The sequence below is a fragment of the Mixophyes fleayi genome, chromosome 7, assembly GCF_038048845.1.
Source record: "Mixophyes fleayi isolate aMixFle1 chromosome 7, aMixFle1.hap1, whole genome shotgun sequence".
In the NCBI taxonomy this organism is placed as follows: Eukaryota; Metazoa; Chordata; class Amphibia; order Anura; family Limnodynastidae; genus Mixophyes; species Mixophyes fleayi.
In genome coordinates, this window is record NC_134408.1 from 16,266,651 (window position 1) to 16,555,008 (window position 288,358).

Genomic DNA, 288,358 nt, shown 5'->3' on the forward strand with positions numbered 1-288,358 from the left:
GCAAAATGTAGATTTAACCTCATGTATCAAACTGCCATTGTCCCATAGATCGTAAGCTTGCGAGCAGGGCCTTCTCACCTCTTTGTCTGTTTTACCCAGTTTGTTTATTAGTTTACTATGTTTGTCCCCAATTGTAAAGCGCTACGGAATATTTTAAATCCTATTTTTACGAAAACAGTATATTGAACAGTATAATTATGATGTCTTATTACACAGCAAGCACCAAAGACAGTGATTTTGAGTGTACGAATTGTGGACCCCCTACTTCCCGACCCTGAGCCACTTTTTCTTATTGTTAAACTTACAATGCTGACCAGGCGTGATGAATGTCTTTGTGAAAAGACTACATCTGTCCAATTCATCCTCCACAGATCAGATTGTTTGATGATTGGGTGACAGATATGATCTGTATGTAACCCTGTCTCTCTCTCTCTCTCTGATTTATCTACCCAGGGCTGATACTGCTGCTGGTTCTGCTGGTTCTGATCCGATGTTTCTGCTGCTGTTGTTGTGACTGTGATTCCTCTGTGGATAAGGTAACCCGAGTCTATCCCGGCCTGTAATACCCTACCTCCTCCTCTGCAGATATCGGTCATTAGACCATCCTTGCTGGGAATGAGCAGGGCACGGTCATATCGTACTAGCATGCACTTGTATTGACGTACAATGGAACTGAGGCTCCACATTTGAACTTCGAGTTCTGCTAATAAATTATTTTTAAAAAAAATAAAAATTTAAACAACGTAAAAAACTATTTTAAAAACTCTAAACATTAAAATTGCTTTCGTCAAAGAAGAAAGCAAATTTGAAATGATTTTCATATTAACATACTAAGTATCTCCAAAATACTTGTTAAACAGACGCTAATTTTTTCTTATATAGGGCGAAGCTAGGAAAAGCCCAATTGCCCCCGTTTTTGTGGGTATTAGGGTTTTATGCCCGTTCATAAAACAGTCCCCAAGATAGAAGAAAAGCGTCAACGGATGTGACCACTAAACCTACAACCCGTTATTTCCAATAAACCAACTACAAGTAATATACGTGTATATAGAAAAAACAGAGTGCCTGGGCTGTAATCGGGGGGGGGGGGGGGGGAAGCATTTTTCCTATGCACATCAGACTTCCTGTGTGTTTCCTGAGGGTGTCTAGCAGGGAGAGCCTGTCCACGAGGCCAGTGCATCCTACATATAACAAAATACTGACACAATGTTAGGTACTTTAACTCCCATCAAGGTATGGAAACGTTTACGCTAAATATTTGTGAACGTCACAAGAGGTCCTTATTTCACAATATATTAATTTGTATTAAATGTTTAGTGGCCTCTCGATAGCGCTAATCTCTGAAAGTGGATAGATAACAGGAGACTCCTATGAAATCTCTAGATTACAGAATGAGCCTTGTATCGACAAATACAGATAACGGTATTAGCTCATAAAATAATAAAGATATTTCACCACGGAGTAAATGTATCAAGCTGAGAGTTTTCTGGCGGGTTTGAAAAACCAATCAGATTCTAGCTATCATTTATTTAGTACATTCTACAAAATGACAGCTAGAATCTGATTGGTTGCTGTAGGCAACATCTCCACTTTTCAAACCCGCCAGAAAACTCTCAGCTTGATACATTTACCCCCATGAGTTGGGAAAAATGCCTGAGACACAACATACAACCTCCGAGTTTAACGGGGTCAGATTAGTTTTTATTTTAAAGCTAGCACGGAGTATCTAAACAGGGTTGACGTTAGAACCCTTAGTTTCCAATGTCGCTGTACCCACTCGTGCTCTTTCTCGCGGTCGGGAGCATTGCGTTGGATTTTGACAGATGCCGTCTGCTCCAATTTTATGTTCAATGTTTTTCCTATTAGAAAAGTGTACATGCTTTGCATCACCAGCAAGAAATGTATCCATATAATAATCATGTATCATTTATTAACCACTTAAATGTCATTATTAGATGAGGAAGATGCTTCTAATGCGTATTTGATGTAACGCTTCCTGAACATTCCTTCTTTCCGCAGAAAAAATACAAAACAAAAGTCGGAGTGGATAATTTCGCCATGGAGCCGTAGACCCGCCCACCCCTGGTTTGATGGACAGCTTTTGGAACCAATGAACCACTCAAGGTCCTCGAGTCTCACGATTTTGTAATGAAGTCCTATTGATTAAATGAAGAATATTTTTGTAGAACTAAAGCAGTTATAATTCTCAGAGGAAAAACACTTCTCCCGCAGTTTTTCTGATAATCACTTGCTATAACGCTCCCCTTCCCCCTGGCTTTGCATGTAAACATGGCTCTCACCGGCGTCTGTAGGCCGCACAGACATCTCAAATATTACACTTTTTGACCCACTGTGGATCGGTTAAAATGATTCCTTATTTTAAATTTTGATCCCTACAGATTTGTTCTTTTGTTGGTTGGATGCAACACATTTAACGCATCGATAACAGATCAGTATATTGACGACATATCAAACGTTTCTTGAGAAAATAGCAGGTCTCACAAATTTAGGGGCTGGGTGGCCAATTTTAGCCTGGGGGGGGGAGAGACTGGGCTTTGCAGCCTATTAGGAACATTTTAAAGGGAAAAAAATAATGCAGGTACCCCAGTGACCCCGCTCAAGGGAGCCCACTGTGGGACCAGCCCCCCTGCCCCTTCCGGGAATGGGGGTAACAAAAAAATCCTGATTTAATCAGTCTATTAAAAGATAATTTGTATAACGAAGTTTTTAGAGAAAAAAACATGAGCATCAAAATAACATTTCATGAAGTGTAATTACGGCTGAAAGGCGGTGACGGATTATAGAAGAAGTAGGGGCAGGAATACTTACTAACATGTATTCCATGTCGCTCAGAACCCAGTCAAATACACCGCAATAAAATTGTGCAATTAGAACACGTTGTCACCCATAGCAACCAACCAGACTTTAGCTTTCATCGGAGCAGCCACACCAGTCTAATGAAAGCTGATATCTGATTGGCCGCTATGTGATACAGCCTATTATTGCTCTTTAGGTCATTGGATAAATTCCTCAGATTATATAATAACTGAGATAAAAGTGGTTTAATATATATATAAAAAAAAAGTACTGTTAATAAAGTGTAATTATCACATCCATAAAATATTTCCTCCAAATCACTGTACGCGTAAATCATCTCGCCACTAATCGTATGATTTGGGTTTGTTTGCTGGATTTCCCAAAGGAGTGCCCCTATCAAATAAAAGCCATGGCTTTCTAAAATGTTAACACATAGGACATTAATATAGCAATAAATGATCCAAAAATTAAATAAATCTCATAAAAAAAATCAACTCTTCTCAAAAATACATGATATATATAATATTTCAAAAGAATGATCTTTGTTAGTGATTTTATTTATTTTTATGTTGGGAAACTGGGAAGGTTTTATTTTGGCTGCAATAGAGGAGACAGGGGCTGTGATTTTCCCAGCATACAACCTAGTATCCAGAATGTGCAGTAACAAATCAGATTTGCTCTCATTTTTTTTACCTGGCACTAGACCAATCAAAGCTAATTGTGCGCTATGGTTTGCACTTATGGTAGGAAATCACTAATGGGTGTGTGTTACCTGTGTCTCTACGGAATGAATGTATGAACGCAAAATCCATTGCGATACAATATATGAAAAAGCTAAGAGTTATATAATCATGGTGTGAAAGAAATCTTCTAGATGCAATTGTTATAACATTTTGTAAATAAAATATATTTCATCTAAACTGTGTGTTGGGTTTGATATACACACATGGATGCTGAACTTAAAGGGTGACTCCACCCAGAATAGGTTTAGGTGGAGTTCCATAAATTAGACATTAATCTGGTAGATTACTTACCTGGGGTGGAGCCTCTCACTTGAAGTGTCCATCGATGTCTGTCTTGGTACAAGAGAGCTCTCCTTGCTCCCGTCGGCATGTCCACCCCATACTACCTGTATTGAAAACAGCAATGGACTGGCGTCACCTAGAGGTATTACTGGTGATTACAATTACCTAGTTACCTAATTGTTTTGTGTCTTCCGGATATAGAGAGAGTCTGGACTCCACTGGTAGTAGGGGAGGGGGCTAAAGTTCTAAAATGATTGCACTGGAGTAGGTGCTTCAGTCAACAAAAATGTCTCATAGTACTTAGGCTGCTAGGTACACACTGAAGGATTTTCTCAAACAATTGTACCTACAACTGAAGGTCCGATCAGTCTGACGACTCATCCATACACACTGACACGATTTACCTTCAGATCTGTGCTCTTCATCTGGTCCTCTAGTCTTCAGAGAATGACAGCACAATATTCATTCATTTATTGTTGTCACACTGATTAAAACCCCCTTGTTATAGATATCCACATGTCCTAACGAATTTCGTTAGCTTCTGTGACTCTGAAATTAAACATTCTGTCTAAGAACGAACAAATGAATTATTCCTTCTAGATCACTCTCTACATTTATTCACCGGGACATTCATCGCTAGCATCAGCTGAAAAGACCACGGCTCTGTAAACTCTATGGAGATCGGGAGCATGAGGGCATACACACTGCATGATCGTTAGGTGAATGGTCAGAAAATATTACACAGTACGACCAACCAAATGACACTATGACCGACACTTTGGGACGACTTTAGATCGTGTCACTATACACACTCACACGATATCCGATGAAACGATCGGGTTTCGGCGGACTGGAGGTTTTTCATGCAATCATCGGGCCAGTGTGTACCTAGCCTAACTTAAGACATTTCCCAATGCTTGTAAGGGAAGTTATTCTTTAACTACATTTCACTGCATCACGGTTATACAGTAACGGAAAACATTATTGTCCTGTAGTCTTTGGACTTAGATCTTTTTCCCCCTTCGTTCACAATGTCTAAAATAAAATCTTTTTCTTCCTGTTCTCGCTGTGATCTGTTCCAGCAGCAACAGATTAGTCTGTCACTGCCGTAGATGGTCACCACTGCGATCTGACGCTTAGAGGAGCAGTGCCAGACAGGACTGGAGTTTAAGTAATTGTTAGTGGATGAGATTATTCCTGTCTGCGGCTGCTACACGTCCTAATCTCACATCCCTCGCTGATAAACTGGGTGTAGGAACAATGCATTTATATTGTTTGGAGCAGACACCTTAATCCTAATGTTTGTTTCCATTATGGCACAGGTTGCTTCTTGTACGGGCGACAATGGTTCGTGACAGTAAGGGTTAATATGCCGATTGGCCAGGACAGTCAATCTGCAGATGTGCACATGCTAGTGCAGGTTTCAGTTCCACTAATGTGGGGGGAAAAAAAGAAGTTTAAAAATAGAAAAATGTATTAACAAAAAATAAGAAGAATATTTAAGAAAATTTATTCAGTGAAACGTGCTTTATACAAAGAATGGGGAAGTTTTTGACGACCGAAACCCTTTCATGTACAGGGCAAAAAAAACAAACCATAGCCCTTACATAAATCTGCCCCTAAGAGGCAATTCTTCTTGTTGTATCTTTGTGTAGATGCCTTATGCTACAAGGGATTCTCACACCCAGCAATTTCTTATGCATTATAATACAGAATGTATTTTATTACAGTTACGTCCTTTCTGGCTGGTGTCATAGGTTATTATTAGAGATGTGCGAAATATTCAAAACTGTTCAACATTTTGTATGTTCTGCCGGCAGAATTTGGTCTTAAGTCTTCCCATACATACAGCGTAGTGAATCACCCGTCGCCATCCTAACGACTATAAATTCCATGAAATGCTAATTTACAAATACAATGCGGAGAGCGATCCGCGGACTGGTGAAAGCGGAACTGAATGATTGCATCATCGGAACATTCCGCATCTCCGCAAAACAACCGCTTCCATCCCAAATCTTGATTTGTGGTTATTTTAAAGTTTCCAGTGATTAACACCTGTCACCTCACTCATAGCACGACAGGGCAAAAATAATAATTATGTAATGTACAGTTGATAAAAATCCTCCACTTTTGTGGCAGCCAATGGGTGGGCCTCGCCAAAATATACTTGAGAATGCAAATTACCCATCCACTCCGAACTAGTGACATCACTGAGGCGCAATATGAAAGGTTGCATTGGTTCAACAAACAAACTGGTTGCTTCCATGACGAGTTAGCGATTGGTCGACTTTAACTAGTCCTAACATCTGATTGGTCTCAATATCTCCTCTAACCGCTAGCACTGCAGCACAGTTTGCAGTAAACGATCTTGGGCACAGATATGTTTAAGAAATTTACGGTGGCTAAAAATCTGAGAGAGACTGGCATTTGGTAAGTGTAGAGTTAAAAGTTAAGACGAGCAGAGATACACTGCAAGGAGCAGAAAATGTCATTTAAATGAATCCATAATCCAATAATTTCATTAGCAGTCACAATGCGCTCATCACAGCCTCTGACTAAATCTTCTTGCTGTAAAAAAAACATTTAATTGTGCAACAAACTCAAAGTCTCTGTTAACCTGCTCATGACTGGACACAGAAACCACAGAGAGCGGTAAAGGATGTAATGCCAGTTCTGTTCACCAAGTAAAACGTTGTTTACACTCTTCCGATTGGTTTCAGGCTTTAGCCAGCCATATTTAGCTTATTGTTGCTGCGAAGTGCGTGTTGTGATCCTTTGACTGGACTTTGGCTTGCGGTCTAGTTGCGTTGAGATGAGTGATAGGAACTGGTCTCTGGTCATGGTGGCAGGAATTTTTTTCTTAGAATAGGTTGATGATAAATGACAGTTAAACATGAATTTTGACATCAGAACTAACGTGCTGGCGAAACGCATGTTGTTACAAAAACACTGAAACTTGTCATTCTTACTATTTTTAATTATTTGTTATACTCTTTTTCCTACACCATGCTATCTTTGGTGCTGCTTTTTACTATTATTCCCTAAAACACTCATTACTCTCACCTTATCTATTAATATTCTTCCATCGCCAACACCCCAATATACATTTCAACCATCACATACCTCCCATTTTACTACAAGACCTCACCACCTCCGTTATACACTCTTAAAAATATCCCAGCCACATTTACTCTTGTCTACGGCTTACTCTCAGGCTCACAGCTAAACAATACAGGAACTTTATCAGGTACAAGTTCCAAGTAATATTCGTTTTACTCCTGTCTTGAGAGGAGTCATTCCATTTTTTTGACATTGTCAATGTGTCCAGCATTTAATTAGGCCCTGCGCCTTATTGATTACTTGGGTATTTTGGGAATATCAGATTTCACAGTTAAATCTTACCCATGTGACTCACATCCTCGGAGAACTCGAGTTTTCTGTGTTCCGCTTAGTTGGAGATAAACTCCTATTATTTGTAGATGACGTCCAGATTCAGAGAAGAAGATCCCAAACTGCCTGCACACTAAACATGGCAAAATTATATTTACATTATCAGTTTTACATCTTACAGAGTGTAGACTGCTAGAGGTTGTAGATGTTTGTTCAGATATAAATAATTTAGATTGTGAGCTCCTTCGTACGGGTACCTCAATACTCTGTTTGTGGCTGATGCTGTCAGGCGTACACCTTTCTGTTTAGCCTAAACTACGCTTGTCCATACAGCACAGGGGCAAACGCAGGATTTGTAGAGGGGGGTTTCCACGCAACGCCGCCAGTGGGCGTAACCAGCGTAGCTATAATTTTAGACAGTGCTTGGCTTCTCTCCAACTCTCCCATAATATACATGGGCAATGCTGCGTGGACTACTGTTAGGTGCACAGAGTACTCCCTTTTCAAGCAGAGCTGTGTGAAGCGGGGCAGGGTCCAGCCACTTCTATTATACAGTGCCCCAGGCTTGGAGGGGGGTTTCCAAGCACTAGGAACCCCCCACCCCCACCTCGGTTTGCCTATGCAGCACAGGCACACAAGAGGATTGTACACTTATGTGTTTTTGCCGATATCCTCGCATCGAGGACTTTCCCCTCCTAACAACTGGAGAGCCAGAATGGAGGATAGAAGCGCTCCTAATGTCACCCGAGTATGGCAAGACTGTAGCCGCATATTTGCAAGTAAGGGAGATGCATCCGTCAGTAAACAATCACTTGCAGATGCCTGAGGGTTGGTGCAAATATACACCGACCAGGAGGACGGTCTCGAGCACTTCTTTATCGATCATACCTATATTATATAATTTTGAGGGCAGATTTTAAAATTAACGTTTGCTGCTTTTATTGTACATGAGAAGGACAATTATATCTGCTGTATTAGAGAGGGTTGTTATTGTTGTTAATCGCCAACACATTTTTTTTAAAACTTTAAACAACAACAATATATAACTGGACTACTTTTCTTGTGCTTACAGCCTGGGTGGGTGCCCGTGTCTCAGACAGAAATCTGACGCATATTCTACTGGCGCAGAACTGGATGCACCTTAACATAAGCACATGGGCATAAATATGTCATTTTTACATGGGACTGTTTAGTTTTATTTTTATTAGACTTGTTTGAGTGAAATCATCAGTCCCTTTGTAAAGAACAACACAGGGCATTGAATCTGCCCCTTAATGTCTAATCTTGCCTCTGTTTGAGACCAATTTGTTCAGCTCTAAGTAGAATGATTATCGACAGTAAGATTACAAAGCAGCTGCTGCAGCATCACTAGGTGATGTCACGTTGTGGCAATTATTGTTTTCACTTGTTGAATAAAAATCCAGCAGAGTTCCATCAATTCAGATATGGACATTGGTAAAGCGAGGACACCCTTTTGTAGCCGATACGGTTAGGTCAGACAGGTAAAGTTTGAAGTCTTATATTTGTGTGTTATATTTCCCTACGGGTGGTAGAAGTTATCATAAGTAATTACTAGGACTTAGTGTATGATGACAGGTATAAAGTCACTCACTCTAAATTTTTTAAAAACAGAGAAGAGGGGGAGGGGAGGTAGGAGGTTCTGGTCAGGACCGCCGTGTTATGTACGTCTAGTCGCTATCCAATAACGATTGTCCACCTCCAGTTGTGTGGTTCCAAAGCACAATGCGATTTAATAGAAAAAAGCAGCAGAATAACAATTCAAATAAATTAGGTACAGCCGTTACCTTTGCAGGTGCCCTGGATCCAGCTTACAATCATTCAGTCCTGAAGTCTGTGGTCAAAGTGACTGTCTGCTGGTCCCAGAGCCCCTGCTTATATACAGTCAGTGATACAGTGAAAACAATATAGATGATGTGGCTTACTTCCATAGCTTCAGACTTCAGGAAGGTCCAGCGTAGTGCAGGTCATTGGCCAGTTCAAACGATGCCCTCCAAGGGTGGGGGTCAGCTCTCCAGAAGATGCATACTAATCTTCCCACCGAAAACTAGTTCAAACTGGTCTATTTACATTACACACACAATACCAATTATGATAATTTATTCCGTATACTCCATATCTAGCATTACCAAGGTGCGATCCTTTAGGCGAATGAACCGGATGTCTGCAGATAAATAGGGGATTAGAATGATACCAGACATGATATGTTTCCTGTGTCCTGAACCTTAGATCTCACTAACGTCTACATAACATTATACTATTTAACCATAAACTCTGCTACATTTCATTACAAATAACTATGTGTTGCAACTAATTTTAATATGAGCTAATTACAAGTATATGTGATTGTGTAAATGCGTGTATAAGTGTTTGCACGTGTTGTGGTTGATTACGCTCCTCCACGCCGCAGCGTGCTATTCGCATAATTTTAGATATAGACAATCAAATTGATATATATTAATTTGAAATGACCATATCCAATTAGCTGACTTCGACAGCTCCACCCTTTGATAATGCACAAAACTATCACCTAATTATACTCCCCGATGTCAGAATCGTAATGCAGTTATTCACTGACCATGATACCTATACCCCTCACCACCATTACATTATCATTTTCAGTGTTTATCTCAGAACGCTTTCCACACAGTAGGAACACATGTGACACATAAGCCAATTACTAAGATGACACCAAGTATAAGAATAAGGAACTTACCTATGCTAGCAACCATTTCCTGTACCCACTCCCCTAGACCAGAGAACCACTTTGCAGGATTTAACCATGAGAACCATCCTGCCACCTTTTCTTCAACCTCATACAATGAAGAATTATGGTTCTTCCGAATCTCCCATTTTAGTTGTAGAATTTAATCTATTTTCCAGTCAATAACTTCCTTGGGGTCGTCAGTATTATTGGCAACATTTGATACCAAAAATGGGTAGTCAAAGTCACACAATATCCATCTATGTTGCACCAACTCCTTTTTATAAGCCTGTAGCTCTCTACCTGTATACCTGAAAGTGTCATCATACATCTCAGTGATATTGTCAATTTAGCTAGATCCTGAATATACTTAAAATTTAAAGTTTCTCGAGAGATCCTGGTGGGATCTAAGGCGACCATAACCTGGAATCCAGTGGTTTCCCTAATCAGTTTTGTAGCTACGGGTTCTTCACCAGGAATCATATTTCTTTTGTCACAATGTTCATACTGTGTGTGTATGTATGGTGGTGATGTAGTACTATGGATATCAATCATTTCATCATGTGTAATGGTCATTATCTTGGGAACCAATTTACCCAGAAAGCATAAACCTTTGGAACTCGGAGTTAAACAGGAATAAGCCATAGTACACATGATCTGGCAGGAAATAAGGTACAGTACGATCATTGATAATATCACACAAAGTTTTGACGAAATTACCAATGCCTCCTTAACTACTGATGCGGAGATGGAAGACACTGAGGCTTCATTCAGAGCTGCCTCATAGATATCTTGAGGCTTCTTTAAGATGTAATGCAAGAAAAAGCAAATCAGAATCCTGTAGACCAGGCCTGTCCAACCTGCGGCCCCTCAGGTGTTGTGAAACTACAAGCCCCAGCATGCTTTGCCAGTAAACAACCTGTTGATAGCTGGAAGGGCATGCTGGGACTTGTAGTTTCACAATATCTGGAGGGCCGCAGGTTGGACAGGCCTGCTGTAGACCATCAGCAAGCTGATCTGCCCAGGTCTCTAGCTCTCTAGCCACTGAAGTGGAAGAAAGCATGTTCTTCAAAGAACTTCCTATTTAACGGTCAGTGCTATTTTTACAAGTAGCCGAGCCAGGCACTGAAAGAGAGGTATGACATGCCTAGCACATTAAATGTGTATCCACCTTATGGTACCTGTTCTCAATGAGCCATCTCATCCAGCTGAAATAAAGAGAGGCTAGGAAACCTACACGGTACAATAAATTTTCTGTCTGGCTGTTTCCATTCGTCAGCTCTTCAGAAGGAGAAAGGCAGACTACACACCTCTTCTGCCTCTTTCCCACTGGGCCTCCGAATCAGAGACCACTACGAGAGGATGAGCAGACCTATGCCTTTTACGGGAAGTCCAAGTTCTCGTGGACTCAAGAAATGTATTTAATTTTTCAAGGTTCTCTACCAATGAAGGAACATAGAATTTGACGGCAGATGAGAACCGCTTGGCCCATCTAGTCTGCCCATTGTTTTGTTAAAACATGGTAACCTTAAACCTTATTTGGTCTCTTATTCTTTATAAGGATATTCTTATGTCCATCCCAAGCATGTTTAAACTGCTCTACTGTATATGCCTCTACCACCTCTGATGGGAGGCTATTCCACTTATCCACTACCCTTTCTGAGGAGTAGTTTTTCCTCAAATCTCCTCGTGTTCTAATACTTCTCTTCCCTCCAGTGTCAGTACATGTCCTCGTGTTCTAATACTTCTCTTCCCCCCAGTGTCAGTGCATGTCCTCGTGTTCTAATACTTCTCTTCCCCCCAGTGTCAGTGCATGTCCTCGTGTTCTAATATTTCTCTTCCCTCCAGTGTCAGTACATGTCCTCGTGTTCTAATACTTCTCTTCCCCCCAGTGTCAGTACATGTCCTCGTGTTCTAATACTTCTCTTCCTGAAGAATGTTTACCTCCTGTACCTTGAGATATAGATATATATAGATATAGATATATATATATATATATAGATATATATATATATATATATATATATATATTAGGATCTTTTAGTCTGTCCAGGTGAGTTTTGTGCTGTAGACCATGCACCATTTTAGTTGCCCTTCTTTGTACAGTCTGTAATGTAATTATATCCTTCTGGAGATATGTCCTCCAGAGCTGAACACAGTATTGTAGATGAGGCCGTACCAATGACCTATACAGTGGCATTATTACTTCTTTCTTTCTGCTACAGATTCCTCTACCTATACAACCAAGCATCTGACTTGCCTTCCTCATTGCTTACCTGTCTTTAAGTCACCTGAAATAGATGACTTAAGTAGACCAAGAAACTTCCACCTGGATTTGACCCTAGGAATGAAGAGTATCTGGGAAGACAGAAGAACCTTCCCTGCAACCACTGAAGATGGCATAAGGACAAGTCTTAGAAGGCTGCACCGATACATTTTGAACCACAGTGATAATCGCATCCACTGCGGGTATCTCTGCAGGACAGGCGAGCAAATGAAATAACGCCACCACATATGCTGCATTCCCCTGAGGGGTGCCCTCGTGTGCACCGCTGCATCACAAGCCACCCGAACTGACCCCAGATCCTGCCATCCCCTGGCTAGTTTGGTTTTACATAAGTAAAATATTCCACCTTGTGTGTTTTACCTTTGTCAGACATGTTTTGCAATATTTATGATGTACCAGAACTAGGTAACCTACAACTCTATAAGTGTCAGCTATACTACATTTATTTTATTTATGTGTAAATACGTATACATCGCTATATATAGTTATGTGTTTATATAAATACACACATACATCTCTCCTAACTCTACAGGGACAAACCCAGAGTTTTACTCCCCAACACAGTCTAATAATACTTGTATCTGTCAAGGAAAAATTATGTTATTTAAAAGGAAAACAGACAGGCCATAAACAATCACACCACATAGATAATAGATAGTATAATCACTTTGGTTTTGACCTTGGCTAATGCCTCAAAACAGTATGGAGATTAGTCTCTGGATAATAAAATGAACATCTCATAATAATTTAAACGAACACCCAAGAAGAATACGGTCTCCATTAACTTTAGAGAATTCTATAATAAAAACAAAAAGAAAGAAATGAGATTACTGCGCTTCCCTTAGTGTGTAGATCATCATTTACTTATATAGCGCCACTAATTCTGCAGCGCTCTACAGAGAACCCACTCACATCAGTCCCTGCCCCATTGGAGCGTACAGTCTAAATTGACAGACAGACAGGTCAATTTTGATAGCAGACAATTAACCTACCAGTATGTTTTTGGAGTGTGGGAGGAAACCAAGGCACCCAGAGGAAACCCACGCAAACACAGGGAGAAAATACAAACTCCACACAGATAAGGCCATGGTTGGGAATCAAACTCATGACCCCAGTGCTGTGAGGCAGAAGTGTTAACCACTAGGCCACTGTGCTGCCCTATGTAGATGTGTAAATGCAGCCTAGTTGGGAATTTACAAAAGTGAAATAGGGGTGGGTCCCCTTCCTCCAGTAAATTTTATAGCAAGAATATATATATATATATATATATATATATATATATATAAAATCCAGCCGCAGAGGCAGAATATGTCAACGTGAATGAGCAGAGAAAATGCAGAAACATTTATTCAAATACTACCATATAGGACTTATTAAAACATATAACATGGTCCAGACCTGTAAGCATATATAAAGAAACAATCTTACATATCTCTCAAGCAAGATATCTCGGGCCAAGTCCATAATATCAACAGGGAATAGTGGTGACTTAGGTGGATATAAACTCCTATTAAACCAAGATAGTTCCAAATGGCAGTAGAGGAGCCACCATGTAAAATGTCTGAATAGTACCTCACATGCCAAATAACGACTGCCTTGGAATGATGTTGCACTCACAGTTAGTATGGTAATATTTCAACGGCTTATATGTTTTTAATAAGTCCTATATGGCGGTATTTGAATAAATGTTTGTGCATTTTCTCTGCTCATTCACGTTGACATATTCTGCCTCTGAGAATTTTTTTTTATATATTCTTGCTATAATTCTATAATAGAACTCTAAACTGTAGTTATATAGATATATCTATATCTAGACCGTTTTCTATTACAACAAGGAACCTCATTAACTAGTTATTCCCCAGTGGGGTACTTAGCTGCTGAGGCCTCTATGAGGATGAAGAGAGAAGGAGCCAGCCGCTGTAATTTAATAGCGGACGTCCCCGTCTTCTGTGAGGGGAGTCTGTCATTTAGGTGTTGTAGGGGGGGCCTCACTGCTCGCTCTCTCACTTTTCTGGTCCGCGAGCTCCAAGTTCCCCCCTCTGCCTCAGCGGCAGACTTGGTATCTCCCCGTAACGGGCGCTCACCGATCAGGCGCAATGCTCTATGCCTAAAGCAGCGCGGACCTGTCAGGAGAAATCAGTGACAGGCTCGCCAACGCGCGGCTGTCACTGCCTCTAACTGATGACATCTTCTGGCTTAACCGTTTAGTCCTATGGGTGCAAGTGCTGCTTACAGCACTTACCCCTTCCTAAGTAAAAATGAACAATAATAAGAATAAATAAAAGAAAATCTAACTAACTAACAGCAAGTACTGCAGAGCAGTACTGAAAACAGCCCCACTCCTTGGGCACTTAAATAACACTGAGGAGCTTCAGGGGTTGCAGAGGGGAGGAGCTTCTGTCAACAGTTGCATTAACAGTTTAACTATTTAAAGTACCAACTCCATGCCACCTCATTCAACCCCACGGTAGCAGTGTCCCCCAGATTGGATGAAAGAGAAATGAACATTTCAGAATGTTTATGAGACTCGTACAATTTGCAATATTATTCTTAAGTTTAATATTACATTGCATAAGGAAAAAACAAAGATTTGATTAATAAACTTTGGTGAACCGTAAACTGTGCGTTAATTTTCATTGTAGGCAGACACCTGTGTCGGTGGTCAGCCTTAGAGGGAGCAGCTTGTAAGAGGACCGATTGTTCAGAGAGCAAGAGCAGCTGCACCATCAGCCAAAGGGAATGAGAAATTCATAAAATACATTTGCATAGAACTTATTATTGGACATAGAGACTTGTCTTTATTTCAAAACATTTCCATCACGTTGCCTATTTACAGAACACAAAAGACATGCAATGGATGGCGACGGGGATTACAGAAAACATTGCCATGATCAGGCGGTACTAGAGGCCGTTTGTTCCCAGTACAATAAGTTCTAGAACATTCAGCTTCACGCGACAGCCTCAACAATAAAGTGATCACAGAAAAACATTTGAAGACAGATCAGAAATATAAAGAGGTAAACAAACAATGAAAAACACACTTACAGCGAGGACAACCGCAGCTCCCAGGGAGCTTAGGTGCAGATTGACAACAGCTAAACGTACAGATCTTAAAGTTATTTCCTTTTATAATTAGTCCACTTTGAGAACAGGTTAAATTTCTACGCCATGCTGCTGCAAAAAGCCCTAAAATTGCAGTGCCATCTTGTGGCCGAACGGGCTAACTGCGGTTTATCATTACTAATCTGACAATCTATGTCCAATATCCATAAGATTCTGGAATCTGTTCTTCCACTGCAAATATTTTTCTGCATGTTTAATATGTAATGTACATTATTTCTCAAATGACGGAGGAAATATATAGGAAAGTCAGGATAAAACGTGTCCTTTTAAACTTGTCCTATACAATTATAGTGTATTTTATTTAGAAACCTTTGAGCGATTTAAACATTAATCGCTGTGCCGGAGTGAGTTATTCCTGGTCAACTCTGCTAATGAATATCTGTGTAGTGCATTTAAACAGCTAACAGAATATAGTTCTGTTATTACTTTATAAAGTTACTGTAAAGACGACATCACCTGTACTGTCACCATCTCAGTTATATAGTAATGTGATTATATCCTAATAATGGACACGAGACATCACTGGTAATTATTAAGATACCAGGCCTGTCTCTATATGACAGTATATTATCATCAGACTGGAGACTTCACAAGTCACCTTAGCTTATGTATATATATGCTTAAATATCCTATTGTACATTCTATTACATATATACACACTATGGAATTAAGGAAACCACCAGACCCAAGGACAACATTCACCCCTATAATGAAATTACACCACATGTTAACGTATTTAAGCATTGGGGCTTACTGGTTGGTCTTTGCAGTTTAGCGTCTACAAGTCTACAGCTTAATAGGGCCAAGAGGTGATCTTACACTCTCCTATGTCGGTGTGGTGGTAATGGAATGTTCATAAATAAATAGCTTTACATCTGAATACAAGGACAAAAACCGGGGTTGTTTACCCTATAGGAGGCAATATGATGGCTCACATCGATTTGAGCATCACAAACAAATGGGAGGGTCCCGAGTTCCATTCCGATTTCCATTCTTGAGTGAATACACTGGGTGAACTGAAGGCTGTGGTTACATTTGTTCTATGCACGTTTGTTTGGTCTCAGACAAAGATCAAGAAAAAAGTGCGCTTATCGTCCTCCTAAAGGAGGTCGGGGGTGCTGTGCTCAGACTTCTACCCTTTCAAGAAGAACATAAGAGACTATACATAACTACTGTGCAAAGGGAATAAATACCAAACATACATCACATTACAACATTCATGCATTATGTCCCAAGTTCTCATCTTTCATGGTCCAAGTATGGAATCTGTGATGACTGGGGCACGGACCCTAGTGTCTGTGGTCCTACAGGACACGTACCACCCCCTCCAGCGGCAGGGTCACCACGTAACACTGTCCACGCTCAGTGCAGTCACCCACATCCCACTAGGATGCTGAAATCATTTGCTTGTGGAGACCGCTCATGACTGGAGGCAGGGTACAAAGGATGACAGGGGGGGGGGGGGAATGGTGGCAGGCTGACTACGGTCTGAAGTTCCAATAGCTGGAAAAAATGGAGATCTGTAAGAGGAAATAATTAGGGTTACATATGAAAAAGTGGCACAGATATCAAATGGCTCCAAGTGCTGCTGTATTTGGAGGCAATGACCCAAGTCCTCATCAGAGCAGTAAATACAGCACTCCCCATTAATATGTAAACCGTAGCGCTTATTAAAAATGGATATATAGATATTATAATTTTGCTGTAAATGGAAACTATCAGGTTGTGAACACAGGGGGCTGTGCGTTCTGAATGAGCTCCAAGTATGTTTCTGCACAAGGGTTCAACAGACACACTGAACAAAGATAGTTAGGGAAATGTTACTTACTACCTATCATGTTTTTGCTTAAGTAATGTAAGGTAATGGGTTTGATCTTGAATATTCACTGCATAAACAATGTATGTGACAATTCAGAATACTGTCTTCTGGGACTCACAGCTCAGCACTAGATCATTGCATTCAACAATCTAAGGTAAAGGACATCTGCCATATTTTTTGTTTGAACCAGACAACGTATCAGTCACAGATTGAACAGTGCCCCCCGGTGGTCAAACAGTAAAACCACAGTGTGCTTGCAATGAACACAGAGCAGCTCAGACTCACTTTGTCCTTCAGTTGCTGACAGAGCTGGAGAGATACGGTGAAGAAGACCAAGGCGTCGTTCAGCCATGGGACTACACACTCCACTTTATGGACATTGCTGACTTCGAAACGCTGGTTGTTCAGCTCACTGGTGGGATGGAAGTCACGTTACATCAGGAAGGTCAGACAGGGAGGTGTGTACACATCATTCCACCACCCCAAAGAGACGTGTAATTAACACCTCAATACCGCCACTACCTGACTATTACTGAAGTATGAGGACCTCAGACAGGTGACCGGTGCAGTATAGTCAGGTATGAGGATCTCAGGTAGGTGACTGGAGCAGTATAGTCAGGTATGAGGACCTCAGGTAGGTGACTGGAGCAGTATAGTCAGGTATGAGGATCTCAGGTAGGTGACTGGAGCAGTATAGTCAGGTATGAGGATCTCAGGTAGGTGACTGGAGCAGTATAGTCAGGTATGAGGACCTCAGGTAGGTGACTGGAGCAGTATAGTCAGGTATGAGGACCTCAGGTAGGTGACTGGAGCAGTATAGTCAGGTATGAGGATCTCAGGTAGGTGACTGGAGCAGTATAGTCAGGTATGAGGATCTCAGGTAGGTGACCGGTGCAGTATAGTCAGGTATGAGGATCTCAGGTAGGTGACCGGTGCAGTATAGTCAGGTATGAGGATCTCAGGTAGGTGACCAGTGCAGTATAGTCAGGTATGAGGATCTCAGGTAGGTGACTGGAGCAGTATAGTCAGGTATGAGGATCTCAGGTAGGTGACTGGAGCAGTATAGTCAGGTATGAGGATCTCAGGTAGGTGACCGGTGCAGTATAGTCAGGTATGAGGATCTCAGGTAGGTGACTGGTGCAGTATAGTCAGGTATGAGGATCTCAGGTAGGTGACTGGAGCAGTATAGTCAGGTATGAGGATCTCAGGTAGGTGACTGGAGCAGTATAGTCAGGTATGAGGATCTCAGGTAGGTGACTGGTGCAGTATAGTCAGGTATGAGGATCTCAGGTAGGTGACTGGAGCAGTATAGTCAGGTATGAGGACCTCAGGTAGGTGACTGGAGCAGTATAGTCAGGTATGAGGATCTCAGGTAGGTGACTGGTGCAGTATAGGCAGGTATGAGGATCTCGGGTAGGTGACCGTGTAGTATAGTGAGGTAGGTGAGGTATAAATCAGATTACAGATCACTGTATCAGTACTACGACAGGTCTCCCATGTAGATACTCACAACATGGCTCCAGGATTATGTAGGACAGCACTGCCAGATGGGCGGAAATTCTGGAATAAAACAAACAAATAATATAGAGTTTAATTAAATACTCTGTATGTACATTGAGCATTGAGAATTCCAGGTCATCTCTTCCTGTCCTATGCAGCCAAACAGTTTAACTTTTAAACAAGGGGATTTATTAATAATAGAAAAAAAAAAAAAAAAAGAAGTTACATAAATAATGATTAAACACCCCACCTCCTGCTTCACACATTTTTGGAGCCATTTCTTCTAATAATATTTTTTCATCATCATGATTTGTATCATTAAACAGAAAGTGATTTTTTTTTTTATTGTTCAGTTTTGAAAATCCAACCGTTAGAAGAGACTGAGCCGTCATCACCGTCCAATAATACAAAAGACATTTTTGGGACGACGTCCAACGAAACTGCTGTTTGCTAAAATTATCAGAGCGTGTAGGACGGAGAGCTGGAGCCGGAGGAGGGTGGGGTTGTGGATAATGATAAACAGCGAGAGGTTTAACCTTTAGAAGTAGAGAAGACACAGACTATGTCCAAAAGCAAAAAAACACTACAGGAGCTGAAAAATGCTCAACGGTGACAGCGCCACCTGCAGGCAGCATCCACCCAGGAGCTGCAGAAAGTCCGCAGGATGACTGGGTGGCCGCTCTGCAGGTACGGCCATCAGAAATATACGAGTCTTGGACAGAAAGAGATTACAACTAAGCAGGGGCTTTCTGCTGCTTTGGAATTCCGAAGATGCGGGCACACGTGTCCACATCTTCGGAATTCCAGAAGTCCGCATCTTCGGAATTGTCTCCAGGGCAACCAAATGCTGGTTGCCCAAGATGAAAGGTTGATGAGAAGTGAGGAGCAGGGAAGCAGGAGGGGATTATAGGGGAGAGAAGGAACCGGTCACCAAACACCGCACTACGTAGATTCCGCGCTCCGCACGGTATAGAACAGACTCTCTCACCTTGGTGGAGTTGGGCTGCAGGGCGTGCAGCTGATACACCAGTAAACACAGCTTGTTCACATTCACATAGAAATTGAGGAGAAGGTCAGAGGGGAGCGTCGGGGTGAACATTTTCTAGAAGGATTACAAAAACAATACACGTTAGCAATACGGACCAGGTGCCTTCTCAGCAGAAAATAGACACAGGAAGCGGTTTTGCAAGAAGAATCAGCAGCTGTGTCAGCACAAATGCTGAATGTGTTACACATTTATTTTAAGAGAGTAAAACACAGAGGAGCTAAACCTTGTGTTCTATAAAGAAGTATTCTTAATGCAGCCAATCAGATCATCAGGAACTTGTGACATCACTGCCAGTGCAGCCCATCAGTTCTCTACGACCTTGTTACATTACTAACCCACTAGTAAACTTTGACACTGCCGGTTTAACCCCAGAGTGAAGAGACGCGTCTTGTACCCTGGCTTTATGTACACACTCCTGTCTTACAGCCTCCATCCGTGTTATTATACATGACTATGTATGACAGTGTTAGAGGACCTTGTGCATTTACTATATCCTGGGTATTTGGCTGACTAATAATATACTACATGTTGACAATGGGTCTGGTCACCAATCCCGGCCCTTACCGCTGCCTACACAATATCCCCGTTCCACAAAATAAAGAAGGTCCCCGTCTTTACCGTGAGCCCGCTTGTGGCTACCTCGGGCAGAGTCATGGTCGCTGGAGTTGTGAGGCGGTTTCGAGCTCTGGTTAATTGCAGCATCACCGCGTCCATTAGCTGCAGGGAAGAGACTAGTTGTATTATACAGCAGACTGTACGTAGGAGGAAGACGCAGCCAATGGGAGTAAGCAGAGGTCACCTGACTCCAGCAACAAACATACTGACAGTGTGCATGGTGTAGGTACACAGAACTGGTGAATTGATGAACTATACCGAATAAATGGACAAAATGGAAAACAATGCGTGTTTAATATGCTCCTGTGTCCTGACTGTGTCAAGACCCTAACAAAAAAACAAAAAAGTGCAACCTTGTTCACTGCTCTCCAATCATGGGCCCCCAGTTAAATTGGGCTTCCTGACATACCTCACACGAAAGAAATTAGAAGAGTGAATTTCACGCTCAGACCCCAAATAACTTAAAGGCCATCTATACAGGAAGGTAATCTGCACTTCCAGGAGGAATCACATGCAGCAGCGGCCCCAGAAACCACGTGTGGTACTAGCCACTAATTATATACATCCATTCTCTCGTTAGGATATCTGGAAACGAGAAGCGCTAGCGATCACCCATGACCAGATCGGAACCGCTTTGTGTGCAGTTGTGGTTCTCAATCACAGTCATTAAGGATTTCCTCCCATTCACCGACCTGTGCTAATGTGGAGAGATGCACACAGACTTGGGGGAGACCTGAAGACAGGTTTGGGAACCACGGGTAGCTCCAGCCCCTGCACTTGGGTGCACTCTGCATTGGGGAAGTGCAGATTAAACAGTCTTTGAACTACATATTGTTATGTACAATGCGGCTGCAGTTACACCCAACGCTCACCTTCAGCACCTCAGCCCCGGTCTGGAATGTGTAGTTCTCCCCCCGGTTGGTGAGCAGATAAATAGCCTGATTGACGTGATTCCTGGCATCCTGGATCTGGGCAACACACGGAAGAAGATTATACGTATTATATTTATACTCCTCTCCTCATGTGAGGATCATATAATGACCCAACTTCTAGGCAGGCGCTAGGTGACTACAGGCAGGCCGCCAGGAGACTACAGGCAGGCCGCCAGGAGACTACAGGCAGGCACGTCGGGTACAGAGAGTGAAGAGTTAGTCCCACTCCGTCCTTCCTACTGCAGAGAAATTAAACCTATTTGGAGTATTTGAAGAAAGCTGTATTTGTCTCTTAAAAAAAATGCAAATCACAGATAAATAGATTCTTGTCATCACCAGATGATGTAAAAGTGTTCTACAGAGTTTGTGTAAATACAGCATGCAACCTGTAGGTCAGTGCTTCTGTCTGTCACACAGTAGGTATATCACACAGTCCAACAGTAGTTAAGTCACAAAGAATCTGAGGCCAGAAACTGTAAAAAGATGTACTCAGCATCTGTTGTCACACATCTACCTTACACCTAACCTGGCGACAACGCCAAATAAATCCAGTTGAAACATAGCCTGACCCATCCCAATAACAAGATTAATTCCTGATCGCACCTGTTGCATCTTCCATTGCTTGTCATCCCGGAAAGCAAAGTGTAGGAGCTGATTGGTCCTCACCACTTTCAGATTTACTTCCTGTAAGAACACACTCTTTATAATAAAACACTTTCCTCAAAAGAACTTCTTGTGAAACAAACCAATACAGGGCTGGTCTTATTTTTTTCTTAGAAAACAAAAAACAAAAAAGTATACCCACAGTTCCCCCGAGTACTTCTGTGCTACCACAGAGCCAGAGACCACTTGATCAGAGGGGAATTGATCTATGACCAGTTCCCTTCTGAGAAAGTTTAAATATTCTTGGACGGCATTTATATACCATGTCCACGGTCGGAGTAGGAAACCCAAACCGTAGCCTCCTACACCCAGCTTCTGAGCGCAACGTGACACAGCAGCACTCCGAGGAGGAAGACAAATGTCCTGATCCCAGGAGTTAGGCGCCATGGTCCAATTACTGCCGAGCCCTGATCTAATAGGTGTCTTAAGATCTTAAGTGATCATAAAGAGATTCATTTTCAGCCTTACGATCGAGGTCTTTCAATACAGGTTTTTTTGTAGTCTACTTTAAAAACTTTTTTTTTTTTTTTTTATCAAGTTCATATCCAACATTACCCCTTTAAGCCGAGAGACAGAGGATACACAAGGTAACGTTAGAGCAAGGTTTCTCAAAGAATAAAAGTGATAACTATATTCATGACATAACTTCTATCGCATTCAATGTCCACAATATGTTGAAGATACTCACAGCTTGGCACAGGGTGTCCCCTTGTAAGGTCAGCTCTCCTTTCACCTGATCTGTGCTGCTAAGGGAGAATGATGAGAGTCAGGCCAGACCTTCTACCATCACTATTAGTAATCTAGTGCATGACACATATATATGAACTACATACAAGCAGGGATTTAGCAATAGATTCAGGCCCAGTCATACTCACTCTTTGGTAAAGTTGGTTCTACACAGAAGATGGATGCAGGGTGAATAGACCTGTCCATTCTGCAGTACTCACTGCGGACTACTGGAGGTGGCATGATCAACACCAGACGGCCCGGTACATAACAGGACTACTGAGTCACTGCTGCAAGCCTTCACTAACCCATTTACGGCTCAATGCGTTTTAATTACTTTGGAATTTTTAGCCGTTAAGCTGCAGTAACCAGAGGTTATCCAAACTCTCTCTAAGAGACCAAAGCAACGCTGACTTCACCACTGTCAGAGTTAATAAGCTACTAGAAGTATAAGATACCATATCTAGGAACAGTAAATAACTGCTGCTTTTCTGGTAATGCTATACACAGACCAGGGACGTAACGGCCAATTGCATTCATGAGCATTAACATCGCAACCAATCAGCTTTTAGCTTACTAGTGCAGGTTAGACAACGAAAGCGCCCGATTGGCTGTTGTGGTTTAGGGTAGATTTTACACCAAATTGCAAGATTAGTAAAGGAGACATTTAAGCAGAGGCAAACGCTTATTAGCCCCATGTAACAGACACCCATCCAGGCCACACCGCTCACCTGGAGCTTCCCAACACAAAGTTCTCCTGCTTAGTGGCGCCATCTGCTGTTCCGCTGGGGAGTGTAAAGCTGCGGGACGCTTCCTGTGTCAGACAGAACACAATACATCCATGCATGGGTTAGTAGAACAAGAGACCTGCTACGTGGTAGCACAGCGGTTAGCATTGCTGCCTTGGCTTACAATGGGGGTAAAGTAGTATTTTTAAATCAATACATTATTGGGTGCGATAGTAAGCGAATCATGCACAGACCTTCAAGATGTCCTTCAGCTGCTTCAGCACAGAGTGCACCTCCTCCTTCAGGAGCCATCGAAACTCTTCTTCCTGCAAAACAGAGGACGGAGCGAGTGAGGCTACCGGTTAGTAAGGCGGCAGAGTACGTCCCGAACTGAACAAGAGTTACCAATTAGATGACTCTCGGTAAGGAAAATGGCTTTATAGAGAGAAGGCAGAGCCGTAACTTAGAATTCTAGTGCCTGGGGTGAGAAAGACAAATGACGCCCCCCTAGCACTCAATTTTAACCAAATGAACCTAAAATATTCCTAAATTACGCCCCCCTTCAGCGTTCATAATTTAACTTTACCCTACGCGTTTCTTAACGTCACTAGTGATGTGGACGTCACTACTTTCTTGGTGATGTCATAGCGCAGTGTTACACTTCCAGCCTGTCAACGGCACAGAGAAACCGCAGCAGCAGCCGCCATCTCCTTCCTCCCAGTACTTGCCCCGCACAGGTCAGAAGCGCAGCACCTGAAGGGGGGGGCGGCTGGTACAGGGATGGGCCTCATTTGCAGCCCTCGCACTGCACTTTCTCCTCCGGGCAGAGGAGGCCACATGATGTGGAAGTTGGCTGCCCCCGTTCACAGATGAAGACCTGGGGAGCCACTGGCTGCACGTGAGCAGCCTTCCACCAGCCCAGTTTATTACCAATATCCGTAAAGAACTGGATCTTTGTAAATAATAATCATCATTTATATAGCACCACTGATTCCACAGCGCTGTACAGAGAACTCATTCACATCAGTCCCTGCCCCATTGGAGCTTACAGTCTAAATTCCCTAATATACACACACACACACACACACACACACACACACACACACACACACACAGACTAGGGTCAATTTTGATAGCAGCCAATTAACCTACCAGTATGTTTTTGCAGTGTGGGAGGAAACCGGAGCACCCGGAGGAAACCCACGCAAACACGTGGAGAACATACAAACTCCACACAGATAAAGCCCTAGTCGGGAATCTAACTCATGACCCCAGCTCTATAATAATACTTCTTTAAAAAGGTTATCCTTTTCTATGTAATGGGACGGCACAATTTAGTTCAAACTCTGTTTTTTTTTTTAAAAATAAATCTGTGTGTTTTGCATTGTTCCGATTTGCTTTTTTTTCCCCCATTTTATTTTGATTTGTTTCTTTGTCTTAGTTTTGTAAGGTTTTCGGAGAGGAGAATATTATGCAGATTACAGCAACACTATTTTTCAGCTACATAATATTATCTTCTATATTGGATCGGTGTTGTGTATACAGTATACTCTGCTCCAAGGTCTCATATTGACAATTGTTTTGTTATATGATGTCCTGAAAAAGCAAATAAGATTTACAGACAGAGCAACACAAAGTTATGGGGATAATATCCTACTGGCAGCTAAAGAGTCAGTAATACACTATTTGATGTGTCCGGCTATAATACAAACACAAGGAGGCTCCTGTCGCTGGGATATACAACTAGGGCCTGTGAGGAACCGGAATCCTAATTTCAGATTAGAGTTCCATTGCGATATATTTCACGGCTCTATGGCCCAACAACTAACAATGGATACACCAATTGTCCTAGGCTGGGTAAACGACTGTTCGGACCGATATCACATTAGTGTGTACAATGCAACGATGAGCTCTGGAACGATAATCGTTCATCGTATCATTTGATTTTTAAATCAAACTCAAAATGTTGTTCAACGATGGAACAACGTTGTTCCAATCCTGCAGTGTGTACGCACTCAGGACCGGCAGTGTCCATAGATCTCTATGGAGTGCGCAGAGTCACCATCTTTTCAGCTGATGGTTATGACAGATGAAGATCACAGATCTGAAGGTAAATCGTGTACACAGGGATCTGCATGATCGGGACTTTCAGACAATGATAAAATCATTAACGATATCACAGCGGGAGAAGTTCTGTAGTGTGTACTCAGCCTTGAATGTTTGGATCAGTTTTAGAAGACCAATATCTGCCCTGTGACGAGGGCCATGAAACAGTTAATATTTGGGCTGGAAGCCTCGGGTAGACAGAACAGGGCACATTCCTCTCCAGTGAGAGCAGTGTTTATGTACATACACTCAGTGTTATCTTTGGTTTGTTGACAGTAAAGGAAGGGATGAAGGTCATCTAATCTCAGTTGTCAGAGCGATAAACCTCAGAAAATGAAATGTCTCTGAAGAAAGGATTGTCGCTGACTTTACAGAGGGTTAAACACCCCTTCCCCAAGTTATATAGCTTCTCGCTCTCTCTCATTACCTCATAATCCAGATATTGACGACCACTTGTGATCAATAAACACTTCTGTAAGTTACTACGTTATCTCCAGTGTATTCACAATTGTACATTGTCTTTATTAATAAATCTCCATTTGCATTATCATTTAATATAACACAGCACTGTTAATGTTAATAAAAGCTTTCATATAACCCCCTTTCCAAGCAACACGAGAGACAAGGGAAGGAGAGTATAATAAGGTTAGAAGAGAGGGGCTTCTCTAGCAGAGCAGGCACAGAGTGACTAACAGATTTGCAGACTTGCTAGATAGACATTCACTGCATTAGTTGTGGCTTATATACAAGGCTCACTTCATAGATATGGATCCTGTCCTAAAAATGTCTGCAATGGATTTGTGTTGCGTTCATTGCTCATATTAAAAAGTAAAATTTAGCGGGTTAGTGATCATTTACAGCAAGGGAGTTAGCCAAAGGCAGGGGCATAGACAACTTACCGCCCGTTAGACACAGTACGGAGAACAGATTGCAGTACATAGCCATGCAGACTCTTACATCCAGGTCCCTGTACAGTTAAAGTCTTCTGCTATAAACTACAGTCAAATACATCCTCCCGACACATATTAGTGATGTTTCTAGCAATTCCCGTATAGCAGAAGCTGGTTCTCTCTTCAAAGAGACGGCAGATTGTCAGTTTAGTATAAAGATTGTTTTATAGCGGGAGAGCCTGGGGGGTCAGAGTCTGAAATCAGAGCATCAAATTAGGTCAGAGGGAGCCCAGCGATAGATCAGACGGCAGTCGTCTACGGACGCCGACATCTCTGTACTGATCACGTTTAGGGATCATCGTTTTTGAGGATTAGAACCCTGGCCTGGATACAGAAGTGGGACAGCGAGGGTTACCCGAGAAGCCGACAGCGGACACGGGGAACCATCCCGGGACTTTGTACTTTGCTATATTCATCATCATCGTTTATTTATATAGCGCCACTAATTCCGCAGCGCTGTACAGAGAACTCATTCACATCAGTCCCTGCCCCATTGGGGCTCACAGTCTAAATTCCCTAATATAGACACACATTCACACAGACACAGACAGACAAAGAGGGAGATAGACAGACAGGGAGACAGACAGAGACTAGGGTCAATTTTTGAAAGCAGCCAATTAACCTACCAGTATGTTTTTTGGTATGAATTTCACAAATTTAACATAAACCCTGAAATATACCAAAGATGTATTTTATGCATGCCAACACAACATGCTTGGGGGGGACCAGACTATACGTAGAGCAAGTAAAATACACCAATCGACATTATTTGAACATTCCAAACCTAATAAGGCCACATGCTACAGCCATATACAGCAGTAATCTATAGTGTAAAGTCTCAAACTATTAATAAAGCCACAGCGTTCTTAATTAATTATAAGGCGCCACACATGCCATAATCCCAGATACAGAAAGTAACAAATAGATGAGGTCATACACAAGTAGCACAGATGAGTGAGTAATGCTATAGGAACTCACAGTCACAAATCAGTGTTCATGATTATCATCCCCTGTGAATGGAATCATCAGCTATTTATATAGCGCCACTAATTCCGCAGCGCTGTACAGAGAATGGAATATATGAACAAAACTACATTAATCCTCTGCACTCACCATGCACAAACTGGGGTGTAAGGGGGGAGTTGATTAATAAGTCCGAACATGAATAATTGTGCATTTGAAAATACAGAGTATAAGGGGTCTTTGTTTATATAATATAATCCCCACTTCTCGATCTTTACATTAATTCCATCTTCTGTCAGGCGAGTCCCATCACTGCTAATGCTTGGGAAAAACTTGCCTTTAAAAGCTGAGCGCAGGTTACCTTCAATCCAGATAGTAAGCATAGCATGTGGTCATGTTAGGACCGGCCAGAAGGGGGATACTTTGGCGTCAGTCAGCGTAACATAGCAATATTCCCAATTTTTACTACAGAAAAGTATATCCTAGCATTCATTGTGTATTTGGCAAGTGCAGAGTATTATATCTGTAACTCCTAATAGGTTCATCTAAAATCATATAGAAATGTTTCTGGTGTTATTAAATACATAGCACCTTTGAAATATCAGAGCCATATAGTATAAAACATGGTATGAACGTAGTAGTCGAATAGTGAAATATAGACTACATTTAGAACAATAGGCTCCTCACACTGCTCCTTATAATAGATTATAATTATCTCCAATTATATGTTTTTTTTTCTTATGTTCTACACAAAGACAGACATACTGGTCGGACAGGATTGTGTCAATTATTATGCATAGAACAAATAACTATTTATGATAATTTAGTGAAATCTGGGTCATCAGTCACTATTTCCCCTTGTACAGGAATTTAAAAGCTTTTTCTTATAAAATATTTACTGTAAAGTGTATAATAAAAGATTGCATTAAATTAAATGACCTAAAAAGGTTGCACACTACATTTAAATGCCATAAAATACAAAACAAACATTAGGTTATTCTCCAAAATGCGCCAAGTGTGGATTACAACAAGCAAGGTTACAGTATTGTTTATAGGATTGGGAGAGTTGAGGAATTTGGGAGCAGAGTCTTCAGGTAATTGAATCCCTGTTTTTTTCTTAAGGTTCTGATGTTTCTGCTTTTCAATTGTTCCGCTGAGCAGGCAGAGAGGGCAAATTAACCTTCTTGTTATGATTTGTTAGTTTGTCTTGGCTGGCAGCAAGGAAACTTATCACAGGAAACAGACACTAGATAAGATTCTGAACAAACTGTTACCAGATACATTTAATCTAGAGAGAAAAGACAACATTTCTGTAAGAAATTACCACTAAGCCACTATGTGCAGTACTGTGGCTCAGTGGTTAGCACTTCTGCCTCACAGCACTGGGGTCACGAGTTCGATTCCCAACCATGGCTTTATTTGTATGGAGTTTGTATGTTCTCCCCGTGTTTGCGTGGGTTTCCTCCGGGTGCTCCGGTTTCCTCCTACACTTCAAAAACATACTGGTAGGTTAATTGGCTGCTATTAAATTGCCCTTATTCTCTCTCGGTCTGTGTGTGTGTGTGTATGTTAAGGGATTTAGATTGTAAGCCCCAATGGGGCAGGGACTGATGTGAGCGAGTTCTCTGTGCAGTGCTGTGAAATTAGTGGCGCTATATAAATAAATAGATGATGAACTCATTTACAGCAAGAACTAAAGCATTTAAGGACTGCAAAAAAAAGTTGTAAAACTTGCAAAAATTGACCCCATATGTAACCCCAAAAAAGGGTTAAATTCTTGTTTTTTTACAGGTCACCAACTTGCATGTGCCATTGTCCATTCAATACTTTCGTATATTATTATACAAGTATCTGACAATGTGTCATTAGCAGAACATTCTGCAATCATTTAGTTTTTCAATGAATGTATTAATTATTTATATAGTGCTTTTCTCCCATTAGGACTGTAAGCACTTCACACATTTCACAGAAGGGGTGGCAGCCATCATGGGAGGGCTCAGTTGCTGTCCTATAACCATTCACATCAGTCCCTGCCCCATAGGAGCTTACAATCTAAAATCTCTACCACACACACACACAGAGAGACTAGGGTCCATTTTTATAAGAAGCCATTTAAAACCAGCATGTAGTGTGGAAGGAAACAGGAGTACTTGGAGGAAACCCAATAAGAACATACAAACTTTACACACAGGGTTGGTCTGGAATTGAACCCATGACCCCAACACTGCCAGACAGCAACGCTAACCACTGAGCCACCATGCTGTAATCATACAAGTACCACACTAAACATTAAGTACAAGTTGACTAGCAATGGCTACGAATAGCACCCACAGATCCATGGGCATTTTAGATGTAGAGTCTATATACTGCAGCCTGGATACAATATTAGAACATACTGAACATGGGGCTATGTAAAATGTGGGTAATAAGGCCCGCAGTGCTATCTAGTTACAGCTTTGCAGTACTGACAAGACTGCAACACCTCCCGCAAAACCTCCTGTCTACAGCAACACCTCCTGCGTACACGAGCAAGAGACCTGCTCCAAGTTTACCTTTCATTAACGCATCACTGAACCATAATACATGGGCTGAAAGACTCTGTTATCAGGGATTAACTGCTTAGTTAACGTGTACTCATCCCCTGCACACTAGTGGAGGCAGCCATTTTGTGGTCTGAACCAACATATATGTGAAATGTAGTCTATGAGTTCACTAGGAACAAACGACATCGCTGAGGTGTGAGGTATTTCACGCTCATGTCCTAGTACATCACTAAGATAGGAGCATAAAATACCTCACGCCTCAGTGTGGGCAATAGTTCCACCATTTTGTGCCCCGAACCATTTTCTGGTTGGGGACATAAAATGGCCGCCCCCACGATGTGCAAGGGACAGGTGGGCTCCAGGGGGTCAGATTCTGCAGCTTACAGACTACTTGGGTTAAAAAAAAAAATAAATATATATATATATATATATATATATATATTATATATATATATATATATATATATTTATTTTTTTCCAGTCACACTTCAGCCAAGTATTCCACCAACAATAAACTTCTAGTTCAGAAACTAAATATACAAGTCATTAAGACTTTCACAAACAGTGGTTACAATGACCGTTACAGTCAGCAAAGATGGTTTATCAGTTGTGTACATTGCACAACAGAGCGTGGTATTTCCAGTGAACCCGTAGTGACAACTACACATGTATAGGAAGATATTGATTAAACAGGAAACTTGTTTCATGTGCTAACCACTGACCCCTGACATGGAAACACAGCCAGGAAGACATCTACCTCCTCTGGAAATAAAAGGATCAATTATTGAGAAAAATGAATAATACTTTAATCACAATGTTATAAACTGAATGACTAAAATGGACAATTCCACAGTCACGGACTGACATTTGGAGAACACATTTCCAGAAATTAATTTCAGTAACTTTGTTTTACTATTCTCTTAGAAAAGTGTCTAAAGAACGGTGTCACACAAGGACGGGCTATGACGTCAGATACGTTTTAACTATTTTGTCTGGATTAGACAGGGATATCAACTGATCAAATTCTGTGAATTGAGTCACTATCAAAATAAGTTTAGTTCCAAGACATGTATTAAATGTTGAAAATAATGAATACATGGTTTAGTTTAGAAAATAAATTAAAAAAATATTTCGTTATTGCACCTTTCAGGAGGTAGTGAAAATAAGCGTCACTGACTAAAATTATGAAAAAACAATTTGTAAGTTGCTTGAAACTGAATTTACCAAATTTTCTAATTTAAATTTATTTATTGAAACAATATTAAAATGTATTTATTGTAACAATATTATTTTCCACAGTGTTACAGAGAAAACAAAATAGAATATCTCATATATAAAAATCATTGGTTTGTTTGTCTGTCTGGTTATGCATTCGGACACCTCCGCACCAATTGGGACGAAACCAACGCGAGGTGGACTAGTTGGATCCAGTCTGCGTTTTGGGGAGGGGGTTGGTTATGGTCCCGGTCGGACCTCCCGTTGGTGTACGCTGGAGCCTGTTCTGATCCTTCCACTGAATGGCTTTGGACGACATTTAATATAAAAACAAGACACTGGGCAGCCATCTCATGGGTGTGTTGGAAGCTGCTTAGCTGATAATTATTTTTACAGTGTTGACAGTTACATCCAACTCATTGATCACTTAACTTGAAGAGTTAAACCCATGCACGCCGGGTACTTCAGCTAGTTAATATATATTAAACATTATTAATATTAAACATGATCTTAATACAAAAACTTGTGTAACCTGAGCACTTGGTTAACACAAATTTTGATTAACAAACTGATTTCCCGGGGTCTTCAAATTCATTGTAACATGTGGACTTTGTCGTACATTATCCGCTCCAAGGTACCCCCTATGCCACCACCTGCCTTTGGTCATGTAAAGTAGCAAAGAAATGCCATTCATGCCACAGGTGTATTGAGGAAAATTATAGTATTTAAAGAGGAAAGCTGCAGTATTTGAAAACACTTTAAATACCATCACTATATTAGTATTTAAAGAGCTTGCAATGTTGCCCTGCAGCATCTGAGACGGTTTATTAATCGTATTCTTTGGAGCCCCAGCTTTGCAGAGTGTTTCCTCAGGTCCTCTATGGTGAGGTTGTTCTATACATCTGTGGCATATGATTCAACGTTTCTTTCGCCACCAACTGTATACAGTGTGCAATGTGAACCTCATCCTAGTGAATGATTGAAAGGTTCTCGCTGAAGTCCACTTGCAGCAGCTCAGCACCTTCCTAGTCTGTGTTTAATAATGCATGGATATAATCTGCCAGCTCACTCCTCACTAAGCTTGTGGAAACTGCTTCTTCAGCACCTAGAACGCCTTCCTCTCCAGCATTAATTACAGTCACTTTCCCTGTGCGGTTGGTCCTCTTCTGGCAGATCAGATACTCGCTGCATTTGTGGAATGTTGGGGGAAGTTGCAGAAGTTCTAGATCCACAAGATCACTTCACAGACAGAGGTTTGAGGGGTGTCCGACAAGAGTCTCAGTAACTGGTATATTTGCATCACAGTATTTCAAAATTATTACAAATTACACAGCTGTATTACAGTTATACAGACCATCTTTGAGGCCAAGTTCAGCTTACACATACTCTGTTCAAGAATTTAGACAGGGGGTGAATTGAAAGATTCACATGAATTGGACAATTGGATTTGAACCGTGTTAGTCCGTGGCCATCAATTTTAACAACGAAATTGGCATACCCTCTTATGCATTAAACCGTGACATGCTTATGTAAGGTTATAGCAACCTGAAAAAACACAAAGCATTGTGGGAATTCAGTGTCGCCAGTCAGTTACACTTAATTATATATAAGAGGTGTTATGCAACATTCACACATCTCAAAATCAGGCCTGGGAATTAAAACTTATGAAATATTTTACATTTATCACATAGGCCAGCTATAAGACTGGATCGGTGAATATTTTAAGTAGATTTTTTTTTATAAATGGCATTTATTATTTTGGGGTTAGTTTGTTTTAATTGCCTGCATTGACTATGAACACAAGGAGGCACTATGACATTGCACCACTAGAGGGAGTGTTGCAGGGTCACTTCCCCATCCACCCATGGTGCGGGTTGGAGAGGGGGGGGTAACGTTTTAAGTTTAAATCTATTATGGGTGCACTGTGGAACTCCTGTATAGGAACTGACGGTCAGTCGGTGAGGGGTTGGTGTGCCCACATCCCAATTAGATCAGTCAGGGATGATGCGATGCCCAAAACAGGACAATGCCCCCCAAAAAGTAAACACAGGCTTAAAATCAAGAGCTAGTTAAAAGCCAAGTGAAGGGCAAAACTCTACTTCACCCCGACTTTAACAGAGCATTATAAGTACGTTCATCAACGTGTCTTTAAACCTCTCCATTGTATTTTACAGAGTGTCAACACTTCAAAGCAAAGAAAAATGAGAAGGTTCCAGAAGGTCCGTGTGTACCGGCACATTCATCTACATCCTAAGTGTTTACAATCAGTATCAAAAATCCCATTTAACAGGATCTAAGAAGTTAAACCTTTAAAAGTGAACACACCACTGTGTACGAGTCCAAGCCCACCACAGGCTCGGTGATCACAAGGACACCCTCAGCAATCATGACTGCCGCGTCACTTGTGTGTGTGTACATACAGGTCATGTTAATGGATGCAGAGGACGGTGCGCACTCTGTAGTATAACAACGGTGTTGATGGAGATGAGATCACCAGACGTAAGGAAAGAAGGTTTTTAGAGAGGACCAGAAACAGCATCCATGTTATTCCCATTTTACTAGAACCAACTCAGGACTCTTACCCTGGAGCAGTTAGGTGTCTGTGGTGCATTGTCCTGTATAGTAATGATGTGTTCATCAATGAGGACTTCTGTCAACACCACACTACAACCCCGGCCTTACCGAATACTAAACAAAAACCTACGGTACCCAACTACTGACATGGGTACTGACAGTGTGGTCTTAAGTGATCACTTTATCCAGCTCTGCGTGTACCACCTCTACAACCAGTATGTACTTATCCTAACACAGCAGTATATCTGGACGCCTGCGAGTCAGATATCACCCTCTGATGTTTTCCTGTATATACACCAGTGTTCGCTAACCTGTGACACTCCAGGTGTTGTGAAACTACAAGTCCCAGCATACCATTCCAGCAATAAGCTGCTATATATTGGCAAAGCTTGCTGGGACTTGTAGTTTCACAACACCTGGAGTGTCACAGGTTAGCCAACACGGATATACACTATATTTTAACGCTTTATAATGTGTACAAACCCCTATATGTTTTACAGTAGAACAGCAAGTGTCTGCCACTAAAGAGTGCAGTCAGTCATTATCAGACTATCCATCGTGTGACTGCCGGTACACCCACCAGATAGGAGATGAGATCACAATATCTCCTCTAAGCTGGGTACATCTCTAACATTTTTACCAACAACTGAAAGTCCCAATGAGCATGTCGATTCCTGTGTACACACCTACATGATTTACCTTCAGATCTGTGCTCTTCATCTGCCATAACCATCGGCTGAAGAGATGTTGACTCTGCACACTCCATAGAGATCTATGGACACTGCCGGTCCTGAGTCCATACACACTGCAGGACTTGCCCGACATCGTTCCATGGGTCATATTGACATTTAGTCAGTTTATAAGATTAAACAATGCGATGTGCTTTGGTACGATAAAACATGATGGTGGGAGCGTACACGCTAAACCAACATCCGGCCCTACCAGCCGTTTATCGTGTGATTGGCACCATAACTGGTTGAAAAATCACTAGCGTGTACCCAGCTTTATTCTTAAGTGTACATACAATTTAAAGAGGCCTTCTGTCACCAAAACCTCTCCCCAAGGTTTTCACAAAGACCCCTGGTCCCAACCCCAAAAGATAATGTATAGTGAGACGATTATCACTCCCCAATTAGATGGATTTAAAAAGTTTGTTGACAACGATACTAACGATGAGCTCTGCAAGAGGATTTACAGACACCGTCAGAGGATATCTACAGAAAAATATTTCTATACTAAAGGAAAATAAAAACCGTATTCGAGTCCTTTAAAAAAGATCCCACTGTAGAGAAATTCCCAATAGACTGATGTCGGACGCTCAAACGTTAGGATACAATATGTGAGTACGTACAAGAGTTGCACAGTTGATTTGCGGTGATCATCTGGGGGGTATTTTCGGTCACCGAAATCTGTAATCCACAGGGAGACCATATAAAATGTGTATAAAAAGATAAAATAACAGTATAGAAGCGCAAGATCACTAAAACTACGATCCTATAAGACCTTGTACTTATACCACGTATACGTCCTAATAGATTTTTCAGATTTTAAAAAGTTGCTTTCCCCGTCTGCATCCAACATCGCTAAAAATTGTATTTTCCACATCTGTAGCCAGCAATTTCTACACAGAAACACTTGAGTTGAGTGTTTCTCAAGTACCCCATTAAAAAGTAAACAGAGAGGAATTTTAAGAATGAAAAAGCACTTGTACACGGACCATATTAAAACCTCTTGGACGCAGCTAGAGCGATGAGACGTAAACAGTAAAAATCAGGAAGACTGTGCCTGTATCACTATCAGGCTTATGGCGCCACAGGAGATTGTGTCATAAATACACTTTGTAAGGGTGGGTACACACTATAGTACTTTCAGCCGACTATTGGGTCAATCGAGGGATAAACCACCGTTCGGGCCAATATCGTATTAATGTGCATTCTTGCACGATGAAGGAGAATCATTCCAAAGTACCAATTGTCGTTTCAATCCTGCAGTGTGTACAAAATCACAAGCAACTGCCGATAGTCCCTCGAACAGCGACTCTTTTCTGGGAGTCTATATTTAAAATGATGATGTCTCTACGTCTCCTACGTGGCGCGGTGCCAAAATTTTTATTTATTCACCATATTGCTGCCGGGAGGCCATATATCGCTTTCAGCGGGCACGGAGTACCAATCTTTTCAGCCAAGGTTACGACAGACAAAAAGCACAGCTTGGACGCTAAATCGTGCAAAAAATGTTTAAAACGTGCAGTGTGTACACAAGAATCGACCGACTGATCGGAACTTCAGCCGTAGGTCGGAAAATTCTGTAGTATGTACCCAGCTTAAGACACAGAGGAAGCGGACAGAAGGAACGGAGGCTGTTCATTTGTATGGAATGTACAGTTCTAGAAACTCAATACAGAAATACGTTTGGTACATATGAACACCCCCAAAATCAAATCAAATATAAGAGGGGCTGACGTCTATACTTAGAGTAACATTTAAACACATCCTTAAAGCCGTCTGGGAAATGGTATACACATCCCACATATGCAGGAACCTACTGGGCGTCTACAGATTAGGAATACATTCACCACAAAGCCATTTCATGTAAAAACGTTATCCGAAAATTACTTTCTGGTGACCAAGGCCTGTGGAGATGCAGAGTCAGTGAAAATGCTTATGTTAAGGACATGTGTTTTACTTAAAAGATCTCCTTTAAAAACAGTGGTCTCTGGTTAGCATCTGGCAGCCATCAGTAGGGTCAGAGCTGCTATAGTACACTCAGGAGAATCGGCTGCACATTGACACCAAATCTCAAACACAAACAAAAAAAGTCTCAGATCTGTAAACTCCGATCTGTACAGCAAAATAAAGAAACTTCTTGACTTTCAGCCTTTTTTAGGCTTTTGCTGTTAGACCTGTCAGGTGGCACTGGTGTCTCACACAGTCCGCTCACACCACTGGCATGGGCACATGAAGTGGCCCTGGGTGCCAGCTGCACGCCGAGGACTACAGATGCTTGGCCTACCAAACATGGAGACGTAGCAGGTAAAGGTACCCAGTCAGATACTCTGTTGTAGCGTAATCAACCAATAATTACGCATTTTCCAAGTATGAGCAAGACACAAAGGAAAAAAAAAACCCCACGGTTTCACCAAGTCAGCTGGCATCTGTACAATGTTCAAGAAAACAATTCGGGAGCCGGTAACACCATGTAAAGAGCAAGGTAAGATGTGCAACCATTGATGTCAATAACCGGCGACTCCCACAAGGCGTGCCCAGGAGCAATTAAAGCACATTGGCTGCCTGACCCTACTATACATACAGCTCAAAGATCCCATAAACTGCCCTATTCCTCGGCATACAAGTTATTAAATGAATATACAACGGCACGTGATGGCATGTAACCAATGTACGCATCACGGGACATTTGTGGCCCTCAAGATTTACGTCACTGAATGCAATGTTAAGAGTGAGATACAAGGTTCAGGCTGATCCACGTGCAAGATAAGAGAAGCAACATGGACTGCTTACAGGGGCAGATGCCTGTAATGTCCACTGTTAATCTGTGTGTATTCAACTGTAAATGCCAGGAATGCCCCAAGTGAAGTGTGTATGTAATATCCGCTATGTTTAAGTGGGTGCTATTGTCCAGCAATAAACATAACTATTACTAAAGATCCTGTGGAATACTTGTGACCCACAGGTAAGAGCTAACACTCTAATCCAGTGGTTCCCAAACTGTGTGCCTAGGCTCCCTGGGGTGCCTCGGAGATCTCACAGGGGTGCCTCAGCCAGGGCCAGTGGTAAGCAAGGCAGGGGACTACTTGGTAATTATTTTGGCTTAGGGGTGCCATGAAAATTTTTTTTTGGAGACCCTAAGGGTGCCTTGAACTGAAAAAGTTTGTAATCCACTGCTGTAATCCATCCCTGATTGTCCTTTGTTGAACCCAGCCGTCCAGGGACACCCAGCAATCATGATCCAAATTCAGGTCAGGAGGAATCAGCTAGTCACTGGCAAAGAGGCGCTGCAGCATCTACACACACCACCCAGAGGCAAATGGTTCCAGGTGCCAGCAAAGGAGCCTGGTAGTGGTAGCAATTACTCTTCTATAACTGTGGGCACCATGGTGGTGCACAGTTGGCACAGTGTCTGGGGGCACGAGCAATAGGCACGGTAAGTGATGAAGGGTTACTGATGGTAAGAGGAACCCCAGGACAAATCCGCCCACTGACAGGGTGGCAGAGTACAGCTGGGTACACACTGATTCAATCATATTTCAGATGTCTCTAACGATTTCACCAACAATTGCAAGTCCTGGTGAGCATGCGGATTCATGTGTACACACCTACACAAGTTATCTTCATATCTGTGATCTTCATCTCTCATAACCATCTGCTGAAAAGACACCGTTCCATCGCTGACCGTGACGTTTAGAGTTTAAAGTTTATAAAACCAAATCAACAGATGCCATGTGGTTCGGTATGATAAAACAGGATCCTGGGAGCGGACACACCCTTGCCATATCTAACCAAACGGTCATGAATGGTGCGATTGGCACAACAACTGCCAATGTGTGTACCCAGCTTAAGGCCATAGGTCACAGTTTCTGCATTTATATTTCCCTGCAATAATCTAAACATCTAGTTTAGCAGCCATAAAGGAAAATGCCAGTGCTGGGACATTTGTCACTAGCCTGGGAGGAAGAGGAGCAGACCGATACATCCAAAGGTGGAATTATAATAGGGAGACTGGACTGTTGTGTATACAAATATCACACACCCCATACACAACATGCACGAAAGACTACATGTGTTAACCCATTAGCTGCTGTGGAAAGTACCGAATTCAAGCAGTTGTGAACAATGCAGCCACCAGTATGCCAGCACCATACCAGACCCACACCTGGCATCTATGGTAAGCTGCAGCCCACCTGAAGCAGACTCATGTCTACCACCCAGATGGCACAACCTGCACGTCAGCTGTTACTGGCCTCAGTTTAATGTGGAAAGACAACAATTTATATAACCAGGAAAGATAGTTGCCAGTGCAGCCATGTGAACCCTCACACAGGAGACACACACACATGTGTGTGTATATATATATATATATATATATATATATATATATATATATATATATATATATATATATATATATAGACACACACACATGTGTATATATATATATATATATATATATATATATATATATGTGCGTGCTGTATGCTGGCACTATGTAGCTATGCAGTATACATCCAATTGCAAAGCAGCCATACAACAACAGCTAAACCTATAATATGGAAGATAAATACTATGTACTATGTCATACAGGTTATTGTGGTTTTATTTATTATTTTTTAAATAAAACAAAATATAGAAAACCAATGCAGAGCCACCATACATATGGTACCAGGGCAGATGGCATCAACTGAGGTGCAGACATGTAACAATACCTACTGACTGTGCATATTACAGATAATTACACACCTATGCCAATGATACATACAGACATAGTGATAGCTCAGGCAGCTGGGGATCATATGTACAGTACCCAGGAGGAAGAGCCATAGACTACATGCAGCTGGTAATGTATGTATATATGTCTATGTGTAGGTGTATAATATAATATAATATATATACTCCCATGCACGGACTCACCAGCACCCCTCTCTCCACACTGCTGGCCGCGGCCGCCGCTGTCGCCATCCTGCAGCTTCCAGACCCAGCAGATCCCCGGAGACCATAGAGCCGACGCTGGCTCCGCCCACTTCTCCCGCATTGGTCCGTCAGCATCAACCCGCCCCGCCTGATTGGACATCCCCTCCTACCGTCCTTGTCCGCTCATTGGTCAGAAAGGTAACCTGTCCCCCTCGCTGATTGGACTAAAGGCGGCGGTGTTATGGTGAGATCACCATCCACGCCTACCGCCACCGGGCGTTCTGATTGGTTGGCTGCAGGTCGCAGTGTTTACACATTGTAGGTGTATATAGGGGACAGTGGGGGGAGGGGGGGGTGTGTGTGTGCAGGTGCTGGGGAACTACAAGTAGCAGCATGCCCAAGGTGTTACTGACATATCCTGCAGTGCTGTAGAATGTATGGGACTTGTAGTTCCACATGAGCTGGATATGGATGTTGTAAGGCTGTGGGAGCTGTGTAAGACTAATAACACAGATCTACAGGGAGGGTGCTCAGGGTCTGACTAAGGGCACAGGTTGCCCTAGGCCAGGGGTAGGCAAACTGCAGCTCTCCAGGTGTTTGCAAAGCTACAAGTCCCAGCATGCTTTGTCAGTAGATAAACATCAGATAGATGGCAAGGCATGCTGGGATTTGTAGTTTTACAACACCTGGAGAGCCACAGCTTGCCTACCTCTGCCCCAGGCAAATACACTGGTAGCGCCCCCTGACCTTCCACACCAGGCTAATACGCTTTTTAAAAAAGGTCACAGCAATCTTTGTTACTCACTTCACTTTCATTAAAGCCCAGCGGCGTGAATGAGCGCTACAGGTGGGCTGTCTCCGTACGCGCTTAACCGCATGAGCCCATCTTCTGCCACATTGTCCCCAGCCTTGACCATGGGAGTACGTCAAGATTAAAATTACATTTTTCTCTCACGATTTCTTTTTTACGTTGGAGAACAACTCTTCTATTAACGTCTAAAGTGAATTTCAGCCTATACATCTCCTTGTCATAGTTTTGCTGTTCCCAGGTTTACTGAAGCAGTAATTCTGCAAGTTGCTAATGGAAGTATCACCTGTTGCAGCAAAGTTGCATCCCCAGCTTAGTATAGTATTGGATTGTGTCAGATTGGGACTAAGCTTCCTGACCCTCTCCCCTCTACCAATTCTTCTAAGTTGGACCCACCTGCTTACTCTCCACTGTCTTCACCTCAGCCCATGTTGTCTATGGAGCTCGGTGCTGCCATCTGTTCATTTAAATCCAGATCTTCTACATGAGCAATTTGCCCACATTTTGCAATTAGCATTCACCATGGAACGGTCTTTCCAGAAGTGCGCACACAACGCAAAATGAACAGTGCACGGCCTTATAAACCACGGAACCTGTACTGACTGCAATTTACTTTAACTTAAGCGATATCGGGAGCTTACTCTAAAATGAAAGCACCAAATGTTAGTGAATGAATGAATTAGGAGAATAGTACTAGAGTATTAATACAGTAGTGTTTAAGACTATTTAAAACTACAAAGTAATACATTAAAATATGCCCTCAAGAACAAAACATCACGTGGAAACTTTATATGCTTGCTGTCCGACTCGCTTGTGTTCCACTCTGCACTTAGAAAAGTAGATTTGTTCTGATGACAACTAACAGGACAATGAAAAGCCTTGTACAGCTAAAACTCAGTTACCATAATATATTATATATTAAAAACAAATATAGTAGAGCAGACAAAGGTGATACAAGTTTCAAAGACAGCATCCTCATCAATAAGCACAATCTCCAGAATTACCAAGGCAGGCTTTATTATTTGCCAGTAGCATAGCTAATTGCACAAAACTCACTTATTACCCACGCCCTCCCGCCCCATAGAACACACTATTTTCCAATGACAAAACTTTAATTATAAAACATAAAAGCGCCACCCCCTTTCACAATGCTCCCGCCCCCCACCCCCACAAAATAAACAATAAAAAAAAATAATCCAAAAACTGGGTAGTTTGATCAGCAGGAAAAGCTGTGAGTGGGAAGAGGAGAAATGACAGCAGGGGGTGATTGGAAATGATGGGGAGGCAAAAAGCTGAAATGGCATAGCATGTGACATGTACACCACTGTTCACAAAGCAGGAGGGGACAATAATGGTTATGTCAAGGCAGGCTCTTCTGGTCACCTGGATTACTCTTCACCATCCCCATGGATATACACCAAAACCCTTGTTTCTTCAGGTTACACAGATGCCATGTCTTACCAAGCCTGGGCCCCATATCGATGACTTGCTTCAATACCGAACATTGATCTTCTACAGTTGAAGGGTGTTTATTTTTAAATGACGCTGCTCAGTGGACATGGATAAATATTTATGGGCACGACCCAATTATTTTAATACTTATATTATGGCTTACTGGACAAAAAGCACAAACCTATGAATATTTCACTGGAAAATTGTTCTTTTAAGTTTTTTTTAAAATTAAAGAAAACCAGTCTCAACACAGCGCGGGTAGCCATTTTGTGGACTGAACCTTTATTCTGCCTAGCAATAGCTAAAGCTAGCGACATTACTGAGCAAAGAGGCTACTTGGTCATGTCACTAGTTTCCAGTGAATGGATCAAGATTATTGCGTCGGTCGACAAAATGGCTACCTCCACTGAAACCGACATAACGTTCTCAATATTTGTTGAAGATTGCTTAAGACACTCGAGGGAGCCATATAAGCACCGCACCACCAAATTTTCCAGGCGATTGTTGTAGACTGCTTCACCTTGTTTGGCAAGGACTAACTTGCACCAAAGTGTAAGGGTGGTCAGCTAGTCTATCTTCAGCAAGAATTAATGTCTCAGAAACGACTAGCCCATCTCGTGTGTGGTATGTGTATAACACAAATGCCCCACAGATAAATATACACCTAATCTTTATAGAGTGAATACATAAAAACAGTTTTCTGTCTTTGAGATGATGCATTTAGACACAGGCTGCTACTTATCAAGGAATCTCCGATTGCAGCCCACAGAACAATCTAAAACAATTTAGTTCCTCTTTGACCCAGCGACCAGCCTTGCCAGTGTGCCGTTTTCTAGCTTATTGCCAAACAATTGCACAAAATGGAAGAGAACACATATCCTTTCATTCAAAGAACTGAAAGCAAAAACTAAAATGCACAATAAAATCTAATAAAAAAATTAAATAAATAAAAAGATTTTTAAAAAAAGTTTAAATCAGCAAGAAAGAAAGTGTTTGTTTCTTCTTAGAAAGGAGAAAAAGAATTTTAGCTGCCATTACGATTGAAACGGCAAAAGGCTCCTGGAGGCTGGAGAAGTAGGGATGGGGCAGCAGTGTGGAACATCTGAAAACACATTTAGATTAGTATTTAGGCATCACAAACAGGGCCTACGCCTGAGCACGTTTTGACCAAGGATGGGGGGTCGGACAGAATTCAGCAACCTGCGGCTTTCCAGCTTTTGTGGAAAGACTAGTCCCAGGGTACTAGGAATTGGTGTGCCACAAGAGCTGGAACACTACAGGTTGCCCAAGCCTGGCTCCGAGAAAACCCAGCAGAACCTTGGCATTATAGAACAGGCCACAGGAGAAGTGAAGGCAGGTGATCAGAAAGAGCGGCTGAACCATTATCCACTTATGAGAGATTGGAGATGGAGGGGATCCAAAAACAAAAAATATCATGTGCACTGTACAACTACAATACAATACAATAATCTTCCAAGAAAGTAGTCATCTGGAGGACACGCGTTCTCGTGAAAACCAGCTGCTGGTGTCTACAAGTCAACGTTCGTATGTCCTTCAGCAGAGAAGTGGATGAACCTCAAGGAGGAGCACGTACTGGTGGTTCTACTCCAACTACAAAAGTTCCGCACACGGGAGGGGTCCACTTTGGAGGCCGGTCACTGCCGAGAGCTCTGGAGGAACTGTCGCCTTTAGTGCAAGGCTGGAATGGTTCCAGCACCCGCCTCTCCTCTGGCATTGAAGCCCGGAAAGGAGCAGACGTGTTGACAGTTCGAGAGAACCGGACTGTGGTGCCAAAGGTGGAAATGGAACAAAGAAAAAAACAAAAAGTATATATATATAATCTGGAGAAAAAGAAGACAGGTGGACTGGTGGTGTGTTAAAAACAAGTTATAGAAATAATCCTTAACAATGAAACGGAGAAACTAGTGGATGTAAGCCCTGTACACGGCCGACATGTCGTTGTCAGACTGATCCAATGCTTTCGCTCTTTTGTAGACCTACGAGACAGTAAACAGAGACAGTGAGAAGGACCATCAATAAGCCTTTATTCTAGTGTATGTCTTGGTTGTCTAGTTAGGGTAACTGAAATGCTCTCTTTCCATACTGTATAACAGCAACTCACCTCATTGGCTGCAGCTGCCATAGGAGTAGGGTGGTTAACAGAATCTCCGAGGGCGATGGCTAGCCTTAAATCTTTCTGGATGTACTTCAGATAGAAGTCTGGCTTGAAATTCCCCTGCAGGATGTCTGAAATTAAAGAGCTATGGTTAGGAAGAACCAGCTGTAAAAGCCCTGTAGACAACTTGTTCTTTGGAAGTAGAGCAGATAATGTGGCATTGACATGCTCATTTGTGATTTCATGCTCTGCAGGGCTTTACAATGAACTAATGTTATCCAAGCTGGCAGTGGAGACGAAGAGCCGTCAAAACAGGGGAGAAGAACTCCAGTCCTTACTTTGGCACTTCTGGTCCAGGAAGATGCTGGCGAGCTGCCCTTGATTCAGGATGTCCAGCAGGGTCTGTTGAGATTGACCGGTCACTTGAGCTAAGGTCATGCCTTCTGCTATTGTGGCCATGAAGCTGCCTTGGACCATGTTGAGAATCAGCATCATCCTTGCTGCGTTACCCACCGCCCCTAGGACAAGACACGCAAAAGTGAGAATCAACAGTTTGTCCGATTACTTCTCTTTCTACCTGTCGTCTATGCACAGGGTTCAGGAGAATGCAGCCCATCACTTCACTAAAATCTAGGGACAACGGCGAGACATTGGTGCCTCAGTAATGACACTAGTGACTTTTGTGAACACTCCCATGTTTATCCCAGAGTCCTCTACATTCTATTACAATTCTAGATTCTATCACATCTGTAGGAATGTTTGTTCCAAGTATCCACTATCATCATCAGCTATTTATATAGCGCCACTAATTCTGCAACGCTGTACAGAGAACTCGCTCACATCAGTCCCTGCCCTATTGGAGCTTACAGTCTAAATTCGCTCTGTCCTCACTGAAATAATCACATAAGTGGACCGGTCACTGCCCCCAACATTTCTGTGATCCAATTGGCCATAGGCTGTTTTATCCCCGCCCACTTAAAAGTGTGGCTATAATGGACAAGTAGGAGCCCTTAGTCAAACACACTGTATATATGTGATTAGTGTAGTGTAGGCTACATGAAGATATAGGTCACATATTGCTTTATTACCAAGGAAAAAACAGGTTTTGCCCATGGCCTGGAAGCAGCTGTGGCAATCCTCATAAACACCTTGATCTCCAGCCGCCAGGATCATCAACATCCCGTCATTGGATAACTGCTGGTTACCCGAGACGGGGGCTTCCAGAAAGCGCCCACCCCGGGACACAATAACCTGGTAGTGAAACAAGAAAGATGTGTGTGGGGTTAGAGGTGCTGTGTCAAGCAGACAGTTCATTCAATGATCAATATACAAACACTGGGGGTCTGAAAAATAACTAAAAACAAAAAATAGAAAACTTTTTTAAAAAAGCATCACATATATTACCCTTTGTTCTTCACTAAACCGAATAATCAAAAATACTTTTCTAGTAAATATTTTAAATATATATACACACCTATATAGCCAATTTAAAAATAGGATCCTATCCCTTTAAAACGAGTAACTTGGACTGGAATCTCCCCGGTATATTGTACATTGCCCTGCTCAGTAATGCCGCTATACCCTATAATCTAACAGATTGACCATTTTATAGCCATCTTCAGTGTGAGAAACCACCGTTACCTGTGCTAACTCAGTCACCGTCTCCGCATCCACCGTGGACATGTCCACATAACACTTTCCTGGACGGATACCCTGCAGCACCCCACTGGGTCCCAGCACCAACTGCGGAGGAGAAACAAAGAAGAATGTAATGATATCAAGCAGTGATATTAGTCCTCACATACAGAGCCACGTGGGCCCAGCAGCCACGTTGTGGGCTGAACCACTCTGTGCCTCAGTGGTTACTAGTGGCTACTGGTTCAGCCCACACAATGACTACCTTCATGGTGTGTAGGTGGCTGGTAACACTATCATCAGGCAAATATACTAAACTAATTAGTCTATAATGGACCACTAAACCCTTAAACTAAAATGCTCGGATATAACCACAAAGGAAAACTATGTCTAGTGCTCCCCTGACATTCTGTCTTACAGTATTACTGTGACATCACAGTTTTAGCCCCTCCCACCTCTTCTCTAATTGAACCAATTTGCTCATTCACCCAAATCTAGCTCTCCTCCCCTGACCTCTCCCCTTCTCTATCTCGTGCAAACAATGATCTATCTCCTATCTCCCAATGTTACCTAAAGCTCCACATGTCAAAACAGAGCTCATCTTTCCTCCACCTCGAGACGTTACCACCCCTCAAATCTCCCTCACCAGAACAATATCCTCAGTTTTACCTCACCCAAGATTCATCCTAAACTCTAACCCATTCTTTCACCATCTCCCGTCTTGACTAATGCAAGCTCCTGCTATATGGAAGACTGATCTTCCCCTCTTGATGCACCAAATCCACCACACCGTTCTGTAAATCCTTACACTGGCTCTGTGTCCTCCAGAACCCAATTCATATCACCCACACTCTGATCAGCAGAGGGGGTCATGTCATAAGTGGGTAACAGTGCAGACTCTGTCCCGGCATACAAATCTCTCTAGAGCAGACCCTACTGCCACCTATCCTACATACGTTGATAAACCTTCACAACTGCCCCAATCTCAACTCCAATAAACACTCGTCTCAGCTGTGGACTTTTCTCTCAAGATCATAAACTCATGAACAGGGCCGTCCCTGCCTTGTGTTTTCATGTCTGCATATATTTTGTCTGCCTTGTATGTTCTTGTTTTATGTATGTCCTGTATTCCCCATTGTCCCGTGCAGGGGAGCACTGTGGTGTCTTTACAAATTGACTGCAATAATAAATAATCTTTAGGACAGTGGGAGATGCAGGTCAAAAAGCTGAAAATGCTGTCATTTCAGTTACAGCGACAACACAGGCCCACCCACGTACACGACTTAACCAATCCTCACTAGCTGTCAGTCACTCTGTTAGACAAGCTCCTCCCCCCCAAGATAACCTGCTACAGAGGAGTTAAAGAGCATGATGGTCTTATTGAAGTATAAACAATCTACTTATTACTATTCCCGGTAATACGATGACCGTAAAAGGAGTGACCGGTAGACCCGGCCTTACAACGCACATCTTTAGCTGCTTTGGGGTCTGCCACACAGGCAAATGTAATGTCACAGGTGGAGACCACTTCCGCTGGAGTCCGGCCTAGGTGGGCCCCTTCCTGGATGAACAAGTCGCACTGCAAGAGTAACAACAAACGGGATGAGAGAAGAGACGCGTCAGCCGCTCGCCACATACGCTACGGCCAAAAGAAGGTAAAGCCCAACTTATTTACTGCGCCGTTAAACAAATTGTCTTTACCTTTCTGTTCTCATCTTGATCCCACACTTCACTGTCAACTCCTCCAGACGTTTTCTATTTTAGAGATATAATGGGAATTGAGGGGCTGTTTTTTTAGAGCAACAATAATATGGAGCCGCAGTTCAGCCCTATGAATCCGAGAATGCTGCAGTGATTCCAATGAAGTATGAGATCACACATGAAGCGGTATATACAGCCTGCACCACACGTATGTGACCGCGCTGACCAGTTCAGTCGTATAAAGCAAACTATGTCTATCAGAGAGAAAGGAAGACTACGGGCACGGAGAGCAGCTTTGCTTAGAAATACTATCCGTTTGTGCCCAATACATTATACAGGATTGCTTTCCCATAATGACAAATTTAAAGACGTTCTCCATTAAACATATGCCGTAACCATACTAGGATTAAATGGTTACCTTCTCTGCGGTCCTGTTCCATACAGTCACAGTGTGCCCCTTCTTTAGCAGGTTGGATACAATGCCACATCCCATTAACCCCAAGCCGAGGAATCCGATCCTAAGGGAAGGAGAGAAAAGATGAAACAGCACCGACATGCTGGTGTGACCTTCATAATGTGTCTCGTGATCTACCTCATAGGAACCGCAGAAAAGAACCACTTGGCCCATCTAGTCTGCCCGTAGTTTAACCTATGGTAACCTCAAACCCTATTTGCTCCTTAGTTCTTGATAAGGATATCCTTTTGTCTATCGCAAGCATGTTTACATTGCTCTATTGTATTATCCTCTACCACCTCTGATGGGAGGCTATTCCACTTATCCACTACCCTTTCTGTGAAGTAGTTTTTCCTCTGAACCTACTTCCCCTCCAGTGTCAGTACATGTCCTCGTGTTCTAATACTTCTCTTCCCCCCAGTGTCAGTGCATGTCCTCGTGTTCTAATACTTCTCTTCCCCCCAGTGTCAGTGCATGTCCTCGTGTTCTAATACTTCTCTTCCCCCCAGTGTCAGTGCATGTCCTCGTGTTCTAATACTTCTCTTTCCCCCAGTGTCAGTGCATGTCCTCGTGTTCTAATACTTCTCTTCCCCCCAGTGTCAGTGCATGTCCTCGTGTTCTAATACTTCTCTTCCCCCCAGTGTCAGTGCATGTCCTCGTGTTCTAATACTTCTCTTCCCCCCAGTGTCAGTGCATGTCCTCGTGTTCTAATACTTCTCTTCCCCCCAGTGTCAGTGCATGTCCTCGTGTTCTAATACTTCTCTTTCCCCCAGTGTCAGTGCATGTCCTCGTGTTCTAATACTTCTCTTTCCCCCAGTGTCAGTGCATGTCCTCGTGTTCTAATACTTCTCTTCCCTCCAGTGTCAGTACATGTCCTCGTGTTCTAGTACTTCTCTTCCCCCCAGTGTCAGTGCATGTCCTCGTGTTCTAATACTTCTCTTCCCCCCAGTGTCAGTGCATGTCCTCGTGTTCTAGTACTTCTCTTCCCCCCAGTGTCAGTGCATGTCCTCGTGTTCTAATACTTCTCTTCCCCCCAGTGTCAGTGCATGTCCTCGTGTTCTAGTACTTCTCTTCCCCCCAGTGTCAGTGCATGTCCTCGTGTTCTAGTACTTCTCTTCCCTCCAGAGTCAGTGCATGTCCTCGTGTTCTAGTACTTCTCTTCCCTCCAGTGTCAGTACATGTCCTCGTGTTCTAATACTTCTCTTCCCCCCAGTCTCAGTGCATGTCCTCGTGTTCTAGTACTTCTCTTCCCCCCAGTGTGAGTGCATGTCCTCGTGTTCTAATACTTCTCTTCCCTCCAGTGTCAGTACATGTCCTCGTGTTCTAGTACTTCTCTTCACTCCAGTGTCAGTACATGTCCTCGTGTTCTAATACTTCTCTTCCCTCCATTGTCAGTACATGTCCTCGTGTTCTAATACTTCTCTTCCCCCCAGTCTCAGTGCATGTCCTCGTGTTCTAGTACTTCTCTTCCCTCCAGTGTCAGTACATGTCCTCGTGTTCTAATACTTCTCTACCTTTGTAGAATGTTTCCCTCCTGTACCTTGTTATAACCCTTGGTATATGTGAAAGTTCATCCATATTTATCTCAAGGCTTTACCTCCTACATGTGGATCCTTTATAGCATTTGCTGAGATTTTAGTGGGACAATCATTTGTGGCTTGTAAAAGGATTTTTTCTGAAAGGTTCAGATTGCAACAGGTATGGCGAGATAAGTAAAACAATGATACCTTTGTTACGTATGGAGCAAAGCAATGTGATAGTGTTACATGGCCCTGCACAGCAACTTCTGTAGACACTACAAACATCTAGGAGAAGCTCTAGAGACTGTAAACAAAGACTCCGCCAACAAACAATACAGAACGAATGGGCCTCAGACACAATAAGGAGATTTAGTATAGAGATAAGCTAAAGGAGATACTGCCGAAAAGAGAAATAACTTTTTAAAGGGGGATAACATTAGAAGTAGGTGAAACACTAATAGTTTGGGTAAAAGTATCTCCGTCAGGAATTTTTTTAAATTATTTTGTTTAAAAATGTATATTGTTTGCAGCACCACCACATAAGCTGCCCACATGTGGGGATTTAGATGTGGCAAAAACCGATTGGCCGGTGATGGGTGCGGTCATAGACTATTGGGATTATCCCATTCATCCTGACCTCTAAACAAACAGAGCTGTCCGATACAGCCACGCATGTGTGGTATAACTGGACATAGAGACTCCACGTATATAGAACAGACAATCTATCAGTGAGAGCACCACATACAAGTCACTTGTAAATCATATGAAAGCTGTTAATGCTGGAAGCAGCCCAGCAGGCAGTGTTACACGGGTAAGAGACGTACTTCTTGTCCGTGGGTGTGACGTTGCCGTTGATGGCCGTGCTGTCTGCTGCCTGGATGGACGTTGAGCCGGTGTCCTGCATGCAGCGAGAGAGAACGTTACTGCGGATACATATCAGATGGGACGACGCAACAAATATGTGGGGGATAAACATTCTCACCTCTTCTGATACTTTCAGCCGTTTGCTGATTGCTTGGTACGTGACACTGGGCTGAGGACAGAAGACAGTCGTACTGAGCGGTCAGGTAAAAATCAGACTTAAATAGCGGAGTCATCGATCCACCACAACAGCCGGGAGTCAAAACCTTCCCCACTGGGAGTCACATTATACCCGTGATTTAGCAGTTAGGTTTAATTATAAACATACTACCTTTTATTATTGTAACGTTGGCAATAAATGAAGTGTATTATTGTTACATAACAAAATGATATACTTTCAATAGACCAGCACTCCCCTTCTTACTTGGATATTGCAGCAAATGAAATTATAGTCTATCAACTTTTGGTATGTTCACTATGAACAATGATCTATACAGAAGCCGGGACTTCTACCAGATGATACTGAAGGATCCCTAAATCCCAAAAGGTTGAGAGATGAACCGTGAACAGAAAATACATTACTCAGTATTACAGACATTCCACAGCTGCTCTATTACCCCCCCAACCACATACAGCTGAAGGTTTGTGTCCTAATGGGTGCTGCTACAGGTAAAAAAAGCAGAGACTGCAGTCATTTGAGCTACTGACCCTGCCCCCTTGTAGATGAACCCACCAATCCACACAGTGGTTTACCAAACATTCTAAAATGTTCTCATGGCTTTTACTATATAAAAAAGTTAACACAGGCTCTCTGAAACCCCCAATATCATATTTACAGGATTTATGGAACCATGTGCCTCATACAGAAAATAACAGTGCACCTCTGAAAGTTATATGGACATTTTACATCTGACCAGATGGGGGCGCTAGTCATCATATTACCTTTTTCAATACCATCTCTGTGCCAAGAGTTCTGTGCCCGTGAATCAGCCAACTGGTTCCTGCTGTATCTTCCTGCAATAGGAAATAGAAGTACATTTATCAGATAATCATCACAATTCATTATTATACACAGAGAAGGGCCCTTACCTATAATATTCTTCTTTTATTTCTAGTACAAAATGAAGAGAAGCCAGAACTGTAAGGAGGGAGCAGGATTGGATAAAACAGCTGGAACAGTTCCACACCTGTCACAATAAGAGACACTCTAACCTTTCCCTCCCCCATGGCATTCTCAGACTATAAAATAATATACAGTATATAAATATATTCCTACCGCAAGACTTTTCATACCTTTTGTAACAGTGTCAGCAAATCAGTACTGCAGCCATTTGGACAATTCACATGACAGGTTTAGGAATTATTTTTTTTAAAGGCCCCCCCCCCCCCCTCCCCATTGTGGTCATGCTCCACTCCTCCCTTACATGTTAGTGAGGGTAAAAGCACAAACATGTAACATGCAACACTGTGTTCTCAGTGTCAAGGATGCAGTATGGGATTCCAGCAGGAAGGGTGAACATGGAAGCACTAGGACCCAAAAGGTATCTTTTGTAGATTAAACCGTGCCTTTTAAGAATGCCCAAAAAACATTTCAAGGGGTATTTCTAAGTCTAGGTATAGGTCTCACAAGGTAATTAGAAAAAGGACAGAACAAATAATAAATACTTAAATATTTCAAGAACCCTTTACACCAGGGAGATCCGAGAATAGTAACGTGCTGCCGAGAATGTCATCATTCAGGATTATTTTCCCCACCAGTAATACTTGGCCCCCATGGAGTGAACCAGATTATACACATGTACAACAAAGCTGTGTGCGACCACCCGATGTAGATCGGAGGGGGATTCGGCTACACAAGTAGACCGTCGATAGGCACTTGGTACTACAGTCGTTTTGCCAAAACTACCAGGTCAAACGAATTGCGTTCATTGCAGACTATACTCCTGAGCCAAATGATGACTCCACCCAGGGCGCTGACAGTTACTGTCTTCCAACCTTCTCTAGAATAGTAATTGTTTAGAAGCTCGGAGACAGTGCAACAGTCACCAAAACACTTTTCACAACTTGCATCATGCTCCAAACAGAATGTGACCCGAGTAATGCACACTTCCTGCGTGTTACTGCCGTCTGTGTGTAGACAATGGAGGTCTGCTGTATACTAGCAGCTATTTCCTTCAAACTGGAAAGCATCACAAAACAAAGCCTTGTATGGATGAGTCCGAATGTGAGTCTGCAGCCTGTTCCCTCCCCTGCATGGGACTGGAAAATTTACACAAGTGCGTTTCATTCCGGCGAAACGCGCGTCAGAGGTCACACTACTTTAGCGCATTCTACTACCTGGCCGCACAAGGAGAATGCATTCAGTGTGAATAAATCAGTGACAACTAACAATACTGTGGAGAACATCAGAGCAGTTACCTTGTTAGCATTACAGGCATTACAATCCTTTAATTCCATTTATTGTTACTTCTGAATTACAGCAGTCTAGAAGTTACATTGGGTAAAACAATGTTAATGTCTCCATATTATGTATTAACTATCCATGAATAACACTACTGGATGGAAACGACCTTGTAAGATTGCTACAGAGAAACACCTGACGGCATGAATAGCAGGGTTTAACCCTATACCAATGTGATACTATAAGAGCGGAGACTCAATACATCTCCATTAAAGCAATATGTGGCACTCTTGAGAATATAGGAGAATTTAATTATCAGAATAACGGCCATGAAGGTAGTTTTATAGTAATTAAACAGATTTTCAGGCTGTTCACGTAGCATTTTAATGTGGTCAGTGCTGTGCTATTTAGATATAATGCTAATTAATAAAGATATACATTTTATGCAAATTACACCAGAGAATGTCCCATATGGAACACTGTGTACACAAGATAGGTGGGAGTAGATTGCTCATAGGGCAGATCACATATAAGGATACGGGTATATAACAGTGTTACTGTGTCACATGGGCTGCACACCACTGAACAGGTCACGTGTGGCATCACAGGCGCATGCTGGGAATTGTTGCAGGACATGCGCCATCACATGCTTTTTAATGCGATTATTTCGTTTGAGCCATTGATTATCATTTTTTTGGGTTAATATATTTTATTTTTTACAATACTCATGCATCACTGTAGAGGGCGCTAGTAGCACTGCTGCTCTCCCACATTATCTCCACAAGCCGCAGCAACATGTGTTATATAACAAATTACTACCTGTAGGTTTAATTGTTCATAGTTTCTTTTTTTGGGGCAATACAGGCTGAATAAAAGGGGAGCAGAGAGGTGTATGAGGGGGAGGCCAGGTGCTTTCATTTTAAACACCTCTATATAACAGTGCCGTACAGAGATTACCGATAAACATGAAAGGAGATTCCTTTGTACTATCCCTTTCATGTAATGTAGATTAGCCGACATCACCCATAGCAGACCAGACGTATTGCTCTACCAGGGTCTCTTTATCCTCCCATTCTCTGACTTTTATGTGTAGATTGTAACTTGTAGATCTGAAATTCTATTGAAGGGAAATAACTCATCCAGCGCTGGGCCTCACCTGCATTAATAACGGTGCCAGCCGCACAGCGATGTTAATCCGCAACTCTGATACCAAACACAATACAGCGCCTGCCCTGAGGGTAACGCAGTATATAACCAGCATAATAAAACTGTGGTGTTAGTCAAATATTTTGAATAAAACAAGCACCTGTCCAGGCCTCTCAGCCCTGCAGTCCTACACACAGGGAACAAACATAGGTTTGGGAATGAGGATCAGTCACAGGTGTAAGATTACCCGAATGTTATATTGATATATACACATGGTCGAGAAAACGGATGAATCTCTCCTCTCACCCAAATTAATAATACTACTCCACACTGTACCCAAATCCTGTGCGCTTTCCCCATGTCAGCTACTTGATGCCCCCTCGTCTGTTTCACAGATGTCACCAATTAAAACCTTTAATAAGAGCCTGGTTCTGAACCTAAACCACGCTGGGCAATGCAAAATGTGATGGTGAAATGAAAATCCTCTGTTCTTTATAATATGTGGTGGAGGAGATAAATGAACACTAGAGTATAATATAATACAATAACATTAAAAACACAGCATTGTTTGGATAAACTTCTGCACATTCTAATGCTGGACACATCTAATATTGTTTAATCAACATGATTTAGCGGTGCGTGCCCCAACAATCCCTGGCAATGGATAATTTACCAGGCATATGATAGGATAATGTACTGCCCCATCTAGACCAGAAGAGATGGGAGCTGAACTGAACACTGGTCCATCCAGGCAGCAGCGTTGCTCTGTGTGAGGTCAGCTACCATCTCACTCTTATTGCTACTAAGCTGCAGTGTTCTGTAGCTTGTACTGTGCAGTAACCAGGTTACTATGGCACCAATTACCCAATGGTCTATACAACCACACACTGGAAGGTATGAGCCGGACCATCTGACCGCATCGCTGACCGTTTAGCTCTTGTACAGGAGGAGGCCCCATTGGACTTTTAGACCCTACTATAGAACTGAATTTGTGCCGTCACAGATGGACTGTATTTTCGGCTGATAATGATTACAGTCTGAACCAATTATAATAGTTCTCAGACATCGTCGGTGGAGTCCCGGACACACAGCAAATGTGGACCAAAATCAGCCACATTGGATGACAAAATCTCCGCGTGTGCGACCAGCAAATGAATGAGGAGCGCACAAAGACTTTGCAACACACGTGCAGATAATGTGTGTGTGGTCACATGCACTAAGGAAGGATCAGTTTCCCCACATGTGGAACCATATTGGAAAGTGACCTTTTTGCACAGCAAGATTAAGATATAATTCCACCCAAAACGTACACGTCTGCTGCTGCTAAACCCGCTCCATGCTCCCGCTGGCAGTGACTGGGTCTACAGGAACAAAGACTCCGGGATATTAGCTGTATACTCCTGGTTCCAGCCAACCGGGTCCTTGTTCAGACAGGCAGCACGTCATCCACACTACCAGCTGGAGCGTGGAGGAGTGAGCCAAGCAGCAGGGGGCGCTCACAAGCAGTCAGACCCCGGGAAAGTAATCTCTGGGGACTAGTTATACTTGGTTACACTGAGACTCTGAAACCACAACAAGAGAGGGGGTGGGAGCATTAGCAGCACTATTTTTGTAACATCAATTACTGCAAATAACAAATAACTCTGAACCCCTTTTAAAAACAAGCCAACTAATTCTTGTACATTTGTAAAATAATATTTGTTAAAATCACTCTCTGATGCGATTCCACGATGCACCACTTTGCCTTTTTAATGGTTGCAGACATGATACCAAAAAATATATTGTTACAATATATTCTTTATTAAGAGTATCGCATATTGTAACTTTCCAGCCATAAACAGACACACTTAACTGTTCAGGAGAAACGCAGTTTTATTTTCTTTAATGCACTCTACACTAAATAAAAGATAGAAAGCAGCCAGGTCCTCTCCAACACATTTCTTTCACATTCAGCTATAATACACTGAACATGGGAGCGTTAGCAGCAGTGGTTACGATGGAGAGGAGCTTTAACAGGAAAGAATGAACTGTGACTCTCCGCTCCCTTGAAGCAGAGGATTATGGGAGCAACAGGACAACTGAAAAGTCAGGCTAAATATGAGCCATAGTCTCAGGACAGTCAAAACAGTCTGGTGTGCAGGTAATATTAACTTAACCCAATAACACACACTGTGCTGTGGTACAACATAAAATGCCAATGAAGAACGATTAACAAACATGAAGGAGAACATTATTTTTATGGTACAATCCTGGAGGAGGGGTCTGATGCTAAAAGCTCAGAGCTCCAACGCATGGCCTCAGCTCTGCTCTCGCGTGGCCTACCTTCTCGGTCTGGCTGAGCAGGAAGTGGTGGAAGTGATGGTCCTCCTTGGAACGCTGCAACCGAACAGAGAGAGAAACTGAGATGCTTCTTCCCTCAGGCTGTGCTTACTACTACTATCACCAACACCACCGTGAGCGCGGGTGTAAGGAGCTGTCACCAGAGTGCACCGCTCTAGTATACAAGCGGCATCTACCCCATGTCCAGGCTACATAGACAGAACTCGCGTCCTAGTTGTTCCAGTCACAGAGTGACACACAGCGAGCTGGACCATCGTTCTAGATATGTCAGTAGAATGTGGCAGTCTGGAAGGTGGGATTGTTACTTGTAAGCTCCTTAGCCAAGTGCAATCACTCCACAATAACAGTGCTGGTCCCTCAACTTGCAGTACAAGTCGTTGGTATAAGTTGCACACTGAAGCCACTAAGAGCACCAATTGTCTACACGTACTACAGGCCGCCATTTTGTGCGCTAAACCAATATCTAGGAGAATGCAGCCCATCGATTGTCCTTATTTATATATGGTCAACTGTACAATCCTTGAAGTTTCATCCGGGGCATCAGTCCTTGCCCCTGTGGAGTTTATAATCTACTTTCCCGGACACAAGCACACACATGCACCAGGGCCAATAACCTACCTGTATGTCCTTGGACCAAGGAGAAAACCCAAGGAGCCACTCAAACTATACATGGTGTCTACATAGATAACACCCTGGAATGGAAGGACCGAGCACTATAAAGATACAATGCTAACCACACTGCAGCCGCACTGCCCGCTAGCGGTATGGAACATTGTTGAGGCACAGTGAGTCACTGGTTCTTCGAGCTGCATTTTCTTAAACATTGGTTCAGTATACAAAATGGCTGCCTCGATGTGTTGGGAGACAAAGCATATGAAATTCTACTTATCCGTCACAACTGGTTAAAAAGTTGAACTGTCTTAGTCAATGAAACTCCACCCACACATGTCCCAAAATGAACCCTAATTCCAAGCAACTGGGGCAGTCTAGCATTAATATACATGACCCTGACTATGGAGGAAGACATGTGGAAGACCTTAATTCCAATATGCTTGGTATCCCTCATTTACCCAGGTGTTTATTTTTTGTCCGCCACCTTTATGTCTTACAATAAGTGACAGGAACAAGCAACGGGGTGAACTGTCATGACCACGACCATCCTATGTTCTGGTGTTTTCTATGTAAAAATTGTTGTGTGAACAAGAGTGAGAGAGACACTTACATATAGTACATATATATGGGATCACTAATCACCCTTGTACCAACACTGTGTGACCACTGAGCCAGTAACGTGAGATGCTACGTGATCAGTGTCTATTCTTACCTCGCTCGTGGGCGGGGGCCAGCTGAACCGAGATACTGTTTTCATTGCCAGCTTCTTCAGAGAACTCGGCTGTGGGGGTGAGGCGTCCTAAATAACCAGAATGAAGAACGTTAGCTACAAACACTCACACCATTTATTCCAGGCACCATTTGTGGCCATTGTTTATCCTCCGCACATCAAGTGTCATACCGTGTACCCGTGTCAGACCGGATATCCTTACACAACAATCAAACAGTTATGAGTCAGATCACTATATAGCCGCGTCACTCTGGATGTTCTGATGCTGCAGACCCCTGGCTATCAGATCCCTCTATACCCACATTTAAGACCAGTATGTACAAATAAACGCTTGTAGGTGTTATGGTGTGTGAGAGGGGGTGGGGAGGTTTGAGAAAACACCCAATGACCCATTACACCAACACATTTTGTAGCTGATGGCACTGCCCATTAGACTTTGGCTGTCTGAAGCTTAAACTGACGTGACTTCAGCTATTACAAGTTTCTTTGCTCTGCAGTAGGGAAATAAACGAAGGACATAATTAGACAATGGAGTGGCACAATGTACTGCCTGCAATGTGCTATAAGTATACTATTTTTAGCCTACTAAAGACGACAAGGAAACTGGTAAAAACTGATTTCCCTTGAAAACAAACGTAAACCACGGTCTCACCACCGCTGCTGCTGCTGCTTGGCACTAGACAGACACCGGCATACGAGTAGACACAGTAAGAGGAGGTCGGCCATCTGCATAGAGCAGTCACCGGAGGGTTCACTGTGCGCAGAGGCACAATGCTCTGCTCACCACAGACATTAACCCACCGGTGTCAGAGGGGTTTATACGTTTTCTGTGGAGTCCGCTGATTGTCATGAGGAAGCGCTTATAGTTCTAACGTCCACAGGCAGCACAAATGATGTATTTATGGGTTATTAAAATCGGCATTCAATGAATATATTCCTCTAATGAAGGATTAGGTAACCAGTGACGATGTGCCTGCTGTGTAACTACAAGCCCCAGCATTCTCTGCCAGCATAATAATAATTACAAATGTTTGCCTCCAGATAAATTACATTTCAGGTTATTTTGGGACGTGCATGGATCTTGGCAGCAGTTGTTAAGCTAGCTTGGGCTTCTATAAAAGGGAAAATCCTGTAATGTCTACAGTGGGGGCTCTCACTGACTATTAGTTATTTATGTCATCACAGCCTGGGTTCTGCCACAAGGGCCTGCACGAAAAAAAAGTATTAGCAAGTCACAGACAGGCTGTTTACACAAACAGCACATGTGTTGTATGTCTGAAAGACTCTTAGGCCCCTGATCTCAGTACCTTCTGCCCTGAATACAACGTCAAAGCCAGACGTGCCACAGGAAGTATTACATATAGGAAGAACGCTGAAGGGTTAGCAGCGCTTTCCATTGGACATAATCTAGTGTAATTGATTCTCTAGCTGCAGTCTCTATGTCTCAGGATTTACGCACCTTCTCTTCCTTGGGCGGCCTTCCACGTTTGCGTGGACTCTGTTCACGTGACTTTTTCTGGGGCGAGAGGGCACCAGAGGCCGAGGACTTCCTCTTCCGCTCCCCGGGGGCCTTCTTTGCTTTGCCTTCTCCTTTCTTGCCAGCTTGCTTGCCTTTGTCCTCTCCCGAATTCTGTGAAATTGTAGCAAGAAACAATTACTGGTGGCACCGGTCAGCCGTGACTTCTGCTGCTTTAAACGCTGCTTATGTTAGACTGAGATAATCGTCAAGGAAGTCAATTCTAATAATCACCCAACATAGTACTGACCCAGAATAAAACAAGTCTCCAGCATCAGTCTCAGTAACACTCTAGATTCTACCATGAAATTTGAAACCCAGGAGATAGATTCACTTTAACCTTTGTTGTATCATCAAATAATCTGCCACTAACTTAGCTGTGTTGATAACCTTACATAATAATTTAATCAAAAGTAAAGGTGAGAAGGGGATGTGAAAACAGAACAAACATCTTGAGAATCTGAACTTGTTAAAGCTCAAGGTGGTGTCAAAACCAGTATCAGTAAGTTCTTTATCTCCACCATAAGGAACCACATATGTAGTTGTGTTTCGTCTTCCCGGCCATCACAAAGTCTAACATGGAAGAGAGTCATATGGCGGAACTAGAGGAGGTTGGCTTGTTAAAAAGAAATGTCATAAAACTGAGCAGCAACAAAGTATAAACTAGATAATAAAAGGATTCAGAATTGTGACTTAACATTAAAATGGAACAGACAAATCTCACTCTATACTCAGCACGCACCGGGCGTAGAACGAGGCAGCTGCTGTGGTCTAATTTTAGTAAATCTGACATCGGTAACTGTCTAATAAAAAAGACCCAACACAGAAGCTCATAGCAAATTGTATTTTACATCTTATCATTTGTGAGATGAAGTCACTAAACTCAAATATTTATGAATCAAAATGGGCTGTTGATAAAATACTAAATTAATAATAAATAAGTTGAAAATCGTTTATCAAATGGGGAATATCGAAGATATAAAAAAAAAAAAAAAAAAAAAAACGCTTAAAAATATTTTATTTTATTTAATAAATATTGTGCATGTTGCTTCCAGTCAGAATTCCAAGCACGGGGAATGATCAAGCTACCACTGTACCCCACATTGTATACCCCGCTGGCTGGGGGAAGGGGCATAAAGGAGAACTAGAACACAGCTTTACCTAGTAACAGCATTTCCTTTAATAGTATGGGGAAAGTTAATCTGGTGCCTAGATTGATAGCAACATTAAATACCATTATCTCCCATTGACCAGTGATCTACTAGAGAACAGCAGGACCTGAATATATTGCTCAGTGTATCACCAGCCTGAGTAAGCCAATAACCCTACTTATTCTTGTATAAGCTGCATAAGATGGTACAGACGTCGGGCCAATGGGGTCTGAACCTGGCCAATGTAGTTTCCGATTTACCAGCTTACGTTGCTTTGGAAGGAGGGGGACGGGGGAGAAGAGGCAGATCAATTACTGAGAGATGCCAGTCAGTTCCAGCTTGTGGGGAGCGTTCAAATACTCATAGAAATTTGGCAGGGTGCAGTGAGAAACTGGTGAATGATTTTCTATGTAAAAAGTTCAGACACTCAATGAATAGTAGTTGGTTTTTAATACTATTAGATCATTTAAGTTTTCATATAGATAAGAATAAACTGATACATCCCAAAGAGAGTCACTTATCAATGTACAGCTAAACTACAGTGTAGGGGGGGCAGAGAGAAATGTGAAATTACGATGCTGTAAAGGAATCTACAGTATATTAATGACAAGCACAAGGAACTGCCACTAATAGATTGAGATATACAGTATAAAAAAGTACGATGAGCACGGGAGCCCATCTGCCACCACAAGGCCACCTAAACTTGGACAGGTCCCTAAACAAACACCCAGGACATTACACATGCGGTGTGATGGATTTACTGCCTCATCCTGTTGAAGACTACAGAAGATGCTGCCAGAAGTCTATATGCTGGAATATGGGGGGTGTACAGATAACAGGCTACTGTGACGTGAACACGCAGAGTAGACTGTTAGGCGACATCGTCCATCTACACTGCAGACAAGGAAACTATTTCCTATTAAACGCAGAATCTGTCTCCACATACTGTAAAGAAATAACCACTTTCCTCTCAAAGGACTTATTTTTAGAGGAACAATTTGTAGCTGACGGATTGCACTCCGCACCGCCTACAGATCTAGCAAAAACATCGGAGGGAACAGAAGCAGAAGCCTTACTAACACTGTACTAATCACACAGCACCAACACTGCCCCGTTCTATCCACACAGTAACATCTACACACAAGCTGGTAATATGGAAGTAAACCTAAGACAAATGTACATAAGGAGAATTGTAACTCTGCTCACTGACTTCCTATATAAGCGGCTTATTTCTGAGAAATTCCCCCTGCCAGCACACGTCAATGACTGGGATTAATAACTGGACTACCATGGCAACAACATTTTCGTCCCCCAAGAAGCCCATGGCCAAAGCACTCCAGCAGTTAAAGAACCCCCAGACAGCTTTGGTAATGAGTGATCTACATCTAGGCCAGAGAACTGACAGTCTCCTGATGTCTCACCCATGGCTTCTACTTTAGGAGTTGAAATCTTGCCTGTAAGAACCATTCCTGAATCAGAGACACACACACACACACATTGGCTGAACATTGCAGTGTACGGGCCCATCCTGCTGGATATAAGCCAATCAGATCTGATCTCGCAGATACAAATTGATGTATTACACTATCCACATGGCCGACGGGGAAGCAGAGTCTCGGCAGCCACATTCACACTGCAATCTGGTTGTTCAGTCCAGATCCTGAACAACCATACCTGTATACATCTGTATACATTGGCCCTGCGAGTGGCCAGCACAGAGCAAAGATGGCATAAGGGACAGAGGAAAGAGCCAGTGGAACACAGGGGAAACCTCAGAGGGATTTTCCACCAAGGACATAACAACCATCGTGGTAAGGGGCACAGCGTGTTCTACGGTGGTAAGGGGCACAGCGTGTTCTACGGTGGTAAGGGGCACAGCGTGTTCTACGGTAAGTAGTATAGAGTAAACTAACAGTACTACTGTCTGCACAGCATGTAAGTGCTAATGAGTAATCCTGTGTATAATAGATACTTTGGAGTGAATAGGTTAAACAGCTCCTTTTCCAATATGTAATTTGAGAGGGGAGCTGTGTTTCTTAAACCAACCGTTGCAGAATGAAACAGTTCCACAAACATTTAGTGAAGATTCTACTAGAACTTTTTGCTTTGGGAATTTGATATAAAAAAGAGACAGCATTTGGGGTTTATAGATGTATGGGAAAGATAATCGCTGGAATGACTATTATTCGTCCGACAAAGGATATTGAGAATATAATATATATATATATATATATATATATATAAACACACACACAAGATTGCAAATGGGTGCAGTGCAGTCTGCAAAGGGTAATGTTCCCTGAAAATCATCCCTAATATTCCATAATCTGCTCTAGTGGTGAATAATATATGTCAAAGATCTTAAATTCCTGCATTTTTCCCTCAAAAACACTGAAGGCCAATCAGAAAGTCTTAGAGATTGTGTACAGGGGCTTCTTTACCACATGAAGCCGGTTTAATCTTACTCCAAATTAACAGAATACATTTCAAACTTTTGTTCAGTAATTTTGTTAAAGTGTTATATTCCGTGTTAAGTAATGGGGTACATATAATAAAGAATGGGAGGCCCCCTTGTTTTTGCACTACAAAAGGCGGCATTGATCTTTGCTGGCGTTCTGCAAATCTCTAAAATAAAATATATCCAGTGTGAACTTGCTAGATCTACCGCCCCTTTGGTTATTTAAACATTTGCAGTAAACTAGTATTACTCCAGAAGTTTGTCTTTAGAATTTGGCCAAAAATCATCTGATACAGTTTACTACAGAAATTTCAGAACATTTCCAGGACACGTCTCTATGACAGGTTATCAAGCTCATCTTTTATTAGTTGACAGTAGTTTGAAGTCTTTCTATATAGGCTCATGGTCTGCTGCTGTGTACAAGTCAGGAACGAGATCCGCTCCGCTGTAATGTCTTTCTAGACCATGTGAGCCGAACAGGGAGTCTCTACGGTTTAGAATAACCTCTCTCTATATAAAGATAGCAAGAACCAAACCAAGACATGATCTGGGATTAAAATTAGTTCAGTTAGAACATGAGTCACACTTATAAAAATACATGTCTACTAAATCGTAGTGTAGCCTGGATGATGAACCAGACGTATTAGAGTGTGCTCTATCATCAGGCGGTGTAGTCCTCCAAACATCCACTAGCTGGAGCTGTGTGTTTACATACAGTATTCTATACAACCTTTAGGACAGTGGTTCCCAAACTTTTGCAGTTCGCGGCACCCTTAGCGTCTCCAAATTTTTTCAAGGCACCCCTCCAAAATAAATACTGAGCAGTCCTGTTTTAGAAGTAGTTGGGTCAAAAAATTGTAATAAGTATTTAGGTCAGGACAGAAATACTTATTTAGTTGTATGCAAAAATGCCCCCTCTGCATCCAGACACTCTGCCCCCTCTGCAGCCCTCTGTCAAGCTGCCCTCTGTCAAGCTGCCCCCCGTCACGCTGCCCCCCTCTGCAGCTCTGTCATGCTGCCCCCCTCTGCTGCCTGCTGTCCCCCTCTGCAGCCCTCTGTCACGCTGCCCCCCGTCACGCTGCCCCCCCCCCCTCTGCAGCTCTGTCACGCTGCCCCCCCCCCCCTCTGCTGCCAAGATCCTCTCACTTTGCCCTGCGCCAGCCATAAAAAAAATAAAGAACAGAAACTTACCAATCCGTCGGGCGCCGGGACCCAGCAGAATCCTCTCTTCCGCAGCAGTCACTGAATATTGACGTCAGTGACAAGCTGCTGCGGGAGAGAGGAGTCTGCTGGCGCCCGACGGATTGGTAAGTTTCTGTTCTTTATTTTTTTTATGGCTGGCCCGCGGCACCCCAGTGACAGCGCCGCGGCACCCCAGTGACAGCGCCGCGGCACCCCAGTGACAGCGCCGCGGCACCCCAGTGACAGCGCCGCGGCACCCCAGTGACAGCGCCGCGGCACCCCAGTGACAGCGCCGCGGCACCCCAGTGACAGCGCCGCGGCACCCCAGTGACAGCGCCGCGGCACCCCAGTGACAGCGCCGCGGCACCCCAGTGACAGCGCCGCGGCACCCCAGTGACAGCGCCGCGGCACCCCAGTGACAGCGCCGCGGCACCCCTGGGAGCCGCGGCGCACACTTTGGGAACCGCCGCTTTAGGACCTGTCATGGTCCTTTTCTAGTCGTCCAAACCCACATCAATGTAATATTAAAGCCACCATTCATGACAACCTGCTGGGAAATTATTGCAGTGTCAGACTTTACAGGAGTTATATTTATTGGGGCATATATAGTACACTCATGTATATGGCAATCTAGAATTAGATAAATATAAAGAACACTGCAGCTTTCTACCAGTTAAACACACTTCTACAATGTGATCAGAATGAGGGTTATAACTAGAGATGCTCAGGCTCGGTTCCTCGAGAACCGAACACACCCGAACTTAGGGGATCCGCTCGGCACTTTCAAGCGCCCTCGGAATCGTAAACGAGGCAAAACGTCATCGGATCTCGGGATTTTTGTATTCTTTTTTGAGATCCAACATAACGGTGGGTGGAAGCTTGGACGGGCACAAGGACAATTCCATCTTGCACAATTTTTCTTTTCTGCCACTGCTGTGTGCCAATGTGTCCTAGATGTGGTAGGAACTGCCGTGTGTTTGTGTCATTGCTCTGTCACTTACCATCCAGGGCGCTGCAGTATTTGTCCGAATGTGTATGAAAATATTGTGATCTGTGAGGTGGTCAAAATTGACTGCAAATGACTTGAAATTAGTGTTTTTGAGGTTAATAATAATGTAGGAACAAAAAAAAGGGCACAAATATGTGATTTTAGCATATGTTAGGATTTTTTCTAAAAATTCCAAACCAAAACACACGAGGGCGGTTTTGCCAAAACCAGAACACGAAGCTAATCCAGATCCAAAACCAGTTCCGGGGGGTCAGTGAGCATCTCTAGTTGCAGCACAGCTTCCAACACAGGTTTCCTTGTCGGAGACCATAAATTCCGTCACATCTCCAAAATCAAATCTACATAATATGTGCAGGTGACGGACACATCAGTGCGAATCTTTTAACCACCCCAGCCATGAACGGTAATACAGAAACCTACCCTTACCAGTTCCTTTGCCTTGGCCTTCTTCAAGTACTCCTCCACGGCATCGACCGCTTGCTGGAAGCGTTTCCCCTTGTTGGCCTTTACCATCTCTTCCTTGTGGGCATGGTAAGGCTTTAGCTGCTCCACCTTGATCCAAGCACTGGGGGAGAACACACACTGTAAATCAGGCTGGTAGAGGAGGAGTCACTGGGAGGTATCGTCAGGACGTTACATAATTACAGATACTAGGCCAGTCTGCGTTGGTATCTATCTTGTGAGAGATCACTATACGCCTGCTCAGAGAGTGGGTGCACACAAACGCCCCCATGCTGATTATTGTGACTGGGCCACTTACGCCAGCCTGTTCCTGGAGAGGGGGCGCTCTAACTCAGGCGGACTACTGTAATGGAGTGTTTGCGTAATTGGGAAGAGATGCAGACTGGGGGGGGGGGGGGGGGGGGGGGAGGGTGCACAGCAGCAAATAGCGGATGATGGCGATTGGCCGCCTGGGATTGCGCCACCGACACAGATTGGGGCTTTCTTCATCTCTCAGCATATATGAAGTTTTGTGGAGGGTTTGAGCAAAACGTTCGGCAGTATTAGAGTTTTTCTTTTTAAGTATTATTGATGCTCGAGTGGGATGTGTGACATAAACTTGGAGCATACGCCTCTAGTGCCAAGCTGCACATGAATCACCATGGGCGGAATATATTATTTTTACATACAGCTTTTCCTTGGCATGAATTATGCCCATTTTGCAGCCAACTCAGGCCCAATATCTATTCTTCTGTTGGATTCATAAGCATCCATTATTACTGTGCCACCTTGTTATCAAATAAGTGGATACGCAGAGCCCATTATAAGCCAAAATAATATATACAACAGCATAATCCCCAACAAAGCGCATGTCACTGCAACAGAGGCAATAAAGTGAGATCCTATCTGCTACCCATGTGGGCAGGTTAAATTAATGAGGGGCCATCAAACAAAGAACAACCTCTAATGTACATTCTTGTTAGCCTGGAATTTTGTATCTTGTTTTTAGAAAAAAAATATATACTTACTGGTCTTCAGTACCAAAAAATTTGACAAACAAGGATTTCTTGCCGCTTGGCTTCTTTAAATCTTTGGGTGGGTTGACAATCTGCAGATAACAAAAAGAGAAAACCAGAAGATGACTGTAAAGCTGTTTCTAGCAGAATACAGATAGTAGTAGTGAGGACACATGATCAGCAATACTGAAAACTGATGGGCAGCATCTATAAACTGGAGATGGTCTCTGTTGTAGTCATTTCCCTGGCTCCCTGGGCAGGCTGGAGGGCCCATACAATACCGGGCAGGCTGGAGGGCGCATACAATACCGGGCAGGCTGGAGGGCCCATACAATACCGGGCAGGCTGGAGGGCCCATACAATACCGGGCAGGCTGGAGGGCCCATACAATACCGGGCAGGCTGGAGGGCCCATACAATACCGGGCAGGCTGGAGGGCGCATACAATACCGGGCAGGCTGGAGGGCGCATACAATACTGGGCAGGCTGTAGGGCGCATACAATGTGCTGGTAACTTCGGGTACTGAGCAGTATGAAGCAGTCATTTTGGAGTCTATCTAATCTATTGGTCAGGCTTGAAAGGGAGTTAGGGATATTACTCATTTGTCTCTGCAGCTCAGAGACATAAACCACAATGACACAGCTGAAGATAATAAGAACACTAACCAAAGGAAGTATTCCTTTAACTACACCAGAGAAACAATATCATTAGTCAATTATCAGGATATGTGCAAAAAGCTGTCATCACTAAATACCACCATTATGCTCACTGATCCCTACAACTTCTACACTTGTCACTGGATTAAATGACAACTAAATCTAAAGCCGCTCACAAATTTAAACAAAAAAAAAAACAAAAAAAAAAAAACACAACTCTAGAATTATTTGTTCTTTAAAGGTGAAAACTAAAAAAAAAAAAAAAAAAAGCCAACATCTACTCACCTTCCCAGGCCATGGCGGATATCGACCCAGCTTTCCCCTAAAAAAAGCAAAAAACAAATAAGGGTCAAAAGAGTGGAACTTACACCCCTCATCCATGATGTTTGTGGAGAAGAGTCTGTATATAACACGTCCACCATGAAAACAGTAATTTCCAGCCTTGACAGACAACAGAGGCATCAAACAATCCCCAACACGAATATCGGTCTGCCATTTACGCTTGGCTCACATACAGACATGTGTCATACGTGCTGTAGAGTTACAGAGTACAACAGATCATACTTTACAGGTAATTACATAAAGCATAATAAACAAACTGTGCATGTGTGCGGGTTTATAGATCTATGACAACGCACAGACAGACATGGCTGCGATGTACAGACCATAGTGTCTTCTAGTACCCATATAACCTACAGTAGGAGGTCTGTTATTCCATATTGTATGGGAGCTGTACCACAGGGAATCACAACAACATAATACTCATGTGACCCCACAAAAGGCTCCACATCGCTCTTGTCCAGTTTTAAAATATTTGCCTCATTTGGCCAAGAAACTTCACATTTCCCCGGCAGAATTTGGACTTTGACATTCCCAGCTCTGCCCAAAGCACACAGCAGAATGAATGGTCTGCTGCTGTCCCAGATCTACTACACACAGACCATACATTTTGCCGCTATGTTGTTGATCTCCAGTAAAAATCTATCACTTCCTGCTGACGGCAACTAGTTTTTAAGCAAAGTAGCAAAGCTTAAAAGCCACGTCTTATCAGTTGAAAGATAGTAAAAACAGTGTAATGTATAAATAAAATGGAAAAACCACTGCAAACTCTGCAAATTTAGTGGTTTAATAACCATCATTAACATGACGTTAATGACGTGACATTTGATACTGCTACTCAGACTGTTGGAAAATATGTTTTGCTGTATAAATACACCTTACCCAGACCAGAAAACTTGGGGTGCAAGCCTTGCCTTGGTACTTTGAAGCCAATTTCATTTGAGGATTAAGACAAAACTACACAAACGAGTTTCAATCAAATTAAAGGCTTCCCAACGATCGCAAACTCATTTGCAGCTGGTTTTCTATACAGCGATCCAGGCAAGTTTTAATTGTAGAGACCGTAGCCCTCAATCACGTAACACCGCAATTTAACCATCAGGTGATTAAAACTAGCAGTGTGTTTTCTAAGGGACTAATATGAGACTTCAATGCAGAGTCACCCATATAGTTTAGGCCCTAACACACCAGACTCTAGATTGCACTCGTGAAAACACGGGAACCCGTCGCTTACATTGGCACGCTTACAAAATGATCAGGGTGAACGTATGTATGCGCTACCAAGAGTAGAGCTTTAATCTATAAGAAAACCTTGGTTTACTTTAGCAGAACTAAACATGTTGAATGTTATGACGAGATCCAGGCATTTGGCACTGGGCTTGTTTGTGTGATCAGTAGAAAGCAGCGATCGTCCTACAAGATCTGAATATTAAGCAGACGTCTCTCTCATACTCAGACACACATACTGTGATAACGGCTGGATATGGAAGCATGCGGCCAGCCTCCGCCTGACAAGTCACGTTAATAAAAATAAATCAATGAAGTCCACTGGACAATGGCCTCGCTTGATCCCCAATGCAGGACCCATCCAATCCCCTCACACTCAGAACCCCTTTTTATGGTCACACCACATACGTGACCTTGACAAAGAGGTTCTAAAATACTTTTCAAATGTTGGTTTTTTAATAAAAATGATGAATGCATCGTGGAAACCATTTTTCCCACAGACTAGCACTTAATGACTGAATTAATGTGAGAGTGCATGATCAATTGTGCAATAAAAAAAATAAAAAAAACCTTTATCAGATTGCATATAACCAAATACATAGTTATCCTGCCATGTTAAGACTACGTATACAGTAACTATCTATATTACGATTTTAAAGAAAAACAAAATAGTAGCCTGTCCTCTTTTTCAGATAATTTTGCTTATTTAAACTGCAGAAGTGTTAGTTCTTTAGGCCAATGGTACTACCAGAAATTAGATTGTAAGCTCAATTGAGCAGGGAAACTGTGACTGACAAATTAAGTCTACTTAAATATGTAAAAAATAATAACAAAAAAAATATATAATTCTAATAAAATGTACATTATGACCTACCTTTTCGCTTGGATTAGGACAGAATATCAAAATAAGTTGTGCTACTTGCTAAATAGTGCATTCAGAATGGCTGAAAGTATTTCTTATCCACTTTACGCAAGTTTCCTCTCACATTCCAGATACAGACTGGTAGATTAACTGGCTTCTTATGTAATTGTGCCTTAATCAGTCCCCACTAATCAGTGGATGTTACAATCTATGACTATTCAGAGCTATGAAATATGCTGTGTTGTATCAAAAATAATCTAATTTTTATCTGTTGAGCATCCTTCCTATTTTACTTAAACAGTGACTATAAAATGGATTTATGTAGGAATTCTTACCACAAATACAAAACATTGATATTTATATAACAACTCCAATGGGTAAACATATTAAACTTTTGACAGCTATATTTAAAACAGCATTTTATTTAAAAGGCAGATTCCGCCTTTAATAAACTTGCTTTTTTAAAACTTAGTGCAAAAATGGCAAAAATCTGCAATTTGCCTGAATCTCCGCTTGATACATTTACCCCCAAGTCTTCTTCATTACAAAATTATATATATATAAAAATAACAAACAAACAATAACCGGTTGATAGCTACCATCCCTTGATTGAATGCATGGTGGAAGCCCTCGTTAGCTGCAATTACAGCTTAGAATTAATTTGGGCAAGTCTCTAGCATCTTTGCAACATTGATCGAGTTCCCTCGGTTGGACTGTGACCTCTGGTGAACAGCAACTTTCAAAATCATGGCTCAGATTTGATGGGATTGAGAAGTCTGTGCTTGGACTTGGGACACTCCAGGACATGGATTTTTAAAAATGTTATTTAAATCACTCCAGTGTGACTTTTGCTCTATACTTTGGGCCATTGTTTGGCTGAAATATAAATCTTCTCCCAAGTCTCTTACAGACCGCAGCATGTTTTCCTCCAAGATGCCATGAAAGACTGTCAGAGACACCAGAAGCCACTTGGTGGCTTCCTAACATTTACCCTTCTAATTTACCCATGCTCGGTTTTGGAATGTGGCCTCTTCTAAACAAATTCACAATTGTGACATGCTTGAAAGTGCTCTGGTGGAATATTAAAAGACTCTGAAGTCTTCTTTAATCCTTCCAGCCAATTGTCAATTAACTTTTACAAAATGCACTTGTTCTTTAATCTTCATGGTAAAGCTCTTGTCTGGAAATGCTCTAAACAACTGTAGGACCTCTCAAAGACAGATATATTTATTCTGAAATCATCTGAAACGCTTTAATTGTACACATGTTGACTCATCAATTAATTGTATGTTATCGAGAGATTGCCCCACAGGGTGCAAAGGGTAACTTTGCAACATGGTTTAATATTTATGTAATCAATGATTGTCTTCCCTTATTTGCCATTAAAAGTTTTATAGCTTTCTATTTGACATTCAAGTATATTGTGCGTGAGCAGTGGTAAGAAGCCCTAAATACATTTTTATTATAAGATGTAAAAAATGTGAAAACTTTTTATAGCCCCTCACGTGATCCGCAATGCAGGACCCATCTGGTCCCCTACTCACATGATCCCCAACGCAGGACCCATCCGCTCCCCAACGCAGGATCCATCCAATCCCCTGACATGATCCCCAATGCAGGATCCATCCAATCCCCTGACATGATCCCCAACGCAGGATCCATCCAATCCCCTGACATGATCCCCAACGCAGGATCCATCCAATCCCCTGACATGATGCCCAACGCAGGATCCATCCAATCCCCTGACATGATGCCCAACGCAGGATCCATCCAATCCCCTGACATGATGCCCAACGCAGGATCCATCCAATCCCCTGACATGATGCCCAACGCAGGATCCATCCAATCCCCTGACATGATCCCCAACGCAGGATCCATCCAATCCCCTAACATGATCCCCAATGCAGGATCCATCCAATCCCCTGACATGATCCCCAATGCAGGATCCATCCAATCCCCTGACATGATCCCCAATGCAGGATCCATCCAATCCCCTGACATGATCCCCAATGCAGGATCCATCCAATCCCCTGACATGATCCCCAATGCAGGATCCATCCAATACCCACAAATGATCCCCAATGCAGGATCCATCCAATACCCACACATGATCCCCAATGCAGGATCCATCCAATTCACACACATGATTCCCAATGCAGGATCCATCCAATCCCCACACATGATCCCCAATGCAGGATCCATCCAATCCCCACACATGATCCCCAATGCAGGATCCATCCAATTCACACACATGATCCCCAACGCAGGATCCATCCAATTCACACACATGATCCCCAATGCAGGATCCACCCAATTCACTCACATGAACCCCAACGCAGGATCCATCCAATCCCCTCACATGATCCCCAATGCAGGATCCATCCAATTTACACACATGATCCCCAATGCAGGATCCACCCAATTCACTCACATGAACCCCAACGCAGGATCCATCCAATCCCCACACATGATCCCCAATGCAGGATCCATCCAATCCCCACACATGATCCCCAATGCAGGATCCATCCAATCCCCACACATGATCCCCAATGCAGGATCCATCCAATCCCCACACATGATCCCCAAAGCAGGATCCATCCAATTCACACACATGATCCCCAATGCAGGATCCATCCAATCCCCACACATGATCCCCAAAGCAGGATCCATCCAATTCACACACATGATCCCCAATGCAGGATCCATCCAATCCCCACACATGATCCCCAATGCAGGATCCACCCAATTCACACACATGAACCCCAACGCAGGATCCATCCAATCCCCTCACATGATCCCCAATGCAGGATCCATCCAATCCCCTCACATGATCCCCAATGCAGGATCCATCCAATCCCCACACATGATCCCCAATGCAGGATCCATCCAATCCCCACACATGATCCCCAATGCAGGATCCATCCAATCCCCACACATGACCCCCAATGCAGGATCCATCCAATTCACACACATGATCCCCAATGCAGGATCCACCCAATTCACTCACATGAACCCCAACGCAGGATCCATCCAATCCCCTCACATGATCCCCAATGCAGGATCCATCCAATTTACACACATGATCCCCAATGCAGGATCCATCCAATCCCCTCACATGATCCCCAATGCAGGATCCATCCAATCCCCTCACATGAAGCTCTCACAGTACCCGCTGTGTGCAGCTCGCCCCCTCCTCCCTGTGAGCTCGGTGTATACACTTGTTACCATCACCCCCAGAGACAGAACTTACCACACCAGATCTCCTTGTCGCAGACTCACTGTCGCCATCTTACAGACGCAGGCGGAGCGGGGAGAGGGAGGGGGTAGGAAGGCAAACTGTCCGCGCGAAGGATGCCGGGAACAGGAACCACCGGCCGTGCGCGCGCCCTACGACGACGTACCCGCCAGCCCACCCACGTCACACGAAAACGCCGCTCCGGAGTACCACGTGCCAGCATGCACCAATCAGAGGCTTCCTCTAGGCTCCGGGCTCCACCAATGGGTTCAGGCGGGAAAGAGCGTTACGAAAGCCACGCCCCGCTGTGCCAGCCGCCGCGTACGTGCGGGACAGTCAGACGCCGATTGGCCGGCCGGGGTCACGTGACACGGCTTGTGGCTGTCAGCGTTTGTTGTTGTTGTCCTGGAATGGGGGCAGTCACGTGACTTAGTGGGGAAGGGAGGAGGAGGGAGCGAGACACTCTGCCGTTTACTCCAGGACACGTGATGGCCCCCCTCCGCTGAGTGACGTCTCCCGCTCGGCGCCTGCTCCTGCGGTAAACGGAGAACCGCGGACTAGACACATCGCGGTGAGTGATCCAGGGGGAGAGTGGGCTGGTGTGAGGTCATAGAATGGGGACAGTCGCCTGAGTTTATTGTCCGAGAGCACTTCCGGGTAGTAGGGTCACCCCTCTGTGTGCACTGCAGTGGGATGGTCCTTCCCCCCCCCCCATCCTGATTGCAGTGGAGCGTCCCGACTGTATATAACAAAGCGGAGCCGCCAGGCCTGAGTGTGTTATTATTATACTGGTAACGGCACCGGCTCACTTAGTGTATTCTGTTAGTATCCACTCCAGTACAGAGGGTCACTGTACTGCTTGTGGCCTTCATATCACTATATTACTGTGTGTACTACCTGACACTTCATATACACCCTGACTGCCCCATTACTATCAATATATATATATATATATATATATATATATATATATCTATCTATCCTCACTGACACTTCATATACACCCTGACTGCCCCATTACTATCAATATATATATATATATATAATATATATATATATATATATATCTATCTATCCTCACTGACACTTCATATACACCCTGACTGCCCCATTACTATCAATATATATATCTATCTATCTATCCTCACTGACACTTCATATACACCCTGACTGCCCCATTACTATCAATATATATATATATATATATCTATATATATATATATCTATCTATCCATCCTCACTGACACTTCATATACACCCTGACTGCCCCATTACTATCAATATCTATCTATCTATCTATCCTCACTGACACTTCATATACACCCTGACTGCCCCATTACTATCATAATATATATATATATATATATATATATATCCTCACTGACACTTCATATCCACCTGACTGCCCCATTACAATCACTATATGTTTGTACATCCTTCCTGACTGACACTTCATATACACCCTGAATGTACATACTAATTTTCAAAACCTATTAAGCATAATGAATAAGAATGACTGAAAAGTAATTACATAGGGGAAAGTTGATACTGTGCATGGAAGCAGACATATGTCATAAAATACTTAAAGCCGTGCTAACATTTTATTCATCATATGTTTTATATAACCTTGGACAAGTCACTTTATCTCTGCGTCCTGAGTTCCAAACCAGTTAAAGCCTCTTTAGCAGCTATACCGACTATAAGTGTCTGCGACCTGTCCAACAATATATCATATTTTCTCTCTCCTACCACTGGGGGACACTGCCAGACATTGGGGTATAGTAGTGGAATTGGGAGTTTAGGCACTAAAAACTCTATGATTTTTACTCCCCTCCTCTGCTATGCCCCTTCTCTCCAGTAGATACCTCAGGTTTTTTTTTAGTGCCTTAGGAGTTAGGCCAGTTTGGTATAGGCTCCTGCCTATACTTAGTTTAGTGATAGTTTGTCACGTTTTTATTTTATTTTTTTTCTCAGTGGTGCTTCGCGGGGATCGATCATAAGTCCCAGAGAGGGTGAATAGTCCTGGGCTTCCTTCACCCTGATCCCCACGCAAGGTAAGAAGTGTCTGATGCCCGGGTCTTTCTTTCACCTGTCTTGCCGGCAGTTCATCCCCTAGAAACGAGCTATTAGCTGTTGGTAGCGCCATTAGGGCTTTAGGTGCCCACGGAGGTAGTCCTCTTTTAGCGGGCCACGGAGATAGGTTGCGCGGGGGAGATCCAGGATTCATCTCTCCCCGCCGACGGACTAGCCGGCAAGCCCCCTCCTCCATACCCCCACCTCCCCTGACAACGAGCAGCGGGGGTCCGTTAGCGCTCCCTCTATTATAGAGAGCGGCGCTGCATGAGGAGGGCAGAGATCACACACGCTAGCCTGGGCACTGTAACATAGCGTGTTGTGGAGCAGTTACCGACAGCCATAATATAGATGAGCTGTTTGGTAGCTTAGAGAGGAGCAGACATTTTTTTGATGAGGGCGGACCTGGAGGAGGACCCTCGTTTCCCGCACTTCTCAGGACCCTGCACAGCGGAGTCGCCATTTTAAGCTCATATCGAGTAGCTGCATGTCGCTTCTTTCCTCTCATTTACCTCTACTGTGTCTGGTATCGTTAAATCCTGTGTTTGTTTGTGTACAAAAACATTTTAAACATTCATGGTTGATTGTTCTGCCTAGCGGGAGAGGTTAAAAGTTACTTTGGGGCTAATTTGTACCCGGGTATATAGATCTGGCTACAAATTGTGTATTGCTGTATTCTGACATTAACTGTTTAGACAATAATCATTTATCTGTCTAGTGATAATCAGTTTATACTGTATTTAACCAGTGATGTCTAACAAGGAGTCCTCTGACAGGGGATCCTCTGGAGGATCTTCATTGTATTTTACTTGTGCCATGTGTAAAGTAAAACTCTCTAAACGACAGCATGACAAAGGTGCCCTTTGCGCTGCTTGTGAGGCCGGATCTCAGGAGCGTCCCGCCCCAGTTCAGACACCGGTAGCCATGGAACAGCCGCCTTGGTTTAAGTCCTTTGCTGCAACCATGGAGAAGTTTACTACGGTGATGTTACAGGCTGCTGAGATACGTCAGAATGTTGCTACAGACTCTCAGGTATCTCTCACTGCAGGGCAGCGCTCCATACATGTAACAGGGGGGAGTGACCAGATAAAAATTGCAGGCACATCCTCACATAGTTCTCTGACTCAGAGTGATGATCACCTACTTGCGGTCTCCCACAGAGACAAAAAGGGCTTCACTGGATGTAAACCAGGTTTGTAGCCCAGGCTCAGATATCCCATCAGATGAGGATGGGGATTTAGACTTGGATACTCAGGAGGAAGATTCTCTGAGTATTATGACCACCTCGGTGGGTAATATTGAAAGCCTGGTGTTAGGTATTAGGCATAGCCTTGGTTTTGCTGACCCTACACCCTCGGCTCCCTCAGGTTTCTCCATTTTTAAAAGGACTAAATCTCAGTCTTTCCCACCGTCATCAGAGATGGTGCAGATTGTGACGGACGCTTGGTTAAATCCAGGAAAACAGTTCGTTATGCCGGGTAGATTTTAAGAGTTTTTACCCTCTTTCAGCAGAGGATTGTATAATTGTATTAAATGGGAGGCGTCTCCTAAGGTGGACAGACCGATTATCAAGTTGTCCACTTCCTCTGCCATTCCTACCCAGGAGAGAGTATCTCTCAAAGACTCTACCGACAACAAATGTGACAATGCTCTCCGGTCCGCATGTGTGGCTTCCGGTAGCTTGTTTAGACTCACTATGGCCATTGCATGGGCAAATAAGGCGGTGCAGATATGGGCGGAGCAATTAATCTCGGCCATTCAGAGTAAGGCTCCGCTACCTGATCTCCTTGTTCTCGCTGAGCACATTCAGGAGACGGCGGATTATATGGGACAGGCATCCATGGACGCAGTAGCAGTCAATGCCAGAAATGGCGGCCTTATTATGGTGTCACGACGTTCCCTATGGTTACGTTCGTGGACGACGGATGCTGAATCAAAGAGGTCCTTGGAAATCCTGCCTTTTGATGGAGTCACTATGTTTGGGCCGGAACTTGAGAAAGTGATTAAGGTAGCCACAGGAGGTAAGAGTAATGTTCTTCCCATGGGCTCTCGTAAACTTCGCCAAGCTCGGTTTCGCTCCTTTCGCTCCTCTCAGGGCCGTGGCGGCCCACCAAGGGGTCAGCCGGGTGTTTCCAGAGGAGGTGGCGGCAGAGGTAGGGGCTCTTCCAGACGGGGAACGTCGCGTCCCAGTGAAAAACCTGCAGCATGATTCCTTGGCCCCCACGCGGGTATCCGTGGTGGGGGCACGGCTTCTTCTCTTCAAGCGCCAGTGGTGGTCAGTCACGTCGGACGCTTGGATTCGAGGAGTGGTGTCGAGGGGTTATGTTATAGACTTAATCCAGTCTCCGCCAACAAGGTTCCTTTCTTCACCGGTGCCCGCTTGTCCCCTCAGAAGTCAGGCCCTGCTGGAGGCAGTGACGAAGCTTCAGGGTGCGGGAGTGGTGGTTCCGGTCCCGGGGCCAGAAAGGGGTCAGGGGTTCTACTCCAATCTCTTCTTGGTTCCGAAGTCGGACGGAACATTCCGCCCTATACTGCACCTCAAGTCCTTGAAAAAGCAAGTGGTAGTCCAGAGGTTCAAAATGGAGTCTCTACGGACAGTCATTGCAGGGATGGAAGAGGGAGACTTTCTAGCTTCCATCGATATAAAAGATGCGTATTTACACGTTCCCATCTGGGAACAGCATAATCGGCTCTTGAGGTTTGCGGTGGGTCCCGATCATTTTCAATTCAGGGCCCTCCCTTTTGGTCTGGCCTACGCTCCTCGAGTGTTCACCAAAATTATGGCCGTTATGGCGAGTGTCCTGAGACGAAGGGGAGTCACGATAGTTCCGTATCTAGGCGACCTTCTCTTAAAGGCGAAGTCTGCAGAGGTCTTAACTCGCCTGGTTCAGACCACAATGGAGTTCTTGGAGGACCATGGGTGGATTCTGAATGTGCCAAAATCGTCTCTCATTCCAGCTCAGCGCATGCGCTTTCTGGGATTGGTGTTTGACACAATGGCTCAGAGGTTGTTCCTTCCTCAGGAAAAGATCATCGCCCTCCAGCGGAGAACCAGAGTATTATTGGATCGCCCTCGAGTGTCCATGCTCTCCTGCATGAAACTTCTAGGGACCATGGTGTCGGTGTACGAGGCAGTTCCGTTTGCCCAATTCCATTCCCGCTCTCTTCAGTTGGAGATTCTCCGGAAATGGTCGGGGTCACAGGAACATTTGGACAGGCAGTTCATCCGCCTGTCTCGTTTAACTCGACTATCATTAGCATAGTGGCTCTCCACGAGCAATCTGAGCAAAGGTCAGACCCTCAAATCGGGCCCCTGTACCTTAGTTACCACGGACGCAAGTCTCTCGCGTTGGGGAGCAGTCACAGGACCGTTAAGGTTTCAGGGACTCTGGTCTCCCCAGGAGTCAGCTCTTCCCATAAACGTATTGGAGCTGAGAGCGGTTCACAAGACTCTGTTAAAAGCTCAGGCGTTTCTGAAAGGAAAACACCTGCAGATACAGTCAGACAATGCCACGGCCGTGGCTTACTTAAATCAACAAGGAGGAACTCGCAGCAAGGCAGCCATGCAAGAGGCTGCCAAGATTCTAATCTGGGCAGAACATCATGTACCCCAGATTTCGGCTGTATATATCCCGGGAGTGGACAACTGGGAAGCCGATTTCCTCAGCAGTGAGAAAGTTCATCCGGGGGAGTGGTCCCTGTGCAAAGAGGTCTTCGCTCTTCTTGCTCAGAGATGAGGTCTACCAGAAATAGACCTCATGGCTTCCAGACTGAATTGTCGGGTCCCGCAGTATTGTGCAAAGTCCCGAGACCCTCTAGCATACGCAGCAGACGCCATGGCGATTCCGTGGCGCTTCAGGCTGGTGTATCTGTTTCCACCATTTCCGATGCTGTCTCGTGTTCTGAAAAAGCTGAAAAGAGAACGCGTTCAAGCGATCTTGGTAGCTCCTCATTGGCCTCGCAGTGCGTGGTTCTCAGACATCCTAGGAATGTCAGCAGATCAGCCGTTTCGTCTGCCCATGCGCGCAGACCTGTTTGTTCAGGGCCCCCTTCACCCACCACAAATTAGATCGGCTGGCTTTGATGGCGTGGCTACTGAATCCTTAGTTCTCAAGGCTGGGGGTTTTTCGTCACGGGTTATTGCCACCATGATTAGGGCAAGAAAGTCATCTTCTTCGGCTATTTATCATAGGGTCTGGAAGACTTATATCCTCTGGTGTGAATCCAAAGGTTTCCATACTTCCAGGTTTAGCCTGTCTAGGCTGTTGGCTTTTTTGCAGGAGGGCCTGGATAAGGGACTCAGACTGGGTTCCCTTAAAGTTCAGGTGTCTGCGCTGTCAATTTATTTTCAGCAAAAACTGGCACCTCTGAGTGAGGTTCAGACCTTTTTACAAGGGGTCCTTCATATTCAGCCCCCATTTTCTCATCCGGTAGAACCTTGGGACTTAAATTTAGTGCTGAGGGCTCTTTGTCTTCCTCCATTCGAACCCCTTCAGACTGCAGAATTGCACCATCTATCTTCTTCTAGCTATATCCTCAGCTAGGAGAGTGTCAGAATTGGCAGCGCTCTGTTGTAACTCTCCATTTCTGGTGTTCCATGAAGATAGAGCGGTGTTACGTACTAAACCTTCCTTTGTTCCAAAGGTAGTGTCTAGGTTCCATCTCAACCAGGAGATTGTGGTTCCGGCATTTCGTCCGGATTTGTCCTCTGACTCTGTCGATTACGATCTTCATCTGCTGGATGTGGTTAGGGCTCTCCGGTGCTATGTGGACCGCACAGCCTCAATTCGCAAAACAAAAGATCTGTTTGTTTTATACAACGTTTAAGAAGCCTGGTTGGCCGGCGTCAAAACAGACTATTGCTCGGTGGATCACTTCCACTATTAGTCTGGCTTATGTCCGAGCATCTTGGCCAGTTCCTCATACGCTTAGGGCTCACTCGAGCAGGGCTGTTGGTGCGTCCTGGGCGGCGCGCCATGGTGCTTCAGCTGAACAACTGTGCAAAGCGGCCACTTGGACGTCTGTTCATACTTTTGTAAAGTTTTACAGATTGCAGGCTTTCGCATCTTCTGATGCGAGCTTTGGCAGGAAAGTATTGCGTGCAGCCGCTCCAGAGCATTCCCTCCCATAGAGGCTGCTTTGGTATGTCCCCAATGTCTGGCCGTGTCCCCCAGTGGTAGGAGAGAGAAAAGAGGATTTTTACTTACCGTAAAATCTATTTCTCTTTCTCCACTAAGGGACACTGCGCTCCCTCCCTTGCTCTGTAGACGATCTGATTATGAATGTTTTTGATTTACATTCTTTTGCCCTTTGGGCAGCTCCTTATAGTACAATTGGTTAGTCAAAACTGAGGTATCTACTGGAGAGGAGGGGCATAGCAGAGGAGGGGAGTAAAAATCATAAAGTTTTAGTGCCTAAACTCCCAATCCCACTACTATACCCCAATGTCTGGCAGTGTCCCCCAGTGGAGAAAGAGAAATAGATTTTACGGTAAATAAAAATCCTCTTATACAGAATAGGCCATGTAGAGCCTTTCTTTTTTAGATCTTGTGCGACTTCCGTCACCAAAACAATAGTTTTTCTTAGTGGTTTCCCATTGTAACCACAGGTGGATTATACATCTTTATGACGGGTTGTTGGTGGCTGTCCCAGTGGAGGCAGACATTTTTGAGGTCTGATGATAATCCAGCCTATCGATTCACTATGAATCAGTGGCATCACTGTGTTGTATACTCAGGTGATATGACTATCTCCTGGTGAATTGATAGGTTGATTATTGGCTTAGTCCACAAAATATCTGCCCCCTTCCCCCGTGGTTTGCAGGTGGATCTGCTTTAAGCACATGTTAAAATCACAGAATGAGCGTGTCGTAAAGTCTAACTAATCGTTTTATATGCTCACCAGCCATTATTATTTTTTTTAACAGCCACAATGCAGCATGAGTGGAAGACATCACCCACACACATCTCCCCACTGAAAGCCATAGGATAGAGGGAGAGACAGAAGCTTCGTCTTGGAGTCCTTGGTTTTACCCTGTGGCATTTATTCCAGCTGGTGAATCCTCTCAGACATGATGGCTGGATACTGACAGTGTCCCGAAGCAATGGCTGTTATAAGCTGAACGCAAAGTCCTTTTTTGAGGGAACATGGCAGAGTCTAGAAGGTTGCAGCTCTCCTGTATCTCTCCAGCGGCTCCTCCGCACCCTCCTGCTCCCAAGAGGCCACGGAACGATGATCAGGACTCCGAGCCCCCTGTGGCCGCCACAGTTCGCATTGCGCTGTCCCTCTTTGAGCCAGATCAGAAGAGGTGCCCCGAATTCTGCTATCCTGAATTGCTAAAGAACCTGCAAGGAAACAGCAAGAAAATTCCATCAGGGGAGACGGTAAGAGGACATTCAACAAAGCCAAGTACATTTTAGACATAGATGTCAAGCAGTCCTATTGTGTTGGTAAGAGCATTTCCAAAACTTGAGTTGATTGACAGTCCAAGGTCTGCCAGAGACCTCATGATTGTGCTATCAGGTTCTGGATGATGTCGTTTTTTTTTAATTGTGTCTGCCTGTAGGTACACAGATGTGTGTTATAATTCTTGTATAACATGTCAGGCAGAGAAGTAGATAAAACTCATTCCTTCCGCTCTTTCAGCCTCAAAAGAAACCGCTTAACCTTCCTAACTACGAGGAAGCTGAGAGAAAGGAGGCTGAAGATTTAGCGCAGAAGTTTGAGGAGAAATATGTAAGTGTTTATAATTCAGCTTGTGATCTTTATATTCTTGCACATCACACAGGGAGAGGTTGAAATAAGCCTTTTGTGTAGAAGAAATTAAATCTTGTTCATGATAAGTACCTTCTTTATTTGATCTAAGATTGCACGTCGGTGATGCAATCTTTTAAGATTGACATGCGTACTGTAGGTACGGCAGCCTATAGTACAATCTCTGTTTGCACAACGAGACCCAGGGGACACAAAGGAACATTATGCCCTGTATATACGGCTGCCTGATATCTGGATAGTCTGGTGGTCTTTGCTGTAATTTGCCGTGAGCAGGGTGGGGGGGGGTCTGTGGTGCGTTTTACAATGCACCAGTTCATTTTAGGTCTATTGATTTCTGAGGGACACTCTCTTTGCACTGGATGCTCAATGTAACCCACACAACCTGCGTTCAGGATCCTTCCAGTCACTAATAGATGTAGCATTTCTCGTGGTAATCAACAAATCGTTATTGTGACGTCTGCTTAAATTGTGTTTTACTGCAGGTGGACGCAGTGCAGGGCAATGCCACACCACAAGCGGATATATAGATAAACAATTAAAGGAGATCAAAGATAAAATAAAGATCTTTCAATTTAACTGCAACTAAATCACTGCATTATTATTACAACTCTTCTTCTGCAGTGAATTGTGGAATATTATTGGATTGGAAAAGCTGTTTAAGATTATGTGAAAGGCCGTAGCCAGCTCTGTGATTAACTGTTATTGCAATGTTAAGAGAATTTGACACATCTCTAGATAATTTGCTGTGTTTAAGCACAGTAATTGGTAAATAGCACATTTAGTTGCTATGGTAAGCATGCCGTGTTTTGTTGTCTAGGGAATGTATGTAGATTTAATTTGTTTTTTTGTTACCTTTGAATCACAGAAAATAGTGACAATCGGTTAGTGTGGCAATGTAGTACTGGACTAGTGTTAGTCTGGCAGATAAATAATATTTTTTATATTCAGTTCTCTTTTTCATAAATAGACAAATTACATAGAAATCTATATTTTCTTTCTGCTTCATTAACTCGGTCATTTTTCTTACGCTGCCAGGATTTTAAAACCCGCCAAAGCAGCCTCTCAAACCAGCAGAGTCTGTTGTAAAATGTATAGATGTAAATGAAGTGTGTGATCATAACATTAGCTTAGTCCAGTACTGAAAACGTAACTTGATTTGTTTAGCGCATGTCTTGTGTAGCTCAATATATAACCTACAAAACAAAGGTGGTTTGAACTTGAAATCATTAAAACGTTGGTTGTTTTCAGCCGGCTGTTTCTTATATTAATGCGCTTACAGTATGTGCTTTGTGGCCTCCAGTCATGAGATGTGTTTGCTTACAGGGAAAGAAGAAGCTGTGCAGAGATCGTGTACAAGACCTGATAGACATGGGCTATGGGTATGACGAGTCCGACTCGTTCATAGACAACTCCGAGGCAGTAAGTACTCGGCACTGCCAGGCTGAGCCGGGTCTAATGTACGGGACATTTATTGTTTTATGTTATACATAGAAATGTGTTCCTCTGACATCCCAGAGAGATCTCAGTCATTAGCCGGCAGTATCCTGCTATGTCCCCTGATAATTTCATCTCATTCCTGCCTGTAGATTATATTTCATTGTCGCCTCCCTGGCAGCTCACAGACATATGTTGGCTGTGCGGAAGATGGCGTTCCCTCAAGGGTTACTGAACGCTTCTTGAACAAGTAAAGCAGACTTTTTAATTTGTTTTGAATTTTCCTTTGGTCCCTAAAGAATTGTCTCCAGTGACTTCTGGGAGGTGGAAAGTCGCTGGTTTGTCTGCTAGATAAAACAGTGGTGGTATCCTAGTCAGTCCCAAAGCATGTAAGATTAAAGAACAAAAAAATAAGTCCGTTCAAAGTTAAAGGGACCCTTGAGGTGGTCCGTATGTGTAATGGCGTAGTGAGATGATTTAGGAGGACAGCGGATTGTGGGGTTTGTTTGTTTTTTCTTTAAAATGTGACATGTTACTTAAACACAGGGGGGCAGCCGTTTTGTGTGCTGAACAGTATTTAAGAGTATAGCATATTAATTCTTTAGAAACCAGAGGTGTTACTGAGTTAAAGTGCCTCAAAGCTGCCTCTGGGTCCTTGTGTGAGGCACTTGATGCCTCTTGTACCTTGTGGTGGGCATGCGGTGCCTCGCTGAGGCCTCCGGTTCTTGGTGAGTGTTAAGCTGCATTCCCACGGCTATTCATTCAGCACACAAACTAGCTGCCTCTGCTTTGTATAAGGAACAGATCCACAGTAATACCATGGTACGTGTACATGCCAGTGTGTAGGAGACTCGAACGATTAATACTCTCTTTAACGACTCTCCCCCTTCTCTCCTCAGTATGATGAACTTGTTCCAGCCTCCCTGACCACCAAGTACGGAGGGTTTTATATCAATTCGGGAACATTGCAGTTCAGACAGGCATCCGAATCTGAGGATGAACTTGTCAAAAAGAAGAAGAAGAAATCTCCCAAGGTAGAGTCCTCGTTCCCTGCATTACGTCCTGACTACTTCTCATAATCCTACAGCTATAATGTTCTACTCTTGTTGAACAGTTTTCTCCCAGAAGCCCGAGCTCTGTCAGATTTCATTTTATATATATATATATATATATCTCCCACACACACGTGTGGTTAAATCTAAGGGGTTTGAGACAGGGGGCACTCGAGACTAGCACTGGATCCGACAAGGCACCTCTGGAGCGGATGGACAGCGACCGCGATTGGCAGACTGTCTGGGCCCATGCCCACTGCATGCCTCCCCTGTCCCGATTTCTGCAGGGTAACCTTTATTTGCAGACCTCAAGGGGTGGAGCTGTGCCAAAACGAAGGTGTCATTGGTTGGGAAGTGGGTTTGTTTAGTGGATCATGGGCTGGCCTAAGGTGTCCTGATATTTACACATCTTTTACAACCATATTAAAGCTCCATCTATTTCCTATTGGTAGAAAATGAAGGAACGAGGAGACAAAGTAAAGAAGAGAAAAAGAGAGGAGGACAGAAAAGGCAAGAGAAGCAGGCACCCAAAGCTCGGGTAAGACATGGCGCGATCTCCGTGTGCGTCGTACAGAGTTAGTCTGCAGCCACATTGCTGTTTAGTGACGCAGCATTTTCTTATCGCGGGGCTTATAAAGCACGTACCTCCTCAATGATCACGGTAGGGTTGTTCCTTCCTGTGTCCTGGCTAGTTTGGTTACTTCATGACTTGCACGTCACACGCCGTCTCACCAAACCATTTATTGTTAGTTGGATTCGTGTTGCTTAACTAAACAAAGTCGCTCCATGATGATAAAACTCTTTGCTCAAAACGTAAAGCTGAATAATTCGTTCTATAATGTTTTGATGGTATTTTATCCGCTACAGGCATCTGTTATACTGACGTTTATGACCCGTATTTCATTTAACCTCCGCAGGGGAAGCTGCTGCTACTGGGAAGTATTAGCTGATCTATAACCTAAGTCCACATATTATAGCAGATTAAAGTGACAACATAGTCTGTACTAAATCGTATTTTCTGTGGTTACAAAGAAGTTTATAAGTCTTTTTTTCTTTAGTTTTACAGCTCTGAATGGTACAAAAGACAAAAAGAAGAAGAAAAATCCCATGTCCCACGTCGTGAGAGAGATGCTGGCAAAATTTCAAAGGGAGAAAGACGCTCAGAATAACAAATCGTCAACTTCTGCCACCCCGACGCCGCCGGCCCTGCCTCCTCCACCTCTGCCGGAGTCCAGGCCGGCCCCTGAGCTCTTACTACCTTCCACAGTGCCTGAGACTACAGCCAACCCGGTTGACTCGAAGAGCCCGAAAGACCTGGAGAAGCTGTCCGACGTTCCCCCAGAGAGAGGCTGTACAGCTGGGGAGACACGAGATAAGGAATTTAAAAGGCCACCGTCCATCCCGGAGGGGCTGCCACCTTCTCTCGAGAAGCAAATTAAGGAGCTAACAAAGGTATAGAAGGTGTTGAAAAGAATATGTAAAAATAACCTGTTGAACTGGGCATTTGTGAAAACTGTGCACCACTGGTGGTGTTACCATAGAAACCATTGTGTTTGCATTCTAAGCGTCAATGGCAGATGCAGAATGGTTGCTATGGGTTACAGAACCATTTAGCACAGTCGGGTGTGCAGCAGTTGTCATAAATGTTCCCCATTGTGTATGCCAGTCTTACCAGCCTTTTCTTGGGCAAATCTCCCAATGCTGTTATTTATATAAAGAGAACCTGTCACTTACACGCAATGAATTCTTATTCACAGTGTCACGTGCTAGTCTTTAGTGTATGATTTGGCTGCATTCTCATGAATATTCATCAGCCCACAAAATTGCTGCTTCCATTGGATACACTTAACGATCTATATTTGTATTTATGTCTAAAGCTTGCTACAATTGTTGATGATAACGAGATTGTGACATTGGTCAGAGTCGGCTTTGTGCTGATTGGTTAGACTATTGTCCTGTTGCCTCTGGCATCCGCATCGCCCGCCTAGTTAGGAAGGTTGTACAGTTTTTATACAGGTGTACATAAAATAATGTGCACATTCTGTATATTTGGAATCGGATGTCCGGGTTATAATGATTAATGGATGGAATGAGCATGAATAGACGTGATGCTTCCTGGTATATTTGTCATGTTAGAGGTACGTCATTTGTGTGTCGGAGTTGAGTGCACTCAAATGCTCAATTATAACATTTTCCAGCATTGTGCAGGTTACACGTCTGCTTCATTATCTGATAGGAATGTTTTATTGTAGAAATAAACGCATTGTATCTGAATTATTAGTGATTACAATAAATATTATTTACCGCTGATCATGTTTTAGACTGTCCGCGTGTCAGAGGGCGACAAGAACATATTATTTACCCCGGAAGTGAACACCGCTTTACTAGAGTAAGTATCATGGGGTATTATATCAGAGGAGCGAGCTGGAACACCAGCTTTCTGTTCACCACCCTGCTATTATCTATATTAGGCCCTCTCATTACACTCTCACACTTTATGTACCGATGAGGCTCTTCCTCTGCACACACTTGACTCAGTCACATGTGTACACTGACAGACACTAACTGGATGATCTGTGTTTCCCTTTTTCTTTTAAGCATTTGCCTTTTGTGTCAGGGTCTGAGCTCCGGGCTGCGTTCTGCCGTGTTCACGCACCTGTCCTCGGTCCTCCCCTGCACCAAGGACACCCTGCTGAAATGGGCCACCCGCCTCTATCTACAGAATCAGAAACAGGTGAGCCCAGGACTCAAGCTGTCTATGGCACAATGCAGATCAGCACAGGTTCCCAGAGATACAGTCTTCACCAATGAGGAACATTTATGAACAACTCACTGATAAACCAGCACTGCATTATTATTGATCTGAAATGTTAAATATTGTGGTTTATTGTCCTTTTAAGGAAACTAGCCTTGTATCATTGGTTATGTGTAATCTTCTCTTATTACCTCCGCTTGGAGAGTACTAGAATACACAGTTTTATCTTAGAGTATGCAATATCTCCAACTAAGGCATTTATTTAATGGGCAACACAGTGGCTCAGTGGTTAGCACTTCTGCCTTACATCAATGGGGTCATGGGTTTGATTCCCGACCATGGCCTTATCTGTGTGGAGCTTGTATGTTCTCCCTGTGTTTGCGTGGGTTTCCTCCGGGTGCTCCGGTTTCCTCCCACACTCCAAAAACATATTAGTAGGTTAATTGGCTGCTAACAAATTGACCCTTGTCTGTGTGCGTGTCTCTCTCTCTGTCTGTGTGTGTATGTTAGGAATTTAGACTGTAAGCTGCAATGGGGCAGGGACTGATGTGAATGAGTTCTCTGTACAGCGCTGCGGAATTAGTGTCGCTATATAAATGATGATGATGATATACAGGCGCTTTGTCGCCATGATCAATGAGGCTAATCATGTAGAGTCTGGTTATATCCATGTCAATGCTGGCACATACAGCGAGGTCCGTTGGTAATTTGTGGCCTTGTCACCTTAACGTGTTCATGGATCGGATCTGTAATATCGCCTGATTCCAGTTTCATTTTGTTCACACTGTTCCCTGGCTTACTGCAAGAAGACTTGTTCTGCCTCCAGTCAACATAGATGATTTATCAGACTTTGGTTTTATGAGGAAAGATTCAACGGCGCACTCTTTAAGTTCCATATTTTAGTATGTTGGGGGGGGGGGGGGTGGTATGTACATAGGCTACAAATGTACACTTGTAACCTCTTAGCTGACAGTCTTTGCTGTAGCTCAAACATTTAGCAGTATGGGACAATGACAGTCACTTTATTTTGACTTGTGGTGTTCCTTGGACTGGTAACACTTGCTGTCAAACATTTTTTTTTTTTTTGCTGTTAAAATTTTGTTGCCAAAATGTTGCTAGAGTGATTATTTGCACCATTGGTTGCGTAATACTGCCTTGTATTTGTATAACCATTGTCCCATTGTCCACAGGGTGGTCGACTGCAGGAGCCGCTACAGAAGCTAAAGGAAGCCGTGGCGAAGGCAATGCCAGAGCAGATTAACAAGTATCACGAGGAGTGCAAAGTTTACAACAAGGCAAAGTATGCCAAGTAAGCGGCATCGTGGACTGTATCTTGCATGTACTACATTTATGTTTTACTACACTGTTTACTACATTTATTTCTATATAAAATTTTAGTAAAAAAATAAAAGCATAGGATACTCAGCCCAGGGAGCCCGGCTGCACATCTGTTAGACCTGGGAGGAGAACTCTACAGAAGCCAAGAATCGGTGACTTGACCTATACATGTTTCTCTTCGTTTCCACCAGGATGCTGGCAGGAGACAAGGAGAAGGAGCAGAAGATGCCCTCCGAGGAGGAGGAGGAAGATGACAAGGCCAGCAAGAAAGCAGCTGGCCCCCGGAAGAAGTTTCAGTGGACTGATGAGATCAGGTGAAGGGGCGCTTATTGGGTACTAGGAGCCAAGGATGAGATCAGTGGGGGGCTCAGTAGATAAGAGAAGCTAGGGGTTAGATCAGCTGAGAGGCTCAGTGGGGGTGCCAGGAGTCAGGGATGAGAGCAGGTGAGGGGGCTCAGTGGATGCCAGGGATAAGAGCAGGTGAGGGGGCTCAGTGGGTATTAGGAGCTATGGATTAGATTAGGTGAGGGGGCTGAGTGGGTGCCAGGAGCCAGGGATGTGATCAGGTGAGGGGGCTCAGTGGATGCCAGGGATGAGAGCAGGTGAGGGGGGACTCGGTGGATGCCATGGATGAGAGCAGGTGAGGGGGGGCTCAGTGGGTGTCAGGAGCCAGGGATGAGATCAGGTGAGGGGGGCTCAATAGATACGAGAAGCTAGGGATGAGATCAGTTTAGAGGCTCAGTGGGTGCCAGGAGCCAGGGATGAGATCAGGTGAGGAGGCTCAGTCATTGCCAGGGATGAGAGCAGGTGTGGGGGCTCAGTGGATGCCAGGGATGAGAGCAGGTGTGGGGGCTCAGTGGATGCCAGGGATGAGAGCAGGTGTGGGGGCTCAGTGGATGCCGGGGATGAGAGCAGGTGTGGGGGCTCAGTGGGTATTAGGAGCCAGGGATGAGATCAGGTGAGGAGGCTCAGTGGATGCCAGGGATGAGAGCAGGTGTGGGGGCTCAGTGGATGCCAGGGATGAGAGCAGGTGTGGGGGCTCAGTGGGTATTTGGAGCCAGGGATGAGATTAGGTGAGGGGGCTCAGTGAATGCCAGGGATGAGAGCAGGTGTGGGGGCTCAGTGGATGCCAGGGATGAGAGCAGGTGTGGGGGCTCAGTGGGTATTAGGAGCCAGGGATGAGAGCAGGTGTGGGGGCTCAGTGGATGCCATGGATGAGATCAGGTGAGGAGGCTCAGTGGATGCCAGGGATGAGAGCAGGTGTGGGGGGTCAGTGAATGCCAGGGATGAGATCAGGTGAGGAGGCTCAGTGGATGCCAGGGATGAAAGCAGGTGTGGGGGCTCAGTGAATGCCAGGGATGAGAACAGGTGTGGGGGCTCAGTGGATGCCAGGGATGAGAGCAGGTGAGAGGGCTCAGTGGGTGCCAGGGATGAGATTAGGTGAGAGGGCTCAGTGGGTGCCAGGAGCCAGGGATAAGATCAGGTGATGGGGCTTAGAGGAGCCTGGGATGAGATCAGGTGGGAAGGGGGGGGGGGGGGGGGGGGGGGGTTTAGTTGGTGCCAGGAGCTAGGTATATGATCTAAAGATATACAGTATGTGTATATATATGTATATACCGGTAATTGTTTTGTTATTTAATCTGGACCACCCGCTGTTTCCTCACGTATTGTGTTCTGAACTCCTGTGTATGCTGCAGACAGCTTCTGTGCCAGTTGGTGCGAGGGAAGGTGGAGATGTGTGAGACGGAAGGAAGGGGTGTGCCGAGTCTGGAGGATTACTTCAAAACCTACCTGGATGTGGAGGTGAAGCCTCTGTGGCCCCGAGGCTGGATGCAGGCCCGGTAAGTGGAGAGAATATTATTACATTCACAAGTGATGATTAAAATTCCTATTTTCACATGTGCTGTGCTTTGCGCCCTATGCAGGACTCTCTTTAAGGAGAGCAGACGTTTGTACCCACAGCTGAGCTCCATAATGTAAGTATTGCGTCTAACACCCACCTTCCTCCCAACATCTATCACATTGCTGTATATCACGTGTCTGGTCTTAAAGAGCTGTATAAGTATCGGCCATGATCAGTGGTGTCACTGGTTACTGGAGAATGAATAAAGTCTCATGAATATGGATTCAGCCCACAACTGCCTCCACTGTGTATAGTGTTAGTGGGCCAGTATGTGACTGTATAATATACTGGCACTAATACTGCCCACTTCCTCTGGTCACATGATCTACAAGTAGGCCCTGGCTTGCAGAGTATGAGACCATACGATTAACAGACACACTGCTCCCTCTTCTGTCCACAATGTAGGTGAACGGCGGCCATAATCTTGTAGTGCTGTGTACTTGAGTGTTGGCCATTTTCTTGTAGTACAACTCTTTTTCCTGCTAGATAAATACATCATTCATTCTAATTGTTATTTTCTACATCCATGACAATCTGAGAGGTCAGTTATTTAGAAAAAATACTAGGGGAAATACATTATAGTTAACGTATAACAACATCTGTCCCCTTTTATGAGACTGGCAGCCATTTTCTTGTAGTTTAGTCTAGTCTTCTAGTGTCCTTGCAGAGTTGTGACTGACAAATGTGTTTTACATTAACTCCTTTTTTTTTTTTCCACCCCACAGGGCAAAGACTAAAGCAACAACTCCTCCAAAAGTAAAAGTAAAGGTAATATATAATGATTGTCCTTTATTCTTCTGTAGTCTTAATGTAATATCATGATATAACCTTTATTTTGTTTTTTAAAGGAGTCTTCTAACAAACAAGATAAAAACGTATCTCCGTGCCCGATTGAGACTCAAGTGGCTGTAATCACCACGCCTGTTCTAGCCAAAGATAGTTTAGTTCCTTCCTCTATCATCTCCTCCTCTGGAGGGTCTCTGGTGACCAAATACACCCAGGATAACTCTCTGGATGGAGACCTCATCCTTCATCCCCCTTCCCTAGATGCAGTGTCAGAGCACTTGACGGCCCTGGCTAGCCGAACATGTGGCATCTCTTTTGACTTCTCCACCCCCAAATCACCCCCTGGCGCTGAGAAAACTACAGTAGCGGAGGACAAAAAGAAGCCATGTTCTCCTGTGTCTATAGCCACCGGTTCCCAACCGTCACTGCGACTCATTTATGTGGAGCAGCCTTCGAATTTGGGCCTGGAGAAGAAGTTGCCAGCTCCCATTCACAGTCTGAAGCCTATGCCGGAAGTCAAGCCGAAGCCTATGCCGGAAGTCAAGCCGAAGCCTATGCCGGAAGTCAAGCCGAAGCCGCCGCCTCAACATCAACTTGGTCCGATAAAGACGTCCCAGATCACAAGTCAATCCCTGCAGCCCTCTGTGAAGCTCTACCAAATGAGCAGCCAATACAGCAAGGGGACCTTCACACTTCCTATTCAAAGCGGGGGGCCCAGAGTGCCCGCTCCTTCACTTCCACAGCGGCCAGTCACCTCCCAAACCAAATCTTCTAAATCGCAGGGGTTCCCTCCTCCATCGTCTTCTGCAGGCAACAAACCGAAGCCCATAATAGCCTCAAGTTTTGTAGGCAAGCACCCTAACAGTGCCACCACCATTGTGGCACAAGTCTACAGGCCACCTGTGCCCAGGCAACCAGTTCCTCCGCACAGTAACTCAGGTAATACAGCCGCTCTGAACCCACCACCCCTGTCTTTTACCCGTAATTCCACCACAGTTCCTGCCAAGAAGCACCCTCACCCTCCTCACAAGCTGACCCTGATGGCACCTCAAGACTCTGGAGGGTTTGGAGTGGCCAAACTACTGACTTCATCCATTGTTGCAGGAGTGGGCGGAAACGCAACATCCCCCCCTAATCTTAATGTAAGTGCACCGAAGGTTATCATCCATTAAACCTTAATGTTAGTAGCATAGGCATTAATCTACATACGTAACAAGTATGTGACCAGTTTACGATGCACATCTGTTGATGGAACTTTGAAGTAAAATAAACTACGACTACTCTTATTGTATTGTTATCATGGAACTTCCTTTTGTCTCCCCTCAGCAGTCACAGAAAGGCAGCACAGGATCCGGCCTGCTCGGCCCCTCTCCGGCTCTGATTGTGATGTCCCCTTCTTATAAACCGAACGGGGGGAAGCTCCCTGGGACCATGGACCTCCTGTCCCCTGTGCACTCTCTTCCTCTACATGTCTCATCCTTCACCACCGTTCCAACCCCGAAACCCGGAAATTCAAAAGATGCTATCGTCACGGGGCCAGCGCCAGGCACTTTTAACCACGGGTTTCCGCGGAGTAAGTGCTTCTCTATTTGTATTGATTGGAATAAATCGGCATCATAAATAAGGTATGAAGGCGAAAAACGTGATGCCGCTAATAGGCAGGATTTTTATATACAAAGTGAAGTTTTCCTCCTTTACAAATGTATATTATTAAATCCCCTCCTTTACCAATATTGTATTTGGTGGGGGTTCCTCCCCCTTCACCGTATTTAGGGTCCGGCATTGGCATGTAGCCAGGACCTCTGGTGATCACCTTTGACTCTGTAGCAGGAGAGATCCGACGCAGAGACTTTAATTGAAAGCCTTTGGGGCGTTGGATTTCCCCTGTAGCGGAGAGAGCGGCTGGCACCGAGGGGTGATTGTCAGCAGTCCAGGTCATGTGTCAGTGTGGGGACCCTGCTTAATGCAGCCAGTGCTGTACTGAGCACTAATATTGGTCAGGGAGTTATTTCGTAAAATTTATAGACAAAGTTCAAAATCTTATTTTGAAAATCCACGCTGTGCTTAGATTAGCATGGGTGGATGGCGATCCACAGACCTGTCATTATTGGTGGTGCTGCTGTTATAGCCATGTAACAGGTGCAAGGACTGAACATGTCCCCCCTGTCTCCGCAGATCTCCTCCTGGGTGGTCTGCATGCAAACACCAGCCATCATTCCAGTCCGATTCCTCACCCAGCCCTGTCCGGACACATGCAGCCAGCACAGACAGGTAACCAACCAATCACCTGACATTTGGAAACCTATTGTTCGCTAGCTTAAGCAAAGCTGTGTTATTTTTCTCTTGATATAGCCTTAAATGAAGATCAACAGCAATATAGTTATTACCAAAATGCACAGGAGTCCTGTTTCAAAGATAAACTCTAATAGGAAAAAAATAAAAATTCATGTAGATCCGAGTTTACACCATTGAAAGCCTGTAAGCACATTAAGGCCCGCCCCCGTCCCTCAGCCGCTCACTGGGGCCCGCCCCCGTCCCTCAGCCGCTCACTGGGGCCCGCCCCCGTCCCTCAGCCGCTCACTGGGGCCCGCCCCCATCCCTCAGCCGCTCACTGGGGCCCGCCCCGTGAATCTTCAATCCCCTGCATGCTTTTCTAGTAAATAGCAAAACAATAGCTGGCAGGGCATGCTGGAACATGTAGTTTCATATCACCTGGAGTGCAACAGGTTGGCCCGGCCAGCATTAGCCCGCGTGCTAGGCTCTCCCACCCCATCCATTGGCCATGCGTTATGAATCAGGATGTTATGATGTTGCAGAGAAGCCGTTCTCCTCCTATAAGCAGTTTGCTTCTTTTTTTTTTGTCCTGCAGATGGCGCTCACGTCCACGGGAAAGGATCTGTCCCCCCTCAAAGGAAGCTTTAACTGTGAAGACGCTAATGGAAACCAAAACGAGGACATGGACGCAGAGACTGGGGCAGTGCCCACGAGCTGGAGATCTGACAAGCACTTGCACAATGCTGCTCCCAGCACTTAATTTTTACACTTCTGCAGTGACGTTTGCAACTTTTATATTCACATAAATGACGAGACTTCTTGTTTTTAGCATGGTCATTTTTGCGGCTTCAAACTATCCCTCCTTCCTTGTGATCTAATCTGCTGCCTCCTGTGCGCTAGGGACCCCTCACGTTTTCTTCTCTGATTGCTTTTTGCTTCAATATCCCTAGACTTAATGATGTCATTTATCCCACCACTTCCTGGGATATATTTTTTCTTACATCACAATCGTGACGGCCAGTGTCTTCACACCAAATTCTGTTTTGTGTTTGGTGAAGGAATACGGAAGCGTTTATTTGTGGATTTAATATGCTGGCGCACTAACCGTAAGCGCGGAACCTCGCACGTCTCCTAGCGTGTGACCAGTAGATCTAAGCTACTCTGCAGTAATATGTACCTATATGTTCATGGACAAACCTAATGAGGCTTTACATCAGAAATAGTCCCTATTTTATAATACCTCGCATACTTCCAACGACTAGATGTTAAAAATGCCAGTTAGTAAGTTAATTTGTAAAGCTCGGAAGATTCAGCCGATGTCATTTCACAATGAGAAATGACCAGATAACGGTGCTTTTAAGTTGAGCAAAGGATTCTGGGAAAATAGGATTACTGACTCAGGTCTTCCATATCATGACAATCTAAGAAAAGCGTTTATTTGTATATTTGTCGGTGGGCGGCAGAGGTTGACGCTGCCCCGAATTAGGTAGAAGGTCCACACTTCTAAACTAGCCCCTGGAAGGTATGCAGTAGATAGTTTTACTACTTTTTCACATTTATTAACATTGAGAAGCACTTAGAAAACTTTTGACACTTTTTATATTAGAATGTACGCTGATAACGTGTTTTACCAACCAGGTAACGGTTTATATTTTGAAGTACAAAAATATATGACAACATCACCAGGACCTTTTGGTTCGAGATTCTAGATTGTCTGGATCTCTGGCAGATTTGGGATAAATCCTGATTTTTAATTTTTATTTTTTTTTTGTCAGAAAAATCAGGATTTTCATCAATCTAAGCTAGATATTGAATTGATTTTTTTTTTGTACAATTCTGCTGCTGGTGTGTACATTTCTTGCTTGCACTGACCGGACGTTTGTGCTTTAGTGATTTGTATAGTAATTTCATTGTATGTTTGTTGGCGCAGTACATTTTTATAGCTGTTTTGATAACTGTTTTGATATTTGATTTGCTGTCTGTTTAATTGGGTGACGGGGTGGAGGAATATGCCACAGGGTGTGTCTGTGATCTAATCTAGAACCCAGAAATGTCTAAATACTCTGTACATTCCCAGCCGTAAAAACTGAAACACTGCTGAATAAATCCACATTTCATTTCTAATAAACAGTAGAAGAGCTGGAGGGCTCTTGATATTCTGTCTCGGTGTGCTGGCTGATTTGTGGCCCCCAGGGACTTTGTCACACACAATATGGCGGTCTTTCCTATGTCAGACCAGCGCCGTGCCACTCTATGTAAGTGATGATGTTTCACCAAGAAAGTTCACAACTGTCCACACACTCTATGTTCGTGTAAACTCGTATGACAAAGATTTTAGTATAAGTCAGACAGAGGCAAGCTTTGACTTTTTATGCTGGAAGTTGTAGTTCAACAACGTGTGGCCCACAGGTTAAGGTAACACTAACTCCTGTCCCAAGGTGGCGCTGTAGGTTACATAGGAGATACCTTCTGCTTTTTCTCCACTTTTCCAACCCACCGGAACCTCGCAGTTAATACATTTACCCCCTATTCTGTGATGAATTTCAGGAAAGGGTGTTTTTTTTAATTTTTATTAAAGTTTATTATACACTCACTAGTTTCCTGGTAACATAGCTTAGTGGATGTGTAGTTAGAGGGTCATAGCATAGTCTGTGCATCTTTCTCTGGGTATTTTTTTCCTCTGTGGAAATGTCTCTCAGGAACCCAGCCCCTAACCCTGGGCGTACTACCGTGTGCTACATAGTGCATAAGGCCAGACCAACCTGCCTGCAGACCACTAGGCACCCTCAATTCCTCAGGCTGCCCTGTAGTCTCGGGCTGCCATCTCTGGAGGAGAGACCTTTCAGCTGATACCAACGTCCAGGTGGTCGGATCCAGCACTCAGGTCTTTGTTAGGGAGTGCCCTTTACAGGTCCGAAATGGAGATCAAGGATGTGACGGGTGGAAAAAGTGCCTTCCTCCTACAGAACAAACTTAAGGGTAAAATATAGAAAACAGCTATTGAAGTCTCAGGCAAGTTATTCGGCAGGCAGTGTATTCTAAGAAGAAGGCCTTCTGGGCTTCCAAAGGGGTAGACACTACATCTGCAGGGGCTGGTACGTCTTCCAGGCTACTAGATGTGCCTCGTGGATTCCACACCAACTAAAAACGTGTAGCGGTGATCTGTTCTGTTCGTGAAACACTAAACAGCAAAACGTCACTCTGTTCATGTGGACTAATATTTACGAATGTAGCTTTTCAGGACCCAAGACTAACGTCCCAAGCGGTTGTCTTTGATGGACACAGTGTGGGGTTCAGCTCCTACTCTTAGTCTAGCTCCCACTGGATTTGGGCAGTCATTAGGCACAGTGGTACTAGTGTCCTATGTCCCTGGGCTAGGGTGTTGTCTCCCATTGGACAGTATGGAAGAGGTCTTCAGTAGACAAGTCCACCAAGTGAGTGTTGAAATTGTCAGCTAACAAGTAGACAGGTTATAATTAACCTTTAAGTACGGAATCCATGCCTGGCAGTTCTCACTGTTGGGACCCAATAATATCTGTATAAACACTGCAGCCATTATATAATTTACTTACCACCTCCGTTACTCTCCACGGTCGCTGTTGCCAGCAGTCATGTGACTACCCGCCCTGTGGGATGACAAGATGGTGTCCCCAGCACCGTGTGAGCGTCTCACGTATCTCGTAGTTGATTATTACATGTAATGGGTCTGGGGTAGATGACATGGGTCGGTGTGTGTCAGTGTAATTAAAATGTGTGTATGATGTGGAATTTCTGTGAAAATTAAAGTGTACGCAGTGCAGGCAGCCATCTTGTGTGCTGAACCAATATTCAACCTATCAATTCACCAGAAACTAGTGGTACACAGGGGGGGAGATGGGGAGGATTCATGCTGAACAACCAGAATTGTTGACAATCCTAGAATCCGCTTACTTAGAGATTAGTGCAAGAAGAGGATTTTATTTATTCTTTAAATTTACATTTTAAGAAGTAGATACAGCAGTGTCCAAACTAAACCTTAATATCTGTTTATCCTAATAAATAATAAAAGCATGTTTTGTTTTGTAACTACATTTAACCCATGCCTGGCCAACCGGAGGTCCCTGAACTATATGGGATTCTAAGTTATTTGTCACAGTAAAGGCTCATTCAGACAGGCGTTAATAATTATTTAGTAAGGATTTGCACACGCTGGGCCTGAGTCCGTAATGTGCGCAAAATCACTGTGCGCCTGCACAGACTTGGCACATATATCCGTAAACAGCCCTGGCCGCTGCATATGCGGACGCAACGGACACTTGCTACAGCCTATGATTTTGGAGAGTGAACGGGGCAGGAAAGTTTGGCCGAAGTCAATTTACAGTAGGGGCCGCGCCAAACTCCAGCGCACGCAGCCACGACCGAATCCAACTCTGGGCATCGCAAAGTTACTTGTTTTTCTGCCGTATCTCTTGTACCAGCTACAGGTCTAGTCTAAGCCCTGAGTCCTAGTTATGTCAGTCTCATATGCATGCTATAACGTGGCTGCAGCCAGGACCATTGTAAAAATACCATTTATTAGGCTGTCCTTAATGTCTTATGTACAGTAGACATTAAGGACAGCCTAATAAATGTGTTTTTCCAAGGGGAGATAAAAACATTTAAAAAAAAAAAAATTTTTTTTTTTTTTTTTTTTTTTAAGTTTCCATTCATAATTGACTATATTATTGAGAGGTAACATTAGTTGCTTAATATATTTGTTTCCTGTGCGTTCTTTTCAGATTTTATATTCCATATAGGTGTTGTACGTGTCCTGCAGTGTCTAGTCTAGTACAGCAGAGTAAACCTACACCCGTAGGAAAACACTCCTTGTATCTTCAGAGCTGACCCTTGTGGACTTTGGAAGAACGTGGAGCTGGTTTACGTGGAGCTGGTTTACGTGCATTGTATAACAAATGGATGATGCGCTCAGTATGTGTGGCTTAATGACTCAGGCCCACTGTGTCTTGGAAGGAACACAATGTGAGAGAACCGCTTTAAATCTTGTGCAGGAATTAGGATAATTGTTCTCAGATAGAGCCATGGATACGTCTCTGCTGTGCAATCCGTTTTGTCCAGAACTTTGGACAGCAAAACTGTTCCCCCAAAAAAATCCTACCTTTCTAAAACTGTTATATATATTATTTATACAGCATTTATGATTGCTGTTCAGGAACTGTCCTCTGTTGTGGCTGAATGTAAATAGTGGTATGTGCCTTTAAAAGAGCAAATAGTCACTATTTGACATCAACACATAGCAACGACTGTGTCTTGCCATGCTGAATACTGTACATTAAATAAATGGAGTCCACTCCTCTGCAGCAGGATGCCATGTGAGGAGGGAGGAGCTTCACTAACTGAGCAGACAGAGTTTGAGTGACAGCTTTGCAGACTTGTTTGCAGAAAAGCGCTGTGTGGATTGGGGCCAATGATGTCACACTACCTCATATGTCTGTATTCTCAGCATTTTGACCTTATGAGATCCAAACAGGACACTGTCTTAAAGATGTTGGCTTTACTGGATGTCATGGAGAGGAGAGGTAATACTTAACCTGAATAATATGTTTTACATTCACGGTTTATATCTGAAAATTTCAACTATGGGTCCTTCTATCTTCTATACACAGTAAAACCGGCTATTTTGAAAGCGGAGCCAATATTGACTGTGCTAGCAATAAAAAATAATTGAGGATATATTGTGAATTCAAACAAAGCAAAGCAAATATTTATATTTTGTAATCTGTAGATGTTCTTTGTAGATTTGTAGTAAACTTAGTGTTTCAGTAGATGGCAGTACAGCTGTTCTTATGGATTCTTGACATTTCTGCATGTGCATTAACCAGACGTGCCCATACACGATGTCAGGAATAAGGTAAACAATTCTATATGTACACATTGGTTAGCAAATTTACTAGCACAACAGAATTTCAAGAGCTAATAAATCCACTATCTCTATCTTGCAAATAACACGTCCACTACATGACCGGAGATATTCAATATTCTGTCTTCAGTCTCTTTATACCCTTGTCTTATTCTTGGACCTTTGCCTTTATTATATAAACCTGCAGTGCAGTCATACTTGCCAGCTTTTCCTCGTTGGCTTCAGGGAGATCCGGGGAGGGCAGGGGGGAGGTGGGCAGGGGCGGGGCTTGATGAATTGCATCATTTTGGCCCTGCCCCCCTAAACAATTGTCACAATTTTGGCCAATTACAGCAGGGGGCGGGGCTAAGATGACGCACTATTTAGGTCATTAAGCCCAGCTGCCACTTCTCTATAGCGGCAGCGAGAACCTGGCGGTTGCCCTGCTCTCCTGGGAGGTCTCCCAGAAATGCAGGAGTCTTCCGGACATTCCCGGGATAGTAGTCAACTATGCGTGAAAGAAAAGCAGCTAATGAATCTCTAGAGGCTGAATTGTCTTTTACATTTCTGTCTCCATTACTGAAGTCATGTTGTCTTACCCGTCAGTCTTTGATTAAATCTTGGTCTCCATGAAAATGGCCACCTCCATAGGCATCAATACATGGACATAGGACACAATTTCTGAACTGTGTCATAATGCCACAGATGGCAAAGCCAACCCCGTCTTGTACTGGCTCAGCATCAGGAAGAATGCCAGACTCTTCAGGGAGTGAGGGAGATCCCCCCTATTTCAGGGAGTCTCCCTGACATTCAGGGACAGCTGACAAGTATGAGTGCAATACAGCATTAATGCCATATTAACAGCTTTGAAGTAAAACTTTTCCATCTATCTATACTGTTACTGCAACAGGGTCTGACTTGTTTTAGGCAGAGTTTGGGAATTGCAACCTTCAATCTCAAGGTTTCCAACATCTGCTCAGTTTGATGTAACCAAGTACAAGTGGGGATAGACAGTGTGAGGAATGTGCTTGTAGGGGGAAGTTTTATATGTAACCAACTAGTTTTAAATAGTGCAAAATAAACTTTTCTCGGCCAGTTCTTGTCTTGTGTGTGCTACTGTGTACTTTGTATTACTTTAGAAGGATGAACATCAGTCGGAGCTGTGTGTAATTTCGTGAGCCTTACAAACATACAAAGAATTCCGCTGTTGCTATGGACACCGGATTCTATAAAATCACAAAGTCTTCAGTATTCAAAACCACCGCATCTTTATTTAGCTTTACCATAAATAAAATACACTTTCCACATTTCCCCAAACCCTACTCAGAAGTAAATGATAAAGAAACAGAAACCAGACCATAGTTGTGACTGGGACATCACAACCACGCGGCCGAGAAGGTTTGGGTTAGTATGGCACCACAGTAGATATGTAACAACACAGAATGTTATAATGTGCTTATCTAAACCATATACCAAATTTATATATATATATAATATTTTTCCACTTATGGCTTAACGGAAGGGTATGCACAAAGAAAAAATCATCTGTGGTTTTGTTTATATTTTACAAACTCATCTATTCAGTGCATGTTCCTTAAATATGCATTTTTCAGCACTTTGGTTTGAAAATAACATATAACAGAGAATAAAGTATAAAATGGATTGTCTTTATATGGGGTAGCATTTTGATATCTTCCATGAAGTTGTGTAGATGTTGGTGAAGCCGGAATGTTTCACAATTCTTCAAACGTCTTTATAGTTTTAGCAGAATTGCCAGAAGATCTCTGTGGCATCTTATAGATCTTGGGCTGCTGTGGCTGAGTATTCTTGCTGTTGCTGAGTACACTTTACCAGCTGTCACTGAGCTTTTGAACTCTATGGCCTTGATAAAGAAGGTGTGCGGGTGAAGAGACACCACCATATTCTCAACTCTGGAGACCATCAGGAACACAGCACTGTAATGGCAAAAGATCTTCTCTGTATGGGTCAACAAAGAGTAACAGAAGTAAAGAAGTTCTGATATTGATGAAGGTAACAGATCAAAGGGCAGGTCTCTCTGTTTAATGTCCATATCATATCCGCAGTGAGCGGAACGTGAGCAATACAAATTTACTTCCTCCCTGAAGCTAAGGCTGCAAATTCTTGGATGGACATTTCTTTGTTGAGGTAACTGTCATATTGACGTTTAGTAATACGCCCGCTCCTCAGCAGATCTTCAATGTCAAATTTCCTGCCCGACTTCTTGTCATAGATTACAGAGGAGTCACCATTTGGCCCCTTAATTGTGGTTTCTTCCCAGTCACACTCTTGGCTCTGCAAGTTGGTAAACATTTTCCAGTCGATCAGACCCAAGTTGCGAGCTTCTTCTGGTGACATCTCCCTACCAGTATCAGGATCAATGACCACAATGGAACGGCGGAGATGGTTCTCTCTCTGTTCCCTCTTTATCATCATGTTCTCGAGCCGTTTCTGAAGCTGCTCAATTTCTGCATCTTTGTCCTGAGAGATTTTCTTCAGTCCCCTTAGCTCCTCTTCCAGAGAAGATAAGCGGGAATCTAGAGTAACACTGCTGTCAACTTGAGTTAAGCTTCTCAGACCTTGAGCCTCTTTTATTGTAATTTCAATCTCTGACTGCAGGTGACGGGTCTCCAAATTCAGACTTTGCTTTTCCATCTGTAGTTTGTGGACCTCCTCCCTCAGGTATTCCAGCTCCTTGTTTGATTTGGAATTGCTGAACTCTAACTCTGAAAGTTGTGATTGGAGACGGTCAGCTTCGTTCTCTAGATCTCTTCTTAGTCTACCCTCTTCCTCCAAATTGGATTTCAGTCTTTGTATTTCTTGTTCTGTTTCAGGATCTTTCTCCACCTCAATTTTCTCAGTGAAAACAACTTTTTCCTTCATCTCCATCCTCTCCAGTGTGATGATCTTTTTCCTTAGTGCCTCCAATTCATTTTCAAGAATTTGCCTCCTGTGCCTCTCCTCTTCCACTTGGAGTTTTAGCAAGTTGTGTTCCTTCTCTTGCTGAGGGTCTTGTTGTAAGACTACTTTTTGCTGCAATGTTACTTTCTCTTTGGTCTGAGTTTCTCTCTGTTCCAGCTCATTCAACTGGATTTTAAGCCTTTGAATCTCTAGCTCTGCTACACGTCTCGCTTGTCTCTCCCTTTCCAGTCCTTCCAGCTGACGCTCAAGTTCGGATATCCTCCACTGCAGTTTGCGTAGTTCCTCTTGCAGAGAATCCTTTTGCTTCAACTCGCTGTCAATACTTTTTGAGTAACTGTTAACCTCGGCCTTCAATAAAGGATCTTCTTCATATTTTACGACGTCTTGTTGCACCACCTTCTCTCGCACCTGTGACAGCTCTCTTTCTTTCTGCCTTATCTTTTCTTCTTGGGACATTCTTTCCCGTTCCAGATCCAAGCGCTTTCTCTGCTCTTCAGCCAACTTGGATCTCAAGGATTCCACCTCACTCTTGGTGGCAGGATCTTCACGATATTGCATGACCTCTTGAACCACCTCCTTAATTTGTACTTGGGGTTTGGTATCAATCCAACTTTGTATCTCCTGCTTAAGCTGAGTGATCTCTAGCTCTGAGCGTTCTACCACCCTAGTTTTGTCCAGGATTTCCCCACGAAGTCTCTCTAGTTCTGCCAAGACTTCTGGATCTGTCTTATGCTTAATCACTTCTTTAGTTATCTCCTTCACCTCCACTTGTGGACCACGTGCTTTTATGGCTGTCAGCTCACTTTGGAACATCTTTATTTGCTCCTCACTTGCACGATGTTTCCTTTCCTGCTCAATCAGTTCAAGGCGTAAATTGGCCAACTCACTCTCGGCTTTAGGGTCTGGCCGTATAATCTCACGTACCTTCTCTTGGACTACAACCTTGGCATTCTCCTCCTCCAAAATAGTAATCTTGCGAATCAGCTCATTCTTCTCACGTTGGGTTATACGTATATTTGAAGTCTCGTCCTCATATTGCCTACGGAGGTCACCTACCTCTCTCTCAGCGACGAGGTCCTTCTCTACTTTCAAGACTTCCTTTACCGTGATCTTGCCTTCAGCCATGGCTCGCTCTTTCTCTAAACGTTTTAGTTTCTCTTGGAGCAATTTTAACTCCTCCTCCTCTTTCTGCCGTAGTGAATTCTCTCTCTGCATGTTCTCCTGAAGTATCCTATATTCCGAAGCTAGTTGAGGATCATTTTGAAGCTTAACGACTTCCTTCTCAGTGATCTTTTCTTGAGGCTTGTTCTTTTCTTCTGTCAAGATAAGGATGCGCTTCTTCAAGCTGGCAATCTCATTCTGCTTTGTCCCTTTCTGTCTATTCAGCTCTTCCAACTCTTCTTTGAGTCTTAAGAAGTCTTCCTGCTGATCTTTGTCCTTCTCAATCCTCAACACTTCTTTGACCACATACTGTTGTCCACCTTCCTTCTGCTCGTAGTCTAAAGTCCGAGCCTTCAGCCTCAAGGAATCCAGCTCATCCTGCAAAGCTTTGTTCTTGCGTTGTTCTTCGGAAACCTTTTCAAGGACCTTGTGGTACTCCTCTTCCAGTTGTGGATCTGGTACTTTTTTCAAGACCTCCTTCTTCACCACCGTCTCCTGTGGTTTTTGATTCTGAAGGAAGACGATCTCGTGCTGGGTGCTCTTGATCTCCGATTCTAGTTGCTGTCGACGTTGCACCTCATCATCCAACATATTTTTGATCTTCCAGGTCTCCTCAGCAGGTCTTTCCGACCGGTTCATCTGGATTGACTCCTGACGTACTTCCGCTTCTGGCTGCTGTGTATTCAAAATAAATTAGATGAGGTGAGATTTTGTTTGAAGAGACACAATTGTAATCTATGCCACAAACCATGAAATGTCAAACTAGGATATCATTGTTATTTAAGATAAGAACATTTACCACATTTTTCCACCAAAAACAATGCACTCGTCCAATCCCGGCGAACCTGTGGCTCTCCAGGTGGTGAAAGAGCATGCTGGGACTTGTAGTTTCACAACACCTAGAGAGCCACTGGTTGGTCAAGCCTGGCCTAACACATACTGGAGGAAACAATTGTGAAGGTTAAACCAATATTCATAACGATGCTGAATGTCAATAAACTATGAATCGGTGACAAACTGATGACCAGCGTTACATTGGTGTCACTGGTTCTTACTGGAGATGTTCTCTGACCCCCATGAACTGGTTTTGGTTTAGGATCTGGGTTAGCTTTGTGTTTTGGCAAAACCGCCCTGGTGTGCTTTGGTTTTGGATTTTTTAGAAAAAAAAAATCACATATTTTTGCTCCTACATTATTATTAACCTCAATAACACTAATGTCAAGTCATTTCCAGTCAATTTTTACCACCTCACAGATCACAATATTATTTTCATACACTTTCGGACAAATACTGCAGCGACCTGGCTGGATGGTAAGCGACAGAGCAATGACACAAACACACGGCAGTTCCTACCACATTTAGGACACATTGGCACACAGCAGTGGCAGAAAAGAAAAATGGTGCGAGATGGAATTGTCCCCCCACCCACCGTTATGTTGGATCTTAAAAAGGAATCCAAAAATCCCGAGATCCGACCACGTAACAATGACGTTTTGCCTCGTTTTCGATTCCAAGGGCGTGCGGAAGTATCGGTACTCTGATCCCCTAAGTTCGGGTGTGTTCGGTTCTCGGGGAACAGAGCCTGAGCATCCCTAGTTCTTACTGGATTGATAGTCTGCTGTCTCGTGACCATTGGATCAGCTCACAACATAGCAAACTCCGAAATGCAAATACTGTCTGTCGTATAGAGACGGTACATGATCTGACCACTAGAGTTCAAGAAATTACTCATGAAAGTAATTTTTCTGAAATGAATGCACGCTTGGCTTGTATTACCTGACGTAGGAGACTCTGAGCAAATTCCAGGGTCTGCAGCCTCTGTTTGTTTACAGCGCTGGCCTCCGTAAATCTAGCAGACAAATCTGCCTCCTGTGAATAGAAGAGATGAATGTTATAGGGGTCAATGCAACACTATAACCCTCTTTCATAGTTTGTGATCTCCATTGGCAGAGTCACATATTCTCCATGTTTTGCAATAATACCAAAAGGGGGAACAGACCAAATTAATTTACAATTGCATTATCTTTTCTATTTAAAATCAATTGTATTGATTTTAAGTAGGATGCAGTACCCACCTATAGCCTGCAAGTGTCGCTGTTGCAATTGCTGGCTAGAGAATGCATTTGGTCACTGATGGGTACATGTCTGTACAAACCAATGGAAGCAGTGACAACTGCAGGCTTAACAAATCTCTGCAATATTACTTTTAAGAACTATAAACTAATTTATGTAAAGACAGGACACATTAGTGCAAAATATCACCATAGTAAACCAAACCCAAATTGTAAAAACAAAAATATCTCTAGCTATTTTGGTTGTAAAATATCTGACTATCCACTCATTTATTTTAAAATTTCAATACGAATTGCCATTTTTCTACTAATGACTTGTAAAAGGGTCTTCCTACTTGAGCAGAGGGGGGGGGCTGATCAGGATTTTGAGCAAAAGATTCATTTTCAAGAATAGGGTAAATAGTCAAAAGGTTCGGTCATTATTTGTGGGCTTTTAAACTGCCTATAATATGCCTATTATATGTATTACTGACCTTTTGAGAATAGACGTAAATACTTGTTGTTGGTTAGGAAACACAAAACGGTTCTCTGCTTACCTCTTCCTTAACCTTGGTTGCGGGAGACAGTATCCTGGGTCTCTTAGAGTACGAATTCTTTCTGTTCTCCGTATCCAGGATAGACCTCAGTTTCTCTGCGTCCAGCTCATAATCCTGCAACAAAGCACAATTAATTGAGGAGGCCTACCCGTGCAAGCTAGAGGACGAAGCTCAAAACATCGGTGCCAGTCGAAAGGAACAATTTACTAAAGGCAAGAACAAATGACCCTTAACATCTTTCGTACAGAATCACATTTGGTCATTAGATTATACATCTTTGTTGCCAACAGCCAAGTTGTCAAGGATAACCGTAGTGTCAAGGCAAGCCACCGCCTGCTGTGATTGGCTCAATGGGTTTAGTGTAATAAATTACTAAGGTTCCTCTATTTCATATACATTAGAACATCCTCATCTTCCTTGAATCCCCAAAGCTTCCGAGAGAACTGATGTTTCACAACCTTCTAATCTTGGTTCTCACAATTCTGAAGACATCGGAGATTACTCACATGTTGTATGGTAACTTACCTTCACCGCTTGCTGGTACTGCTGAGCACTGCTTGTCACATGTTCCATATCCGGCTCCCGATTGGTTATCTCACTCAACAGAAGCTGCAGAAAGAACATATTGTGACTTATCTACAACCGTGTAGTCTTCCACCTTAACAAGTTATAAGCCAAGGTTGGCTAATAGGCCAGTATTGGTTACTAGCTTTCTGCTTCCCACAACAGAAAACAAAGTAGAACTTTTTAATCTGGAATAAAATGTGGGGTTTTAGCACATTTATCAGGTAGGCCCAGCAGATTTTAGCTGAATTAAAAGTCAGGTGGTCCATAGCTAAAATTTTAAAATCTGGCTGGCTTTTGTTTGCGTCAAAGTCCACAGTGCTTTCTGGGCTGTGTGTAGTCAAACAATAAACCAAATTCTGCTAGTCCGAGTTCTAACATCATGTAGCCCAATTATCCAGTGTATCCTACCAACACTGGTCACAAAACAGACTCACAGGTCAGTTCACAAATCATCACTGACTAGATCCACAGACACAACCTCCTTCTTATAAGAGATCAGCCACAGGTACCATAATTAACCCCCTTATTAAAACACATAGGACAATGTCCTGGGAGAAAAATACCTCCCTGCCAGTCACACTCTCACAATATATATATATATATATATATATATATATATATATATATATATATATATATATATATTCTGTATGTATGTATGTATATATAATATGTAAAAGGTTTTACAAGAGGCAAGGGTTACCCGTTGGCTCTTGAGTTTGGTCTCCACTTCCTTGACACTGTCTGTGTCCTTGGGCTCGTAGTTGGGAACATTACGTAGCCAATCATCGAGTTGGTTGTAGCCCCCTTGGTAGTTTGAATATGCAGTCTTGCTTTTCTGAAGGCCTTGAGACCTAAATGAGAATGTGCGTAAGCCAACTGGAATTCTGGCAGTAGACCCATACTGAACTGTGATGTCTACCGTTGACCTGATGCTCACCTGCTCTGAATCTGCTGGTCTAACTGGGAGTAGCGCTGGTTGAGTTTTGACACCTCGGCCTCCTGACGCTCAATATCGGGGCAGTGCTCTTGGAAGCGGTTGGCTAGATTATTGCAGCTCAGTTTAGCGTTGTGCAGGTTCTGTTCAGCTTCGGCAAGGACGCCTCTTCCCATCTGCAGCTCAGTGCTCATCGCCTGGAAAGAAGAGGGAGTTGGTCAACAAGAGAACGTTGGTTCTACTACAAGGCTCTCGTTCTGGAACACATTCTCTCCAACATCTAATTGGCTGGAGCCTTATAGGAAGAAGCTATTGTAGCCTCCGTCCAAAAAATGGGGGGGGGTTTTCTTCCCCAATTAGTCACTGACCGACAGCTCCTGCAGCTTCTTATCCACAGCTCGTGGGTCTTCTGGGACGGTGTCGTCCTGGCACAACTTGGTCTCGTAGGTGGAAAGGAGGTCTCTACTCTTCTGCAAGCTGCCCTCCAGACGATTGGATGATTCAATCCTGAAAGATAAATACAGGTCAAGCTGAGCAGAGACTTTCCCATCTTTTAACCCTGATTTTGCACACATGGGTGGAAAGTTCTACAAATGTCTTCATCAGGCTCTATTAAATATACCTTCGATTTAGAAACCCCTGATACCAAGTTACTCTAGTGTCTTCTAAACTAGTTGACATTAACAGTGGTCCATGAAAGAATAATGATTGTGTGGGGCAAGAGCTTTCCTTTTAAATTAAAAGAATCGCCTCGTTGACACTTACTTATCCTGAGCATAGCCCAGAAGGTCGTTGACTTTCTCATATTTCTTGTTGGTTTCACCGACTTTGCTTCGTAGGATGGGGGCACTGGAGACCTCTGGGGATTTGGACAGATAGACTTCACACTCTTTCACTTGTTGACTCTTCTCGGGCTCTATACGCCGCACGTTATTGGCAATATTCTGGAAGGAGGAGAATACCAGGTGTGACTCTAACATTTGCATTCTACAGAGCTGGATAGCGCCAGCTGATTAATTCCTACTATGGCCAAAGTGGACCCGTCACCGACACACGGTGGAGGCCACCGTTTTGCAGGCAATATTCAGTTTTTTTGAGGGGCTCACCTTCAGGTCTTTTAGCCTTTCTGAGCTGTCCTGCATGGCACGGCTCTGCTCCAATGGTGGACGAAGTTGGGCGCTGATGGCCTTCTCCTGCCTGTCTAGGTCAGAGTTGACTTTGTCCAGACCAGCGAGATACTGACGTCCCTGGGTATCCTGGGCATTGGTGGTAGCTGCGGATGATAGAGTCGTTAATAGCTTGTGGGGGCTCCATGCTAATTCACCCTTGTTATTTGGGGTGCCATGTTATCTGCATGGAGAACGTATTTAGTAAAAGTTGCATTAGCGCACAGACAAGCCAATAAATTAATAATCTGAAGGGTGTTTAAGCAGGAAGCTCTCAACATTGAAGGAGCCTCTTGCTTTAACACTGGTGGGTAAATATGACTTATTTTAGTGTGCAGAGATATCTTAAAGCTGCAGTAGACAGGAAAATAATTTCCAAACAAGCCCCCTCTTCCTAGCCAGAGCCCAGGGGGGGCGCTCCATGCATTCATTTCTCCCAAGGGCTCCTCCATTCCTCTCGCAGCTCCGGACGAAATCTAGGGCGTGGCAGAGGGGGTGTGTGTGAGCAAGAGGACCAATCACAAACTTTTCTACTTGTGATTGGTCCTCTCACTCATACCCCCTGGAATAATGGTGTTGAGATTTATTGATCTGTCGGTTCTGTCTGCATGTAGGAGCCTCCTATGCAGTAGGGCAGTTTAAAAACAGAGGACTACCTCGTATAAGCCCATCTCCAACTCTTAATCTGATACAAAACTTACTGTCCAATTCATTCAACAATCCTCTCCTGCTGATATTTCCAGTACAGTATTCCGGTAATATATTCCTGGGGTAACTTTAGGCTATTCCATGATCGGCAACATAACGCTGATGATCATCTTTTATATTTACCGGCTGTAACTTTGATCCTCAGATTAGTGACGGCAGTCACTGCCAGTCAGCACAAAGATTAAACATCACAGCCGTCCAATAAATGTCTACAACCAGTTTTAAGTTTCATTAGTTGGGAGCAACAAAAACAGTTCAAATGATAAACAAAATTAAGAGGAGTCAGGCTCAGATAAATGTCTGATCGATAATCCGTGGACTATAGAACTGTCGTTTATCATATAGGAAATGGACAAAAGAGTTAAAGGCTCTCAATATTAGGAATAAAACGGCAATAGTAATACCACAGCCCCACACATTCCAACACTCAAGCTAGGATTGTATTTCAGGCTGGCTACAAAGTTCAGATTTAATCCATGGTGTAACTCTACTTGCTTTACAGAGCTATGGAAAGGTTTAATATGTTTGTTTTGTTTTTTGTTTTTTAACAGAGCTCATCTGATACAAGGGATAATTATAGGGGAGCAATTCGGGGTTATTAGGGACACTGGGTACCTTGCCAATAAAGCTATTGAAGGACACTTCCAATAATAGTTCACATACTTTAAGAATCAAACACCTGCCTCATTCCCTGATGGAGGCAGCCATTTTCTGGGCTGAGATAGTATTCATGAGGAAGTAGCCTATCAAATCTCTAGGAACCAGTGACATCACTGAGCCACCTTTCATCCTATGGAATTCAGTGGCTGTATTGATCCAGTTCAAAATGGCTGCCTCCACTGGGTGACTAGTGTACATACCTCCTGATTTAGGAGGGACTGTTGCAATTAATGGACTCCTAAAGGGGTGAGGCTTATTAGGATACTGTGGTTTTCAGAAAATTTGGGTGTGGTCTATGGATGAGCGAGGAGTTATGGCTGTTAGGGGTGGGGATTGGGCTGATCAGTAGTTTGACTTATTTTGTCCAACTGTATCGCTTTTAACTGTTGGGAGTTATGCAATCAAGTTGTGAGGGCCCTTACATAATCAATTGGGGATATTACCTGATGCTTTAGTCCTGTATTTTAGTGTTTTTGGCCCTTTTAATATAAAAATAGAAATAAAGACGCTTGCACGCCAACAGTCATCTCACATAGCAAATGTTTTCTATATATTCATTCTTCAGTTGACATTGTTGGCAACGGATGCCTGGGATACAGTATGGGTTGTATTACAGAACAGCTGTCAACCCTGTACACAGACCAAACCATCAGCTTCAGTGCAGAATACGTATAATAAGCTTATTAGCCAATAGGGGTGTCGACTTTTGCTAAGGTCAAAACCAGACAGCTGCCACACTGGGCCAAATAGGTTCTAAATTATCAAGCTGTGCGACGCCAAAAATGCACCGTGCATTCCGAACTAGGTCCTATGTAAGGAGTTTGTATGTTCATCTCGGGTTTGCGTGGGTTTCCTCAGGTCCCGTAGTTAGCGCATTGTGCACAATGATGGGTTGCTAGCTGTTAGCAAGAAGGTTATCCCAGAGGAAATAGAGGACCTCTGGCCTGTCAATAACTTTATGATGGAAGAAGTGACTGCTACAACACAGCATTCTGTTCTAGATCTTGTCGTAACAGCAGATCCATGTTATATAATAACTGGTGAGATGATCTGTAGCTTCTCAGAAGCATCAGAACAAAGTGCAATAAGTGGTGTACTATCATTTACCATCATACTAACTACCAGAAATCCCACCCCGCAAGCTCGCTGCCTAGGTGTAATCCATGACTCACAACTATCATTTATTCCTCGCAACTATCATTTATTCCCCACATGAACTCTATATCTAAATCATGTTACATAAGAACATATCCAGAATACGCACATATCTCACACAAAACACTGCAAAAACCTTAATTTATGCACTTATCATCTCCCGCATCGACTATTACAATTCCCTCCTTACCGGTCTTCCCAAAGTCAGACTTGAACCCCCACAATCTATTATGCATGCAGCGGCTAGATTGATTTTCCTTGCAAACCGTTCTTCCTCTGCTGAGCCACTCTGTCAGTCTCTACATTGGCTGCCTGTATTTCAACAAATCCAATATAAAAGTTTTCTACTAACATACAAGGCCGTTAACAAAATTGTACCGACATACATCTCCTCACTTGTCTCAAAATATCTCCCAACTCGAAACCTCCGTTCTGCACAAGATCTACGTCTCTCCTCCACTCTCATCACATCCTCCCATTCTCGGTTACAGGATTTTTTCCGGACTGCACCCACTTTGTGGCATTCCCTCCCTCGCACAATAAGACTTTCCTCTAGTCTTCAAACTTTCAAGCGTTCTCTGAAAACCCACCTCTTCAGACAAGGTTATGATATTCCTCAACCATCATCTTAATCTCCCTAGTTTACCCTATTACCACCCTCTACACAGCTAACACAAGACAACAAACCCTCTGACCAACATTGTTACACACACATCCCACTCAGTACTTTTACCTTTGCATTCTAGCTGGTCCAGTGTGCAATATGATGTAGCACGTGCCCTTGTGTTTCAAACCCCCATTGACCCATAAATTGTAAGCTTGCGAGCAGGGTTCTCTTACCTCTCTGTCTGTATGTATTACCCAGTATTGTCTTATTAATGTTTGTTCCCAATTGTAAAGCGCTACGGAATTTGCTGGCACTATAAAAATAAATGTTGATGATGATGATGATGATGATGATGATTATGATGATCTCCTTCCACATTACTGTCTCTCCAAGAGGGCTCAATGCCCATATTTAAAGGCCTCAAGTTGTCCCATCTGAGGTTTGAGTCCATCGGAAGGGACCAAACTGGCCCAGTATCTCCAGGTATGATCTTAATCCGATTAAAATCGGTCAAGCTTGGTCGAATATATTTGATAAAAGGGTTTGTTTATCTTTATTAATTGTGGATAGAAGTCACTGTGAGGATGGGATAGAGAATCATTTACATCATCAGGTCAGACAGAGAAATTCCGATTTGGCCTGGACGTACCTTTGTTCTCTCTCTTCAGGTCATCCAGGCGCTGGAGTAAAGATCTCTTACAGCCCGCCGATTTCTGCTTGGTGGATCGGTATTGGTTGGAGATACTGACGAGAGGAAGACATCAGGAAACGTTAGATACAGAACCGGTGAAAGTAGTAAGGAAGAAGCCACATAAAATGTCCTGGATCATTGTACCCATTTACCTCTCTGAGAGACCCAGAGCCTCAGGGTCAGTTGGGGGGATGGTGAAGCAAACACCGGGAGCGACCAGCTTCTTCCCGCTGCTGTCCGTCACCTCCCACTTCTCCCCCCTGTTGGCCTTCAGCGTGTACTGCGCCCCTCGGGTAATGTGATCCTACAAAACACAGGTCAATATGTAAAGCCATTATGTGGCTGTTGTGTTTTACATGGCTGTACTAGGGTACAAATACACGTTCATTACCTCATCGGCTGTAAAGTCGCACAAAGCCTCCACGGGGATGGGCTTGAGTGGGGTCTCGCGGCGGAACTTCAGAGGTAGCACCTGGTTACTGCGCTTTTGCAGGGAACTCACCACCTCGTCGTATTTATCCAGAGCCTTATCCTGGTCCTGAGACAGAGAGGAGAGGTTAATTACAGGAGGTGTCATCCACACTTACGGAAGACACTGTAAGGGTTTGGCAGGAATATTATTGAGGTGCAGTATTACTTCTCAGCCTGTAATATGTGTTTTATTATCTATAGAAAGGGTTTAATGCACAGCAATGCCATAACATATAACAATGTAACATGACCTAACAGCGGGTCTCAAGATACATAAAGTACACTGGTCACCTACATAGAGTGGAGCCGCCCACTTTGTGGGCTGAACCTATATAGATCAGAGGGCAGCCTATCCAGTCACTAGGAACCAGTGACATCACTGAGACTGCAGCCTATCCAGTCCCTGAGAACCAGTCACATCACTGAGAATGCAGCCTATCCAGTCACTAGGAACCAGTGACATCACTGAGAATGCATCCTATCCAGTCCCTGAGAACCAGTCACATCACTGAGACTGCAGCCAATCCAGTCACTAGGAACCAGTGACATCACTGAGAATGCAGCCTATACATTCACTAGGAACCAGTGACCTCACTGAGACTGCAGCCTATCACATCACTAGGAACCAGTGACATCACTGAGAATGCAGCCTATCCAGTCACTAGGAACCAGTGACATCACTGAGACTGCAGCCTATCCATTCACTAGGAACCAGTGACATCACTGAGAGTGCAGCCTATACATTCACTAGGAACCAGTGACATCACTGAGAGTGCAGCCTATTCATTCACTAGGAGCCAGTGACATCACTGATACTTCAGCCTATCCATTCACTAGGAGCCAGTGACATCACTGATACTTCAGCCTATCCATTCACTAGGAGCCAGTGACATCACTGATACTTCAGCCTATCCATTCACTAGGAGCCAGTGACATCACTGATACTTCAGCCTATCCATTCACTAGGAGCCAGTGACATCACTGATACTTCAGCCTATCCATTCACTAGGAGCCAGTGACATCACTGATACTTCAGCCTATCCATTCACTAGGAACCAGTGACATCACTGAGACTCTTCATCCAGGTCTTACATCATGACCAATATTCATTATCATAGTCTCTATCATTAAGCTATAGACCACACTAAATTAGTGATGGTAATACAGCCACCTATTGTTTGTAGCACATTGAGAATTGACGAGCCATTGAGTCTCAGTGAGAATATCTACAATGCTATCAGCTTCCAATGGAGAAAGAGTAAAAGATGTTTGTGCAAAGTTGCACCAACACATTAATAGAAAATAACTATGCCCTCTGTGTATGTATACAAGTAAAATAAACTTGATTTTGATGATAGTGATCACAGTGTCCTTTTAACAGTACACATAATAAGAAAATAATACCACTTCTACTACTAGTACTAAAAAAGAAAGTAATAACTCTTTCTCCTGATTGGTGCCCTTCAGCTAGTCATGTGATCATTGGTCTCATTAAATGGGCAATCCTGCACTTGTTCTTCTCTTACCTCCAGCTCACGCAACTGAGCCTCAATCTGGTATTTGTCCTTGAAGTCTGGGTTGTACTTGTGCTCTAGATCACTGTCCACTTTCTTCAGCAGGTCCTGAGTGTCTTTAGCATCTCGGTAAAACTGGAGGAGAAAAAAGATCCATGAAGTCACCCGAACTATGCTTCTCTTATCACCTAGCTCAGGGATGGAGACGCCTCTCCCTCAAGCAGTGGCCATCTATCCCACCGAGCAGCGTCAGCATGCTAACAGTGTGGAACTCAGTACAATGTATGCCATTGGGGGACACAGATAACAGGTTCCGGGACAAAACTTGCAGTCTCCACCCATGGGTTGCACAAAGCAGCCACAGAGTAGGAAAAAGTGACTTTCCAGCTCTTGTGAGACTAGAGGGCCATGCTGAATCTTGTAGTTTCACAGCGCTTTGAGACGTGTCTACCACTAAACAAGGAGTGAGATTTATTTTCAGTGAAGATTAGCGATTATGAGAGGTCTTTAGAAACTGATGGTCAATAACTATGTTCTCAGTATGGATGCGCTAAATCTATAATTAAGAAATTAATTGGTTGCTACTGGCTACAGAATCTTTTTCCGCCCAGTTAGCTGTGTACCAGTCTTCATATAAGCCCCCCATATATTCAGCAATGAGTAATGACCGATTGATAACACTGACTGTAATAGTTGTATATTTCTCTTACGATCCTTGGACTCTCTCACCTGATGATAGTCCTCCATGTACTTCAGATGACTTTCCTCACAGATCAGGAGGTTGAGGTACTCTTTCCAGTCAGCGTGGACAGCGTCCATGTGAGCCTAAGGACGGACAGACAAGAAGAGGTGGAGAGGGGGTGATATAAACGGTCTTCTCTATATAATGGTCACTGGTCTACTCCATTTTTTAAAAGTTGAGAATGGGAGGCGACTGAAACTAGCGGGGACAAGGACAGACATAAGGAGATGCTTACAAAGAACTGAGGATCAAATTTGGTCAGGGCCGGATTAACCCGAGGTCTAACTGGGCTACAGCCCAGGGGCCTCGGACATCCAGGGGCCCTTGACAGTGCTCAGCGCCATTAATGATCGGTGCGGGGTGGGGGGGCGCCCCCGGACGATCAATGCCGCTGAGCACTGTCAATGTAATCTTTCCGCGGCGCTCAGTAATCTGCTTACTGAGGAGATCTTGTGAATTTCACTCCCACGAGATCTCCTCAGTAAGGACAACAGAAATAGGTAAGCCCTTGGGGTGGGGGGCGGCTGGCGGCTCACGGGAGGGTGCAGCTCACAGGGAAGGGGCTCACGGGGGCCCCATTAGCCCAGGGAACTCCATTCCTTTATTACAGCCCTGAATAGGGTTTGAGGTTACCATAGGTTAACAAATGGGTAGACTAGATGGACCAAGTGGTTCTTATCTGCCGTCAAAGTCGATGTTTCTAAGAGGTGTGAAGAGAACGGAGCCAGTGATTGGACGGCTGCAGGAACCCTATTCCTCCCATCCCCAGCTGTTTCAATCTCCTCACCCTTCCAGTTCTCCAGAGCAGAGCGGTCCTCCGCCTGTCTCCTGAGTTTTCACAATGGTTTAAACTAATAATTATTACGAGATAATAGTCTTAGAAGAGCAATAACGATCAACCGAGGATAGCCCAAACTTTATGTTCCACCTTGCTGAAGTATGCTCAACTGGGCTCCACATGGCCTCTTACGGATTATAACTACAGGTTGGTGGAGTTACTTACCTCTATAGGGTTTTTTGCTGGGTGTCCGTCAGCCAGCATCTTATCTCCCTCCTCCTGCAGTTTATTCACCTCATGTTCCTTTGCTTCCAGACTCCTTTGGATGAAGTTCTGAAAGAAAAGTAGAAAATTAAAGGGGTTCTGCAGTCAAATGAATATCCCCTTCCCGCTGTGTGCTCAATCATCTTCCGACCATGCTAAGAGGCTAAACAACGACGGAGGTGATCCACCTGCTCAATCTCAAAGCTGAACGGACAATATCATAAAATGTGGCCAATGTGGCGTGGGTTGCTTTTGTGGGCCTTGTTAGAGGAGGTGGTGCCCATGGCAACCAATCAGAATCTAGCTATCATTTATCTAGTACATTCTACAAAATGACAGCTAGAATCTGATTGGTTGCTATGGACAACATCTCCACTTTTCCTGTCTTAGTAAATTCACCTCTAACCGCGAATCTAATAGAATTGTAGTAAAGGTAAGTGCGGTAAAGAGGTGTTACCCACAGTGACATCACAGGTTACAGGTGGTTTATATAAACCGTGTACCTCATACTGCCTCCTACGACTGATGTAGTCATTGTTGCGGTCACTCCAGTCGTACTCCATACGTTCCTTTTCTTGTTGGTCCAGCCAGTAGAGCTCGTTGGTGCAGCGGCGCATGTAGTCCTGCAGAGTGTTCAAATCTCGCTGACGTTTCTGGGACGCACTCTGCAAAAGACAGCGGGAAAAAGTCAGTGGGGAGTCAAAGGTATAAAGGTTTCGCTCAAGACCAGGAAAGATTAGCGCAAGGAGCACTGAAGAGGGAGAACTAGTGGCCCTCAGAGGCTAAGCTGGAAACATGAGGATAGGTGCTAGTTATGTGGATGAATCCCTTTGGGGTTGTATTTTTATGGGCACAAGCTGGGGGTACTTACCAGTAGTTTCTGGTATTTCACCTGCAGTCCACTTACGTACTCCTGCAGAGAAAGATAAACATGAGAACGTGGTACACGTGGCAGACACTACTCTTGTTGCCATGTCTGAGGGATGTCGTCTGAACGGCACTTACCTTGTCACTGTCCTTGTTCACGTGATCCCCAATAGCCTTCACTTCATTGTGAAACATGTTGTGCTCCATGATCTGGTTATCCACGTTGGGTAAATCCGTGGCAAAACCTGTGTTGCTCAGCAAGTCCTAAAATAATGTATGTTATACATAAATGTTCTGATACGTCTCACAATGTGCAACCAGATACAACTACAGTATACTTTAGTGTATATCTTGTAATGTGAACTGATATTAATTGTTATAGTAGAATGTGCATCTTGTAATGTCACCTGCGATTCACTCCTGTCTACTGTACATCTCCTAATCTGTATTTAGATTCACTCCTATGGTCTATTGTACAACTTGTAATGTGTGTCCTAAGATTCACTCCTACTGTCCATCTTCTAATCTGTACTTAGATTCACTCCTATGGTCTATTGTACAACTTGTAATGTCTCCTGAGATTCACTCCTACTGTACATCTCCTAATCTGTATTTAGATTCACTCCTCTGGTCTATTGTACAACTTGTAATGTCTCCTGAGATTCACTTCTGCAGTGTAATTTTATCATGCACATTTTATACCATCTTATCATCCATGACTTTGTTCCAGTTGACTTTGGGAGCATCCAATACGGCGATCTTCTGATTGTAAATCTGATTGTGCTTCGCCCTCTGATTTACTAGACGCTCTTTCAGCTGCCGGATGCTGGAGACACAGAGAACGGACGGTCACACGGGGGAGCAGTATAGTGCACTGTGACTTTATAAAATATTGTAAAATATATCTTTCACTACAGTGTCCATTGCAGGACACACACCCTGCTTTGAAATATAAGTAAATTAGAAGTCATACGCAACCTTGTGCTTCTGTGTGTGCACAGAACTCCTAGATGACTACTAATATCCTTATATTTCATAGTAAGAAGTGAATTATGCCATTTATAATACATAACTGGTGTAAAAATTGTAAAGAGCTGTGAAAGATCTTGGTCACTCTCTGGCATCACGGTGGACAGTTCAAAATTGACCTCATCTAAATCCAGGATTCCCACCATGAAACATCTATGGCCAAATTTACCAACAGGCTCTGAGCTGATCTTAAATTCCCCATTGATTTCTTTAAACAGGACAAATGGCATGCACCAAGATGCTTGGCCTCACCCGCACCAGTCAAAATCAGGCATTCTATCAATTGCTTTATTAGGGTGTGGTAAGGACTAGTCCTGCAACCCCCCACCCCCCTCCTCCCTCAACCATTCCTCTCTCCCTTACATCCCGCACCTTTTTCTTCCACTCCTAAAACAAACACTAAATCTGGTCATTGTCACTCTTCTGTTGTACTCCTGTTGTGTCCGTTATATTATTTTATGTTTGTTTGTTATATGCTGGTTTGTATACTCAATTTATTTTGTTTTCATTGTCCCCTTCCACCAATGTATGTATTCTTATGTTTGACCATTAAAAATTAAGAATTATAAAAACAAATAAAAATAAAAAATGACCTCATCAATGCCAGAGAGTGATAAAGATAATACATGTCAAACTTATTGATAAACCGTGCTTGGATAATACTTACAGCTTCTCTGTTTTACTACACTCTTACTCTGTCAAATTTACCTCAGCCATACATTACAATAATAAATGAAAAAAAAACGAGTATACCGAAAGAAATATTGACACTAAAATGTTATGTCTCTGTCATAAAACTACTACTCATGTATTATAGGAAATAATGCACTTCTTCTATAATAGTCACCTCTGTGTTTCGTGCCTTGCATAAAAACCACTCAGCCAGCGGCCTTGCTAATTGGTGACTTAGAATGTCCATATATTTGCAGTGTATTTATCCTATCTATATTGACCAATGAACAAGCAATAAGTATGCTTTGTCTTTAGGAATCTTTGATAGCACCAATCAGGCAGCATTATTTAAATATCCAGTGATCTGGTACCGATGACGCACACTTAGCACTATGAGACCTGAATGGGAAACCCCCCGTCTGACTATAAAGAAATGTGACCAACGCCAGTTCTGTATGACCACCTGCTGGAGATCAAGTAACATTGCAGTCTATTTCTGTCATGCCGATTTGTAGTAAGCTCATCGCTGAGCACCATAAATAAAACACGGAAAAAAGTATAAGATCAGGATTCACGAAAAACTCTGAGGGGTAAATGTATAAAGCTGAGAGTTTTCTGGCGGGTTTGAAAAGTGGAGATGTTGCCCATAGCAACCAATCAGATTCTAGCTATCATTTTGCAGAATGTTCTAAATAAATGATAGCTAGAATCTGTTGGTTTTTCAAACCGGCCGGAAAAACTCTCGGCTTGATACATTTACCCCTGAGACTGCATTTATCTGACAGGGAGTTGATTTAGCAAGTGCCTGTCGAACTGAAAGAATACATTTGCATGAAATATTGCAATGATCTAAACAGTAGTTGTATTCTAGAATGTTGCCTTTGCTGAATACAGTTTGTAAAGAGTTTTAAACCAACTATGCCCCGAAAGTCAGAATGGTGGAAAGTATGACCGTTTCACTGCTGCTCTGCATAGTATAGGGATGAATGGGAGCCACTAGTGTTTGTGGCCATGAATGGGTGTTTTGAGGGGAAGATATGGGGGTAAAGGTCATCCTAGTGCTTCAGAAACCCCATCCGGACATGGCCACACCTCCATTGTGATGTGACCATGCCTCCTTTCACAATGTGTCTTGGATTGCTTTAAGGAACTAAACCCCTCAATTGTAATTTACATTTTAGATATGAACCATGGAGCTACAACACAGGGTTCAATGTTACCCTGATCTCATACAGGTTAAAAAGCGCAAGACAGCAGTCATCTCAGTTACTGTGACATCACTTGCCCCGCCTCCATGTATGAAACCACCAATCCTCACAGTGCATTTCTGCACAGCAAGTATGCAAAGCTGTCACTCAACCTCTGCCTGCTCAGTTACAGAAGCCCCTCCCTTCTGACATGGCATTACAGGGAGCAGAGTGGACTTTGTTAGTTATGTATAAACATGCCATTTAGTGTATATTATTCAGCTCAGTAAAACACAGCCTCTCATACACATTCATTTAAAATAGTGGCTTTGCTTGCCCTATAAAAGAACGTCAGTGGAAACATTTTTACTATACATAGTAAGGTAACCACTCACTCCTCTTGGATCATGGGCCCTTGTGGGTGATTGAGTTGGCGAGCCAGGACGGCGTCAGTCTCCAGGACGGAGATCAGCCTCTCCGAATCTGACATGGTGTTTGAGGTGTTTTCCTTGTACATCACGGGCTGGGAGGAGACAATCTTCTCCACGTCCTGGGTGCAAGAAGGGGATTAAAAACCTGATCATATCTTCACATTCACATTCGTGAGGAAAACGCGTAAGGAGCATTCATCCCAGGAGCTCCGCAGGGCAAAACTCAACCATTTTATGTACACCCAGAGCTGCCTATATAAACAGGACTCGCTAAAATATAAACTCTTTATTTGCAAAAGGTCAGATACATAATTGGCTATTACAACATATCAGTTCTAGAAATAAATTAAATGATATATTTCCAGTCTCATATTCTTAATCCAAACAAACAATCTGAATATTGACATTATCTATGTAATCGTACGTACATACATAGAGGATATGTATATATAGGATAATGTACCCCCTACTGTAAATTATATGGATATTAGGGGGGGGAGAAGTGAATTAGCCGCAAAGCGTCTCCAGAATGTTCGTGAGACACTTTGCGGCGGAGATTTGACAGAAATCTGCGCGGCGCAATGTCCGCGGGTCACATCTCTAGCAACGGAATTCCCCCCTAGATGTTACCTGAGGAGTTTCATAGAACCCGGGGCCCCATCTGTGTGGAATTTGTATGTTCTCCCCGTGGGCACGAGGGTTCCCTCCCACAATACAAAAACATATAGGTGGGTTACTTGGCATCTATAGAAATTAACTCTAGTGTGTGTATATGAGGGGTAGAACATTTAGGGGTCTGTATATTATAGGGAGAAAATCTGTAAATTCTGCTAAAACACTACTTTCCTCTTTCACAAGTACATAGCTTAGGGACTGCCACATTTTACCAAGGTATGGGTCATAATGTGCTACCAGGAGTCCTTTAGGGCTGCTGACTGGTCCCCAAACATTGGGTCATAAATATGCAGTAAAACAATACAGGTTCTGTGGCAGCTTTATTGCCATCTGCCCATAGCAACCAATCAAATTCTAGCTGTCATTTTTCCAAAACAGCTTGGAAAATGAAAGCAAACGTCTGATTGGCTGACCTTTTCTACACAGTTTTGCAATAAGATGAATTGCAGACAGTTTCCACCTGATTGGTCCCCAACAACCTATGACCCAAAGGGGATATTTATTAACACCGATGTACAGGTGACTGTGCAACAAAAAAAAAAAAAAGTGATGTATCCCATAGCAACCAGGTTCTCTAGCAACGGTCTGATTGGTTGCTAGGGGTTTCCACACTTCTTTTTGCACCGCTATCTGTGCCACAGTCCGCCAATGTCCCTCGTTACAGGGATTTGGTGGCTACCATACAGTCATCCCCCCCCCAACCTCCCCATCAGGTACCTTCTGCAGCTTAGAATCCACGTCCACCACATTGCGCTCCACTTGGTCGGCATTTTTCTGGAGGCGATCGATGATTTCGGACAGTTCCTTAGTGGGGACCCTGTAAGGAGAGAGAGAGGGAGACCTAACGTCAGCCAGGCACAACATAGTACTCACACAGCAGTCAAAGAGCTTTCCATTCCCGCCCAGCCCTCTCCTGTTCCCACCCCTGGGCCTGACTGAGCTCCAGGACAGAGCGGTGTGCCAAGGGAGAGCATGGACAGGCATGCTGCCAGCTCATTAGCTGGTGGTGACTCACCCGGCCTTTTGTATTGCTTTCCAAACTATGCGTGTGCTTAAGCCGAGGGATCATGCATGTGTTCCAGCCCCGCTCTGCACGATTTCCAGCACCCATAGTTGTTTACTTATTGCACAGAGCTCTCCATCCTCAGGGCTTCCCATGAGGGAATGTATTATCTGTATTTATGCAGCGCTTGTACATTGCAACTAAAAATGTTTTGGGTCATTTGTAATCTCTCCAACATATTTTGTAGAAACACATACAAAAACACGATTGCATGCAGAAGTTAAAAATGACTCATCACCTACACCAGGTCTGAACCTGTGGCACTCCAGGTGTTGTGAAACTACAAGTCCCAGCACACCCTGCCAGCAGGCAGGTGGCAAAGCATGCTGGGGCTTGTAGTTTCACAACACCTGAAGGGTCGCAGGTTGTCCAGACCACACGTAGTCAGTATGCAGTTTATCCTATCACTAGCTGCGTTCTCATGGACTGATTGCGCCATGACAATGCCTGCCTTCTCTATGTGCAGGCGACTGGTCACAAGAGCTTACGATCTACAGGACTGGCTGCTGACACAGTGGAGAGTGTTGCCGCTCTGGCACAGCAGAGGTTAACCCTCTGATGCAACAAGCAGGTGATGTATGTTACTGCCGTCCCCGACTGCAGTAAACAATTTAATTAGGAAATGTGGAATTAATAATTCAATTCCACCCTTTCTATTCCTTGCTCGTTATCCTCCTACGCAAAACAATGATGTCTCCAGCCTGTGGTGAATCCATGTGACCTGGGTGCTACATATATCAATCCTATAATGTACCACTTCCCTGCCTGGCAGCATATTATGTAATCACACAATCAGCCCTACTGATAACAGCAATGATTATCTAGCAATACTTACAGCACCTATGGACACTAATAACCTAATTTCCTACTTTACAGACCCCCTTCAGCAGTCCTGTCGTATCTCCGAGAATGTGGGGAGCTACTGTCAAAGTGGGAGTGATCATCGGTAACAACATTTAAACAGTAATACAACAAAATGGAGTCCAGAAGCTTATTAAAAAGCACCTGTCACTTGCACATTGTGGAGGCATCCGTGTTGTGAGCTTAGCCAATGAGACCAAAGTGCCTCATGCCTCAATGATATCACTGCTTGCCAGTGGATTGATAGGCTGCCATCTTATGAAAATTGGTTCAGCTTACAAAATGGCTGCCTTCATGGTAAACAGGAGATGGATACATTTTAAATAGAGACTGTCACTGCCCACGTGCACTAAAAACCAAGTCCATACATTTTGTAGTTATGCAGCTTCCTCAGTGGAGCTCGTGATGCTGATTCCAGCTTATAGTTTATTATATGGATACAAGGACCAAGTCATGGAAATATGGACGTCAGCATTGTGCATTGCAGTATTTCACTTTCCCCTCCTGTTATCCCAATCTCTAGTTTTCTGCAGCTTCCCCCAATCTTATAAATGACACCAACATCGAAGGAATGTTAAACTGACAGTCTCGTTGTTTTACAGTCTTGCTATGATCTGTACATGTCCTCTCATGAGAACCAGTGTTCCCACAATGCACCTGTCAGCTACACAGAGCAGGTGAAGCCATTTTGAGGCCCGAACCAATTTTAATGAGAATGCAGGCAATCAATTCACTAGGAACCAGTGACACCACCATACCTCCCAACTGTCCCGACTTAGGCGGGAGAGTTCCGAATTGAGGACTCTGTCCCCTCATCCCGATCGGGACAGCTTTGCCCTGTGGGTGGGAAATTTGCATCACTAAGGGGACAGAATAATAAAAGCAGAATTTGAAAATGCACCCGATTAATCCAGTAAAAACTAGACATCGATGAGACTGGTTTCCAGTGTCAGAAGAAGGGCAAAATAGCGCACCGCCAATGGAGATCCATGAAGGGAATGTGATCAACATGCAAACCACAGACTGAGTGACTCACGCTTAACTAGTGCACCCTCCAATCACTTCACCCTCCATTATATCTGTGCAGGGTAGGGGACAGGGCCCTCAGGCATTGGGGCCCATCTAGGATTTTATCCATACTTGCCTACCTTTGGCAAGTAGTATCCAGGAGAGGGGCACGGTGAATCGCCTCATTTTGGCCCCGCCCCCACATTAAATATGCCGTTTTGTTGCGGGGGGCGGGACCAAAATTACGCTATTCACCACGAATCGCGTCAATTTAGCCCCGCAATTGCGGGATGCGGGAGATTTGCCAGCTCTCCCGGGAGTCCGTGAGACTGACCCGAATTTCTGGAGTCTCCCGGACATTCCGGGAGAGTTGGCAAGTATGATTTTATCCCAGTGGGCCAGTCCGACACTGGCACATTCACCACTTCCTAGTGACTTGATAGGCTCTATTCAAATATCGGGTCAGACCGAAAAATGTAAATTGCACACTGAAACCTCGCTGCATGTAGAATGTTTGATAATATGCAATAATACCATTGCAAAATAATTAATGTAGTTAAAAACTGCTATGTCGAACATCCCTATATTAAATTGTATATAACATGGAAAAATAATATTATACTTCTTCTTTAAAAATAAAAATAAATAAAAACTCCAAAACATTAAACGCGGTTCTGTACACTGTTCACCTTTAGCAGTTTATAGAGACTTGGCAAGTACCAGCGCACTCATGGGTTTGACAGATGTCCAATCTCGGCTCAAGGAAACAGAACTAAATTCTTCTTACTCATAGGCCAGGAATGTTTATGGGGAAATCATATCAGATAAATGGTGTTTTACCACATGAAAACTGGGCATTACAGTCCTCGGGTTATTAGGGCACCAGGCACAATGGCAGAACATTCCTCTTTTATCATATAACAGCCTAAATAAATCACTTATAAATGTAATAAAAGATATCATCAAGTATTCCTCACTGTATATTATAAGAACATTACAAGTCAGAGAGAAGTCAATACTGTTTTACATAAAGCTACAAAATCTGAGGTTACTCATAGTATGTATACTACAAATAAGAGTGCGCTATATGTAATAATGCATTATTAACCGAGCATACAATCAAACGCAGAAAACTGGAGTGATGATGTCACAGCTGTCCAGTTATAACTTATTACGGCACCTCTCTCCAATTAACTCTCTGTAATATATAGAATAATGGATTCCGTGGTGTAATTCATAAGGATATTGGAATGAAGATTTCTGTCACCATATAAAATGCCAAGGCTGCAGGTTCTTCTTTCATCAAGGCCAAAGAGCCCTGAAATGACTACTAATATCTGTATAATCTACAGGGCAGGGTATTTCCTAGTGAAAACTGAAGTAATTACCTCAGAAATTAATGACAACAAGTCCTACCCACGTAATTCAAATTCTATTTTAAAGCGATCTATGATTTAGAAACATCTGTGTATATGGAACAACTCTTACAAGCAACTACATTGCAACTTTTATGAATTTTAAACCAGAATTATAAGACTTTACTTCAGCAAATTTGTCTGAATGGCTCCGTGGGAATATGTTTGTGTTTGCACGTGAAGCCTTGACCTATTCCCCTGTTGTATTTGCTGAAATTTCTGACAGGGGCGGCCCAGTGGTTAAATGACATCATTTTATTGACAAATATGTCCCTGTTCATATTTTGCTTTCAACACAAACAAACAGAGAAAACCTCATTATAATTAAAGCCTGGTGGGTTGTTTGCAGAAGGATAGTCACTCAGGCAGCGTGGGCGTGACGCCGCCCTGCGGAATACAAACACTGCCCTGCAAATCCTTTCAGATAAAAAGGCAAATCTGTAAAACTAACTAATTTCCTCAAGGCTTTTAAAGTGGAATTGTCACAGAGTGGAGGCAGCCATTTTTGTGGGCTGAACCAGTGTTCACAAAAATATAACCTATCAATTCACTAGGAACCGGTACCAATCGCAGAGTGAGATGGGTACCCTTTAACTCGGTGACCTGTACAACGAGCAGCATTCACAATCTGTGCTTTTTTTTTTTTTATTATTATTCTTTTGGGGTGTCCGGGAGACTCTCAAAATTCTGGTCGGTCTCACAGACTCCCAGGAGAGCAGGCAAGTCTCCCGCATCCCGCAACTGCCTAGCCTAAATGATGCAATTCACAGTGAACTGCGTCATTTTGGCCCCACCCCCCGCTGCACAGCTGCAATTCCGTCGCGGGGGCGGGGTCAGAATTATACGTTTGGTCACGCCCCTCTCCAGGACTACACTTGCCGAAAGTAGGCAAGTATGAGCAAAACAGCAAAAAGTACATTATGGAACGCAGCTTAAATAACTTCAGCCATTAACCTCCGCAGCGCCCAAAACTGTCGCAGTTTTATTGATAGGCCCCTGGATACCTATGCATGCAGAAACCTGTAATAATCTGCCGTGGAACAGAAATAAATGAAAGATTATTTCAAATGTGCTGCAGGGTAAACAGCTTTAATACACGTTAGAAAAAGAAAAAGAAAAAAAAAAGAAGTGAAAAATTATCTGAGGTATTTCCAGTGGACCCCCCTGAAGCTTTTCACAACTTCAAAGCCAACATTGCTGCTGCGCACTCCCCCCTCCTCCCATTGCAGACAGGGAAACAAGGCAGGAAACGGGAACTATCCGTTCTGGATGTAGATCCATCACAATAGGATACAGGTATAGAAGGGAAACATTCTACAAAGGAAGAGAAGTATTAGAACACGAGGATGTATGTTCAGAGGAAATGTGAGGAAAAACTACTTCACAGAAAGGGTAGTGGATAAGTGGAATAGCCTCCCATCAGAGGTGGTAAAGGATAATACAGTAGAGCAATTTAAATTTGCTTGGTATAGACATAAGGATATAGGTTAAAAAATGGGCAGACTAGATGGGCCAAGCGGTTCTAATCTGTCGGCAAATTCTATATTTCTATGAAAATAAGACATCATGTGGCATGGATAAAATAGACCTTTAATTGTCACAGATATTTTTGTCGGGCTGGTAAGTAGTGAAGCTATGCGGATACATCCGTACAGTAAAATATGTATCTGTACACACATGTATAGTGTACCGTTTGTCTACACCAATGGAGGAAGCCATTTTGCAGCCTGAACCAATACTGACGAAAATACAGCTAATCAGTTCACAATGAACTAGTGATATCACTGAGGCATAATTGCCATGTCAAATGCCCAGATTTGGGTTATAATCCATCTGATGCATAATCTACCACTTAAACATTACCATGGCAACTGTTAGTGTAAATTAACGTCCGGCCTGGACAACCTGCGACTCTCCAGGTGTTGTGAAACTACAAGCCCCAGTATGCTTTGCCAGCAGATAGCTGGCATGGCATGCTGGGATTTGTAGTTTCACAAGATCTGAAGAGCCACAAGTTGTCCAGGCCTGCCGTAGCCGAGCCCTGGGGCAGAAACATGAAGCGTTTTTTTCCCCCAAGGCTCCTCTGTTCCTCTCACTGCCCTGTCTGAAAGCCCAGCAAACGGTTTGAGTTGGAGGACCAATCACAAGCGACTATCAAGAGATGGTGGCTTGTGATTGGTCCTCCCGCACACAGCCCTGGTTCTTATCTACTACATTCTCAGTGGCGCACGCAGGGGGGGTATCTGAGCCTCCAGAAACCCCCCCCCTGCGCTAACTAAGTGGCCGCTATAGCTGCACTGTCCTATACAGCAGCCGCGGCGCTGTCAAAGAAGCGTCCGCGGCGGTGCTGTAGTGTATACAGCACCGCCGCGGACGCTTCTTAGACAGCGCCGCGGCTGCTGTATAGGACAGCGCTGAAGAAACGGAGCTGCTGCTCTCGCGGGGGGTGTTTTTTTGGGGGGGCCGGGGGGGAAACCCCCTCCCCCCGACAATCCTCCATTCGCCCCTGATTCTAGAACATGATATCTAGCATCTGATTGGCTGCAATGGGCAACACCTCAACTTTTTCTTTTTAGAAGTTTTAGTAAATCTACCACCAATATGTTATTCTTTAGTTATATATAATATCTCATGCCCTGATCACTTTGCCGTAAAGGAGAACGCAGTGTGAAATTACCTCAGGTGAGATAATATCTCGCCTGTAATGGATGAGCCCCTCTCATTGACATAACTGTTGCAACTAATGGAAATCTAAAATATTGTATTATCGGCAAGGCCGCCCTAGAAGTGATTTTCAAGCTCAGCAACGGGCTTGTGTCATTCTTGGCAGGTTGTGACCTGCTCAGTGAATTATTTTTAAATATTCAGGACTATTCCTGCTCAGGTTCAATCGAAATGACTGTCAGGGAATAATGACCTCCCAGGTCTCTCATCTGCTTCTGGTTTCCACAAAGATCTACAAAATAATACTGCATAATTTATTGTTTGTTTATACCTATATAACGGGGATAAGATTTTCTTTTTATGAGACAAACTGCTCTAATTTATTTCTCTATCATTTTCTCCTCATGTTCTCGCTCAGGCCGGTCACTAAGGTTGGGATTTCATTGGCCAATTTGGTTGTTTTAAACCAAAATGGCACAAAGACACACTGAGCCGGATTCATTAAGGCACGCAAACCCAACGTAAATTGTGTTATTAATAAAACACACGGAATTTGAGAATACACCCAGGATACATAAGTGGAAAAGGCCGAACAGAACTCACAGAAAAAAAAAAGAAATTGTTCAATTATTGTCACGTGTTAGTCACTTAATGAAAATACTTTTTTTTTCTCCTATAAAGTACATTTATTAGGATGTAATTAATGTCTACTGTACATAAAATGCATTTTTACAGTTGCACATGATTGCATGCTATAACATGTGTTTGCAAACACATCCGTCATCACTATCAGTCGGTACTTACACCTGCGCTATAGCTGGTGCAAGTGATTTGACAGAAAAACATGGACCTTAGAGATGCCCAAATCGACCTTGGCACGCCCTTACTGTACATTGATTATGTGCATACACCCGTTCCCCTCCCTGTTATGCCCCTGAAATCGTAGCCTGCAGTAAGTGTCCTTTGCATTCGAGGATGAACTGGATGCTGCGTTCTCTGGCGTATAGTCCGTTTCTGGGCCCGCCAAGAGCGATTTTACACAACGTACGGCCCGTATCGGCATTAACGTTCCTCAATGAACCAGGCCCGCTGTGTATAGAACGAAAACAATTGGATCTGCTTGATCGAGTCTTGAAAAGATTTAACGGGACTGGTGTGAAAACCTGGTTGATCACTTGACCTGACTACTGAACAAATGGATCTATCCGCTTTAGCCAAACTGGACGGTTACGGTATCTGGTCGTTCACCGATTGGGTTGATGAAATGTGTGTGGTCAGTTCTACTTATCTTGTCAATGAAATTGCAGATTTTCGGTGCGGATATAATTTTGTGACTGGATACAATAAAGTTTCATTTACCAGTCAGGGTCTTCTTACCACGCACACAAGCAGCAGTTAATGGGGCGGCCCACACACAAAAACTTTACACGTCTCAAACACAATATATCTCCCAGTGTGTTTGCCTATACATTCTTCCAGCAGTGCTTGTCACACCTTAACAAGACAATACAGGTTCATCTCAGAAAGGATATCTGTACAAATATTTGCTATCTGTTTTATGATTGAAAGATCTTGTCATGCTTTACGTTCAAAAGGACACAATGTACCTTCAATACATTGGATGATATAAAAATGTGTTACAAGACTATTGCAAAACTGTAAAACTAATAACAGCTTTTATTACAACAAATTAACATAGTTGCCTATGACATAATTATTCTATAAAAAAAACTATACTATTACTATAAACATGCTTGCCAATTTTCATGTAATAGTGGGTGATTTCCCAGGCTTCCGAGAGAGTCTGAAGATCTTTCTGAAGCCGGGAAGAGCGACCATGGAGAAAACACTGGGCAGTGTGCTGGAGAGTGGTGGCCATTTTCTTGTAGTGCAACGCCTCCCGCTGGAGAGTGGTGGGCATTTTCTTGTAGCCCAACACCACCTGGTAAGGTTACTTGCGCAATCTTCCTGAAATAATTTTTCAAGTATGCTTTAAACTTCTATACCCCCAGTATTCCTGAAACAAAACAAGTTGCAGCCTTAAAGGTGTTTCCCATCTTTAGCAATAGAGGGGCTTACACCTCCCTTACCCCACACTATAACCCACTGGCAACCATTCAATACTGCACGAATGCTTTAATCATCCAATCAGGGTTGGCAAGCTATTTCTATCTGTGCATTAAATCCATATAGCTTTATTGAATCCAGCATAAGTTTCCAGTCCCAATAATTATTAGGACTGAAGACATATCTACCATAGTAACAAGGGGGTGCAGCTGGGGAGAACCCTATCTGGGGTATGGGAACTCTTCCAAAATGTTGCTATGGGCCTCTGACTAGGACTTTACTGAGCAAACAGTGGGGAGCTCTTTAGAGGAAATCCCACCAAATTATCATAGTGCAGAGGAAACGGGGAGCATAAAACACCCCCCCCCCCCCCCCCAAATTTGAAACCCCCATCCCAGCAGTTTAATGGTCCTGCACTTCTCAATGATGTAGTCAAACAGCACCACCAGAGACTGAATGTTCTCCAGGATCATTTTCATAGTAGGGTTATGCAAAACCATTGGAATAAATTTACATGTAAACAAATATTTCCTCACATGAAAACATTGAGGTCCAGCATGAAATATATAACACAGACCCTGGTAATAAAGATCTTTAGATGGCGGGGGAAGGAACATCTTTTAGAGGTTGCACAGCAGATGAGTTTGTTTTCCTGGGCGTTGGTAGGAAGATCAAAAAAAAATAAACGTAATTAATGCACGTCTGAACTGTGCCGCACAAGCTCACTACAAACCTTTCATATAAAAAGAAGTTTCCTTTTATTTTGGCACTCCTTTGTATCCTAAAAGGAAACACAACTGTGTCTGTCGGCTAACTCATGCTTTCTGTAGTCTGACTGTGCACAGTCAGTGAACATTTCAATTTCTCGTACAATTGACCCTTAAAATGGACGCATCCATGTCCTATTTATTGGGCAGCACAGTGGCTCAGTGGTTAGTACTTCTGCCTTATAGAGCACTGGGGTCACGAGTTCAATTCCCGACCATGGCCTTATCTGTGTGGAGTTTGTATGTTCTCCCCGTGTTTGCGTGGGTTTCCTCCGGGTGCTCCAGTTTCCCCCCACACTCCAAAAACATACTGGTAGGTGAATTGGCTGCTAAAAAATTGACCCTAGTCTGTCTGTCTATCTGTGTGTGTGTGTATGTTAGGGAATTTAGACTGTAAGCTCCAATGGGGCAGGTACTGGTGTGAGCGAGTTCTCTGTACAGCGCTGCGGAATTAGTGGTGCTATATAAATAAATGATGACGATGATGATGATGATGATAATATTTGCCTACTCTTTTGGGCTTCCCCTCTGGGATCTCCAGAGGGGGGTGGTGGCTAGGAGCGTGACTACACATCATGGATTTGGGGCAGTGACTAGGAGCTTTACTGCCCCAAATCCATTGTGAAATGCAGCAATCCCTTCCTCAAGCCCTGAGAGAGCAATTACCCAGTCCCGAATCCCGCCCTCTTCATTGGGGATCCGGGAGTGGGCATTGTTTTCTCAAAAGTCCATGAGAACTCCTCCCACCCCCCGAAATTTGGGAACCTCCCAGGCTGTCTGCGAGAGTAGTGGGAGATCCATTTAGTAGACTGAACCATTTGCAGACTGTCAATGTTCTGGGAGTCAGTGATATCCTTGAGGAGTTGCCTGCCTTATATAGCTGAGTGTACGATGGAACACGTGTATGGCCAAATATGAGAAAATGTACTGTTTGGTAATATGGTGTAGAAGCCAGATCCAATAGGGAACCAGTAGCAAGATCAGATGATGACCACGTACAGGGTCAGGTGTAGTCATTGACTCGTGGCATTTATGATCCATCCAGATTCCAATCAGAGCTTAATCGAGATTGTTGGTCATTTCAGGCCTATACACATCATCATCATCATTTATTTATATAGCGCCACTGATTCCGCAGCGCTGTACAGAGAACTCACTCACATCAGTCCCTGCCCCATTGAAGCTCACAGTCTAAATTCCCTAACACATAGACAAAGAGAGAGACTAGGGTCAATTGTGATAGCAGCCAATTAACCTACTAGTATGTTTTTGGAGTGTGGGAGGAAACCAGAGCACCTGGAGGAAACCCACGCAAAAGGTTAACCAATGATATCTTAATCTCACAATGTTACTTAATCTAAAAACCTCTCAAGCTTTCTAATAGACCACAAGGAAGTTAGCATTCTGTAACCCAATACACCTCGCCAATCATTAGGATATAAATGAACACAATTTATAGAACACAGTTTACAAACCACAGCTGCACATACGGCACAGCACTGAAACTCACAACACACAGCAGGACGCTGGCTAGCTGTACTTAGGAGCCAGATATATATCACTTTGAGAGGCGTGGCAGAAGTATTTCTCAAAAGAGTAAACATTTGGAAGGAGAAAGGGAGCTGTAGAGAGTTGGGAGATGGGTCCCACTTCCTGCAAAGCGCCGCCACTTGTTTTAAATCATTATTAATGGCATAACAAAGAGCACACGGAGCTGTGCCAACCACAGGCTGATGATACAAGCAATATTGTTATCACAGTGACAACAATGGATGATATCAGGGCCTTAGTGTTCACATTATCTTGGGACGAGTTGGCTGTGAGCGCAGTAAATAAACAAATCTTGATTGACAGCCTGAGGTCCACTAATGTCACTAAACGTTGTGATGCGAGCAGAGCACAAAGGAGCAGGTGCACAGTCATAACATATAATACTATAACGTAACAACCATTCATTTCTGTATTATGGATGCAATTTGAAGTATCTGTTCTTATAGGTTTGATGTGGGCAGCACGGTGGCTCAGTGGTTAGCATTTCTGCTTCACAGCACTGGGGTCATGAGTTTGATTCCTGACCATGGCGTTAGCTGTGTGAAGTTTGTATGTTCTCCCCATGTTTGCGTGGGTTTCCTCCGGGTGCTCCGGTTTCCTCCCACACTCTGAAAACATGCTGATCGGGCAATTTAATAGCAGCCAATTGCCCTTAGTCTCTCTCAGTCTGTGTGTGTGTATGTAGGGGATTTAGATTGTTAGCTCCAATGGGGCAGGGACTGATGTGAGTGAGGTCTCTGTGCAGCGCTGCGGAATTAGCGGCGCTATATAAATAAATAGACGATGATGATAATGTATAAGATAAACGTTACTGATTAACTATACAACTACTCATGAGTGATTTCCCGAAGGCAAATTATTGGTTTATACCCAGCTGGTATAACTAATATTGAATAAAGTGACAATATTTATCTTTAATCGCATACACTACTTGTATATAAATGTATATGGCAGACTGTAATTATTAACGAGAAGGCCGCATTTCTGTTACAATGTCTGCACTTGGAACCCGGCTGTGGGAGAACAATAGTTCTCTTGGTCGTCGTCCTAGATATTTCGCCTCACCTACTTCCACGCCCATTCAAAATAAATGCACAGCACCGCTGAGCCCTTACTGTGAATGACATCCTAGTTTCTCACAGTTATAGAAATCTGGCAACATAACAAAAAGGGATATTAATAAAAGTACTGTAAAATAGGGTCGGTAAGACTTGACTGAAAGGCGTTTGGTACCGAATGCTGCTAATGATTTAGAAGCAGTCTATGCATTCCTGTCCGTCTATCCAAATGTACTTAAGAAAGAGGCCACAACCATTTGCATGACATCACTCGTTCTGGAAAGATATTGCTGGGCAATATCTGAGCATTAATACCAACTTTATGTCATCTCATATTATTTTATTTTAAATTTAAAGGTAATAGCTGCTCAATTCTTTCTTGACTGAAATCCCCCTTCCCCCAATTTGCGGGGACTCTCACCCTTCTTGATGTTGGCACTTGGTATATTTTCCAGGCCTCACAGCCTGGGGAATCTTGAATCCGACCAGGATGCGGGGTGTAAACTGAAGCTGATTGGATAAGCTATATGACATCATCAGCTGCCCACACTTTATTGGTCTCCCTGTAATCTCTTGGGCTAAACACCAAACAGCTTGATCTGAGCACTCTCGCCCATCACATGTGTGGGCAAATTCCACAGATCCAATAGTTCAGCAGTCACGCACAACAATAAAAATTTGTCCAATCGTTATCCGAATGACACACGTTTCCGCAATAAAGATTATACGGCTAACACAGGGCTGTGGGAAAGTGTGTAGAACTTTAAAAAATATTTATAAGACTTTTGTAGATTTACCAAAATTTCTAAAAAGAAAACAAGTTGAAGTGTGGCCTATAGCAACCAATCAGATACTAGCTTTCATCTTCTGGAATGTAATGGATAAATGATAGATAGAATCTGATTGGTTGCTATGGGCAACATCTCCACTTTTCCTTCTTAGATGGGTTGATAAATGTTCCCACGGGAGAAAACATATGGGAAATGCTGTTCAAACACTTTAACCACTAGCTTTACTGATACAACTCAGACTAATTGTTTTTGAGGTGCAGTGCAAGCAACTCCCTTAGTACAATAACAATCAAAAAAGTACCAAAATAGGCCCCTATCTAGGAGTGTATTTATGGGAAAGGCTATTTGGTTTATTTGGATACTGCCCTTATAAAATAACTTAAACAACTCCATAACTTCTCCTTTGTTCCAGTACGATTTGTGGTAAATGCCCCCATATCTAGTAATAAAATAATATTTAAATAATGCACTATTTTCCTTCCTATCTTTGCAGAGTGACTCTGTATTAATGGCAGCCAATAGTAATCTTCTGCATCACTTTTTAAACATAAGACAAATTCAAATTTAGCTAAGCAAAGCCCTGGGGGTCACAAGTTACCGTTACTGGATAACCAGAGCCGTAACTTGAAATTTTAGCGCCTGGGGCGAGAAGGAAAACTGTCTCTCCCCTAGCCCTCAATTTTAACCAAATGAACCTAAAATGTTAATAATCTGCGTCCCCCGTCAGCGTTGTGCCCTGAGCGGTCGCCCCTCTCGTACAGCCTAGTTACGGCCTGAATATACTGTATATAAAAAGACAGATCAGCACCGAACACATGTAAAAATAAGGACTGTAACTGCTGATCCTATTAGCACACATTTTACACAGGCAGAGCGACCAAGCTGCACACCCTAAAATAAGCGTGTTTCCACAAAACCCCCGACGCCTACAGACAAACTTCATGCCAGCCAGGGGATTAATCCTTGGCAGGTAAACAGCACGACTACTACAAGCAGTCTCCCGCTGAGATGTACACTCCCACGTGCACAAAGGTTAGATGACACCAGGATCATTTCTGACTGAAAGGGGCAAATGAGCCACACCAATGATTCCTTAAATACCCCCTCAGATTTTTTTCTCTCTGCATTTAGCCAGAGCTGGGGCTATTTTGCTCAGCACTGAAATAACTCAGCTGCTGCAGAAGGTTACAGGAGGGTGCAGCTGTCAATCATATCAGCAAGTTCCCTTTATCTGAATGATTGACGGCAGCTGCCCCAGTTACTGCAGTGGGCTCTGATGGGGGAAATGACTGGGGGATGCTCAAATCTTCTCTCCGCAACTATGGTGACAATTACAGTTTACTTCTCTTACTCTGTGGAATCCACACCTGTGTGACACATCGCTGCATTTAAAAGGCCGTTAAGCCTTAAATAAAAGATGATTAAGTACAAAGGCTTGCTGTGACAGGAGCTGATAGAGTATACAGTTATCAGTGAGGTCGTACAAAAATGAATTACATGTGCTGTTTGGTGTGTCCCAGAATAAAGCTAGGTACACGTCTACGCAATTATCCTGCAGATGACACGTCTCACGACTGTTTGGTCAGATACTGCGAGAGTGTGTATACTCCTCCCACAATCATGTTTTATCGCACCAAAACGCATCAAGTCCGTTGGTTCGGTTTTATAAACTTCCTAAAAATCACAATCAACGATGGAACAGTGTCGGGCAAATGGTGAAGTAGGGCGTATTTTCAAGGGGACGCATTTTGCACAGTTCAGAAATATGCTCATGATTCATTTATGACGTAGCAGACTAAACTGATCAGTATGTTAGGAGTACAGCCTAAGGGGTAAATTTACTAAACTGCGGGTTTGAAAAAGTGGAGATGTTGCCTATAGCAGCCAATCAGATTCTAGCTGTCATTTTGTAGAATGCACTAAATAAATGAAAGCTAGAATGTGATTGGTTGCTATAGGCAACATCTCCACTTTTTCAAACCCGCAGTTTAGTAAATATACCCCCAAATGTAGAAATGAATGCAGGAGGTGGTCCAACAGCTGCAATGGGCACGGAAAATACTTTTTCACTTTTTCCAAAAAGAGCACACAACCCTGCAAAAGTAGACGCAGATTGATCTTCTGTGGGCAGTTCCAGGCTGTGAGCGTGTCCATTTGTGCAAACAGAAAAGCTCTGCACTTTCGCACTTATGTCAATTACCTTTAATGCCCATAATTGTGTTTCATCCTTCATCTGGTCTACGCTGTGTCTACAGTTAGCCTGTGGTACCACTTCTAGACTGTAGACATCTGCACAGTATCATGCCTTTAGTTCTGTACATAATACTCAGTATCTGTTCCCGTTTTCTATGTACAGAACTACACAGTGCCACTTCTATTCTTCTAGATACACTCTAGACACTTGCACAGTACCACGTATCTTGTGGGTTTACTTATTTTTTCAACAAAATACATATTGATAATTACAAACTAAACAAGAATAGAGACACTAGACACCTAGTTAATATCGAACGAAAAAAACAGGGTCAAACCTTTAAAGTCTGAAGTTTTTCCTCGATACTTCAGACAATTGGCAACTTTTGAGTAAAGAAGGTCAAGTTAGAAATGAGCTTATTATTACTATATTTACCTGTTATTACTGTCATTATGTATAAAATGAGAGGTGCGGGAGGATAGTATAAATAACTACTACATCAAAAGTCTTGAAGTCACCGCCATATATAGAAAATTACTTTTCCTTATTATCAAAAACACTGAGCTTAAGATTGTTGCATCAAATGAACTCTTTAAACCAGATTCTTTAAAAAGTACTAAAAAAGTGCTACTTACAAAAGGTTTTGTTTTGCTTTTTTAACTACTTATTATTTTATGCGTTTGTTATACTGAATTTATTTTCCTTCCATCATCATCATCATCTATTTATATAGCGCCACTGATTCCGCAGCGCTGTACAGAGAACTCACTCACATCAGTCCCTGCCCCATTGGAGCTTACAGTCTAAATTCCCTAACACACACACACACACACACACACACACACACACACACACACACACAGAGAGAGAGAGAGAGAGAGAGACTAGGGTCAATTTTATTAGCAGCCAATTAACCTACCAATATGTTTTTGGAGTGTGGGAGGAAACCGGAGCACCCGGAGGAAACCCACGCAAACATGGGGAGAACATACAAACTCCTCACAGATAAAGCCATGGTCGGGAACTGAACTCAAGACCCCAGCGCTGTGAGGCAGAAGTGCTAACCCCTTAGCTTGTCTTGTTTTAAAACAATGGCATTGATGCTGCATTAGTCAGCCGTACCCTCTTCTTAATTATCTCAAAACTGAAGCTTCACAACAAAATTTTAAAAGTAAATTTTACTCCACAATTCAATATACCCATAGATTGTAAGCTTGCAAAAAGGGCCCTTTTACCTCTCAGTCTGTATTACCCAGTATTGTCTTATTAATGTTTATTCCCAATTGTAAAGCGCTACGGAATTTGCTGGCGCTATATAAATAAATGTTGATGATGATGATGATACTCTTTTATAGAATGACACCCATGTACACCATATGCTAACAGTCCTCTCCAAGGAATACAGGCATCTCTAGCTGTAGTGAAATCGGAGGTCGCTGTACTGGTTCTTGCTGGCCCCCAGGATCAGCATAGGTCAAACTGTAATGGGACAACTGGTCTGACTTCTGTCAGTGACATCATCGGATACTCCATAATAGACTCGCCTAAGACTTTACTACTTCAGAGATACAATTTGTCACCTAATTTCCATGTTCTAAACATCAATATTTGTATCACTCTCAGAATTCTACAGAACAAACGGAACATATTCAAACATAGCCAAACTAGTATAAAGGACAGTGTAAGTATTATTAGTTTGTAGCAACAATGTTATGAAATGCTGGAGATTTAAAATAAAACAAAGAGCCAACTCCTTTAAATTGCTACAGTTGTTTCCCTTAAATTCAATTCTGAGTTTTCTGTGCACCTTTTTTTTAACCCCTAGGACAGGAAGAGAAGATTCAGGGGTAGGTTCAAAATGTAACAAACCTACTTATAAGGAGACAATGAAGGCGTGGCCCATAGCAACCAATCAGATTCTGGCTTCTTCTTTTTTTTTTAGACTGTATTAGATTTAGGCTCTCTCTGCCCCCAGCCAAAGGAGCAACGTTCAGACACCTGGATATTTTGTTGTTTTTTTTGTTATGGGATAACTTCTACACCTTCCAGGTACATATTGAGCCTGAATGTGTATTATTATATTTCCAAATCCATAAATCACAATGCACTAAAAATGATACATATGTAATGTGCTGGTGCTGGAGGAGTAAAGTATTTTACTTATTTTTATGTAGCGCATACAAGTTTATGCAGCGCTGTGCACAGAATTAGTCAGACACAATTGCCCTGTCCAAGAGAGCTCACATTCTAATATTCAGTGAATAAAGTGGCTATGGCAAAGCCAGGGAGGATTCTGGGTATTTTCTGCACTCTTCTATGGCTAGCATAACATACTGAATGGCAAAATAGGATTATGGGTGGCGCGGTGGCACAGTGGTCGGTATCGCTGCCTCACAGCCCTGGGGCCATTTGCTCAATTCTGAACAAGGCCCTATCAGTGTCTGCATCTGTATTTGCTATGAAGTTCTGTCCAGCAAGATTTCTGACGTAAAGGTTTCCTTTACTCAAGACATTCAATAAACACAGACGAAATACAATGAACATTGGAAACAAGAATACAGCAATCCGACTGCTTGGGTCTGTGTACAGAGGTGATTTCATAGGGGACCTTTAGTGTTTGTAAAACCATGGAGATCTCACACGGATACACTACGCTGTCTGTCAGTGCACCCGTCACACAACTGTAGCCCCCACACTGAGCACGGTACGAGGGGTGATGTTATCCGTGTTGTAACTAAGAGTCCAGAGACTCCACCAAATACACACCTAGGGGTTAAATGTAATTTGGAGTGTTCCCACTGCAGGAAACCGGAGCAGCTCCTTCTGGTAGGGAATAATACATGTACAGAGAAATGACCACGCAAGCAGATGTGTAATTTAATAACTGTATTGGAGAGAAACAATGCCCACATACATAACCAACAAATGCAGCTAACCTGGATACTTAGTAATACGGGAGCAGCCTGATATCTAATTCCTACCTGCCGGCTAAACTAGATAAGTCATATACTGGGTATCGACAAAGGGGAGATCCTATATCTACCGTGCCCAGACTAAGGGGAGATCTTACCTACCATGCCCAGACTAAGGGGAGATCTTACCTACTGTGCCCAGACTAAGGGGAGATCCTACCTACTGAGCCCAGACCAAGGGGAGATCTTACCTACCGTGCCCAGACTAAGGGGAGATCCTACCTACCGTGCTCAGACTAAGGGGAGATCTTACCTACTGTGCCCAGACTAAGGGGAGATCTTACCTACTGTGCCCAAACTAAGGGGAGATCTTACCTACTGTGCCCAGACTAAGGAGAGATTCTATATCTACTGTGCCCAGACTAAGGCAAGATCCTACCTACTGAGCCCAGACCAAGGGGAGATCCTACCTACTGTGCACAGACTAAGGATAGATTCTATATCTACTGTGCCCAGACTAAGGGGAGATCCTACCTACTGCGCCCAGACTAAGGGGAGATCCTAACTACTGCGCCCAGACCAAGGGGAGAGCCTCCGTACTGTGCACAGACTAAGGATAGATTCTATATCTACTGCGCCCAGACTAAGGGGAGATCCTACCTACTGCGCCCAGACTAAGGGGAGATCCTACCTACTGCGCCCAGACTAAGGGGAGATCCTACCTACTGCGCCCAGACTAAGGGGAGATCCTACCTACTGCGCCCAGACTAAGGGGAGATCCTACCTACTGAGCCCAGACTAAGGGGAGATCCTACCTACTGCGCCCAGACTAAGGGGAGATCCTACCTACTGCGCCCAGACTAAGGGGAGATCCTACCTACTGCGCCCAGACTAAGGGGAGATCCTACCTACTGCGCCCAGACTAAGGGGAGATCCTACCTACTGCGCCCAGACTAAGGGGAGGTCCTACCTACTGCGCCCAGACTAAGGATAGATTCTATATCTACTGCGCCCAGACTAAGGGGAGATCCTACCTACTGCACCCAGACTAAGGGGAGATCCTAACTACTGCGCCCAGACTAAGGGGAGATCCTACCTACAGTTGTGGACCATTGCAGGGGCAGTAGAAACCCATCAGCCTCCGCTGTCCCCCCATATGATGGAGCACCCACCGTGCTCTGTAAAGGTGCAGGTCTGATGACAAGGGCAGCTGGACCTGTCAGACATCTTGTGAAGGTCACCAATTAACGTATTCTGCCTTTCTGAAAGCAGACCAGCACAGGAACCACGCAGTTTTATCCTCATACAATAAAAGACTGTGAATAAAACAGTACTAACCCTTAAAGCAACACTCCCGGCTAGCTGAGTGAGTGATACTTGGGTACCAGTCTAATATGGCAGGGAAAATAGGTGGGAGTGGGAGGTCCAATAGGAAGCTGCAAGCTCCGTGCTTGTGGCTTTCTATTGGTCCAGCTGGTCACACCTCCATAGTCCATGTGTCCAGCCCCAGCATTTGGCTGGAGTAACTGTTTCCGGTGCAGTTCCCGGTTTAACCAGCAGCGTTAGCATCACATTGCATGAAATAAGAAACATCTTTGGCCAAGGGCAACCAATCAGCTTTTTACCTTTATTAGTCTTACTGGTCAAAGCAAATACCTGATGGTTTGCCCGTGGGTGGGTTACAAAACATGGATCTATTTGTGCCTCCACAATTTTTATACTGTTTAAATGTCTACTTAGGGCTCCGAGATACAGATGAAATAATATGTAACCAAAGGGGTCTTAGTTCAGAACCGGTGGAGAGAGAGAAAGGAGACCCAGGAGAGATTCCTGGCTGGACCAAAGCCTAAAAAAAAAAATCACTTCTTTATATCAGTAACATCAACTTTACGACCTGCAGAAACTCTGTACCAAAAATGCTCTTTCCTTTGAGCCCAACACTTGGGCGAAACTGGCTGTAGGATGATTTGGCACAGGAAATAAAAGTGCTAATCACAGCCAAAACACTGCTGAAAACACACCACACGCATTGTGTCTAAACTTTAAATATGGGAATCATTTCACTGTGAGAAAAACATAATTCTTATTGGCTGGGACGGGAGGGGGCAGTTTTATAAGCTTCAAAGAGTTTTAGGGTGCACTGTTGAGCTAACAAAGGGTTAAAACGAACAGGGGGTGCCTATTAGAAACAGGGCAGATGAGAGTCAGGCCTTACGGTGTCACCAAAAAGTGTACAGACGTGGCAGGACAGATTATACGTGTGACAGCTGGGTGACATTACTATATCTCTACATTACATTTACTCTATGTTCATGTACTATACTCTATCTATAAGAACAATAATTAAAGGTCGTAATGTTGATTTCAAATATCAAAAGGAATGTTTGGCCTCTTAATGAGCATTTTACTTATCACTGATCTTTATTGTTAAGACATAAATGCCTTTAATAGCTGTATGGCCAGTGCCAAGTCATCAGCCATGTTACTCCCGATAAGTACAAAATACAGCATGAGCTTTGTCCTTTAACGTTAGGCCACCAGCGCCTTGGTATGACTTAGAAATAATCAAATTGGATGACAGGACAGCTTGCGTCTACACTATGACATCATCAAGCATGGTATCCAAAATCCATTTTGCTTTCCTATATGTTACGTTACTGACAGGATTTTGCAAGCAAAATGTCACACAAGACACTGCCCTTTGAAAATATTGCAGTATTTTGAAGTTAATATAGCTCGAATATCAAGCAGCAAAACATAAAAATGCATAAAATCCACAGAATGTCGCTCTACACCCATTTGCAACGCCTTTTGAAGTCACACTTCAGGGGAGAGGGGGCACTAAGGCGTCCCTGAAGTCTTCTGGCGCTCAGGTGTGGCTGGATGAAAATTATTCACATTTTTTTCCTTCAACACTATAATTTCGATTTACATAAAATGCTGAACCCTCTGAGGAAATGTCATGTACTGCTGCATAGTTTGCTTATCTCTGCTATGTTAAGATCCTACTTATTGCCTCACAATGCTGTTACTCCACATTCATTTGAAGTGACTTCTGGCCTGGCAGCCATTTTGTTAAGAATATAAAGAGGACATTGCAAAAAACAAAGTAAGAAAAAAAACCAATAACTAATTGTTGTGCCTCGCTAAGTGATTTCTGCAAAACAATCTATGCAATACACGTAGAACATATATATAAGTACTGTTTATGTCCTCATTACTTTATTTTAATTGGGGTTGCAAACTTCTAATTACTTTCATTTGTATATTGTCTCCTGCAACTGTTACAAAATACACTTTATCTTGCATTCTCTCTGTGCTTTTCAGTCATGTATATCATGAGGCAGATTTGTTTATTATTGATGCCCATAGCAATGTCATTTTCTAACCTGTACTAAAAGCAAGTGTCAGAATCTGATTGGCTGCTAAGGGTTACACCCCCTTTAGAATGTCCGGGGACTGGAGGGGACATTGTCCCTAGCAGTAAATTAAGGAGGTGCTTAGCAGGTTTGTTATATATAAACCACTCAATAAATTCTCTTTGACATCACAAACCAATTGCAATGAAACTGTATCGCTCTCACACCCTTTGCCCCAAATTCCTGCCGAACCTGCTCTGCTCCTGTGCTCTGTCTCTCTCTCACGCCCTCCACTTATTCAACATCACATACTCATCCGCTGCTTCAACTCCTCCCTCCAGATAGCACTGTTCTCTCTGTAATCTTCTCTCATCCCAACCTCGCTCACTGGGCGGGATGTTTCAGTGTATAGGTTCTAACAGGAAGCAATCTAAATTTAGATCCAAATACTAGAGGAATTAAATAAAAATTACACCCAAACACGAGCAGCGAGAGAAGCATCATCCATAGGAATGTGTCAGACCCAGGGCACTCTTACACAATGTAATATATATATCAAAATCTGTACTGAGCTTAATAAATAATAACTGTTGTGTTGATATGTAACTAAATCTGTTCACTGGGTGCTGCATCTTTATCCACGGTGGCGCTCCCTTGCATTACTCTAGTACAACTCTAAACATAGTTTGCATAGTTGGCTTGCAAGTCTTCTAGGTAACAGATACAGGCTGCAGATTGTTGGATTAATGCACATTGGCAGGGTCAGATGTGGGGAAGGCCAAATTAGAGTTTAACTTTTCCAGAATGATTGTTTTGGTGCCATAATAATGTCAAATTCAGGAGTGTAAGGTAAAAATAACCACAATTTCCGAAAAATTCATATCTGTCTATATTTAGATATCAAACTTCCTAGTTAATGGTCTGCTTGTGAAATGACCAGAGCAGAAGACTGATTCTCAAACTGCCGAAGTCTTCGCACTTCTTAGACTGCCTCAGCCAGGAGGCAAATGAATATTCCAGTAAACTTCTTATGAAATTATTATAACTCTTTCATTTATATAGCGCCAACATATTACGCAGTGCTGTACAAAGAATGTTTATTCGGTTGCTTCAGTCCCTGCCGTGGTGGTGGTTACAATCCCTATCACAGACACACAAACATCCAAACACCGTAGAGACAGTTTAGTTAAAAGCCAATTAGGTTGGATTTGAACCCAATTCTAAAGCACTAGGAGACACCAGAACTAATACAATTTATAGACGTCTCCGTCCAAGTAACTGATCACAGTCCGTTATCTACACGTAGTAACATGACATCATAGGCAAACCGAGGGGGGGAGGTGTTCCTAGTGCCTGGAAACCCCCCTCCAAGCCTGGGGCACTGTATAATTGTGGTGGCTGGACCCTGCTCCCGCTTCACATGGCTCTGCTTGAAAAGGGAGAGCTGCGTGCACCTAACAGTAGTGCACGCAGCATTACCCATGTATATTATAGGGATAGGAAGAGTTGGAGAGCAGCCAAGCACTGTCTAAAATTATAGCCACGCCCCCATGCATGCTGGTCACGCCCACTGGCGGCGTGGTGTGGAAACTTCCCCTCTACAAATCCTGCGTTTGCCCCTGGACATTCTTTGGTTCTAGAAAACAATGCTGTATACTAAGTATCGGCATAAAAGTTTGAGCAAACAATAAGGCATAAGGGATCAATAAAGGGAGTAAAAGAGATATTGGATATTCATAATACATTCATTAGTTACTTTTCTCTGAAATACGTGGAATACACTGGCTAGAAAACACAGGTGCCTGGGTAGGTTATATGGCCCCAAAATGACCAGCCACTTCAATTACCAATTTATATCTGGAAGCACATTTTGGGGAGTTAGATAAAAAAAAGTGAATTAAATTAATAACAAAACAATTTAATGGCTGCAAATGTGTAAATTAGCGGTACATAACTAATTTATACAGGTAAGGGACATTTATGAAAGCTGGTCCCCAGGTCACTGTGCACACGATGTGCTATAATCCACAGCAACCTTTCATTTTCTAAACTATACTTGACAAGTAACAATCTAACTGGTTGCTATAGTTACAGCGCTTATTTATTTACAGTTACCTGTGCACCAGTTCTCCTCAACCTAGGATCATTCTAGTATACAAAGCACAAAATAATTAATTTCCTGGATATTGTTAAAGGATCTGATATCACATCATCTCTGCGCATTGTTCCAGTTTTCATCGAAGTTCTGTAACCTTCCCTCCAGACAAGGACGCGGTGACATCAGAGTGTACCAAGATAATCCCGCTGCAGTTATGATAACAAATACACAGGTCTCTGCGCCACATTGGCCATTGTTTGGCAAACAAAGGAGCCTCTTTTTTCTTTTGAGGGAGGCGTAGTGACTGGGAAGAAAGCCACAGTATGGCAGACGATCAATACTGAATACAATATGGATCTTATGAGAAGTCAGGTAAAAGGGGCCTAATGGTGTTGAGATAGAGATATACAACGATCAGCCACAATAATAAAACCTAAGACAAGTGAAGTGAATAACACTGATTATCTTGTTACAATGGTACTTGTAAAGCGGTGGGATATATTAGGCAGCAAATGAACAATCAGTTCTTGAAGTTGATGTGTTGGAAGCAGGAAAAATGGGCAAGTGTAAGGATCTGAGCGACTTTGACAAGGGTCAAATTGTGATGGGTAGATGACTGGGTCAGAGCATCTCCAAAACGGCAGGTCTTGTGGGGTGTTCCCGGTATGCAGTGGTTAGTAACTACCAAAAGTGGTCCAAGGAAGGACAACGGCGACAGGGCCATGAGCACCCAAGGCTCATCCTAGCCCATCTGGTCCTATTCTACAGAAGAGCCCTGTAGCACAAATTGCTGAAAAAGTTAATGCTGGCTATGATAGAAAGGTGTCAGAAGACACAGTGCTGCAGACCAGTCATAGTGCCCATGCTGACCTCTGTTCACTGCCAAAATCACCTACAATGGGCACGTGAGCACCACATCTGGATCATGGAGCAATGGAAGAAGGTGGTCTGATCTGATGAATCAAGTTTTCTTTTACATCATGGGGACGGCCTGGTGCGTCATTTACCTGGGGAAGAGATGGCACCAGGATGCACTACGGGAAGAAGGCAAGCCGGCGGAGGCAGTGTGATGCTCTGGGCAATGTTCTGCTGGGAAACCTTGAGTCCTGGCATTCATGTGGATGTTACCTTGACTCATACTATGTACCTAAATATTGTTGCAGACCAAGTACAGCCCTTCATGGCAACGGTATTACCTGATGACAGTGGCCTCTTCCAGCAGGATAATGCACCCTGCCGCACTGCAAAAATTGCTCAAGAATGGTTTGAGGAACATGACAAAGAGTTCAAGATGTTGACTTGGCCTCCAAATTCCCCAGATCTCAATCGGATGGAGCATCTGTGGCATGTGCTGGAAAAACAAGTTCAAGCCGTAGAAGCTCCACCTCGCAACTTACAGGACTTAAAGGATCTGCTATTAATATCTTGGTGCCAGATACCACAGGACACCTTCAGAGGTCTTGTAGCATCCATGCTGGAAGGGGCAGAGCTGTTTTGGCTGCACAAGGGCGGGGGACATACACAATATTAGGCAGGTGGTTTGAATGTGGCTGATCGGTGTATAAGGCCTTTGTTAAGAGAAGGCTCTTTGGAGAAGTCAGATAACAGAGACCTGCTGGTGAGGAGACTGGGTAACATAAGGCCTGAAGGTCAGAAGGTCAGATTCTGACCCTTATCTGCGTCTGGTGCAGACACCCTCCAACCACTTTAGCAAGCACCGATGCCGCCCTATCTCATCCATATTGGACACTGATCACATGACAGCCTAGGTGTCTAGCACAAGACTAAGTGAGATGACACCTGTATAGGAGCAATGAATCCTTTAATTCCTGATCCTCAAGTATAGGGTAATCTCTTATTACTACACATACAAAGAAGCTCTCACTGTATAACATCCAACCAACACGTCCTGGTGTCATATTTCTAACCCCCACCCAGACACAGCAAGGGAGGTGTCCCTGCAATACTATCATTCATACATTTCCTATGTGCGCAGGTAGCTGCACAATCCTCCCCGGTATCACGCCCAGAGATCAGTCACTGTCACATGTAAGTGGCTCTATAGTCACAGCACTGCCCCAGCAGCTGGGGTTTCACTCAGGACAATAGATGTGAATGCAATCCTCATACACACTGCAAACAAGTACAATGATGAGTGACAGTCATCTGTTATAGGACAGTACTAATTTTCTGGAATTCTAAAGCTGTTTTCTTATTATATTACCCCCAGAGTTTGTAGTAACACCATCCAATCTTGTCAACTATATGGAATATGCAAGATTATATATATATATATATATATATATATATATATATATATATATATATATATATATATATTTATTTATTTGTACACGCCTGACTATATTGAGACTCCCGGAAGAGTGGGCCAAATTCCAACAACCCACCCAATGTCCTTGCGAAGTGAACGTGGCCGTGACAACGGGACTCGCTGCAAATCGTGTCATCGCAAGCCTGCAGCGCACATTGGCGCGACTTGCCCCACCGCTCAGCGGGGCCACGATTAACGCGATTTTCAGCGAGTCGTCATGCTGCCAATCGCATCATCGTGCTTCTTGCACTTGCCCCTTACACCTGCCCTCGGGGATCTCCAAGAGGGGAGTTGTAAAAAGTCGTCAACCAACTGACCATTATATGCCACCAGCGTCAACCTTTATACACCATGGTTACGGGCTGCATTGAAGTTCCCAAGTAACACATCATCACACACTACACTTGTGTACACACCTCAGTTACGCTTATACAACATGGCTCACTCTGAGGACTCATGGATGTAGTCTCATCCACACCCAGTTACTACTCAGAATACGACCATAATAAAATCTTGTCACTCATTTTTCTTCCTTTTATTTTTTTTTTGGTCTTGTCACCGGAGCCGCGTTCACCATCAGACACAATAGGCCTCTGCCTAAGGGCAGCAGCGGCTGGGAGGTGGCTCGTTCCTTGCACAACATGTAGGACAGGTTTAGTGTTGTGTAGTCTCCTATGGAATCAGTGGAAATATATCGGAATGTTTAGGGGCAGATTGTTCAGTCCTTCTAAAAGGAATAGTGGAGGCGTTGTCCATAGCAACCATTCAGATTCTAGCTGTCATTTATCTAGTCCATTGTAGCTAATGATAAATGGAAGCTGATTGGTTCCTATGGGCGACGCCTCCACTTTTGCTTTTAAGAATGTTAGATAAATCTATCCCTTGCTTGACATGTGTCTGTGATAATGGGACTGCAGAACTGGATAGTGAAAAAGAAAACATAGCTACAGTACTGGGAATAGAGTTCCTATCGAATTAATAGGGTCCATTCTCATGATTGTTGGTTCACAAAATGGCTGCCACCATCATGTCACAAGAGGGAAATAGCAATTTACAAGGCTTTTATAACTTTCACAAATGCATGCAGTATAATCAGCCAATAATTGTTTGTGTAATTCCACAGAGAAATGGAAATAAAGGTTATATATAATTCGTAACCAAATACTGTGAGCACATCAGAACGATCATCAGCTGACTGGATTCCCAGGCTGTCCTGATTGACATGCCCTGGGCACCACATTGGCTCAGCGGTTAGCACTTCTGCCTCACAGCACTGGGGTCATAAGTTCGATTCAAAACAGGGTCTTATTTGTGTGGAGTTTGCATGTTCTCTCCGTGTTTGCGTGAGTTTGCTCCGGTTTCCCCCCACACTCCAAAAACATACTATGTTAATTGTTACGGAATTTAGACTGTAAGCTCCAATGGGGCAGGGACTGATGTAAATGGCATTCTCTGTACAGCACTGCGGAATTGGTGTCGCTATATAAATAAATGGTGATCAGGGTCACTTTGGGACAATACATACAGAGATTTTGGGGTCTCACAAGGACAAACTGACCTTCCAAATCATTATATGAGTGGGAAGCTTAATACACATAGGACAAGTTCATCAAATAATAGGAATAATGATGTAAAATAAAGAAGTAATTGTTATTTCTATAAAACAATACTCTATTCTATTCTAGGACACATATTCTGCCACTGTATATTTTGGTTTGATCTGTTTAGTGCTCTTGATCCGATGGTGAAGACAATGAGACCGGATGGATAAACCTCAAAACTGTATTATATATAACAGAAATAGCAAACAGCAATCATTGTAAGAGGTTCATCTGCAGCTGCTGTGAATAAAGTACATTCTAGCTGTTTAGTAGAGGTAGTGGCATTATGATTCCCTACATATGGAAATGATACAACCTCATTTCTGACGGGAAGGAATGCAGGTCCTGTGACAAATTACTTGCAGGAACATAATAATGTCCTTAGGACCTAATCGTTAATGCGGTTTTAGGGATTCTTCTCATTTCTATATTTGAGGATGTCTGCAAAATAAATATGTAGCCAGATAGTTACTGTTCTACAAATCTCCTATTACATGAGTCAACTAATAATATGCAAATTATTACTATGAGGTTATGGCTCCAATATAGAAGTAATGAGGTTCTCACATCAACAGGAATCTTTAATGCTGATACTGAGCATCCTGGGATGGGCTCAGGAACACTGAGTATCCCAGGGTGGGTTCAGGATCAATGAGTATCCTGGAGAGGGTTCAGGAATACCAAATATCCTGGAATGGGTTCAGGAACACCGAATCTCCTAGGGTGGACTCAGGAACACCGAATCTCCTAGGGTGGACTCAGGAACACCGAATCTCCTAGGGTGGACTCAGGAACACCGAATCTCCTAGGGTGGACTCAGGAACACCGAATCTCCTAGGGTGGACTCAGGAACACCGAATCTCCTAGGGTGGACTCAGGAACACCGAATCTCCTAGGGTGGACTCAGGAACACCGAATCTCCTAGGGTGGACTCAGGAACACCGAATCTCCTAGGGTGGACACAGGAACACCGAATCTCCTAGGGTGGACACAGGAACACCGAATCTCCTAGGGTGGGCTCAGGAATACCGAATTTCCTAGGGTAGACTCAGGAACACCGAATCTTCTAGGGTGGACTCAGGAACACCGAATCTCCTAGGGTGGTCTCAGGAATACCGAATATCCTAGGGTGGCCTCAGGAATACCAAATCTCCTAGGGTGAGCTCAGGAATACCAAATCTCCTAGGGTGAGCTCAGGAATACCAAATCTCCTAGGGTGAGCTCAGGAATACCAAATCTTCTAGGGTGGTTTTAGGAATATCGAATATCCTAGGGTGGTCTCAGGAATACTGAATCTCCTAGGGTGAGCTCGGGAATACTGAATCTCCTAGGGTGGGCTTGGGAGTGTCTTGCATAATTACACACAGGATGGAGGTTAATGAAATACAGGTGCAGGGTTTGTGTAAACACAACACATTCAATGTGGGAAGTACAAGGATATAAACCAAAGACATAGTTGGGTGGATGTGATAAAAGCTTTAATACACTCAGTGGTGTACACATGGTTAGCAGCTATCTGTGCCGCAGAACTTGCACTCATTAAGAATAATTATATGGTGTCTCAAAGGAAAGAGAATGAAGGCTGATCCTGTTTCCAGACTTCAAAGATGGTCAGTCAGCAATGGTTAAAATACGAATAGTGAGACGTTTGTATGTTCTCCCCGTGTTTGCGTGGGTTTCCTCCGGGTGCTCCGGTTTCCTCCCACACTCCAAAAACATACTGGTAGGTTAATTGGCTGCTAACAAATTGACCCTAGTGTGTGTGTGTGTGTGTGTGTGTATGTTAGGGAATTTAGGCAGGGACTGATGTGAATGAGTTCTCTGTACAGCGCTGCGGAATTAGTGGCGCTATATAAATAAATGATGATGATGATGATGAAATAGTGCACATTTCATTTTACATCTCGCTAATCCGATCACCACTGGACACCAGATTCCAATACAACCAGTTCTGGCTACTAGAACCCAGTATAACCATTAATAGACATTACAACCCAATATAAAAAGCACTGGGCGCAAGACCTCAGTATAACCAACACTCTATACAAGGACTTAGAATTAAAAGCAGTGGGCAAAATCCAGTATAACCAGTACTGATTGTCAGACTCCACTATAACCATCACTGGACACCACACACCAGTATAACCATCACTGGACACCACACACCAGTATAATTAGCACTGAGCACCAGAACTCTGAATAAACCATACAAGTCACTAGAACACAGCACAATCAGCGTTGTCAACTGTCAGTAAATTTATAGCCAGTCAGCATAAAAAAGTCAAATTTACACCAATCAATCAAAAGTGGGTAATAAAACTCAGACCTGTAACTACAAGTTACACACACAAGTGCAGCAAGAATGATTTTATGATCATTTAAACATCCTGAGCCCCATTTTTACTTTTTTTTTTTCTTTTACAAACTTTGAAGCAGCGTTCTAACCTGTCAGTAAAAATGCTGACAGTACAGTTTTATAAAACAGTCAGTAAATAGATTTTCAATGGTTGGCCAGCCCAGAGACAGTACCAGTCACTATCTCAATATTGTGCATGAGGAAGACCCTGATCCCACCAGATCTCAGTACATAGTGATCCCACTGGATCTCAGCACAGTGCATGTAAGAAACACGAACCCACTGGATCCTGCTGTAGCTGGATTACTTTACTGTGCAGGGGCTGAGAGTTGTCCAGTATTATGGTCCTATCTGTAGTTTAGGAGAGTTACTTTGTCTCAATGTGCATGCAGTTCCAGAATAACACAATAATGTATAACAGGGGAATTGCAGATTATTTAGGACAGATGTCACTAGTGTGTGACATATATAGATCAGAGGTGACAACACAGAGCACTGGTGACAGTATAGTGAATTAGCAGACAGTCTACTCACACTTTGGGCTGCACATTGGTCGGGCTGAACTTGGCAATGGTCCTTTTCTTGAACAAGGAGCTCATGGTTCTGGGTTCCTCAGGATGACAGGCTGCTGAGAATCTGGGGTGCTGCTGCAGACTGAGGACCCCCGGGTAAGGTCCTAAGTATCTCCTAGGTGCTGGCTGCAAGTTTGGGAGTTGCAGGTAGACAAGTGAAGCTGGGAATCCTGCTGAGCAGGTAGGAGGGGGGTGTGATCTGGATGGGCTGGTAATACCTGGGGAGGAGGAGGAAGCGGGGGTGGATCAGCTAGTATGCACTGCACCTCTCATGCAGTGACAGTAAGGGTGGCATGTGAAGATCCAGTGATCTCCTGCAGCTCTGGGGCAATGCAAACTGCTGGGGCATTAACCCTTACATTGCTGCACCACTGCCCCTCCATGGACCCACCACTGAATCAGTCCATGTCGGTGGATAGAATGCATTTGCCTTTTGGAATGTGCAACAGAGCTCACCAGACAGCGCAATATCTCCTGTAGTTTGCAGCTATGTGGTGTTAAACAGGCATTTCCATGCTTCCTGGCAGGAGAGGGGTTAATCATGTGTGTTGTGTTTGGAGTGTGAGCCTTCTCCCCCCCTTGTGTACGGGGTGGGCGTGGCTTCCAGTGACAGCTCCAGGCTGAGGGTGAGGGAGGGGTGCATACCAGAGAGACACATCTGACAGCCTAAAAATGCACCAGTAACAGCAGAAAGATTTAATAGGTGAGTCATCTGCAGGACTGGATGCAGGTGGACGGCATAACCTGTATAACCTGCCCTGTCTGTAAAAGGGGCTTCTGCAAACTAGCCCTGACTGCAAAGGTGTACCAGGCTGTGGTGCATGGCTGGGTGATCTCTTAACACTAAATAATAACATCACTATGCAAATAATAGGAGGGAAACACTCCTTGTTTATTTATTACACAAGCAAATTAATATACAGAACGCTCTCAAATAGGCCAGGGCAATAATTATTTATTCATTGTTCTGTAATTGCTTAAGACATGTATAAATACATATTAATCTATAGTTTGCTAAACAATAAACATGCTGTGATAGGTTGCAAAACCCTTGTTGATTGAGCAGGTAGATCTTTGAAGCCCATATATATATATATATATATATATATATATATATATATATATATATATATATATATATATATATATATATATATATAATGTTTTAGAATTAAATGTACTGTCTTATCTGTCCTTAGTAGTCAGGAGAGATCTGTTCGCTGTCATCCAACCTCTCCCTCATGTTTGTTACTTTGGAATAACCAATATTCTTGTCCCTGTGTAGACTCTCAGTGCACATTATACAGGAAAGTGCATTTAGAAGTGCAATTCTAACAATGTAATAAAAACAATCAAATGTTCGATAATGACACATGCATTAAAACAGGCCAAATGTTCCCGTGTTCTTATGACTTCTTTAAGTTAACAGAAGCTCACAAAACGGGACCACCGAGTGTTGAAGCGCGTGGAGGGTAATTATTGTCTGTCCTTCGTTGCAACATTTACCAAGTTCCAAATTGCCTCTGGAAGCACAAGGACTGTTCCTCAGGAGATTCGTGGACTTGGTTTACATAGCTGAGCAACCGCACACAAGCCTCAGATCAACCATGTGCTATGGCTGACGTCCATTGGAGTGGTGTAAAGGGGGCCGCCATTGGATTCTGAAATGTGTTTTCTAGAGTGACGAATCACGCTTCACCATCTGGCAGTCTGACTGAAGAACCTGGGTTTGGCGGATGCCAGAAGAACGCTTCCTACCCGAATGCATACTGCCAGTTGTGAAGTTTGGTGGAGGAGAACCGGGGTTGTTTTCGGTTTCACCTGTGCCCCCCTTAGTCCCATTCAAAGGAAATCTTAATGTTATAGCAAAAAATGAAATTCAAGAGAATTGTGTGCTTCCAACTTTGTCTATGTTTCAGCAGGACAAGAGAGGTCCATGAAACAATGGATTTCCGTGGTTGGTGTGGAGAACTTGGAGGCCTACACAGAGCACAGACCTCAACTCCATCCAACACCTTTGGGATAAATTGTAATCTTATCACCCAACATCAGTCTCCGACCTTAGTGAGGCTCTTGAGGCTGAATGGGTGCGAATTCCCCCAACTATGTTCCAAAATCTAGTGGCATGCCTTCCCAGAAGAGTGGAGGGGCAACTCCATAGTAATGCCCATGGTTTTGGAATGAGATGATCAACAAGCACATATAGATGTGATGTTCAGGTGTCCACATACTTTTGCCCAATTTTTCTGTGCAATATATAGCTGTCATTGAGGGGGTGCCTTATACAGACATTAAATACTCACATTCTTAGCCTACAGGTATAATCATCCTCTAGTTAATGCGTGTACAGGGCTAGACTTGTTGGGTACGGTGATGGCGGCTGTTGGCCATGTCTGATAATGGACACCATTTGCTGGGTATAACCAGGACAGTGATTTGTTGCGTAGGATATTAGCCGTGATCGCTGTGCAGCAGAAAGCAGTCATTGTTATGTGTGATGTGCTATGTAATGCTGTATGTATGTATACTTCCTTTAAAAGCATATTTAAAAACTAATACAGGCACACCCCAAATAAATACCTGCTATATATTACATAACCGCACCCACTTAAAGTTTCTATGATTCACCCATGACCCGTACTCTGCTTATGACAAATGGTTGCAGAATTTTTGGCTCACTAAATTTTATTTTTGCAAATGTGGTGAGAAAAGGGGAACAATGGTGGTGGCGAGCATGGGTTTGACGTCACGTGTCTAAATATTTTTCACCTTCTTGGGCATTGAGAGGTAACACAGTGGCCTAGTGGTTAGTACTTCGTCCTCACAGCCCTGGGGTCATTAGGTCGATTCCCGACCATGACCTTATCTGTGTGGAGTTTGTATATTCTCCCTGTGTTTGCGTGGGTTTCCTCCGGGTGCTCCGGTTTCCTCCCACACTCCAAAAACATCCTGGTAGGTTAACTGGCTGCTATCAAAATTGACTATAGTCTCTCCCTCTCTGTCTGTATGTGAGTGTGAGTCTATATTAGGGAATTTAGACTGTAAGCCCCAATGGGGCAGGGACTGATGTGAGTGAGTTCTCTGTACAGCGCTGCGGAATTAGTGGCGCTATATAAATAAATGATGATGATGATAACCTGATACACCTCAAAGGCCACACACACAAACACAGACACACACACACACACACACACATGCACACCCCCTCTAACCTTCAGAAGGATCGTATCTTACCCATAATCTCAGTAATCAGTTAAAACTACGTTTAATTAAATATACACTAATCTTTAGTAACATATCACCAGGCATGTTAATTCTATAGCAAACGATTGTGACAATTCAATGTGACCTCTGGGTGACCAGATTTTCCACTAGAATTTGCAAGTTAGGCGAAAAAAAAGCCGGACAAGACACAAAGAATCCTGCAGACAGGCTTCCATCAGTCAAACTGTTGCACCAATTGATTTTGATGTGCCCCATGAAAATTTATGTCCACCCGTGGAAGAGTGGAACCAAAAATAGACAACAACTTTGCAATACACTGGTGCTACACCGGGCCTGCCTAATCCCTTACCCTTTATTATAATCATAATTGTTTATCTGTATGGAGCCACATATCCCGTAGCGCCTGACATAGTAGAACACATATAACATACGTGAAAACAGTAGACAAGCACATGGGTACAGAGCAGAGTAATGCATGGGTGCAATTAACAGAACAAATTGCATGATATACAGAAACAGTTCAGCATCAGACATGACGAACAAACAAGGAAGACAGACTGGACATACGCGAGAAATTGGGTGGAGGATCCTGTTAGAGCTTACATTCTAGAGGGAGGGGGCAGTGAGAAACAATAGGAAACATTACGTTTAGCAGTCCGGGTGGGGAGCAGAAGAGGTGGAGGCTACATAGTCGCACTGGCAGGTGGTGGCGATAAAGTAGCTTGAAGTAGGTGAGGACATTGGGCTTGGAGGGAACAGAGGAGGAGATGTAGGAGGGGAGTGCAGAGAGGAAGATGGTGCGGATAGACATGGAAAGCAATTAGCATAGTGTGGGTAAAACAAGGTAATACAGATGAAGAGATTGGACATACTGAGAATTTAAATGAGAGACAAGGTTTACAAGTGGTTCATTAAATCAGAAGTGATCTTATCAGCAATGCTAGCAGATCAGTAAGGAGTGTCCAAGGCAGGTGTTTGAGGTGGAAGGTAACAAGACGCAATGGAGTTTTGGATTTTGTCCTCCTGTAGCCGTGATATCAGGTAGAATGTTCTTCTCCTTTATCTCCTGTTGAACTTCAGAGAATTATGCTATATTAATCCTAATACAATCGTAACTCACTGGACATTAAACACACTTGCTATGCAGCCAACACTATACAATGATTATGTATGGCTAACAAACACGTGATCAGTGACTTCAATCAGCTCCCAATAAACTCCCAACAACAAACGCTAGCAATAAACGTCTTAAGCAGACAAGCACTGAAATAACAGCATACCTTGTGCCATGTATAAAAAAAAGCACTTTCTTAAATTTATTTCTGACAATGGTGAAAACAGGGGATGGATAATTACTGTGTATTAAAAAAAATAAAAATAAAACCTCAATTTAATGGAGTAAACAGTAAATTTAGTTCAGTCTTATTCTTTGCTTTATGACCCACTGAACTTCAAACGCTCTTCAATAAGAGCTGGGACCCCAGGCGAAGCAAAAAAAAAAAGTTGGGGTCAACAGAATGTAGAGTAGAGAAAAGGGCCAACGGGCCACAAGGCTGCAGGTGAAGGACGTGTGGGCCACCAGATAAGGCGGGTCACCAAGTGAGGTGCGTTACATACATCTACATGCAAAAATTAGGCTTAATTTGCAAAGAACAGATTATTTAATACCCGTTGGATGGAGAAGCACATTGAGGCCTTTGTTCTCTGTTTTGTGTGGGGCTTAACACCATCGCTCCTCCCACCAAAGGACTTCAATTTTGTGGGTACTCAGGAAGAGAATCAAGAGTAATCCGATTATTTTATTGGGATGTTATTAGTATCTTTCAGGTGCACGTTTATGGGAAAGCACATTTATTTTATATACTTATTTCTACTTCAACACCCTTTATAGCCTATGAGATAGAATACGCTATGCGATTGGCTGAGCAGGGTAAGAGACAGCTCCTGATTGGCTGCCCAGCTATTAAGTAGCCGTACTCAGCGGCGCTGAACTCATTCTGCGTCGGGGGCTCGTCCGCGCGTTCCGTTTAGTTTTCTTTTCTTTTTACTAGATTCCCATTGGATTACGGAAGAAAAATTTAGGGCATTGTGTTTTTTTTTTATTAAGGAGGCGCTACATTTTTATTCATTCAAACCAGGGGGCACTACTGTGAATTTATTGTATTATGGGGGAAATACTATGAGTTCATGTGCATGCTAGTACCACTGGTGACTGCACTCTATTTTACAGTATTACCCACCAGCCTGCTGTTCAGTATTAGGCATGTCACCCCTAGGCCTCCCCCATAGAGTACCGGGCCCGATGCTCAGTAGCCTGGGCTTGCAGTTCAATGTAAGCGGTAAATCCAAATGTTTCGCATCCGGTTCTACTTCGCGGTTTAGCTGTTTGCAAACCACTGCACACCGCCAGCGGTTTGGAGCATCATCATCTATTTATATAGCGCCACTAATTCCGCAGCGCTGTACAGAGAACTCATTCACATCAGTCCCTGCCCCATTGGACCTTACAGTCTAAATTCCCTAATATAGACACACACTTACAGACAGACAGACAGACAGAGACGGAGAGACTAGGGTCAATTTTGATAACTGCCAATCAAACTACCAGTATGTTTTTGGAGTGTGGGAGGAAACCCACTCAAACACGGGGAGAACATACAAACTCCACACATATAAGGCCATGGTCGGGAATCGAACTCACAACCCCAGTGTTGTGAGGCAGAAGTGCTAACCACTAGGCCACTGTGCTGCCCAGAAAACCTCTGGCCACGTGTGACGATTTGCAAAGTGCCAACTAAACCCCTGCTTAGTAAATTTGCCGCAAAGAAAGATAAGACATAAGAGGCCTCTTTCTAAGTCCCATATATTACTAGACGCTCCCGAATTATGTGCACAGATTTAGGTGATCTGCAGAATTACAGGAAAGCGTTGCCCAATGTCACACCCTCATACACATGGGTATGTGGTGAATGTAATCTAAGTATTGCTCCCACCTATGCACTTTCCATCTGGTTTTCAATTCATGCACTATAAGGAAATTTATGAAAAACTCACATTAAATTTTTTTTAAAAAATTACTATATCAACCTTTCCAGTGCACATTACTGTGTGGTTTTGGATCTTTTGTCAGCTGAACCCCCCCCCCCCCTCCCCCCTCCTTTATTTTATGTATAGAAGATCAATGTAAGAGAAAATATGATTATAATTGACCCAGGGGTATATTTACTAAACTGCAGGTTTGAAAAAGTGTAGATGTTGCCTATAGCAACCAATCAGATTCTAGCTGTCATTTTGTAGAAAGTACTAAATAAATGACAGCTAGAATCTGATTGGTTGCTATAGGCAACATCTCCACTTTTTCAAACCTGCAGTTTAGTAAATCTACCCCACAGTGAGAAAACAAACACATTTTACCTCAGGATTTGGCGTGTCACTGGGGACACACTTTAAATGTCATTGGGAACAATCCCTAAGTGAATGGAAACACCGTCCGTCAGATGTCACTAGGAGCTCAGTGGAACTAAAGGGGTTAATATTGAGGAGTACCAGGGCAAAACCAATCCCTTTACTATTCTGACACAAAATAATTCACATTCCTCTCGCACAGAGTCAACAACATCTTCTGCTAAGTAAGGGAAGTATTCTGTACAGGTCATGTTGTACATGTGGGATTGTCCAACGTGAGTCATTGCTAGAGAACTCCTAAATGTCACCCATAACCCTCTTGCTGACAGAAAGGCTGAGGTACCTGGCAATGCAGGGCAGTGTTACCTTGCATATATTGTATATATATGACAGCACAAGTCAACTAAGTAGTTGTTAGGCCCCAAAACCAGTGAATTTCCTGCAATCTCCCAGTTCATCGATAGGGCCTAATTTGCTAACATTGCATTTAGGTGAAGCATTGTCTCTGAACGACACCAACCAATCAGCAGTTAACTTTTGTCAAGTGCAAGTTAAACAATGAAAGCCAATGTCTGATTGGTTGTTATGGTTCAGTGTAAGTTTTGCAACTAGATGCGCAATGTTTGTGTATGAGCAAAGATGCAACTAGGAATATTTCCATGTCTGTAAAATCAAGATACAATCATCATCCATTTCAACACTTGCACCATTTTATGTTAGGTGCAAAATTTACGCCCCATAAGTATTGTATTTCAAGATCCATGTGACTCAAAATAAGACGCATATTAACAGGGCGTGTTTAACTTGCGTCTGCATGCACTTACTGTACTGTGATTACGCAACAACGGCACCTTTCCAAGCTCGAGTGCAAGACACATGCAACTTTAGAGACGATGCAAGCAGTCCGCAGGTGCAATGCTTTAAATATGCACCAAGACACATCTTTATGTTGTGTAAATGCTCCCCACTCGTTCTTATTCGTTTTATTATAAACGCAATAAGGACGGTCAGGTCTTCTGCCCTTCTCTTCGCCGCCATTCGTTGCCATACACTCTCCAGCCATACAGCCATGTTGTCATACCCAGTACTTGACTCCTAACATGCTGATTGGTGGACGACACTGGCCATTCACAAATCGGAGTGTGGAGAGGTACCCGCAGACTGATTGGTTAATGTCTGGAACTTGGAACTTTCCACCAATTGGCATGCTAGGAACCATCTACTGGGTGTGGCAGCGTCCTAGAACAGCCAATCCCGTTCTCTAGTGCGCTCGGAGACTGTGTGGGACCATATCAGGTGTAAGTAATTTATTTAGAGAATCATTATTTGGGGGTATGTATAGTAAAGGCACCACAGCTTGGTGAAGGGAAAGGGGAGAGGCTGGATTTCTGCATTTTAAAGCTACCGGTCATCTGAGGTCTGTATAGTAAAGTCACCAGAGACTTTATGGGTTTGCATTGTAAAGGCACTATAGATTTTGGAAACTGCATTGAAAACCCACCAGATATTTGGAGTCTGCATTTTATAGTTGTCCCCAGAACAGGGTTGGCATTAAGTTGTAGTCACTAGTATACATAGTGTTTTGACTAGTAGTCACAAGAATGTCTTTGTATTATAAAGAGGTCAGTACAATGTTCCCTGTATTGTATATTAATTACTATAATGCTCTCCTTATTATTCAGATGTCCCTAAGATGCTGTCTGCATTGTATATCAGTCATTAAGATGCTTTCTGTTTTGTATAGAGGTCACTAGAATGCTCTCTGTTTTGTATAGAGGACACTAGAATGCTCTCTGTATTGTATATCAGTCAGTAGAATGCGATTCATATTATATAGAGGTCACTAGAATGCTCTCTGTATTGTATATGAGTCACTAGAATGCTCTCTGTATTGTATAGAGGCCACTAGGATGCTTTCTGTATTGTATATCAGTCACTAGAATGCTCTCTGTATTGTATAGAGGACACTAGAATGCTCTCTGTATTGTATAGAGGACACTAGAATGCTCTCTGTATTGTATAGAGGCCACTAGAATGCTCTCTGTATTGTATATTAGTCAGTAGAATGCAATTCATATTATATAGAAGTCACTAGAATGCTCTCTGTATTGTATAGAGGTTACTAGAATGCTCTCTGTATTGTATATTAGTCAGTAGAATGTGATTCATATTATATAGAGATCACTAGAATGCTCTCTGTATTGTATAGAGGTCACTAGAATGCTCTCTGTATTGTATATTAGTCAGTAGAATGCGATTCATATTATATAGAGATCACTAGAATGCTGTCTGCATTGTATAACGGTCTCTAGTGCATTGAATAGTAGTAAGAAGGACCGGATAGCTATTGTATTTAATTATAGGTCTTTAACATAATAATTTTTCAAATGTCATTGGCTATGTAAATCCCACACACATTAGGCGAACCACGCCGGCCCACATGCCCGCCTGGGCCACTGGCCCTAAGATATTTTCTCTCCACCGCCAGGAAGACAAGAGACCCCTTCAGAGAAGAAAATCTCCTCTTTCAAGAGAAATATAAAGTTAGAAAAGTTGAAGTTAAAAAAACGACAACTAAATACTAACCTCCAACTTATAATTGAAATACTAACCCTCACATTGTCCTCTCATTAGCCTAATGCTGACCAAAACCAAGTTTTAACCCCAGCCCTAGACCAATTCCTAATCTAAGTATAAACTCAGATGTTGTCAAACTACCCTTAACCCTCAAAAGATCTCTACCCGTTATCTCAAGAATCTTAAAAATGTAATAAACCAAGACCATAGTTAATAGAGTTTGGCAGACCCAGCGGATGGAGTATACGACCAGTATCATACGTAACTCCTCGAGGGCCTTCACCAAGGTTTGGGACCCATGACTTTCATTTTTCCAGACTTGCTCACCTATCACTAAGTATTACTATCTCTCTCCCCGTCCTAGCTCTTTTCGCCCCTCATCTAGACACTTCTCCCCTCTTCCACTGCGTTTTCTCTCCTCTCCCTCTATATCTTATTCTTTCGTTACCCTTTTTCTCCTTCTCTCCCCTCTGTATCGAAAACTCTTGGTTATTCTTCCTTTACATCTATAACTATATCAGTGATATGTTGAGTTCTATCTCTGTGCTGGTCGTAGACTCTGTTTGTTTATCCTGCTAAATACAATTTGTGTACTGACACTGTCAGTTGTAAACTATTTCTTATGTGATGATGCAAAAATAAAACGTTTTTAAAAAAAAAGTAATAAACCTTCAACAGACTAATTTGTACTAGTTGAAACATTTCTACTTTCAGAACACTTTGTTCTTATTTTTGGGTTGATTGGCACGTTTCCTATTGCATTTTGCAAAGGAGGTTGGGCGCCCACTTGGGATACATGCACTGGTTCTACTAATGTCTTAAAGGGAGCGAGGTAGGTTACTGTTATATGCTGGGGATAGATCAGGAAAAATGCTATTTTTTTCTGTACCTGTCGAATAATACATTTGATAGGCTTTGGCATCTTTAGAATGTTAAATCAGTTTGGCTAGAGGGCTTAAGTTGGCGTGGCATCGCCTCTGACTATCTTCCACTTGTAATACCCGCAACTAGGAGAAAATGCAAAATAACGTTTATTGGCATTTCCCCTTTAAATTGAGTCAGTTGTTGGACAGGGACAGTGAACCTGCAGTAGATCACGGTTAGTATAATTTGCCTGTTGGTTAATCTCCCAGGCTGTGTTGTCAGTAGAAGATTTTAGACAGCATTTGCTTATATTGCTGTTCATTATTAAACCCTCGCTCGTGCCAGGGAATGGCAGGCTTGGTGTTTGTTTAAGGGCATCACTGCTCACAGTTCAATACATTACCCAGGATATTACAGACGATGTAATAACATATTCTCTTTTCTCAGTGTTGCAAATGAGAAGGAGCAGTGAAAACTGGGGTTCCTGCAAGAAAGTATTTGCAGGAACAGTTCAATAAAGAAAAAAGGGCGTTTAGAAAGTACACGGGCAACAAAGAAAGGGTGCAGGTTGGCGCTAACCTGGCTTATAAACATAAGACGCTTTATATAACTATGTATCTGTTTAAGGCTGTTGGAACAGAACAATTGTCTATAAAGATATTAAAAGAAGAAGCAGTGACTTACCTATCAGCGGCGGTCACCTACAGGCAACTAAGACTAGATCCTAAAGCTATCTTGGAATAGTTCTCAATGCTAACCCAACGCATTTTTCTATTTTTGACCAACACCTGTCTGGTGCCCAGTTTCTGGTTTAACATATAAGATCCTATTCAGCAAAGGGTGAAAGGTTATAGGGCTTGTTTCACTTATTTATCTATTGAGAGGTATACTGCTGGTGATAACGTTGTCGTTATGAATTGCCGGCAAACCAGCAAAGGCTTCTCCATGCTTTTGTATCACTACAATATATCTTCTGTTAATGACATCTCAAGTATCACTAGGTCACCTTGAGTATCACTGAACAGCATAAAATATTAATAAATTGCGGCAAAATAAACCTTATTTCATGGCCCACGTTTCCATTTAGTCTGAATCTCTCTGTAGAAAATTACTATTCTGCTCCGTGTTAATAACCAAAACACATTTTAGAATCACATTGCTCAGAATCCATATCATTTATCAGGTTGACAGGTCTGTCATTTCCTGCTTCCCTTTTTAAAGATAAGTAACACATCTGCTTTCTGCCAGTGTAGTGGCACTGACTGAGTTATGAGAAAATACATAAGTGTAAAAGACAGAGGTCTATCAATTACTGAACTTAGCTCCCTTAGCACACCTGGGTGTATGCCACCTTTGCCAGATGCTGTATCTGTCTCAATCTTGTTTAAGCATAACTGCGCCTTCTCCTGTGTTAGACAAGATAGATTTAATGGTGTGACTAGGCTATCGCTATACAACCTATTCCCTGACCTTTGCTTTTTCAAAACAGATAAAAAAACATATTTAAAAGTTCAGTTTCTCTTTATGTTCTGCGATTATTTTTTCTACTTTATTATTTAGTCGCCCAATATTATCAGTTTTATTTTTATTGGTGTTTATCTACTTAAAAAATACTTGGCAATTAGATTTGCTTTGCAGCACAATTTTCAGCTTCAGTCTTTGCTAGCCTGATTTCCTCCTCATTGTTACCTTTGTGGTATTTCCATAATTCATTTTCAATTTCTTCTAGTTTTTGCCTTTCCCTCCAATCATTTGCTCATAAACCATATTGGTTGCCATTTATATCTAGAAATTGATTTGCCATACAGTATGTACTTAATATCTCTGCTTGTCATGTTGCTATTTAAAAGGACACTTACCAGTCTATGAACTTCAATTCTATATTGCTGTGATCATTGTTCCCTAAATAACCCCTCACCTATACGTTGTATGTATCTTCTCTTAGACAGTCCCAAGTCCAGCAGAGTTTTCTCTCTTGGTGGTTCTTCAATCACTTGAAGAAGGTCGTTTTCGTATAAAATAGATTAAAATCGTCTTTATAAATTGATAAGTCTAGAAGGAACTGAAAATGAGGTAAAAAAATAGGTAAGAAGGAAATCAGGTTAGCAAAGACTGAAGCTGAAAATGATGTTTCAAAAGCAAATCTAATTGGCAAATATTTTACAAGTAGATAAACATCAAGAAAAATAAAGATGATCATTTATTTCTGGATCGCTTACAACAAGACAATACAGACAGATAGAGAGGTAAGAAGGCCTTGCCCTCAAGCTTACAATCTTTCCCTTGTCCTTTAAAACTTGCAGAGAAGTAAATTGTATTTCTCATTAGTTCCTTTTTTAGCAGAACAATCCAGATTTTCTGACCCCAATAAAGTTTGTGACTGATCAGAATGGGGGGGGGGGGGGTGTCTTCATAAATGGGGGTGTGGGTGGTGCTTAAGCCAATTAAGCCAATTAGGCTGGGCCTATTTGGTCCCGAAAGTTACTTTTCATATATTTGATATAATTGAAGCTAAGATTGCTGTTCTCTCCGATTAAATAATTCTGGTTATTTGAACCCAAAAAAGTATCATTTTGTTTAATCCAAACTCCCCCGAAGGCACGGAGCCCAGTGCATCCTGCGATACATTCTTTAAAAAGTTGGTAACAAAATTAACTGATAAACACGATCAATGTCAGGTATCAGTGATATGATAATAGTATATGTATAAGTAGGATAATAATGTTCACTGTGTAAAATTAATATTTAACATGTAAAGTATATACTATATAGTCTTGATATAGGGCCCGAAACTTCGACCTGATAAAATCTACAACTCCTGGCCTAGTGCTTGATCCCAAGTACAAGGCCAAAGCAACACCGTCACGGTTCAACAACAAAAAGGTGAATGTCCTGTAATGGCCAAGTCAAAATCCAGATCCCAATCCAATTGAGACTGTGACACTGTTTGAAAATTGCGGCCCACAAGCGTCATCCAACCAACCTGAACAATCTGGAAAAAGAATGAGCAAAAATCACTTCCAAGCAGTGGGAGAAACCTCCCCTAACAGACGACTTAAGGCTGTTATTGCAGCAAAATGTGGTTCTACCAAGTACTTTTCCGTGTGGGGTTGAATACTTATGCAAACAATATTTTTCAGATTTATTTAAAAAAAAAAAAATCCAACAAATAATATAAATAAGGAACCAGACAGGATGATAACTAAAATAAAAATGCATAATTAATAAAAACCACATAAGAGTAAAGTTTAAATACATTATCACATATTGATGATTCATTGCTCATAGTAAGCACTATATTATTTTTGGGGGGTTTCATGTGGATTGCGTTCTGTATGAGACTGGATTGATTATATTATTTTATTTACAAATGTGCACAAACTTAGATATGTTTATTTCAGTACACTACATATATATTATTGTATGACATACACTTGTATGGGTTTTAGATAATTTGGCACTTGTCTGATACTTGTTTTAACGTCTAAAGCAAGGGTCAAGGAACTTTTTTACCTGTTACCCCAAAATATATTTAGATACGCCGACGTTATCCCCCTTGGTTTGAAAGGAAGGAAATCATATTAATTATTGGAATTCAAAATGTTTTTGAATCTATTCAAAATTTATTTGAAAGCTTCAGCTTCAAAACTTCAGGTTTTGTAGAAATGATGTTGCTTCATTTTTGATACGAGAGCATCAATATTGGGGCATTTTGATGTCAGAGCAATTTGGATACAGTCTTCAGCGTCCAATCGATTTCTCTGCTTTGTTTTTATGTTTGTTAGAGTGGAAAATCCTTGTTCACAAAGGTAGGTTGTTGCAAAAGGCAGCAACTTTTTGACTGCCTCCTCATGTGCAATTTTGATGCCTTTGCAGCTGTTGACATCCAAAAATATGACAGATCTGCTTTGTTTTCAAATGTAATACATGCTTTATTATTGCATCAAAGCTCAAGAACTGCCTCTGCCAACCCTTGAGGCTCTTCTGGTACAACAGCAATTTCACATTTAAAGGGGTCTACAATCCAACTGACAGCATGTGAATCGGCAGCATTACCCCCAGGAATTTCATTTTTACCCCTTTTGGGGTAATTTACCCCTGTTCCCTGACCACTGGTCTAAAGCAATCTCTTAGGCTGGGTACGCACTACAGGGTTTTCAGATGATTATTGGGCCAATCAAACTATAAACGACCATTCAACCCAATATCGCATTAGTGTGTAGGTTGCAATTATGAACAATTATCGCTCCGAAGCTCATCGTATCGTTTGATTTGATTTTTTACACCGGATTAAAAATCTTGTTCAACGATGGAACAATATCGTTCCAATTCTGCTGTGTGTATGCACTCAGGACCGGCAGTGTCCATAGATCTCTATGGAGTGTGCAGAGTCACCATCTTTTCAGCTGATGGTTATGACAGATGAAGAGCACAGATCTGACGATGCATCATGTAAAACGTGTATAGTGTGTACACATGAGTCGGCTGCTGATCCGGACTTTTTTTTTCAGTCGTTGGTAAAATCGTTATAGATATCGCATCGGGAGACCCATAAAATATAATAAAAGCATACCTCCCCACATGCAAGTTCTCGGCAGCGGGACAGGGGGCGGGGCCAAGTCACTATACAGCCATGGTCACGCCCCCAGCAGGCTGCGTAGCAATATAAAGCGCTAAGTTGCCCATTAGATATCTCCCTTCCAGCCAATGACAAAGCCCTAAAATCGGGACTGTCCCACTAAAATCAGGACAATTAGGATATAAACATTATACATATAACGAGATGGCATTAACAGAAGAGGTATCACTATATATGTTATATAGGATTCTTTCACCAAAACTCATCGCTGATTACCAGCAGTGGTAACCTCCTTCATTTAAAATAATTCATGATAAATTGGTTGTTTACCATGGCAGTCCTGTCCCGTTTTGCCATTAGGATTACCATGGTATTTATTTGCATAAGGAGTGACTCCTGGGTATCCGACTTAATATGTCAGAAGTGTGATCCCGTCCGTCCGTCCCCTCCAAATATATAGCTCTGTGATCTTGTACAGTATTATCTTCAGTGCATACAGCTTAGATTCCTCCTCCCTGTGTCACTGACACTCCCTGCCATTCACATCGAACCAGCACCTTGCAGAGCTTAACCTGACAGTGTATGGAAGTAGGTGATTTGAGGTGTGAGGGAACACGACAGACAACATAATGATATTTTTCTGCTTTAAATTCCAGGCATATCTAAGAGTTCCCCAATATTTCATGCACCCTACGAGTGAGATCTCGACACAACTGGTTTTAGAACCCCGGTGGAAGCAGAAAATCCACATTCCATGGCGATGAAGAATTCTGTGTTATTCTAAAGGGAGTGACATCTCAAACACTCATTCTTTCCAGCCGCACGTGAGGGAATGATTTGTTAAAGAGGGTAATCTAAGGGGGATTCTCTGAAGACAATAACTTGCTGTCACTGACCACTCCGACTACAGCCGCTTGGTCAACCCAGCCACTCACCGACCGCCAGGATCACCTGGGTACCAACTTGATGCCCCCAGTTGTAGCAGGTTATTGTACCCACAACCGGCTCCAGTAACCGCTTCTTTGCTGTTCTTTGGCTAATCCCTTCTTTTCACTTAAATCGGATCAGAACTGTTGGGAAATGTCCGAAGCCGTACCGTAGATTGTTGGGGCCCCGGGGCAGCTCATAGAAATGGGGCCCTTGTAAAAAATACTGGGCTGCTTTTTTATACCCAAGTGAAGGCAACAATAAATGCAATTTTTTATTTCATTGGGAAAACACATAAAAAAAACATTTATATAGAACAAACAAACAAGTCTTTGCATAGCGACAACAAGCAAGGCATAAAACTTAAGGATAAAGAAATGTATTTCTTGACCTCTTTGACGCTCTGTCGTTTTCTGTAGACAGAGAGTCCCGCCGTGTTTAAGTCAGTGTACTGTCGAAACGGCGTAGCGACCGGAGACTTTGAAAATATTAAGACAACAATAAATTAGTTGGTAAAATGCACAGCCACTGAGCAAAGGTGTCCTAAGCCATGAAACCAGGAGTATCGCCTTTGGGCCGAGGGCACTGCCCCTGCTGCCCCGGCCTAGATACGGCCCTGGTAGGATTTATAGACACGGTAGTAAAACATAACTTCCCTAAGAAGACAATACAAAGTATTAAATATAACATCAAATACAGAATTCTACTATTTTACAATAGTCTGAGAACATGAACATATTTTTTCCTTCCAAATGCATTTAACAAAACACCCAAGAACGAGCTGATCCATACTGATTGGCGTATAATTGGGCACGAGACAATGTTCCCTCTACGTACGCCAATACGGAGCCAAGTGCAGCGTGTGTGGGCAGCTAGTTACTTTTTTTAATCTTTGTATTTATATGTTGTCAAAACCATACATGCCAAGTTTTAAGATTGTCATGTGACATGATAAGAAGTCATGGGTCGCGTCACCATAGCCCCACCCCCACTATAAAAAGCCGAAATTGACGATATTGAATGGAGGGGCGGAGGCTAACAACGCGATTAAGACCCGCCCCCTTCATTCAATGCCGTGAATTTCGGCAAATGCAGGAGCTTTGCCTACTCTTCCGGGAGTCCGGGAGGACTCCCTGAAATTCGGGAGCCTCCTAGGAAATACGTTTGGGCTCCATTGAGGAAAAAATGCAATTCATAAAAATGGGTTAGGTCATCTGGGCCCCTCAGTGTCCAACTGGGCCCTAGCAGGAGCCTAGGTTGCCTATTGGATGATCCAGATATCCATATTGGAGGGTAGTAGTTGACACAACAACACTTTACATTCAGTTCATATACAAGATCATTGACTTGTAGCAAAGTTTACTTTTTCCATCAATAATAAAAATAAAACAGAACAATGGTTATGGGAGATTTCATACAAGGAATGATGTGATTACACCACTGTGGTTTGTTTATGTACTTTTTGTGTGGTTTTCTTGTTTCACAACTTTGTAGAATGCCCGATTGTCTCCTCCATGATAGGTAATATAAATAATGCCACCAGGATAACAGTGAGCAGCTGCCCTGTACACAGAGGGTATAATGTTCTGTCTCTCCAGCATACACAGCACTATTATCTGGCAGGTCTGGCACAGGTACATTATTGCCTAACAAAGCAAACACAGTGTGTGGGGCTTGTGTACACATTCACCTGGCTGCTGTCAGGCTGTCAGCGGGGATCAGTCCTGCCACTGATTGTTATATTCTGCCTGCAGTGGGAGGGCTGCGGGTACAGATGGGGTGGGGCGTGATAGCTGTGCAGGGTGTGTCAGCAGCACAAAGAGAGGAGCTGCCAAATAACTCAGACAATGGAATTTACATGAGAGGGATAATACTGACATTGCAGGATCCCTGCTCCTGCTCTGTACACTGCTTTATGTCAACAACAGCTTCCTGCCCTGTACACTGCACTGTACTGTACTGCCTGATACTCCTAGAGCAGGACTGGCCAACCTGGGGCTCTCCAGGTGTTTACAAACTACGAGTCCCAGCATGCCCTGGCTGCTATCAGCTGGGTATCTACTAGCGAAGCATGCTGGAGTTTGTAGTTTCACAACACCCGGGGGTAAATGTATGAAGTGCCGATTTCTGCAAGTGGCCGGAAATCGGCGAGTTTGCAGTCACAATTGAAAGCGCCGATGGCTTTAAAGGCAAAACGATGTCTTTAAAGCCATTGCCGCTTTAAATTTTGACTGCAAACTCACCCATTTCCGGCGACTTGCAGAAATCAGCACTTAATACATTTACCCCCTGGAGTGCTACAAGTTGTCCAGGACTGTCCTGGGCTGTACCGTGCTTCATCTTCACAATACTTCCCTAACACTGCATACAGCTCCCAGCTCTGTACACTGCACTGTACTGCCTGATAATTCTCTCTTTATCTCTCTTTCTCTCTCTCTGTCTCTCTGTCTCTCTCTGTCTCGCTCTCTCTCTGTCTCTTTCTCTCTGCCTCGCTCTCTCTCTGTCTCTCTCTCTATCTCTCACTTTCTATTTCTCTCTGTCTCTCTCTTTGTTTCTCTCTGTCTGTCTCGCTCTCTATCTCTCTCTCTATTTCTCTCTGTCTCTCTCTGTCTTGCTCTCTCTCTGTCTCTCTCACTGTCTCTCTTTCTCTTTCTCTCTCTCTGTGTCTCTCTCTGTCTCTCTTTCTCTGTCTCTCTCTCTCTCTCTCTCTGTCTCTCTCTCTGTCTCTATTTCTCTGTCTGTATCTCTCTCTCTCTCTATTTCTCTCTCTGTCTCTCTATTTCTCTCTATGTGTGTCTCTCTCTCTGTCTCTCTCTCTATTTCTCTCTGTCTCTCTCTCTCTATTTCTCTCTCTGTCTCTCTATTTCTCTCTGTGTGTCTCTCTCTGTCTCTCTCTCTATTTCTCTCTGTGTGTCTCTCTCTGTCTCTCTCTCTATTTCTCTCTGTCTCTCTCTCTCTCTCTCTATTTCTCTCTCTGTCTCGCTCGCTCTCTCTCTCTCGGAGAGTTAACAGCACGTTGCAATACACAAGTGCACCAGTGCACGCTCAGGCACTCTGCCTTGCGCATCCAGTGTGCTGGTAATCGACGTTCTTTGTTGTGAAGTACTAAGTAGTTCATGCTCTACTTAATTGTTTGAAAGAACAGTACGTAAAATAATAAAATATCAATCACTGCCAATAAATTTCTAACAGACACAAGGAAGCGACTAAAAAAAAACATACCACGCTCATGTGGAAACAAAGACCGGGCCTTGTTCTGTGATCAGCCATAGGCAGCGCTAAGGAATACAGGGTCCATTTATTTGAGCAGAATGTTTTATAGATAAGAAACAGTGATGGAAGTACAGTCACTGCTGGGGGGTGCAGGCACCACTGGTCCCAGAGATGAGGGTGGCCACCTACCGGGGGCCCCACTCTACTCTTCTGAGCATGTCTGGGTCAGTGGACCTCTTCTGAGCATGTCTGGGGCAGTGGACCTCTTCTGAGCATGTCTGGGTCAGTGGCCCTCTTCTGAGCATGTCTGGGTCAGTGGACCTCTTCTGAGCATGTCTGGGGCAGTGGACCTCTTCTGAGCATGTCTGGGTCGTGGGCCTCTTCTGAGCATGTCTGGGTCAGTGGGCCTCTTCTGAGCATGTCCGGGTCAGTGGACCTCTTCTGAGCATGTCTGGGTCGTGGGCCTCTTCTGAGCATGTCCGGGTCAGTGGGCCTCTTCTGAGCATGTCCGGGTCAGTGGACCTCTTCTGAGCATGTCTGGGTCGTGGGCCTCTTCTGAGCATGTCTGGGTCAGTGGGCCTCTTCTGAGCATGACTGGGTCAGTGGCCCTCTTCTGAGCATGTCTGGGTCAGTAGGCCTCTTCTGAGCATGTCTGGGTCAGTGGACCTCTTCTGAGCATGCCTTGGTCAGTGGGCCTCTTCTGAGCATGTCTGGGTCAGTGGACCTCTTCTGAGCATGTCTGGGTCAGTGGACCTCTTCTGAGTATGCCTTGGTCAGTGGGCCTCTTCTGAGCATGTCTGGGTCAGTGGGCCTCTTCTGAGCATGTCTGGGTCAGTGGGCCTCTTCTGAGCATGTCTGGGTCAGTGGGCCTCTTCTGAGCATGTCTGGGTCAGTGGACCTCTTCTGAGCATGTCTGGGTCAGTGGGCCTCTTCTGAGCATATCTGGGTTAGTGGGCCTCTTCTGAGCATGTCTGGGTCAGTGGACCTCTTCTGAGCATGCCTTGGTCAGTGGGCCTCTTCTGAGCATGTCTGGGTCAGTGGGCCTCTTCTGAGCATGTCTGGGTCAGTGGGCCTCTTCTGAGCATGTCTGGGTCAGTGGGCCTCTTCTGAACATGTCCGGGTCAGTGGACCTCTTCTGAGCATGTCTGGGTCAGTGGGCCTCTTCTGAGCATATCTGGGTTAGTGGGAAATAGAAGGCAATCAGAGCTATACAGAGAGTATGCCATAGGTGCCAGGAGATCCAGGGGGTGTGTAGTTCCTAACTGCAGTGATCTCTGCGTGGGAGTCTCACAGTTCTGCTACTTGAGAGCAGGAGGGCTTTTGGTTTAAAAAATAATCGTGTGTGGACATATCTAATAAAAAAGTTTGAAAAAGTGGAGTCATTGCCTACAGCAACCAATCAGATTCTAGCTGTCTTTTATTTAGTTCATTCTACAAAATGACAGCTAGAATCTGATTGGTTGCCATAGGCAACATCTCCACTTTTTCAAGCCCGCAGTTTAGTAAATATACCGACCGATGTATTTGTTTGTGGCCAGTTTCAGGATGCCAACTTTTCGTAAAGAAGGCAAATGCTTTCCTGTCAGTAAGAAAAAAATAAAAGGTGAGGAAATTAATTGACACTATACTATTTTATTTAACACACAAATGGTTTTGCGAATGTATAAGCCTTGAACCTTTTACAAATACTGATTCCTCTTTATTGTAGATGCTTTTGGGTCTAAACACATCTTGGTAAAGCCTGAAATGTGTTCGTAAACAATGCTACGTCAGTAAAGTAGTAGAAAATTGTCAGTAAATAATATTTTCTATGACTGCCTCTGAACGTCTGTTCTCTGCGTTTTATTTGGGTCTTGTGTATATTTAGGTGAATGTGATCTGGAGAGGGGACATCCCGATCTTGGGTTTCAGCCACAGAGCGAGTTAGCCGGAGTGCTGGGTAAAGTTTCACGTCCACGTCTTGTATCACATATTGTAGAATAAAGGCGTTACAGGGTTATCCTCACATCTCTTTGTTCTGTTAGATTTCTTGTGACATTCGGTGGGAGGTAACTGGATCCATGAGATGATGTCACCTGTACAGATGTATGACACCACAAATTACTATTTGGGCAGATGTGGACAAATTTGGCTTCTGACCATGTAGATGGCACGGATTTGGCCATTCTTGTTAGATACCAGCAACTCAGCAATTGTATTTCCTCCCATAAGCTGTATACGTCCTGAGCTCTCCACCGTATCAGCAGCACATACACCTTGTTTATCACAAGTCACCATCATCAGCGAGTATTTATACCCGCCCTCTAGCAATAGACACGCCTCCTAACAGCTGAATAGGCGTGTTTCTGCAGATCTGCATTTGCGTAAAAACGTCTTTACTGTACTCGACCAACGTGAGAAGCCACTGCCCCCTCCCGCTTCACCAAGCGCAAACGGGCGCAGCTACCCTAATCTCGTATGCGTCCGTTCTCTATGTGGCATTCGCGCAATTTACATTACCAAAACTGGCGTATGTCATAGCTCCCTACTCTCCTGGAATGTCTGGGAGATCCCTGAATTTTTGGAGCAGGGCACCCTCCTGAATCCTGCCAGCTTATTTGGTGAAGTGGGTGGGGGCGTGGCTAATCACATCATCCTGGACACGCCCCCTGCTATAATAGGCCAACATTGGTATTGTTTAGCAGGGGGCCGGGCCTAATGGCGCAATTAGCGTGGCCACACCCCCAAGACACGGGTAACATTGGAGATCTCCCGGAGGGGTGATCTCCAAAGCTGGCAAGTATGGCGTTTGTTCAACTCTGCATCCGGTCCAAAGTGTTCACATCAACCTATGTCAAGAGGGTTCTCCTGAAAACCCATACAATAACCACAAGAAGATTGGTATTTGCAGTTTATCACCTTATGAACTGTAGTTTCTACTTGTCAAGCATTAATCATAATGCAATGTTACACACCGATCATGGTACATTTTTTGCCTATTGTTCTTGAGGGTGGGGATATAGGGTTATCTATTGCAATTCATTTTTATGAATGTCTGTATTTCTACATTTTTGGGGGATGACTGGATGCACAGCAGTCACAATGCCACCGGCCCAGCACACGCTTGGCCACTGCTGCAAGGGATGCTGGGAGGGAGAACTAGAGGGAAAATAAAACACTTTAAAATTAACATAATGTAAAACACACATCATATTGATCGCAGGTAGGTAAAAAATTATATTGACTGGATTTCTTTAACTTAGTGCTTTAGCTACTGGATATTCAGGGGTCTATACATTAAGCTAAAATCCACTTAAAAGATGCGGAAACGGCTGTATAATGCCTGCTGATGTGTTATTACAGATAGGCGTCTCTTTCTTTGATTAAATGTATTGTTTTAACTTATGACTGAGATTATGGGTAATGTGCGGCCCTTGTGAAGGTTAAAGGGTCGCACCGGAGCGGCCCCCGGAATGTTGCCAATCGCTGGACTACACTGCCATCCGGATGGAAAGCGATGGGCAACTTGTGCAGAGACACCTACTGACCTGGAGTGGTACTGCAGCTAAGCTCTCATTCATTTATGGCAGTACAAGTAGTATTTCTGGTTAGGGTGGATTCCAGCCAGAGTTGTAGACACACCATAAATGTACTTTTAGTGGTTGATGCCAGCTTTGAAAATCGCATTCCACAACCGTATTCCTCAACACGACACAGGCTAAAGGGGCAACGCTGTGCTATTATATCCCCCCCCCCCCCTGCATGACTTAAGGTTAATACTACATTATAGGAAGACAGGAAACCTGTATCCTGGCAGGACTGAGTCATACATGAAGCATGGGGGGCAGGCCAGCAAACCATAAAATCCAGGGGGGTTCCATAGTTATTTGGGCAGCCCAGTGGCTTAGTGGTTAGCACTTCTGCCTCACAGCACTGGGGTCATGAGTTTGATTTTCGACCATGGCCTTATCTGTGTGGAGTCCCCGTATTCCGGCTCCAGTTTCCTTCCGCACTCCAAAAACATACTAGCAGGTTAATTGGATGCTATTAAATAAAATGACCTTAGTCCCTCTCGGTCTGTGTGTGTGTATGTTAGGGAATTTAGACTGTAAGCTCCAATGGGGCAGGGACTGATGTGAGTGAGTTCTCTGTACAGCACTGCGGAATTAGTGGCGCTATATAAATAACTGATGATGATGACGATCCCCTCACCTACATCACCTCTTACCCCATTGCACCCACGACTACATGTTATTAAAGATAATATTAGTCACCTTGGATTATAATTTACAATAGCGAGTGCATTATCCTGTTTATATATTCTGTCTGCCAAAGACTAAATTAATTGTTTAGCTCACATAATCTTTGACAATAGCACCATGTGTCAGATCCAGTCTACACTGGACTAATATACAGTGTTTGTCTGTATACGACACAAAACATATAAAAAGACATTAAGATGAGGTACCACTTGGCATCTCTCAATTTAGGTATAATGATATAATATATAATAACACAATATAGTATATATAAAGCTACATATTGTAGCTCAGGCTTACAGACCATAGTATCAAGGAAAAATGGTTGTGAGCCCGTTTTTTAAGACCGGGCCCCACGTTTTATAACAGGAGACGATTAAGGGATCATTGTAACATTGCAGAAGAGAAGTAGTAAAATATATATTTTTTTCTAACGAAAAAAATAAATGAGAAACAGACCATCTACAAGCTGGCCGGGAACAAGGTCTTATTTCCATGTTATGAATCAGACACAGATGGAAAATTCGGATATTTAAGAGAAAACTGGGAAACGCAAAACACAAACAGGGAGAAACAATCACATTCCTGGCAATGCGGCCGGAGCGTAGTCGGAGAGGACTGAGTTATGTTATCCAAAAAGGGCGGGTACAGCATCCAGAAGACAAGGCACGGTCAATTATTATATAATATCATTTATATATTAACTTGCAGCATCTATATAAACTAATATATGGAAAGGATACCAAACATCTTAATAATAATAATAATAATAATATGTGATTTTTAATCTTTTGGGGTAAATAATGATCAAGTTTTTGCTGTATTACAATAAGTACTATTCCTGCTCCACGCCTGCAGAATACTACAAATGAATTTATTGATCACATATACGCTGTACACACAGTAAGCAATGACAGCCATAAGTGACCACGAGATAATGGTGTCTGCTATGGATCCCTCACCAAAGACATGTACCCAGCCAGACGTGCGCACCCTATCCCATTCGGAACGTAATGCGATTGTTCAATTTGTGTGGACAAGTCCTCATGATCACCAACCGGGGCTGTCGCTGACAATCTATGTTGTTATCTGCGTTATCTCCTGCGCCTTTTGTCATCACCAGCTACTCTCATTATGCCCAATTCATTAAAGAGCGTAAATAGCGATACGTTTGTGCCCAATTACTCTGCGTATACCCAGAACCAGACCATATTATTATTATTATTATTGTTATTACCATTTATTAATATAGCGCCACTAAATCCGCAGCGCTGTACAGAGAACTCATTCACATCTGTCCCTGCCCCATTGGAGCTTACAGTCTAAATTCCCTAACATACATATAGACAGACAGAGACAGACACAAACACACATACTAGGGTCAATTTTGTTAGCAGCCAATTAACCTACCAGTATGTTTTTGGAGTGTGGGAGGAAACTGGAGCACCCGGAGGAAACCCACGCAAACACGGAGAGAACATACAAACTCCTCACAGATAAGGCCATGGTCGGGAATTGAACTCAAGACCCCAGTGCTGTGGGCCAGAAGTGCTAACCACTGAGCCACCATGCTGTCCATACACCTCAAAATGCAGAAAAGTCCAATTCATCTTGGAGCGCAAACGACACATACTACAGCTTGTGATTTCAGGGGCGGAACGGGGACGGGTGCTGGGTGTATGTACGTAGTCAATGTGCAGTAAGGACGTGCCAAGCTCAAGTGCATGCAGCAGCATCTGATTCAAGCTCTGTGCATTTCTCAGGTACGTGATTATCAGTCGTATCGCTTGCACCAGCTACAGGTCGGGTGTAAGTGCCGATTACTAAAGATGACGGCTGTGTATACAGCTAGAACATGTGTTGGCAACCAGGAGCAACTGTAACAATGTATTTTATGTTTAGTAAACGTTAAAAACATCCTAATAAATGTATTTTCTGCAAATAAAAAAAAATTACTAGGTTATTAACAGGTGACATCAATTTATTTATTTTTTCTTTCTGTGTGTTCCCCTAGGACTCTATATTCCAAATATAAATTGGACGTATCCTGCAGTGTATTCACTGTCTGTTAGAGCAGAGCGGACCTAGACCCGCATTCATCAACTCATGTATCCTCACGTGTGCGCTTTGTTGAATACGAACGTGCGTATACCTGATCTATGTACGCTCTTCAAAAAACGAACATTACATTCGTTTTGCGTTAATAAATCAGGACAATTGTCTCCTCCCGGATCTTACTTTTCCGCTGCCTTCTTTATCTAAATAACTCATGTTCATTATGTTTATGCGCTGAGTAAATATATAGTAAATTGCATTCATATGAATGGGGGAAAAAAAAAAATCAAGATAGATATTTTGTTTCACATTTGTTAACTCTCCCCATTTATTTATTTATTTGAAATTTTATGTAACGTTTTCTATTTGTTAAAGTTAAAGACAGTTTATGATAAACAGGAGATCTGAGCTAGAATAATTTGCAGGTAGCAACCGTGTTTGTTACTTTGAATTTTTCTATGTAAACTGCTCGCCAATAAAAGCATTAAATCGAGAGGAGGTTACAATACACATTACTGCTACACAAAGGCAGATCTCTGATCCTCAATGTGGGTGGTATGTGTAGATAAAGGATACACTTAGAGAGTGATTGAGAGGTCTGTAGAGATTCATTAGCTGCTTTTCTTTAACGCATAGTTGCCTACTCTCCCGGAATGTCCGGGAGACTCCTGCATTTCTGGGAGACCTCCCATGCTCCCGGGAGAGTAGGGCAACCTCCCGGTTCTCGTCCCCCGCAATAGATAATTAGATAAGTGGCGCGGGGTCATCCTAGCACCGCCACCTGCGGTAATTGGCCAAAATTGTGACAATCATTTAGGGGTGGGGCCAATATGATGCAATTCGTCAAGCCCCGCCCCCACACGCCCACATCCCCCGGGATCTCCCTGAAGCCAACAAGGAAAAGTTTGCAACTATGCCATAACTAGGGCTATGTGATAGTGGCAACTGCCCAAGGTGAAACACTGAAGGGGGACGCAGTTTATAAATAATTTTGGTTCATTTGGTTAAAATTGAGGGCTGGGGGGGGGCGGCAGTTTTCATTTTCGCCCCAGGTGCTAAAGTTTTAAGTTACGGGTTTGGGATACTCGGATCTTTAGAACACGTCCATGTGAATTCAGGACCTGCATTAGGTGAGTGTAGTTTTTTTGATGTTGAGATATTTTCTCCAACCGCCTCTGTAATTTAAAGGTTGCTTGTATCTTAACATGTATGTACGTCCAAAACACACACGAGAAAACACAAGTGTGGGGATTGTAAATACACAAATGGCATGTTTTCCGTTCAACTCTAAGTCACCTCCGTAGAGTCCAAATTAAACCCAGCATATTATACAGCCACATGTCCAGTATATACAGTACAGGACAAAGCCCAGCGCTCACAGTATACAGCCCCATACCAGCCTATGCCCCCCAGCCAACAATAAAATCAACACAATTACACATAACAGTGTAATATACAATAAATATATTGTTACTTACTTCATCACTGAATATGATGCCACTACCAGCTTCCTCTATCCTGCTACCACCTGAGACTGGCGTCAGCTCAGCATGTTGCCAAGTGGCACGATGGCCCTTTAAATAACATGGATTGTGGGAACAAGTGAATGGAACTGAGGGTTTGGGAGAGACTTGCTGTATATATGACACATCTGTTTTACATAAAGCCAGTGCAGTAATTCCCTGTTCTTACCATTGCTGTACACATGTGAATCAGAAGGGAGACTCTGGGCGCCAAGGGTTGTTTAATAAGTAAAGGGCGCCCATCAGTGTAGTATCCTTCTGTAAGTACTATAAGATGTAAGTGATGAAATTAGAGCTCATTATATATATATATATATATATATATATATATATATATATATATATATATATATATGTATGTATTACACACAATCATAGTAACCTGGAACAATGAAAACAGTCCTGGGAGTATATTTACTAAACCTGCGGCTTTGAAAAAGTGGAGATGTTGCCTATAGCAACCAATCAGATTCTAGCTGTCATTTTGTAGAATCTCTAAATAAATGATAACTAGAATATGATTGGTTGCTATAGGCAACATCACCAGTTTTTCAAACCCGCATTTTAGTAAATATACCCCCTGACATAAGATTTAAAGGGATTATGACACACTGCAGCTGACATTACCACCTTCATATTACTTTTATTTTGTTTTTAAATGCCCTGCAAATTTTTCTATATAAATGTATTGCTTTTCTAGCTTCCTTTCTTTTTCAGCAATATCTTTCTATCATCAGAATTCTTTTACTTTGGTGGCTCTGGGAGAAACCTGTGCTGTCCTGGTAAATTGTATTAAGTATAGAGAGTGGCGTAGAGCTGCGTTATAGCAGAGAAAAGAAATAATGATATAAATACATGAGTGAACAGCATAGAAGGATAAGTGTTTTAAAACGTTGCAGCAGGGCGCGTTACATTAAAGTTGTATGAAGGTGGACAGACAATTGTGACTTAGTAGGAAGAAAATAGACGGAGCATTGTGTCAGACGTGAGATGGTCACGTTGGCAGGTATGTAAATATAAGTTGAATAGTATTAGTATAATAAAAAATGGGCATGTTTATGAAGATAGAGTTTGGCTGGGATGTTTAATGGGAAACAGAAGTATGAAGTGTTAGAGGGAGGAGACAGCTACATAAACAGCACACAGCTGGGAGATGTTAGACCACTCAGTGGTACATGTGAGTCACGGGAATACTATTCAGTCTGATAACACCGATGTACAATACGCTAACATAGAAACTTCCTAATTGTCCTTCTATGCATTTATCCTTCCAAGGTGCCATTCTGTTGGCTTTGATGTGCCCCCAAATTCCACAATTTGTGTATTACTGTGAATGTTATTGATTAGTGGTATTTGTAGCTCTGTAGTATAGTAGGACTTCAGTACCACTCAGACCACCAAGTAGTTATCCCACCCACTGCCATAGAATGTAAAACAGCACTAACACTGACAATCTTGTGAGGATTTGTATGATTCCAACCCCAATCTTTGGTGAACAGCAATGCAGAGGTGCTCCAGGGGTGGGTGGGTAGCACCCCAGTGAGTGGAAGGTACTTGGCTAACTTATTAATGGCAAGGCAGTGATCCAACGCAGCATCACACTGCTTTTTGTAGGCACACACCAGGGCACAGACCAATAAGGTTCTGGAATTGAAGAAGAATTCTGCGCGAGCCTCACAATCCTTCCTCTGTTCATCCCATCCTCAACAGTACAGCGGGAACCATCATCCCTATAGACCTGCCTTCAAAACTCCCCATGGATCCCCGCTCTCCTCTTCTTATACAGGCTCCAGTATCTCAAGATAGAGATTTCGGGGTACAATGGGGATTAACATCTCCGGTTATCCCGATTGTTGGGCCTTATTTCCTCAGGGCTGTTTAGGGATTGAATCTCTGCCTCCTACTCTCCCATGCCCCCCTGCTGGTCGTGGCTCCAGGGTTCCAGCTGACTGGCACTTCTGGTGGAGTTTGGCAAGCCATCTTTATTTATGGTTTTGGCACTATTAGTGTTGGACTGCTTAGCAACATTTAAGAATACTGGGGAAGTGACACTGACTATCTTTCTGACAAGACTCAATTTTTATTAGCCATACCTCACTCTCATCACACCACCTCCAAATTTGTATAGTCCTATGGTACAGCCTCCAGTCTCCTGCCGACTCCTATAGTACAGCCTCCAGTCTCCTGCCAACTCCTATGGTACAGCCTCCAGTCTTCTGTCGACTCCTATGGTACAGCCTCCAGTCTCCTGCCGACTCCTATGGTACAGCCTCCAGTCTCCTGCCGACTCCTATGGTGGAGCCTCCAGTCTCCTGCCGACTCCTATGGTACAGCCTCCAGTCTCCTGCCGACTCCTATGGTACAGCCTCCAGTCTCCTGCTGACTCCTATGGTACAGCCTTCAGTCTCCTGACAATTCCTATTGCTATAGCCTCCAATCTCCTTCTGACTCCTATGGTACAGCCTCCAGTCTTCTGTCGACTCCTATGGTACAGCCTCCAGTCTCCTGCCAACTCCTATGGTACAGCCTCCAGTCTTCTGTCGACTCCTATGGTACAGCCTCCAGTCTCCTGCCGACTCCTATGGTACAGCCTCCAGTCTCCTGCCGACTCCTATGGTACAGCCTTCAGTCTCCTGACAATTCCTATTGCTATAGCCTCCAATCTCCTTCTGACTCCTATGGTACAGCCTCCAGTCTTCTGTCGACTCCTATGGTACAGCCTCCAGTCTCCTGCCGACTCTTATGGTGCAGCCTCCAGTCTCCTGCCGACTCCTATGGTACAGCCTCCAGTCTCCTGCTGACTCCTATGGTACAGCCTTCAGTCTCCTGACAATTCCTATTGCTATAGCCTCCAATCTCCTTCTGACTCATATCATTCTACTTTTAATCTGCGGCATTATGTGGCCCTGTGTAAAATCTCTTGCAGAATTATGTGACCCCGCCACTTACCTCCTGCTGACTGTTGTCGTGTCTTTCATATACATACATTTATGGTACCATATTCCATATTGGGGTACATCCAGGAACCTGTCATTCCTCCCATGTACACCTACGACACTACGACGTGTCATAAAACCCCACATTAACATAAGACTCCAAATGTAATTAGTTTTAGTTGATTCAATAACATCCCAAGTGACTTTAATTATTACACTTATTGCAGCCTGATGAATCACTTGGTTTTGAGATGAACTAAAAATAAATTCTGAAAGAGGCCATCAGTCACCAAACGTAACCTTTAAAAACATACAAATGTAGGAGTGACTGACAACTTAATGAAACCAAAATAACGAGCTGTTGTGTAGTATGGGCTCTGCAGACAACGGACGTAGGAGAAAGAAGGGGGACGGTGCCTCAGTTGAAGGGAATCCAACCTCTGTAGTGCGAGATTTTAATACTAAAGCACTTTTCTGAAACTACTGGCAGTAAACATGACTGGGAGTTCCCCTCTGATCCTATAATAACACACCTGCTATTCCATGAATCATACCCGTGCCGGGTACTAAGACCTCACTGACTTATTTGAAAGTTTGTTTTTCACTGCAAAATAATGTTGAAGACACTGATGCATTGAACATTAAGGGGTAGATTTATCAAACCTCTTAAAAGGGAAAAGTGGAGGCGTTGCACACAGCAACCAATCAGATTCTGGCTATAATTTATCCAGTACATTCTAGAACACGATAGCTAGAATCTGATTGGTTGCAAGGGGCAACACCTCCTCTTTTTCTTTTTTAAAAGTTCTAGTAAACCTACCCCTGTGTCCTGATTCCTCATTACCTCCCTGTCCCTGGTGAGTACTGGGTGCTCATTAGACTCTGCACATCGGACGTAATCTGAATGCAACTTGCGTTTAGAAAACACGTACGTAATATGAGCGAATTTCAGACCGTATTTAAATACAAGCGGATATCAATAAACGTTTCGATTTGCATCTGGGTGTAACTAGGCTCTGCCTAAACGTTACACAAATACATGAAATATAAAGTCCCAACAAGACACAAGCAAAAAGATAAATATTTTATAAAACAAATGAACAACTCCTAATACTATTATCATTAATAAAAATATGTATTTAATATTTTTTTTATTTATTTTTTACATTAAATACATAAATGAGGATGTTCTTAATGCGCAATGTATATACAATCTGTTTTCATATTCTCTCTTACTTGCATACATATGTTCTGTGATAGATAGTGACACACATATGTGTAGTATTTATTACAACGACGATGCCGTGACGTCATCACTATCAGTCGGGACTTACAACCCAGAGCTTGAGTCGGCCGCATCTGCGTTGTGACGTCCTTACTGTACATAGACTATGTTAGTCAACCCCTTTCAGGGGCAAACGCAGGATTTGTAGAGGGGGGGTTTCCACACCACGCTGCCAGTGGGCGTGACCAGCATGCATGGGGGCGTGGCTATAGTTTTAGACAGTACTTGGCTGCTCTCCAACTCTTCCTATCCCCATAATATACATGGGCAATACTGCGTACACTACTGTTAGGTGCACGCAGCTCTCCCTTTTCAAGCAGAGCTGTGTGAAGCAGGAGCAGGGTCCAGCCAGCTCAATTATATAGTGCCCCAGGCTTGGAGGGGGGTTTCCAGGCACTTGGACCCCTCGGTTTGCCTATGCCTTTCCTTCCCTTCAGTCGTAGGCAGTCGTAAGTGTCATTTGTGCGTGGATATAAATTGCATGTGATTGCATTCATTGGCGTAAGTCCCGTTCTGACGATATTTGGCGCAAAAGATGCCGCGCAAATAGACTTACGTCCGTAGATGCCCCAGGTGAGCCAGCACAAACTACAAGCAGAGAAGTAGGTCTCCTACTGGTGCCTATGAGGTCCAGAGGGTAAATGTATCAAGCTGAGAGTTTTCCAGCGAGTTTGAAAAACCAATCAGATTCTAGTTATCATTTATTTAGTATATTCTACAAAATGTCAGTTAGAATCTGATTGGCTGCTATAGGCAACATCTCCACTTTTCAAATCTGCCAGAAAACTCTCAGCTTGATCCATTTACCCCCAGGAATAATTCATTATGCTCAGCAAACACTGTCTCATGAATAGACAAATATCCAAGTATGTATTGCTGCAAAAAATAAACACTGGCTGCAACAAACAGCTGTAATCCACACATACACAGTCGGACAACAAAGATCCATTGTCTCTGTAATACTGAACAAATAGCAAGGCAGACATCATCTGTTTCCAGTCCTGCAGTCTCTGACACTTACAGACCACTGGTCCTGAGTCATTCTGTAATGTAACGTGACAGAAAATCCGTAGAAGCTTCATTTGTTTATTATAACTCCATGTGACGCCTCTGCCCTGTGGAGGCAGCCATTTTGTGAGCTGAACCAATAGCCATGAGACTGCAGGGAGAATGGGTTTGCCCAAACGCTAGCCCCTACCGCTGAAACCACCAAATAAACAACCATGGACGCCAGTTTTGTTATCTCTCCCACGTGTGCACAGATATCCTTGTCATAACATAAATGTATATTTGATTCATGTATTAGTCATTCACACACCAGCCGCAGTCTCCTGTTATCTCTTTCTAATTGTAATTACCTGTACCAAACTAAGACCACACATATCAGACTGCCACGGGTGTTGTGGTATGTGGTAATGGGTGTGATGGAGACACCTTAACTTTTCCACATCTCTGGCCTCTTGTCGTCAACCCTATAGACAACTTTTGACCAAGACAGAACGAATTTGGGAAACTAGCCGTGAATTTTTCCAAATCTGACTTAATCAATATGATCAGCTCTGCTACCCTAATAAAACCTAAATCCCTCCTACATATACTACCAAAGCCTAGAGATGTCTGCTGACCTCTGGTAACACTTGGAGCCGGCTGAGGTTCTTAAAGAACCCTACAGCGGAATTTAGAATCCTGGGCTGCACAGCTCAAGACAGTCAAGAATAACATCTTAGCCAGACCACCGGGAGAACGAAGCATGTGCTCTCCATGTCTACTGTGCTGTGGACCAAGCTCAGGAGGTCTGATCCACTACCATCCATGAATAGGCAGAGCAGTCCTGTATCGCTTCTATCATCCAAGTCTAGAATTTTGTCAGGATGACTGTTGGCCTTGCCCATTTTTTTCCCCACCAGCACAGAGGGAACGTTAGAGAATCGGAAACATTAGAAGACATCCTGTTAGACAGTCAAGTCTTGCTGGATGAGGCCTAGAGCCGCTATCAGCTGGAGCGCTGTGTTGAAAAGGTTGTGGGAGCTCGGAGCAGGAGTGAACTGTCTTCTGCCCATCAATGCTCCCCCCCATCCTGTTGAAGCTATAATCCACTGGCATGCTGGCTGTAGGCTCCTTTACTGCACCAGGAGGGATGGTCTGCTAGCTGTACCCACCACACATGAAGTACCGTCACAGAGGGCTGCAAAGTAGGAGGTATGGGGAACATGTGGAACTGACTAGGGCTCAGTCACAGTCAGGAGGGCAGCACAAGCGAAACCTCCAAGCTCCACAGAGCAGGGGATGGGCTGATGGTGGTCGTACGGCTCTCTGCCCCCAGGCAAGTGCTCGTAACTGTGGACAAGAATATCCCTGTGACACTGCTAGGCCTTCCCGGTGGAGGCGAGTCTGGGTCAGGATGGTGGGCGGGAGTCCTGGGTAGGCCTCTGAGAAGCTTGATCTGCGGTAATATGGGCCAAATTATCAGGGGCAGCCTGAGGAGCAGAAGCAGGTGGAGAGAACTCCCAGGGGAGCCAATCCAGCCGCCCTGCACCTTCCTGAAGGTTTATCTCCCTCACTTGTTGGAGCAGTGACAGCCCTCCCAGGCAATCTAGCTCACACTCAGCACCACCTAGGTCACTGCTGACCAATCCCAGCGAACACCCCTCCGTGCCTCCGAGATGAGCGATTCCTGATGAATTGATAGGTTGCATTATCATAACTGCTGGGTCCACAGGGGTGTGGGACTCGCCCTCTAAATTCAGCCCAAAACTGAAACGGTAAGTGGTTACAAGAAGACCCACCATGCTGCATCATCAAGAGGGCAAAACCTAGGGGGTATATTTACTAAACTGCGGGTTTGAAAAAGTGGAGGTGTTGCCTATAGCAACCAATCAGATTCTAGCTAACATTTATTTAGTGCATTATACAAAATGACAGCTAGAATCTGATTGGTTGCTATAGGCATAAGAGTACATAGGAGGGGTAATCTTATAGAGTTCTGACCCCACTGCGCCAAAATAAACGTGAGCACCCTCATTTAATAAAGAAGCCACCTCTTTCTAACAAGGGAGACAAATGAGATACCAGTGATATCAAGACACCAGCAGCTCTTCAGAAAAGTTTGTCAGTCCCTCTTTTCAACCTTAATTTACTAAATAAAAAATAAATAAAAAAGATTTCCTCTATTGCGCCACCTCCTGGAGAAAGGTAACTGACCCCTCATTTGATGCGGCAGGTTTTCTAGTTTCCCAAATGGGACTTTAGTATGAATATCCCACTTATAGAAGACAAGCGCTTTTGCTCCAATATGCAGTAATTACTGCGGATTCTCGTCTTGGGCTATAAAGAAATCAAAGTTATTTTCTGAAAAATGCAAAAACAAGGACTGATTTGTGTGGGAATAAGTCAGAGAAATTACAGATATTGAAGTCGGAATGCGATGAACGCAGAGTTCTAGAATATATCCCTTTTCTAGAGTGCTATAAACCTCTGAACTTGTGACCCGGTTTATTCCACATAAAGAAGTAGCCTCATACATGGTGCGTTTTACATGGTCCCAAGTGGAATGAAAGGTGACAAACACTTTATCACCGGCTACTCCCACTCTGAAACCAGTTAGTCCAGCTGTCTGGCAGGGGGACTACATCGTACTTTCCCTGGGGTGTGCCACCTCCTAAATCTCTACCGAAACCAGCAAGCCCAGTAGTGTAAGACACAAAGCCAGCACAAGTGGGACAAACCGTTTACTGAAACGTGATGCAGATCGCCCCCTACTGGTGACATTATAAAAATGCACATCAGAATTTTGTAGACACAATTATAACTAGACAACAATTAGTCCAGCATAATTATTTTTATCATTTATTCCTATAGCGCCAACATTATAGAACGCTTTACAATCAGAGAATATTTTTTTTATTCACATCACTCCCTGTCCCAATGGAGCTTGCAATCTAATTTTCCATGCACATACTGGGGCCAATTTAATAAGAAGCCAATATAGTTTACTCCATCTCTATCTGATGCCACAGGCTACATCAGGCCTCGTGCACGCTGCTAGCATCACCAACTCTGTGACATCATTGGAGTAATGTATCGCGACCGGTCATCAGACAGGTGATATGTCCACAGAGACATCATGATAACTGCATCAGAAATCCTAATTCTCAGCTCCTATTGTCTCCGTGCGCTGGCTGGTTCTGTTATTCTACTTACCCTCTTCTGGTAATTAATGTACAAGTGTATTATTTCAGGTTGCAATAACAATAGTCATATTGGAAGTGATTTGATTCTGTATTTAACATTTTCCTCTCTAATTTAAGTAAGTGTGTGAGTGGATAGGTCTTTAGTCAAGGTGTAGTCCAAGTCTGGCCAAGCTGTGGCTCTACAGGTGTTGTGAAACTACAAGTCCCAGCATACCCTGTCAGCTATAGTCTGGCTTTCTCCTGGCAATGCATGCTGGGGCTTGTAGTTTCACAACACCTGTAGAGCCACGGGTTGACCATGCCTGGTGTACATTCATACAAGAGGAGGGGGCGATACTGAAGCAGCTGTCTGTTGTTTGGGGGGACAGCAAAATGATGGGATTCATTGAAAAAATAGTTTTATTTAGGTTGTTGCTAGTTCTACAAATGCAACATTATTTTGTAGGTAGTTTTAGACCTAATTGGTTATAATTTGCATGAGGTGATTGTCAGAACAGGATGGTTTATATGTCATACTCGCCAACTCTCCCTGAATGTCAGGGAGACTCCCTGAAATAGGGGTGATCTCCCTCACTCCCTGAAGAGTCTGGCATTCTCCCTGATGCTGAGCCAGTACAAGACGTGGTTGGCTTCTCCATCTGTGGCATGATGACACAGTTCAGAAATTGTGTCCTATGTCCATGTATTGATGCCTATGGAGGTGGCCATTTTCATGGAGACCAAGATTTAATCAAAGACTGACAGGTAAGACAACATGACTTCAGTAATGGAGACAGAAATGTAAAAGACACTTCAGTCTCTAGAGATTCATTAGCTGCTTTTCTTTAACGCATATTTGCCTACACTCCCGGAATGTCCGGGAGACTCCCGCATTCCTGGGAGACCTCCTGGGAGAGCAGGGCAACCTCCCAGTTCTTGTTCCCGCAATAGATAAGTGGCGGGGGTGGTGCTTTATGACACAAATATTGTATCTGCTGTAATTGGCCAAAATTGTGACAATCGTTTAGGCGACAGTGCCAAAATGATGTAATTTGTCAAGCCCCGCCCCTGCACGCCCACCTCTCTTGGGATCTCCCTGAAGCCAACGAAGAAAAGTTGGCAAGTATGATATATTTTGACTGGGCAGCTGCTAAATCCGCTTGGATGATGACCTGTGTACGCAGCCATCGTATCACCGATCTAACTGCGCTCTATATACCATTATAGCCATTACTGCCAGTATATGGGTCTGTACGTGTAGGGTCAAATCTGCCAGAGATCCGGTTGCTCAACGCACTAATTGCCATTGGGGGAATGTGTTATGTAAATGACCCAATTTGGATGTCGGCTATGAAATCATTCATTTAATACAAAACAAAAACATTGCTCTACTTGCTGAAAAAGTGATGTAAGGTGATCTTCTAAATACACCGCCTAGTAATCCTACTGTACTTTGTTTTACAACATCGCTGCCATAAAGCGGGGCGGCTGTAATCATTTTACTAGTTGCACAAGGAGAGCGCAGAAGCTGTTACCTGGGAAACATCAAAAGGAAAATTCCGCCCTGGAGCTGAAAATGATACTGGAGCTATCGTCAACTAATAATATATAAAAATGTATAGATTTAGTGTATAATTTAGATTATTTACATTAGAATAATGCTGATGATGATGAGTGACACCGATTATACAGTCCAGAGAACAGAACGCTGCTCTGTCTAAAACATATGAGGCCTGAGTCATTAAGGAGAGCAAAGCATAAAAAACGGAGTAACTTTGCACCTTGACAAAACCATGTTACATTGGAGGGGGGGGGGGGGTTAAAATGTGGGACAGATTTATAGTTGGGGTAGGGCATGTCCTAGGTCAACTTTAAATTTCAGTGGAAAAATAAAGCTATAAAGTATTTATGTGCTACATGAAAATGCAGCCAGTATTTAACTTATGTGCAAAATAATAAACTAATTTTCACCCCTTGCATTGTGACATGGTTTCTCCAGGAGCAAACTTACTCCTTTTTTTAATTTGCTCTCCTTAATGCCTCAGGCCCATGGTGATTATTGGCTGCCTGCTGCACATGCTGTGGGTTGAGGTAACAATCCAGTAGCTAAATGTATAATGTATAATTTATAACACCACTTCCCCCCCAAAAAAACCCAAAGAGGTACACTACTCTTCTTATCTTGTCTGGTTCTGAAGCTCCATCAGCCCCTATGTTAATGCGGCCCTGGGCATATGCCTAGTACTAATAGGAAAGATGTCCTATTATATAATAATATATAATATTGTTCTGTGTCTTAGTAAACTTACACTTGTTGCGCTGTGTTCATGTTGTACTTTACTGCCATCTAGGGGCAGATAAAGCTAACTGCAGCCTTACTGATGTAATATATTCAGTTTGATGTATATTCCTTATATCGCCCAGCAAAAACGATGTTCATGCTGCACCAAAATGATAAATAGAGACAGGTGCCTGCACAAGCCCATATTACTAGGTGAGATTGCCAAGATGGAGCTGCGCCATGAAACCTGACTGGTTGTTAAATTATCTAGGCATGACGCATCTCAGACATCAGGGCACATTTACATTTTCTTTTAGATCGGAGATATTACCATACAATAAAAGCAGCTATGCATAACGGCTCCCAGTGGCGGGCTGGCCCGGGGGGCAGGGGGTTAGACGCCTATTAGGGCCAGGGGGTTGGCCGGCCGCCCCCCCCCCGGATGCAAAAAACAGTTTCTCCCCCCGCGGCCGCATCCGATGTCATCAGATGCGGCCGTGTCAGCGCACAGGCGGCCGCATCACATGACAGGGGATGCGGCCGCGTCATCAATGACGCGGCCGCATCCCCTGTAATATGATGCGGCCGCCTGTGTGCCCCCCGGCCATCCCTCTCCCTGACGGCTTCTATGTCTTTAAAGAACATACAGGAACGCTAAAGCCAACACATGTAATATAAATACATTAACAGAGTAACTTGTACTCCTTAACCCTTTCCTGTGCATCAGACCTCTGGCCAGAGACCTTTAAATGCTCCTGTTGTTCCTCCCCCTCCTCCTCCCAGCAGCTTCTTATTGTCTCTGTAGCCCCGCCCACTGTCTGATCTAAGTCTGGAGTGTATTGTGTATGTGTGGGCAGCACAGTGGCCTAGTGGTTAGCACTTCTCCCTCACAGCACTGGGGTCATGAGTTTGATTCCCGACCATGGCCTTATCTGTGAGGAGTTTGTATGTTTTCTCCCTGTTTGCGTGGGTTTCCTTCGGGTGCTCCAGTTTCCTCCCACACTCCAAAAACATACTAGTAGGTTAATTTGCTGCTAACAAAATTGACCCTAGTCTGTGTCTGTGTGTCTGTGTGTGTGTGTTAGGGAATTTAGACTGTAAGCTCCAATGGGGCAGGGACTGATGTGAGTGAGTTCTCTGCACAGCGCTGCGGAATTAGTGGCGCTATATAAATAAATGATGATGATGATTGCTGCTGTTTGTTATTTCTCTGCCAATCAGATCCACAGGTTTCTCGTTGCCACAGAGTCCAGATAGAATTCTCCTGCTCTGTGAAAGCCCAATATAGTTAAGCCATTAAGCACAGGTGAATAAGGTGAGGTCTGGGGGAGAAACATATGAAAATTAGAGACAGCTGTACAGGTATGGTAAAACAGCTGCTGTTGATGGCTCTTCAGTCTGTGCTCTATTCTATGGATAAAAAATATGAATTATGGCTGTAATGAGTAAGTGAATATTGATGACTTGTATATCAAGTCCTATAAAATTCATGATGAACATATGATGCTATCATTTTTAGATTTGCTTTTTAGCTATCATCATCATAATTTATTTATATAGTGCCAGCAAATTCCATACAACTGGGAACACACCCAGTAATACAACAAGACCGGGTAATACAGACAGAGAGGTAAGAAGGTCCTGCCCATATAATTTAATTATGAATACATATTTTTAAGGATTTATGCGTCGTCTTGCAGATCCCAGAGATATTGCTATAACCTTATTTACAGAATTTCTAAGAGGTCCTATATAAAAGAGCGATAAAATAAACAATCTAACGCCCACTATCAAATCTACACTTTAGTTGGGATATATTGTAGATAGCAGAATCTCTTGGTGTGACTGCTTCCAGCTGATATTGTACCTCCTGGTTAGATATATAGATTGTGATACAATTAGCGCTTATAGGTAATTTTTCTTTTTCTCGTTTGCATGTGGTTAATGCTCCGCCTGGCTCTTTAACATAAAAAGATCTCAAGGATATGAACTAATCAATTAATATGTGACTTTTTTGTTTTTAGAGTACTGTAGCTTTAAATTTTGCAATATGCTTTTTCTTCCCGATTTTTTTTTTTTTTTTTTTTTTTTTTTTTTCCTTTTTATATTTGAGTTCTTATGGGGGATTGTCACACAACTAATTCTGAGTCCTACTTTAGAAGTTTCCAACTTGTTTATTTGTTTTAGAGAATCTTTCCAAGGACCTTGTCCTGTTATATAGATACGATGGATGTGAAGTTTATTGGACCCTTAGGATATGATCGCTAACAAACATATTTTTTATGTTTGAGTTTCTATCGGTGATCCTACCCCATACTAGGAATTCTGAGCCTTATCTCTTGGGGTTTTTTCTTTTCTTTTGGGAGAATTACTTCTATGATATAAATTGTAGAGCTAATAAAAAATATATATGGGCAGCACGGTGGCTCAGTGGTTAGCACTTCTGCCTCACAGCACGGGGGTCAAGAGTTCAATTCCCGACCATGGCCTTATCTGTGTGGAGTTTGTATGTTCTCCCCGTCTTTGCGTGGGTTTCCTCCGGGTGCTCTGGTTTCCTCCCACACTTCAAATACTTACTGGTAGGTTAATTGGCTGCTAACAAATTGACCCTAGTCTGTGTGTGTGTTAGGGAATTTAGACTGTAAGCTCCAATGGGGCAGGAACTGATGTGAGTGAGTTCTCTGTACAGTGCTGCGTAATTAGTGGCGCTACATAAATAAATGTTGATTATGATGATAATATCTGCTAATTCAGTAATTTTGTGGTTATATTTACATGTGAAAATACATAGATACTTGTTTTTTTTTATTAAAACCAGTTTTTTATGACCTTTGTAATCAAGTTTTTTTTCCTTTTCTACTGTATTGTACTCTGATAAGATTTACTTAAATGAGTAATTAAGTAATTACTTTTATGTATCCATCCTGTGTGTGTTTTTTTCTGCAGTTTGGTTGGAGTATGGACATAAATTAAGAATTGGAACATTAGTCTATTACTTCCATCTCTGGTGAAACCTTTATCAGACGGAGAAGCCGTTTAGTGGTTGGATGTCCATTATCTTAAGAGTTGAAGAGCCGCCTAGTCTTGTACCTTCTGTTGGTCAGGCTGGATTATACTCCTATACATATGGTTGACAGCGCATGTGAGGACTTTGGGCCTGAATCATGTTCAGACAAATGTCCATTCACATAGAGTGAAATAAATCCAGAAATGGACATTATGCCAATGAATGCAATACATGTCGGAACGCAGAGGCACCAAACTCAGTCCTCAACAGCTACCAACAGTTCATGTTTTCAGGATTTCTTTAATCACACATATGTGAGTTAATCTATTTAGCTGGGTCAGTAAATTATCCCACCTGTTTCTTCAGATGGAAATCCTGAAAACATGACCTGTTGGTGGTTCTTGAGGACTGGCTTTGAGCACCTCTGGTCTACGACTTGAGAAGCAGAACGGGGAAGGGAAGAGGTGAACTAACAGAGGCCAAGTCAAGTCCTGTGTTTGTCGTAAGTACAATACTTTTCAGCTGTACCTGTTTCATACCCTTTGGGGCCGGAGTAAATGTCGACTGATAGTGATGACTGACACGCGGCGTAGTCTGTGGTTGATAAATTACACCGTATGCGTGCTGCTGGCTGTCGGAGAACAACTGTACGCGGCTAAGAGATATTATTAAAACACAAATCATTTTTATTTATGCAATTAATGTAAACATTTTAATAAATAAATAAATAACAATACCTGAAAAGTAATATATATATATTAATGATCATACTGTTAATAGTTGTTTTGTGATCAAATAAAAGTTGTGTCCGTTCCCAGTTCCCAGAGTATTTTATTTTCTGCTTGTAGGCATTGATATTTAGTTTTATAATTCTGTTTTGTTTTCTCAGTGCTGATCATTCACCGCATTTGAGGCTTTGGTGCACTGTGCGATGACTGCACAGGCTTGCCTCAAGAGTTCAGAACTAGGCGGATCTCACCATCTACTAAACTGGTTCCACTGCTGTTTCCTCTTTTCCTGGGGGGGCCTAGCCCACATTTTGCACCAGGACTATGGTGTCTTTTAATACGTCAATGCATTCGGCTAGAAGATGCTATAGCCTTGCCCACTCCATCTCCTGTTTTTGCCCGTATGTCCCCTGTTTGGAACAATAAACACAATAGGGACTATGACCTACACGCTCCGTGTAAGGCATGGAAATTCCAACTGCTCCGATGGTTAGATGGAGGGACAAGTAAGAATATAGTAGCTTTTATATGATCACACTGAGATCCTGCTAGATATCTCCCCATCCCAATACCTGTCGGCATTCATTTATGAAGAGTTATGTGGTGCCGGTGTGTGTTCCCCTCTCCGGTATTCTGCATTACTGGAGCAGTAGTGGGAGCACCTGTCCGGCTGTGATCTGTTATGTGTGGCGGTTGTTGTGTCTGGAGATAATACCTCTCTGCCCTTGGTCCCCTGTCACCCGGGATTAGTTGTAACATCTGTTCCCAGTATACTGCAGAGTCAGTGACAGGGGCTGAGAGCGTGTGAGCCACAGGCACCTGCTGACATACACAGCACAGGTTGGAGATGTACAATCATTATAGTACAGCCAGGACTGTACCTGGTGCATTATTGCAAAGCTCTATAACATTTATTTAAAGAGAAAATACAGGAATTTCTGCAGTTGGTGGACCACCGAGGCATATATACAGGTAATGCTGCCACATGGACCATTTAATGCCAGATTCACCCTGTGGCCTCAGGGATAATTCACCATGTGTAATCTCATACTGTGCAGTAACATCGTGGTCGTGCAGCGTGCTGTAGTGTTTTTTCATGTAGCACACAAATACTTGATGGCTTATTTGTACACTGACATTTAAAGTTGATATTTCTGTGCTACATGAAAAAACAGTCAGTATTTAACTTATGTGCAAACAGAATACTAATTTGCACCCCTTGCATTGTAACATGGTTTTGTCCAGGAGACTAAAATAGGAAGTTTCTTAAGTTAAGATCCTTAATGAATCAGGCCCATTAACTGAACGATTTACATTACAAACTTTATTTACCATCAAATTGTTTGAGTTTTGAACCAAAAGTAAAATATTTGTGAATCAATTCACTGAAAATGCATCAATTGGCCAAATACGTGAATCTCCAAGAATAATTTAGCTTGGCAGAGACAGGAAAAGAAAATAATTAGTTACTCATTCAGGTTAAGTATCATCATCATCATCACCATTTATTTATATAGCGCGCCTAATTCCGCAGCGCTGTACAGAGAACTCACTCACATCAGTCCCTGCCCCATTGGAGCTTACAGTCTAAATTCCCTAACATACACACACACACAGACTAGGGTCAATTTTGATAGCAGCCAAATAACCTACTAGTATGTTTTTTTTTTTTTGGAGTGTGGGAGGAAACCCACGCAAACACAGGGAGAACATACAAACTCCACACAGATAAGGCCATGGTCAGGAATCGAACTCATGACCCCAGTGCTGTAAGGCAGAAGTGCTAACCACTACGCCACCGTACTTCATTAGAAATGGTGGTACTCCAAGCAGCTTAGGATACTTCTGGACCAAGCTCCTGAATCCTCTAGGTAACCCTACTTGTCCTCGCAGGGGCTTACAAAAACATTTGACGTCTGTAAGCGCGTTGAACTAAGCCCGAGAACATTTCGAGGACACGCCAGGAAGCCCGGCTCGTATTAACCCATCGTCTGCTGGAGTGGGTTAGAGACAGCCCGTATTAAGTGAGGTCCACGGATTGCCAAGGAGAAGAGAGACACTGAGCCGGCTGGGGAGAGACGAGGTGAAGAGAGAGGCAGAGGATGGGGTGGGGTGTTGAAGTCATGTGGAGAGCTGAGATTAGGCCTGCCGCTCTCTGCCTGAAATCCTCTGCGATTAGCACAGGGAGAGCTGAGATGATAGGGCATTAAGAAGGGACACAGCTCATGGACAATGGCCTGTTACAGCTACGCCGGCGAGGAGGGGTCCTAGAGGAAACATTCGAGGGTCTCGAATGAAATGTCCTATCTCAAACCTTCTGGGAAAGAACTGGAGAGATTCGACGGTCTGTCTTTAATCTACTGGTGAGTAGAACTGTTATCCTCGCCCGGCTGCAGGTGTTGGATTAGTGAGTTTATGTAGATTTTATCTATTTCATGGACTTGGTAGTAAAGTTCTTGTGAAACCGCTGAAATTTCCGACAAACCTTGGACTGCAATAGTGAGACCCCGGCAACTCTGCTAATTAATGTGTCTTTAAATGTCCCAGTGTCTGTAGCTATTGAAAAAGCTGCTATTGCAATATTTGACAGTGAATCGTGATAGTTTAGTAAAAGTGAAACCTATATGCAGCCTTTTCTGTTTGGGGATAGATCAATCTCTTCAAGAAATTTAATATTTTAGCAATATAAGAAAAAAACAAGTTGTCCTTTGCAGACCGATGTGAGCGGATGACTCCAATCTTGTCCTCTTGGAGAAGAATGTTGTACTGACAGTAAAGAGGTGGTAGATGGTACAAGGACAAAGTTTGTACTAATAGCCAAATATTCCATTTTAACAGTTAAATGTTTTGCTACTAATTAAAATGGGATAAAAGTTCAGCGACCGCAGGTGCAAACGTCATTGGTGTCCGGCTGGATGTCTTTCACCAGTGATATTAAGAATTATGAAAAATTAAGAATTTAATGGCAAGAACCCCACAGTCAGGAGCCAATGATGTAATACACATGATGGTGTGTAGGGATATTGGCATTACAGAGGGTAAGTTTGCTGATGGCCTTAATTCTGAGACCTAGGTGGTCTAAGGTTGCTCGATAATCCTCAATTTTACCACTGGAAAGTATTAGGTGACAATGTTTTTCTTTTTGCCTAAAATTGCATGAACTTGCCCACTTCAGTCTTCACATAGCGCTGCCTTGAATATTTTGAAGAGGGCCGGATCTGGCTACTAGATTACCTCACTCTGTTGGATGATAGAGATCAATGGATCTGAACAAATATGTCATTAGATTATGTATTTAAGGGAGCAGTAAAGTTAAAGAAGCACTAAATATATAATACTAGTCCCTATATATGAAAGAGCTGCTAGAAAATATTCAGAAAAATATCTGTAAAAGTTTCCATACACTGAAAGAACTTGGCATGTCTGACATTCTGGGTCTGATCCGTGAAGGAACGTAAGTACCGACACGTGACGTGTTTTGCATGAAATTGCTCCGCGCGTGCTCAGGAACAGACTGTGCTCCATTGAACACAATCTTTCACATTGATTGTGATTCATCTTCATACGTGAATGACACTTCCAACAGCCAATGATTTAAAGGGCGGGACAGGAAAGGGGCGTATGCACGTAACAGTTAGGGCGCGTCGAGGTGGAGCGAACGCCCGTCTGCCCGATTCACGCTCTGGGCTTCTCTCAGGTATGTGTTTTTTTAGCCGTTTCACTTGCACCAGCTACAACGCAGGTGTGACAACCAACTGAAAGTGATGACTACACGAAAGCATGCTACAACATGTGTTTGCAAGTAAGAGAAACTATAAAAATGCATTTTATGTACAGTAGGCATTAATAACATCCTGATAAATGTATTTCATATAAAAAATAAATATTAAAAGGTGTTAATTTAGTACTTAATATCTTCTGAGCATACTACCAGTATTCAAATGGAAAAAGTTTCTTCAGATCCACTTGTACCTGAATACGGACGAACTTGTGGACCGTTTCCATCCATTCTAAAAAAAATGCAAGTTGAGGGCCCTTTTGAGCAAAAGGCAAATTGCAGTGTCAGGCAGGAAGTGTGCTGTGCGCAGGGAAATATCTTCCTCTCAGAACTTCGCCTCAGACATCTCCAGCTCTGATAAGCTCCTTAAACTTTTAGGGGCTTATTCATGCAAATGTTTCCTCACCACTGAAGAAATAGCTTAGCATGGAAAGCCATCCATCTCCATCAGACAGCAGTGGCTACATCCGTGGCTCAGCAGTGGCCACAATATGGTGTTGACAGTCTAAGGGGAATATTTACTAAACTGCGGGTTTGAAAAAGTGTATTTGTCTTTCATCGTATTTCCCACACCTATTCCTGTCCTCGACTTTACTTTCCATTATTTCCATAAGCCTAAAATGCAAATTGCATTAGATGGAGGGGTTGTTAGAAATATTCTGAAATACATGATTAATAAATGACATAACAGGAGATAAGACCTTGCATTCTGAGGCATTAGGTTTGCTCCTCTCTTCTTATCCGCTCCACCATGTCTGCATGATGCTTGTGTGTTATATATCTTACCTATTACTTACAGTATTATACTTAATTTCATGCTAATCTTGCATTAATGCTCCTTGGATGTCCTTTGCTATTTTTGGAACTGTTCAGTAATATTACTCTGTACGGTGCTGCAGAATTTTGTTGCTCTGTATAAATGATGTCATTAATAATAATAATAATAATAATAATAATAATAATAATAATAATAATATTAATTTCCACCATGTGGCTATAAGAGTGGAGATTGTTTATTTGTCCGCAAGGGTTTCCCTCATAATGCGTTCCACGTCCAAGAGCGATCCGTTTGGATCATTTTCAGGCATGCTGGTAGAACCGGTTGGCGTATGACCTCTACTTGTCGGCGTTTGACAAAATATGATACGGCCAATCAGGTGCCAGTATTGGCTCGTGAATCAGCCAGTTTAATTACCCGGCTTATTCTGTATATTACATTTATAATGTAAGTCGGAACCTTAGTCTAGACGGTGAACTGAAGTGATTCACTCTTCCTTAGGTTTCACAAGACTTCAGACCGTTCCGGAGATAGTTTATAGGTAGTATATTGATCGTTGCCATATTTCTGAGATAGTCTATCCCACACTGTAAATCAGTGACTTGGGCTCATTAATGAATGATTGTTTCAGCTTACTTTACCTCTCAAATGTATTATAAACAAATCGTCGGTTTCCTCCGGGTGCTCTGGTTTCCTCCCATACTCCCAAAAAATATAAATGATCACATATGATTTATGAGACAGGAATAACTGTCCTTAGATGGATGATGACATTGATGCGTTCACGTTATGTTTTCCATGCTGAGGAAGGCAGCAAATGATTGGATGTGAGCCAGAACAAGTGTCACAATTGCACAACTATGGCCAAATCACATCATGTCCTGTCCTCTCTGGCTCAACCCATCTAAATCCCCCAAAGCTCTTTTAACACGTCTCCGGGCCAATCAGTGTTAGATACATTGATAGGCTGTTAATATCGATTGGGTTTATAACCCTGTAATGATTATAGCCCAATCAGGATAATTATGGAATGACACGGTAATGTTTAGGGTAATGGCTAAATATGTTTATTCGGTTCACTCCAAATTCAGTGTATATTCCTTATGGTTAACATAATTGATACAAGCAATACTTCCCATAATCCATGTTTGAGAAGATGTCTCTATAAATGTGTAACCACTGAAAGTAACAACATAACTAGTGTTAATGATATATATATATATATATATATATATATATATATATATATATGCCCCCTAAGAAACATAGGGGGATGATGTATTTATTCTAAGAATCCATATAATTTAATCACATTTCATATGTACAGTATATGCACAGAAAATTATACCAGTATTTTTGGGCAATAGAGAACTTAAACACTTGTAAAACAGATTAGCATAATAGCACAACTCTTTCAGAGATGTCATGATGGGGATGGCTGGTGCTAAGAATGAAGATGGTTTAAAACAGCAGTGGAATATGTTGAAAATGTAAATTTTTGGAGTTAAGTCTGTTACTGATTAAATAACATCTAGCTTTCCCCAGATGCCAGATTTTGAGAATTAGTACAAAAGTGTAGTTCTTCCATTTCTGTGTTTTATTTCTTATTTTTTTTATTTAAAGAAACTGTTTTGCATTTGTCAATTTGTTATCAACATTTTCAGCCAATAATCATTGTGACTTTTTCTCATATTAATCCCATTAAATAATGTTCTGTCTTTGTGTTCTTAAAGAATTTATGTGGCAGATAGGCTTGGTATTTAGAACGCTAAATTTATGAAGGGAATTTGAGACACCTCACCTGTCAAAGTCCCATGTGTATATGTGTGTTTTTTTTTCCCCTTTAGTCATTGTATGGGGGCACTTACAAAATTTTACTCTGGGGTCAGGAAGTAATTGAAGAGTTTCAGTGGCAGGACTTGGTGATTAATAGTGAATCTGAGCTATATTTTGTTGGGATTTTAGTAATTTTTAGGCAGACCAGGTGGTTTTGTTATGATTGACTCTTTTGCACCCACATATCATGCATGCCCAGGTGGATCTTGGCCGAACAAAAGCCTTTAAAGGGCCACTAAACTATCTAGTGCTCATAAGTTTATCTGCTGTTTTTCAGCTATAGAGGAGCATGAATAACAATATTTGCAAATAATCTTATTATCAATTTATGAATATAAATTAAACACTAGTCTTTAAAGGACCACTAAATCCCAACATTTTATTTTTAAGATATAAACCATATTGACATAGCTCCCAAATGTCCCAATTGCAGTAGGGCAGTCCCAGTTCATGGACCCTGGAAGGGGCGGGGCTAGCAGGGAAGTTGGTGAGGTTTCGCTGAAAAAATGGGCATGGTTGGGCGAGTTAAAGCCATTTGTGTGAAATGGGAGAGTGTCTTGCACAGATCAGGGCTGGGGTTTATTTTGTCTCAATTTTGCCTAAATAAATTTTGGGAATTATGTGAACATATCCTGATATTCCCCTGCAACTCTGTTGAAAGGATAAGGCAGTAGTCCACTACAGACAGCTGAAGCTCCTCCCACGTGTTCAGGCCACTATTTATTATGGGATCTGATACAGGTCAAAAAGCTAAGAAGGCAGTCATTTGAGATACCGTGACATCACTGGCACCGCCCCTGTGTGAGAATTAACCAATCCACAAAGAGCATATGTGCAAAGTAACCTTGACTGACTATCAGTCATTCTGTGTCTGCTCAGTTTCAGAACCTCCTCCTTCCTAACAGGAGAACCTACTGCAGAGGAGTGAAAGAGAACGCGGTGGACATTTGTATGAATGGACACTTATCTTATTTTGTGTATATCAGTCATCTCAGTTAATCATAGCCTTTCATATATATTACCATCACATAGGGACAAGAATGGCCTAATCCCAAAACTACCTCACCCAGGTGTCTGTTCCTTATACTCGTCAGATATCGGAGCATTGGGACATTTATCCAGAATTCCATCCTCTAGTCTGACAACCTGTCCGCTAAGAGTTAATTAGAAAGTGTGAAGCATTAGAGAAGAAGTTAACCTGCGACTGATTGGATTTCAGCGTTATTCTGGGAATCTCATCAGCGGGATTGTTGCAGGGGGTGGAGTGCGCGGAGTCTGTGTAACTCATCCCGCAGACTGTCACTCCTCACAGTGTCACCCAGGCCGCTGTGTCTGCAACAGCCAACCTCTCTGGTACAGACTCTGCCTTCCTGGTCATAACAGTCCATGTAATCAGCAGCATTAAGCGGATTAAGGGCTAAAGCTTTTGTCACTTAAAGTTCAGATCAAGTCCAGCTCTGGGTAAAAACAGTTTACTTGTCAGGGCGACGGGGAGCTGACTTGACATCGGCTTCTGGCTGACGAATCACTGCAGTGTCAGGGTTATTACTTAAAGGGACATTGTGCTGAGACATTGCTATATATGTCTATATTTTTTGTATTGTGAACCCTCCTGGTCGGATTAAGGCCTCATGGGGTCCTGTGCAATATATGGGTGTTCCCATCTTCATTTGTAAAAAACAAAACAAGAAACATAACCTGAAAACAGATCTGCGTTGTCTAATGCATGAGATCCACAGCAAAATTTGGGGGGGGGGAGGGTGATACATGTCCTTCTCCAGCCACCTCAATGCCAGACCTCATAGCCACCGCCAATCCTGCCACCACTATGGTTTCACCCCTGAATCTCGGCAAGAGTCCGTCCTTCTTCCTCCTTAGAACCTCCCCTTTCTCTAAATTAAACTTTTCTGCTTTTCTTTAAAACTTCATCCCAGTTTAGGCTTATTTGTCTTTTATTTTTACATTTGGCACTTTTGTACGTGTGAAGCTTTGTTTTACATTGGCCAAAATGCGGCTTGTAATGATATTATCTGGCAAAGTGGAACTGGAAGGTGCAACATGCTATTAAAATTATTGGGTGAGGACAAATCCGGCAGTTTTGAGCTCATAGGCAAACCGAGGGAAGGGGGGGGGGGGGGTGTTCTGAGTGCCTGGAAACCCCCTTCCAAGCCTGGGGCACTGTATAATGGAGGTGGCTGGACCCTGCTCCTGCTTCACACGGCTCTGCTTGAAAAGGGAGAGCTGCATGCACCTAACAGTAGTGCACGCAGCGTTGCCCGTGTATATTATAGGGATACGAAGAGTTGGAGAGCAGCCAAGCACTGTGCAAAATTATAGCTACGCCCCCATGCATGTTGGTCACGCCCACTGGTGGTGTGGTGTGGAAACCCCCCTCTACAAATCCTGCATTTGCCCCTGGAGCTGGTGCAACAATGAAGTCCTTTTAAGGATTGAAGATGGGTGCGCGCCCCTCCGCACAGGAACTAATGCCTCCTTTCGGCTCCCGTTATCTCATTTACAAATGTTTGCCTGGCAAATTGAAATCTTGCTTTTGCCCTCTGCGCAAAACTAGTCTACACCTGCTCCCTACCCGTTCACGTTGCCCAACTTTTCCCGTAGGTTGATGCCAACATGTGCAAACTGCTCCACAAATACTGCCATCTGAATATCTAGGTGTTTATTCTCCTGTTTGCTTCTTTGTAGAGTTCTAGGAGGTATCTTTCTGTTTCTAGTAACTGAGAGAGTGCCTGAAACAAGAAAAATAAACTTTATTTTACAATCAAATTACAAAGGTGCAGGTTAACCTATAGTCTATGGTTTGGGAGAGAGAGTAGATATCTAGGATCAAATCTTTTAGATGTGAATGTATGTTCTTGGAAACTCATATCCTTTGTGCTAAATTAATCTGCCAGGTTTGTTTTAATGCTTCATCTGCTTCAGTTCATATAAGTTCCTTGTCAGTGCGGATGAAAACGTTTCTTATTCAATCGAAGGAGACTGTTATGACAAAGGTCACAGAGTCCGTGGTAAAAGCGCCACAGCCCTAGGACACCGGCAGAGAAAGACTAATTAGTACTCGGCTTATTTCAGGCTCTTAGAGGCAACTCAGAATCTGATGGATTTAGCTGAAGGCAAATTGGAAAAAGAGCAAATTCCAACCACCCAGCCAGCATCTTTTTCCGACATGAAGGTGGTAGAGCATCTAATTCAGACGATGGAGATACTTAATCTCAACAAACACCAGCCTTTGTTGGAGGAACATGGTAGGATGTTCAGTGAAGCCCTGAGTACTTCTATCTCCTTCTTGATTCACTCCAGTGTGAACGATCTTACCACGGATAAGTGGTACCAACCAGAGTGGACATTTTCCCTTACTAAAACATTGACCAAAATGTATCCTTTACATTATGAGCAGACAGGATGCTGGGTTAGTCCTCACAAAGTGGATGCCGTCATTAGGACGTTGGCTAGAAAGTCCACTTTACTTGTCGATCATGTTGCTTCCCCCCCCAGATGCCATATGGAAAGAAGACAAGGCACTAAGCTTAAAAGAGCCATTAAGCTGGCTAATAACTTTACTGCTGAAGCTTTGGATATATTTAAACTGGCAGTGGAATCCATATCTATTTCAGTGGCTGCTAGGTGTTGTGTCTGGCTAAAGCAGTGGCAAGCAGACACCACTTAAAAAAAATTAACCTTTGCCTACTGCTATTGAGGGTGAGATACTTTTTGGAGCCAAGTGTGACAGTACCATGTGTAAAGCTTTGGCACCCAAAAGCTCATTTCTTTCTTTAGACAAAATGATCAGAGAGTTCTCAATCAAACAGGTCAGGTAGGCCAAGTCTTCAGGAGGCCAAACCGTAAAAGCCGACCAAAGCCACCTAAAGATAGTCTTCTTATAAAGCAAACCACGTGGCATCATTTCTGCCCCCAAGAGATATACTGGCAACTGGCATGAACCAATGAGCGCCTTTGAACCCAACAATTTCTGGTAAGGGGCAGATTGAAGTTGTATTTAGGCTCAAGTAACACACAACAAGTGAGCTCTCACGCCAGTCTCCAATGCATACCACCGACAATTTATAATTTGGCCACCACCAAGTACATCTGTAGATCCAAGAACTCCAGAGGTCAGACTTTCTCATTTAAACATTCTGGGAGATCTCAAGGCCAAGTCTATTCTTCCCTTTTCTTGATAAGGAGAGTATTGGGGGAGTTCAGACTAATGTTAGACCTGAAAATTCTAAACAAGTTACTACAAGTCTAGAGTTCCATTATGGAGTCCATAATCCATTAACCATTAACTAACACAAGGTAACTGGGTGGAAAAGGTTGAATAAAACAATGTCTTTAGCCATGTGTCCCAATGCTCCCAAGCCTTAAGAGATACTTCATGTTTTAATTTCTAGGCCACCAATACAAACTCAGGGCTTTGTCCATCAGCCTTGCAACATCCACATTTTCAAAGGTGCTCAGAGTTGTCTCAGACTATCCAAGGATGATGGGAATTAAAATGTTCATCTACGTAGATGACATCCTTATAAAATTATCCTCCAAAGAAGTCCTATTAAAACACCTGCAGATCACATCATCATCATCATCATCATGGTTGTTTTGTAAACTGGAGAAAGAATCAGATATTTTTGGATTAATCCTGGAAACTGTGTTGACAGCAATCTACCTCCACTAAAAATAAAGAACAACGGGGTAAATAAGATGGCTTTAAACCTTTAAAGGTATACAACAACCAGGAAACTCAGTGGAAGCTTCTGTCCACTTTAACTTCAGTACTATGGAGGTTGGCTCAATTTTCCTTCTCTTTTGTGCAAGTATCTATATGTGTGTGTTACAGAGAGAACGAGAGAATGCAACAGAGAGAGAAAAAGAGGGATAGGAAGAGAGACCAATGTAAATATATTTTAGAGAGAATGGGCATTGAGAAGTGTTACAGGTACATTATTGATGAAATGCATTTACTTTTTGATGCACCACAGTTGAAGCCATCTTGACAAGTCTCTGCCAAGGAAGACATTGAAGTGGTGGGGTACGTGGCTGAATTCTGCACACGGGTTGCTGGAAATTCTTGGGAAGAGAAGTTTATCCAAACCAATAAAAGATGAGCTTTCTTAACTTCTTCAAACATATGCACCACACCTTTAGTATTCGGCTACTCCTGTGAATACTTGTGAGGGCTATTCCCTGATTGGCTACTTGGAGTATTTAAGGCAGTGAGGACTGAGCCTCACTGCCGGTTATAGCGTCCTGTTTCAGTACTGCTACCTGCTACCTTGTCCCTGTGTTTGGTGTTTAACCTAAGATTGATTTCCCGTGTATGACCATTGCCTGTTCCTGGCCTCTGAACCTGTGCTTCTGACCCTGATCTATTGCCTGAACCCGGATTCTGATTCTCCGCTAGTGACCCTGATCTTACGCCTGTCCCTGGATCCTGAACCTGTGCCTGTGACCCCTGACCTTGGTTTGTTCTCTGGATACGTTGTCTACTGCTGGCCCCGATTCTGGCCTGGACCCCACGCCGCTGTCTGTCTGAACACTCTATTCCTGGGTTCTCCTTAGCCGATACACATCTCTCAACCCTCTGTTTGTCTGCAGCCAAGTCTGTCCCCACCACTAGGGGCAACAGTGAACACCAGACTTCAGAGCAGACTGGAGGGGTTCCTAACACACTTACATTCTAACGCATAATTGTATTGTACTGATACGATCCATAATAAAAATATTTTGGGAAAAAAAAGGAAAGGTTGTGAAAATAACCCCATGCTATGTCATCCACTTACCCTTGTATAACATTTACTGTACCTATGAATATTGACTCCAGAATCAGTGAGATTGATGGTACTGCAGATGGTTCATGATTCTAAGCCTTAAGGCCACCCTGGCATTTATAAGACTCAGAAACTACTGTCCCATTATTTTTGGTGACCTAAATTCCATCAGGATATCCTCAGCTAAGTGGATTCCTGTGCTCAGAACAAGACTCTTTATGCGTCTTCAAAGTCTTCTTCAGCCCTTGAATTTTGGGGTCCCTCTTCATGAATTCTATATTAGTTTCCAATTCCATAGGATATATTACTTTGCATTGGTTGTAGATATTTTACTAAACTAATTCACTTCATTCCCACTAGCAGTCTCCCTACTGCTGAACCAATAGCTGATTCAGTGATCCAAGTGATCCATCTCCATCGTTTCATGCAAGTGTTTCATCTCCATCGTATCCCTGGTTAAGTGGTTTCTGATTGTGGAGTCCAATTTTCTTCAAAGTTTCAAAGAAGTTTTTGCTCATCACTGGAAATAAGCTCAAATTTATTTTCAGCCTTTGAACTGCAAATGTAACAATATCTAACTTACCTGACTTGGGTTCCCAGGATGCGAACTTGTGGCCACATCTTCATTTCCCAGTTGTGTCATCATTGCTATGTACTGGCATCATATTCAGCACTTCGTGACTGAGCAAGGCAATAGTACTGAGTATTATGTATGTGGACTCCATTGCCTGTTGCTTCTCTGTTGCTGAGTATTGCTCGTCTGACCACACTTTTCTTTCATTCTTTCTCCTATCCTGACCTCGGCTTGTTACCGCAATCATTCTACCTTCTCCAGTTACTGACCGCAGCTAGCCTTTTTGGTATATCTAGATCTAGTTCCTTGTCCTTTGTACAGGACACTGTTCCTGAGTCCAGGTGATATGGTTATTCTACTCGGCATTTCCTAGTCTTCACCAGTATAGTAATTTAAAGGGCAAACCTGAAAGCAATACTTCAAAATGCTTTTTTAGTTAGCTTCAGGATGACTGGACAGAGATCTTACCTACAGCAGAGTTTGCTTGTAAGGATCAACATAGTTCCACTTTCCATAATCCTTTCTTTGCAAATTCCATATCCCGTCCAGCTTTCATTCCTTGTTTTCAAATCACCACTCCTATTCCAGCTGTCATTTACAGTCTTTCAGCCTTACAATGGAACCAAGATGTCTGACGGAGACAACAGGAATCTCATTACAATGTGAGATGTGAGGTTTGCTGTGCAGGAGCAAATGCAGGATTTGTAGAGGGGGGGTTTCCACACCACATCACCAGTGGGCGTGATCAGCATGCATGGGGGCGTGGCTATAATTTTAGACAGTGCTTGGCTGCTCTCCAACTTTTCCTATCCCCATAATATACATGGGCAATGCTGCATGCACTACTGTTAGGTGCACATAGTTCTCCCTTTTCAAGCACAACTGTGTGAAGCTGGAGCAGGGTCCAGCCACCTCAATTATACAGTGCCCCAGGCTTTGAGGGGGGTTTCCAGGCACTAGGAACCCCCCTCAGTTTACCTATGCTGTCCACAGTGAACTTGAAATGAAAGACTTCCTCTTAAAAACTGTATTTCTAGAACGATCCTTAATGAGCAGGTGCCCTATCTATACACATCATAGGACCTTGGCTTTAACAAGTAACAGAGAGCTATTGTGTATCTTACCAGGCACTGAACCAATATATCATCTATACAAACCTTATGACCTTAATTTTAATAAGTGACAAAGTACAAATACAGGCTATGAAAACTAAACTGCTTGTAGTTTCATTTCATATTTCTTTTTTGAACAAGAAAAACGTTAACTCTTTCAATACCGAGTAAGTTACAGCTACCTAGCCACATCTTGCTATGTGAGCCCATGCGTTTCAGCAGAAATCTAGGTGCAGTTGTGCAAATTGAGGCACGTTGCTCTTACACTGTGCCGCGGACGATTCACGCTTTGTAAATGACCCCCCCCCCTGTGTAATTTTACCTGTGCTAAAAATGCTGCATTTGTAAAGAGAAGAAAATAGAACCAAGTGATCATTTTATCCCAGAAACTTTTTAAGCTTCTGTATTAAAAAAACTCTATTGACAGGTGCAGACTGCTGTCCGATGTGCACACATCAAAATGTATGATGGTAATACACTGTAACATGCCAGCCAGCCGGCCCCCGTGGCACAAACAGATGACAAATGGTATCAGTATCACAGTGTGACCTCTATATAATCCAGCGACTGCAGAACTTGCTCAGCCAGCTTGTTAAACAAGGCTTCTTTATCTCAGTAATTAGTAGAAATGTTATTGTCATATGATATGATAGAGCTAGTTTCTAGCAGGGACTTTCGTGTGTCTTGTGGACTGCAAAATGCCTCCACTTTCTGAGCTCTGCCCTGAAAAACATAGCAGAATATTAACAGGAAAGCAGAGATACAAGGGAAATACTCACATAAGATGCATGCAGGTAAAAGATATTCTATCTTGGGGAGGAGGGGTGCATGGATATGTTTTGAGTGTTTGAGGAAGTGGGCACACAGGAGAGATTGACAGGAGAAGAGAGCTCACAGCATCAATGATCCTTGTGGAGAACTGCACTTAGCCTGCACACAATGGACCTGAATCATTAAGGAGAGCAAAGCAAAAAAAAAAAAAAAGGAGTAACTTTACACCTGGGCAAAACCATGTTGCATTGGAGGGGGAGGTAAATTTAAAAAGAGATGGCAGATTTGTTAGTTGGGGTAGGTCATGTCCTAGATCAAGTTTAAATTTCAGTGTAAAAATAAAGCTATGAAGTATTTGTGTGCTACATGAAAAAACTGCCAGTATTTAACTTATGTGAAAATAATAAACTAATTTGCACCCCTTACATTGTAACATGGTTTGTCCCGGAGAACATTCACTCTTTTTTTTGCCTTACTTTCCTTAATGACTCAGGCCAGGCAAGTTTATATATAGTGTACCTTTAATTTATAGTCATGTACATTTGTGTTTCCCTCTCCTTTTGCGGTGTGGAGTTATGTTTTGCATTCCTCTATACCACTGATGTGCAACAGGTGTCCTAGGGCCCCGGTGGCCCCCCCCGAGCCTTCACCTGCGGCCCCCAGGTCCTTCCTGCTTTATTGTCAGATATTTTTGTTATACCTTGTAGCACTTGTTTAAATCTCGCTGATGTGTTCTTACAGATAGGTCATACTGGCCAACTTTATAAATCAGGTAATGTGACGTGAGGTAGGAGGGGGTGTGGTGATGTTGTTGCGGCACCTTAGCTCCGCCCCCACTATAACACGCAGAAAATAACAACATTGAAAAGAAGGGGCGGGGCTTAAAGATGCAATTTTGCTATTAAGCCCCGTCCCCTTTATTCTATGCCGTTATTGTTGGCATTTGATAGTAGGGGTGGGGCTATGGTGACTCGACTATGTCACTACGTCAGCCACTCCCACCACAAGGATCCGGGCAGTTTGCCTACGCTCCCGGACTCCACAAAATTCGGGAGCCTCCCGAAAATTCTGGGAGAGTAGGCAAGTATGAGATAGATGTCTCTTTCTTTGATTAAATGTATTAGCTTATTACTGAGATTAAGGGTAAAGTGTGGCCCTTTTGAAGGTTAGAGGGCCACACAATGTGGCCCCTGAAGTGTATCAGGTTGCCCATCACTGGTCTATACAGCACAGACCGGACCTGAAAAAGCCCTCTCTCCACCTCTTTATCTCTTTACAATCATCTTGTCTGCAAAGCAAAATCTCCTGTGCGCACAGCCCCGCCCAATCACAGTCTATAAAACTATGCGCCCCAGTGGAATCTTGGCACACTTGCGCCAATTAAGTTATCAAAAGCTGCTATCGCGCTGTGGACCCCGGTTCTGAGCTTTGTAATTGACCTCTTTAATATCTGTTAGTAACACTTCCCTGTTCTGCCCGCTGGATGTAATTGCACAGTCCCACTTCCCTGTTCTGTACGCTGGATGTAATTCTCAAAAACTGGCCTTAATATTTTCATATGAATAACTGCACCGTGCTATGTCTCTTGTTCTGGGTGCTCGATGTAATTCTCACGATATGCCTTTATACTTTATGTACGACTACAGCCAGAGCCGGATTTACACCTCATGGGGCCCTAGGCAAGATATCGGTTTTGCCCCCCCCCCCCTTCACACACACATTGGCCCCTCACACACACACATAATACACGCACGCAGTGGCCCCTCACACACACACACACAATACACGCACGCAGTGGCCCCTCACACACACATAATACACGGACACAGTGGCCCCTCACACACACATAATACACGGACGCAGTGGCCCCTCACACACACACACACACATAATACACGGACGCAGTGGCCCCTCATACACACATAATACACGGACGCAGTGGCCCCTCACACACACACACACACACACACAATACACGCACGCAGTGGCCCCTCACACACACATAATACACGGACACAGTGGCCCCTCACACACACATAATACACGGACGCAGTGGCCCCTCACACACACACACACACACACATAATACACGGACACAGTGGCCACTCACACACACACACACACACGTAATACACGGACACAGTGGCCCCTCACACACACACGTAATACACGGACGCAGTGGCCCCTCACACACACACACACACACACACACACATAATACACGGACACAGTGGCCCCTCACACACACACACACACGCAGGGTCATCTTAACAACATTATGGGCCCCCAGGCAAAGCAGTGCACCGGGGCCCCTATATATATGTGTATATATATATATATATATATATATATATATATATATATATATATATATAGAGAGAGAGAGAGATACATATATAGATATATAGAGATAGAGATAGATAGATGTACTTGCTCAGTGACCCTTGAAGGTTTTTTTTGCAGGCTTTTTTTTCAGGATTATTTATTCTAATTAAGAGCCCTGCCTATGGGGCCCCCTTGTCCGTGGGGCCCCCGGGCACCCGCCCATAGTGCCCAATGGAAAAGATGGCCCTGCACACACGTAATACACGGACACAGTGGCCCCTCACACACACACACATAATACACGGACACAGTGGATACACGGACACAGTGGACACACACGCACACTTAATATACTACCCCACCCCTCCCCCAACTTACCTTTTTCCATCTAGTAGCTGTGGAGTCTTCATCCCCTTCACACATGGGACGGCACCTGTCATGTGGTGCACGTCCCATGTGACACACAGCAGGCCACACAGAGGAGGGAGGGAGGGGACCAGCCACCACACTAGCCCCGTGTGGCCCTTCCCTGACTCGCGGCACATGACCCCCCCTCCCCGATTCGCAGCACCCGACCCCCCCCCCTCCCCTGATTCGCGCCCCCCCCCCGCACTAGTCGCGGGGGAGGGGGGCTAGCCGCGAGTCGGGGGAGGGGCCAATTTTATTTTTTAAAAAAATTGCTCCTGTCCCCCCAAGCTGTGCCCCCCGAGAGCCGCTAGGCCCTAGGCAGGTGCCTAGGTTGCCTAGTGGTAAATCCGGCCCTGGCTACAGCCCTACAGTAACATTTACTCCTTACCATGTTCTATGCAGATGGAGCAGACTTTATTGCATTGAATGGTGCTCTATGACTAAGGATTAATTTAAAAAATCTGCGCTATATTGGGACATACGTTTCATTGGTTTTCTGGTTTGTGAATAGCGAGGGATATTTAACTTAAACATGTAAAACATTGCAATACATTCTGCTCCATATGTACAATGTATTATATATGTTCAGTAATCATGGTACGTGGTGATGTAATGACCTCACAGACTGTAGAACTTATGATTGGCTTGGTTGTATCTGTCCATCAAGTCTGTACCGTTATTTACCAGCCTTTAAATCTCTCGTTACGTAAGATTCCAGAGATACAAAACCTGAGCAGTTGGATTAAGCAATTTTGAGGTAACCCGTGGGTGACCCCCAGCAGGGCGCGCGGGTCATTGTACTGCACATAATCACTTTTCAAGAAAAGATTAGTCTGGCTGGTTTTCTGTGTGCTAGGAAGAGATGGTTTAGAGAGGATATACGCAGAGGGTGGGTTCGCACAGGGGCAGACAGGAGGATTAATCCTCCAGCAGTCAAATGGAAACAAAGACAGATCAGCTGCATTGTGTCAGAGTGAGATCCTGACCAAGTAGGTGTATTGCAGTTTGTGTTTGACTCTGAATTCCGGTCATCTGTGTTTATCCTACAGAGCCCGTGGCCTCAGATTGTGGGATTTACAAAGCCAAATAATTGTAATAGAGGGGCGAGATAATTTTGTTATTTATAGGTGTGCCAACTCCAAATGTTCATCATTCTGTATATTGTAGGCTCAAAGGACTTGAACTCCTATCTCTTATGCCAGCATTAAGTGGGGGGTATACGGGGGTATGCCGTACCACCACTTCTCCTATTGCCTTCATTGCAAAACAATGAAATTCCATTTACATACATCAACGTGACATTTTTCTTTCTCCCACTTCTACATTTTCATACCACCATTTCTAAATTTCTACTTTAACCACTGGCCACACAGGTAAGACGCCAAGTTGGACAAGTTCGACGCTAGAATCAAGTAGCCAGATATCTTACGAGGTCTGGAGTCCTGTTACTGCGGTCAGAAGATGACCGCACAAACAGACCAACGGCGGTCATCTGTTGTCACCTTCTGCCCATATTTAGCAACAAGTCCAATAAAGATACCTGTTACGTTTTTATCTTATTATTGACTGATATGGGACCATACATGTTGTGATAGCCGTGTGGCCAGTGATAGTTTCTTAGCACATTCTCCTCTATACGGACCACTTTGTCTGTTTCTGGGGAACTTGGTGTTTGTCTAAGGGCTCATTCCATCTGTTTCTTTGCAGAAGTGGCTGACCAGGTACAAACTGCTCTAAAATTCGTTTTTGTCATTGAACGTGGTGCCTACTGGAATCTGTTGTCCACAAGAGCCGCAGTATAACGTACGCGTCAGTGGAAACTGTCAGAAAAGTGTGCAGGTATGATCTTCTGGTGTTGCAGTCTGATCACTGGTATGAATTGAAAAGGCAGGTACTGGGATCAATGATTCTGATACCTGTAACATTTTCAGAACAGTTTGCTTTTCTCCTGTACAGAGTTGACCAACTTCTGCAAAAATGCTTCTCTAAACGAGCCCATAGACTCCTCTTAACTCTGCCTATAATCAGCTTAGTCAGAGGCAATATTTGGAAATAAATCCAAGGACATATATCCTAATAGACAAGTGCATCCCAGTATATTAGAGGAAGGGTCCAGGAGGATGAGAGAGAAATATATATAGCATCTACAACGCCACCGATCTATGGCCCTACCAGACAAAGGGAGGGCTTGCATTGAAGAGTGTCTTGGAGGAATTGTTGATAATGCTTGTCAGGAACCCCATGTGAGATACATAGCGGATCCTGTAAAGGACTGTTTGGAGAGAAACGTAGGACGCTTCCAAACAGCCACTAGCTGGCAGCAGAGATAATATATCGGATCAATTTATTTTGGTGACAGGTGACCGATGGGACAACCAACGGGAAGAGGAAATATTTTGGAGATAACGGGACATTTATATCCAGGATCACTTATATTAGCAGTTTTTTGTCACTCCAGAAAGGTATCAACTTGGAACACTGCCACTAAATGTAAAGAAAGGACCTGACTGCAGAACACCCCTCGCCAACAAACATCTGAAAACATCTGAAAATTTAGGATTGATCGTATGTAGTCTCTGAGAAACAGCAATTTTAACATCATTCCACAGTCTCGATGGGATTGTGCTTTGGTTGGACCGTCATTTTTATTATTTTTATATTCATGCCACCCCGATGCGTGGCTTTTGCAGTGTGCTTTGGGTCATTGTTCTGTTGAAATCTTAATCTTCTGCCAAATCCCAGGTCTCCTAAAGGAAGCAGCAGGTTTTCCTCCAAGATTTTTCTATATTTTGTTCCACCCTAACTCCTAACCCTAATACCCCTAACACCCCTAACCCCTAAAATAGTACTTACATGACATAAATGACAGGCGGGTCCACCCATCGCCTCTTTATGTGGGTGGTGATTACGTTATTTTCTCCAGTCGGCAACAGAGCGAGTGGTGATATGAAGTAATCTGCATTCCAGTAAGTAGGATTTTTTTGGCAGGTCGGTGTACTATTGAATCAGACTTCTCATGTCGTTGTCTTCTCTGTCGGAGTAGTCAGTAACGTTAATAGGTACTACACCCAAATGAAGACTAGAATGACTGTCATGAATTATAGCTTTGTCAGGGGTGACTACAATAAAATATGAAACATATATGAAACTCATTACTCATCCAGCTATAAAATGTTTTAACATGTTACCCCACTGTGTGAGTCTAATGAAAAGGTTCATTTAAATTTGCTGACATACCACTATATTAAATTATACTGTGGTCACTGAAGTCCTTTTGATTCATATAATAAATCTATACATCAAAGAAATATTGTTCATAATTTATACTTGCATAGATCTCTGTGTGTATTTATGGTCAGTGCAAATAGGCCCATGACTTATGTCAAACTTACATCTTAGCTCATACGGAAACTACATTTATCAGGTATCTTCCTAAGTCATGTACCAAATACTGTTATGTTTCCTATGTATCTGTGCATAAATGGATGACCGATTCATTGAATGTAAAACCATATTTTTATTATATATGGGCAAAAATATATTTAATTCTTAAGAATTCCCTACTAAATTGTGTTTGTAGTGGAAGTAATAAAAGGCTGTAATTGCATTTTACTGTATGTCCTTTTATTATGTATTTTTATATACCTTAAGCATTGTGACATTTTGTCATCTTATAAAACTACATTTAATAGCGTTCTGCATTTGTATTCTTAAGGGATTCAAGCACTAGATAGCTTGGTTATTATAGATGCTACATAACTTCTCACACTATCAGTCACATTACAGTGTTCCCACAGCCAGACATATTACACTGGCCCCACTGCTACCCACATAACACTGATCTCACTTTTAGGCACTCTGCACTTATCCCATTGCTAGATACCTGGCACAGTGCAGGGAGTGGGGGTTAAGCTGGGCCAAAAGGAGATGGATCTTAGCATTTCAGATCAAGTTCTGTTTGGCTGAAGAGACTTATGTTAATAGAAGCGACGGATGCACTTTCTGTGGGGCAGGTTGCCTGGACCTATCAGATAAGAGTGGGCGTTATCTCATTCTGAGCTTGTTGCTTCTGCCGGTTGTTAGGCATCAGCAGCTGCCTAGTAATTCTCCCTCTAATTGTATTACAGTTTATAATGAGCTGGTGGGCTGTGAATGCTGCCTCTGATTTGACCTATTGTTGTGACCTGGATCGTTCTTTGGACCTTACTGTTTTCTTCTGCCCTTGACCACTGGTTGTTATCTGAATCTTCTGTTGCCCTCTTTCTATCCTGACCTCGGCCTTTATAAGGGGTTTTGCTCTGAACTCCTCAGCCTGTATTATACGTAGCCAGCCCTGACCTCAGCTTGCTTATAGACCCCGAAATAGATCTTGGCCTGTCCTGACTTTGGTCTTGTGTATTGGACTGTATCCTGCCGCTCTCGCTATCATCTGTTACCTCCTTCTGTGCCCAGTCCACCCTAACAGCAATATAGTATTTAATTTGTATCTTCTTGCACAAGTTACCTGAGGTCACCTGAGTACTATGGAACAAATTGCGTTCCACGGAAAGGAGGCTGCTGCAGGAGAAGACCTGGTGACAGGGTTCTAGGGGTTTCTCATCTCGTCCAATATTGTACAACATTGTCAGTGATGAACTATGTTTTTTGTCCCCTGCATAGGGCTAGTTTTTTGGTTGACTCTGATTTTTGATTTGACTGGGCGTCTCACTTGCTCCACTTTAGAAACAGTAATATAGAACAATCATGGACCCTGTCAATAAAGCTGTTCTGACATCTATGGGCACATACACATGCACGTTTAAAAACAGCTTCTACGTGCAGTAGACAAAACCTTATACTTTGTCCTCGTTTTTAACAGAGAGATAGAAGTGTGTTCCCAAAGCCTCCTTACAGCAAGTTGTACTATGTACTTAACCAATGCTTCTGTAAAACGCCATTATATTGTACTGATCGCTAACGAGAGCTGCAGACAATTGAGAAATTGCAGACCAACGTGTCAGAAAACCCCCATTTATGTACATTATCTTTTAGAGCAGGGTTGTCCAACCCCCGGCCCGCATGCGGCCCAGCACGCCTGTAAATGTGGCCCAGAAGGAGTTTTGGTTGTGGCAAGGGGGCAGCGCTCTTAATGGAAAAAAAAAATCCTGCAAAGAAAAAGAAAAGAAACTACTTACCTTGCGGACACGCGGTCACGCCAGCTGGTACTCCGGCTCCCTCCCTTGTCTCCTCCTTCGTGCGGCGCTCGCAGTGAATGTCGGGCGTGATGTCATCACGCCCAACATCCATTGCGGAGCGCAGCACAGAGGAGACACCCGCGCGAGAAGAACAATCAGCAGCACAGAATTGGAGAAAAGAAGAGAAGTGGACAGGAGAACAAGCCAATTAAAAGGTAAGTTAAGGGGGATTTTTTTTTATTGTTTCAAGGGACGCTGACAAGTGAATAAAAGTCACCTGGTCCTGGAGCATCATGGACCTTATCTCCCTGCTACATACTTCTACTTGTAATACTAATGGGGCATTATATATTATTCTCTTTGGCCCATTATAAGTTGTTATCCCTTAACTAACATAGTGGTGTAATTATCAAAACAGGTCAAAATTTGGGGTCACAGTGGTGTATATGTCAGGTACCGCAGGCCTGGTCAGGGCACCCTGATATACAATGCCTGGCTTAAATGATATTGCATCGAAACAATACAAAAAGTGATTATAGTATAATAACTAGAGAGGATTTTTTGAACAGGGCGATTGAAAGGTAAGTATAGGGGGATTTGAAAAAAAAGTGATATATATATTACTTTTTTTCTCATATATATATATGTTAACTATGTTTTCTATGGTTTTTTGGATGATCAGCTATCGTTATTGTTAGTGTATCTTATGTGCGGCCCAAACCAACTCATCGTCTGCCAATGTGGCCCAGGGAAGCTAAAAGGTTGGACACCCCTGTTTTAGACTATCAGTGTTAAAGTGCATTACCAGGCTTTTACAAGTTGCAAATATTACCACCCCAGAGGAAACATAAAACAGCACAGTTTTCCATCTGTGTGCAATTTTTAAGTTGGGACTCAAATTTATATAATAGCAGTGATATACTTATATATTTACTTAGTAGTTTTTGTAATCTCATTTGCACTGTGCAAATATTGAGGTCACTGAAAGCACACTTACAATTGGATGCATTGTCAGCAGTACACCTTCATCCTGCTGTGGTCCTTACCTGTCCTCCTGTTGCCTAGCAACACCCAATAAGATTACCTGTCCTCGGAATTATTGCATGATTCCAACAGAGGAGCAGGGTTCTACACAGCTGCCTCAAACTCCGAGCTGACTCTAACTGGCTACACATCAAAGCTTCTGGTTATGCCCTCAACAAACTGGCATAGATTAAAATAGACTTGGATCCTCATTGACCCATTTAGTGCCGAGGGGTGGTAACTGTGCATCTCGGTGTGACTAGAGAAGGGCTTTACTAACATATCACATGATCTCCCCTCCCTTTCACATAGAAGCCCAGCCACTAACTCCTTCCCTACTTGGTCACTGTGCATGTAACCTGGCGCAATTCAGAAGGATGCCGTCTGTGTCTGTCTTCTGTAAAGGAGCCATGATGATCAGCAGGTGAGATGGGGGGGGTGATGGTGTTGTGGAAATGTGGGTCCCTTTAATCCCGCCTGTGTCGTAGGTAAATCAGCAGATGTTGAGGATTTGCAAGCTGAGGCAGAGGTTAGGTTGAAGCAGCCACATCTGTTAAACCAGCTCTGTGTCGGATACAGATTACTGTCCGTTGTGTTGCTTTGTTCCCTCTTATTAATGATTGTCGATACATTGTTTTATGACTGTTTTGCTACTTTGTTACTTTGTCATTACTGTTTTTATATTTGTTGTTGCTGTTGACCAGAAAATTCAATCTCTGTCCAGGAAATAATACAATATAATAATGATAAGATGGGAAAAATGTTAAATTCCACTCTGGTTTACACTTTGCAGTATTGTATAGCTCAACAATTTATAGATACATAGTTGCATGTTTTGCAGGTTCTCTGGACACTTTGCTAATCAGCAGGTTTTTATGTTGCGTAGACTGTTCTAGGTGTACATAGGTCTGCTGACATGATATGATCATGGGAATGACTATGGAAGTGTATTGTATTGTATACTGAAAATTACATCCAAAATGGTACAGTACTGAACAAGAATAGTTCTGTGTAGTTATCAGTAAGTGTATATATACCTTATTATACCAGATACTGATAATGACACCCCTTTTCAAGCGTCCATTTCGGTTGCTGAAAATGGGGTCTGTCTCAGAAACATTGCTGATGCAGTGTGGCTAATCTGCAGGCTGTCCACTGTGTGCTGAAATAACAGCAGGTACGGGATCAGTGTTCTGCTCTGCTCTCAAAGAACCATGGATGAGGCAGTCTTACAGTGACAGTGTATGAACCTAGGAGGAGTGAAGTCATGGCGATTAGTGGCCACGATGTCTGCTCTAAGTGAGTGTGCACTTCAGCGCTGATAACTAAACAGCCCCATAAAGGACAAACATAGACACTGACATTCAACATAGTAAATAGAGCGATACAAATACATTGAGTCTGGTTTAGAGTTGCACGTAAGAGCGTTTATATATGTCTCTCCCTGCCAGCGAAACAAGGGGCGTGGCCACTTTGCTAATGGAGCGTGGTCACAAATGCGATGGGGCGTGGTCATGTCCACAGAGGGCGCCTAGCACTGTAAAGTGCTAGTCTTCTCATTAAATACCTCCCTCTCCCCAAAATGTTCACCTATGGGATAAACATGTCCCTGGGCGGGACACAGCCCTAAAATCGGGACTAACTACAAGACTTATATTTTGCACCTACTTGAACAAAGTGCAAATTTTGGAGAAGATGATAATGATTGACACATCGTGCTCGGGACAGATCTGTACACCAGATATAAGGTGTGCAGACTCAATGTGCACAAACATACACAGGGCTTCTATAAACTTCAAGTAAGGCCCCAAAGTCTAAGATGATATTGAATTAGTATATTAAGAATACAAACCCATAATAGAGTTGGAATCCATAACTGGACAATTTTAAGGAAGACATCCACATTGTCTTCCAAGATAGCCGTGAATAAATACTGAGGACTCCATCCAGCATACAGAGGTCCTGAAGGAGAGTCACCTGCATATAAAAGAGGGATAGATCAGTGGTCAAATTGGAAATTTAGAAATGGTGGTTTAGAAAATGTAAAGGGAATGTAAGTGACTGGATTGTGATAGTGTTACAATGAAGGCAGTAGTAGTGGCAGTATGACATACCACCGTATACACCCCCAGTTCGACTGCTGAAATAAATACTGAGACCTTAGAGGTGGTACTGTGCACATGTCCACATATAATGATTGATATAAATGACAGATAATTACATCCAGCGTGCAGAACAAGAGAGGCATCTCAGTGCAAGGATCAGTATGAAAACAGGGACAACTATCAAAGTCCAAATTTTGCAGGGACTATTACTGGCAAATTAGGACTGCACCTGCAAACCAGAGAAAGGTGGCAGCAGGACAGTAGTTATTAGTAGAGCAAATTGCTGCAGTTATATATTACTCCTCTTTTCTTTCTGTCTGTGTTGTATTTATTACACTTTATGCAGTTAACATTTACTGACTTATAAAGCATTGGAGGTGAGGGGGATGAGGAGGGAGCGCAGCAGGGATAAATGTAGGGGTACATGCGTTTACGTAGCGTGTGTGTTGTAATACAGCTTGTGTAGACACTGTTATGGCTTTAGTAGAATGTGTAGTGTGTGTGGATATAGTAGGTTAATATTTTGTCCTGAGATGATTCTATTCATGTGAGTTTATCACTTGTGTTCATTACTGCTTTCATCTCTCTGTCTCCATCTCTCTCCTCTCCCTCTCTCTTTCCCTCTCTCTCTCTTCTTCACTTGTTCTCTCTCACCATCTCTCCCTCTCTCTCTCCCTCTCTCCCTCTCTCTTAACTCTCTCTCTTCTCTCTCTCTCTCACCTTTACTCCTTCTCTCTCGCTCCCCCCCTCTCTCTCTCTCTCTCTTTTCTCTCTCTCTCCTTCTCCTTCTTTCTCCTTCACTCATCTCTCTCTCCTTCTCTCTCGCTCCCCCCCCCTCTCTCTCTCTCTCTTTTCTCTCTCTCTCCTTCTCCTTCACTCCTCTCTCTCTCTCCTTCTCTCTCTCTCCTTCTCTTTCTCTCTCTCTCTCTCTCTCTCCCTCTCCCTCTCTCCCTGCCTCCCTCTCTCCCTCCCTCCCTCTCTCTTACCTCTCTCTCTCCATCTCTCTCTCCATCTCTCTCTCCTCCCTCTCTTTTCTCTCTCTCCTTCTATCTCTCTCCTTCTCCCTCTCTCTCCTTCACTCCTCTCTCTCCTTCACTCCTCTCTCTCTCCTTCACTCCTCTCTCTCTCCTTCTCTCTCTCCTTCTCTCTCTCTACTTCTCTCTCCTTTCTCCTTCTCTCTTTCTCACCTTCACTCCTTCTCTCTCTTTCTCCCTCCCTCCCTCTTCTCTCTCTTTCCTTCACTCCTTCTCTCTCGCTCTCCCTCTCTCTCTCCTTCACTCCTTCTCTTTTGCTCTCCCTCACTCTCTCTCTCCTTATCTCTCATTCTCTCTCCCTTTCCTTCTCTCTCTTCTCTCTCTCTCTCCCTCTCTCTCTCTCCCTCTCTCTCTCTCTCTCTCTCTCTCTCTCTCTCTCTCTCTCCCTCCCTCTCCTCTCTCTCTCTCTCTGTCTTCTCTCTCTTTCTCCGTCACTCCTTCTCTCTCTCCTTTTCTCTCTCTCTCTCTCTCTCTCTCTCTCTCTCCCCTTCACTCCTTCTCTCTCGCTCTCCTCTCTCTCTCCCTCTGTCTTCTCTCTCTTTCTCTCTGTCACTCCCTCTCTCTCTCCTTTTCTCTCTCTCCCCTTCACTCCTTCTCTCTCTCTCTTTCTCTCCGTCACTCCTTCTCTCCTTCAGTCTCGCTCTCTTTCTTCCCTCTCTCTCTCCTTTTCTCTCTCTCCTCTCTCTCCCCTTCACTCCTTCTCTCTCGCTCTCCCTCTCTCTCTCTCCTCTTCCTCCCTCCCTCTCTCTCTCCCTCTGTCTTCCCTCTCTTTCTCTCCGTCACTCCCTCTCTCTCTCCTTTTCTCTCTCTCTCTCTCTCCCCTTCACTCCTTCTCTCTCGCTCTCCCTCTCTCTTCTCTCTCTCCCTTTCTCTCTCCCTCTCTCTCTCCTTCTCTCTCCCTCTCTTCTCTCTTTCTCTTTTTCTCTCTCGCTCTCTTTCCTTTTCTCTCTCTCTCCTCTCTCTTTCTCCTTCACTCCTTCTCTCTCTCTCTCTCTCTCTCTCTCTCTCTCTCTTTCTCTTCTCTTTCTCTCCTTCACTCCTTCTCCCTCCTCTCTCTCTCCTTCACTCCTTCTCTCTTGATCTCTCTCTCTTCTCTCTCCTTCTCTTCTCCCCCTTGCTCCTGCTCTCTTCTCTCCCTCGCTCCCACTCTCTTCTTGCTCTCTTCTCTCTCTCTCCCATCCTCTCTCTCCTTCTAACCCTCTCTCTCTCTCTCTCTCTGCTGTGTATCAGTGAATACAATGTATATTCTTCTTCAGAAGCTACTTTATTAACTATAAAAGATTTTCATGTCAGGGCAGGAACATCCAGGAATCTACACATTTGCCCTATAGATGTAGTGATGGGAAATACTGATGTACTATAGATCCTAATAATTACTTTCACCTGATATATTAAATTATATATGAAATTATTACTCATTGCTGTATGAGTAACAAATACTCATTAAGGGCTTCATTTAAAGTTGAATCCTATTGCACTCCGAACATGCGTAGAAAGAGACAAACACAAGAACTCTTACATGATAGGGGGTGATTGCAGGTTTTCTCAAGTAGATATGAACTTTTTCCTTAGTGTTTGATACAAATGCATGAACAATGCACCTAATATCAATAATGCTCATAATAATAATAAAAACAAATTTGAGGCGGCACAAGGGTTAGCATTGTTGTCTAGCAGAGCAGGGCTCATGAATTAGTTTCTGACCAGGGCTCTTTCTGTGTGTAGTTTGTATGTTCTCCCCACGTCGCCATGGGTTTTCTCCCACGCTTCATATACATACTGATAATGAATTGGCTTCTGACAAAAATTAGATTGTAAGCTCCAATGGGGCAGGTACTGGTGTGAGCGAATAAATATTCTCTGTACATCCCTGCAGCATATGATTGGCGCTATATAAATAAAGGATAATAAATCTATGATTCTTGTGGCACATGAAATATCGTATTCAAAAGATCTGAATAGAAAAGATCTTTCAGAAAATTGATCATCCAAGATTGATCCTTTTGATGGCTCAGTGGGTAAATTGCACGATAGCAATTGAGCAATCTCTTCTCTATGCTTGATCACTATATGACGTTTATTAGATTTATATTGTTCTGTGAGTGTTCCGATTGTTTAGTGAAAATATCTTTCCGTATAAATTCATAGAATCGTTATCTGTGTAGGTCCCTTAAGATAAAAGAAAATTATTCTGATTATTTTTCCTAAGCTTTAGCCCATTTAAACTGAATGCATTTTAGGATATACTTTTATTCTTACAGAAGAAACTAATTTCAGAATAGACAAACTGTAACGATGCAATATTGCGATATGCGTTTTAGGCATAAAAAAAATTGTATTTTTTAATAAATTTTAGAGTCTTGGGCACAAACATAACAACTGTCTCACTGCTACGTTCTGATAATCGTTTTGTGTTCTCTAGGACAATAATGGGTCCTTACGGCATGGATCGAACCGTTTATTCCATGGAATTCAGTGATTGTGCCAACGGATTAGGTGATGTACTAACATTCTATTCTATTAACTATTTGAATGTTCTATCAAGACTCAATGGGCCTGATTCATTAGGGAGAGCAGAGCAAGAAAATGAGTAAATTGTCTCCTGGACAAAACCATGATACAGTTCAAGGGGTGCAAATTAGTTTATTATTTTGCACATAAGGAAAATACTGGCTGTTGTTTCATGTAGCACGCAAAAACTTGATAGCTTTATTTTTACACTGACATTAAAAGTTGATCTAGGACATGTCCTATCCCAATTATAAATCTGTCCCCACATTTTAAATTTATTTCCCCCTCTAATACAACATGGTTTTGCCAAGGTGCAAAGTACTAATTTTTTTTGCTTTACTTTTCTTAAACCCAATGAGATTATATGTGTGAGAGTGTTTCTAAAAAATGCACAAATTATATCACAGTTTAAAATAACATATAAGCCGACAATAGAACGATAGTTGCAATAGATAGCAAAAGAGGTAAGCAAATCCTTTGTGGATATGTTCTACAATTGGCACCTATCAAAAGGTAGAATAAATCAAAATGTCTTTGATTCCGCTCCGCGTGATGGTGTGGGTATTACACATGTTATTTCTATGTATGGAGATAGGTGCTTTGTTAGAGTGGTTGAAATTATAGAGTGCAATAACAATAAGAGACTTAGGGGTATTTACTAAACTGCAGGTTTAAAAAGTAGAGATGTTGCCTATAGCAACCAATCAGATTCTAGCTGTCATTTTGTAGAATGCACTAAATAAATGACAGCTAGAATCTGATTGGTTGCTATAGGCAACATCTCCACTTTTTCAAACCCACAGTTTAGCAAATACACACCTTAGAGGTAGACTAACAGTGGCGCACGCAGGGGGGGTTTCTGGGTCTCCAGAAACCCCCCCCCCTCCGCTAAAAAGTGCCCTACATATCGGCACTGTAGTATACAGCAGCCGCGGCGATGTCTAATAAGCGTCCGCGGCGGTGCTGTATTGTATACAGCACCGCCGCGGACGCTTCTTTGACAGCGCCGCGGCTGCTGTATACTACAGTGCAGTCGAAACGGAGCTGCCGCGCATGCGCGGCAGGCCTCTAGGATTTTTTTTTTTTTTCGGGGGCGGAGGAAACCCTCCCTGAAAAATCCTCCGTGCGCCCCTGACTAACTAAACTTTCTAGAAAGGAAAAGTGGAGGTGTAGCCCACCGCAACCAATCAGATTCTAGCTATCATATATCTAGTACATTCTTGAAAACGATAGCTAGAATCTGATTGGTTGCTATGGGCAACACCTCCACTTTTCATTTTTACAAGGTATAGTAAATCTACCCATAACACTTAATATTCTCTCAGATCTTCTGTATGTGGTGTCGTTGAAACATTCTCTTAGGAGACTATATACATATATTTTCAGGATAAAAAAATCCTATTCTATTGGCTAGTTCATTTTGTGTACTGTTCAAGCATAATACTGCATTTGATTTAAGATGCTTCAATACTTTTTTTTTTAGCAAAGTAGCTGTTAGCGTAAGGCTTAGCGGTGGTTGTCAAACCTTCCAAAAAGTGGAGATGTCGCCCATAGCAACCAATCCGATTCTAGATACATTTTATAAAGTATACAAGATAAATGATAGCTGGAATCTGATTGGTTGCTATGGGCAACACCTCCACCTTTCCTTTTTAGAAGGTTTGATAAATCTACCTCTCAGTTTTGTCTTTGAAGATACCAGGCACTAACCGAAAGGGGCTTTAGTCACTGATTCCCTTCGAGCATTGCCCCAGTTTCTGAGCCATGTTGTTCACTATTCTGCTAGCAGGGGAGAGGACAAGTCCAATGTCATCCTGCTTTTTGTGGTCCACAAAGTAGCAAGCCCAACAGGAGCCATTAACCTTAGTCACTGCTGTCCTCAGTGAAGAACAGTGAGGCTAGTGTGAAGCTGCCTTAGATAACGCCCTGTTCCAGGATTGGTACCTGCTCCACTGGAGAGCAGCCACTGTGCCCCTTCTTAAGTGCTCTGAAGTTTCTGGTTACCAGAGTCCATATAATGCGTTAAAAACTTGCATAGTCTTTTTTAGATTATACAGGCTTTGGGATCATCTGGAACTTTCGGCACAATGTTGCCGACCGCAGAGTCTTGAGCCAGTGACTGGGTGCCCCAATTATCAAATGTATTGGTAGTTAATCTAGCGATGTCCTGAGAATCCACCTGGACGTATGTAACCCCTTAAATGCCGAGGATGAGCGGGACTCCTCCTTAGCACTTTAGGGGGTCATGCATCACACTATAGAACACTTTCACAATGAATCATGTGGAATTCATTGCCAGGGAAGGTTGTGATGGCAGATTCAATAGATATGTTTAAGAAAGGGTTAGACAAATTTTTAGCGGAAAGGTGTATCCAGGGATACGACCGTTAATTTAAAATGAAGGATAGTAGTGGATATAGGGTAAAAATAGAACTGCAATATTGAGTCTGGGTGGGATTTTCACAATTGAAACAGATTGGCGGTTGCTTACTCTGGATTAATTTCAAATATAAGTGCAGGATCGCAGGAGATCCAAAATAGGTTGAACTTGATGGACTGGTGTCTTTTTTCAACCTCATCAACTATGTTACTATGTTACTATGTGACACAAGGGTGGTACACATCACGATGACGACTATATTAGGTAACTACAGAAGCTACTTCTGGACAATGACAAATGACATTCTAGACAGCTGGTTACAGGCGCAGGCTGCTGTGTGTCATAGGCAGGATTTGGGGTTTCCATCGCCCATGATATAAAGCAATCACCCCTTGCAGTAATCAGACAGGATCTAATCTCTGGCAGCACCCAGTGCGTAAGAGGATTTGCGGTATTGTTTGGGAAACATTAAACCATTATTCCAATTGAGTCAGCGCAGGGAGAATGAAAATGGGATATAGAGAATCATAGTAAGAGCAGGTATTATAGAAATAGCCTAGAAAGAAAAAATTAAAATAGAATTTACTGGTTACATCTCGCAGGGGCTAAGACATAAAAAGAAAACAATAAAGAAATTATCATTTATAACGGGATAATTGCTCTATTGTGATTAAGTTATTTACTTTCATTTGATTAATGTTGCAAAGGATCTGTCACAGGATATTATGCCATTTTACCAGAGATTCATTTCATCCATTTATATAAATGAGACTTCACTTCCTCTTTCTCTTGTTCATGTTCTATCTGCTGTTTAAATACATTTCTTTAGTTATTGCTTACATGGAATTACTATATTGCTTTGTGCACATGTCCCGTCTGTGTGTGTCAGGTTTGTGGATAAGCTGAATAGGTGTAAGGGGAGTTCTCTCCTTGGTTCACTTGTAGCTTTTATTCTGTATAATAATGAGCAACTCTATGGGGTGCGAAATCTCTGCGGCGAAGTGTCTTTGGAACGTCCGCAAGACACTTCAGGGCTAATTGAATGCCCCCCTCCCCCGAGAGTTATATAGTGGAAGGAGCAGGGTCCCCAGCAGCACAGAGTATATCAGGAGATTAGTAATGTGTCAGTGAGGACAGGGCTGCATGTGACAGGGGCAGTGACATGTGAGGAGGGGAATGGAGGCAGCAGGAAGCCACAGACTGAGAGTTATATAGTGGAAGGAGCAGGGTCCCCAGCAGCACAGAGTATATCAGGAGATGAGGGATGTGTCAGTGAGGACAGGGCTGCATGTGTCAGGGGCAGTGACATGATGTGAGGAGGGGAATGGAGGCAGCAGGAAGCCACAGACTGAGAGTTATATAGTGGAAGGAGCAGGGTCCCCAGCAGCACAGAGTATATCAGGAGATGAGTGATGTGTTAGTGAGGACAGGGCTGCATGTGACAGGGGAAGTGACATGATGTGAGGAGGGGAATGGAGGCAGCAGGAAGCCACAGACTGAGAGTTATATAGTGGAAGGAGCAGGGTCCCCCAGCAGCACAGAGTATATCAGGAGATGAGTGATGTGTTAGTGAGGACAGGGCTGCATGTGACAGAGGCAGTGACATGATGTGAGGAGGGGAATGGAGGCAGCAGGAAGCCACAGACTGAGAGTTATATAGTGGAAGGAGCAGGGTCCCCAGCAGCACAGAGTATATCAGGAGATGAGTGATGTGTTAGTGAGGACAGGGCTGCATGTGACAGGGGAAGTGACATGATGTGAGGAGGGGAATGGAGGCAGCAGGAAGCCACAGACTGAGAGTTATATAGTGGAAGGAGCAGGGTCCCCCAGCAGCACAGAGTATATCAGGAGATGAGTGATGTGTTAGTGAGGACAGGGCTGCATGTGACAGGGGAAGTGACATGATGTGAGGAGGGGAATGGAGGCAGCAGGAAGCCACAGACTGAGAGTTATATAGTGGAAGGAGCAGGGTCCCCCAGCAGCACAGAGTATATCAGGAGATGAGTGATGTGTTAGTGAGGACAGGGCTGCATGTGACAGGGGCAGTGACATGATGTGAGGAGGGAATGGAGGCAGCAGGAAACCACAGACTGAGAGTTATATAGTGGAAGGAGCAGGGTCCCCAGCAGCACAGAGTATATCAGGAGATTAGTGATATGTCAGTGAGGACAGGGCTGCATGTGACAGGGGCAGTGACATGTGAGGAGGGGAATGGAGGCAGCAGGAAGCCACAGACTGAGAGTTATATAGTGGAAGGAGCAGGGTCCCCAGCAGCACAGAGTATATCAGGAGATGAGGGATGTGTCAGTGAGGACAGGGCTGCATGTGTCAGGGGCAGTGACATGATGTGAGGAGGGGAATGGAGGCAGCAGGAAGCCACAGACTGAGAGTTATATAGTGGAAGGAGCAGGGTCCCCAGCAGCACAGAGTATATCAGGAGATGAGTGATGTGTTAGTGAGGACAGGGCTGCATGTGACAGAGGCAGTGACATGATGTGAGGAGGGAATGGAGGCAGCAGGAAACCACAGACTGAGAGTTATATAGTGGAAGAAGCAGGGTCCCCCAGCAGAACAGAGTATATCAGGAGACGAGTGATGTGTTAGTGAGGACAGGGCTGCATGTGACAGAGGCAGTGACATAATGTGATGTGGGGAATGGAGGCAGCAGGAAACCACAGACTGAGAGTTATATAGTGGAAGAAGCAGGGTCCTCCAGCAGCACAGAGTATATAAGGAGATGAGTGATGTGTTAGTGAGGACAGGGCTGCATGTGACAGGGGCAGTGACATGATGTGAGGAGGGGAATGGAGACAGCAGGAGGCCACAGACTGGGAGTTATATAGTGGAAGGAGCAGGGTCCTCCAGCAGCACAGAGTATATCAGGAGATGAGTGATGGGTTAGTGAGGACAGGGCTGCATGTGACAGGGGCAGTGAAATGATGTGAGGAGGGGAATGGAGGAAGCAGGAAGCCACAGACTGAGAGTTATATAGTGGAAGGAGCAGGGTCCTCCAGCAGCACAGAGTATACCAGGAGATGAGTGATGTGTCAGTGAGGACAGAGCTGCATATGACAGGGGCAGTGACATGAGGTGAGGAGGGGAATGGAGGCAGCAGGAAGCCACAGACTGACAGTTATATAGTGGGAGGAGCAGGGTCCTCCAGCAGCACAGAGTATATCAGGAGATGAGTGATGTGTTAGTGAGGACAGGGCTGCATGTGACAGGGGCAGTGACATGATGTGAGGAGGGGAATGGAGGCAGCAGGAAGCCACAGACTGAGAGTTATATAGTGGAAGGAGCAGGGTCTCCCAGCAGTACAGAGTATATCAGGAGATGAGTGATGTGTTAGTGAGGACACGGCTGCATGTGACAGGTGCAGTGACATGATGTGAGGAGGGGAATGGAGGCAGCAGGAAGCCACAGACTGAGAGTTATATAGTGGAAGGAGCAGGGTCCCCCCAGCAGAACAGAGTATATCAGGAGATGAGTGATGTGTCAGTGAGGACAGGACTGCATGTGACAGGGGCAGTGACATGATGTGAGGAGGGAATGGAGGCAGCAGGAAACCACAGACTGATAGTTATATAGTGGAAGGAGCAGGGTCCTCCAGCAGCACAGAGTATATCAGGAGATGAGTGATGGGTTAGTGAGGACAGGGCTACATGTGACAGGGGCAGTGACATGATGTGAGGAGGGGAATGGAGACAGCAGGAAGCCACAGACTGATAGTTATATAGTGGAAGGAGCAGGGTCCCCCAGCAGCACAGAGCAGTCAGGAGAAACAAACATCCACACTTTCCTGTTTTGATTTTTTTGGACTCACTAAACATCACAAAAATTGAAAATCCAGAATTACATTTACAAAAGTGAAAAATAGCAGCAACATATCCAGTTTGTCTAAGATTATTACAGTCCAGTCTCATACCATAGAGACGGCATAAATCAGCAACACTAATGTCACAGGTCAGACTGAGGCTTTCACGGAAATACATTTATTTTTAGACTCTCTGAGGGTGCCCTGGTAAACTACACAATAATATAATGTGCACCTATGACCTTTAAACAGTGGGGGCAGACATTTTGTGTGCTGAATTAATACTCAGGAGTATGTGTTAATTCCCTATGAGCCTTATGAGCCAGTAACTCATGAATATAAGACAGACTCTGCCTCAGGGATCTCACTGCTTCCTGATAAACTGCATTCTGGTTTAGCCCACAAAATGGCCGCCCCCAATGTGTGTACTTGACAGGTTCACCTTAATGGCTACATCTGGCTTGTAGCGCACAGTTTTGCTCTAGAGTTCCTGGAGGGGAGGTCACGTGGAGAGTGCATGGGAAATGTGCCGCCACAAATTACAGCACTTTGGCCTTGTCCCCGTGACGTAATGTCACAATCACTCCAAAACAGCGTGTTTTGCGGCGAATCGCACCATTGTGTTCTCCGTCCTACCAAATTCCCTAGGAAATGGACAGGATCTAGGAGAAAGGCTTGTTCTCCCAGTGACCTGGGAGAACTACCTGAAATTCGGGAGTTTCCCGGACATTCCGTTAGAGTAGGCACGTATGGTATTGCTTCCAAATCTTTGTATGTTGTTTAGTCTGGTAATAATTATATCATACTTGCCAACTCTCCCGGAATATCCGGGAGACTCCCGAAATCCGGGTCGGTCTCCTGGACTCCCAGGAGAGCAGGCAATTCTCCCGATTCCCGGCTGGCTCTGCAAAGTAAATGGAGGGGGTGGGGCTTATTGGTGCAGTGTACGCGTCATTGTGGCTCCATCCCCTAGTTTTATTGGGCGAAAAGGTGATGACAGCTTTAGGGCAGTGCTAATGATACAATTCTTCGAGCCCCGACTCCACACACCCACCTGCCCTCCCGGGACACAAGTTGCCAATGTTGGCAACTATGAATTATATTTATTAGGCAGTTGTGGATAGGAGTGCCTTACAGGGACATAGAGAGAAAGAGAGCAATACAAAATACTGTATGTGATACAAAACAAACATTTTCCATGGAGTTAAAATGCACCTGTCATCTACACACAGTGAAGGCAGTTATAGAGTGTCTGGACTTAATTCAACTTAATAAGAATGAAGCCTATCATTCACTAATAACCAGTGGCATTACTGGTTCCTAATGAATGGAGAACCTGAATTTTTATGGATATATGTTAAGTCCACAAAATGGCCTCCACCAATATGCCTTGATACAGATTAATTTTAAATCATTGATAATTGTATTGGTGTGTTATTTGGAGGGGTAACATTATTTGAAGCCTCTGAAAGTTATTAAGATGACATAACCACAGCCTCACTCCTGTCATCCTCCATTTGTTAATGTGGGACTTTGTATTTCAGGGATTAAGGTAATTGGAGGATTGCGGGAGTTCTGCAGAGAGGAATATGGAGTGTATGTCAAAAGAATCCTTCCTGGCGGTGTGGCCTATTCTGATGGTAAGTCCTTTGTAGAACTATAACATGACTCCCTGGCCCCAGGGAGGTTACTCTGCTGAATGTAAACCCTTTTTCCCAAAAATTACATCATCTCCATCTTGGACAGATTCAATAATCATCTGTGTCTTGACTCGTTCCAACTTCAATTGGATCCTTTCACATCAACTAAAAGTGTCCAACCACAGTCTGGTCTTGTTCCTTTCCACAGTATTCTGTCCCAGACCCTCTTTCTTCTTCTGACCAGAACAGTGTATTGTCTTAGTGTGTTCCTTCTCGTCAACCCATCAATGTTCTGTCTCAGTCTGCTCTTTGTCCACACTAAATAGTGCCCTGTCCTGGTCCCTCTGGTCTATCAATGTCCTGTCTCTGTCTGTTGCTTCTTCTCCTATGTCCAACATTTCCGCACTGCTACTTTTTCTCCTCCTCAAATCAACAGTGCTTTGTCCTAGTCTGCTCCACCTCTTCCACCAAACAATATCTTGTCCCTCGGCTATCTGTTCCTATAGTCGTCTCCTTCATCCACCAGTTTAATAGCCCTGTGTCATGGACCTACTATGCCACTAGCTTTTGGCACAAAGTCCAACTTAAATCCTGGTTTTCACCAGAGACCCCTGTAAGAGAGAGGTGGAACCCACAGGTCATGTCAGGCTAGTCTTGGTAGGTAACTGCTGATAGACAGAAGAAAGGTGGACACAGGTTAGGACAAACAAGCTAGGTCGGTGCACAGTAATACAGGAGCAGGTAGAGGAGTTCAGAGAACTATGTTACAGAAACTAATGCTCAGGAAATGATGAAAGGATCTCTTCAATAGACCCGATAATCTCATGGCATACCCACACGCGATGCCACAATAAAGCAGTCATCACCATGGGTGTGCACTGTGCATGATATTGGCAGTAATGCTGGTCAAGCAAGACAAGTTTGTAAGTTGCACCTATATTGTCCCACTTTGTTTCAACAACTTACCCATGTATCATGTGCCAAAGATATTCATTTTCCTATGTCCAACAGTATTGTACCTCAGACTGCTTTTCACCCAACAGCATAATTTACAAGCTGCTTTCTCCTTCACTAATCATGTCTTGTATTAGGCTGGGTACACACTACGGAGTATTCACCCTATTATCGTGCCAATGATACGATAAATGACTATTAGGACCGATATTGCATTAGTGTGTACGCTCCCACAATCATGTTTTATCGTACCACGGCCCATCGTACCGGTTCATTTTTTTTATAACCGGACTAGAAATCTCTGTAAACGATGGAGCGATGTCTGGCAAATTCTGCAGTATGTATGTACTCATGACCAGCTGTGTAGGCAGATCTCCATAGAGTTTACAGAGTCACCATCTTTTCAGTCGTTGGTTATGACAGATGGAGAGCACAGATCTGAGGGTAAATCGTGTAAATGTGTACGCATGAATCGGCATGCTCAACGGGACTTTCAGTCGTTGGTAAGATTGCTAAAGATATCGCATGGGGAGAAATTTTCTGTAGTGTTTACCCAGCTTTAGTCTCCTCATCCTTCTCCACTGAACAGTTTCTTGTTCTTTGTGACTCATTTTTTATCAGGTTTAATCTGTACATCCTCCACCAAAGAGTTTCATGTTCTTCTGATTTCCTCATCTTCTCGAACTAATAGTACTGCAACTCATTTCACCCCTTACTCTCCACCTCGAACCATTGGCCTTTTCCAGTCTGCTTCATGGTCTCTTCCAACCAGCAGTGCCCTCTTCAACCTACATCTCTTCTTATCCTGATTAGTGTCTTATCCCAGTCCACTCATTCTCTTTGATCCAGTTTCCTTCCCCATTGTCCCATTCTGCTCCTTCTCTTACTCAACAGAACAGATTCATGTTCCTGTCTGTTTCTTCTCCTCTTCCATCCATCAATGACTTCTCTAAGCTGCTTCCTCTTCAGCCAACAGAGTCCTATATCAGTTTATTCCTCCACCGATCATTTCCCTGTCCCACTCTCCTTCTTCTCTTCCACCACCCAGCAGTGTCCTGTCCACCTCCAGCTCTGGACCCATGGGCGTTCCTCCATTTAGTAACATGTACATGACACTGAATATTTGAAATGCCCTCATTACTTGTGACAGTGGACATCATTCCATGGTATGTCGCATTCATTATAGGCTGTGCTGCAACATAATTCATTTATCATTTGTTAAGGACGGCTGCAGCCTGGAGATCAGATCCTGGAGGTGAATGGAGAAAGTTTGCTGAGAGTGTCAAATGACAGGTAACTAATAGTACATATATAAGTGTATGAATAAGTATGCAATATCACATAAAAAGAAGGAAAACCAATGTTTTTACAATGTATTTTTATTTTAATAGTAATATGACAAAACACTAAATTAAACTAAGAGAACCTAAAATGTTTACATAAGAGATTTCTAACAACTATGCAGTGGCTTCATAATAAGGAAAAGCTGAAACTTGTAAATGATATATCAACTTAACCTCACTACATGGTGTCTTATCTCCTACTAAAGTCACCGACCTTTGCCTGGTTTCTAGGATTTAGTTGGCACAGATGTATATATTGAGATATATTGTATTTACAATTTTTTGGTCTGTGTGTAACTTAATTTGAAGAGGGCTGTCTTAGAACCAGCTTGTAACCAATCAGTGATTTAGAACATGGACATGGCTGGATCAAACTGTGGTCAACCAGAGCATTAGAGAATTCATTGTGTTAGACCAACCTGTAACCAGTCAGAGCAATAGAACATTCACAGAGCTAGAACAAAATGCAACCAATCAGGACATTAGAACACTCACAGGGCTAGACCAACCTATAGCCAATCAGAACATTAGATCACTCACATGGCTAGAACAAACTGTAGCCAATCAGAACATTAGAACACTCACAGGACCAGACCAACCTGTAGCCAATCAGAACATTAGAACACTCACAGGGCTAGACCAACCTATAACCAATCAGAGCATTAGAACACTCCCAGAGCTAGGCCAACCTGTAACCAATCAGAACATTAGAACACTCACAGGACTAGACCAACCTATAACCAATCAGAACATTAGAACACTCACAGGGCTAGACCAACCTGTAACCAATCAGAACATTAGATCACTCACAGAGCTAGACCAACCAAGTAATGAAAATAAACTCTTGCTTTTATATAATTAGTGTAGTTCCTTTAGTGACGACCTTGGTTTAGTCTCGTAATAACGACCACAACAGTAGTATGCATACTGTATATGAGTTTGCAAAGACCCGATACACATTGTGGACATTGTAAATCTTATTTATTCATATCTATCACTGATTTCTCCCTTTTTCTCCACAGAGCTGTTGACATTTTGCGGACGGCTTCTGCGACTAGCTACATGCGCCTCCTGATCGCCAGAGATGATGAAGCCAGGTGTGCAAATCATTTATTATCCCTGATGGTTTAACTTTTATTTGACATCTCGGTCAAGTTTAACAGTGAAGACCCCGACTTGGTTTGGTGCCTTGGGCCTCCTCCGAGTTCCCCAGCAGTCTACAGGCGACAGACAGGTCATCAGGTTTAGGCAACCTCTAACTATCCAGTTATTGTGGAACTACAAGTCATAGATATGCAACAGCTGAAAGTTCTACAACACCCGAGATGCTATTTAGCCACATATCTATTGTCTACGACAAATTAATGTATTAATTCTATTATACGTCACCTCTTTCTAATGCCACCCTAACTATAACATCAGTTTTTGCTTGTAAGATGGTGGTATAAAGAGGGGGCACTATAGCAGCAGATTCTGTAAGATAACTATTGCCCTTGGATGAAGGAGATGAAGCAGCTGTTTGCCTCCTTACTGGGGTTACATGGTCTTGGATGGGAGGACTTTCTTGAAAACTTGACTGTAATACAGAATTTACTTCTTATCTTGTCTGAAACCTCCCCGTGAACTACATCCTAATTTAGCTTGCCATCTGCGCAAACTGGCATCTGTTGCCAGGGGTTGTCTGATGACATGAGATCAGATGTGCCTTCTTCCATCAGATTGATTCTGCTGTAGCTCTCGGCAAATTCTAGGCTCTGAAATTTCTGTTTCGCATCTCAGTTATTCAGCTTGTCGAGAGTGGAATGAAAGAGTCCAATGTTCTATTGCTAATGTATATAATGATACCAGTAGATTCTACAACGATTTGTACTGTAAACTTATAGAGGGACTCCACACAAAAATTAAAATGTAAAATTTAATATTTAGCCATTCACCCTCTGCTACTCTATGTACAATAACACAGCTGTATAAAAACTTGCAGGGATGTTGAGCTCCTTCAATGGTACAAATGGGAAACACATAGGGGAGGGGCATCGACAACATATCATCCGTATTATTATACAGCGGAACACCATAGAAACGTTGGAAATGGAAACATTCCACTAAGCAAACTGTCTGACTGCCGAGTGGAGGTCCAGTAAGAGCCCTTACGTTGGAACCTCTTACTGTAACTTACAATTGCTCCTTAAACAGAAACAGTTGTCACTCCATGTCCCGAGCCAAGCAGGTGCTGTATGGGTGGAGCCATAAGCTAAAATTCAACAGTAATGTGCAGCCTGATTGGACCGCCTTGGCACCTGGTACATTCAGGTGTTGTCAGTGGACGTTCCACACTGACAACTGTTTGAAACGTACCCGGCAGCCTCTACATTGCATGCGTTGCTCAGGATATGAAGCCACTGCTTTTTTTCAAGCAGCCTTTGTAAGAATGGGGACCAAGATTAAGACCTTTTCTAGACTGTCTAGTCATGGGAGAGTCTTACTTGGGAGAAATCTCAGTTCTTCTTGGTCTTCTTCTATAAATTGTATTGTGGAAAAATTATCCTGTAGTAATTTTCTCAGCCTTAAGGTGTTTTGCAGTCACTGTACATAACAAACATTTTCACAGTTGCACCTGATTGCAAACACATGTTATAGCATATGTGACCGACATAAGTAGGACTCAGGACTTAGACTAGCCGAATAGCTGGAGCAAAAGATACAGCAGAAAATCGGCGTACTTCTGCGTGAACCTGATTTGGATGGGGCTGCACGGGAACGCCCTTACTGTAGATTGCCTACGTAAATCTGACCATTCCTAACCCCGTTCACTTTTCTAAAATGTAGGCTGTGGTGAGGGTCGTTTGCGCTTGAAGCTGACCTGGACGTAGCTGCGTTCTGTACCGTATCGTCCAGTTTTGAGCATGCACAGAGCGACTTTTGCCAACGATACACACAAAACCGGCAGATACGTTCCTTAGCGACTCAGGCCCACTGTTAGGAACTCCGTGACTGTGGGACCAACAGAGTCACAGGGGTTTGAGAGAAAGTATCCTTCCTTCCCTTAACATTTTCTACTGCTGCTGCCACACATCACGCTCCACTGCAGGAGGAAGCATGGTGATATATATGACTGTGCGCTTCCTCCTGCAGCTGTTGCTTGTATTAGTGGAGGCGGCTCTTGAGAAGTGGGGATGAAGAGAGGTTATGTCGCGTCATAGAGGAGAGGTGACAACCATATTATGTCACTCCTAAATTTGTGCCATCTGAGACCTGAGGAGAGGGATAGGGTTCTTTTAAAATATTTATTTGTGGTTTTGCATGTTTTTATACAATAATACATTAATTTGTTTGGCATTACTATAGGTGTTTTTCTTTACCTTTTGTACCATAATACTATGCTCACACTTCTGTGACAACCATCAGATTATAAGTGAAAGGTTAATATCATTCTTTTTCTTTCTAGGCTTCAGTGACTATTTCAGTTTTACAGTTCATAAAACCATTAAGGAAAATATATACTTATTTCCAAAAAGCAAACATTATGCAAGGCTTAATAAAGTTCTCAGAAAGAGTCATTTGAATCCTAAAGCCGCTGTTATGTTCATTATCCGCAGGGCATAATATGGGATAAAGTAGGGACGTCTGGAGACAGACCCCCTAGGGCGTAATCGGCTCTACGCGAGCCATTCTGCTGACAGATTTGCTCAGTGATTGCAATGTAATAAAAATATCCTCTGAGTTTGACCCCCAGGAAAGACAAGTCCTTAACTCCTTCGCGGCTGGGCCACCGAAATATTCTCTTGGAACCCTTGTCCTTATTATTATTACTAACAATTATTTATATAGCCCTTGAGTGCTCTAAACTGGCCCAGAGGGCTGGGGTTAGAAACAAAGGTATCCAGGCCAGACAAAAAACTGGGTCACCGCAACATTCATCTTGAATAAAAATAAAACCCCTACGATTTATTTTTAAACAACTTACATTTTGGAATCCAACAAAAAAAAACGTTATCATTGACTAAACAAATTAAATTATGAAGTAGCGTTCTAACAGCAGGGAGCTTACACTTGTAAGTATCTTGGGTACCATGCTCTCTCCGCTCTGTCCATAGGCAAACAGAGGGGGGTTGCCTAGTGTCTGGAAACCCCCTCCAAGCCTGGGCCACTGTATAATTGAGGTGGATGGACCCAGCTCCCTCTTCACCCAGCTCTGCTTGAACAGTAGTGCACGCAGCATTGCCCATGTATATTATGGGGATAGGAAGGGTTGGAGAGCAGCCAAGCACTATCTAAAATTATAACCACGCCCCCATGCATGCTGGTCACGCCCACTGGCGGCAAGGTGTGGAAACCCCCCTCTACAAATCCTGCCTTTTCCCCTGCTGCCCATAAACTGCCCCTACATACCTGAACATACAATGGTGCCTATCTACTGATTACTAATGCTTTTAGATGTTACATGTATATCAGATAATGTTTTACTCCCTGTAAATGAAAGCTGAGAGCATTTTATATAGGTCACACGAATCCAAGGTGACTTCTAATATCTGGTATGTAGGGGTTTGGTTATTCCTTATAATACACAAGTTTCCCTAATGAACAATGGAGTGACCGGAGAATTCACTGTCAGTTTTGTTTTTATTTATTACAAGTTTATGGACACTCATAAAATGGTTAAATCAGGTACAGGTGAAATCTAACAAGTATTTCAAATGTAAATTAGGCAGACTGAGTTCTTACATCACAGGCTCAGCATTGTCAGATGTGATAGAACCGGACGCAATATGTTAATCTGGGATTAGATATGTAATATATATGATATGATATATGAGATGACCTGTATCATGCTGTATTACAGGACAGTATGTGGATCTGGGATTAGATAAACGATATATATATATATATATATATATATTATGACAAGTTAACCCGTGCATGATACTCATGCATTGTAGTCAAATCAAGCTACTTAAGGTGCTAAAAAGGTTCTTGTCATGCATTTGGGCCTAGCCCAGGCCTCCTCAGGGGAAGAGCGTTACTTCCCGACGCAAGCGCCCTTTTTTCTCCATCACCTCATCCTTCATCTTCATCGCCACATCCTTCATCAAGATACTTAAGGTGTTAAAAACTCCCCACTGTCACCCCCGGCAACCACCAACCACTCCCAACTGTCACTTCTCCTTCAAGAATTATATAGGTCAGTGTATAACTCTGCCCAGCAGGTGGCGCTGCAGCTTGTTTTTTTTTTTCACACACGCCACTAGGCATTTATAAAGTAGAGAAGATATGAGATGTCCTGTATCATGCTGTATTACAGGACAGTATGAGGATCTGGGATTAGATATATGATATATATAATATAATATATGAGATGTCCTGTATCATGCTGTATTACAGGAAGGAATTCTCAGAATTGTTGGAGAAATGCAGCCTTCACAGTGACACTGAATCTTCCCGCAGTTCTCCCATAATGCACAGCAGTGAGTATGACAACAGACGCCTTACTGTGAAATATAAAATTATTATTTGTTAAGTTGCACAGGAGTTTTTTGACCATAGAAAAATACAAGGGCACAGATCATGGTCACGGAACTCAGACGGTGGGGCGTTACTCCTTGTAATGCTAATAATAGTAGTTTTATTCTAAAGGAGCTAAAACATATTAGAGATTTAATGAAATTTTTATGATTTTGTATGATTACATCATTTCCTTTTTTTTAATTAAAGAAATGAATCCTGTCAGACTGTCACACAGTTGTGTCTTGTGATTGGATTATGTTTACAGTAAACAGAGATGTGTTGTGATCATGTAATGTCTGACTGAGATTAATTTGGTGGATGTAGAGATGACTGAAGCAGAGAAGCAGTAGGTATTGTTCACACACAGACGAAAACTGTGATCATGTAATGTCTGACTGAGATTAATTTGGTGGATGTAGAGATGACTGAAGCAGAGAAGCAGTAGGTATTGTTCACACACAGACGAAAACTGTGATCATGTAATGTCTGACTGAGATTAATTTGGTGGAGGAAGAGATGAATGAAGCAGAGAAGCAGTAGGTATTGTTCACACACATCGGAAAATTGTGCTCATGTAATGTCTGGCTAAAATTAAGTTGGTGGAGGAAGAGATGACTGAAGCAGTAGGTAGTGTTCTCACACAACAGAAAATTTTAGGTATGCAAAATTGTGAGCATCACATCAAACTCCAACCTCCTCCTTCTTCCGTAACACCCCATTCAATTGACTACACTTTTCAGTTTTTCTCCGAAAATACAGTTTGGTTTACTCCTATATATGGCCATCAGAACTGTCGTTATTACATTAAGGACTTTCGCTGACTTTGGTATCTAAGACCCCTTGCCCATCATGCCAAAAAGTGAGAAAAAAATAAGGATGCACATTTTTAAATTGAACTTTTATTGAATACTCCCCAGGATCCTCTTTCCCGTCTTTATTAGATTGTAAAATATCTTATTTTCTTTCTTCTTCTTTTTAATTGTCCAAATGTAAAAAAAATAAACAATCCAGAAAACCCCCAGGAAAAGCAAATTACCCACACACTACGGCCGACCAACGTGAATTTACTGAAGCTGGGAATTCCCAGAACCCCCTTTAACTGTCCAGCCAATCATAAGTGCTTTCTCGTGTTGGCTACTTGTGATTGGCTGGATGGGACTCCCCTTCATCAGCAGGACGAGGATGTTTGGATCCGTGTTTTTCTTTACAATCAGCTAGACACATGTTCACATGATGTTTTGAATACATACACATATGTAGATTTATGTGGAGATAACACGTGCCCTTTAAATCATCTTATGTCTTTTCTTTATGATACAGGCCGATACCTGGAAAGCACGTCTTCCGAGTCCTCGTCACGTTCCCAGAGTCCTTTACTTCTGAGCCCGGCCAGCTCCCACAGCCAGTTTGTGGGGAGCACTGGTGTCTCTCCATATCCCTCTACAAGGTATGGTGCACACTATACAATGACACCGTCAGTGCGGATTACATTATAAGTACACTACGATATGGACATAAAAATAAACGCTTACTAGTGACATACACAAACAAAGATATAAACATTTCAGGTAGCCGTGATTTCTACACTCACCAGATGAATTCTATTCTGTAAAATATTAACGGCTCTATTGAAGAACCAATATGCGGATGTTAACGCTGGCAAAAGACTCTTTCACCACTTTTTGTTAATTAACAAAGGGCTATCTTTGGAGAAATCTGAGATTTCTCTGGACTTAACGTCATTAGATACATAGAATTTTCCAGCAGATAAGAACCGCTTGGTCCATTTAGTCGGACAATTTTTTTAACCTATGGTAACCTCAAACCCTATTTGATCCTTAGTTCTTTATAAGGATATCTTTATGTCTATCGCAAGCATGTTTAAATTGCTCTACTGTATTACATACTTGCCTACTCTCCCAGATTGTGCGGGAGACTCACGAATTTCTGGGAGTTCTCCCAGATTCCTGAAGTGCAGGGAATTCTCCTGGATCCTGTCCAGTGTGTTTAGTTCAGTGGTGGGGAGTTGGGCTTGTGCCGTGATTCACGCATCATCATTGCCCCACCCCCTGTTATTATAGGTTAGAATTGATTATGTGAATTAAGCGGACGGGGCCAAACAACGCTATTCACATAGCCACGCCCCCACATTCCCAATTCTCCCGCGGATGCCAACTTGCCTAAGCTGACAAGTATGCTGTATTAGCTTCTGAATAACAGAGCTTGCCCCTGTTCCCATAGACCTCTATGGGGACAGCCGCATTAGTCAATTTATTAAGCTGAGAAAAGCAAAGGATGGCGTTACTTGTCCTTTTCAATGGGATTCAACGAAAGCCTTTGTGACCTTGGTTACAAACATATGTTCTAGAACAGGCCTGGACAACCTGTGGCCAGGCCTGTTCTGGATCCTTTGTACAGTGATGACTAGATCATGAATTCATTAGCCAATTAGATTTTAGGAGGAATCTGACAGCATCTATTGGGATCTAGTCTTTGTGGCTTTCATCACATCACTTTATTGCACTTTTTATTTAGTGATTCCGCTATCCAGAATATTTCCGTACTGAAGTCTACCGGCCTGGGATTGGCGATCACCGGGGGATCCAATCGACCAGAGGGGCCCATGGTCTATGTGCAGGAATTGTTGCTGGACGGAGATAGTTACCGGGTAAGCAGTCCTGTGATGCCACTCTCATCGGTAGTCTTCCTTCTCGTGATTCTGACTCAGCCCGCACAAGCCTGGTGTTGAGAGGTGGTCAGAGCGTACTTCAGGTTTGGAAGCAGTGTAGTGGGCAGTTCACAGGCACTGTATAGATCTCCTATGCGGCTGTTTACTAGGTCACACTGGCCCATAGCCATAAGGTTTCAGAAGACTTAATAAGCACAGCTATATTTATCCTGCAGTAGTACTCAGCTGCCGGCTGACCACGGATTGCTATCTTTGTGCAGCTTGTTCTTGTAATCCCGTCAAGGCGTGCTGACTGCTGCCTCACATGCCACTTGCCTGTGATAAAGAAACGGAATTGTCCAGATATTGATTAAGTACTATCTAATTATTAACTATTGCAGTAATTTATGCAATCAGCAGTGATGATACGACGGACTAGGTAGAGCCAGGACAATATGATATATATCTATCTCTCACAAAGCAGTGACCGTATAAGGAACAGAGACCGCAGCGTGTGCCAGATACCACATCAGGGGCAAACGCAGGATTTGTAGAGGGGGGTTTACACACCACGCCCCCAGTGGGCGTGACCAGCATGCATGGGGGCGTGGCTATAATATTAGACAGTGCTTGGCTGCTCTCCAACTCTTCCTATCCCCATAATATACACGGGCAATGCTGAGTTAGGTGCACTGTTAGGTGAATGCAGCTCTCCCTTTTGAAGCAGAGCCGTGTGAAGCGGGGGCAGGGTCCAGCTACCTCAATTATACAGTGCTCCAGGCTTGGGGGGGGGGGGGTTCCAGGCACTAGGAAACCCCTCCTCTGTTTGTCTATGCCCACCTGGGGGAGGGTGAAGTGGCAGCAGGAGACATCTCCATACTCACAGAGAGCTATGTTACATACACTCACAGATTTCGCCACTGCAATACACACTGTTGTAGACACTCCACTGGTCCCCAACACCAGCAGCTAATCATTAACCCTTTAATTGCCATCGCACTTGTACACACTGGTAGAAGAAGAGGCAGCTTAGCTGGGCATAGAAAGCATTGCGGTACAGCACCTGCATGGAACAGATTGGACCGCTCTCCTTCTGCAGAGGAGAAGCCAGGGGCAGATTGGGAATTTAAATTGGCCCCATTAGGCCACCAGCCTACCAGGAGAAGTCCCGGTAATGCCTATGGCCAATCCACCCCTGGGAGAATTTGTTGCTATTTTATATATGCTTTTGTACTTCTGTTCGGGGATGGTGAGCCGGTGAGTTGTGGCACACCAATTTTGCCAGCAACTAAAAAAGGCCCATGATCAATTAGTTATGGGTCATGGAAATCCTTTCTTGTATGCTTTAGGAATTGGAGAAAGTTAGGGACGTGAAATTCTGAAATGTAGGAAATTCAGTAGTGATAGGAATAGTTTCGGGACACAAAAATGGCCTCTAAGAAAATAAATCTAGGTCCGACTACCCAGCATTACTGAACAGTAGCAGTGTAATAAGTATTTAGGCATTTTTGGCCTGGCAACCCAAATCTGTCAGGTAATACCAAACTGTAGCTGATAGTCAATGACCGTCAAGTCCGTCTACTAAGAGCCTCTTTTACCAGGATGGACGGCTACGAGCAGGAGATCAGCTGGTCTCTGTCAACAAAGACTCAATGATCGGTGTCACCAACGAGGAAGCCAAACGGATTCTGGCCAGGTCCAGGTTCAGGTGAGAATTACTATCATTACACTTACATAGAAAGTACTGGCTTATCTTCCCTCAAGATATGTTCCTTATCAGTTACAGAAGAACTACACCCAAACATTTAGTTCTGGGCATGGTTCTGTATATTAAGCATGTGGGACTTACAGACAGAGTGTTGTATTTCTATCTGGCGTTGAGAAAAATGAAAGTTTAAATCAATGAAGGGCTGGTCCTAACTAACTAGTAGACTTTGAAGTCAGGTTTTTATGGGTTCTACCATACGCCTTTCTATGTAACATAGTAACATACATAGTTGATGAGGTTGAAAAAAGACACCAGTCCATCAAGTATAACCTATTTTGGATCTCCTGCAATCCCTCACGTATATTTGAAATTGAGTAAGCAACCGCCAATCTGTTTCAATTGTGAAAATCCCCCCAGACCCAATATTGCAGTCCTATTTTTACCCTATATCCACTACTATCCTTCATTTTAATTAGCGGTCGTATCCCTGGATACACTTTTCCACCAAAAATTTGTCTAACCCTTTCTTAAACATATGTATTGAATCTGCCATCACAACCTTCCCTGGCAGTGAATTCCATATCTTGACTGCCCTTACTGTAAAGAACCCCTTCCTTTGCTGGTTGTGAAATTTCCTCTACTCTAACCTTAGGGGGTGACCGCGTGTCCTGTGTATAGTCCTTGGGGTAAAAGGTTCCCATGAAAGTTCTCTGTATTGACCCTTAATGTATTTGTGCATAGTAATCATATCTCCTCTTAGACGCCTCTTTTCTAAAGTAAACATGCCTAAACTGGCTAACCTTTCCTCATAACTTAATGACTCCATACCCTTTATCAATTTTGTCGCCCTTCTCTGAACCCTTTCTGGTTCCAAATTATCTTTTTTATAGAGTGGTGCCCAGAACTGTACTGCATATTCAAGATGAGGTCTTACCAACGATTTATACAGTGGCAAAATTACACTGTCTGACAATTTGGGGAGGAGGCTATACTTAGCCTTGGGGCCTAGCTAGTATAAAATTCTTTAAACTTTTTTCGTCTTTCTTCTAAGACAGGACAGCTGCACAGATGTGTCCTTCATCCCAAACACTGGCCGTTTTCCTGGTGTCTCCAACGCCAACAGCTCTGCCTCATTACAGCACAGGATTCTGGGAAACGGGCTGGCTTCCTGCAGACTTAAGGTCCATGTCCGATCACCAGAGGTGAGATATACATGGACAGCACTTGTAGAGCAGTCTTCATCGAAGCATTAAGCACACCCAACTCGCCAATTACACAGAGCCCTACTCTTTCTTACATTATATATGGCTCCCTCTGTCTATATTTTGTTTAACTGCCAACTGGGCAATGAACTGCATGAAATTTCACACACACGGGGGGAAGAATGTTTGTGGAGACATTCTTATATGTATGTAATGTACAGAGACGTGTTTATTATGTGCAAGTAACCTCTTATGCAACCTGACTCCATTGTCTTTCAGTGCCGCCATGAAAATAACGTGCCTTCTCCATCCCTCGACGTCTGCCCCCCAGAACTGACCATCTCAGGTAGAAAGTTATTATTTTTCCTTCAGATGTTGGGGAATCCAAGCTGCATTTGTCTTATATTGGCCACGACTACGCTTCCTATCTTGTATAATATGTTCCGTTCCATATTCCAGCTCCAGGGTCCCCACTTAATCACAGAACATCTGCAGGGAACAAACAGAAGGTCTCCTTGGATCCCCACGTCCGGCTCAAAAAAGACAAACTGGATCTGGTAAGTGTCACTGGAAGAACTGCTGGGAAACATTGATCGAGATGAGAAGCAAATCAGTTTTTGTTAATAGAAGGGATAGTTCAGCCAATAGACCGGCCAATGTGTAGCTTTTAGTTTTGGGTGGAGTTCATTAATGAAAGCTATGGTACAATACAGAGTTCCGCTGACATGGGGTGTTACCCCGATCTGGCAGGTCTATATGAAGTCTCCAGTGACCAGGACTGTAAATACCTCTACTACTGCTTGTCTGATTCTATCAGGCAGGGGAGTTGTCGATGCCCCTCCTACATAAGCTTCTCATTACATGACAATGGAAAGTACGTTGGCCATATTTTAGCCATGTAATATTTACCAGGGACCTTACAAATCTTAATTCTGTAGAATGTTCATTGGATCCTGGAATCACACCCACATGACTTTCTTAAAATATCTGTGTATCCCCAACATTAGCGTAAGGAGTATAACTGCACCATCACTACCTAGAATTACTCCAGGGAAGCTAGTACGTGTGTCTATTAGAAGTATATGCAGGATTTATTTTGCTGTAGAAAGAGTTAACGTCTTTCTAGTTCAAAAAAGAAGTATGAAATTAAACTACAAGCAGTTTAGTTTCAAAGCCTGCATCTGTATGTCACTTGCTAAAATCAAGGTTTCATGGTTTGTATAGATGATATATTCTCAGTCTCAGTGCCTGGTAAGGTACACAACAGTTCTTTTGTTACTTGTTAAACCCAAGGTCTAATGAGGTGCACAGATAATACACCTGCTCATTAGCGATATTTCGAGAAATACGTTAAAATATCAATATGCCCACATCAAATGTATTTTTTCTCTAGTCTGCTTAGCCTTGAGGTATGTACTTAGTCTTACTATGCCATTTATTTTACATACTTCATACGCTTGTGCGATTGTGATACGTAATCTGAACTTCAAAAACTGATGTCTTTGGTATAGTAAGTCAGAGTTTTTGCAATACCGGACCTGTGTGTACTTCATTGACTGTCCGGACGGCCGTATTAATCTGATGAACCTTATCGGATCACTAACCACTCAAGAAATATCGCTGACACTGTTGACCTTTGTCATCCTTTATATACACACAATAGTTACATATATTTATTTATAGTATTTTTTCTTGAAACATGTACAATGATCCGGGCCAGTCTGAGCTCAAGCGCTGTAGGTAAGGATGGAAAAACAGCAACTCCCCCAAAGCCGTAGAGAGCCATAAAGTGGCATAGCTGCCCCCCGTCCCTTGTTCTGTTGCATCTTCCCACAATTCCTGATAACAGCCAGGTCAATGATGCCCCCAAATCACAGCCCTATATAGGGGGCGCACCACAACCGTGGTATTCATGGTTGTCTCATCGCTGCTTATTTTTGACATTACAGATCCTGAAGTTTCTTGGGCTGGATGTGTCAGAGGAGAAGAAGAGAGACCTTCTCCAGGGTCTTATCACCGACTGTCAGGGGACAGTGGCGTATGGAGGTCAGTGCAACGGGCTGTAGTGTTAATAAAGGCCTGTAGCATAGCTCTGGGGCCTTAGACCACAATGAACGACTTGTGCCCATTCTCGCTGCCTCTGCCCCTCTCTCCCTCTCCCCCCTCTGCCCTCTCTCAGCTGAGGCAGGTCCAACACTGCATGACAGCGCGAATTGCCCCTGTCCGTGTAACAAAGCCTTGGTGCTATGTGCTTGCTTTGTGTCTTCATAGTTGTTATAAACTGGCGACATGTGAAATAGCCTGAAACGGTGCTGTATATTATATATGGGGCGCTGCACTCCCCTACTGTACATTATATAGATATTACAAGTCTCAACTTGTGGACAAAATTACTAGACATTTGCCCATAGAGAATCATTTAATAGATGGGATGTCTAAAAAAAAAACGTGGTTTGAAATAGTTATACATTTTTTTTTTTACCAAAATAAAAATGTAGAACATTAACCGTTCTATAAAGACAATGAACAAACTAACAACGTGCGTTTTAAACCCTCCCTTCAAAACTTACTTAGTAGGTGAATTGCAGACTGGAGTTCCGAAATGTTTTAGATTGATATAGTAAGCGTGTCCCAGTGTTTTCCATCACAGGTGGTTATAATCGGTGTGTCTCCTCTCGTCAGATTTCCTGCAGGTCCTGCGTGACTGCCTACGGGATGAGTTGGTGGAGTCCAGCCTAGATAGCAGCTCCGTCCTCTTCACACATTACGAAGTGGCCAATTTACTCGACACATCTGCGTTCTATTCCCCCGTCACTAAGGTGAGCGAGCAACCAATCTAAGACGATGCCCCGAACTTATAGTAAAGTGTTAGATTTTTTTATTATTGGGTGTCCTTAGGGTGATATTTCATTTCATCTCCGCCAATAAAACCAGTGGGCAGTTCCCCTTATGTTAAAGGACCAGCAAATGTAAAATACAATAAGAAAAATAATCTTGTAACAAAGTCAATGTTTGATTTTGACTTCACTGCGTGCTATTGTTATCTGCTCCCAAAGATTTTAGTTTTTCTGGGAAACCTTCAAAGCCTTCCTAGCACAAAGGAATCCGATTTAAGTGTAATACACTTTTCTAAATTCTACGTATAGGGTCTGAAACAGAGCTAGCTGCAAAATGGGCGTAATTTCCGCCCAAGAAAAGCAGAACGTAAAAATAGCGTATTTGTGCTCCAATGCTGAGCCGTACGCATCTGAAGATCAGCGCAGTACGGTATCGGTAGCAAAAGCGTTATATACGGCCGAGGGGAGAAGAGAACACCAATCGGCATTTAGCTGTGGTGATAAAACATGTATATTGCCATGCCGCTATAACCTGAGGCTATTCTTCTACTGTGTATCCAGCTTGTTAACATGACCTTGTCTCTGCTCCGCAGGAGACGGATGTCCCACGCTTCTCTGATAGCTTAGAACTGGAGCAGCTGCAGGACGAGGTGTCTGAATTGAGGCAGGAGGTTCAGCGGCTTAAGGTGAGCATTAGAAGTAACGATAGTCTTATACGTGGTGTTGGCAAGGCATTATCCTGCCCGGTGACCTCACACCCAGCACCAGGTCTATGCTTAGGCCAGAGCCTCTTCCTATCTATTATATCTTAGCAGCTGAAATATATTCTTACATGTCGGGTTCGCTCCTACTGATGTCCCGTTGATTTAACAGTATGCTCGGTGCACATTACTATGCAGTTATCGTTGCTATTTCTGTGCTACTTTGCTCATGTGATTACTCTGTTAAAGTTATTTTATCGCTTACAAATAACCATTGTCCAATGCGATTGTTGTGGTTCCAATGCACAAAGATATTTAAATGCAAAATATAGCAGGATTTACAGCAAGCCATTTTTGCACATTAAAGATGTTACAATAATGCAGGAAAAAACACCGAACACATTACATATTCCTTAAAGTGCGGAGAGACCAAGCTGGTCGGATATTGGCACACGCATGGCCTTACATGGCAGTGCCCCTCAATGGTCACCGAGAAAGATAGAATTGAAATGGTATTATTCCTAGTGGAATAAATGAAGAGTCGACGACCACAATTCGTTTCATCGCACTCAAGATCTCAGATCTGCAGACGTTTTCCGGTTACTCATTTTAATCGTCAAACATTTGTATCTGTCCACAATTTGGCCATCCCTGTTTGTGGTCAAGAGGAAAACAAATTTGGTTGTTTACCTACATGGCCAAATAACTTATCCTGAATGTGTATCACCAGCTCTTTGCTGACCGTAACTAATAGAACTTGTGATTGGTAGGAAATGCACACAAAAAAGAAGTTACTGAACTGTTTTTGTACAGTAACATTACATACTACAAACTTCTATTTTTATATTGTGCAGATTTCTTAAATGGTTTTAATACTTTTTGAATTTTCAGGCTCTTCTGAGAGAAGCAGAAACTAGTAAGAAAATAACTGAAGAGGAAGTTCATTCTCTAAACCAAGTACGTGCAGAGAGCTAGACCTCTCCCAAGAGTTTCCCGGCCTCATCTTGGGGACTGAAATGTAACATAATGGTTTTACAGAAAGTGCTGGGACTACTGGCAGAGAACCGCTGTCTCCAGAACAAGCTGCAGGTGGCGGTAATGGCTCAGCGCCATTCGCACAGCGCAGAGCATGACTACGAGGAGGTCATTAACCTTCTAGAAGCAGAGATCACGGAGCTTAAGAACCAGATGTCGGGGAAGAAGAAGCTGATGGCTTTAGAAGTCCATGAGGTGAGAAATATTAAAACACTTGCAGGAACCCTGAAAGGATTTTGCTCTGTGTAATTTAAAGTTGTAGGAGGGTGTATCGCAAGTGTCAGTTGGATACTTTTTTAAGGTGCATGTTTATATGGGTGATAATAGACTTTGGGCTAGATTTACTAAACTGCGGGTTTGAAAAAGTGGAGATGTTGCCTATAGCAACCAATCAGATTCTCGCTGTCATTTATTTAGTACATTCTACAAAATGACAGCTAGAATCTAATTGGTTGCTATAGGCAACATCTCCACTTATTCAAACCCGCAGTTTAGTAAATATACCCCTTTGTCTGTTCAAGCCAACATTATTTTGCCAATTAATCATTTCTGAACATGTATTAATTGGGACTCCCTGTTGATTGTGAAACATTACAATTTAATGAGTACATACATTGACTACAAAGTCTACAGTGTACTCTGTGTATTTAGGGTTTGGATCTAAATAGACGGTTGTCTCTGTCCGACTGTCAACTCCGCAAATCTGAAGTGACCCGCAAACACCTGGAGGTTTCCAATAAGAAACTACTCACCTTTGTACAGGTAAATCCACAGTCCAACACTTCTCCATAACTACTCATTCCACCTTCTCTCAACCATCTCTTCATTAACTTCCTGTATCCATTTATCCTTACTTCAAATTCCACATTTCCTCAACCAGCTACCCATCAGTTGACTCCCACTTTGTTTCTCCTCTATCTCTATCACTTTACCTTCTTTCAAAATATCTCCCCATCAGTTTCCCTTCTCTCTTCTGTCAACCACCTTTCCATCACTTCCACTTTTCCTCAACCAACCCTACATTACCCACCTTCCATCTTCTCTCAACCATTCTCATCACTTCCACCTTTCCACACTAATCTCTCCATTACTTCACCTTCCCTTTACCATCTTCCCACCACTGCTCCTTACTCTTTCTCTCAACCACGTCTCCATCTCCTTCCCTCAACCAATTCCCCATTTCATAATCTCTCAACCGTCTGTCCATCACTTCTCCTTGCCTCAAATGTTTCCCCATCACTCCTCTTCCTTCTTCTGTCGAACACTTCATCATTCTCCCATGCATCTCTCCTTCAGCTCATCTTCCCTGAAACATCATTCATCTTCTCTCAACCGTCTACAAATTCATCTTTCACCATTCTTCAACCATCATTGAACCTTCTTCTAACCATTTTCCCATCACTACCCCTTCCCCTTTACCTTAACCAGCTCTTCACATTCCACCTTCACTTAACCACCTCAACCTTCCCTTAACCACCTCTCGATCACTCCCCTCTTCCACCTTCTCTTTACCATTTCTCCACCACTTCACATTTCCTCAACCATCTTCCACCGCTGCCCCTTCCCTGTACTCTCAACCATCCCTCCATAATTTCAACCTTCACCTTCCCTCATTCATCTCTCCTTTACTACAACTTGCACCTTACCTCAACCTTGTCCCTATCAGAGCCCTTTCCACCTTCTCTCATTCATCTCACCCTCACTTAACTACCACCTTCTCCATCATCTCTCCATCACTGAACCTTACATCTTCTCAATCGCTTTACAACTTTTCTTTCTGCATGGTTAGAACTTTCTCTGGCTATAGATTAACCTCTCTCCATCAGAAGTGTACGTCACCCTATTGTCACACGTAAATAGTCATATTACAATACTTCTATACTGAAAATATAAAACTCATTATGTAGATGCTTCATCAATAAGATTTGTTAATAAACTCAACTAGATACTTTTACTTTGTGGAATTATAAACAGTGAATATACCACCCCGATATATATTTAAAGTTATTTATCTAGATAAGAGCATGTTCAGTTGACCAGGTGGAGTTGTTTTGTGCCCTGTACATTTATATTGATGTTTGCTTTAGCTGATGGTCTGTTTCTTTCCTTCAAAAGAAAATCCAGAAATTATTAACTACTTCACTCCAGCTCTCTGATGAGAAACGGTAAGACTGAAAAGCTTGTTTTCTCTTATTTTTCACCATTGATAAATGGTGTTTGTTTCCCCGTTTGCTGTTCCATGGCAACCAATCAGTTGTCCACTTTGAATGGTATAATGTAGGTGGACTAATGAAAGCTAAAACCTGATTTGTTGCTATCAGTTAAACACCTTCTAAATCCACTAAATAAGCCTTGCTCTTTTATGCTCTCATAACAATGGAAATAATATGCTCTGTTTTTAAGTAGTGTGATATAAGGAGAGGCTTGTTGTAAAACATACATTACTGGTAGGAGCACAGTTTTCCTATCGATCAATGAGTATTTCCTACTGGAAATAACAGGAATATGGTAGCGTGCACAGATCAAGCTCTACTACTCTAAAAAGGATAAGAATATACAGTTCATCTTCCACCAAGCTTTGTATTATTATTTTAACAGAAAAAGATAAAGTGATGTATAGATTATTTTTTCACATAACACCCCTACTTATCTAGATTGTTTGCTCAGCTAAAACCTCTGGAGTGTAATTTAAATCTGCTGTCATAGGTCCGGTGCCATTGGTAGGGTCAAGGGCAATTCCTTTCTTCCCAGACATCACCCGCCTCCCAAAGCAGCCAGAAACTGAATTTTTGCTCACCCTGGGTAGATACATTCTATTTAAGAGTGTATCTAACCAAATACTGTAAATATGTACAAAGTGTAATTTGAAAAATAGACCCATGTAAAAAATAGATGTCCACAACCACATATCTTGTAAGTGTTTCAATCTCTATGTTCTAGAGCTGGCGATGCGGAGAACAGTTATAGCGAGAATGCCCTGAACGCGTGCCTGCCATCTGCACAGTCCCTGGTTACAGAAGTCAGTGACATTCTGGAGTCGTGTACGGGTGAGTTGTGTGTTCCTTGCAGGGATATCATCATTTACATTGTGGTGGTACTGCAGTTGTTATCTCTGTAGCTGTAACAAGACAATGACCCGGTGGATCTCTTTATCCGTGAGTACGGGATACTACCCTATGTTTAAAAGTATAGGACACTTATTTTCTTCATTATACTGGTCCTTTTAAGTGTTCTAGAGTAATGCAGAATTGATACAACTGTAAACTCTTTGGGGCATATTCAATTGACGGCGGGATCGCCGAAAATCCCGCGCTCAAAAAATATTACCGTTAATACGGTAATATCTCGCTGGATTTCAGCTCGCAGCTCGCAGCAATCCAGCGAGTAAATTACTGTATTAACGGTTTTCCCGCGCAGCATTACCGTAATATTTTCGGCGATTGAATATGCCCCTTTAACTATTATTTCAGAGTATGTTCCGCCGAGATTCCTGGACCCTAAACTTAAGCTGGTCACACACATGCAGATTTGCTTGACCAATTTTTTTTTTTTCCATTTTTACTCACATGGACAGCACGGTGGCTCAGTGGTTAGCACTTCTGCCTCACAGCCCTGGGGTCATGAGTTCGATTCCCGACCATGGCCTTATCTGTGTGGAGTTTGTATGTTCTCCCTGTGTTTGCGTGGGTTTCTTCCGGGTGCTCTGGTTTCCTCCCACACTCCAAAAAACATACTGGTAGGTTAATTGGTAAATTGACCCTAGTCGCTCTCTCTCACTCTTTGTGTGCGTGTATGTATGTTAGGGAATTTAACATGCACACATCAGTCAGGGACTGATGTGAATGAGTTCTCTGTACAGCGCTGCGGAATTAGTGGCGCTATATAAATAACTGATGATGATCCTGACACATCAGCCTTCAATTCAGTTGGAACAGATTTGATTTGTCAAGATAGAAAATCAAGCTGTCCAGTGCGTTTGTGGCGATCTGATTCCAGGGTGTAACACTGAACCGCTGAATCTGTGCAATTGACTACCCGCATGAGGGGCCAATTTGCTTACAGATCCTGTGCTGCTAACAAAAAGCAGGGATTCAAGGGCAGGATAAGAGACCGTCACAGAAGATAACTCTCCACCCCAAAAACAAAAAATGAGAACACTGCTAAAAAAAATAACAGCTGCTAGATTCAAATTTTTCCAAAGCCAAGTCCAGAGATTTGATGTAGCTGGGGATAGAACATCCTGTAACCAATCAGATCACCAGAATGCTCAATGCAGCACAAAATATTTCAGGAAGTTAATTTGAGGAGTTTGTGGGAGTCAGTGACCTGTCCAACTGTGGGATTATATGAGTGAGTGCATGTGGCATGAGATGAGGAATAGAGGCAGCAGGAAGCCACAGGGTGAGACTTATATAGTGGACTATGCAGGGTCTCCCAACAGCACAGAGGTTTGTGTCCTGATGCAGGAGATTGTGGGGTCAAATGCACCAAGAAGTTGTCTCATCCTTCTCAGTGTTAGTCTAAAATGAGCGAGCTGTGAGTGTGTTCGGGCTTCAGTAGTGTTTGTTTATCATTCCAGCCTGTCCCTTCTCGTATGGTGATTTCACCAGGCACGGCCGACCATCGTACCAAACAGGGTGAGTGCTCTTATGTCGTAGTGGAAGAATTGACGGCGCACATGCTGTTTTGTGGTGTTTGCTTTTGCACGAATGCTCCTGTTTTCAGGATCTGTGCACCAAGAGGCCACCGTCTAGTAATACAGACGTTTCAGTTTATACTTCACAGCGTTAACTCTCAAACTCATATTTCCCAGAGGTTTCAGGACACTTGTGCATCATAATCTACATTTTTATTCCCTATAGATCCTCCAGCGAGAACGTGAGCTGGCCCTCACCGCCGTCCCCGCTTTCTACCCGCAGTCTCAGCCGCAGCGAAGAGGAACTGTACACGCCCAAAGCGTCGAAGGATAGACCTCAGTAGGACAACCCCGGCTGGTCGTCCAGCTGGGACAATATGGAACAGCAGCGGAGATGTACGAGCGAGATTAAGAACTGGATACCGGTCACTGACCAGCGAGGCTGTAAAGAGAAGGGATGTTACATGAGCAACAGCGTTACCCAAAGAATGTTTAATTGTTCCATATAAGGAACGTTGAGGTTCTGAACTAGACAGAACTACTGCTGTATGGTCTATGCCACAGGAGAAGAGTATAACTTTGTCTTCTGATTGAGGGGCCATTCAACAACGAACTTGTGTTATTGGCACTACTTCATGGTTGGAGTTTAGGTCCTAGGATGCAAGGACGGACGGTCCCTCATACCTCTTAGCCAGTTTCATGCTACTTCCTAATCACAGGAAGAGATCGGTCACCAGGATGAAGATAATTCACTAGTGACAGCTGGGAGAGGGATCACAGGTCATTGGTCACTGCCACGTCTGTTGCTGGAATATTTTATGACGCTGGACAGTTTAACCTCTTCAAAACTGGAGGGTTAGCGCCCTTCCATATCCGGACCAATTTTTGTGTCACTTTAAATCAGCAAAAAAACATTTTTGTTACTTGTTGGCACCAACATTGATTTTATACTTTTTTTTTTGTGTGTGGGGGGGTGGGGCACTCCGACAGATCTTTCTTTTAGTAATTATAAAATATTTTTTCTTTCTTCTTTAATTTTTCTTTGCATTTTAATCAGGAAAATTGTGGGTGAAAAAAATTATACATTTTGCACTTATTTTAACCGTGACAGCTTTAAGACTGGTTCAACGACCAAAATATGCAACGATCTGTTAAACCAGAGATGAATATAAAGAATCTTGTGCAATATTAAGTTACATCGGACTTACCCATGTAAAAGCTTCTAAAAATGAAAAGTGGAGGTGTTGCCCATAGCAACCAATCAGGTCTTTTATCTAGTACATTCTAGAATCTGAGTTGTTGCTATTGGCAACAGCTCCACTTTTCCCTTAGTCTCCGTTTTCTCTGTACAAACTGACTTATATTCCTTGTAAATAAAATTCCATGCATAGCAAAGATCCATAACAATATCTGTCACCATCCACCTCTGATACACCTCATAGTTCTTGGTTCTAAAGCTACGGTCAGATTCACAGCTCCACAAAAAGGAAATATACACTATGATGTCATAATACACCCTACTGTTGTGCTGTATTCTTAAGAGGGAACCTTCAGATAACTCTACTTCCCAATGGGGGTCAATGATACATTTTCAGGACATCCAAAGTTCCAACGAAGCTGCAGAGCCACAGGTTGACCACCTCTGGTCTACAGCAAATTCTCTGACCCGAAAATATGACCCTGTTTCAATTTAAGACGATGCCCATGACCACGATCTTGAACAACTGTGGTCTATAGACGGAATATACAGAGAAACTATCGGCATAAGTGTTGGGACAGATGGTCGTGAGATTGTGCACACTTCCACATTTGCCCAACATCGTCCCATCGTTAATCGTGATATTTAGGATATTTATAAAACCAAATCAACAGGTGCAATGTGTTTCAGTACGATAAAATATGTTCGGGGGAGCGTACACACTCTTGCAAAATTGGACCAAAAGGCTGTTTATTGGGTAATCTGCATGATAGTTGCATAGGTGTGTACCCAGCTTAACCACTCTATTTGCATAAAAAAATAATCCGTTTACCATGTAGCCAACAACAAGACATACACTACTCATTTGAAAACTAAACAGTGGGACCCAAAGCGAAATCCCAGACTTAATATAGGTTCTGGGGTGCGAGGTCAAACACCCCAGTAATACATGTTTTTAAGTGTTCATTCTTAAAAGATGACCCCAAAATAAAACTTGCCTAGATTATTGTCAGGAGGGTGAATATATATGTGTCCAGCGGAATTGGTCGTCTATTCTGGTGTCAGACTGCTAGTGTAACGCTGGGCTCCGACATCGTAGCTCAGCGCCAAATTCCTAGCCCATCCCATCGCTGACACCAACTTCACAGGTAAGAAGCTGGTCTTCCATGTTAGCAGCTGGCACTTAGATTGGTGGTGCCACAGGGAAAATAGAAACGCTGAATGGGTGACATTATGTTTTAGGTGCCCCTTAAATCTTAGCACCTGAGGCGACTCTCTAGTGGCATCAGCCCTGCCGATTGGTTTACAGGTAAATAGTCGCTCTGACTCTAGTCATAAAACATACCTAAATAGGATGGGCACATCCTCTAATCAAAGATTGTATTATTGACCTTGAATGTAGCTCAGTGATGCTGTAAATTATCCACGTGGAAAGCAAGGTAAGAGGTTTATATGGGGTAACGCGAGGATGTCTGTAAATACGAGAATAGACCGCATGAGCTTTGCCGGGAAAGGTAGTTATATCTCCAGCTCGGACACTATTCACATACAATACCTGATGGTGTAATATCAAACACACAACAAAGAGAGGCTGAAAGACGAGTGGTCTAGTAACAGTTTATTTCATTACGAAACGTTGGCCTGAGGTCAATCTGAAAAAGGCCTATGTAAATAAGTTAGGTAGACAAAAGGCAAGGTGTTTCAAGACTTAGAAAATAGCTAAAAGTGCTGGCAGTTAATAAAATCTAGACGTCGGGCCTACAGTCACCCCACAAGGCCCTGTTCGGACAGTCATAATCTGTTAATTGCACTCATAATTCAATATACTCCTACAAGTCATTTATCAGCAGTGGCACCTGTGTAATAAATTACGAAAGTTTATAAAGTACACGATGAAGGATTAGTTTAGTGGTTTCCCTGTAACTCCTTGGTATTTGGTTTAGAGAGAGATCACAACAGTCGTGAATCCGGCAAGATGTCCATTGAGGTCAAGTAACGCTTCTATAAATGCTCCATATTTGTTGAGCTTGTGTCTCAGGTATTCACATCCTGGCTGCAGAGGAACTGCTCGTCCTCTGCCGGGATCAATAAGGCCGGCTGTGGGCGTATGGGTCCAGGGTGTAAAGGGGAAGCGTGGCCCCCAAGATCTCATGTTATCTGGAGATCAGGGAACCGCTGTGAGACTTGTTAGAATTGTTGGTGATTCCGCTAAGCTGAGAGAAGCCGCTGCAAGATTCTAGGCTGGACATGGAACCCCTGAAACAAAAAGGAGAAAAGGTATTATAGCCGCAGTGATCTCCGCATAAACGCTACCACTAAACGGGGTTAAAATCGCATGTGGACGCACTGTTAGAGCTTACTCGCTCTGTAAATTGGGACATTTTTACGCCTTATACTGGAGCTGGCAATACAATGCATCAGCCACATGGTGGCGACAGCCGTTTTGTGTGATTCCAAACCCAGCCTATCGGTTAACTAGGAACTGGTAATGATTACACTGACTGTAGTTGTTTCTAATGGCATATACAGCTCTATTACAAATATGGCTGTGGGTTTGGGTCAGTGGTGAGAGCGTCGCCATTTCACTTTTTGCTTCAGGCAGCTCACTATTCTGTATTGCACTCGCGCCATATATTATAAACAAACGTTTTTAAGCTTTAACAAACTTTGCAGATCGATTTACAAATATACTGGGTTCCAAGTTAAATTTTAGAATAGAATGTTCCGTAATCATTACCTGAAGTCCTCGGACGCCAGCACTTCGAAGTAATACATGACTTTACACTTGTGACTGGTTCCCTGAAGCGAGGCCAGAACATCGTCCACTCTGGCTATGCTGGACCCAGAGGATGAGCTGTTCATCTTCCACTGGAGGATGTAAAACCCAGGCCAGCGAGTTACATGAGAACCCTGGGAGAACAGAGAGGAGTCTGGGTAACGTCATGTGCACAACACAAGATCTTGTTAAAATTAGAATGGTTGGTGATCCCACTAAGCTGGTCTGCATTCTCATGAATGAGAACCAAGCTCACAAAAACTGTGCACCTCAATGTGAAACAGGTACCCCAAGCTTTCCGCCAAAGTGTATGTGTTTGCACAGAAGTCTGCCAATGGATGTTTGACGCTAAGTAGATGCACCACTTTGCACAGCGAGATTATGAAATGGAGATAAAGGGGTCTCTCGTGGGGGCATTTTAGGGGCGCTTTTTGCTTTGCGGAAAGTTGCACAGCTGTTTTCACTCTGCAAACACACATGTATTTCACACCAGCACTTAGCTGGGGAGATCAGGTCTCGTCCTATATTTTTAACGGGATGCATTTTACAGCTTCCAAATGAACCTTGGCGGAGAAACGCATTTCTGGGTGCACTGTGCCTATTATGAAAACAAAGCGTCATATACACACATGCCACATGTAATATAGGCAGTGCCAATTTCCTCTTCACTGCGATTACTTAAGATATACATTAGGTTAAACAGTGCAGTATTTAAGCAGAAAAATGTAAAAAGAAATTGTAGTAAAGTAGTTAGCAGTTGGACTTTAATACGAACGCACAGTGCACCCCTTCAGAAGTCTACGACTAGACGCGCTTCTGTGCACCTTGAAATGCGTTGGGCGGACTATCTAGGGCTACCAATACACAACCAAAGCAGATTATGACATTCTTCCAGTGCACTTCTTAAATAAGGACTGGGTTGGCGGATGCTCCGGATAATGTCCAAGGTGATAACATCATGACACCACAGTCCAGCCTGCTAATACTTTAGGACCTCAGCCTCTAAAATCCTATAAACTTTTTTTATTTTTCTCCTGAAATACGGCTCAGGTTAGCCTTGTATATGGATTAATCATGAGAATGATGGTACATCAGGTCTTTATTACATGTGTCACTTTTGTACATTTGAAGCTTTTTATTACATTGATGCGGAGAGGTTTATATATTGGCCAAATAGCTTCATACAGTACATGAACTGCAACACTGACACCTGCAGTCTGTTAGGAAGTACTGCACTCAGTCAAAAAAAACGGTACTGAATCTTAAGAAAAAAAAACATAATTCAACTATGTATTTTTCTCTAATTAACTATGGACTTTGCTAACTAAATAAACTGCACAAGTACAATTTTAACGTAACAGTCAAATAACTAGCATTATATTTCGGTCAGTCTTCATTAAAAAAAAAAAAGATGACAAACTTTACAAACCTGGATGCTTTCCCCCTCCCTGCAGACGAGCGGCGCCTCCACCCTTCTGTAGTCCACTCCCAGGACCCAGCTCTTGTCAATGAGCTGCACGTTGTTGCAGGAGGCTGCAGCAGCTGTGACGGGGGCAGAGTCCTTTTGATGGATCTCCGGCGCCCTCTTGGAATGGAAGAGACTAAAGACAACGTCTCCGCGGAGGACGTCAAAGTCCCACGTGATAACGGACTCCACCTCCAGGATTTCGGCAGTGAGCTGCAACAACCAACGGGACATGAAGGAATCGAGAGTTATTTTATTGAAGAAGGTTCCATGTCATTTATCCACTCAATGCATCAGGGATGGGGAAAGTCCTAATGTCGGACACTGGGATTCCCTCTTGCACATACCTCGTGGGGGGCTCCCTTGTAGATGTACGATGAGTGGTAGATGGTTTCGGTCCACAGTCGGATATGATCAGAAGTCTCTGTATCGTCATCAGATTGGTACAATGATTTGGGGACCAGTCCTCCCTCTGGAATGTTACACTGGGGGGTACAACAAGTACTTGTGTTATACGTCAGTTCGGACAGTGAACCAGAGAACAGGTGAATGTGGCAAATGCAGAGTTGAATGTAATAAAAAAAAAATGGTTTTATCATAACAAGTTCGGCCAACAGTTTAAAAATAGTTTTATTTGGCGTATGATAAATTAATGTTTTTTTAAATTTATCCTTTAATTCAAGAGGCAACCTCTATTCAAACATAACGACTGAGGGTTATTGTAGATGTAGTATATGTAGAAAACAACATCATACTCATAACAGGTCTCTTCCACCAATTCTCAGGACCAGTTATTCAGAACAAAGGTCAGTTTGTGTATTCTTACCACGCATTCTCCACCAAGAAAGTCTGGGATGATCTCTTTGTCCAGGTAATCCGCTATCCCGCCGGGACCCTGGTAGTTGTTCCCACTGTAGATCAGAAACTTCCGCCTGGAGTTCTCATTGATAAATGGGCTGACCTAGGAGAGAAGGTTTAGATCAGCTCAGTGTGGTGGCAACTAGCGGTGAGGAAGATAGGAGAGTTGAGGTGGTTCGGGAGCGGACTCTAGGCGAGCCGTATCTTCAAGGTAGTGGTCTATCGGCTCACTTACCAATGTCCATAGAACAGGAAAAACCCGTGGAGCCTGTACGATCAGCAGCCTCCCCAACGTCTCTGGGTAATTGGCCTCGATGACCTCTATTATCCTGAGCAAAGCCTTCACCCCGGGCCTCCAGAGGTGTCTCATGTTCAACCCTTCCAGGTCCACCAGGCAGGTCCAAGAGCTGTGGAGGAAGTTAGTGCTACTGATGTACTCTGTCATGGTGACATCTTTGTTCAGACACCCCCCAGGATGTAGAACACTGGGGGGGGGGGGGGGTAATTTCAGCTTGATGGTGCAGAGGAACTATTTAAGCTATTAAGCGTTATATATGGGGTCCTTGGATCTCCATCAGTACCCTGGCGCACTCTCTTCGTGCACACCACCTCCCCGTCGTACTAACCTGATTGGAGACCCGAACAGATGAGTGTTCTCCTCGCAGCGTCTCTGTCCTTCTTCATTAATAGAGAGAACCTGTCGTTCAAAATACAATATGAAGGCGAAATAAAATAGACCCGATTCTAATTCACCATCCCAAACAAGACTGCATTGATATATTATTTGCATTTAATTTTTGATGCATGCCGTCGTCTGCTGGACTACACATAAGTAGACTCTATGATAAGATCTACCAGGTCTGCAGACCCTCTATTCTCGGTTTTAATGGCGAGGGCTGTTAGATTTGTTGGCTTGTGTCATGCTTTGCTGTATATTTGCAGCTACTCCCAGATATGATGGTACTCCTATTCCTGGGACTTGTTCTTAGGTGGGAAGCTCCACCTGATTGGGGCAGGAGACATCACCATGGTTTCCTATTGGCTAGATAGTAGTGCCCAGTGTATTGGATGATGGAATTGGCTGGTTACATTGCAGTAATGCCAGGATAATTATAGTTGTAGGTACAGATCCCAGGAACGGAGGGAATTGGGTTTGGCCCCATCATTAGGCTATCCCATAAGTACCCTCCCTCTAATATTAGGTAATGTACATCCACTTTACTAGAGATTCGGGTGAGGAATGGACAAACTACATAGCCGACTGCAATATGTCGGCTATGTGACTCCATGATGTCAGACACTCACGTGACGTAATACGGCCTCCTCGCCCACCGATTTTAACAGGCCTTTAGTGTCCACTTGCCCCAAGCGCAGGATATACAGGGGGCGACCATCTGGAATAAAAATAACCACAGTAATAGGATTAATATCAGGGCTGGAGCAATGGAGCTTTAATGTGGATCTGCGGTGAGGAAGGTTTATGACCGATAGAGCATTATACATATTGGTACCTACCAACTGAAGGTTACTTACTAACACTGCTAAAAGGTGTACACTAAGCTATAACAACCAATCAGATATACGCTGTCACTATAACTTTCACCACACAGATAAAAGCTAATTGCTGATTGGCTGCTGGAGGTTTGAGCAACGTTGGTATGCAACCCTCAATATCTCAATAAGCCTGCAATGTATGGCGTCTTTAGGAAACATTTAAATAAAAACAATGGATCTAATGGTGACCACACAAGGGGCAAAATTGGTCCGGGGCGTGGAGTCCAATAGAGCCACAGAAAGAAGGTCAAATTGGCCGAGAAGAGGTCTATACACACGGACCAACAGAGATCATTTTCTGACCAATAATAGTTATATCCATTTTTCAATAGGACAATTATCATTTAACGAATTGCCCGATATCACGGTGCATGTGGCCAGCTTAATAGTGACGCTTCATGTATCAAATCAGTGAGCAAGTTCTATTCTATTAGTCCAAAAGGGGACGGGGCATCAGGACTGACCTCTGTCGTGGTAATGCCACCCTCCGGCGTAGTACTCTTCCAGGATAGCGGGTGGGTGCCACGTCTGGAGGATGTAGTCCACCTGGTATTGCTTGCGCCAGGACAGGGACTGGCAGAGCATCTCGCGGGCCTTCTCCTTGTTAAAGTCGCGGGCCCGCAGGAAGCGCAGGATGTGGTCATCTTTTGGGATCTGTACAAAGAGAACGGACGGTGGAGGTCAATGAATGCAGGATGTGACAAGCCGAGTTGTCAATGGCCCATCCCTATGAATTTTCCACTCAAACCAGCGACTTTTCCTTGTTAGGTCTACACTGCAATAAACTTATATAGTATAGTTACTAAGAAACTGGAAACTGGTAGGAGGTAAATGGATTTATTTAAGCTCCAGGTATATAAGTAGAAATTACGGATCCCCATAACAATATTTCCAAAACTCTTCTCCATTGTTAAAGTCACTACCAGCCACTGAAATCTGTTCCACACTAATTCCATCTTTTCTATATTCCTTAGATCCCATAGGCCAGGCCTGGACCACCTGTGGCTCTCCAGGTGTTGTGAAACTACAAGTCCCAGCATACTTTGCCAGCAGATAGCCAGATGACAGCTGACAAGGAATGCTGGGACTTGTAGTTTCACAACCCCAGTTATAGATAGCTACTACCAGATTGAATCAACCAAATAATATATAGTCAAGCTAAGGGTGGCTGTAGAGATATATTGTCTTATATGTCCCGGTCCTCTTAGGCCCACGGCAAATTACATACAAGGACATGAAAGAGAAGGAAACAAAGCCTTGTCCAAATGAGCTAACAATCTAAGCGGTTAGATTAGTAAAGGCTGCAGGAGGACGGAAGTGATCCAGGCACCGTGTGGCCACATTGATCCCTCCTGGTAGGTGAGGGTGCGATCGCCAGACCTCTTACCTTCCCCTTGTGGGTCTCCTGCAGCCATTGTCGGAGGTGGATGAGGGCGCTCTCCTGCATGGGTGTCAGCTGCCCCAAATAACGCTTTATGTACTCCGCCTCTAGTTTATCACCTGACAAAGAAAAGCAACACGTCACCAGTAGGCACCAGCTTCTATCTTCATATAACTAAACACATCCAGACCCAGTCTCAGTCTGAGGTATTTAAAATTATATTTATTAAGCCCTATGCACTCTGAAGTTGAGCACAGGCGCGAAGACCTCAACCTCACGGCCGGACAAGTGGATGTTTAAGCCCCACTTATGGGTATAAATGGAAAGAGATACATTGGTCTGGGACCCCCACAAGGAATGTATTAGTGGCAGATGCTTCCCCTCCCACAACAATAGTGATCATTGGCCAAATTTTAAAAGTTTTTCTTAGCAATCACTGTCGGTCAACAAAGCCGCACGTATAGGGTGCTTTTGTGCCAATTTATTGTAAATGACGACAATGGCGAGCAGAACTGCCACGTGATTGGCCGATTATACCAACGTTCATAAACACACATTTAAGACAGGGGAACACTTATATGTTCCCCTGCACAGGACACAGGAGAGCTGAGGTGACAACTCACAAACCTTCCACAGTACCTGGTGGTCCCTGACTTCAGGACTTACCATCAGGCTCCGCCCCCTGGCTGTGGCCGCTAGGCTCGGCCGTGACCGTTCCCGCTACAGGTGACTCTACCAGCTCCGCTCCGGATCCCTCAATACTGCAGGGAAGTCCACTGGTAGCGTTCCTAGAAACAGTATGGTGTCCCCCGGGTGCCCCGGGGGCCCATCTGGGGATGCGAGTGATGCCCTGAGATATCAGCTCGTTCAAGTAAAATTCAATGACCTCCCTACCCTGTAACAAAGAACATCCATCGTCACATAATAAAGACTCCAAGACAGAGCGATGTCACCACATCAATAGCACTCCCGTTATTTGGGAAAATTCCACTGTAGAGGAAAACCCAATATATACTTTAGAATTACAACAGAATAAAACACTGTGAAAATAAATAAAGTGCATTCCCAGTAATTAGAGATGTTTTTTTTGCTTGATAATGCATAATTTGGTGATTGTTGTTGGTGACATTCCACGGCAGTTATTATGGTCATCGATCAACCACACAGCAAGAATTGGAACTTAAAAAACAATCCCAAAAAGTTCGTAAAGTACATAAAACCGGAACATTTGGCCATTATTTCCGGTGATGAATATTTGGGGGACCCACTCACCCTCTTTATGTTGGCAGTGTACTGCTTCATCGCAATCTTCTCCACCGTGCTCTCAAAGCCGAAGAACGACTTGATATCGAGAGACGCCGTCTGTTCAAAACACGTCCACTCTTCATTGTCGGGGTGGACCTGGAACCCAGAAACACAGTCTTGTTGTTATGGAACTACAAATCACAGCATGCCCTAACATCCAATAGGATACAACAACATGTTCCACAACAGCTGGGGAACCAAAGACTGGAATGAAAAGGAGCAAAACCTTTGAAGCCTTAGATGATTTTGTGACAAATAACATTCTACAAATCAGTGTCGGAGCCGTTTACAGCTGTCTGATTTGTGGAATCCAGCAGTGACATCACAAACTGATGTCCAGTTACATTTCACAGTTCCAGGGTTCTAACCACATTACAGGGACTTTATACTGAAACACGAACAATTCTAACAACATTATAGACTTTGTTAAACTCTTCTAAATAAAACAATTTTACACCTAAACACAAAACAAGTTTCTACTATTTTTCACGATGATTTGGCCACAATGGCTCACTAATTTGTGTTAAAAAAAAGAAATATTCATTATATTATGATATATATATATATGAGACAAGACACAAGCAGAGGATTTGAAATTAATACTCGGTACAAAGGAACCTGCCCACATATCTATATTCAATTATACAGATTTGTTGCAAATCTAAGTCTTCTATAACATTTTTTTTATAGTGTACGATATATTTACATAGTAACAAAATCTGATAATTTGTTTTGTAAGTAAACTGTTCCTTCTGGAACTTTTCTTTCCAGGGTGTGAATGGGACAGCACTATGCAATTAGTAACATGACCACATGATGGTGCTCTTTGCTTTCATTAATGACATTTTTAAACGTGTATAAAGAACAGCTACTCCTGTTTTCAAGTGGAGTGAAATTATGCATTGGGCAGTAAATAATACAGATGCATTTATTATTCATTTTAAGATCATTTAAATCTGTTGCTTAAGTTAAATTTTTTCATGGATTTGATAATGCAGTAGAAGTCTAATATATATTACTGCACATAGACCACTAGGAACTGTATAATACATGGCTCCATTTATTAAAGCTGTGAAACAGAAGAGGACAAGTTATTCTTTAGTGGTCCGGGCGAGTTGGAAAATAGCAAAACGAAACAAGAGCTCCATAGATATTTATATTATTTCTCCCACATTTAAACTGCTCCTCTGAAACAGCTCCGATATATTACTGAGCTTTCACCTCTGCCCGATTCCTGCTGGCTGAAAAACAGCTCGTGTGGCACCAGAGCACAACACATTACCTCTACGGAGGTCTTTGGTCCAATAAAATGGCTGCATCTCCACTGAAATAACTTTTCTCATAGGTACCGGATAATGGGAATTGTGTGCTTGAAAAACAGTAGTTGCAAGAGAGCCTGACCATTATATAAACTGATGCGTGCTACTGGCTTGTATCGACACTGCTGGGGACTAGTCAAACCGCTCTTCAAAGCTGAAGACAATCTGCACCGGACTACAGCAGCCAATCAGCTTTTAGAAGCCTAGTTAGACCATGAAAGCAAGCGTCTGATTGGTTGCCTTGATTAAGTGTCATTTCTGCACCTAAATGCAATGTAAGTAACTACGCCTTAATCACTGAACGTATACAGCATGCTGTACCTACAGATGTGGACGGACTAGTCTGCCCACTTCCAACACTGCTGGGGAACTGCAGGCCTTGCTGGGTCTTTTAGTTCCCCAACAGCCGGATGACGCCATGTTCCTGAAACATCAATTAGATTGTACTGGTCTTATTTGCCTTAAAAAAATCTCCAGTTTTTCTTCTAGACAAGTAAGAACATGATTAAGACACCCTTCAAAATATGCTACAAATGTAATTTCGTTATATATAGTACATTCCTATGTATGTGTCAGCTATCACACGCAGTAACAGAACACGATTGTATTTTTTTCTTTTAACTGCGGTTATAAATAAATGTATTAGTTTGTTATTTTACGGTCATGTTGTCAGCACCGACCCAGGGCTGCAGAGAGTGTGACACTAGAGCCACAATTTTATACACTGAGAAGCTGCCTAGGCTCGGGGCATGTTGAGAAGTTTGTGAAACTTGCTGTGAAATGTAATTTACAACAACACGGACACTAGAAGTCTCTCACTAACTTGTGGTCCTGCATCAGCTGGAGTGGTCAAAGGGCTCGTACACGTTAATCATGTCTGCATTACTTATATTAGAAAAAAAGAGCCTTCTACACAATGAGGGATATTCGTGAAAACTGGTGCACAGGAAAAATGGTGTTGTAACCCATAACAACCAACCAGATTCTGTTACTCTCTAGTATATATTTTTTTTATAATGAAAACAAGCGTCTGATTGGTCGATATATACGCTAGCGCACTAGCGTTTATAAGCGTTCCCCGCCGTATCCTCTCCCACCAATGACAATCTGACAGGAAACCGCTATGGATCATGTGACCGCTGCTCAACCAATCAGCAGCCAGGTTTCCAAGACAAAAAAGTCACTTCTAAGCTTGCCAATCATAAATAACTTACATATTAGTTGTGTGACGAGAATAAGTCAAGCAAATAGTTTTGCGGGGTTTGTTTTTTCTTTTGTACAGATAATTAAAGGCACCTGACTCGTTAATCCTGAAATGACCTTTAAAGACAGTACAAAGGCCTGAGGACTGGAGTTACAACATTTTAACAGTAAACGTCACTCGCTACCGCGTTGCGTCAATTTAGGGGTCCAAGTAGCTTCTCAAATAACGGGCTGTGTTACATATAGATACGTCCACTCAATGGCTTAGCATCGTGGTTCCTAATGAACTAGGGGAACTTACTGAGTAACTACACGTCTCGTTCACCAAGACACGGGTGGAGAAGGTCTCGTTGTGAGCATCTATCAGTAATGTTCGGTCTTTCCAGTTCAGTGTGTTCTTCTGGATGAAAAAGACAAATTCCACACCAGCGATCTGCAGAAACAAATGGAGATCCCATGATTGGGGATCTAGTCACAGGACCAAGCGTTACATGTACACAGCTGCCCTAAACCTCTACCCCCAACTTCAAAATTTGGGCTTTAATTTTAGGCTGCAATCTTAGACTTTCACGTGTTATTTGCACCACACTGCTGGAGAAGTAGGAGCATACGATAAATATAATGACAATACATATGTACAGATACAGGACCTGTTGTATGAAACACTTGGGATTTTACTGCAGTACCTAATTTACATTATAAACAATACTCTCTGTCTTTCCCCAGTGTCCTTTGCATTCCCAATAAATTGTTTAGCAGAGCTCCACACAGTGACTATAGTAGAAAACGCCGGGTGATCCGATTAGCTGTATTATATGTGCATGGATGGCACAGGAGAAGGCAGCATCTGGCACGAGATCACACGTGGCAGCCTGGCAGAGGACGTTACTAGGAGTAATAGACGCTGCCAGGCAGATTAGTAACAATGACAGCAAGACCCGGAAATGACATATGTGAGACTTAGGAAGGGATGCGGCAGGTCAGGTCCCCGGGCTATATCATAACCACCTCTACTATAATCCGCCCCTGAGGCCAACAGGCACACAGCAGATGGCACCGTGCCTCCGGGGTAGGTAATGGAGGCGGCAGATTATCTCACACGTCTGATACCTCATCACGCCTCGTTACCTCCTTTCTATAATTGTCGTTATCAGCGTGTGTGTGTGTGTGTGTGTGTGTGTGTGTGTGTGTAGTCAAAATACATCCAATTTTGGAGCTGTCAAAGACTTAAGAAATAATATGCATGGATATGTATACGCCAGGGGTAAGCTACAGCAATGCAATGATTGCAGATATGCAGGCATTTGGAAAACCAATACATTGTTAATTGCAGCAACATCAAGTGAGAGAACTCTGCAGAGAAGGATAAGAACATACAACTACATTGCATTTATTGACAGACCAGTAATATACTAGCTATAGCAGTAATGCTCATTAATGCGCCAAAAGATTTATCAATGCTGAATAAAACGTCAGCGGTGCACAGTGATACAGCAGTCATGTGCAGTAATGTGGGTATTACATTACAAGCCCCTAGCGCCATCTTCAACTTTTTATACCCGATTGCTTGGAGTAGCGCAGACATGGCTGCACTCTCGCTCACATCATGTGACATGAGGGCTGGGCTGCTAACGTGTGACAACAAAAAACCACTGGCGCATATTCAAATGAAAAGTGGACTGGAAGCGAGCTAAGTGTGGCCGCTAATAGGCCCTGAGGTGATCTTGTGAAGCTGGAACAACCCACGTACGACCACCCACCTGTGACACCAACACAATGGTTATTGTTTGGCGCTCATTCTGAACGGGAGACCCTGCTCATGTAGGGGCAGCTTTACCTCTGCTGGACTCACAACTCAAAACATATTAAAAAGGAGGCAGCACAGCAGCAAAACAACAAATACGACATTTTCCGGACCAGGGTCCAACTCACCTTCTTGAGGAGCCTTGGGGCATCCACATTAAGCTTACAGCTTCGCTCTACCACGTGCAGCGACCCGTCCTCGCTCTTGTGTTCGTACAGGATGTCGCTGCCCAGGAAGACGGGGATGAGGGGGCAGGTTGGAAATCGCCTCTCATAGGCCTGTAGGGTGAGTGGTAGAGAAGAGAGGTTTAAACCCACTGCAGTGTAAAGGACGGCGTATATTCAATCACCAATCCTTGTACTTAGACCATGCATAAAGGGAGATATTATATATAAGAAGAAAGGAAATTCTGTCTGGTCTATAGGATTGTCTGCAATATTCTAGAACACTCGGCAGCCAATCACTCTACGGACTCACGCCTCTTCTTATGCTAATGAGTACATTGTGGGTGTGGTTTAATCATTGCAACAATAGAATGAAACATTCATAGAATTCACGTTATATATTCTTTTTTTTCTTTTTAATCTATTATTTCATGTCAGCGATTCACTTAAAAAATAAAAGACATCATGTATAAAGAGAATAGAAAACAAGTGTCTAAAATACTTGAATGAGGACAAAGGGCACTTTTACATCCTATACACAGACTTTCTATTAGAACATGGTGTCAAATTGTATAGTTGTTTGATTAAAGAACATTTTAAAGGTGCCTCCGCTGTTATAGAATACCACCGATAATAACAACACGTCTGGGCCCCAAAGAATTCTAAACCTGAGAGTAACAGACATCAGCTCAGTCCTCTGCTTCGGCGTTGACGGTGCGGGAACTGATACTATTCTTATAATAAACTCTCTTCCAGCCAGAGTAATTTCATAACAAATGAGGTGATGAAGAGGTGAGATGGATAGCACGCATAGCTTCCCATGACAAAGTATTAAATCGGAATCTCTTGTCCGAACTAGTTAATCCTTAAGTGAAGTATGTCTATTCTAGGCATTCCTGAAAACCTTTACTGCCTAGCTTCTCAATGGCCTATTACATTGTATACATCTGTCATATTAACAAGTACATTTTATTGCACGCCTGGGTGTTCTACTCTCACAATCCTGGCCGGTCGCCACCAGAAATAGTATTTACGGCACCCAGAAGCAGCGTGTTCTAGGGATCCTCCGTGGAGAGATGAAAGTTATGCCACTGTTTTGAAAGTTGGAGTAACTGTACAAAAGTTGAAGAACTAGAAAATCTAGTCCAGTGTTTGCAAACTCCGAACAGTCCTGGTTTTAAGAATATCCAGGCTTGAGCACAGGTCGAAGCAAAATGCGTGAGGCACTAACTAAATAACCTGTATTCAAGCTGGACTATCCTTAAAACTTGAACTATTAGGGAAGCTTGAGGAACGGAGTTCGGAAACATTGACGTAGTTCACCTGATAAATAAATAGTATCACCTTTATTAGGCATATAACAGAAGACAACCAATATATATATATATTTCTATATCCCCAACAGAAGCTCAACAACAAATGAGCCAAGTCCTGATAAACCTCAAAGTAACAAGTGTACAAAATGTATGGTACAGGCAAGAGGTCAGCGAAATCTCAAATCTTGGTCGATGTTGGCGTTTAATAAACCAGGGCAGATCTCCGCACACAAGATCCCATTACATGTACAACACGAGTATGAAAAACTTCCAAAACAATTTATTAAATTAAACCAGACAAAAATATATATGGAAATACAGATACACCAAACTATTTTGTCTAATTAAATTCCACATGAATGTTACTACAAGTTACAGGAATAACTTCCGATACTTGAAATTGGACTTTTGACTGAAACCACCTGTTAAGAACTCAAAAACCCACTTTTGCTGCCATGTGATAGGTTCCTTAGAAACATCTGTAACTATAGAAACAAACTGTAGATTACATAGTTACAGTTGTTGCCAAGGAAGGTACGTTATTCACAACCATCAAAGGAGTTATCAACTGGCGATTTCAGGCAGAAATCCCATTTCAAGCACCAAAAGTTACAACAGTAGTTTGCAATACGCAGCGCAATTATTTTTAATGAGGCCACATAATTTTTCAGCAGTTACCCTTTACATTTATTAAGCCATTTTGGATTACGGTTACGGTAGTAGTTTGGGGAAACTTCTATAAAATGATTCTCTCAAATTCTAAAATATGTATCCTTACTGTAAAGGGGAAAATAACTTTTCAAAATAGTTTCTTCCTGCGCCAGAGTTTCACAACAGTCGTGGATCTGCCACTAGTACCCTAGGCATTCCCAGAATGCAGGCGCCAACAATTAAGTTGTCCTTATCTTATGGGAAAGTCTGCAGTGGGTGTGAAAGCAGTTCAGCCAGCCAGGCCATAGGAAGACCAGGCATTCTGTACAAAGCATTCCACAAATGCTAATCCTACTGCTGGACAACAGGACACCCCACTCATGTGTGGAAATATTCTACTTATCAGGACATAGATAGAGGACGTTAGGAAAGTCACCTCTCCTATAATCTACCCTAACACCCTCCGTAATAACCATCGACATAGATCATGGCTAGAACAGACCATTCGTAAAACAAAACGGCTCCAAAAAAAAAAAAAAAAAAAAAAGTCACACAACAGTCAATTAAGGAATCGTTCAGGCTTAAATGAACCAGTGGTCTAGTAAAGGCCACAAATCTGTCACTGACCTCAAAATGGGCGATTGAGCAGACCACAGGGGCAGTTTGACCATTTTTGTCACGTACAACCCACAGACATTACATAGTATATTTTAAGCTTTCGCTTAACAGCCCCTTAATGCAACCTTACTATGAATTCTGAATTTAGGGGCACATATTCCAGGAAATATTGAGGCCCCTTCTTGTAAAGCCCTGTGGAAGGTCCCCACTATGGTCAGAAGTCCAGCAGGTCATGCCTACACCATGCCATACACATCTCCTCTATGACACGACTATTATCTTTAGAAACTTATGTGTAATGGGAGTCATTAGGAGACTATACAAGTAATCTCAGTATTACAGCTGACACTAATGGAGGAGGGACGATCTTAGTCCATGGGATGACTGGATATCTCCTGTGACATTGCTTATCTGACACTTAAGGTGTCACAAACATCCAGAATTCTTCCTAAATATGACAGAGCTAAGCGGCTCTGTGTAATCCGTGCGCTAAAAATACAGACAGCGCACAGAGATCACAGTCAGGTTATGTTCTGTGATGGGACACAGACTGTCAGATGAGCATTTATGTTATAGAGGTGACCTGGTTAAACTATAGAGCCAGCCAGCTATATTATGTATGATCGTTGTCGGACAGCGTTACACAGTGAGGTCTATGATAGGCCTGGTACGGAGGACGGGCCACACAGCGTCTCTTATCTCCCACCCTCAGTGTTTTCCTGCTCACTGTTCCTGTCACTACTACAAAGTATTATTAGCTCCAAGATGATCCTCTTACAGCCAGATGCTCTGCATTTGATTTCTTCCAAGTAATAATATGATGCATTAGAACAACGCATCTCCAGAGCCGGATTTAGACATCATGGGGCCCTAGGCAAGATACTGGTTTAGGGCCCCCTCCCTGAAAAAATCCATAGCACTATATTTTGTTAGCATAACATATACCCCTATTCAGGGGCTGGCTAGCAGACTTTAGCCTGGGGGGCAAAGCATATAGCATTGGCCCATAAGTAGCGGCCCATTTTTAAAGGGTTGTCTCACTGCCGGCCCTGGGAGGGCCCTCTGGGGACCGCTGGGCCCTAGGCAACTGCCTAGGTTGCCTAGTGGTAAATCCGGCCCTGGCCACGTCCATTCATACATGCAGAATTACCTACGCTTTAATTGTCCTCTAACATGGATTTGAATTTTATGGATCTATTTTTTCAGTCATGTTGCCAAATATTTATTCTTTACTTTGCGGTGAATTCAATTCGGCGGCGTTCATTATATTACCGTTAATACGGTAATTTTAATCCTGATTTCTGCTAGCTGCTCCCTGAGCTTCAAGCAAAAACCAGCCTTAAAAGATTACCGTATGAATGGTAATAATGCGCACTATTACCGTAATATAGGCAACAGTGCGCAGCCCGAGTTGCTTTCGGCAGCAACGCGGCCAATTGAATTCCCCCATGATTTCATCTTTTGTCTTTTAATTTTGTATCGCTGATGAAGGAATGTTGTATTACACGGTTTTCCACACCTTGTAATTATCTCCCCTCCCCCACGATTATTCTGGTTTAAAAAGTTTGCAAATGTTAATGCCTTTAAAAATAATAATAATTGAAATGTAGATTAGTGGCTCTAAACAATAGTGCATATTGAAAGCATATAGATTCGCTTGCTGATACAGGTATTTGACCTATGGGTCAGAACCAAAATGTGGGTCGCCATTTCCCTTAAGAGCGGAGGATCAGCTTTCTGCAGACACCAACATACCGTCAGCTAATGAACCAATTAATTTTTCATTATTGAGCTGTCAGTTTTCTAATAGTTACCAAATTATCAACAATAGGTTTAATCAGTTGATAATAGCCAATTGATCAAAAGCCATAGTAAAAGTATTTATTTAAAAATCGTTTTGAAAAAGCAGAAAACAATTACGGGCTCGTGATCGATCACAGAAAAGGGGGAGGTCTTGGATTTCGGTCCTGAATTGGTTATTCATTTTGACCAAAGGCTACGGTTCACACTTACAGCTCGCTGTAAGAATTTCTCCGTCCTTGTTCTGCAACATTTCAGAATTATCTCTGCTTTGTAACCATTATTTGCACGATATTGGACAGTCATTGATCAATGCTTTAACACAATCTTGCGATATATCCTTTTGTTTGTTCTTAATAAATAAGAACATTAATTAAAACATGCCGAAACAGGGAGAGTGTGCTTAAACACAGACTCAAATCGTGGCTGATAAAAGACTGAAATTTTAGCAGCCGGTCTCTGAGATACCGCTGGTGCAGTGGTACTATGATCAGACGTAGCAGAAGTTCCTCTATCCTTGAGGAGATAGCTGTCGTCCTCATCTATCGTACTGAGAAGAGTAACCTTCTCATTAACACTAGCACTGGAAGCGGAAAGTTATCCAACTCTCATGAGCTAATGCAATGTTGAAAAGAAGGCAGGATAAGGGGTGGCTGAGAAAATGTACTTGCATTTGGATAAGGATTACAAAGAATTAAAAAAAATAAAAAAAAAACTACAGAGAGACACAGGTCGGCCAGGTACTGTTATTGGAAGGGAAATGTAATGTACCTGCATCTATTTGCCTATGATGCAGAGTTTAGATAAAACAAAAAAAGGAATAGAACATAAGTGGTTTTAGAAGGAGAATGGACTTTCATTCTACAATAGATAGCATAACAGGAGCAGAAGAGGAGTGCAAATGGGTCCAGAACGTCAAAACTAGTTAGAACAAAAGGTTATAGTGAAGAAACAGAAGCTGACACAATGAGGAAATTACAAGAAACCAACTGTTAAAGGAAGTAAGGGATTATGCAAAGTCCAATATATTCTTATATAATGATGTCCAGGAAAGATACCGACTCCTCTACTTAGGCTGGGTACACACTTCAGAAATTTTCTTATCTACAACGATTTTACCCACGACCAATAGGAAAAAAAAAAAGTCCCGATCAGCAGCCGATTCATGTGTACACACTATACACGTTTTACAATATTGACCTTCAGATCTGTGCTCTTCACCTGTTATTACCATGGGCTGAAAAGATCACGACTCTGTAAACTCTATGGAGATCTGATCGTGAGTACACACATACTGCAGGATTGGAATGACATTGTTCCATTACTGAACGAGATTTTCAAGTCAGCTTAAAAATATTGACCAACGATTTCACGTGCTATGGAATGACAATCGTTCATCCTTTCAGTGTACACAGTAGTGCGATATCTGGCTGAACGGTCGTTTATCTTCCAATTGACTCAATAATTGTCTGAAACCACTGTAGTGTGTACCGAGCATTAAACACAAAACATGTTCAGAAGAAGTAGAGGTATCAAGACAGGGTCCTCTCTGTCACAACTCAATAACACTTCAGGATCCAGGATTCTGCGCAAATATGCCAAGGGGCCACATGTATCTTGATTTGTCTCATTGCACAGACGCACTTTAGATGAGGCAAATGAAGATATCGGAGTCTTGTGCGGTGAATGGTCATCTATAACGGGCTCAGGGGCAGGATCAGCAATCCCGAGACCTAAATGTATCAGTCTATAAAGAGCCAATGACAAAGGAAACCAACGCTTGAACCCATTCAACCCATACAACGACAGTGTTAGGGTCAACGTTAACAGAGAGAGCATCGCTGATGCCTATGGCTCCTTAATCATCCGATGTTTCACTAGGCACTTGTGACCCCCTTAGATGTGGAAAACACAGAGTAATACGTTCTAGAGTGCCCTTCTGTTTCCCGTTCGCAACACCACCCTCAATAACCGTGACCAATATTTTAACAATTGACAGTATCACAGAAATGTACCTATCCGCTCTGCCATTGTATCATCTTGTGGCACTTCCTCCAAAGCAGCGCTACATCCACACATAGAAACTACCGCGAGTAAGGTTCAAGGAGGTTAAACGCTCTACCGCGTTACCGTCTGCCACAAAGCCTTAAACAACACTTGGAGTCGCATCCGACTACTCAGGGGCTACAGTGCGGCTCCAATCACCACCAATCTGCAAACAGTATCTCTGTTGATGCCAAATTCTTACCTCAATATAATAATAAATAATTTGGGAAAGTCTGTTTGTGTTTACATCTTCTTTCCTTTGCATTTATTATTTTTTTGTTCTCTCTGTCTCCTTACTCCCTTTCACCGTGTGATGTCTCAGAAGTTTTGTTTTCTTATCTAAAGTTTTCTCCCTCCTTCTCATTTTGCTTTTTAGCCTCTCTGTACAGCAGTGCCTTCTAGTAGCGGCCTTGCACAAGTGAAACCCGATACGCCATTATGAGGGAGGAATCCGGGGGAAAATAATAGGGGATACCGATGAAGAAATATGCAAATTTCTGCAGTAAAATGCACAATTAGGGGAATTTTCTGCAGAACTGTAGTACACATATAGACACACACAGGATTGTGCACAAACGCAAGAAAAGGTATACAGTAGATTAAACGCTGCTGAACCAGAAAGGCGTCATTAAGACACTATTACTAGGAACCTTTAGACCAGTATTTGGCTGCCATGGTCGGTCTCATCCAGTTATTTGAGTCCACATTCCGGCAGGTGAATGAATTGCAAGACTGCTCGATATTCTTGTACTTGGCTGAAGACGTCTGTTATTACAAACAGGTAGCAGGTAAATTATAACACTGAAAGCTTCATCATGATCATCAGCTATTTATATAGCGCCACTAATTCCGTAGCGCTGTACAGAGAACTCACTCACATCAGTCCCTGCCCCATTAGAGCTTACAGTCTAAATTACCTAACACACACACACACACACACACACACACACACAGTGAGACTAAGGTCTATTTGATACTAGTCAATTAGCCTACTAGTAAGTTTTTGGACTCGTAATGAATATTAGATTGTCTAATATATGCAGCACATTTGCATATATTCCTATAAATAATTGCCAAAGTTTATGCATATTAACATCAACTAAATAATATTATATAAGATATCAGATACAATGGGTATGTAAACTCCTTCTGTACAGATTTCCTTCCAAACTTTTGTGTCCTATGCAAATTACATGGATAAAAATAGCGTGTCAGTCCCTGGTAAACTCCACTGGAATATTTCCCTTCCCTAAATATAGTACTATTTATAAATATATTTAGGTTGTCATTCATATAGCATAAGCCAATGATAGAAAATAGATATGGTCATATTTGACATGAACAAACTTGCTCTTGTGTTATAGCTGGCTTGTATAAAAAAAAAGTAAAAAAAAAAAAAGTAATTAAACAGGATCTTGTAGTTCTAATTCGCACTCACTGCCTAGGGCACCTAGTTAGGGATTTGGTTTCTGTTCTCCAATGATCTTATCAAAAAATATCAAACGGTTACTAATGTACAGTGAACGGACAGCGTGAATTCTCACGTACAGTGGCTCATTACCTAATGGCAAAATCTCTATTGGTGCAATGGCGCCAATTTGTCCGTCATGCCAAGTCCATTTTATGGGTCTTCAAACTGCCCCCCAGAATATATATCTACACCTGGTTCTGCTGGTTTGTAATAAAACCATTAAAATGCACATATATGACGTAAATGCTCATCTGAAATAAAAGAGACTACGATGAGCATTAATTTGGGAGACACACGGGAGAGGTCTATAATTCCAGAACTTTTAATACTCCCAAGCGGGACATACGTCACATGACCCATTGTGTAACCAAAGCCGCGACGATGGCTCGCCATAGTAAACAACAACATACAGCGCCACTTATAGACTGCACTGGACCTACCCATCATGAAGGGAAAAAAACAGTACCATGTAATTGTTTGTAAAGAAACTCATTTAAAAGATAGTGATTTTATTGCCATTACCAGGAAACTTTTACTTTCTAAAATAAACAAAACTGCACTGTGAATGATTATCCTTTTTGCATACGGGCTTATAGGCCATAAAGGGAACTTTTTATTTGCATGGTTTTATTTATTTTCTTTGCATACATGCTTATAGGCTTATATGTAATAAAAGCAGCTTTTTCCTCTACCACTCCCCGGCACTTGTAATGCTTAAGCTATGTCCCCGCTGCCCTCCCAGCACTGCGCCCTTGAAGTGTGGAACTTAAGTAGAGGACGGGTCTTTTACGAGACTGGAATGTGTACACATGCTATAGAGAACCTTCCGGCCCCTCACAGCACAGGAGAGGAGAGCTGGGCAGCTAGATGTGGGGGAGGGACCATTAGAACACTTGGGGTATATTCAAACATTCTGAAAAGGAAAAAGTGGAGGCGTTGCCCCTAGCAACCAATCAGAATCTAGCTGTCATGTTCTAGAATGTACTGGATAACTGACAGGTAGAATCTGAATGGTTGCTATGGGCAACACCTCCACTTTTCTTTTTTAGAAGGCTTATTAACACAGATAGATAATTACACTTCCAACGTGTGCGTTATATATCAAGATATCGCACAGCGGTTTAATTAGCAACTCAAATTCCAACAGACTAAAAAGAAAAAACTGAACTCAAATTGTGTCTTCTTCATTCTGTTCATCTCAAAATGTTCTGGTTTCTTCAGCGAAAGGTAAAAATTAATAAAGGCGTTTCCTTGTTTGGGGCAGCTGGGATGTGTCACGGCCTTAAGGCAGGATTGACATAAATATGAATTCATCGACTATGAACAGCAATCCTGCAACACTCACAACGATATAGGTAAAAGTTTCCAGGCAATGACAGAAGTTTAAAATATTTGGTAGCGTTTCGGTGTGCATGAAAAGGCAGATCAGGTCACTCGGCCTAAGCACCCGCAACGTTGTCCAATTGTCCATCCAAATGGCTACGTATGTGTGCAGTCTTAGTGACACGTTAAGAGCAAGGAACACTTTTGTAATAATCCATTGACCCCACCCCCCCCCCCCCCCCCAATAAAACACAAATACTTCAGACGAGTTTCTAAAAATTTTACATATACTCTCGTAAATGTTTCCAATACCCAGTAGACCAAAAGAAGTGATTTTTATAAAACAGCATCATAAAGTTAATGAAACAGCATAATTTGTGGTGAAACGGCAAACAAGGCATCACCAGAGATTAGACGTGTGTAAATATATCCTGTGCTGCTTTCCCTCGACCCGATGATATATTTGGATACTTGCAGTGTAGAAAAAGAGCAGAGTACAGTAACACAGAAGCAAAGTTGGATATTCGGCTGGTATGCTACAAGGAACAGTCCACCATAATGTTAGAGAAGACAGCTTATACCCTCATGCCCGACACAACGTTGTGCAGTTGAATAGTTTGTCGCTCTAATGTATGTAGGGAAAGATATTTGGGAATACTGCACCTACCATCTAAGCACCTCACACGCCAGTCCCGAGGGACCTTTGAGCACTACAATTTGCATTCTAAATCACTTATCTCCAATGGGCTTAATACCAACTTAAAAAGCCCAAAACATAAAGACTAGATGGTTTGAGTTAGATCTAAACGTACAACTGTTATAGCACCAAGGAAAAACGGGCAAGTGTAAGGATCCGAACGACTTTAACAAGGACCAAATTATGATGGTTAGATGACTGGGTCAGAGCATCTCCAAAACACATGGTCTTATGGGGTGTTCCCAGTATGCAGTGGTTAGTACCTACCAAAATTGGTTCAAGGAAGGACAACCGGTGAACTGGCAACAGGGTCATGGGCGCCCAAGGCTCACTGATGGGGGGTAAAGGCTAGCCCATCTGGTCCAATCCTACAGAAAAGCGACTGTAGCACAAATTACTAAAAAAAATTAATGCTGGCTATGCTAGAAAGGTGTCAGAGCACACAGCTTGCTGCGTATGGGGCTGAGTAGCCACAGAGTGCTCGTGCTGACCCCTGTCCACTGCTGAAAGCAACCTACAATGGACACGTGAGTGCCAGAACTGGACCATAGAGCAATGGAAGAAGGTGGCTTGGTCTACGAACAAACAAAAAAATCTTTCAACATCTCTAATGTTCTTCCACATTCTATTTTGTTTAATAGGACATTTTAGACCAGCACTAGCAATGGCAATCAACTGTGGTACTTATATACAAGATCCTCGATCACATCAAAACTGGCAATACAGGGGTCTCGGGGGTCTCCACAGGTCCGTAACTAGGGCTGTGCGTAAGGGGGCAGTTTATTAATATTTTAGCTTCATTTGGTTAAAGTTGAGGGATGAGGGGGGGGGGGGGCGGCATTTTTGTTTCTCACCCCAGGTGCTATAACTTTAAGTTACGGCTCTGTGTCTCCCTGTAAGCCGTCGGAAGGAACACAACGATGACGATGGAGCTCAGGTGCATTAGACAACAGGCTCTGCCCCAGGCATTCAGGGAGCATCTGTCTGTTATTCTGCAGCCTCGTCCCATTCATCCTTATGTAACATGGATAGAATACTTAATTCCAGGTCCTAATTAACAATGCTCGTCAGCGTATTATAAAACCGAGTAAAATTCCAAAAACATACTGGTAGGTTAATTGGCTGCCATCAAATTGACCTTAGTCTCTCTCTCTCTCTGACTATGCGGGGAATTTAGACTGTAAGCTCCAACGGGACAGGGACTGATGTGAATGAGTTCTCTGTACAGCGCTGCGGAATTAGTGGCACTATATAAGTAAATGGTGATGATGATGATGAATATAACCGTAGTCCACAATACACCCGTGGTCATTATTTTCTAGAAAAATAGGTTGTAGGACACTTTTTGGGGCTGCGTAATATGCTGGCACTATATAAATAATACAATAATAATAATCCTATAATTACTTGAAAGGTTATTTATTATTATTTAAAAAAATTTCCCCCCCATTCTGTTCCTTGTTACACCAATAGGCGCCAATCCTCAGTAGAACTCTTGTGACTATACGGGAAAGGTTTGGGGAGGATTGTAACTTGAAAACGTACTTTCCAAAATATTTTAACACTTTGTTAAGAAAAAACATTTAAATGCCACATTTTTTTTATTTTTGTTTAGAATAAACATTAAACTTGATGAAATTTTGAGGTTATCTGAACAAATACTTAAAAAAAATAAGTTCTTAACCTATATTTGTTTTATAAATGGGATGTTTTTTTTTACACTAAAACACTCTACTATATTTTACGCTTACTTTTATTCAGAACATTCCCCATTGTAGTTCAGGCATTAAAATGATAATTAGCAATGGCACAGTCATTTATAAAAATGTGACATGATAAAAAGTTCTACTTTAATTAACCTGAAATAAAGTAGTGTTGTGACTCAGACTGTGATGTTTCACACTCACTGTTGGCCACTATCCACCCTCCTGTCTAAAACAGCTGACTACAACTTTAGCTGATAGATGGCAAATGCAAAACACAATGATTGCATCAGCACTATATAAAAATACACTCACACCACAGGGCTGGGAGCACAATGGCTATTATTTTAAGATAATAAATGAAGGGCCGGTAATGTATTTTTGTTTAGATAGGAGCCTCTGCTCGGATGTGTGGCAGCTGTGGTTATTGTATGGCGGGAGACGTAGCACGCGCAGTGTAAACAGTGTAGTGTGTCCTTGAACCTTTCTGCATTGTGTTGACAGATCATTGTGACTGCAGAGTGTTTACATGGTAAACAGTTTGTACAATACACATTATGTTACTGGCAGGACATCCTGTATTAATACAGATAGCGGGATAATAGAATAAGTTAAGTGGGAGATAGAAGAATGATGGATATCAAATATCTGCTGGTAATGAACTGAGAGTTATATAGTGGAAGGAGCAGGGTCCTCCAGCAGCACAGAGTATATCAGGAGATGAGTGATGTGTTAGTGAGGACAGGGCTGCATGTGACAGGTGCAATGACATGATGTGAGGAGGGGAATGGAGGCAGCAGGAAGCCACAGACTGAGAGTTATATAGTGGAAGGAGCAGGGTCCCCCAGCAGTACAGAGTATATCAGGAGATGAGTGATGTGTCAGTGAGGACAGGGCTGCATGTGACAGGGGCAGTGACATGATGTGAGGAGGGGAATTGAGGCAGCAGGAAGCCACAGACTGAGAGTTATATAGTGGAAGGAGCAGGGCCCCCAGCAGCACAGAGTATATCAGGAGATAAGTGATATAGCAGGGTCCTCCAGCAGCACAGATAAGTGATGCGTCGGTCTTATCGAATTGATTCAGGAAGATTGTGCTGAGAGGAGAGCGCTAGAGCCAGAGATAGCTTCAGAAAGATGTGCCATACGTTCTCTCTGTCACACTGGAAAAAGGATTATAAACGTCACACATGAATAATGTACAACTCTCAGCCAACTATTGTTGTTAAACTTTACTGCAAGGCCTGCGTATCCCAGAAAGATTAGACAGCAGAAACACAGGTCAGCAATACCCAGGGAGCGGCTGCCCAATAAACGTCCTGCTGATTCACGGCCTATTATATAACGAACAATGTGTCAGAAAGAATGTGAGAGGCCATCTTTAAAATTTAAAGATCAGTGGAAATCGCGTGTATCTGTTTTCAGTGCCTGATTGAAGCCGTCTGCAGCATCAGATAAAGGACAGTAGTTACAGGCAGGCAGCCGGCTTCTGTTACATTCTGTACAGTCACGACAGGCAGATGAATTCCTGGGGGAGACATGATCCGTTTCACCTGACACCTGAGGCCAAGCTCGCTGCTCTCTGACGGGGAGGCTGAGGTACACAAAGTCCCTTGCCTGGGCGTTCCAGGAAACAAGTTGTGGCCACTGTTCTTATCAGAGGTTATAGGCCACTGGGGCTATGTATACTAAACTGTGTTCTGTGCTGGGACGTCTAATCTACCGGCGTAATGGAACGCCCCCCCTTCAAAATATATAGAGTATGTTAGAGCATTTCTCTTCGATATGTCAATCTCACCATTTCCTGATTATAATATCCTTTATTCACTGAGAAAAACCATGCATAAAGTTGCTTATTACACACTGCCATTTTTCTGCGAAAGTCTGCCCCACACCACTTATTCAGATCAATAAAGTGCCTTGATATTATATATAACCTATATACACACACACACATATATACATATACAACTTTAGAGACTCATCTCTGGAAATGTCTCTATTTTCGTCACCGACAACGGCACAGTCCAATTTCTTCACATTCTCACTATTTATTCTTTGCTGGACTTTCTAAATTAATTTTATTACATTTATGAAAGTAAGTGTGGGCAGTGTATAAATAGAGAATACTGATAGCAAATCTGTGTCACACAATCCATACAGCACAAGGGCTGGTGTCTGCGGTGACTGTCGGGAGAAAATGTATTAAAAACACATTTGCCTCAAGAGGAATCAAAGTAAGTTTAGGCCGACCTCTGCCGTCTACAGCTATTGTGTTCAGCGTGCCTGCCCGTCTCACAGGACTCATGGTGCTAGTACAAAATACATGACCGAAAAAATACACAAAATTTGCACTGGATAATATAATACCCATCACACAGACACAGTGGTATTAAATATTTTTAAAAGGCAAAGTGGAGGTGTGGCCCATAGCAACCAATCAGATTCTAGCTATCATTTCTTAGAACATACTAGATAAATGATAGCACAGTGATTGGCTGTTATGGGCCACACCTCCACTTTTCATTTTTTAGAATGTTTGATAAATCCACCTCTAATCTGTGCAGAGACGCTGAATGAGGAGAGTATTGGGACGTCGAGAACTTTGTAAAGAGCATCAGGACAAAGCCGCCCGCTTGTCGCTCAGGGCTCACACATCGCTCAGGGCTACAGGCCAGTGTAATCGCGGCGGGCAGGACTTGGTAAGAGAATAAGTAACACATCCAGTTTCTCAAGCGACAGCACCAACCTGTACACAGCAGAGTCGGTATAAGAGAACTATATCTGCACACAAGGCAGCAGCGGAGTGTTACACTCTATGAGAGAGCAGCAATGTCATATTTTAAAGGGACAGTAGCAAGGAAATATATTTTGCATTGTTGAGTGAGCTTATATAGGGTATAATGTGGTATGGTAATAGGTCAGTAACAAGGTGTAATTAAAGAATTGTTTAAAGGAAACAGTTAAATGCAGATCCTCTTTAGGCTGCAATGAAAGAACAACGTGATACCCTAGGTCCAATGATTCCTTCTCAGGAGGTTACAGCCACATCAAGGAGCTGCAACATCTACTAGTCAGAGGTTTGTTTTACCCGTCACTCCTGACACTTGCTGATATTTATCCATCTCTCTGGAGGACATCTACTTACAGCCAGAGATTCAGGTCCTGCCTGGGAATGGACAGCAGCACACAGGACATGAAGGAGTTAAAGCCACCTACGTCCAATCAGACGGCTTACAAGGACTAACTCCTCAAGATCAGGCAAAGAGGATCTCACAAGTATTCAACTAGACTTCACTTAATGCGGTACGGAGGTACGGACACTAGCCATGGACTGTTCCCTGCCTTATGCAGGCGTTTCACTCAGTACGGTATTATACCTTTATAGAGAAGAGTCTGTGGTTCCCAATCAGTCTTCAAATCTTTAACGCTTCCTGGAAACCCACCTCCACTGGTACTCCCTCGCTACCGTCCCAGGCTCCTCGCTGAGCCACACTCCCTCCTTGTGTTCCCTGTGCCCATCTCACACTGGTACCCCCTCGCTACTGTCCCAGCCTCCTCTCCGAGCCCCACTCCCTCCTCTTGTGTCCCCTGTGCCCTTCTCACACTGGTACCCCCTGGCTACCGTCCCAGCCTCCTCTCCGAGCCCCACTCCCTCCTCTTGTGTCCCCTGTGCCCTTCTCACACTGGTACCCCCCTCGCTACCATCCCAGCCTCCTCTCTGAGCCACACTCCCTCCTTGTGTTCCCTGTGCCCATCTCACACTGGTACCCCCTGGCTACCGTCCCAGCCTCCTCTCCGAGCCCCACTCCCTCCTCTTGTGTCCCCTGTGCCCTTCTCACACTGGTACCCCCCTCGCTACCGTCCCAGCCTCCTCTCTGAGACACACTCCCTCCTCGTATCCCCTGTGCCCTCCTCACAATAGATTGTAAAGCTCTCTCGGGAGCAGGGCCCTCCCTGCCCTTTGTTTTCATGGCTGCATTTATTTTGTCTGCTTCATATGTCCCTGTTTTAGGTATGTCCTGCAACATTATAAGAGAAGCTCCTTCTGCATTACAAATGATTTTCGGTATGATAGAAGCTTGCAGCAAGCGTAGAATTGTTAGAGTGTTGTCCAATTATAGGTAAGAACCGCAACCAACAAAAATAACTAACTAACCAGAGACTTTTTCCAAGCAGCAGATGACAGTGTAAAACACAATAGAATGCAGGGCCAGGATTGCAGTGTTGTCGCCCTAAGCTCCGTCTGCTCACTTGTCACACTGCTTTATATAGACACTATTCAGTACCTTTACCAACTGTGATACAGGGCAGCATCAAGACCAACAATTCACCCCCACACACCATAGAGACACCCCCTGCCCCCGTCACCCCCACACACCATAGAGACACCCCCTCACCCGTCACCCCCCCACACACCGTAGAGACACCCCCTGCACCCGTCACCCCCATACACCATAGAGACACCCCCTGCCCCAGTCACCCCCACACACTGTAGAGACACCCCCTGCCCCGTCACCCCCACACACCGTAGAGGCACCCCCTGTCCCCGTCACCCTCACACACCGTAGAGACACCCCATGCCCCAGTCACACCCACACTGTAGAGACACCCTCTGCACCCGTCACCCCCACACACCGTAGAGACACCCCCTGCCCCCGTCACCACCACACACCGTAGAGGCACCCGCTGCCTCCGTCACCCTCACACACCGTAGAGACACCCCCTGCCCCAGTCACACCCACACTGTAGAGACACCCCCTGCACCCGTCACCCCCACACACCGTAGAGACACCCCCTGCCCCGTCACCCCCACACACCGTAGAGACACCCCCTGCCCCGTCACCCCCACACACCGTAGAGGCACCCCCTGTCCCCGTCACCCTCACACACCGTAGAGACACCCCATGCCCCAGTCACACCCACACTGTAGAGACACCCCCTGCCCCAGTCACACCCACACTGTAGAGACACCCCCTGCACCCGTCACCCCCACACACCGTAGAGACACCCCCTGCCCCATCACCCCCACACACCGTAGAGACACCCCCTGCCCCGTCACCCCCACACACCGTAGAGGCACCCCCTGTCCCCGTCACCCTCACACACCGTAGAGACACCCCATGCCCCAGTCACACCCACACTGTAGAGACACCCTCTGCACCCGTCACCCCCACACACCGTAGAGACACCCCCTGCCCCGTCACCCCCACACACCGTAGAGACACCCCCTGCCCCGTCACACCCACACTGTAGACACACCCCCGTCACCCCCACACACCGTAGAGACACCCCCTGCACCCGTCACCACCACACTGTAGATACACCCTCTGCACCCACAGTAGTTCTGCCACTGGCCTCAGAGTTTCCTAGCAAATTACACACTAGATCAGCCCAGCAAGTGGATGGCCGCAACGTCTGTAGCTGACAGGTCGACTTTAAAAATGGTTGATTTATAAAATATAAAAGATAGGTCTGGCGAGGTCAAATTACTGCTATTGGAATATAACCATTAACATAACAACCACCAGGCAGGTTAAACTGCTTTTAGGGATTTTACTGTGTGTGTGTAAAATGTAACTGTAATGAAAGGTTACAGCTGTTGTGTAAAGTGTGATCAGTTCCACAGCACCATAGAACAGTACTGCGAAGTCTCTTCATTAGTTATATCCGGATTACACCACAGCAGCAATAAGTCCCTGGGTATTAAAGTCCGATGATAGAGAAGAAAGCATTTCCCACCTATAGGAATAGGACATGATTTACAAGACAATACCGCAAACACTCACCGCCATGACAAGCTCAAACGGGTACTTGTACACCCGCACCGGGGATAGGTACTTCTGTACCATCTTCTGTCCTTTGTCTTGGCCTGTGTAAGAAAGAGATGATCTGTCAGACATACATCCTATAAGGTGCCTGTTACCTAATCCTATGGGGGGGTTCTAAGCCAAAAATATTTTAGGAAGCAGAACCAGCTGAACAGGGACACTATATTCTGGACAACCACTTCACCACACACACAAAAAAATTATTCAGTCTATCAACTCGCTAGGCGCTCGCTCTAAATCAACCATACAGTGTAGCACGCCCGTGCTTAAACACTCTGTTCTGCATTAATCAGCATTTTCTCATAGAACACAGAGAGAGTCTGAGCAAATCAGGTCTGTGCCTGATATAAAATGCCCGTCAGCCTGTGGATACGATAAGCATTTGTTCTTGAGGTTGGAGAATGTAATGTATGTAGCCTGAAGCTAATTTATGTACTGTTGTGTAACATTATCTGGATGAAGCCAAGTACTATATCTTCCACGCATGACTGGACTTAGGGAAATACAGAGATTATCTTTACTTTAGATTACAATGTCATGCGCTATCTTGGTAATAAAATAATAGTGATCAATGCAATTATAAACACTTATTAATAATCATTTATTAGCAGTTACATGCATATCGCACGGTGGCTCAGTGGTTAGCACTTCTGCCTCACAGCACTGGGGTCATGAGTTCGATTCCCGACTATGGTCTTATCTGTGTGGAGTTTGTATGTTCTCCCCGTGTGTGCGTGGGTTTCCTCCGGGTGCTCCGGTTTTCTCCCACACTCCAAAAACATACTGGTAGGTTAATTGTCTGCTATTAAATTGCCCTTAGTCTCTCTCTCTCTCTGTCTGTCTGTGTGTGTATGTTAGGGGATTTAGATTGTAAGCTCCAGGGACTGATGCATGTGAGTGAGTTCTCTGTACAGCGCTGCGGAATTAGTGGTGCTATGTAAATAAATGAGGATGATCACATACATCCAGAGTACACAGACTTTTGCTCAATTTTCCTGTTCCAGTTAATACAATAAATTGTAATATTCTGACACACTGATAGTTATTAGTAACACACCATAACAGTCCACGAGTAAACAAATGCAGGTTATAATGGGGTGATGGGACAAGCATTCTAAAAAGGAAAAGTCGAAGTGTTGCCCATAGAAACCAGATTCCAGCTATCATTTAACTCGTACATTCTAGAACATGACAGCTAGAATCTGATTGGTTGCTATGGGCAACACTTCCACTTTTTCTTTTTAGAAGGTTTAGAAAATCTACCCCTAAGAATATAATGTACAAGCAGTTCGGATCCTACACTCTTGGGTGTCACAAGGTTAAAAAAACACAACGCTTTTCCAGCTAGAACAACACAATGTCCTGACGCTTCTGTACTAACACAGCAGGGAATGGAAGATTCTACTTCTCTGTCACTTGGAAGAGTGCGATATTCCAACAGCTGAAGGGCTCTCAAACTGGTTTTATTTTATTGCTGTGTCACTATTTCAGGGGGGAAAAAAAGCACTTTTCAAGCTGAAAAAATACTGTGGTCCAAAACATGTGCGTCATTGGAACGACACAGATGTTGCATGCTTTCAGGACACATAGGTCTCTTATTTAGGGACCGTTTATAGTAGATATGAGCGACAAAATTGAGGTTGCGGCAGAACAGGAAGCGAAACGTTTCCCTGACACAATCTTCGAGCTCCACTTTTGTTCCGCACTGCACTTGCAAATTCCGTTTTTCCTGCTGAATGGGGAGACTACTGTCAATTCATCCTGCTGGGGGGTGTGCTTGGGGAACAGCCGGGAACATTTGGGAGCCAAATTCCACCAGCGAAACATGCAAATTCTTGTAGCCAAATGCAGTTTTGAAAATGCTGCCATCACTAGCTTGTTCCAACCACTCCAAACACATATACAGGCTTTAAAGTTCACCAACAAGGAGTTGGGGAAATCCAGGATCCAGATAATAGTTTTCTATAAGTAGCCATTAATGTAGGCCTCGGCGGATATCTTCCCAGGCTCCTACCGTCAGAGGTAGGCAGCCAGTGACCTTTCAGTTTGGAACTACAAGTCCCAGCCGTGCAATTGCCCTGCGGGCTTCGGCAGGTTGTGCTGGAACTTGTAGTCACACATCAGCTGCTAGAGCAACAGGTAGCCCTAACCCACCCTAAATGGCCCCAGCTGGCTCCTGGGTTTGACAGTCTACATTGATGCAGATGTCCATTATATGGACACCATAAAGAAACTACATACAGTGTTCACGGCACATACATCTGTATTCAAGAGGACATAGACCAGCGGCTCTTCAGGTGTTGTAAAACTACAAGTACCAGCATACCCTGCTAGTTCTTTGCTAGCTATCAGCTGGCAAAGCATGCTGTGGCTTGTAGTTTCACAACACAGGAAAAGCCACATTTGGCAGACCAGCTATAGACCAAGAAGGAAAAATAAAATAATATGAACTAAAACAGGTAAATTCCAAAATCAGCAAAAGAAGGCGGCACAATGATAGAAAAGGAGATTGCTGGAGAATCTAGTGGCGTACTTGACGAAGGCCTCTGTTTATGATTCTAGGCCTTTCATTCTGTCGGTTTATTAGCTAGAGGCTCAGATGTTAATCTGTGTTTGAATGACACCTGGGGTTATATTTACTAAACTGCGGGTTTGAAAAAGTGGAGATGTTGCCTATAGCGACCAATCAGATTCTAGCTGTCATGTTGTAGAATGTACTAAATAAATGACAGCTAGAATCTTATTGGTTGCTATAGGCAACATCTCCACTTTTTTCAAAACCGCAGTTTAGTAAATATAACCCCTTGTGTGTTTACTACTATGTAACCCAAACCCCGGAATCTGTTATATTAAGAAAACTTCCCTACATAAAACCAACGCCACAGATTTTCCCGGTTCCACCTTTTGCCACCAAGCACACATCCATCGATCAAGTTCAATATTGGGATTTCTTGGAAAGAAGTTGTCACTAGGAAGCGTAAACACATTATAAATACTCCACGGACAGGCAAAGGCCACTGGGACAGAGAAACAGGTTTCCTTATTTCCTGATCTTACGCAGATACCTCACACTGGGGGTTTACATGTACGACATTTGGCGTTTCTTGAAATAGATAGGAACCCAGGGAGCGGACAGGTAGGATCCTCCTGGGCAAGTCAGCTTACATAAAAACATGTCAACACCTAGCAACCAATCACGCCTGTCCTTTCATTATCCTCACTCGCACGCAGTTGATTAGAGAGATCTAATTGGTTGCTACGATCCATGACACATTTGTGGTAATTCCACCATAATATTTAAATGACAAAGTATATAGCACAATAAACCAGCAGCCCAGAAAAGGAAAATGAACCATTTTGTGAGAAGGCGGATTGTCCGTTCGCTTGGAATAAATGACGTCGCTGAGAATGCAGCCAATATATTTAACAGGAAACAGTGATATCAGTGAGGAAGTTCGCATCTTAGTGATGTCACTAGTTAGCTCACAAAATGGCTGCCTCTAGTGCGTCCAAGAGAGTCTGAGGTGTAAAATTGGACAGACAGATTAATAAATGTTGCTCACAAATAACTTTGAAATAACCTTATTTTTACACTTCATTCATGTACTGTAGATTTTCAACAGAAATAAGCTATTTCCGATGTAATGTAATCAATATTGGCCAGAACAATTTGATAGAACTATGAAGCCTTTTTTTTTCTTTTTTAAAAGTTGGCTTCAATTATTTTTGCAGCTGGTGCTGTATGCAGAATGTAGTGTAACAAGTGCCGAACGCATCGCCTGCAGCCTCAGTAATGTCCCAGTCACGCAGCATTCCACACTCCTTCCTGTTCCTCCATTAAACTTCTGTCACGTTAAACTGTACTGAACTGTGCAGAGAGAATTTTTGCAGATAAGGGGGTTTTCCTGGACACCACGGATAAAATATACTTAATTGGGCGGCGCGGTGGTTAGCATTGCTGCCTGACAGTGCTGGGGTCGTGAGGGCCTTATCTGTGTGGTGTTTGCATGTTCTCCCCCCACAGTCCAAAAAAAAAACCATACTGGTAGGTTAATTGGTTGCTGACAAAAAAAGAAAAAAATAAGCCTAATTAGGGCTGAGAGAATATAAACCCCGAGGATGGGTACTTTATACCGACACTATAACTCACCCAGGGGTAAATAATATTATCTCAACCAGACTCCTCCCCTTAGAATGTTCACCTCCCGGA

General features: G+C 43.1%; 7 protein-coding genes across 15 annotated transcripts in view; 3 read left to right on the top strand and 4 right to left on the bottom strand.

Moving 5' to 3' along the window:
- The window catches only part of SMIM22 (small integral membrane protein 22), an 18,438-nt gene extending 14,701 nt beyond the window's left edge, over window positions 1-3,737 (top strand). The window contains exons 3-4 of the mRNA XM_075179142.1: window positions 454-536; window positions 2,020-3,737. Of these exons, the coding sequence (XP_075035243.1) occupies window positions 454-536; window positions 2,020-2,070 (134 nt within the window). The 3' untranslated portion in view covers window positions 2,071-3,737. The remainder of the gene's footprint in view (window positions 1-453; window positions 537-2,019) is intronic.
- Window positions 3,738-15,007: 11,270 nt separating this feature from the next.
- Window positions 15,008-39,513, bottom strand: ROGDI (rogdi atypical leucine zipper). Its single transcript, XM_075179151.1, has 11 exons — window positions 39,392-39,513; window positions 23,650-23,721; window positions 23,399-23,481; window positions 22,630-22,684; window positions 21,882-21,962; window positions 21,219-21,314; window positions 20,350-20,448; window positions 19,672-19,785; window positions 18,694-18,743; window positions 17,469-17,595; window positions 15,008-16,884 (listed from the first exon to the last, which is right to left on the bottom strand). Exons 1-11 carry the CDS (start codon window positions 39,437-39,439, stop codon window positions 16,846-16,848), a joined length of 864 nt encoding a protein of 287 aa, XP_075035252.1. The 5' UTR covers window positions 39,440-39,513; the 3' UTR covers window positions 15,008-16,845.
- Window positions 39,514-41,879: 2,366 nt separating this feature from the next.
- On the bottom strand, window positions 41,880-72,442 carry GLYR1 (glyoxylate reductase 1 homolog). 3 transcript variants are annotated; one of them, XM_075179149.1, is made up of 17 exons: window positions 72,275-72,442; window positions 66,882-66,918; window positions 65,953-66,032; window positions 64,910-65,048; window positions 58,627-58,797; window positions 57,150-57,236; window positions 50,881-50,952; window positions 50,060-50,110; window positions 49,902-49,975; window positions 47,522-47,621; window positions 47,104-47,157; window positions 46,871-46,981; window positions 45,409-45,510; window positions 44,856-45,018; window positions 44,106-44,285; window positions 43,774-43,898; window positions 41,880-43,648 (listed from the first exon to the last, which is right to left on the bottom strand). In XM_075179149.1, exons 1-17 carry the CDS (start codon window positions 72,310-72,312, stop codon window positions 43,574-43,576), a joined length of 1,659 nt encoding a protein of 552 aa, XP_075035250.1. In that variant the 5' UTR covers window positions 72,313-72,442; the 3' UTR covers window positions 41,880-43,573. The 3 variants fall into 3 exon arrangements, with proteins under 3 accessions (XP_075035250.1, XP_075035249.1, XP_075035251.1); XM_075179148.1 differs by having other exon boundaries at window positions 64,904-65,048; XM_075179150.1 differs by lacking the exon at window positions 47,104-47,157 and having other exon boundaries at window positions 64,904-65,048.
- Window positions 72,443-72,691: 249 nt separating this feature from the next.
- Window positions 72,692-94,807, top strand: UBN1 (ubinuclein 1). 4 transcript variants are annotated; one of them, XM_075179145.1, is made up of 19 exons: window positions 72,695-72,830; window positions 74,234-74,313; window positions 80,259-80,715; window positions 80,978-81,067; window positions 82,430-82,525; window positions 83,440-83,574; window positions 84,045-84,130; window positions 84,651-85,044; window positions 85,914-85,981; window positions 86,191-86,326; window positions 87,538-87,656; window positions 87,877-87,999; window positions 89,383-89,526; window positions 89,611-89,661; window positions 90,314-90,356; window positions 90,437-91,516; window positions 91,701-91,947; window positions 92,550-92,645; window positions 93,244-94,807. In XM_075179145.1, exons 3-19 carry the CDS (start codon window positions 80,479-80,481, stop codon window positions 93,294-93,296), a joined length of 3,198 nt encoding a protein of 1,065 aa, XP_075035246.1. In that variant the 5' UTR covers window positions 72,695-72,830; window positions 74,234-74,313; window positions 80,259-80,478; the 3' UTR covers window positions 93,297-94,807. The 4 variants fall into 4 exon arrangements, with proteins under 4 accessions (XP_075035248.1, XP_075035246.1, XP_075035245.1 ...); XM_075179147.1 differs by lacking the exon at window positions 74,234-74,313 and having other exon boundaries at window positions 72,692-72,830; window positions 91,704-91,947; XM_075179144.1 differs by lacking the exon at window positions 74,234-74,313.
- Window positions 94,808-99,772: 4,965 nt separating this feature from the next.
- Window positions 99,773-151,556, bottom strand: PPL (periplakin). The gene is made up of 22 exons (XM_075179143.1): window positions 150,985-151,556; window positions 121,071-121,170; window positions 119,643-119,797; window positions 117,062-117,185; window positions 116,498-116,623; window positions 116,364-116,405; window positions 115,996-116,157; window positions 115,454-115,561; window positions 114,438-114,533; window positions 113,721-113,843; window positions 112,115-112,261; window positions 111,876-112,027; window positions 111,682-111,776; window positions 107,843-108,009; window positions 107,502-107,680; window positions 107,105-107,243; window positions 106,740-106,933; window positions 106,503-106,653; window positions 105,758-105,841; window positions 105,233-105,346; window positions 104,401-104,493; window positions 99,773-103,299 (listed from the first exon to the last, which is right to left on the bottom strand). The coding sequence occupies exons 1-22, from the start codon at window positions 151,047-151,049 to the stop codon at window positions 100,633-100,635; spliced, it is 5,283 nt and encodes a 1,760-aa protein (XP_075035244.1). The 5' UTR covers window positions 151,050-151,556; the 3' UTR covers window positions 99,773-100,632.
- Window positions 151,557-194,134: 42,578 nt separating this feature from the next.
- Window positions 194,135-252,330, top strand: LOC142097378 (syntaxin-binding protein 4-like). Of its 2 annotated transcripts, none has more exons than XM_075179155.1 (22): window positions 194,135-194,397; window positions 221,158-221,231; window positions 228,985-229,080; window positions 231,258-231,327; window positions 232,400-232,474; window positions 236,757-236,839; window positions 238,200-238,326; window positions 239,415-239,547; window positions 241,149-241,255; window positions 242,307-242,457; window positions 242,737-242,803; window positions 242,917-243,014; window positions 244,407-244,503; window positions 245,140-245,276; window positions 245,888-245,980; window positions 246,887-246,952; window positions 247,034-247,225; window positions 247,682-247,792; window positions 249,146-249,195; window positions 249,971-250,077; window positions 251,610-251,667; window positions 251,893-252,330. In XM_075179155.1, the coding sequence occupies exons 1-22, from the start codon at window positions 194,333-194,335 to the stop codon at window positions 252,008-252,010; spliced, it is 2,175 nt and encodes a 724-aa protein (XP_075035256.1). In that variant the 5' UTR covers window positions 194,135-194,332; the 3' UTR covers window positions 252,011-252,330. The 2 variants fall into 2 exon arrangements, with proteins under 2 accessions (XP_075035256.1, XP_075035255.1); XM_075179154.1 differs by lacking the exon at window positions 194,135-194,397 and adding an exon at window positions 215,591-216,020.
- Window positions 252,331-254,347: 2,017 nt separating this feature from the next.
- The window catches only part of SEC14L5 (SEC14 like lipid binding 5), a 50,928-nt gene continuing 16,917 nt past the window's right edge, over window positions 254,348-288,358 (bottom strand). For all 3 annotated transcript variants that reach the window (XM_075179157.1, XM_075179156.1, XM_075179158.1), the window contains exons 3-17: window positions 284,107-284,189; window positions 266,658-266,807; window positions 265,027-265,158; window positions 262,171-262,299; window positions 261,565-261,793; window positions 260,905-261,017; window positions 259,982-260,171; window positions 259,269-259,357; window positions 258,590-258,660; window positions 258,199-258,370; window positions 257,932-258,066; window positions 257,453-257,590; window positions 257,070-257,318; window positions 255,602-255,774; window positions 254,348-255,120 (exon numbers count right to left, since the gene is read on the bottom strand). In XM_075179157.1, the coding sequence (XP_075035258.1) occupies window positions 255,018-255,120; window positions 255,602-255,774; window positions 257,070-257,318; window positions 257,453-257,590; window positions 257,932-258,066; window positions 258,199-258,370; window positions 258,590-258,660; window positions 259,269-259,357; window positions 259,982-260,171; window positions 260,905-261,017; window positions 261,565-261,793; window positions 262,171-262,299; window positions 265,027-265,158; window positions 266,658-266,807; window positions 284,107-284,169 (2,136 nt within the window). In that variant the 5' untranslated portion in view covers window positions 284,170-284,189 and the 3' untranslated portion in view covers window positions 254,348-255,017. The remainder of the gene's footprint in view (window positions 255,121-255,601; window positions 255,775-257,069; window positions 257,319-257,452; window positions 257,591-257,931; window positions 258,067-258,198; window positions 258,371-258,589; window positions 258,661-259,268; window positions 259,358-259,981; window positions 260,172-260,904; window positions 261,018-261,564; window positions 261,794-262,170; window positions 262,300-265,026; window positions 265,159-266,657; window positions 266,808-284,106; window positions 284,190-288,358) is intronic.

Excerpts from the sequence above, each read along its gene's own strand:
- GLYR1 (XM_075179148.1), bottom strand. The coding sequence starts at position 72,312 with ATGGCGACAGTGAGTCTGCGACAAGGAGATCTGGTGTG. Across the intron at positions 46,982-47,103 it reads ATCAAGATGAGAACAGAAAG|TGCGACTTGTTCATCCAGGA; the intron begins GTAAAGACAATT and ends TTACTCTTGCAG. Across the intron at positions 43,899-44,105 it reads CCTGGACCAGAAGTGCCAAA|ACATCCTGCAGGGGAATTTC; the intron begins GTAAGGACTGGA and ends CTTTAATTTCAG.
- LOC142097378 (XM_075179154.1), top strand. The coding sequence starts at position 215,884 with ATGATCTCCCCTCCCTTTCACATAGAAGCCCAGCCACTAACTCCTTCC. Across the intron at positions 216,021-221,157 it reads GGAGCCATGATGATCAGCAG|GACAATAATGGGTCCTTACG; the intron begins GTGAGATGGGGG and ends TGTGTTCTCTAG. Across the intron at positions 238,327-239,414 it reads TCTCCATATCCCTCTACAAG|TGATTCCGCTATCCAGAATA; the intron begins GTATGGTGCACA and ends CTTTTTATTTAG.
- UBN1 (XM_075179145.1), top strand. The coding sequence starts at position 80,479 with ATGGCAGAGTCTAGAAGGTTGCAGCTCTCCTGTATCTCTCCAGCGGCT. Across the intron at positions 83,575-84,044 it reads AGAAGAAGAAATCTCCCAAG|AAAATGAAGGAACGAGGAGA; the intron begins GTAGAGTCCTCG and ends TCCTATTGGTAG. Across the intron at positions 91,948-92,549 it reads TAACCACGGGTTTCCGCGGA|ATCTCCTCCTGGGTGGTCTG; the intron begins GTAAGTGCTTCT and ends CTGTCTCCGCAG.
- PPL (XM_075179143.1), bottom strand. The coding sequence starts at position 151,049 with ATGAGCTCCTTGTTCAAGAAAAGGACCATTGCCAAGTTCAGCCCGACC. Across the intron at positions 107,681-107,842 it reads AAAGGCTAAAAGACCTGAAG|AATATTGCCAATAACGTGCG; the intron begins GTGAGCCCCTCA and ends TCCTCCTTCCAG. Across the intron at positions 105,347-105,757 it reads AGTACCAGCAAGCGGTGAAG|GATTATGAGCTGGACGCAGA; the intron begins GTAAGTTACCAT and ends GCTTTGTTGCAG.
- ROGDI (XM_075179151.1), bottom strand. The coding sequence starts at position 39,439 with ATGGCGACAGCGGCGGCCGCGGCCAGCAGTGTGGAGAGAGGGGTGCTG. Across the intron at positions 22,685-23,398 it reads TTTGTGTTGGGAAGCTCCAG|CACAGATCAGGTGAAAGGAG; the intron begins GTGAGCGGTGTG and ends CTCCCTTAGCAG. Across the intron at positions 17,596-18,693 it reads CATAATCCTGGAGCCATGTT|TGAGCTGAACAACCAGCGTT; the intron begins GTGAGTATCTAC and ends CCATCCCACCAG.